The sequence below is a fragment of the Plecotus auritus genome (genome assembly GCF_963455305.1).
Source record: "Plecotus auritus genome assembly, chromosome: 6".
Taxonomy (NCBI): Eukaryota; Metazoa; Chordata; class Mammalia; order Chiroptera; family Vespertilionidae; genus Plecotus; species Plecotus auritus.
In genome coordinates this window covers 2,216,031-2,476,489 of record NC_137773.1, presented here as the reverse complement: position 1 = coordinate 2,476,489, position 260,459 = coordinate 2,216,031, and the positions used below count along the sequence as shown (strand labels likewise).

Below are 260,459 nucleotides of genomic sequence, written 5' to 3'. Positions count from 1 at the left end.
CTGATAAAGGGGTAGGGGGGATGTCTGGTGAAGGTGTTCAGTGGCACAGGGGTGGGGGGAGGGGGATCACTTAAAATGACACAGGAGGATCAGAGGGGGCAATCAAAATGACACAGGAGGATCAGAGGGGGCAATCAAAATGACACAGGAGGATCAAAAGGGGTTACTAAAATGGTAATCCCCCTCTGATTCTCCTGTGCCATTTTGATTCCCCGCTCTGATCCCCCCTGTGTCATTTTGAGGGATCTCCCTCCCCCCACCTTGATACCCCAATTCCTTTTTTTTTACCCCTAGAAATGAGCACAAAAAGAAAAAGCTACTCCGTGGAGTACAAGAAAGGAATCGTGGAAGACTCTTGGGGCCAAAATCTTACTGCTTTCTGCAAAGAGAAGATGTTGAGTATCCGATTGGTCCGAAAATGGTGAGCAGAGTATGGTAACCTCATTGAACAAGTGGACAAGGGAAATGCTAAAAAGCACAAGTGTGGATCAGGTCGGCAACCATTATTTTCCGAGCTGGAAGACCTGATCTGTGAATGGGTTGTTGACAGGAGAGCAAAGGCTTTGGTTGTGAATAGGGCTCAGATTCAAGAATTTGCCCTTGCAATGGCACCACAGTTTGACATAGCCCCCGAAGACTTCAAAGCATCACAACACTGGCTGGATAATTTCCTTCAGCGAAGTGAACTGTCTTTAAGAAGATCTACAACATTGTTTAGGTTGGAAGATACTCAAGGTGTTAAGTGAGCACTTGCATTCAAGTCCTTTATTGATGATGCTGACTTCTCTAAATACAATCTTTCCAACATGATTGCTATGGATGAAACCGCAGTGTTTATGGGCCAATCATCTCAAACAATTGAACAGCGGGTGCCTCCTTAGCGTACATTCCCTCCCCTGCTTACGAAAGTGCACATGTTTCCTGTATTTTGGCAATTCGTCTGGATGGCACTAAAATCCCACCTTTAATCATTTCTAAGGGCAAGAAGGAAAAGATTGAATGCGTTTTTATTCTTGAAACTGAAAAAGCCTGGGCCACACAAGCAGTTATAAGGAAGTGGGTCGATTTAATGCTGCCGCTTGTTATGCGAGGGAGCCAAAGAGGTCTGCTAGTCTGGGATGCAGCCAGCACTCACCGCGCTAAAGACATGAAGACATTTCTTCACGAAAGAAAAATAGATCAGATAATGATCCCCGCAGGAATGACGGCCTATCTCCAGACTCTTGATATTGCAATAAACAAGCCATTCAAAGACAATTTGCTCATGGAAATTAATGACTACATTGAAAATAGAATGGAGAGAAATCAGCGTGGAAACTTTGTGAAACCTAAACTGCAAGAAGGTGTGACTTGGGTGAAGAATTCATGGGAGAAAATCACTGACAGTTGCATTGCAAATGCACTGCGAGCAGGCTACCTTGACAAGAAGTACTCATTTAAAGACAGTGCTATTGCTAAACATGAGAGATTTAGTCCACTGATTCTGAAAGAAATGGAGTCACAAGGAATTCACCAGGAAATTCAGGAATTGGATTGTTACGATGATGTTCCAGAAGATGATGACATGATTGTCATTGAATAAATGAGTAAATTCTTGATACTGTAGGATTCACAGTTTGTCTGGTTTGTGTTGACAACTACCGTACTACCGTACTGTATACAGGTAATAAATTTCCTTTATTTTCATTTAACAATAAATGTGTACCGTATCCTTCTTCATGGAAAAGTAAGACATCCCCTGAAAATAAGACCTAGCGTGTCTTTGGGGGCAAAAATTAATATAAGACACTGTCTTATTTTCGGGGAAACACGGTAGATTTATATTTATATTTATTATCTTAAAGACTTTTTGAGGAGAGAGAGAAATCATGGATCAGCTGCCTCCTGCACACCCCCTACCGGGGATGGAACCCAGAACCCAGGCACGTGCCCTGACCCGGAATCAGACCAGCGACCTTTTGGTTGGGGCACAGGACGCTGCCAGCCAACCGAGCCTCACCGGCCAGGCCATGCGACGTGCTGCTTTAGACGCCGGGGACGTATCGGGGTGCCAGTCCGAGGCGGGGCCCTGGCAGCCAACCAGTCATTTTAGGAAGCGTCAGGCCGGGAAGACAGGCAGATGGGGCTGCCCCGGGATGGGCTGGGCAGGCGTGTGCGACCGGGGATGGGTGCGTGCCGGCTTCTACCTGCATGCCCCTCCCTCGTGTCCAGGAAGGCTCTCTCAGACGGTGACACCTGAGCCCAGAGGCCTGGGGACGGAGAGGCGCCTGTGTGGGCAGGTCTGTGGTCAGGGTGTTCCGGGCAGAGGAAGGAGCCAGTGCAAACCCCTGAGGCCAGAAACACTCCTCGAACTCAAGACAGAGGGAAGGCGGGTGCAGGGACAGAGGAGGCCCTCCCGGGAGTGAAGCTGGGCGGTGGGGGTGGCGGTGGGGGGTGGGAGGGGGGGCAGCATGGGCGTTCTGTTGGGAGGAGGGGGCGTGCTGGGACCTGGGATTTGAAAGCTAAGTTGCTGGTTGGGGGGCAAACTGGAACAACCCTCTGGAAAGCAAATTGGCCTAAAAAATACTCCCCTTGGATCCAGAAAGTCTAGCCCAAGGACATGATTCTGAACACAAAATGGTTTTCACACAAAGATATTCGGCTCAAGAGCCAAACATTGCAAGCCGCCCCGTTACCTAAGGCGAGGGGACGCGGGGCCCTCATCACGCTGTTATCTTTGAAAACCCCAGAGCCCGGCCGGTGTGGCTCAGCGGTTGAGCATCAGCCAGGAACCAAGAGGTTGCCGGTTCGATTCCCGGTCAGGGCACACGCCCGGCTTGGGGCTCCATCCCCGGTGCGGGGCGGGCGGGAGGTGGCCGATCGATGATGTCCTGTCTCAGCGATGTTTCTCTTTCTTTCTCCCTCTCCCTTCCTCTGTCTCTAAAAATAAATGGAAAATATTTTAAAAAAGAAAAACCCAAGAAGACCAGTGGAATCATGTGTCACCTCAGAGAGGAAGCTGAAGGCAGCACGCGGGCGCATGGCGACGAGGCACGTAGAACGGTGTGGACCCGGGGCGCGGGCGCGGGAAACACACACCAAGGCCCGTGCATGTGGCCAGGGCGCTGGGGGATGGCAAAATGACTTCCGGGGAAAATGCTGGTCTGTGCGCCCGTTACCGCACCACCTTCCGCTCCACACCGCAGGCCTCGGCGGCTCCCCAGACACAGGTCCCCCCAGAAAAGAGGGAGCACCCGCCCGCGCAGGGAGGAAGGAGAGGCCCCCCCAGGCCCCACCCCCAGCTCCTGGCTCACAGCTACCACCTCCATCTCCCGGAGAACCCGGTCCTCTGTCCCAGTGAAAGCTCCCAGAGGAGAATTCTGATTGGCCCAGCTTGGGTCACATGGTTTCCAGGGGTGGGGTAGCATCTTCCCCAGAAGGAAGTGCTGGCATTCACAGTGATGGGGGCTGCACTAGAGCATCTAGAATATTCTTCAGAGGGAGGAGAGGGACTGGGGCTCAGGGGGAAAGGTTCTGAAAGGTAAGTAGGAAGCAGGCCCTGGAGCCTGTTCTGGTCCCTGTGGTCCTTACTGGGCTGGTGAATTCCATGGCGACGAGATGAGCTTCCAGCGGGAGTGATTCGGGGAAGCAACAAGGTTTACATCTGTATCACGGAGTCCTCCCCACGATCTCGTCCTCCCGGGTGTGGTTGGTGCGGAAGGGTGCCTGCTGGGGGCCGTGGTGCCTCGAGGGTGGGGGCAGCAGCATGCCGTCCTGGGGATGTGCCCTTGGGACCCCATAGCTCATGGAAACCGCCCCAGGGGCGCCTGCACCTCCAGGGGTGCCCACCGCGGCCTCTGAGAGCGGCGCTTCCCTCCTCTCTCGGTTTAAAGGGGAGGCCGATGCTGATGCTGTCCATGGTCTGCGCCATTAGGTGACAAAACGGAAAACAAAATTAGGTCTCCGCCTCATTCCTGACACCAAAGCCGAAACCAAAATAACCACAAGAATAACAACCGAACGGAACGCAGGTTTTCGTTTTCCGTGACCTTGCAGGAAGCTCTTCCCGAGCGAGACACAAAGCTCAGGAGCCGTAAGGGAAAACACCGCACTGGACTGTTTCATTAAAACGAAATAAAATGAAAGCGACGAGGGCAAAGCGGGGGACACAGGTGCACAGGGCTTCCTGCCCTAACGCACACAGGGCGCTGCGAAGGGAAGGAAAAGGCAACCGACGGGCCGACTCACAAAGGAAACACAGCGGCTTCCACGTCTGAACACTCGCCCCACTCGCCGCCTGATGTCAGAAGAGCAGATAGAACTACGCCGAGAGGCCCTTTTCCTCTTGGCTCGCGAGCAGACCCCGCAGGTTTGAAGTCGTCCCGGCAAGGCGCAGGTGGTGGGAGTGTAAATTACACCAGTTTCTCGGGAAGCAGATTTGGCACACCCATGCAAGTGGAAACGCGCAAACCCTTCGTCCATCGACTCCGCTGTTGAGAACGTGCACAGCACCAGACGAGCACACTTGCTCAAGGCTGGACAGCCACGGGGCAGCCTCCTTCTGTGGCCGCAAAAGACCAGAGCCACCGACCTGCCACAGCCCAACCACATACCACGCAGTCACCAGGAGAAGGCAGCTCTGCCTGTACCGATGGGAGCGACTGACAAGAGATATGGTTGGTTTTTTAAAGTGTAAGGTGCAGCCTGGCGCTGTGGCTCGGGGGCTGAGCCCCGTCCCGTGCACCTAAAGGTCACCGTTTTGATTCCCGGTCAGGGCTCATGCCCAGGTTTCAGGTTCGGTCCCGGTAGGAGGTATGCAGGAGACAGCCGATCGATGTTTCTCTCTCTCTCCTCCTCCTCCTCCTCCTCACTTCCTCTCTTTCTCTCTAAAATAAATGGAAACATATTTATCTATCTATTTATTTATTTTAATATATTTTATTGATTTTTTTTACAGAGAGGAAGGGAGAGGGATAGAGAGTCAGAAACATCGATGAGAGAGAAACATCCATCAGCTGCTTCCTGCACACCCCCCACTGGGGATGTGCCCGCAACCAAGGTACATGCCCTTGACCAGAATTGAACCTGGGACCCTTCAGTGCGCAGGCCGACGCTCTATCCACTGAGCCAAACCGGTTTCGGCTAGAAACATATTTTTTAAAAATACAAATAGAAGCCTTAACCGGTTTGGCTCAGTGAATAGAGCATCGGCCTGCGGACTGAAGGGTCCCAGGTTCAATTCTGGTCAAGGGCATGTGCCTTGGTTGCAGGCACATCCCCAGTAGGGGGTGTGCAGGAGGCAGCTGATCGATGTTTCTCTCTCATCGATGTTTCTGACTCTCCATCCCTCTCCCTTCCTCTCTGTAAAAAATCAATAAAATATATTTTAAAAATACAAATAGAAGTGTAAGGTGCAGTAACATGCGTGATGGCCAATTTATGTGTCAGCTTGGCTGGGCCACACACTCGCGCCCATGGGGTCTGTTTCTCTGGACCCCCTGACTCACCAGGGTAGAGTAGGCAACCCTGTGTGCTGGGAAGGGGGAGCAGGTGTGAGATGGTTGATGAGACCGGTCTCGCCACGCCGTGGAGTGCTACTCGGCACTGAAAAGGAACGTGCCACGGAGGCCCCACCCGCCGGGACGGACCTCAGGTGCACGGTGCTGTGAGACAGACAGACACGAAGAACACGCCTCGTGGGCTCCGTTCACAGGGATTCAAGACCACCCGGCCTGAATCCGAGGTGGCCAAGGTGGCGAGGGTCTTGGCAGGGTGGGGGACGAGGGGACCCCACGGGGTAATGGTCACGCTCTGCATCTGGAGAAAGTGTCCACCTGTCAAAACTCAGCACACACTCAGCTTAGGTGTGAGCCTCTCACTGTTGGTAAATTTTGCCTAAAACAGAACAAAAAGCAAACGTGGCCACTGCCTGGCGACAGGCGTGCTCGGGCCAGGCGCACCGTGTCTGTGACTGGCTTTGGCCCTCACTGGGGGAGAGGGACGGCGGCGGGTGGGATGGAGACGGACGCCATCAGACGAAACGTGCCAGCGGCAGGCCGCGAGCGCCGTTCCGCACGGTTCTTCCCACTCTCCCCTGCTGACACTTGTCCTAACAAAATGCTGGGGAGAAAGAAGGAGCGAGAGCCAGCGGGGCACCCCCACCCCGCCGCTGCCCAGGGGCGGAGGCAGGCCGCAGTGGCTGGGCCGGATTCCTGCCGCGCAAACCTGATTATTCCCAACTTATTAACTTAAAGCCATTAGAGCCCTCGTCCACCTGTACACCGGCAGGAGCAGGCGGAGCGGGAGGGGCGCTGGGCACGGCGGCGGGAGGGGCTGCGCGGGCGCGGTGTGGGCGGCGGATGGACACGCGGGCAGGGCCGCCCCCCCATGGCAGAGGGCGAGGGTCTCCCCTGCCTCCGTCTCCCTGGCGCGAAGCCCGGTTCCTGACCCGAACGGAAGACCCCGGAACTGCCCAAGACAAGAAGTCCCTTCCCTGCCCGGCCGGCTGGCTCAGGGGCTGAGCATCATCCTATGAACCAGGAGGTCAGGGGTCGATTCCCGGTCAGGGCACAGGCCCAGGTTGTGGGCTCCATCCCCAGCGGGGGGTGTGCAGGAGGCAGCTGATCCATGACGCTCTCTCATCATTGATGCTTCTCTTCCTCCCCCTCCCCCTCCCCCTCTGACATCAATGAAGATACATTTTTTAAAAAGAAAACGTCCCCTCCCAGGGCAGAGGGTCCGCCGCCTCGGCCCGCGCCCCCAGCACCCATCGCAGTCAGACTCTGGAGGAAACGGGCCAAGACCCCCCCCCCAAGAGGGGCAGGGACCCGCGTGCTGAGCGGGACGGGGTGGGGTCCGTGCAGTCCAGCCTGCGCCCCCCAACTCCCCTTCCCCCCCCCCCCCCCGCACTGGGATTTGGGGAGGAAACTGCCCACGCAGGCGGGAGGCCACAGAGGTGGCAGCTGCCCCGCCCCCAGGCCTGAGGTCACGGAGTCGCTGGGGTGCCGGGATCAGGGTCCCCCAGCCATGTGCGGCCTCGGCCTCCACTGGCCAGAGGTGCGGCAGGAAGGGTCCCGGGCGCTGGAGGCTGGCCCGCGGCGGGCGGAGCGGCTGGGGGGGGGGGGGGGGCGGGGGCAGGGAGGCAGAGGGGGGCCGTGGCGGGAGCACCCGGCAGGAAGCTCCGCCTTAGGCCGCTCTGCTGGGGATGCGGCGGGGAGGGGAGCCCCAGGGCCGGCCTGTCCCGGGAGCCCTGCCCTCCTTCCTCGCTCTGCTCCCCACCCTTCCGTGCTCCTGCCCATCCCGGACCCCAAACCGCCTTCCAGCACCTCCCTTTCCTCCCAGCCAGCCTCCCCATGCACCGGCCGCACCCCATTTCCACCGGCTTCACCCCCCCCCCTACGAGGTGACTCTCTCCCCAGCCTTTACCCACATGGTTAGTTCCCTCGACCTGCCTATCAACACACACCCCTCCAGCCCTCCCTCCATACTCTGTGAAGCCACAGCCCCTCCTCCAGGGAGCCCCCCAGACTGAGGGGCAGGGCGGGCCCCGGGCACCCACTGGGGATCAGGCGTCACCTGAGGGAGGCTCATGACACCCCACTTGACAGACGGGGACCAGGCCCAGGAAGGTGGAGGCACTTGCCCAGGGGAGGAAGGGCTGGGTAAGGGAGAGGGGCTGGGGGAATGGGGTGCTGTAGGGGGTGTAGGGGGGTGCAGAATGACATTGTCTCAAGGCCTGCTCCCCTCTGTACTGACCCCAGACGGAGGCAGGAAGGGGGATCCGATTTTACACGCGCCCCAGTTCCCAGGGCACCCACCCAGCCGCGCCCGCCCGGCTGCTCTGAAAATACACCCATTTCCCGGGAGAAAAGCGGCACCGGAGAGCGTAAGGGGCGGGGCTTCCAGCCGGGCTGGGGCGGGGCGGAGCCTGACCCGAGACCGCCCTCGGACCCGAGCCAGCGCCCCTCCTCGGACCGGTGGGCGCCGAGGCCGGGCCACACCTGGGCTCACCTGGGCTCTCCGGCCCCTGCGGCCTCTCCAGGGGATCGGAGGCGCCCTCGGTCGCTGCGAAGGAGCCTTTGTTCGCTGTTTACAGGGGGAGGCTGTGAGCAATTAGCAGGGTAACCAGGGAAAATGTTTGGCTCCGTGGGTGGGAGCGGAGCCATCTGTTCCCAAGTGCTGAGAAAACAGAGGCGCAGTCGCTGGCGCCTCCCCACCCGCAGAGCTCCGAGCGCGCTGCCTGGCACCCCGGCTGTGTGTCCCCGGGCGGGGTGCTCGCCCTCTCTGGGCCTCAGTCTCTGCATCTGGGAAGCCCCGGAGCTGGCCAGTGGCAGAGACTCCGACCCGACCTGCCTGCCTCCTTCTCCTGATCCTCCCCTCCCCCCCAGCTCCCAGCCCCTCCCGGGCACGTCCACAGGGGGTGGGGGACAAGACAGTACTGGCCTTTGGGGTTTGGGTGTTTGTTTCCACGCTGCACATAGCGCTGTATGATTGTAATGCACCCGCCCAGAAATGTGACCAAGCTCGGTGAGCTAAGCGGGATCTACGGCTCCGAGACCCCTCTCCAAGCAGCTCGCCCGGTCCGGGGTCCGGAACGGGTGAAACCATTGACTGGGGTGCTTCAGAGGTGGAGGGGGATGATGAGACAGAGGTAGACAGGGAGGGGGAGGGGGAGAAGGAGATGGAGATGGAGATGGAGACAGATCGAGGAGGGAGAGATGGAGACGATGGCGATGGAGGGAGGGAGGGAAACAGTCAGAGAAGACCCCACTCCCCTGCCTTCTGCTCTGAGACAGAACCCGTCTGCGTAGCCGTCTGTTCAATGAGTCAGAACCTTCAGTATTTAGACCCGAGGCCTGTGGGCCTTTGGCCATGTGACCCCTGCCCAGGCCCTCAGATTCTGGGCCCAGCCTGACCCCAAGTTCTAAACTGCGCACCTTGGCTCATGAGGTTTGGTCGCCCCCGGAAGCCTTCCTGGGCTGCGCGGACCCCACCGATGCTGGGCGTGGTTGTCATGGTTGCAGCGGGAGCCTGTGGAGTGGGGTCCGGCCCGAGGCCGCGGGGGCTGCTCCGTCCTCCGGGCCCGGCTCCGAGGCCTGGCGCTGGCCGGCCCGCCCCTCCTTCCCTGCAAGGAGCTCATCTTGGCGGAACTCTCCTACCCTGCGGAGGACTGCAGACGCCGCACGCCCCTGAAGGCGGTTAAGGGTTTAATGGCTTCCGGTTCTGCAGCAGAAAGCCCACGACGCTGCCGTCCGGCCCGCGACCCTGATCGGCGCTCCGTCCCCCACCGGCGAAGGGCAGGTCGGAGGCCTGTGGTCCCGGAGATGCTGTGTGCTCACGGTGGACTGTGGGGGCTGCAGCCCAAGCCGTGCTGGTCTGCAAAGTCCCTCTCCCCATCCTCCCTGGGGGTGGGGGCGGCCAGTCCTGGGGCCAGGACCTCAGCATGTGAGTTTGGGGGACACAGCTCAGTGGCACCTGTGACAGGAAGCTCACACATGACAACGCAGGGCTCGCTCTGTTCTCTGTTCGCGGTGGCGGTCACAGAGGCCCGCCGGGCTCGGGCAGGGATGGGGACTCCCCCTCGATGGGCAGAAGGTCCGGGAATTTGCAGGTGCCCTTTGACCCCAAGGAGGGGAGGATGGGTTGGGAGGAAGGATGGTGGTGAGATAGAAAAGCGGGAGAAGGGAGGTTGTTAAAAAGGAAGATGTAAAGAACCGAAATGGCAGAATGCAGGGCCCAGTGAACACAGCGGCGCTGCCCTGCGGGATGCGTGCAATTGTGGGATGCGTAAAACCCAGTGGGTGGGACTCAGTGAGGATTCCGGGGGAGAGAACTTTGCCCAGGAGAAGGGCTTGGAAGCTCTGTCCATGTCAAGTGTCACCCCTTCCCCCTGCTCCACATCACAGGGACACAGCTGGTTTTCAAAATCTTGCTCTCAGCGGGGTTCGATGTCCCCGGGAATCTCAGCTCCCGAGATGTGTGGGTTCTGCCCCAGATCGAGTTCCCCCTTTAGCCAAAGGCTGTGAGGGGTCTGACGCTTCCAATCCAGCGCCATCTCAGTTTTCTTGGGCTTTTAGGGGAAGTTTAATAATCGATGGTGTGGTTGCCTCCCATGCCCCGGGAGCTGGAGCGGGGGGGCGCTTTGTGACCCGAGGAAGGATGGGGAGCCGTGCCCGGAGGCTTTTCTGGCACCGTGGGCACCTGGCGCCTCCTCCTGGGCCGTGAGGTGGGTGTTGAGGGGCCAGAGTGGTGGTCGCTGGGATTCTCCCAGAGAATCACCAACGAGGGGGACCTGCTTACCAACCAGCCCAAGCTGCAAGGTGTTGGACCCCCCGCTGGGTGCAGACCTGTCTTCACCCCACAGACCAGGCCCCAACCCCAGCTCCTGGCTCACAGCTACCACCTCCATCTCCCGGAGAACCCGGTCCTCTGTCCCAGTGCGAAAGCTCCCAGGGGAGAATTCTGATTGGCTCAGCTTGGGTCACATGGTTTCCAGGGGTGGGGTAGCGTCTTCCCCAGAAGGAAGTGCTGGCATTCACAGTGATGGGGGCCGCACTAGAGCATCTAGAATATTCTTCAGAGGGAGGAGAGGGACTGGGGCTCAGGGGGAAAGGTTCTGAAAGGTAAGTGGGAAGCAGGCCCTGGAGCCTGTTCTGGTCCCTGTGGTCCTTACTGGGCTGGTGAATTCCATGGCGACGAGATGAGCTTCCAGCGGGAGTGATTCGGGGAAGCAACAAGGTTTACATCTGTATCACGGAGTCCTCCCCACGATCTCGTCCTCCCGGGTGTGGTTGGTGCGGAAGGGTGCCTGCTGGGGGCCGTGGTGCCTCGAGGGTGGGGGCACTCCGCCCGGGCACTGGCACTGACCCAGGGGCCGCCTCGATCCTGTCCTGTGACTCCATCTCTGCCGCTGGTGCCGCCTCCACTGCTCCTCGGCTGCAGCCCGTGTCCTTCGCCTCTCCAAGGACATCTGAAGCTCTGCAGCCACAGCGTCCGCCGCGCAGCCTGGCTCCACTGAGCAGCAATCGCCAGCGTGCGAGGCCACGCAGTGACACGCAGAGGGACACACAGAATCCGTGTGCGTGCGCGAGACACTCAGACACAGGCACACACATGCAGAGACAGCCACACACCAACACACGGAGACATGCCCACACACACACTTGACAGTGGTGGGTGGGGTGACAGAGGGCTGGTCTTATCCAGTCTCCATGCTGGAGCCGAACATGAGGTCACAGAGGAGTCACGGGCCCCGCGGTCCTGGCTCGTGAGCAGGCCTCGCTGGCTGCACCCCGGAGTCTCGGGGAACCCTGCACTGGTGGGCGGTCCCAGGATGTCCCTGCAGCGTGTCCCCAGCGCCCCCGGCAGGACACCACGCTGAGCTCTGGCAGCGCCGCGCTCCACGCGAAGGCCTCGGACACGTTGCCCAAGTTGCCGTGATTCCTGCCAAAGGGCAGCGGGCGGGGTACCGGGGAGGAGCGAGCGACCTGGCCCCGGAGAACAGCTTCGGCACGCCCACTAGATGCGCACACGTCCCCAAACAGTTCATACGTTTCCCACCTTTTTATTTTTATTTCCTCCCCCCAACCTTTTGTTTTGACAAGTGTCGATTTTACAAGAACAGAACAACAAACACCCAATAACCCTTTCACCTAGATGGTTATCTTCCTTTTCTTTTTTAAATGTTTTTACTGATGTCAGAGAGAGGAAGGGAGAGGAAGAGATAGAAACATCAGTGAGGAGGGAGAACCATGGATCGGCTGCCTCCTGCACGCCCCACACTGGGGACCGAACCTACAACCGGGGCATGTGCCCTGAGCAGGTTCGATTCCCGGTCAGGACACATGCCTGGGTCGTGGGCACAATCCTCAATAGGGAGGTACAGGAGGCAGCCGGTCAGTGATGAAGCTCTCATCAATGTTTCTCTCTCCCTCTCCCTTCCTCGGTCTAAAATCCATTTAAAAACATTAGAAATGAAAACACGACTGTCAGGTGCGGCCAGAATGCGGGAAGAACGTGGAGAAACGGGCCAGGCGTGGTGCCTGACGTGGGAGGGCGTGGGAGGGGCCGGTGGGGCACGGGGTCGCCCATGTCTGCAGTAGGAGGGTGCCGGCCCAGGTGGGAGGGGCAGGGCGTTGCCAGGGTCCCTGGGAAATGGCTGTCCACAGCCAAGCCTCCGAGCTGGTGAGGAAGGAGCGCGAGTGCCGCCGAGGGGGGAGCGGAGGGTACAGGCAGCTGAGCTCCAGACGGCAGGAGCGTGTCTGAGGAACCGAGAGAAGAACGCCTTCGGCTGTCGTAGTAAACACAGCTGCCGGGTGGCGGTGCCTGCACACTCAGCACCTTCTAGCCGTGGGCAAACTACGGCCCGTGGGCCGGATCCGGTCCGTTCGGCTGTTCTATCCGGCCCGCGGAGCCGAAAGAGCGGAGGGTTCTCTTGCTCTCCCCTCCGCTCCTTTACTTTGAATTTATATTAGTTCACACAAACACTCCATCCATGCTTTTGTCCCGGCCCTCCGGTCCAGTTTAAGAACCCATTGTGGCCCTCGAGTCAAAAAGTTTGCCCACCCCTGTAACCCCACCCCTCCGGTCAGACTCGGCTGACTGGGGGCTCACAGGTGCCGTCTGTGCTGGAGACCGCGGCCTGCGGAGGCCTCGCCGAGGGGACACGGCTGGCCGCCCTGCGGAGGACCCCATGAGGGCTGGGGACGAGCACAGCTGGTGCCCCGACATTACAAAGGGCGCCGTCCACCTGCAGGGACACCAACCGGGTGGCGGGAAGCGCCCACTCCAAGCACCACAGGCAGTGGAGTTCAAAACCGGCGGGTCAGCGTGACGTGTCCGCATCCTCCACGCCTGGACATCTCCCGACGGGAGGGGCGTGAGGAGGGCCCCCTGGGGAGCCCAGCGTGGCGACAGGCCTCCTCCCTCTCAGCGCTGCGGCCCTTCCTTCTGGAGGTCATGACCTCCACACTCCTCTTTCAGGACCCGGCTAGTGGCACGCCAGCGCCCCTGGCACTTCCTCCCGGAGGCCACGCGAGCGAGGTCAGCCCAGCCTTCGTGTAAACAGGGCGCCGAGCTGCCCAGGGCTTCTCTCTACAGCCCGCTCCGTCTTACTGACGGGCTCTCCGGGTCCGAGTGGGTAACGTGTCCTTCGTCCTGGTCAAGTTCCTGACCCCTCGCGACTGGCCCGCACAGCGGCCGGGCCCCGCACAGGCAAGCTGGGTGTGCGTGCACCAGCCAAGTCCCACCTCGTGCGACCCGGGCGGCCCCAACCACACTGCGGTCCTAGGAACTCGGGACACGGGCGTGCTAACCCACTAAGAACACAGGAGCGAGCCCCCACGTGCTCGTCACAAAACAGGACCCACGGAGATGTGTGTGGTCTCCTGTTCTTCCCTGGAGAATTCGAAGCGCATCACTGTCTCCTCACACGGGACGGCGGCCCCGAGGCGCACGGGAGCCACGAGATGGGGGTCTGAGTCTCAGGAAGGGATGCGGCTCCAACAGCTCCGACCCCGTCCTCCCGTCGGCATCGGCACCTGCTCGCCCGCCTGCCCCGGGGGTGGGCCGTCACACACGCTTCCGGCCTGGGATGTGGGGGGACACACCCTCCCACCGCGAGGGAAACGGACAAAGCAGTGCACATACGGCAGGGTGTGCTTCCAGAAGCCGCCAAGCGGCCAGCAGACGGGGTGACGGTGGCCCGCAGGCTGGCCCCGCCCACCGCCTCCAGGGCCACTCTCCTGCGCCCGCCCTGTCCCCTGAAGTCAGATTTGCACTCTTTCAGCCGAGGCCGAAAGTCCAGGAGAAAGAAGTGCACAGTCCACTTCACAAAGGACTAACCGCGGTTCCGGATGGAAACCTTCGAGTCCCGCCAGCTGTGGGGTTCGGATTTCTCTGCCGCAATTTCCCAGAATTGCGGGTGTTCAAACGATGGTGCAAATGACTACGATGAGTGTGCAGGGAGCCAATGGGAACAACACAAACGCAGCACAGGTTTCACCTTTTATTTTTTAAAATGTTTTCACGGATTTTTTTTAGGGAGAGAAACATGGATCAGCCGCCTCTGCACGCCCCCTCCTGGGGACTGAGCCCACACCCCGGGCATGTGCCCAGACCGGGAACAGACCAGCAACTCCCAGGGCATGGGGTGATGCCCAACCACTGAGCCCCCCGGCCAGGACAGTTTAATCTCGCACGGTCTGCAGCCCGAGCTGGTTAGGAATGTAAGCAGGGCGCACGCACCCTCGGCTGACGCTCATGCCCTCCGCACACATGACACGCCCACTGCGAAGGAAATGCAGTGAAATGACAGCTCGGTGAAGAGCGAGCTGAGGGGAAAGGATCTAAACAGCCCCTTCCATTCTGAGCTTTAAAAACATTAACTTTTGCCCTAACCGGTTTGGCTCAGTGGATAGAGCGTCAGCCTGCAGACTGAAGGGTCCCAGGTTCGATTCGGTCAAGGGCATGTACCTTGGTTGCGGGCACATCCCCAGTGGGAGGTGTGCAGGAGGCAGCTGATCGATGTTTCTCTCTCATCCATGTTTCTAACTCTCTATCCCTCTCCCTTCCTCTCTGTAAAAAATCAATAAAATATATATATTTTTTTTTTTAAAAAAGAAAAAAACATTAACTTTTTCCAAATTAAAGACTTTCCTGGTCCGATGCCAGGGAAGGAAGGATCGGAAGGGCTGGCCACGCCTCAAATTCCACTTTCTCTTTGTGCTTTGCAAAATCCACAGGATGAAAAGGTACAACACGGGCCGAGAACCCCGACCTGGTACCGGCTAAATCTACATCCGTGAGCTCCGTCTGCGTGGCGACCGGCCGCCGTCACATCCTCTCAGCGAGAAGACGCTCACGAGGACGATCCCCTCTCCATCCTCCTCCAGACCACACCGTCCCGAGGGCCCGGGTCCTCGCAGCCGGCGTGCAGCCTGCGCCCGCCCCTGCCCCTGAGGCTAAGCACACTCGCAGAGAACGCACTTGGACCGGCAGCTGGGATAGCTGGTGTCACACACACGTTTTACACAGGACCCGCCATTCCCCACGGGCAAAGGCAGGCTCCCAAGTCGGGGCGGGAACAAACAACAGACGTGGCTCCCGTCCGCCGCCATCCCGCCGCGTGAGAGCGGGAGCGAGCCCGGAGCACGCTCCCCATCACCGACGTCCGTGTTCCTTGCTGTGACCGGAGCTCTTCTCGTCTTTTCTGGGTGCCCACTGCTGGCCGTGGGGAAGGCAAGGTCCTTTCTCTTCTCTCCTCCTCAGATGGACCTGTGAGCAGGCGGAGCGTGGAGGCCCGAAGCCCTGGGCCCTCTGGGCCGCGCAGGTGAGCGGGAGGGAGCTCAGGTGCCGTCCGGGCCGAAGATGTGCTCTGGAATGAGGTGCGGATCCGGGTGGTCAACTCCTGCCGGCCACAGCAGGCAGTGCTGTCTGCCAGCTTGGCGAGTCTCCCGCACCCCCACCAGAGCTGTCGCTGGTCTTGGAACCAGGCGCAGCGAAGGCGGGACGGAGGCCGCACACTCCGTGGCTGGGAATCAGGCTTGTCCGTATCACCCCTCCCACGGCCTGCCCTCAGGAGCCCACCTGAAGGAAAACAACTCGATCCCCAAGACCAGTTTCTGCTTCCGTGTTCACTGGCGCATTCCCCGTCACGGGGACCCAGCGAGGGAGGGCCTCTCCCGTGTCCCGTCCAGGAGCCGAGGCGCCAGGTGACTGCACTGGCCACGCCGCCAGCACGCGCAGAATCGGCCCGGGAGTGACGCAGGTGCAGGTGATCGGGTCCCCTTGCTGAGAGGTGCGGTTTGCTCCCAACCCACAGGTTCCTCTGAGGAAGTTTCTGGTTTGGTTCCCTCCCTCCCCCCACCCGCCCCAGGTCATCTGTTTTGCGATCTGGACAACAAGACGTAATGAAATGACAGAACTCGTGTGGTCTGGGGCTCAGCAGTCGGCACCTGGCTGTGGGTCCTCGGGCAGCCGCCACGCCTCACGGCCTCAGGCCTGCGGGGCGCGAGCACCAGGGATGAGCTCGTGGCCGTGAGCCGGGAAAGGAAAAGCAGCGAGCCCACCCCCAGGGCGAGTCGGCCGACCATGCAGAGCCTCGGTTCTCCCGCCCGGGCGCCGGGCACAGCACAGGCGGGCTACACGGCTTCCGTCTGCGGAGCACCGGGCCCAGCAGGGGGGCAGGGCGAGCCTTCTCTTCTGACTGCCCACCTGGAAGCTGAGGAAACCGAGGCTGACACAGGGAGAAGTCCCACACCTGCTGACGACCGATCCCAAACAAAGACGAAGACACCACGTGCCTCTGACCACGAGAAACCAGCACCTCCGACAGGGTCTCCCATCGCACTCGCCCGGGACAGATGTGCGCCACGTTCGGGGGAGCGTGAGGAACGTCCCGGGCCGACACCGAAGACCCTGCTCGGCCTCTCCTCGCTCGGGACTCGGCAGCTCGTCCCGGCCTGTTCCCGGGGAGCCCGGGTCCTCAGGATCCGGGACCACGTGCCCCCGACTTCGGAGGAAAGCCAAGTGCACGCCCCGTCACCTCTGCCCGCGCGGCATGGCATGTTGCTGCCACCACCGTGGGCAGAGGTCTCAGCTCACTGGAGGCTCCTCTTAATTCCAGGCCGCGACCCGAGGGCCACCCCTGCACGCGCGGCCCGCGGCCCACGGACCGACGTGGAGTTGAAGCCGGGCACTAAGTCAGCCGTCAGTTCAACCAAGTCCCTCTCGTCCCTCTTACGACCAAGATACGAACACGACCGGAAACACGCTGGCCCTCCTCGGCCAGAAACCGGGCAGGGGAAAGCGAGGCACACCCGGGACCCCGCTCTTCTGCCTGTGCCTTCAGCGGCCACGTCCCAAGACCCCAGGGCGTTTCCACGCCATCAACGCCACTCCAATTCCCTAGAACCCTGCCCTGAGCGTCTCGGGTTGGGAGAGGTCAAGGTCCGAGGTTAAATTCTGTGAAACCAAGGGGGAGCCCGCGGAGCCTGGTTAAATTCTGTGAAACCAAGGGGGAGCCCGCGGAGCCTGGACCTCTGCCCAGCCCTCAGGCCGCACGGCTCCGTACGCCTGAAATAAGGCACGTGTCCCCGCGCAGGTGCTCACAGCTGACTGCTCGGTGCTCCCCCGTCTCCACGCCCGACACCCGTGAGGGGCCCGGAGGGATGGTGGGGACAACTCGGGACCGAGACACTAGCCTGTGCTACACACGGACGTGGGAACCGCTACCGGCTTTCCTGTCAATGAGACAGAGAACCACACACAGGAGCCGGCAGGAGGCTGAAGCACAGACCGGACGGACTGCTCAGGGACCGAGGAGACGCACCCCGGGCCCGGTGCTCCGAGCAGGCCTTCGAGCCCACTCCCCGGGGGCGGGAGGGTGTGAGCACAGAAAGGACCGCGGTCAACGCCACGTGGGAAACAAGATGGGAAGCAGAACTCCGCCATGGAAGAAACCCCAGAGTCCAATTTGGAAAAAATTTAATTAACAAAATAAAGAGGAGGACATGGTCCAGGAGGGGCTCTGGAGGACCCCTGCCACCCCGCCCGGGGCCGGGGACCCGGTCAAGCAGAACCACGTGCACACAGCTGGGAAACCACACGCCGCTGGCCAGTGGCCCTGGCTGCCCTGTGCTGGCTTGGCACGTGAATGCATGCAAACAAAGCAAGGAGGTTTCAAGGGCTTCACCAGTTAATTTTGGCAAAAAGAGAAAACAAACAAAAAGCTAAAATTCATAGCAGATTAGAAGCCACTGAAGTGAAAACCATGTATTTCTCAGTAGGGAAAGAGACTACAACTACAACCTTTTTCTCTTTGTAAGTCTCTGCCATCCTCTCCCCCAACTCAGGTCAAAGTTCATAGCAGCATAACACGAAGTCCTCTGTCAGCCAGTGTTCTCTGCTGTGGGGTCAGAGTTCACAGCTCAGGTTCAGTCCGTCCGGAGAATCATGGGAGGGTGCTCACTGTCTTCCTCCAGCCGCAGGGCGCTGGCTTCCTCCTCCGGGCACGCGCCGCCCACGGCCCCCAGCTCGTCTGTGTAGGCTGCAGAGAGAGCGCCGTCACCAGAGCTGCCCGGGGCCCGCGGGGGCGACCCGCGCAGACTGCCTTCTACTCCCTCCTGTGACTACAGAGCTCCCTGAGCCGCGGCAGCTCCGGATGCGTCACTGTCTGCAGAGCGCCCGGGCTTCCCCGGGGACAGGCTGTGCTTTCCCCGGGAGCCGGAGCACGGAAGTGCACCTCCAACTAACGTGGCTGCTCCACACGAGCGCCCCGGACACTCAGCGCCCCTGCAGAGAGGAGCGTGAGCAGCGCGGGGGCACGCGGATGTTCTGGGGGAGGTAACTCACAGCCGTCGAACAGCCATGGCCACACTGGCCACCTGTCTGTCTGCACGCTGACAGCTCCTGCCACAGCACGCCCCCTCCCAGGGCCCGGGGCCAGGAGGAAGGTCGGACAGGCGGAGGGCAAGGCCCCAGCACAGATGCTGGAGAGGCAGCGAGCCGGGCACGAGTCCTGTCCCCGAAGCGGCCTGAGCCAGACTGTTTCCTTCAAAGAAGAAGAAAACCGACTCCGCCTCACAGCTGGCTCTGCCTGAGGACGTCACTCCGCTGCCCAACACCAAGAGGGCGGCCCTCTGAGGAGGGAAACAGCGCGCAAGCACGCGGGAGGTCCCGGCCTCATTGCCCTCCAGGCCCGTGTCCCCCTCAGCCTTACCCAGTCTCGTGGGAGAGGCAGGCGCGTGAGGGCCTTTGGCTGCAGCTGTGCTGTAAGTCTGGGTCACCAAGGGGCAGTCGTGAGAGGCAGAGTCTAAGATCTCATTGGTTGTCTCCATGCTGCCATCCAACCTGGTGAAAGTGGACAAGCGCACACACAGTGAGGACCGTCGGGGCGCAATGGCAGGGCCTCGGGCCGGAGGGCCAGACCCGCAGCGACAGAGGCGAAGGCCACTCCTGTGCACTCGAACACTGTGGGGACGGGGGTGTGTTCACTAGAACTTTACAGGGAAAGTGACAAAAAGACTTATGCCTCCGAGACCAGCTTATTTCATGTGGAGGCTGGTGGCCATAAACAGGAGTCGCTATGAATACTCCCCCCCGTGCACCCAACCATCGGCATGGCCGGGACAGCTTCTAGGCGACAAGCAGCAGCAAAAGCAAAAGCCCACAATGCACTGCTTCCCCATGAGCCAACACCAGCTCCTCTTTTCAGAGAAACCCTCTCACAGTGAGACCGCAGGCCCTCAGAATGCGCCCTGACTGTGCGGGCGGATGGGCTGAGACATCCTTTCTTGTGAGTGTGAAATCCTCCGCCTATCTGCAGCCGGTCCCTCAGGGAGGCGGGAAGCCCCGCCCCCAGGAAGGGCAGGGGCAGCGCTGACCACTTCCCGCCGTCCCCGCCAGCAGCGCACGGTCCCTGGCAGATGGGGTGGAGAGCGGGCGTCTGCGCCCACACCGGGATTGTCAGGGAAGGCAGAGCTCCTGATCGGCCTGGGCCACAGTCTCTCAAGGAAACGCACGCGCGCGGGGGCCCAACCGCAGCCTGGCCGCGAGAAAGCCGAGGAGGGGCGGAGAGGCCGACTTACTTGTGCTGCTTCATGAGGGTGCACTCGCCGCCCTCCTGGGGGTCCAGGTTGTACATGTACAAGTACCCGTCGGACGCGCCCACCAGCAGGCGGGGGATCTTCTGGATTCTAGCGGGAAGGAAGAGCACACATCCTAGGACCGCACTTTCACGGAGTTACTAACTAGCAGCCTCGCCTTTGGCCAGGCCCGGGGAGCCCGCCCCCGAAGCGAGCACAGCTGTAGCTGAGCGAGTGGCACACTGTGTGCAGGACCAAGGCCGCGCCCACGGTGCTGCTTGCGGCCCCAGCGGGGAAGCCGAGGGCGTCCTGACCGGGAAAGCGCGCCGGCGCCCCAGGGAGAGCAGGCGGCGGCCATCGGTCTCCCGGCTCCCCGACGACTAAGGTCGGGTGGTTTCATAAGACTTCAACTAGGCAGGCGGGCAGAAAGGATGAACATAATGTCTGTAACATCCAGTCACAGCGAGGCCACGGCGGAGCGCTCCCAGCCACGCCCGCGAGTCCCAGAGGGCTCGATGCCCTGACTTAGGGCCACAAGGGCTCCAGACACCGAGGGAGCCTCTCGGGGAGGAGCTGCGGGAGCACTCGCGTCTGCCGACCACGGTGCCCGCCCCTGTGCGAGTCCCCGCTGCACGCAAACCTCGGCTCCGTCACAGGCTGCGTCTGCGGTTGTTCTCAGGCCGGAAGGACGGGAAGGGGACCACCCAGCGCCGCCTCCGGACACGCTCAGGCGAAGGGGAGGGAGGCTGCGCGGCACTCACGTGGTCAGGGAGCAGATGTTCTTGTGGCCGCAGAAGGGCAGGCGGACCGTGGCGAAGGCCCTGCCCTGGTTGAACATCTCGGTGACCTGGGCGGGCAGGTAGCTGGTGGAGTTCAGGAGCATCTTCCCGAAGTAGCCGGTCCAGGTGGAGGGCTCCTCCTGCGGCCTGGAGGGAGTCAGCAGAACCCACAGACGGGTCAGCCCGACCCGAAAGAGAAGCCCCTCCTTCAGGGAAAGGGGGCAGGAACCACAGTCTCTGGACAGCCTGCCCCTCCCGCGTGGCTGCGTAGATTAGGAGACCATTAGCATCAACAGGAGACGCACAGTCCCACGCACGGCCGCCCTGGGTCTTTAACAGAAAGTCCAGACGCCTCTGAGCACCGCTTTCAAGTTGCTCCTCTCCCACAGCCCGCTTCGTCGCTGCTCACCTTGGCGCACCTGCGAGTTACTGAAGTGCTCCCTGGAGTAGGGGCGCGCCCTGAGCAGCCTGGCCCGGGGGAAGGCTGACACTTCAGAGCAAGCAGCGCTCCGTGCCACTCATGCCCATCGCAGTGACACACGACTCCCATCACCTGCTTCAGGAACGCACCCACCGCGGGCAGCCTGGCCACAGGCGCTCTGGCCCCGGGCAGTGCGCCCAGACGGGCTTCTGTGCGCGGGGGTGTGCTGAGGCGGACGTCTGCACTGACCACGGCGGCCCCGCGCCCTGCCGCCAGCCTCACGCACAGCACCTCCCGCGTTAGAGCGCCTCACGGGACAGATCCCTCCCTGCCGCGTGCAGACTCGGGACACTTATGCAGAGCCCGCGCAGGGCCTGCCCGGCAGGAGGCAGGAGGCAGGAGGCCACGCGAGTCTGGGCTCCCGTGCGCACCGTCAGCGTGCGCCGGACAAAGTGCTCCGCTGTTTTTCAAACAATCGAATGTCTGCAACTCACTTTTCCTTCACGGTCTCGAGTTTGAAGATGTGCACGGTCTCCGTGTTGCTGGAGGCGGAGAGGAACATGCCGTCCATGCTGAAGGCCAGCGAGCAGATGCTCACACACCTGCGGGCGGGGAAGGTTCGCTGTCACCTGGGCCCCGGGGCCACCAGCGACCTCCCGAGGGCCTGTAACCAACGCCGCAGGGGAGGCAAGCTCCCCGACAGCCACCGCATCTGCCGGAGCCTCCTCCTTCCGCCAGTCCTTCCCAAACATTTTGAGAGAAAAACGCTGGGAACATGACAGCAATTCTTTAATATGTTCTTAAACAACCCACTTCCTTTAAATTACAGCAATCCTTAACATGCTGAGGGTAAGCTGGCCACTTTGGTGATGTTTAATAGAGTAAAACTTCAACATCCAACACACTAAATCCCTACAGTAAGTCGTAAAGTCTCTGTAAAAACCCTAAAGCCAGCAAATAGCCTGCATTTCTTCCCAGTCCCGGGAGCACGCGCGGCCCGTCCACAGGAAGGTCCCTAGTCACTGGGTGCAGACTTGAGGAGCGCCCGCACCCAGCCCCGCAGCACGCGCTGGGGCCCAGCAGGGCGGCCCTGCCCGCCTGTCCCAGCAAGGTGTGTTCAGCCCTGCTGGCTGCCAGTGAAGGGGCGCTAGGACAGATGTGGGAGTCGCTACAGAAGTGGTGTGGCGGGGGGCGGGGATGCTTCCGCCGGAACTTGGCCCGAGGGACGCCGGATGCAGACTCAGAGGCACCAACGTGTCAGCCAGGCTCCGGGGACAGCACCGGCCAGGTGCCCGTGGAGACGGGCTGCCCAAAGGAACCGAACGGGGTGTGGCTGCGACTGGGAGCAGCAGGAAGGAAAGTAAACAGCTGAAGGAAGGGCCAGAGGCTGGGGTGGCAGCTGAGGATGAGGAGTTTGGGGTGAGTCCTACAGGCAAAGGGAGGCTGTGACAGGGTCCAAATGGGTGTGCTCTGCCTGTCCTCTCACCCCCAGAGCCAGGGCTGCGTCTGAGGGAAGGACTGGCGGGGCTGACAGCAGAAACCACAGGGAGCGCGAGGGCAGAGGGTGGTGTGAGTGGGGCGGGAGGACGGATGGGACACAGAGGAGGAGACGCGGTGGGGGCAGCGCCGGGAAAGCCGACATGCCTGGGCCTAACAGGCGCCTGGAACGGGGAAGGAGTCGCACTGGCTGGACACGGGGTGGACGGACAGCGGCAATATTTACCGAGGGCGCGGGAGCGGGCGGGGGGAGGGGGCTGGGGGAGAAACATGGGGACCCCCGGAAAGCAGCCTGGGCCACACGCACGTGGGCATGCAGGCAGGGACGCGTTTAGGAGGATGTGGCTGTGGGGCGAGGAGAGCGTCCCTGGCAGCGGGAAGACGCAGGGGAACGGAGCAGGAGAGCAAAGGAAGGCTGCAGAGCGGGGCAGGGAAGCAGGGAAGGGGAAACGCGAGGAGGGGCGCGGGCTGGACGCCTGGCTGTGGACACAGGACGTACACTGACTGCGCACCTGTGGGAACTGCCCCCCGGGAGGGAGTGATGCCGGCACGAGGGGGTGCTCATGGGGCAGGGATGAGGGTGGGAAGGACGCGGTGACAGGCCCTGCAGGACTTTCTCAGTACCGGAGGCGGGTCCACCAGAGCCTGACTGGGCTGGTGCCAAGCCCCAGAGGTCAGGTACCGCTGAGCCAGGTCACACGGCCACAAGCGGAGCCCAGGGATCTGGCTTTGAAGCTTGGATCCCCATCTCTCCAGCGAGTCCTGAGGCAGAGGACCCAGGGGTGACCGGGACAGCCCCTTCTCTGAGGGCAGGGAGGCGTGCTAGGCACAGCCCAGCAGGCTCTGCAGGCAGCCGCGAACAGGAGGGAGCTCCACGCTGGGAGTCACGGCCTGCTTGTTTTTAAAGGCAGAGCCGCAGCCATTGGCTGGGGTGGGAGGGGAGGTGAAGGGCCGGCTCCCGTTTTCAGGGCAGAGAGGAAGGACAGAGCCTGTGAACCAGGTCAGAGTCCGCAGCTGCCCGCGGAGCAGGCGGGGTGCACACGGCCGCCCGGCTCTGCCAGTCCCTCCGCTCCCCTATCTGGCCATCGCTCTGCGTTCAGCTGGCCTTTAGTCATGTCCCTTTACCCCCAGGCCATCCAGTCGGGCTGAACACGCCTGTCGTTCACCTGGTGCCCCGTGCACACATTTCCACTTGTTGGTCAGAGAGGACATGAACTGAACCCACAGAGAACTCAGGTTCCATTCTGGAGGCTTCCACACTTACCTCTTCACTCCTCGCCGGAACTCAAAGAGCTTCTGTCCCTCTGGAATGGAAAACACCCTGATCACGGTCCCCTGCGACAGGAAAGAACAAGGCTGTTAGCCGGGTAGAGATGGACTGGCTTCATTTCTTCCTTGTCAGACTACAAATGAAGCACAGAACGGTCCTCCGTGACAGTGCGCTGTGGGCCCCCTCCTGGCCAGCCCCTCCCCAGATGCCCCAGCGCCCCCCCCCCCGCGCAGATGCCTGAGCCCCTCCTGGCCAGCCCCTCCCCAGATGCCCCAGCGCCCACCCCCGCAGATGCCCGAGCCCCTCCTGGCCAGCCCCCCAACAGGTGCCCCAGCGCCCCGCCCCACCCAGATGCCTGAGCCCCTCCTGGCCAGCCCCTCCCCAGATGCCCCAGTCCCCCTCGGCAGATGCCTGAGCCCCTCCTGGCCAGCCCCCCACCAGGTGCCCCAGCGCCCCCCCCCCAGATGCCTGAGCCCCTCCTGGCCAGCCCCCCACCAGGTGCCCGAGCCCCTCCTGGCCAGCCCGCAGCAGGCCCTCTACACAACCACCTCCTACTTCCTGCCACAAGCTCACCAGAATGCCCCGTTCACCACTTCACGCACCACTTATTCTAATCTTTAACAGCCTTGAAATCAAACATGGAATAAACCAGTTTTACTGTTTCCTATGTCATTTGAAGCCGAAACCATTAAAACTAAACGCTTTAGGTGTGTACCCCGCATTGGGAAGCACCTAACTTGATGGGCCGTGAGTTTGACATGCTTGGTCTAGCCGTCGCAGACCCCACTGCGGCCCTTCTTGCCCCTTGGAGCTACTGACCAAGGGAAGTGATGATGGCCTAAAGGGATCTGTCCACCTACATCCTCAAACTGCGGCCCGCGGGCCACATGCGGCCCGCCGAGGACATTTATCCGGCCCGCCGGGTGCCGCTGCCTGTCCTGCTTAGCAGCCGACTCGTCCCGGGCCCGCAGTGCACATAGGAATTTGTTCATAGTTTTTTTCTAAACTATAGTCCGGCCCTCCCACGGTCTGAGGGACAGGGAACTGGCCCCCTGTTTAAAAGTCTGAGGACCCGACACAATGGCAAGACCTGCATCAAGCAAACGCCGGTGAGACTAAAGGACACAGGACCGGCGGTGAGACATGAGATTCTGCGAGGGTGTCCGTTCCGGCGACCCTCCCTCCCCCTCCTCACGCATTCACAGGGCCTGCGGGCAGACAGGACTGAGCACCGGGGACTGAGAGAGACCTGCCGAGGAAGGGACCCCGAGAGGGGCGGTCCCCACCTGGGGGTGAGGAACTCAGCGAGCCTGCGCCACAGGAGCGACGACAGGCCGCTGCCCAGCCATCAGGGAGCAGGTGCGGGGCGTGGCCGCCCTGGAAGACGGAGAGTCTCTGGCGTGGGAGGACCCACCGAGGCTGCGGTTCTCGGGAAGCAGGGGCGTCGGCACGCGTGCAAACACCGTGCAGAGGCTCTGTCTCCGCAGCCTAAGCGCTCAGCGTTCCTTAGACGCGTGTTTCCATTTCACGCCACGCCGCTGTGCGACCCTGACTAACGACAAGCTGCTGCTCACAGCTGGACGGCTGTGCCGGGGCAGGGTGAAGCCCGCACCCGGGGTGGCCCCAGCACCCAGGCCCCAGCAGGGCCGAGGCGGCCATGGGTGGTCTGAACCCTCAACCCAGCAGGATTCTGTGTAAAAGCTAATCAAGGGTCTGCTCTTCACAGCCCAGAAGAAACTGCTCTTTTCACTGGCCCCCAAGACCTAGTCAGAACCACAAGAGCAGAGCTGGATTCATCCAGGGTAACAGGACCTCGTGGCCAGGCCGTGCTCCCGAGGGAGAAGGAAAGGACCCGGTGGTACTGGGAGGCCCGCAGTGGCCACAGCACAGGCGGGCTGGGAGTCATCCTTGCTTCCGCCCAGCGCTGCCCTGGGAGAACTGCTCGCCCTCTCTGAGCTCTCCACACGGAAGGGAAAACGTGCCCCCGGATGAGGGGTCACACGAGGTAACGACACGAAGGGTCTCGTAGACCAGGACAGGGCCCAGGAACAGTGGCATCGTCGCTGCAGCCGGGGGCCGAGAGTCAGAACGCAGAGCCGCAGGAAGCTGGAGCAGGCGGCGGCCGCCTGGGTCTCCCTCGGTTGGCGGGTGCAGGGGAGCACAGTGACTTCGAGGGGAGGGGGCTTGAGGTTCTCAGTGCGAAGCATCTCAGGGACCCACCACCTGCTGCCGGGACACCCAGGGCTGAACCCAGGCAGCAGGTGGCTGAGGGGCAGGTCCCAGTGCTCAGAGGAGGGAGCAGCCAGGAGAAGAAAGGAGACTCCAAGAGGAGAGGGGACGGGATTTTGAAGGAGAGGAACAGCAAAGGAACCCACGTAGCCGCTCAGTGAGGAGGAGCGGACGGGACCCTCCAGTGTCACGGACGCCGAGAAGGGGTCACACGGACGGGACTGACGAGGCCTTTTCTCCGTGTGCGGACAAGGCCAGGTCCTTTCACCCCGAAATTCTTCTCACCGACTCTCTTAACAATCAGAGCTGCACACACACGATTTCTGGGTAGGACGTAAATACACTGCTACCTGCACACTAAGCTTTGAGTAAGTGAGCGTGGTGCGGCTGATAAAGGCGCTTTAACTCAGAGAAGCACAGTAGGACGCAGAGTGGGAAAAGAAAGCTAAATGAGACACACAGCCCCGGCCGGTGTGGCTCAATGGGTAGAGCGTCGGCCTGCAGACTGAAGGGTCCCGGGTTCGATTCTGGTCAAGGGCATGTACCTTGGTTGCGGGCACATCCCCAGTGGGGAGTGTGCAGGAGGCAGCTGATCGATGTTTCTCTCTCATTGATGTTTCTAACTCTCTATCCCTCTCCCTTCCTCTCTGTAAAAAATCAATAAAATATATTAAAAAATAAATGAGACACACAGTGTGACCGCTTTGTGAGGGGAAGAGTGAGAGGTGAACATGAAATGTGCCCAGACCCGCCCCTCCGGCCGTCTCCCCTTTCACTCTCGCCCCCCAGTCCTCTGTACACAGCCTGCCTGTCGTGGGTCCCGTCAGGGCGCAGTGGTGAGTGCGTGCTATGCAGGGCACTTCGGGCTCCTGCCCCAAACGTGCCCAGCGCCCCGCCGGAGCCCGTCCCAGGCAGCACAGCCAGCGCCCGCAGGCGGCCCGCCCGGTGGGGTCGCCGGGGCTCCTCTGGGGGCTGGCGGACACTGAGGCTCGTCTGGCCACCCGGCTGTGCGCGCGGGACCGGCTTCCCACGGGCCCGGCAGCCTCACCTTCTCGGAAGCAGTGGCGAGCTTGGTTCCACTGGCGTCGAAAGCCAGCGCGGCCAGAGGACTGTCGTGAGCGGGAATCATGTTGGCAGCTCTCTGGTGGGAGGGAGAAGCAAACGTGACTACCAAGCCCCCCGACCTACCGGGGTGGGGGCCAAGGAAAGGCGCTCACACCCCTAGAAGAGCGCAGCTGCCTGTCCCTCGGTGCCCGGGTGACTCAGGCTCCCCCAGCGCTCCCTGGGGCAGCTGCCGGCTCTGCAGGGGGCGGCACGGCCACGCCTGCCCTGCCAGCCAGCGGCCAGTGGTGGGCACCGCATCGCCGAGCCAAGGGCGCCAGGGCACGGGGCCCACAGCGCTCACGCAGGGACGAGCGTGTCCCAGAGCCTCCGGGGAGCCTCACCAGGTTGATGGTGTCGAAGACCTGCACCTCTCCGATGGTGGCGCTGCCGGGGTAGGCCAGGTAGCAGTTGTCATTGTTGATGGACAGCGCGCACAGGCCTGAGGACGCAGGGACAGAGCCGTCAGGGCCCGAGGGCTCCTTTGTGGTCGTTAGACACACCGCGCACTCACTTACCCACGAGCGGGAGGGAGGGCTCCGAGCAGCCGCGGCAGCGCACTGCTGGGCTAGGGTCCCCCCCGCCCCCCGGGTGACAGCAGGGTTGTGAGCAGATTGAAGGCCTCTGGTGGGAAGTGATTAGTGACCTCAAAATTGGAAGCTGACCAAACCACTGACCGATGTGGTCACAATACCAACGCCAGGAGGAAGGGAGCTGGTTTAAGGTCGATACACTTCAACCTGCCTCTATCTGTGGGCTCTGAAGGAGAGAGCCCCCCGCCTTCACCAGGACACCCCGAGAAGCCCCGCCCTCCTCGGCGCACTCACCCGCCGGGTTCGGGGGCGTCTCCCGGATGGTGTGCAGCACCTTCATGTCCCGAATGTTGTGAATGTACAGGGACTCCTCCAGGCACACGATGAGCCTCTAGAGGGGAAGAGGGAAGCGAGCGTGACGAGAGCGCCACGCGGCACGCACCCAGCCGCTCAGCGGGCTCTTGGATCACGACGCTTTCGTTCCTCCCAGGGCACCGCTTGGCCTGGACGCTGCAGAGGGCGCTGGCATTACGGCAGCTCTGCCAGCACCGCCCTCGGCTCCGGTAGGGCGTGCAGAGCCAACGTGCCGTCCGTCTCCGCTGAACCAGGACGGCTCACCACGCCACTGGGCTCCACGCCACAGAAACGGGGCAATGCGGTGAGAAAGGGGGTTCTGTGTTTTGGTTTGTCTCCCATCCCTCACCCCTGCCCCCATGAAAACCACATCGAGGGCCTCGGGTGCGTTTGGTGACTAAACTGATGCTGAATTGGGCGCAGGAGGATGAAGGGGAGAGCGAGGGAGCTCCTGAAAGTGTGAGAATTCTCCCGGCACAGGCCGGTTTGCAGGTGCCCGTGTCCTTGCTGCACCTCAAGACGGTGTCCCTGGAGCGGTGCGTCGAGAGAAAGACAACGTGGTACGCACGCACTCAGCCTCCGCTGCCCTGGGACACCGCGTTTTAAGCTTTAAAAAGGTTCACCATGTGTCCTAACCGGTGTGGCTCAGTGGATAGAGCATCGGCCTGTGGACTCAAGGGTCCCAGGTTCGATTCCAGTCAAGGGCATGTACCTTGGTTGCGGGCACATCCCCAGTAGGAGGTGTGCAGGAGGCAGCTGATCGATGTTTCTCTCTCATTGATGTTTCTGACTCTCTATCCCTCTCTGTAAAAAAATAAAATAAAATAAAAAGGTTCACCATGTTATGCCGTATAATCTCCCATTTTAACCAACGTTCTCCGTCAATAGACCAATCCCGTTTCCGCCAGGTCAGCGGTCACGTGGCAGTAGCTGCCAGCAGCGCCCCGCGTGGTCCACGGCCCCTCAGCCCGCCCTGCACGGACTCCGCTGTGAGCCGGACGCCGGTGCTGCGTTTGTGAGCACAGCCCCCGGGAGCCGAGGAAGGAACACAAGTGCAGCCGCCAGGTCCACACTCCGGGCCGACCCTCCTGTTTGGGGAGGATGTTAAAAGCGATAAACTTATATCACCTTTGGGGGTGGTTAATCTTTACCTGAGGATACTCTCCCCACTGCTTTTTCAGAGAGGGGGAAGAAGGGAGAGAGAGAAACAGCCCAGGTATGTGCCCTTGACCTGGAATCACACCCACCACCCTTTGGTGCATGGGCCAATGCTCTGACCACTGAACAACCGGCCAAGGCACAAGCGTACATCATCTTAGATAAAAGCTCAATGAAGTTTAAAACAGGAGGAAGAAGATGCTAACAGGTTTTTTAAAGTAACATGTATAAAAGCAAAGGAAGCTAAATAAACTATGACTCGACTCTAAGGATGACTGTGTGGACATCCGGTCGGCCCTCACTTAACACGGCCCGCAGCCCCTGGAGCCCGCAGCCCCTGGAGCCCGCAGGACGTGGGAGAACGCCGGTTTACCCGGGCTGCTGGGCGGAAGCAGCGCTGAGCTCCCACAGAACCTCACGGAGGCACAGTGACAGGACGTTCCGTGAGGGCTGCCACAGACACGCGTGCCGGAAGGATGAGGACACCGGCGGCAGAGGGCAGGGGCACTCATCAGGGAGTGATCCGAGCAACACAGGGCGCGCCGTGTCGAGGCAGGGTGCTGGGTGCGGTGAGCAGCGGCTCGGACCAGAAACGCTGGCTCAGGACCGCGTCTGGCCGGGAGGCGCCGGAGGCCTCCGGGAGGGCAGTGACAGCGCAGCCGCAGCCACCGCGCACCGAGACACGGGCAGAGCGAGCCTGGCTCCCAGCGCTGGCGCTCACCTGCCTGTTCAGCTTCACGGCCAGGATGGTGTTGGAGTAGCTGTAGTTGCAGATCTCAGTTCCTTTCTTAAAGTGGCAAACTTTCAGCTTCCGGGGAGCTTTGAGGCTGACGATGGCCACCAAGCTGCTCGAGAACAATCTTTCCACGATGCACACGTCTTCGGTGTCAGCTGTAAGTAGGAAACACACACGCACCCACATCAGCAGGCACGGGCTGCTTGCACACGCGAACACGTGTCTAAGTGCAGATTACGTACAGCAGAGCACTTGGGGGCTACACGGTGGGCGCCGGCGACAGGGCCGGGCTGTGGGGACGATCCCAGAGCAGCACCAGCGTCAAATTCACCACTGAGGAGCCACGTACACACAACTCCCAGGGTCCCCCTGCCAGGAGGGCCCTGCCTTCTGCATGGGGGGCCCCCCTCTGCTCAGACGCTGCCCTCCAGCAGCCCCCCCTGTCAAAGGAAGGCTTCCTGGTCGCTCTCCACATCACCCTGGTCCCTCCTCCCTGGCGGTCACCTGTCATCATGTGCAGCTGCCCACCGGCCGCCCCTTGTACACGGTCTGGATTGTACGCCCCCTGAGGACAGAGGCCGCACCTCCTGCTCACAGCTGTCCCCTGGCCTCGGTAACGGTACTGACAGATGCCAGGCCCCCACCGAGGCTCTGACCAACTCACTCCGAGTCTTGCTTTCCGTATGTGAAGGGAGGGGACTGCCACTCTCAGAACTGCAGGAGGGGATGGCAGATGCCGGCCCGAGTCAAGCTCCACCCCACCCCCACCCCGCTGCTCCCGCAAGAGAGGGGACACCCCCCTCAGAAGACCACATGAAAAAAAAAAAAAAAAAAAAAAAAGTAAAAAAAAAAAAAGCCGGTTTGGCTCAGTGGATAGAGCGTCGGCCTGCAGACTGAAGGGTCCCAGGTTCGATTCCGGTCAAGGGCATGTGCCTTGGTTGCGGGCACATCTCCAGTGGGAGGTGTGCAGGAGGCAGCTGATCGATGTTTCTCTCTCATCGATGTTTCTAGCTCTCTATCCCTCTCCCTTCCTCTCTGTAAAATATCAATAAAATATATTTAAAAAAAGAAGACCACATGAAACACGTGTGCAGACCGCATCCTGCCCGGAAGTGGCAGGTACAATGGACCCGCCACAGACATCCCTACACCCAGCCCCCTGACTGCCCTCACCCCAATCTCTCCTTCCCGCCGGGGGAAGTTCAGAGCTAGATGCAGAGAGAGTTCTCGAAGGTAAGAAAACGGCAGAGTGAGTCTCGACTGCCTCCCCCTGCAGCCTGTCTCCTGAGCTAGGGGAGGGCTGCGGTGCCAGGCGTTCTGAGCACGTGCCCATCCATTCACTCAACAATGCTCCTCAAACTCGTCTTTGGATCACCGCAATCCGAGCGGACATTTTTGTTGACAATAACTGCTTTCAAAATCAGAAAGGCAAGGCATCTAGAATGTCCAAGGCTATCTTGGAAAAGAACTGGATGGAAGGGCTTACATGCCATATGACTTCAACACTTAGTATGTAAAGGAAGCTACAGTCCACGGACAGCACGCTCTGACACAAAGACTGACAGATAATCACTGGAAAGGAGTAGGCAGCAGAACTAAATGCACTGAAAGGACTCTTTTAAGCACCAAAGCAACCCATGAAGGAAGACACATCTTTTCAACAAATGGCCGGACAGGGAAAAAGCAGCCTTTACTCCACCTCACACCATCCAGCAAAATAAACGGAGGTGAGCACTAAGCTGACAGAAAAGCTGAAGCTACAAAGTTCAATGCTCAACCGCTGAGCATGCTGGCCAGGCAGCAAAGCTGCTTTTAGCTGCCAATAGTCATAAACCACCTCCAAGAGCTTTCAAAGACAGCACTGAAGAATGTCTTCACGACCGGATGGTACGCAAAGGTTTCCCAGAAAGGACACAGCAAGCAAAGATCATAAATGGGGAAAAATCAGACTTCATCAAAAGTCAACATGTTTGCTCAACAGATAAGACAAGCCACAGAACAGGGAAAAAATTTTCACAAGACGTTATCTGACAAAGGACTGGTACCCAGAACAACCAAAGAACTCTGGCAACTCAATAATAAAAGACAACCAACCAGATTTAGAAAGGAACGGAAGATGGGAACAGACATTTCACAAAAGCTATTCCAACAAGGACACGGAAGTGCCCGACACCATCAGGGAAATGCAAATCAAAACCACAAAGAGAACCGTCATACACACATCAGAATGGCTAACGTGGAAAGACCGACACCACCACGTGCTGGCGAGGGCACGGAGCAACCAGCCTCGCACCCAGCACTGCCGGGATGAGGAACAGGACACACAAAGGAAACGCCAGTAGTTTCTTTTTCTTTTTTCTAAAAATATATTTTATTGATATTTTACAGAGAGGAAGGGAGAGGGATAGAGAGCTAGAAACATCAATGAGAGAGAAACATCGATCAGCTGCCTCCTGCACGCCCCCTACTGGGGATGTGCCCGCAACCAAGGTACATGCCCTTGACCGGAATCGAACCTGGGACCTTTCAGTCTGCAGGCCGACGCTCTATCCACTGAGCCGAACCGGTTTCAGCAGAAGCTACTTTTTACCGCAAACAGTCATTAAAGAGAACAGTATATCGAACCCCTCCATAGGCCCATCACCTGATTTAACAAACATTCACTTTCTGCCCATTTTTTCTTTTCTGAAGTTTCAAAGGTCATCATCCTGACCTTTGCCCGTAAGTCAGTCTGGTAAGCCCCTCTCAACAGATAAGGACGTAGGAAAAATATATTCTCCAGCCTGCGACTAAATGGAAGACATCTTCCATCGCGCGAATTCCAGGCGGGCGAAGAACTGCACGGAGAGCCCTAACGACCCAGAAGACGACACCGGAGACCATCCCGTGCCACCGGACAGGACAAGCCGCTGCAGAGAGAAGCCTTACGAGAGGACAAATGCATTCGGAGGCAGAGATTCCAGACCTCAGAACGGCAGAGGGACCGTAAACAAGGTCAAAAGCAAACACCAATCCAGAAGAGATACAGGCAACCCACGGCAAACGGTTAAACTGTTTTAGATCAGTAAGAGACCAACAATCCAACAGAAAAGCAGGCAAAGGAAAGAAACACACAGTTAAAGGCAAGGAAGAGCCCAGCTGCTGTGGCTCAGTGGCTGAGTGTCGGCCCATGAACCAGGAGGTCACGGTTGGATTCACAGACAGGGCACATGCCCAGATTTCGGGCTCCATCCCCAGTAGAGAATGTGCAGGAGGCAGCCCATCGATGTTTCTCTCATTGACATTTCTCTCTCTCTCCCTTCCTCCCTCTAAAATCAATAAAAACATATTTTTAAAAAAGGCAACAAGCATATTTCTTATCTTAGACTCATCTCCCAAGTATTAAAATGTTTGATAATGCCTGTGTGGTAGGAAGCGAGGAGAAAGGTGCTCGCACCATTAATAAAAACATGGTCCTGCCCCTTTTTAAGGGCAACTTGGCAATATCTACCAACTATAAAATGTTCATCTGTTGGTTTTCCTAACAGGTGTTCTCACAAGGGGGCAAAACAAAGATGCTCGCCCAGCAATTTCACCCCCCCAGGTACCTAGCTCCTTCGGAGGAATGAAGCCCTGCCTGGCTGGTGGGGCTCCGTTGGTTGAGTGTCGTCCTGTGAACCAGAAGGTCACCAGTTCAATTCCCCGTCAGGGCACATGCCCAGGTTGCGGCAGGCAATCAATATTTCTTCCTCCCCTCTCCCTTCCTCTCTTTAAAATCAACAAAAACATGACATATTTTTAAATAGAGAGAAATGAAAACACACATCCACCCAACAACTTGTACCCAAATGTTCACAGCAGCATCCTTTCTTTTTAAAAAAATAAATATATTTTATTGATTTTTACAGAGAGGAAGGAAGAGGGATAGAGAGTTAGAAACATCGATGAGAGAGAAACATCGATCAGCTGCCTCCTGCACACCCCCTACTGGGGATGTGCCCGCAACCAAGGCACATGCCCTTGACCGGAATCGAACCTGGGACCCTTCAGTCCGCAGGCTGACGCTCTATCCACTGAGCCAAACCGGTTAGGGCAACACAGCAGCATTCTTTAAGAGTCACAACCCAAATGTCCATCAGCAAAACATGGTCTGGCCACACACGTAATGTTACTGAGCAATGAAAAGAAATGGAGTACTGACACATGCTCCCACACGGGGAACCCTGCAAACATCTAAGCACAAGGAGCCAGCGGGTAGGGCTCCATTTATCTGAACTGTCCAGAGCCGCCAATCTCTAGAGGCAGAAGGCAGATCAGTGCTTGCCCAGGGGTGAGGCGGCGGAGGGAAATGGGGAGTGACCGCTGATGGACTCAGGGTTTCATTTGGGGAATGATAAAAATGTTTTAAATTAGATTATGATAGCAGCACAACTTAGGAAATACAGTAAAACCCATCGAATTGTACACTTAAAACAGGCGATTCTGATAGCATATAAATGACATTCCTCTCTCTCCATCCCTCTCCCTTCCTCTCTAAAATCAACAAAAGCATATTTTAAAAAAAGGCAACAAACATATTTATCTTAGACTCATCTGTTAAAAAACACACACAGGCAGAGTACTGCAGAAATTTGAGTTTTGGCCAATATACTAAGATCTGATGTAAGCACAGGGACACAGGGACTGGTGAGAGGATGGACGACAGGGACAGAGGGGAGCAGCGAGGCATCAGGGCGGGACCTCACCAGGGTCTCCTCAGAGACCAGAGGCCCTGGGTCCTACAACACTCGCATTCAAGAGGGCTCTTACAGGGCAGATCCTATACCAAAGACTGCGTTTTCCTGGGGAAACACCTAGGAGTGTCATCAAACTCCAGGAGCCAGACAAAGGCCAAGGCCAGCAACACCGGGAGCCACCCCATTCCCGTCCCTTGGGAACTAACAACAGCACAAAAGGGTCCTCTGCGAGTCCCCAGTCCAGGGACGGTGCTGGGTCTGCTCAGGGGCCGCCTTCACGAGCAGCCACCCTTCCCACACAGGGAGGGCTCAGGCTCACTGCTTCTCTGGGTCACTTCAAGCTCTTCCCCATGTTCATTACACCCAACGCCCAGGGAATCTGTTTCAATCCTCGCCCAAGGAGTGAGGGTAGTTTTTCCACGGATTTTTTTTAATAGAGAGTAGAAGGGAGGGGAGTGGGAGGGACAAAGAGAGGGAGGGAGTGAAAGAGAAAAAGAGAGAAACACAATGATCCGTTGCCTCCCACGTATGCCCTGACCAGGTCAGGGGAACGAACCCACAACCCAAGTACATGCCCTTGACCGAAAATCAAACCCGAGACCCTCTGGTATGCAGGGGTATGCTCTAACCACTGAGCATGCCAGCCAGGGCCCAGGGAATTTTTAAATCCTCACCCGAAGATATGTTTTCACCGATTCTAGACAGAGAGGAAGGAAGAGAAAGAGAAACATCGACTGGTTGCCTCACACACACCCTGACCAGGGATCAAACCCACAACCCTTCAGTGCAAGGAATGATGCTCTAACCACTGAGTTACACTGGCCAGGGCCCAGGGAACTTTCTGGGTTTTTTTACACATTTTTATTGATTTCAGAGAGGAAGGGATAGGGGGAGAGAGAGACAGAGAAACATCAATAATGAGAATCACTGACTGGCTGCCTCCTGCAGCCCCACCTGGGGATCGAGCCTGGGGACCGAGCTCCGAGCATGTGCCCTGACTGGGAGTTACACCGTGACCTCCTGGTTCACAGGTTGATACTCAACCACTGAGCCACGCCATCTGGGCTCCAAGGAACATTTAACACACGCACACACACAGACCCACGTGCCCAGCAGTCACTTACTGCCAAGGGGAAGGGCACGGGCTCAGCCCTCCCAGGACACGAAGGGGCGTGACGTACCAGGCCGGTGACCGGAGGGTGCTGTAGCCACACGGAAAGCAGAGAAGCAAGGCCGCACACCGCGATCACGGAAGATGGCCCGTCACCAAGACACAGTGCCAGTCAGCACTCAGGCTGCCGGGGCCCGGGGCCCGGGGCGACCCCGAGCTTCCATCACAGCCGATTAAGCCGAGAGGCTGCTGGAGTTTCTCCCCTGCACGACCCGTTACTCTAAGTCTCACTGAAACTGCCCACCAGTGCCCGCCTGTCACTTCAGAGCGACGTCAGAAAGCACCTCTCAGACCCTTACGAGGACGAGGGCCTGTGAAGGCAGCGATGGTCGCCGCGTGACAAAAGGCGCATGTGCCTCCGGAGGCGTCTCTTTCCTTCTTTTTTAAATTTATTTTTACTGATTTCAGAGGAAGGGAGAGGGAGAGAGAGAAACATGAATGAGGAGAGAGAACCATGGACCGGCTGCCTCATACACACCCTCCACTGAGGATCGAGCCCGCAACCCGAGCATGTGACTCCCTGACCGGGAATCGACCCCATGACCTGGCTCATAGGTCGACACTCAACCACTGAGCCACGCGGGCCGGGCCGGAGGCGTTCTGCTCAGGGAAGCGGCTCAGGTCCCTCGGGCGGAGGCAAGGAGCGGTCTGCTCATGCTGACTCCCAGAGCTGACCTTCATGAGGGATGCCCCGCTCAGAACCTTGTAAATGCCAGGGATCTGCCTGACAGGGCAGGGTGTCACTGCAGTAACCCACAGATGTGCACACTGTTTACCTTCTAACTAACGAAGGGCCTGAGGAAGAACATAAACGGGCACCCACAACCAAGCGCGGCAAAGCGGCCACGGGAGGCCTCCCAACTTCCCTTACGTTTGAAATGACAACAACCCGGAGCGTGTAAAACAACAGCAGCATCTCCCCTGCTGCTGGCCAAGGCTTCCTTGCTAATTCAACAAAGGACCCAGCGGCTGTCAGTCTGGCTCTCCCCAAGCCCAGCCCTGCTCGCTCTTCGGTCACAGCAACAGTGGCTGAGGGCAGACCTGCCTGCACGGATGGTTAGCAGTTGGGGTGAGCCAGGACTGAGCCGAGGCTGAATTCTGGGGCATCAAGTACTCTTCTTTGCTCTGAGTCTGTGTGTAGAAAAATGCCAGAAAACCAGCTTGGCTCAGCAGCTAATCTGTTTTCCAAGAGACACTCTTTTCTCTAACTCAATGCAAGTATGTGGAAGAGGAGAGGTGGACACAGTTCTAGGAGGAAAGAACTTAAAAGCCGCGGTTTCCAATAGGAACCCTCCAGCCCTGGCTGGTGTAGCTCAGGTGGCTGAGCTTCATCCCTCGCGCTGGAAGGTCGCTGGTTCGGTTCCCATCCAGGGCACACACCTGGGTTTTGGGTTTGATCCTCAAGTGGGGTGTGTACGGGAGACAACTGATCGATGTTTCTCTCTCTCCTTCTTCCTTCCTCGTTCTCTAAAATCAATAAAAAACATGCCAAAAAATAAAGTATTTACCCCCCAAAAGTTCTACATCCACTTCACCACCTATTTTTTAAAGGCCAAAGATCACTAAGAAGAACATAGAAATCACCATGTCGGTCAGCAATCACCCACTCTCTTAACAATGCTATCGAGACAACACATTTTGTTCCACCAAAAACCACTGAGAAACGAGGTGCCAAGAACCAGTGAATAAACTTCAAGAGGACAAATCAGTCAGTAAGCTGACTCCGCTGAGGAAGAGTGAAGATAGATATCCTTACAAGCACTGGGTCTCCAAACGGGGAAATTCTGTGGCTCTCAAAGCAGATGACTGGTCACTACAGCAACCACTTAGCAGCAGCACAGCCCGGGCCCCGGTTCGGATTAGCTGCAGTAAACGCTGCAGTCACTGCAGAGCCCAAGGGAACCCTCTGTCCAGAGACCGGCCGCCCTCCGGAAGAAACCCCTCCTGGGCGCAATCCTGCGTGGTCTCGTGGAGGCAGCCAGCGGGGGATTTTCGGAAACACAGACACCCACTTGAGATGAGCAAGCGCACCGGCTGCCCGACGGATCCCCAGAGCACGTCTCCCGCTTCCCGGCGGGGCGGGGCTTTTCTGGAGTTGGTGGTGAGCGCCAGGGGCAGGCCAGGCCGAGGGCAGAACAAATCAACTGCGCTGCCAGGCGGAACTGGAGTCAGGGAGCTGACTGACCGCAAGGCTGCGGCCGACTTCCTGGTGGGCCAGACGCAACCTTCTCCGGGGCTTCATCTCACGCTGACGGCCAGGTGGGGGGGTGGGGTGGGGTGTGTGTGTGTGTGTGTGTGTGTCTGCCTGTCTCTGTGCCCCGCCCGCCATGCACAGAAACGTGCCGTGTGTGTGTGTGTGTGTGTGTGTGTGTCTGCCTGTCTCTGTGCCCCACCCGCCATGCACAGAAACGTGCCCTTGGCTTTGCCTTCCTCCGTTTAAATGTAAGTGTCACGAGAGCAGGAACTCTGTCACTCCACGACCTCCACCAACCGAACGGCTGGCCGACAGCAGGTCCTCAATAAACGTTTGCGGAGGGGACGGAACCAGGAACAAATACGCGATGGCTAGCCCCGAGGCCCGAGGTGAAGCAACCCCTCTAAAGTCACAGTGACGGGCGAGAAGTCAGCTCGTGCCCCTTCTGCAACCCAGGTGGCCTCACACAGGCCGGCTACGCAAATCCCAGGAAACGGCAGCCGAAGAGAACAAATCATTCCTACGGGGCTGCGAAACCTTCAACCCCCGGGGCCCTGCCTGACAGAACCTGAACGCTGTGAATGGCGTGAAAAACGGGGGAATTACAGAGTAATACACACTATAACGCCACGTATGGGGAAAAGTCAGCCCGTAAATCAGGTATGTACTTTTATACGTGTGCAAATAAACAGGAAAGATCTGGGAGGACACAGGCAACTGTTCCCAGCAGCCACCTCGCGGGGGACTAAGGTGGAAGAAGAGACCTGGTCAGGGCACCGGGACTTGAACCGGCGTCTGATTTAGGAACGCTTATCAATTCCCGTTACACGTGTCTGTATGGTTTAAGAGGGGGAAAATAAAGCAAACACTTACTGCATTCATAGATCTGTTCCAGCTTATCCACAGAAGAAAGGGAGAAAAATTTATAACCGGACTTACTACCAACAGCTAGGGACCTGCAAAAAAGCCAAATGCAGAAATAAGAGCTGATACGTGTAGACAGCACAATGCACAAACTGCTCCATGTCACAGCCACCACCTCTCTCCCCATCGTTAGCACCATCATTCCATGTAGTTGTACCCGGTGAGGGGTGGCTGAGCAGAAAAGAGGGGGCAAAGGAAGCTGACACGCCCCACGGCTAGGACAAGGTGAGGGTCAGTAAAATATAGTACCCTTGTTTAAAACTTGAAACTTAAATTTGACATGATTTATGCCCTAAGTGAATGATCCCCTCAAAACGAAGTGGGTGTCTCAGGTGATCCGATACACATGCCGGCCTATGCGGGAGTCCAAGCTCAGGGAGCACACTGCAGTCCACGGGTGTTTACAGCCTGTGGGTGACGGCGCCTCTGCGCTGCAGTGCGGGCCTCACCAATGCAGTCCAGCCCCCAAGTACGGCTGAGCGGTGGGACGGAAGTAAAACGGACCCCAAAGCTAACTGAGGATCCGGAATGGCAAGACTGCACAGCTGGCCTGCAAGGACCCCGCGAAGGCTCTGCTGCTTCTGCACGAGGCTCGGAGGGGCGTCCGGGGCTCTCCAGACCCCTCCCCAGCGGAGCTGACACCACCGAAGGGGCCCTCAGCAGACCCCTGCTCTCCAGGACGTGACTGCCCCAGGGAAGGAAGAAGCAAGCACAGCCTCCAGAAAGAGGAGAGAGGAAAGCAGGGAGCGGTGGGCATGCAAAGAACCGGGTCCCGGGGCGGGTGTACTCAGTGCTGGGAGAACACGACCACAGGTGGAGGCGAGGCGGAAGAGAAGCCAGAAGCCTAGGAAGAATGAAGACAGACACTTCATACTACGAGGGTTTCAGCTGTTTCTAAAAACCTGAGATTCCCAACCTCTCTCTCACACACATATGTAAATCTACAGCTAACCCCTGAACCACGTGGGCGTTAGGGGCGCCCACCCTGCACAGTAAAAATGTGTATAGCTTCTGACTCCCCCAAAGCTCAGCCGTCCCTCAGTATGGGGGGGAGGGGGACTGGTTCCAGGAACCACCTGGATACCCGAATCCACAACTGCCCAGGTCCCTTACATAAAGTGGTTGGAGCCACACGTCCAGACTGTGGCAACCTGCGGGGGGGACCCAGGGAGAGGGGGCTGCTGTTCCCTCCGGGGAAGCCTGTGTTGTTCAAGGGCCCACTGTGGCCCGTGAACAGAGCTCTCAGCTCTCCTAACCTTTAGAATCGCATTGGTTTATCTTAGAAACAAACAAACTTGCTTCAGCTCACATCCTTTTTCTTTGTGAAAACAGTTCACTACACTGAATTAAGTATATCAACAAAGTGTTACCTGTAAATAGTTTGAAAAGTAATAAAGGAACCAACACAAATACCAGAATAACCAAGGCTAAAAAGAACACAAAATCTCAGTGCCCGTGACTCCTGGGAATTTGGTGCTCAGGAAAACCTTTTCCAGTTAACTAAGGGTGCTAGCACAGCACCACAACCTCCCCCCATCATTTCTGATTTAAAAGTCATTTTTATATTATCACTAGAGGCCCGGTGCACGAAAATCATGCACTGGGGGGGGGGGGGGGCGTCCCTCAGCCTGTGCCCTCCCTCAGCCTGTGCCCTCTCGCAGTCCTGGAGCCCTTGGGGGATGTCCGACTGACAGCGTAGGCCCACTCCCTGCAGACATCCTTAGCACTGCTGCATGGGCGGGGAGGCTCCCGCCACCGCCGCTGTGGCTTCTGGCTCAGTGGCTCTCCCCGTGGGAGCGCACTGACCACCAGGGGGCAGCCCCTGTGTTGAGCATCTGCCCCCTGGTGGTCACTGAGCGTCATAGCAACCAGCTGTCCCGCTGTTGGATTTGCATATTAGCCTTTTATTATATACGATTTCCCTTGTGACCCTACCATCAATAGCCCCTTCCCTTTCTAATTTCTTGTTGACTCAGAAACCAAGTCACCAAGCTCATTTGTATTACAGATGAAATAAGCCTCTTCATGGACCAAACGATGAGCTGTAATCCATTAGTGAGAGCCTGGCTCTTGATCTATCTGGTTCTCAGACGCACTCCAAGCAGGCAGGATTTGATACTGCGCTCCGCTGATCAACTTCAGAACTGGGGCGTTCTTCCAAATGTTCTGAAACCGACTGAGGGCATTAAATCCATAGCTAGAATGATAACCACGTGGTCTACCAAGCAACGGTGCGCTGCAGTCAGTAAGAAATGTAAACAAAAACACTCCCATTATTCTTTGATATGTGTATACAGTATAATATGAGTGTATATTTTCTCAACAAAGGCAGACAGTTTTAAAGGGTGATGCTAAGTATTTTCAGCTCCAACACCACCAGTTAAGACGTTCACGCACCCATTTGGAGATTCTGCTTTGTAAGCCCTCAGGACTCACCTGACCATACAATGGCATATTAATGCGAGAGGAACAGTAACAGGTAAGTCTGAGCTTCCCTCAACAGATAACCTTATTCCCTAATAATGTTCCTGCGGTAAGTTTAAGGTAATACAATGAGTACCTTCTATTGACAAAGGGGAAGCCAGCAAACCTTAACAGAAAAAAGAATCTATTTGCTTAACACTCCCACCCCCATTTCACCACTACCCTCCTGCCTTCAACTGTGTCCGGCGTCAAAACCCAAAGACGCTGTCGCGCCCTCTGGAGGGAGGCCCTGGAGAGAGAGTGGCTGCTCCTGAGATGTAGTTGGAGCCGGTCCCCTGCATGTCCCCCTCACTCCACTACAGAAGCTCCCCTCCACCGCCAGCCCTGCGCCTCTGAGGACCCTGCGGTGCAGACGGGGCGGGTCCTCTGCCTTCTCCACCAGCAATTGAGGGTCCTCTTGCCTTTACCACTTGCTAGCTTCCAAAATTTTGTTGCTGCGTCTCCTTTCTCATTCTCCCCATCCTACGGGGTTAAAGCCTTTAAAAATATCTTTTTGAGCCTGGCAGGGTGACTCGGTTGGTTGAGCATTATCCTGTGTACCAAAAGGCTGCGGGTTTGATTCATGGTCGGGGTGCATGCAGGAGGCAACTGATCTGTGTCGCACATTGATGTTTCGCTCTCCGCCCCCCCCTCCCCGCCCAGTCCTTTCTCTTCAGAATCAATGAAAGTATCCTCAGGTGAGGATTTTAAAAAAAAAATCCTACAAACATCTTTTTGATATTGATATATATATATATATATATATATATATATATTTTTATAGAGAGGAAGGGAGAGGGATAGAGAGTTAGAAACATCGATGAGAGAGAAACATCGATCAGCTGCCTCCTGCACACCCCCCACTGGGGATATGCCTGCAACCAAGGTACATGCCCTTGACCAGAATCGAACCTGAGACCCTTCAGTCCGCAGGCCGAGGCTCTATCCACTGAGCAACACCAGCCAGGGCTCTTTTTGATATTTTATTGATTGACATTTTATTAGTGTTTTGGGGGGGAGCCAAAATAAATGCTTGTCTTTGGCCCACCATCTTTATCTGCAAGTCTGGACTTAAACTTGAGTATTCAATATCTAAAAGACAGTGAATTCCACTAAAAAATGAAAATGCGAATTGTATCTTTTTCTTAACTCCTTTTCCTTTCCTCTGCCCTCTCCAAACGATCAGTCTGTACAGGCGTTCCTTTCCGTCACCTTCCCCGTTAGAGAGGTTAGGGAGCCCAGCGTTGAGAGGAGCGGCCCACACCCATGAAGAGGCATCCACCGGGTGGGCCTGCGCACTATTCACCGAGTTCATGGCCGCACATCCTCTTGTCTCCGGCTCAGCCCCTCCCATCGCAGCCTCCAGCGGGGTTCCCAAAGCAGAGTTCATCATTTCCTCCTAAACCGACCCCTCCCGTGATCCCTCTCCCACAACGTCATTTCTCACTGTTCACCAAAACCCAACCAGAGACTGGGGGTGACCTCACTTCTCCCTTCAATGCACCACGTGTCCAGCAGGTCGCACCAAGTCCTGACAGCTAAGCAGTCCCTTTCCACCGGCCTCCACGCACACATCCCCTCGCAGCAGGCAGAATGACCTCTATCTTGAAGACGGAAGGTCCTTAAAAATCACCTGCTCCTAAGCCCATCAACTCACTGATGAGGAGAGGAGGACAGAAGTGACCTACTCAGAATGACATCTGTAACCTAGAAAAGCCCTGGCTGAAGAAAGCAATGAATTCTAACAAGTGCCCCTATCGTCTCTCTACCTCAACTTTTCCAAACGTGCACATCACTTCCATAAACAGAAGATAAGTTCCTCTCTTTATCCCATCCCGATTGGAAATGTAGCCTAAATCAGACATTGCCGAATCACTTCCCACGGACCAGTGGTAACCCCTGGAAGAGTCCTATCTTTGATATTTCCATGTGAAATTCAACTGGTATCTGCCCCCTATTCGTTTGTTACCTTCCCTTTCAAAAAGCCAGAAATTCCTCCAACGTAAGCCTTCCACAGTGTTACTTTCAGAAACTAGGACCGGATCTAACCACGTAAGGTCAAGAAGATGGGGATCATCTGCTGTGGGTTCATTTGTCTCTGGTCTAGTTACAAACAAAACAAAACAGAAGGTAAAAAATAAATAAAACTTATTCATACTGTTAGAATAAGAATCACTGGGGGAAACCCACAACACTGAAACCATCATCAGCTCGACAGGAGAGGCAGCAGACAGTGGGTATGCGAGGCGTGCTGATGTTAGGCGTCACTGAGTCCCGTACACATCTCCTACGAAGTGGCTTCCAGACTTTCTCACTAAATACAGTGAATGAGGGTCCTCGACCAATGTTCCTCATCTTGTGACAAACTGTGTTCCTCCATTAAAATAACTCTGGAGATGGGCAAGGGAGGGAACGCTGTCCACTGTAAGGCTGTTCCTCAGGGACTTCTGTATTTCTTCCAGGTGTAGATTTAAAACAAATTAGTCATTTCGATCAACCAACTTTTTGTCTAATCCTAACTTGCTATCCCTCATGATTTATGGTCATACTCTATCAAGGCCTCTTAGGCAAGTTAAAATCGTAACACAGAAATCTTCTCTTGAACTAATAACTTCAGGACTCCCAGAAGGGTGGGGAAGCACAGGATTTCCAGCTGTAAAAAGGTCTTTTTGCAGGCCAGACAGAGTGACAGTCTTCTATTATACAGGGAATTTGGTGCTCATTTGAAACGACAGCAAAGAGAATGCTTGGTCATATTTTACTTCCTTTCAATATAAATGATGTGGAGTGAAAAAGTGAAAGAATGGTAGGAAATGTTTTCGAAATTCTCTAATTTATACAAGACATAAAAAACCCCATCAATCCACCATTTTTATTTTTATATTTTTTACTGGTTGCAAGATGCTAAGGGCTAAAAAAAAAAAAAAAAAAAAAAAAAAAAGATGCTAAGGGCTTAAAAAGCAAATCAGTTGGTTTGAAATGTCCTACTCCCTACCTGGATGACATAGCCTATCCCCGTGGTTGGCAAACTGCGGCTCACGAGCCACATGCGGCTCTTTGGCCCCTTGAGTGTGGCTCTTCCACAAAATACCACGGCCTGGGCGAGTCTATGTTGAAGAAGTGGCGTTAGAAGAAGTTTAAGTTTAAAAAATGTGGCTCTCAAAAGAAATTTCCATCGTTGTCCTGTTGGTATTTGGCTCTGTTGACTAAGGAGTTTGCCGACCACTGGCCTATCCCAATTACAACCACATGCACAAGCTGTCCAAACTGCTTCTGCTGTACTGGCTTTTGGTCACATAGGCCACTATGGTATTTGGTTGCTTTAATCTTTAAAGGTTGCAACAGTCTGATTTCTAAACTCACTCCCCTCAGAATCCTGCTCTGCGGTAGAATGATCGGTGTGGTCGAGGGGAAAGAACATGATGGAGAATTCTGGAAACGGACGTCAGTCCTGCCCCGGCTGCACCACTAACCAATCCTAAGATCCAGGAGCCTTTCTGGACGTGGGTTTCCTCACCTGTGGTGGGGTAGTCACCTGCTCCCTTCCACCCTCCATGCAGCCGCCCCGTGCGACTGTCTGCATTCGCGTCACAACCCGGGACCTGCTGCATGCCACCCACCTGGGGCTGGCCATTCTCCAATCAAGTTGTTCCCCCCCCCACCGCCCCCGGTTTATTTAATGCCTTTTTAAGTTAAATGTATTGGGGTGATATTGGTCAACAAGATCACATAGGTTTCAAGTGTACATTCCTATGATAGGTGATCCGTATGTCGCAGTGCGTGCCCACCACCCAACGTCAAATCATCTTCCGTCGCCTTCTATTTGGCCTACAATCAGGCTTTAATTTTTCTAAAAAATCGCGTTTTCTACTTTGCGGATTGCACTCAACCAGTGTCAACTCAACCAACTACTCATTGGAAAGCCAGTGACCCACTCCTCCTCTTACATCACTTCCTCTTACTCACTCCCCAGGACGGCTCTCCTGCCTGCCTGCCTGCCGGCCCCGCAACTCATCCTTCCTGCTCCCCAGGCCTCATCTGGTAACTATCCTCACAGCCCAGGGTCCGCCTCGGAAGCACGGGCTTCTGACCCCCATGGCTTGGCATCGGGGCCTCTCTTCCCCTGGGCACGGCCACGGCCCATTCCCCGGAGGGCCCAGGCTCCCCGGGTATTCCTGTCACACCCCCTGGGCTCAGAGTCTCCCCAGGTCGGAGGCCAGGATTATTGCTAAGTTTGTTTCTTGCCCGGGGAGGACATCAAAGCTTCCTGCCAAAAAGAATAGCGAGACGTAAAGAGGAGGAAAGAAAAGCGGGGTGAGGGGCCCTAGGATGACGAGGAGGCTAGGAGAAGGGCCTGAAAGGGGGAAACGGGCGAGAACGGGACTGCGGGGACACGGGAAGGACCCCACTCCCACCTGGGCGGAGGCGGCGAGACAACAGGTCAGGCCACCAAGTTCGGCCCAACTTTGAGAGAAATGGGGTCCACAAAGAGAAAGCCTCCAGCCGGTGGGTGAAATACCTCCGTATCTCGTCACTCTCCCCGCCCCGAGAGGGCAGTGCCCCGAGGGTCCCCAAGGAGAGCGACGCCTCAGGCCCACCCCAGGGACCCGCCCGGGCTCCCGGTCCCGGCCCTCCGACCCCGGCCCGGCCCCTCCGACCCGGCCCCCGGCCCCGGCCTTACGTGACGTCCTGGTTGAAGTTGGCGAAGAGCAGCTGGTCAGCGCCAGCCTCGCCGCTCTGACTGGCCAGGTTCATGGTGGGCGCGCGGCGGGCGGGTGGTCCCGGCCGGGGGCTCGCGCGCGGGACGGGGGTCGCGTGCACTCAGGGTCGGCGCCGGGCCCCGCTCGCCGCCGGAGTCGCCGCTGTTCGCTGCCCCGGGATCAATCGCCGCCTCATCCCTCCCCGCTCTTGTTTATGCTCCGGAGCCGGGGCGCTTTGCGCGCTTGCGCGGTCCGCCCCTTCGTCGCACGGGCCTCTCACGGCGCAGGCGTGCTGCGGTGGTCCCGCCCCTTCACCTCTGGCCCGGGTTAAAGTTCCGGTCAAACACGCGCAAGCGTGGGGACGCACAGGGGCGCGCTGGGCGGGGCTTGGGGGGGGAGGGCGCCTCAAGCGCCGCGCATGCGCTTGGGGAAGAGTAAGCGCTAGGTACACCCCCATCATTGTTTTAATATTAAAAGGCCCGCCATGTGTCAATCATCGTGTATAATGTTTATGTGCATCATCTTACTTGATGTTATAGCAACCCTGTGTAGAGACTATTGCATTCCCATTTTATAGATTTGAAAACTGAGGCTCAGAAATATTAACCTGTTGCCAAGTGTTGGGCCTGAGAATGGAGGCCCCACTTCTCCAAGGCCCATGCTTTCTGGGTCCCTAGGAGAGGATTCCACCTTACATTCATGCATTCATTCAATAACACTGTGGACGAAAGGGGCCACATGCTGACCTGACCAGCTCAGGGGAGGCCTGCATGGCGGTCTTGCAAACTCAGAGACCTAAAGGAACCACAAAGGATGGTCTGAAATTAAACTATAACTAAAAGCAGTTATGGTGGGCAGTTACGTCCTAGGCCGGTATCTTCACTGACAAGGTCAGCCTTTACCTTAACTGAGTCTATCTGTCTTTTTGCATCTATCATAACATACCCTTGAAATGTCTGGGTCACTTGTAACTTCCCTTTTTCTGGACCCCCTGGGACACAACCAAATGTGGTGGGCGCCAGGACAGAGACCACAAATTCCTTCATTATCATGTAAATTGTTCCTGCACCCACCTAAGTATGTGTCCATCATTTCACTTTTTATCCAATCCCAGGGGTTTTCCCAGCTTTGCTTTCTCCCACCTCCTTAATCCATCACCAATGAATTTCATGGAACCCACCTATGTCCCTCCTTTGATGGCAATGTATAAATACAAATGTAACCCGCCATTCTCCGGAGCATTATCTCAATTCCTTGAGGTTCTGCTTCCCAGCATATGTCCACAGTTTGGCTCAAATAAACTCACAAAAACTCTTTACAGGTTCCAATGTTTTTTTGTTGGTTTTTTTTTTTTTACGTTAACAACATTTAGGAAGTACCTTCCATGCTCACTAACAGGCCTCTTTCCCTCAGAGAGCATGGCAGGGGAGACTTAAACACAACTGCAAAGCAGGGTACAATAAGAGCACATAGGAGGTCACGTCACCTGGACTTAACGGGCAGGGACTGTGCATCAGGCAGATATGTGCAGTCGTATGTAAATGTATAAGTGCCCACATAGCTAACTACCAAAGTCAAGACGCTGGGCAGGAGCCGTGTCTCGGTGGTTCTGTGGTCCGTCCTCAGGTGGCAGTTTCCTGTGGACTGAGCGAAGGCACATAGAGAGGTGACCAAGGAAATCCCAATGCTTCTAGACACATTCCTGGACTTCATTTTGAAAGCCACTCAACTGTTTTCTTGTTCATCAGAATCTATTCCTTAATAAAAATTTGAAAAAAAAATAAAATAAAAAATAAAAAACACATATAATACCTTAATAAAAATTTGAAAAAAAAATTAAAATAAAAAAACACATATAATACCTTAATAAAAATTTGAATAAAAAATAAAAATAAAAAACACATATAATACCTTAATAAAAATTTGAAAAAAAAAAAAAAGAATCTATTATTCCATCGAGATTAGTAACCCCTTCTCTCTGCCTTCAACAAAGGAAGACCCCAAAATAGCTCTGGGGTAGACGTACCAGTTTCAACTTTCCAGAAGTGTGACTCTGTTCCTTGGCGTCATAGGGGATCCTTGGGGTACTAGAATCTCGAAATTCAGCCCACCTACAGTTATGTAGATGCAAACAAATATTTTAAGTGGATTATTAGGTCGAACATGCAAGGAAACACTACCACCCCTCGGTCGCAGGCACGTGCCGTCTATTGTAGAAGGACACCCCCACCTCACAGGGTGTGGTGTGTTCGCTGGGGCCACGCTGAGTCCTTGGTAGGCCATCCTACCATCCACCTGAGTGATAGGGTGCGTGATGAGGGGAATTCCAAGGGCATGAGCCCGTGGCCAGCCTTCCTTCACCGGCATGTCCATGTCTTGGTTGGAAGAGAATTGGCACACACCCCTGGATGCCCCGTTAAAAATGGCAGCCTCCACACTTTCTCACATCCCCGGCCCCCTCCTGGCTTTGTTTCCATGGAGCGTTTCTCACCTTCCCGTGGACCACAGCACGCCCCGCCCTTCCGCGCCGCGTCCCCGTGGCCTAGAATGATGGGAACTCGGTGCCTGAGGAACTGAGCTCGGCCGCTGCCCTTGGCAGCCGGAATGGGCCGGACCGGAGGGCCGCTGCCCACTCGCTCAGTTTTTGTTTTACTGCTTTATTCCCCTGGGTTTTATTGGGAGCCACAGACAGGTGTTGTCGGGGAGCGTGCTGGATCCGTGCCAGCGAGCCTGACCCGTGTGTGTGGCTCACTAATGACCCCTGCCCCCAGCTGGCCGTGAGGACGGCTGAGCTCAGTTCCTGCTGGCATGGCGGGTGGAGGGATGCTCAGGAGCCTCTGTCATCTCATGGCGTCAGAATTCCCCAGGTGCCTGGCCTGGCGCCAAGCCCAGAGCGAGGCGGTGCCGTCCTCCTCCTGCTGGTACAGCAGAGCCATCGGGGCAGGTGCCCTTCTCCTGGGCACCATTCCGAGATGAGAACCGCTCCCGGGGGTTCCTACCTAAACTCCAGGCCACGGGGGGGTCCAGGAGGGGGGCTGAGGGCTGCAGTGAAGGGGGGTGGACTGCACATGCCCGAGGGAGGCATGGGAGAGAGGCCGGCCAGGCCACACTGCACCCAGAGGGCACTGCCTGGCTCAGATGCTCCCACGGGGTGTGGCCCAGGGAAGTCACCTAACCTCTCTGAGCGCCGGTTTCCTGGCAAGAACAGGGGCTAAAGCAGTGACGTCATGAGGGTGCGGGAAGATGCGGGGCGGGAGGAAGCCCTTCCAGAAGAGCGGGCAAGGCCGAGAGCAGGCGGTTCCGCCACTCGGGGTGCACGGGGTGCACGGGGTGCACGCCCTTTGCTGCCGGCTGCTCAGGCCTCCCTGTCTTGCTCGCCCAGCATCAAGGCCAAAGAGAACAGACAAACGGGATCCAAATCGGCTCTTCTGGACGCTGGACAGTAACGGAAGGCTTGCGACGGCCTGAGAAGTCTTTCCCAAGTGAAGCAGCGAAGTCGCAGTCCACACACTGAGCTGCGGGCGCTGTAATCGGCCCGAATCCCGCCGCTTTCTGTGAGATCCGCGTGCGCCTGGGACCCGCGGCCTTGCTCCTGGGACACCTGTGCCCGCAGCCGGCGGCCACTGGACGGAGGGACAGAGCGAGGGGCTTGGAGTTTCCTCAAAGCCGCGCCCCAGCGCTCGGCCACCACTCCCCCAGCCGGCAGTTTGCTGCAGCGCCCTCCCGGGGCTCGGGGTGGGAGCCGCTGGGGCTGCGGAGGCAGAGAAGCTTCTAGCAGGGGAGAGGCCTCGGGTGGGCCTGCTGGGAGGCGCGGCCTGGAAGCGGGAGGGGGTTGACTAGAAGCAGGACCTCCGTCCCCCGCGAGGACGAGGACGGGGAGAGGAGAGGACCGGGAGGGAGCATGCCTGGCTTCTCCGCGTGGTCCTCAGGACAGCTGCCAGGCTGCTCAGGGCCCCACCTGGGGGCTCAGGCCGGTGGCCTTGGCCTGCGGGCTGGTCGCTGCGGGTGGTAGGTCTGCCCTGATGTGTGCCCTGGCCATTGGACGTTTGCATTTTTGCCTCCGCACCCTCAGCAAACAGGGCGGATTCTGCTTCCCAAATCCGGTTAGAAGCCAGCCACTTGGCCTCTCCGCTCCCGCCACGGTCCCCACCCTCCTCTGTAACCGGCCACCGCAGCCCCTTCCGCCTTCTTGGGAGCATGGCTGGGAGGCATTCTGAGGCGATGGGGTACGGACACCCTCCCACCCCACCTCCCCGTCAAAGCCAGCTCCTCGCCGCGGTCTGCCAGGGCCTGTGCTGTGTTCACCTCTCCAGCCCCGTCGTTCTTCCGATCTCTCTCTCCCTTTCCCACCCTCACCTCTGCGGGCCTCGGCCCCACCCGCTTCCCACGTTTCAGGTCTGTCTGGAAGGGAACTCCTTGGGTGTCCATTAGAAAAGGCCCTCCCCGCCCCTCTCCCCCACCCTCAGCCCCATCAGACCCAGTTGCCTGGACGGTCACATTTTTTTAACGGTGATCATTCTACTTCTGACCACCAGAGGGCAGCAAGGCCCAGCAATTAGAGGAGACCCAAGGGGACCCTCCAAGACTGGATCCTGGGCTTCCGCTCCTGTCTTGGGGGGCCTGGGATCAGGGGTGTCCAGTAACCGGGAAACGGGGCCCGGGCGGATGGGGCAGGGTGATTACTCCAGCTTTCCTGCTCTTGTGCTGTTGTTCTACTTTAACGTCACAATTTGAGAAACGCACACGAGGCCCAGATAGTGTGAGTTGTTTGAGATAACACATCTGCCAGCACTGGACCGGGCCCCACCCCCTCTCCCTCTCCCCCCTCCCATGCCCCCTGAGTCAGGATCAGTTGCTCCAAAGCCCTGCGTGTTGAGAAAAGCACAGTGGATCAGGACCTGTCTAGATAACGTGGCATCTGGTGTTTCTCAGACGCACAGAACAAAAGCAAAAGGGTTGGGGCCTGCTGGCTGCCCCACACCAGTCGGTGAGTATTTTCCCGTGCTCTTTCTGTCTTTCAAGCGCAGATCTGGAGGGTTTTCCCACGTGGGACGTCACCTCACCCAGCAAGTATCTTCCTACGACAACCCGGGTTCTTACTGATGCACCTGCCTGTTTTCTTCGGCGCCTGCTTTTTTGTTTGTTTTGTTTTAATCCAAGCCCCCACGCCCATGGAGAGTCTGGACTTGAATTTGGCTTCATCCTCTCAGGTCTCTGAGCCCTGGTGTCCTCTTAGAAAAGGAGTCTGGCCCTGGCTGGTGTGGCCCAGTGGGTAGAGCGTCGGCCTGCAGACTGAAGGGTCCTGGGATTAATTTGGGTCAAGGGCATGTGCCCGGGGTTTCGGGCTGGATCCCCAGTACGGGGTGTGCAGGAGGCAGCCGATCAATGATTCTCTCTCATCACTGACGTTTCTCTCTCTCTCTCTCTCTCTCTGAAATTAATAAGAAAATGAATCTGATTGCTTTGAATGATGCCCTTGGGCACTTAGCCAGTGCGGTGTGACCCCAGCCCCCTCCTGCGGGTTTGGACAGTGACCCCAGGCTGAGATGAGGGGCGCCTGGAAGACAAGAACCAAAAGCCCGGGATCTGGCCCCAGGCCCCTCACCCGGCTGCTTTCTGCCTCATCTCTGCTGCTTTGGAAGTTCTGGGTTTGAGTCAGGAGGGGAGCAGAGTGAGAAGGCCTTGTTTGGAGGAGGTGGGCGGGAGGCTGGGAAGGAGGGCAGGGCACCCGGGAAGAGGCTGCCGGGCCGGCCGTTCAGAGCAGAGGGCCCCGTCAGAGGAAGCTCTGATCAGGAATGAGGGTCCCTCCGGCTGTCAGCCCCTCCAGGGTCGCCTCCCCCACCCCACGCCTGCTCCTGCAGCTGAACCAGTGACAACGAGGTGGGGGTGTGAAGACCCAACTCACTCACCCATGGGAAACCTTGAAGGGCCTCCCAGCGTCCGAAGTCCCTTCTGGACCGGCTGAGGCCCCTGTCCACAGCGCCCAGCAGCCCAGCCTCGGCTGCCCCTTCCTGCCTCCGCCACCCCGCCCCGCGGGGCCCTGAGAACAGCCCCTTAGCAAATCTCCTCGCGCTGATCTCACCCGAGAGCCCGCTCCCCGGGAGCCCGCGTGTGGCCAGTGGCAAGCCTGGCGCTGGGACCTGCTTTTCCTTTCTGGGAAGGCCTGAGGCTGGCTCGGGAGGGCGAGCCGGAGGGGGAAGAGCCCACGGCTCCCTGGCTGGGCAGTGACTGCACAGGCCTGTCCCGCCAGGCCCGGCACACAGTGGGCCGAACAGAGAATGAAGGATTGGAGTCCGGCTCTTGGTGACAACAGAGGACAGAGGAGCCAGGCTGGACGAACCCTCCAGTAGTTTTATAGAAACATGTACAAAAGAGAATCTGGAACGTATCCATATATATAAAAGCCTAAGCCACCTGCCAACGGTCTGGTAGCTATGACATGCACTGACCACCAGGGGGCACACACTCAACGCAGGAGCTGCAAGCGACAGCAACTTTGCAGAGCGCCCTCTCACACGCCAGGACCCCTTGGGGGATGTCAGACTGCCGTGCACCAGGCCTCTAGTATGTCATGAGATCTGAGATACCTATGTACACATATATAAGCTATTTTTATTGATTTTTTTTTTTTGAGAGAGAGAAAGAGAGAGGGGATAGAGAGATAGAAACATGGATGAGGGAGAAACATCATCAGTCGGCTGCCTCCTGCACAACCCTCACTGGGAATGGAGCCTGCAACCTGGGCATGTGCCCTGACCGGGAGTGAACCAGTGACCTCCTGGTTCCTGGGTCGATGCTCAACCACTGAGCCACACCAGCCGGGCTAACCTATTTTTAATAGACACACACACACACACACACACACACATATGGATAAGATATAAGTATCAATTATGGATTGTAGGGTGCGGCTATAGGGTTAAGCCTCGGACTGACCTGCTGGCAAAGCCGCAAACAAGTCCCAGCTTAGAGGGCACAGCCCTCTTAGCACCATTAAGCTTGACCTTATGACCTCCCTAGATCCTTCCTGGGTAGCTAATGGGCTGTGGGAGGTGCAGCAAGTGCTGCCACAACAAGTGAAACTTACAAGAACATTGTAAATTATCTTGTTTACCTCTGACTATAAAATAAAGGCTCAGCTTGACGTCTGGATCTCTCTCTGTGGCCTCATCCAGGCACAGGAGATCCACCAGGCCCCAGCTTATTCTCTTTGTCTGTCTTTTCATCCTTCGCCAGCCCTCCCTCAGGCTTGCCAAACCCTTGGCTGTGCTGGCGCGGCACAATAGATACAGATATTATTTGAAGAGTGACAAGAGCAGACAGAAAAAGGAGGGAATTTTGAAAGACAGCGACATTTGCAAGGTTGTGGCTCTGTGCCTGAGGACACGCCCGATAGCCTTTCTGGTTTGGAGGGTCGGAGGTCAAAGTCAGGGGCTGACAAAAGAGCCGGAAAGTGTTTGTGAGGGTGACTCTGGAAGGGAAGGAGCCACAGATGGTAACTGCCTGTTGAAACAGAAAACACAGCCCTAACCGGTTTGGCTCGGTGGATAGAGCGTCGGCCTGCAGACTGAAAGGTCCCAGATTCAATTCCGATCAAAGGCATGTACCTTGGTTGCGGGCACATCCCCAGGAGGGGGTGTGCAGGAGGCAGCTGATCGATGTTTCTCGCTCATCGATGTTTCTAACTCTCTACCCCACTCCCTTCCTCTCTGTAAAATATCAATAAAATATATTTAAAAAAAGAAACAGAAAACACAACCCTCTTTAGAGGAACGTAACAAAATCCAGACTCTCTACAACGTTCCATGTAGAGTGCTGGTATCTAACAGAAAAATCACTAGACGTGCAAAGAAATGGGAAAAGCAACCCGTTACAATGAGAAACATAACCAATAGAGATCGAACCCAAGTGGCCCAGAGGTTGCAGTCAGCAGACAAGGACCTGGGGCAGCGATGATAAGTACGTTCGAGAACGGAAAGAAAGACAGACGCGGATTATTGAACGGAAAAGGGACTCAGCGAGAAATGGGGGGCCCCCCCAAAGAAAGGCCTGGGGAATTTTCAAGCTGGAAAGTGTAGCTGAAATGAAGGCATGGATTCGTGCTGGTTGGAGCCCATGTGGTTGTTGTGAGGTTGCTGGGCCAGGCACCGTGGCTGGGAGCTGGACCCTGGAGGCAGGTGATCGGGGTTCACAAGTCGACTCTCCTCTCTCAGCCTTTGTTTCCTCACCTCTAGGATCCCCTCCCTCATGTAGCCCAGTGCCTCATGGGGAGCCTGCAAGGCATGTGGCAGGTGGCTCAGATGAGTCCCAGCGGTGCACTGGTATGCACGACGCTGTAGTTCTCACCCGGAGGAAGTTCTGGGACTTTCCCAAGGAGGCAGCCTCAGCGGATGGTGAGCTTCCAAAGGTTTGCATTCCAGGCAGCGGCCGAACGCCCAGGGCTGATCGGGGTGAGGATCCACAGAGTGTTCGCTCAGCCACACCGCGCAGCCCCAACCCTCACCCCAAGGTGGGTGGCTCCAGATTAAAGCCACCAAGAGCGGGGCGGGGGGGTGGGGGGGGGGAGGAGGAGAATCCGGTCAGAAGGTGCCCTGGCGTCCCAGGGACAGACAGCAGAGGCTGGCCTCACGGGAGGGGCTGCCGATGGGCTCAGGGCTCCGGGGAGTGGGGAGAAGCTGGGAGGGTGGGAGGGCTTTATCTCACCTACCTGCTCCCACTCGGCCTCTCCGCAGAGCGGGGGGCCTCTCCGCAGAGCGGGGGGGGGGGCTCAGCAGTGCCGGGGCTCAGGGTTAGGCAGACGAGGGTTTGATTTCCAGTCCCGTGTGGCTGGCTGGGCAGAGTTACAAAGAGGATTAAAGGGGACACACACTCTCAGTAATGATGTCGGGTTCCTTGGGCCGTCCTGCAAGTTAGCGACTGTCACCCCTATTTTATAAGCCGCAGACTGCTAAGCCCAAGCAGGACGCTGAGGCTGGAGTGCTGAGCCCCTGGCCCTAGGCACCAAACCGGGTGGTGGTGGAGCCAGGCCCGGGTGGTGGAGTCCCAGGAAGGCCGCCCTGGCCTGGCGGGGAGGGGGGTACTGGTGCCGCCCCCAGGGGAGAGAGGAGGGCTGGTTTACTTCTCTGCCCGTGCGCTGTCACTACGGCAGGGGGCCAGGTCCTCTTGGCGAGGAGGCTCGGCCACCTACTCCCAGGAGTGGGGGGCAGGCTTTGGCGACAGGCTGAGCACAACCTGGGACCCCGGAGCTAGCAGGAGGGGGCTTGTCTCCTGCCCCTCTGGCGCCCACGTGGTCTCCTCCTGGGCGCACTCACAGCCCCACCCTAACTCCTGGTGCAGGAGGCAGGCCTTGGTTGCCATAACAACTGGATGCTGGCAGTAAAAATAGCAACCTGCTTCTTAGTCAACTTCTTTTGCTCTTGGAGAAAAATAAAATCCATTTCCAGGCTTGTGTTTCCTCTCAGGGGTCTCCTCTGGGTCCTGCCGAGCCCTCTGCCAAGGCGGCCAGAGCCGGGGGAGGCCTGGCCCAAACCTGCGGCCCCCTCCGCCTTCGGGAGCCGCGCTCCTTGGACCCCGGGGAAGGGGCGCTGCTGGAGGTCGGTCCTCTGGGGCGTTGACCTTTGCAAAGCCAGCGGGACCTTTTAGGGATAGAGGCTGAGGGCCGAGGAGGTGGTGTGGCTGGCTCCTGGGACGGGGTGTCCTGGGGGGGCTGACAGTGAGGCCTGGGGTGGGGTGTGGTCCGAGCAGCGGCCATGGAGGGCAGGGCAGGGCAGGAGGAGGCCGTGAAGCCAGGGCTCAGCCTCACCTGCTTCGGTTGGACTCGGCTCCCGGGTCTGAGACTCCTGTGAGCAGAGCGCTGGGCTGCAGGCCGGGTCCCCTGGTCCCTCTCAGCCCCACTCTCCCTCCACCTGCGGGGACAGGAGACACTGCCACCACAGCCATAAGCCTCACCGTTCTTGCCCGTGACTCCCCGTGAGAATGCAGGTTCCCTCCCAGCAGGACGCAAAGTCTACAGCCGCCCGCTTCCTGAATGCGACTCTGCGACCTTGGAGAGCGTCCCCCAAGGGAGCCCCTGGCCACGTGTGGCTGCGAGGACTTGAAATGTGTCCCTGGGACCTGGCCCTGCACCGTCGGTTGTATTTCATTTTACTTAACGGCTGGCGACGGGCTGGTGGCTACCCTAGTGCCATGGCTCCAGGAGGTCGGGGGGCAATCTGGACCCAGGGCTCTGAGGGACACTTACAGCGCCTCCCTCCGGCCCCTCCCCACCTGGGGGCTCCCTGTCCTGCCAGACCCTCGGCCCCCAGCTCTCCCCTTGGCCTTCCCCTCATGCCAACCTTGACCTCAAGCTCATCTGGCACCTTCCACCTCCCTGCTGCTCCACCTCTGGTCTCCTCCCCCACCCCTCCCCACCCCACCTCCCAAGTGGCAACGTCAGGGGTCATTCCTGGCGCCTCTGTCCCCTTCATCCGCCACTTTTTAAAAAAAAAATTATTTTTTATGGATTTCAGTGAGGAAGGGAGAGGGAGAGAGAAACATCAGTGATGAGAGAGAATCATGGGTCAGCTGCCTCCTGCACGCCCCCCACTGGGGATCGAGCCCGAAACCTGGGCATGTGCCCTGACCAGGAATTGAACCTGGGACCCTTCAGTCTGCAGGCTGATGCTCTATCCACTGAGCCACACCAGTGAGGGCCATCCCCCACTTCTAATGCATCAACAGGGTCTGTGGGTTCACCTGTGAACATCCCTGGATTCTCCCCCCCCTCCCCCGCCCCTTTCTGGTCTCCACTCCAGCCCTCATCCCCCAGCCCTCATCCCCAGCCCTGCTGGTCCGCCCCAGGAACAGGTGTGTGTGCCCCCGGGGCCCACATTTGGCTGCAGAGATGCGCTAGGGAGTCTCTGTCTTCCTCCTCCTCCTGTTCCGGCACCTGGGGTGGCAGGTGTGAGTGGGGTGATTTCTGAACTGTGCAGGAGGGTCTCAAAGCGCTGCTATCAACAGCAGCAGGAGCTGGGGCTCGGGGAGGGGTGCGTGTGCGCGCGCGCGCGGGGCCCGGGGGTGGGGGGGGGGAGGGGCTTGCCCTTTAATTCTGGGATCCGCCCTTCTATCCAGCAGCCCCCAAGGGTGTCACTGCTCCCAGCAGGTGGCTTCCCACAGCCAGATGCGGCCAAGGTCTCCCACAGGAGAAAGCTGGATTTCGGAGGAGACGCAGAGGGCGCGGGCAGCTCCCCGGGACCTCGGGTTCCGGCAGCCAAATGCGTGTGTCGGTGTCTTGGGGTCCTGAGGGTCCCCAGAGTCACAGCCTCATGGTGGGGGGTCCCGGGCGACTGCAGCCATTCGGGGAGGATCCTTTGGGGTCGTAGCGCCTTAAAGAGACCCGGCGGGTGGCGCTGGCGGTGGGGAAGCGCGAGCTACAAGTCCACTCGGGGGGGCGGCCACGTCGGGCGAGGGCGGGCGCGCAGGGGTGTCTCCACTTCCAGGGCCCGCCGCCTTCTGACTTAAAATCTACCGCGCAGGGGCTGAGCGAACCGGCAAAAGAGACCCCCGCCCCTCGCCCGCTGACCCCCCAACCTCCGGCGAGGGGCCCGCCCCGCACAGGGAGGGCGCCAAGGCGATTGGCCAGGAGCCCCCCGCCCCGCCCCGCCACCATCTGGTCGGGATTTGCGTCGGCGGCTCCCGGCCCCCGCGCCCCGCGCGCCCCCGCCTTGCCCGCGTGTCTGCTGCGCCCCGCCGCGCGCTCGCCTCCCCGGGCCGCCAAGTTCGCGTCCTCTGAGCCGGGCTGGACGCCGAGGGGACCCGCGCGATGTTCCCCCGGCTCCTGGACTTCCAGAAGACCAAGTACGCGAGGTGAGCGGGCGGGGCGGGCGGGGGGCGCACTCTCCCGGCGCTGCCGCTGCCCGCCGCCTGGAGCTCCCCAGCGTCTCCGCGCCCGGCTTTGCGCCCCGGACTCGGAGAGCCGGGTTCCCAGCGCCCCGCTCGGAGCGGGGTGCCCTGAGGCGCGTCGCTTCACCGCTCTGAACCTCAATTCCCAGGCGTGCGCCGGGGATAGTGAGAGTCCCCACCCTGGGGTCCCGCGAGGATTAAGGGAGCTGATCCCCGGAAAGCGCTGCGCGCCGCGCGGAGCCCAGGAATCGCTCCAGGTCTGCCCGGGGGTCTGTTCATGATAAAGGGCGTTGGCCCGTCCCTCCCGCCGCCACCACCTCGGTGCCCCCCGCCTGTACCCCCGCCCCGCCCCCCTCAGAGCAAGTGGGGAAACTGAGGCTCAGGTGCCAGGCAGAGCTGCCTGTACGTGGCGGCTCTTCACGGTGCGAGGGCCCGGTCCCCTGAGGCTCACTCTCCTCCTTAAATGGTGATGACAGACACTCCCCGGGGAGCTGAGCGAGGGCCAGCTCTGATGGCTCATCAAGGGGCAGTGGGGGTGGGGCACAATTAGGAAGAGTTTGGGGGGGATGGGCTTACCTGAAAGCCGGGGTGAAACCCGTTCCTGAAGTTGCCCTTCAGCCCCTAGGGGTCCCCGGAGGACAGGCGGTCCTGGGAATGCAGCCTGGGCCTCCTCCCGCCCCCCCCCCCCCCCCCCCCCCCCGCCGCCCTCATCCTGCTCTGCTCCTCACCTCTTACCCTCCCCTCCCTCCTACCCTTCCTTCCATCCCCTTACCCTCCCCTCCTCTCCCCTTATCCTCCCCTCCCTCTTACCCTCCCCTCCTCTCCCCTTACCCTCCCCTCCCTCTTACCCTCCCCTCCTCTCCTCTTACTCTCCCCTCCCTCTTACCCTTCCCTCCCCCCCTTACCCTCCCCTCCCTCTTACCCTCCCCTCCTCTCCCTCTTGCCCTCCCCTCCTCCCCCCTTACTCTCCCCTCTCTCTTACCCTCTCCTCCTCCCCCCTCTTAACCTCCCCTCCTCTCCCCTTTACCCTCCCCTCCTCTCACCTTATCCTTCCCTCCTCCCCCTCTTACTCTTCCTTCCCTCTTACCCTCCCCTCCTCCCCCTTACCCTCCCCCTTACCCTCCCCCTTACCCTCCCCTCCTCTCCTCTTACTCTCCCCTCCCTCTTATCCTTCCCTTCACCCCCTTACCCTCCCCTCCTCCCCTCTTGCCCTCCCCTCCCTCTTACCCTCCCCTCCTCTCCCTCTTACCCTCTCCTCCTCCCCCCTCTTACTCTTCCCTCCCTCTTACCCTCTCCTCTTCTCCCTTCTTGCCCTCCCCCCTTACCCTCCCCTCTTCTCCCCTCTTACCCTCCCCTCCTCCCCCCTTACCCTCCCCCCTTACCCTCCCCTCCTCCCCTCTTACCCTTCTTCCCTCCCCCTCCCCCTCCCCCCTCCCCTCCCCTCTTACCTTCCCCTCAGGTCTCCGCCTCCCGGGCAGAGTGGCAGGAGCTGACTTGGAGCCATGCTGGCATCCATGTGACATGCACGTCCACGTGGCTCATGCTGAGGTCCCTGGTGCCCCAAGTTTCTAACGTCCTGGCCACGCTGAGCACCGCTGCGCAGAGGCCCCTGCGAGCTCGGCGGGGGCAGGGCTGCCCCTTCCCCCCAGGCTCACTCGGCTTTTCTGAGTGGGGGATTCTGGGTGTCTCCTTCACGAAGTTGGGGAGCGCCTGCCGTGGGGACAGTGGCCACGCAGAGGAGGGGCGTGAGGATGAGTCCCTGCCCACTCGCTCTTGGCCTGAAGGCGGCAGGGGCTGGCTGCACCCCTCCCCGGGGTCCTCGAGGGCCCTGGTGCTGGTGGGGGGTGGGAGCTGGTGGCGGGCGGGCCTGAAGTGTGTGTGGGAGCCCAGGGCTGGAGGCCGCTCTGACGCCGGCGCACCTGCTGGGTGACCTTCCGCAGGTGCCAGCCTGGGGGCCTTCGCTGTCCCTGGAAGACAGGAAGTTGGTGTAAATGACGGGCAGGTGGGACACAGTGCCGCCCCCCTGGAGTGGGAGAGAGGGCCCCTGCGGGGTGGGCGGGCGGGGCCCTGCGCTGCTCATTCTCCGCTGATGCAGCTTCCTGGTGGGGAGCCCAGTGAGGACGTGGGGTGCATTGGTGAGAGCCGTTGAGCCGTTTCCGTTCCCTGGCCCTTACTCCCGTGCAGTCCACAAATTAGTCCTTAATGAAGGTTTCGAGATTGTGTGGATTGAATAGTTTAACCCAGTTCTGTCCAATAGGACAGCGGCTGGGGGCGGGATGGCGGGAGGTGGGGCTCACCGAGGCGGGTGCCTTGTGAGGCTTCTGTGGGCCAAGCCCACGCGGGGCTGGGAAGCGACCCCAGGCGCCAGGCAGGCCCCTTCCCATGCATCCTCCCACCTACCCCGAGCCGGCCTGCAGGAGGGACACTGAATCCCTGTTGCTTCCCGCCTCCCACACCACCACGTGACAGGGTAACCACCTCCATTTGCAGAGTGTAGCTCTCAGGCCATCCGTTAACATTTTCTTTGTTTTTTTAAATGTATTTTTAAAATTGATTTCAGAGAGGAACGGAGAGGGAGAGATAGAAACATCAATGTTGAGAGAGAATCATTGATCAGCTGCCTCCTGTACGCCCCCCACTGGGGGGAAGATCGAGCCCGCCACCCGGGCATGTGCCCTTGGCCAGAATCGAACCTGGGACCCTTTAATCCGCAGGCCGATGCTCTGTTCACTGAGCCAAACAGGCTAGGGCATTAACATTTTCTTTAGTTTACATTCATAGGGGTTTTTTAAATTACAATTTTCCTTTTAATTCTTTAAGAGAGATTTCTTTAAGAGAGATTTCTGCCATGATGGAGATGTTATATGTCTGTGTGGCCCCTGTGAGGCGCCCTTGAGCCTGTTACTTAGCTTCCAAGGGCGCTGCCCCCCCTACGCCCCCACCCCCGGCTGCCTGATGTCCCGTAGGCCCAGGTGCGATGCTTACAGAGGCTGGAGGAAGTCTGATGAGGCTGAGTCCCCACAGACTCCGGTCCTCCCAGACCCCGGTCCCCGCAGACCCTGGCCCTCGCAGACCCCGGGACTTGGCTCATACCAAGAGGGACTCATCCTGGGGCTAAGTCCCTGCACCCTCAGGTCCCACTTCTCAGGGCCCCTCCTACAGCTCCGTCACCACAGGAGGGGGCTGGGGGGACCCTGATGATGACTGTTCGGCTCAAGTCCTCGGTTGGGGCCAAGCAGGAGGGGCCGAGGGGGTGGCTGGGGCTCTGGTCGTCCGAGGTCAGGCAAGGAACATTCACTCCCTCCCCAGGGGCCCGTGGCGGCACCGAATCTAAGTCCGCATCCCATCCGCGCCTTAGGTGGTCGGCCATCGCCGAGGCCCAGGGGTGTCAGGCGCTGGCCAAGGCGCTCGGGCACAGGGCTGACCAGCGCCCCTCCCCTGCCCTCTCCGAGCTCACCGCCTCGTGTGAGAAACGGACCGGGGCAGAGCCTGTCTGTGGAAGCCGGGCTGTGTGCGGGGCCAGCGTGTGTGGGGCAGAAACGTGCGGAACGGGGAAGGGATGCTTCCCCGCAGGACCGCTGGGAGGACGCTGGGAGGAAATTTGCGTGGACTGGCCACAGGGGTGCCCGGTGATGGCTGGCATGGTGCAGGAGTGGGGGGTGCTGGCTGCTCTCCTGGGCTGCGCGCCTGCGCTGACAGGTGCAGGAGAGACAGGAAGTGGGTGATCCAGGAGCCCCGCCAGCAGCAGTCAGACACGCACCCTCGGGTCCACAGACAGTCCACCGTCCAGGTGTCCCGAGCCCCCGCACGCCATAGGCCCTTGGAGCAGGGGTGGGCGGGCTGTTCCCCCCCCCGGGGGCCCCCCGCTGGTCCGCTGCTTGGACACCCACAGTGGTTAGCTGGTCAGTCCCGCAGGGCGCACTCCTGTGCGGGGTGTGCAGCGCGCTGCGCCTGGGTCCCTCGGCCCTGGCGCTGTCCCGCCGTGGCCCTCCCCACGCCTTGCTCAGTTTCCCCTTCCTGTTCCCGGCCCAAGCGCTGTGTTTCCGCGGTTCTGTGTCCCAAGGACTGAGCCAAGATGCCATCTGCCTTCCCGGAGCCCGGGTTCATGAATGGACTCACCAAGTGCCCTGGGCCAGGCGGCAGAGGGGGAGGCTGGGCGCTGGGGCCAGCGCGGCCCTGGGCTGCCCTCGCCTCTGGGAGACAGACAGACAGACAGACCCCCTTTGTCTGCTGGACAAACCTCTGTAGGTCCTCTGTTCTGGGGACGCGGCTGCCACCACCAGGCACCGGCCCAGCCTGAAGGGGTGGCCGCAGCTTCCTCGGGCCTGGCTCCTCTCGGACCGGGGGCTGGCTTCCCTTTGGGGGGCTCCAGACCCCGGCCCGGGCCAGAAGGGCAGGGAGAGACTGCAGCCCCGAGGCTGGGCCTGGCTGCTGGGATGGGAGAGGAGGGGCAGCGGCGTGCTCAGCCCAGGCCGGAGGGAGGCGCTGGGGGTGTGGACAGGCGTGGACAGGCGGGGTCAGCAAATTGGCCCCGCCTGGGCCAGAGGGGCTGCAGGGGCTGTCGGGCCCAGGGCAGTGGTTTGGAGAGCACCTGTACCGCCCTGCCAGGAGCCTGCTCCGTCCCTCACCCTATGCACCCGCCTGCGCCCAGGGAGGTGGCCTTCCCACCACAGCTCACAACTGGGCACCCCTGGGACCGGACGCTCGATGCTGCCCGTGCCCGAAACCCATCGCAGGAACCCCTTCACGTCCCCTTTAGCCACTGCCCGCTCCCAGGGGTGGACGCGGTCCTGGCTTTATCCTCCAAGCCTCCTCTTCTGGAACTTTCTCTACTCAGTAAAAATGACATTTCCCCCTCCCCTGTCTTGCTTCTGGAGCTCCCTGTCACACCTTCTGCTTTTCCAAGTCAGCTGAGATTGTGTGACCTTGGGCACGACATTTGTCCTGGCTGGATCAACCCGTGTCTCGGGAGCCTGCCGATACCAGAAATTCCAGAGGGTTTTGAAGGCTGGACGGTTCCCACATGTCATCTGGAGTCTGCACGGCTTAATCGATGCTCGAGAGGATGGATTAATCACGGCTTAATCGATGCTCCGAGAGGATGGATTATTGGCTTCCTTGCCCGAGTCACCCGGGCACAGCTGGCCCTGCACCGGGACGGGAAGACAAAGACGAGACAGGCCTGTCCGTGTGCAGGGCAGGGGCGGAGGCGGACCCGGAGCACCCGCGGACACACCACGTGCTTTGTGATGGGGTCCTACAGGCACTTGGGGGAGGCCAGGGGGAGGAGCCACAGCCAAGGCCACTCCACGGAGGAAGGAGGGATGAGCGCCGGGAGGGGAGAGAAGGCGGCTGCCACCCGGTGTGCCTGGGGTGTGAGGGCAGGGATTAGGGAGGGGGGCCTTTCGACCTGCGTCCTGAAGGCCGATAGTTCTCCGGCTGAGAAGAGGGAAAGGGACTTCAACACAGAAGAACCTTGGTGGAAGGCTCGTGCCCCCGACCCCCTCCTGGACACTGGACCTTCCAGCCCACGCCGAAGCTGCTGGCATTTTTGCTCTTGGCCTTGGCAACGGCACTGGTGCTCGGGGTCCTCCTGGGCTTTGCCTTGGCCTCCGGGACCTGGGAGTCTTGGTGTGGACTTTCCAAGGTGGGAGGGACTGAAGGGCAGGGTTCGGGGGGCGGGGTTATGGGCTGGCTACCTGTGGTCAGGCCTGCACTGAGCACTGGCCGGTGAGGCAGTGTTTCAGGAGCTGGGGTGAAGCCCTGTGCCTTCCCTGCCGTTGCCTCCACGCCCACAAGCAGGCCTCCACCTGGAGAGGTGCCCAGGGACATTATACTAGAGTGTAAAAGACTGCCGGCAGAACATCCCGTCAGGACCACGGACAGGGCCGGGGAGGCAGTGGGTGTGGTGGCAAGGAGAAAGCCGAGCCAGGAGGGCTGGGTGCCAGGCTTCGCCCCACCACGTCCTGGTTCTGCTTAACCTGTGAATCACTGTGTGAGGGAGACGTACCCTCAGCCCTGCTCGCTGTGCGGTGTCGTCACCAGGTTCGCGGTTCGGAGAGGAGGCGGCCAGTGAAGGCATCTGGGGACTCTTTTTTTAAAAAAATATATTTTATTGATATTTTACAGAGAGGAAGGGAGAGGGATAGAGAGCTAGAAACATCGATGAGAGAGAAACATCGATCAGCTGCCTCCTGCACCCTCCCTACTGGGGATGTGCCCGCAACCAAGGTACATGCCCTTGACTGGAATCAAACCTGGGACCTTTCAGTCCGCAGGCCGACGCTCTATTCTGGGGCCTCTTAAGCCAGGGCGGCTGCCTCGTCCCTGCCCTGTGCCCGTGGCACACATGGCTGATGCATCACCACCTTCCTTCCCCGCCCCACAGGCTTGGATTCACACGCAGAATCCTTCCAGCACGCCAGGCAGCCCCTGCCACCCCACCGAGTCGCCGTGCGAGTTGAATCCTGTTTGCGGGCCAGCTGAGCCCGGAGTTGGTTCCGTGCCCCTGGGGTCCTGTGTGACCAGCATCCTGTGGAATGGATGGACCACCGTGTGTCGATCCATCTTTCTCTTTTCCAGCTGATTCTTTAAAAAAATATATATATGTATATATATTTTTATTGATTTTTTTGAGGAAGAGAGAGGGAGCTGGAAACATCAATGATGAGAGAGAATCCTGGATCGGCTGCCTCTCGCACCCTCCCCACGGGGGATGGAGCCCCCAACCCGGACGAGTGCCCTGACCGGGAATCGAACTGTGACCTCCTGGTTCATAGGTCGATGCTCAGCCACCGAACCTCACTCACCGGCGTCGGGTGATTCTTAGCGAGGGACCAAGGTTGCGGGCCGTTGGCCTAACTCTTTAGCCTCGTCGTCGGTGTGGAGGACAGCTGTGCCGTGGTGGCGCGGGCTTTCCACGGACGCGCTATGTGAAGGTCGCGGGTGCGTCACGAACCAGCACGAACGCGGCGCCCGGGCTGTTTGGGGGAGCTCTCCGGGGAGCGGTGAAAAGAACGCCCGTCCTTTGAGCATTGCTGTGCGCCAGGCACCCCGGTGTGGGCTTCTGAGCCATGGTATTTCATGGTACCTGCAGGCGAGGTACTATTATTGTATCTTTTTTTAAAAAAATATATTTTATTGATATTTTACAGAGAGGAAGGGAGAAGGATAGAGAGTTAGAAACATCAACGAGAGAGAAACATCGATCAGCTGCCTCCTGCACACTCCCTACTGGGGATGTGCCCGCAACCAAGGTACGTGCCCTTGACCGGAATCGAACCCGGGACCCTTCAGTCCGCAGGCCGACGCTCTACCCACTGAGCCACACCGGTTAGGGCCTATTATTATATCTTTTTACACAGAAGGGAGCTGCAGCCCAGAGACGTACAGTCATTTCCCGTAGGTCACACAGCAGCGAGGTGACTGCGCAGCGGTGTCCCGCCCAGCGGAGCCTGGCTTCTAAGCCCCTGCCTCTCCCGTCCAGGGGGGACTCCCCTTCTGTGCTGCCTCCCGCAGAGTCGCCCTCCCACCCCCATCAAACGCTGTGGCCACCTCTGGCCGCCACCTCTGCCGGAGAACATCCCGCATTGGCCTGTGCATTTCCGCTGGGAAAAAGCCCCCCCCCCCCCCCCGTGCCCACCGGGGCGGATACACGGGCCGTTACGCGTGCGCACAGTGGCATATTCCCACAGTGAAGGGAGGGGACCACGCACACAGCTCCAGGAACCTCGCAGGCAGGGAGCCCAGCGAAAGGAGCCACCTCAGGAGGGAGGGTCGGGAGTGATTGCCGGGGCTGGCAACGTTATACGAGGGGGGCCCGTTTCTTTACTATAGCAAACACGTTTGTCTTCAACACGTTTTGAATAGAAATAAAGAAAATCCCCGTGTGGCATTCAAAGCGTTTCCTTTCTCCTAAGAATGCACTTGGACTTGATATAATAAATCCCCTTTAAACGTTAAAAAAAAAAGGCTCCGGACTCCTGTAGGGCTCCATTTCCCATGGGACCTTCTGGAACAGCAGAGCGGTGGGGACGGAGAACGGAGCGGTGGGGACGGGCCGGGGACCAGGGGGCATGAGGGCAGGGGGCGATGAAGGATCTCTCCATTTGCAAAACCCATACAACTGTAGCAAAAAAGAAAAAGAAATTTCACGTATGCAAATTAGGAGGGGAAGGAAAACAAAGGTTAATTCACTGTCCTCTTAAAACGCCTGTGCAGAGGTCGTGGGGAAGGAGACCAGGCCCGAGGCTCAGGAGCAGAGCTGGCTCTGGGCTGTGGGAACCGGATTCTTGGGGATCTGCCCGGCCCGGCCCTGCCTCCCGGCCCGGCTTCCTCTCGCCGCCTTTGTCACTCCCGGCATTCAGAAGCTGCCACCACACAGGGTGGGGTGGGGTGGGAGACAAGGAAAGTTTTGTGGGGCCCAGAAATAAAGGAGTAACGGCCCGTCCATCCTGGGTTGTCACGGCAACCGTGTCATCACCCTCGAACCGGGGTGGCTGGCACGTTGGGGGCTTGGATGGTGCTTGTTAAAGGGCCAGACGGAGAGCGGACAGCCAGGCCCGGCCTGGTAATGGCGTGAGACCTGGGTTCGAGTCCAGGCAAGGGCACACGCCCGGGTGGCAGGCTCGATCCCCGGGGTGGGGCATGCAGGAGGCAGCCAATCAATGATTCTCTCTCATCGATGTTTCTCTCTCTCTCCCTCTCCCTCCCTCTCTGAAATCAGTAAAAATATATAAAACAAAACAACAGCAGAACTTCACTCCCCGGCTCTGGAGGGCAGAGAGCAGGGGGTGGGCAGCCGGTTCCCTGGAGGCTCTAGGGAGTCCGCAGGGCTGTCCCCCAGCTTCTGGCGGGCCCACCACCTGGGCATTCATTCCTTGGCTTGTGGGCAAATCGTGCCAATCTCTGCCCCGACGTCACGTGGTCCCTGGCTCTGTCTCCCTCTTAGGAGGATCCCGTCCTGTCGAAGCAGGACCCGCCCCGTCGTGAATTACACCTGCAGCAGCTCCGAGTCCACGTGGGACCACGCTCTCGGGCTCTGGGGGTTCAGACTGCGACATCGGAATTTTGGGGGACGCTACCCGCCGTGTAGCACTAGTTTTGTGGTCAATGCATATCATTTAATAAGCCAGCTGTGGCCACGGCCGTCCTCCAGGGCCACCCGCGAAGAAGGGGGGCTGATGGGCTGGTGGCTTGGTTTCCTAGGAGAGCTGTGCTTCTGTGGGTTCCCCACTTCCAGGGGTGGGTCCCCCACCTTCTCTGTGACCATAAGCCCAGCGTTTTATCTGTTCCTGCATGGTGCTCGGACCGGGGGAGAAGGAGCACTCTATCTGTCCTTCCCCTGCGTTCCGAGAGCACCCACCTCCACCCGCACGTGGTAGGTGCTCCGCTAACGCTCCCTGGGTGCGTGCGGAAAGTGCTCCTCAAACTCGGTCAGCTGGACTAACAGACGCCCGCGGACAGCACGAGTGCTCCGTGCACTGACTGGCATGGCCCCAGCATACAGAAGGCGCTCGATAAATGCTCTGTGCACTGTGCTGGCATGGCCCCAGCATATAGAAGGCGCTCGATAAATGCTCCGTGCACTGTGCTGGCATGGCCCCAGCATACAGAAGGTGCTCGATAAATGCTCTGTGCACTGACTGGCATGGCCCCAGCATACAGAAGGCGCTCGATAAATGCTCTGTGCACTGACTGGCATGGCCCCAGCATACAGAAGGCGCTCGATAAATGCTCCGTGCACTGACTGGCATGGCCCCAGCATACAGAAGGCGCTCGATAAATGCTCCGTGCACTGACTGGCATGGCCCCAGCATACAGAAGGCGCTTGACAAATGCTCTGTGCACTGACTGGCATGGCCCCAGCATACAGAAGGCGCTCGACAAATGCTCCGTGCACTGTACTGGCATGGCCCCAGCATACAGAAGGTGCTTGATAAATGCTCCATGCACTGTGCTGGCATGGCCCCAGCATATAGAAGGCGCTTGATAAATGCTCCATGCACTGTGCTGGCATGGCCCCAGCATACAGAAGGCGCTCGATAAATGCTCCGTGCACTGACTGGCATGGCCCCAGCATACAGAAGGCGCTCGACAAATGCTCCATGCACTGTGCTGGCATGGCCCCAGCATACAGAAGGCACTCGATAAATGCTCCATGCACTGTGCTGGCATGGCCCCAGCATACAGAAGGCACTTGATAAATGCTCCATGCACTGTGCTGGCATGGCCCCAGCATACAGAAGGTGCTCGATAAATGCTCCATGCACTGCCCTGCATCGAGCCCTGTGTTCTGAGCCCTACACTCATTTCCATTTTTGTGGGTCTTCACAGTAATGACTGGGGTCTCTGCGGCTCCCATTGGTAGGCAGTGCGGGTCCCCATCCTCGAGGGCCAGGTGGGAGGTGGTTTCCTTGGGGGAAGGTCCCCCTGGGAAGGGCTGGAGGGGTGGGGAACGAGCTCTATCTCCCCCGGGAGGTGGCCACGTGCGCACAGTAAACCTTCGTCCGGCGTGCCCTCGGGGAGCTATACTGTACGTCAGTGACAGTAAAGAGAAGAAGAACCGCACCCCGACATTCAGCCAAGTTCTGTGACACCCTGGGGATCAGGCATTGGATAGTACAAGACATGTGACAGAGAGAGCGTTGGGGGCGGGGAGAGGGACCCCCTCGTCCCACCGCGGGGGCCGAGCTCCAGGAAGGTGCCTCTCCTTCCAGGTTCATGAACCACCGGGTCCCCGCCCACAAGAGGTACCAGCCCACGGAGTACGAGCACGCGGCCAACTGTGCCACCCACGCTGTGAGTGGGCCCCCGGGGCACCTCCAGGCCGGGTGGGGAGACGGCCTCTCCGCCTCGGGGAGATTCTGTGTCTCCGTCCCCCGCAATGCCCACGCGATGGCCCACGGCCTGCTCCTCACGCCCCAGGGGGGGGAGCCGCGGCTCTGAGCCGGCCTCTGCCTGGGCTTCTCCCGGGAAATGGTCATGAACCAAGGCCCGGAGAAGGGGGGTTTCCCCAGGGACACGGTGGGGACCGCACGTGTGACAAGGCGGAGGCTGCGGCTCGGGTGCGCCTGGGGACCGCGGGCCGGGCACCCTGGGGACGCGGAGCGGAGGGAGCGGCCAGAGCTGCTCCTTGAGGCGGGGCCCCGGCTGCCTGTTCCCGGCTGCTGTCCTGTGTGGCAGCCCCTGGCCTCCGGTGGCTGTGGACATGGACACTGACATCCATCGAATGAAATCAAATGTAAAATTCCTTGCCCAGCCCAGGCTGGTGTGGCTCAGTGGATAGAGCGTCGGCCTGCGGACTGAGGGGTCCCAGGTTCGATTCCGGTCAAGGGCATGTACCTTGGTTGCGGGCACATCCCCAGTGGGAGGTGTGCAGGAGGCAGCTGATCGATGTTTCTCTCTCATCGATGTTTCTAGCTCTCTATCCCTCTCCCTTCCTCTCTGACATCAATAAAAACATTTTAAAAAAATTCCTTTTCTCAGTGACACAAGTCATGTTTCAGTGCTCCGCAGCCGCTGGGGCCTGGCGGCTCCCACTCTGGACGCGCAGGTTAGGGCATCCCCGCCGGGGGCGGGCGGGAGGGAGGGAGGGAGGGAGGGCTCCGGCCGCCCTGGACCCCGAGCCAGCGCTGCCTGCCCCGCCCGCTTCCAGCTCTGGATCATCCCCAGCTTCCTGGGCAGCTCCAACCTCTACCTCCTGTCGGACGACGCCTGGGAGACGGTTTCCGCCTGGATCTACGGCCTCGGCCTGTGCGGGCTCTTCGTGGTGTCCACCGTGTTCCACACGGTCTCCTGGAAGAAGAGCCACCTCAGGTACCGAGCCGCCAGCCCGCGGGAGGGGAGCCGCCGTGCGGGGACCTGGCCGAGGGGGCGGGGAGGCGGAGTTTCCTCGGGGGTGCTCTGCCAACAGCTGTTTGCTGGGCACTTCCCGTCCTGCACGTCCGCACCCACCCAGCCCTCACAGCGGCCTGCGAAGATCGCTGATGGCTGATGCCCCCCGTTACAAGGCGGGGACGGAGCCCCGAGCAGGGAGGGGACTTGGTCAGGGTCACAGTCCCTAAGCGCTGGACTGGGATTCGAACCCAGACCTTCTGGCCCCAGAGCCTGGGCATGAAACCACGAAGCCAGAATCCAGAGGGTCTTTCGGGGGCACAGAGTTCATTTTATTTTTTAAATAAATTTTTATTGGCTTCAGAGAGGGCGAGGGAGGGAGTGAGAGAAACATCACTGATGAGAGAGATCACCGGTCGGCTGCCTCCTGCACGCCCCCTCGTGGGGACTGAGCCCAGGCAGGTGCCCTTGACCCGAGTCCAACCCGGGACCCTTCAGTCCACAGGCCGACGCTCTATCCACCGAGCCGCACCGGCCAGGGTGGGCCACAGCGTTGAATAGTTTTGCATTTTAGCCACGGAATTCTTCCGTCACTCGCCATCTCCTGAAAGCCCAGGATGTGCGACAGGAATGCAGAGGGGAGGAGAGGAGGGGCCTCTGAGGGGCCCCAGGCGGCTCCAGCTAATCCCAGGGGTGGGGAGCCTGGCTTGAGAGCCTGGTCGCTGAGGCCCAGGGGGTGGGGGGACAGAGGCGGCCCCCCCCCCCCCCCAGGCCCTCGCTGGGTCCGCGCTGCCTGCCGGAGCCGCTGGTGACGCCGCCTTTCCTGCCCAGGATGGTGGAGCACTGCCTGCACATGTGTGACCGCATGGTCATCTACTTCTTCATAGCGGCCTCCTACGCGCCCTGGTGAGTGCCCGTGGCCCCGCGGACGGGCTGGCTCCCTTCCTGTCCTTGTTCCAGTCGCTCTCGGTATTTGGCGGGCAGCACGCCGACGGCCACACCGGCTCTTAGAGCCAGCTTCGCTGTGCGCCCAGCGATTTCCCGCATGAAACGGCAAGCGTGTGTACACATGTGCATATGTGACTGTCCATGCAGACAGGGCGCACATGCACCGCGCATACTTAGAGTTTACACGTGTAAGTGAATGTTGGCGCCACTTCTCTCCGACTTGAACACGGCAGGAAGGACGCTGTGCCCACGGCTCCGCAACTTGCTTTCCTTGCAGGCGTCCTCAAACTACGGCCCGCGGGCCACATGCGGCCCGCCGAGGACATGGATCCGGCCCGCCGGGGGCCGCTGCCTGTCCTGCTTAGCAGCCGACGCGTCCCGGGCCCGCAGGGCGCATAGGAATTTGTTCATAGTTTTTTTTAAAACTGTAGTCCGGCCCTCCAACGGTCTGAGGGACAGGGACCTGGCCCCCCGTTTAAAAAGGTTGAGGACCCCTGATTAGCGCGTCGCCGGGACACGGCCCACGGTCGCAGGGCGGAGATGCCCGCTTTCTTTTTCACAGCCGCTCGGTGTAGGGGTATCCGCTAGTAAATAGGTTTGGTTTGCACATACAAAGGCGGTTGTTTTCCAAACACGTTGGATGGAGGTGTGCCGTTCCTGCTGTCTGTCTTGTCTGTCCTCTGTCCGTCTGCCTGCCTGTTGGCATCATCAGACCTGCCCAGCCTGGGCCTTCTCTCCTGAAACCCCTCAGGGTTTAGGCTGTCAGAGGCCAGAGAGGCAGGCGGACGGAGACTTCTAGAAGCCTAGAAGGCCCTGGGGAGGAGTGAAGCGTGAGTGGGTAGGTGGGAGGCCACGGAGCATAGGCGAGAACTGGAGGCCACGGGAGGGGCTCAGTCCACCGGCGGCTTCTCGTTGGCCCGAGCTCCCGAGGCAGCGCCTGCGGGTCAGGAGCCAGGGAGCTCAGGTGCCTGTTTGCATGTGGACAAGTGTCAAGCTGTTTTGTGCTCAGCTGCCGCGACGGACGGGTTTCTGCACTGATCCCGACTCTCGGCCCCTTTGCGGGTGGGCGCCTGGGTATCCGTTCCTTACGCCTGCATTGCCCACGGAGCGGCGCTCTGTGCTGCCCCCTGCTGGTGGCCGGGGGTGCGGTGCCCACGGAGCGGCGCTCGGTGCTGCCCCCTGCTGGCGGCCGAGGGCACGGCCGTAACTCCTCCAGGACTTGGAGCTGCAGGTCCCCGGGCTGACACTCTGCTGTGGAGGGGGCCGTGAAGCAGGGGTATGGTGCAAGGTTTGCCAGCTGCTCAGGAGAAGGAGTCAGCAGAACTGGGGGTTGATTGGCTGGGGGACGAGAGAGCCCGGGGCGCTCCGAGGTGACCAGCTTCCCGGCTGGCAGTGGGGTGCGCGGAGAAAGGGCGGGCACAGGCGCCGTAGGTGATTTTTCTTTGTGTTGCTCTAGTTTTCCAGCTGTCCTCTGAGAGCGCTGAGGGCCCCGGGACCACACTGGGGTGGGCGTCTGGGCTCCCCATCCCGGCCTCAATCCGAAAACCCCCCTTTTTGTTTGCTTTTATTTCATCGTGGACAGATGGGACTTTCACAGAAGCTTCCTGGACACAATCTTGACTTAAGGAGTGGGGTACTAGGAGACCGGAGGCTCGGGCATGGGTTGCACGGGTGCAAAGCGGCGTGTCCCGGCTGGGCCCTGGAACTGCACCAGCGGGGCCACGCGTGTGCACACAGCAAAGTCTGACAGATCCGCCCGGTGGCCGTCCCGTTCATTGATTGATTGACTTTTTTTTTTTTTTTTTTAAGAAAGAGAGAGAGCCCTGACCGGTTTGGCTCAGTGGATAGAGCGTCGGCCTGCGGACTGAAGGGTCCCAGGTTCGATTCCGGTCAAGGGCATGTACCTTGGTTGCGGACACATCCCCAGTGGGGGGTGTGCAGGAGGCAGTGGATCGATGTTTCTCTCTCATCGATGTTTCTAACTCTCTATCCCTCTCTCTTCCTCTCTGTAAATTATCAATAAAATATATTTAAAAAAAAAAAAAGAAAGAGAGAGAGAGAGAAGGAAGAAGGAAGTGCGGGAGAGAGAAAGGGAGGGGGAGAGGGAGAGAGAAATACTGATTTGTTGTTCCATTTGTCCATGCATTTACTGGCTGTTTCTTCCGTTTGTTTGTTTATTGGTTGTTTCTTGTATGTGCCCTGATCGGGGATTGAACCTGCAACCTTGGCATATCAGGACGCCACCCTCACCGGCCGGCTAGACTCCTGCCTCCCCTCCGCGCCGAGACATCCGTGTGGCTCATTTCCCTCTGCTAACTGCTCACGTGTGACTTTCTCTTTGTGTCTCTCCACACGTCTCCCACGAGAGTTCACGTCTCACGCCTGCAGCCACAGCGGACAGATCTGCGGGGACAGTGTCCCCGGGCTGGCCAGCCCCCAGGCCCCGCAGGGCCGGCCGGGGCCCCTCAGACTGTGCCCTCGGGTCTCCGCAGGCTGAACCTCCGGGAGCTGGGCCCCTGGGCCGCCCACATGCGCTGGCTGGTCTGGGTCATGGCCTCCGTGGGCACCGTCTATGTCTTCTTCTTCCATGAGCGGTAAGCCCGGGGGGGGGGTAAGGGGGGGCTCCGGAGGGGGGGGAGGGGCCCTCAGGGCTCCACCAGGGCCTCCTTCCTGCCCCTGGAGAGAGGACACCCCAGGATGCCCGGGAGCTTGAAGGCACAGCCACAGGTCCACAGCCCACGGCGTCAGTTTGAGCGTTTTTTTTTAAAAAGACTCTGTGGGTTCCTAGACCCACTGCAGGGCGTCACGTGCCACCTGCTGTCCCTAAGCTGCGCTGGCGGACACGGAGCAGCGGCTCTGAGCCCTCGGGGCCCCGTTTGCTTCCATCGGCCGAGTGACGGGACGGAGCAGTTAAGTGAGGGACAGACAGGGCTGTAGAAGCAGAAGGAGCGACAGACGCCGGAACCTCCAGCACAGCCGCAGGGGCAGCTGGTGCAGCCGCTCGGTCCTTGCAGTGCGGCGGCTCGGGCCCATGGGCCAAGGTGCAGGGTCGAATGGTCACGGTTGCCCGGGGCCTGATAACGACGTGGAAGCGGCGTCTCGGGGAGAGAATGAGACCTGCCCGAGGTCACCCCGCTCTGCCAGCGCCCGCGGGGTGTGGCGGGTGACGGCTGCGCCCGCAGCGGCCTCTCCTCCTGCAGGTACAAGCTTCTGGAGCTGCTGTGCTACGTGGTCATGGGCTTCTTCCCCGCCGTGGTCATCCTGTCGATGGTAAGGCCACCCCCCCCCCCCCCGGCATGGGGCCTCCGTCAGCCCGGGGAGCACCCACACGGACTCGGGATTGTCACCTGGAGCCCTCGCCTCTGGCGGGAGGGGAAACCGAGGCTCAGTGTGTGCACGTGACCCACCTAAGGAGGCGGTAGAATAGGCAGGTTAGCCCTGAGGGCCTCTCCTCTGAGCCTCAGTTTCCCCATCTGCTAAATGGACACAGTAAATGCAGCCTGCCCGTTACTCCTAGGCCACAGAACGGCATCACTACTATTATTACTGTTCATCCTCACCCAAGGTCATGCTGACTGATTTTATTTATTTTTATTTTATTTATTTTTTATTTATTTTTATTATTATTTTTTTTAATTTATTTTTTTATTAAGGTATTATATGTGTACATATCTTACCATTGCCCCCCCACCCCACTCCCATACATGCCCTCACCCCCCAATGTTTTGCATCCGTTGGTTACTCTTATATGCATGCATATAAGTCCTTCGGTTGCATGCTGGTTTATTTTAGAGAGAGGGGGAGGGAAAGAGAGAGAAAAAGAGAGGGAGAGGAACATCAATGGGGAGAAACATCGACCGGCTGCCTCCCCTGTGCGCCCTGGCCGGAAATTGAACCGGGCTGGGAATCGAACCCACCACCTTTCAGTGCTGCAACCCACTGAGCCACACTGGCCAGGCCAGAGTAGAGTATTATTTTAAAATTATTGTTATTGGCAAATGTTAAAATTTTATGAAGTAAAATCTAACAGGTGGTTTTTTTTTTTGTTTTTTTTTATGGCTTTTAACAAAGGTCTCCCTCTTCTCAAGTTTTTGTAAATATTTACCCATATTTCCTTACGTTTCTTTTATGGTTGACTTCTCATTCCTAACTCCGTGTTCCCACTGCTGTTCGTCCTGTATATGATGAGTCCCGCCCCCCCTCCCAGAGGGTCAGCCATTTAAAAACGCTCCTCTTAAATTCGGGGTCTGTTTCTCAAATTCCAGTTCTGTTCCAGCGATGGGCCCGTTTTTGTTTGTGTGTGTGTGTGTGTTTAAATCTATTTTTTAATATATTTTATTGATTTTTTACAGAGAGGAAGGGAGAGGGATAGAGAGCTAGAAACATCGATGAGAGAGAAACATCCGTCAGCTGCCTCCTGCACACCTCCCACTGGGGATGTGCCCGCAACCAAGGTACATGCCCTTGACCGGAATCGAACCTGGGACTTCAGTCCGCAGGCCGATGCTCTATCCACTGAGCCAAACCGGTTAGGGATCATTTTTGTTTTTAATGTTGTATTGATTTGAGAAAGAGGGAGGGAGAGGGAGAGAGAGAGAAACAGCGAGGAGAAACATCCATCAGCTGCCTCCTGCACGCCCCCTACTAGGGATCAGCCCGCAACCCCGGCATGTGCCCTGCCCGGGAATTGAACGCGGTGGGGGGGGGGGGGGGGGCGGGGAGAGGCTGGGAGGGGGAGAGGCTTCCTGGTTCCTGGGTCGACGCTCAACCACTGAGCCACCGGCCGGGCGGGCCTGATTTCACACTAATACCAAACCGTCCCCCTGTGGTAGCTCTAATCGCATCGGAGCACTTGGCAGCGAAGGCCTGAGCATTGGTCTTTCCTGCTCAGCGCTGTCCCTGTGACCTGTTTTCGGTTTTATAGGTTAGATTTTCACAAGTTGATTTTCATTTAACCAGTTAGCGACCACGCGTCCAAAACGGAAACCATCCCCACACGCCACGATACTTAAGAATTTAATTGGAAAAATCAATTTGCAATGAATATTATAAAAATAAATTGTGCCGCGCCAGCACCGCCAAGGGTTCGGCGAGCCTGAGGAGGGGGTAGGCGGCGAAGGATGTAGAAAAGACAGACAAAGAGAATAAGCTGGGTCTAGGTGGATCTCCTGTACCTGGCTGAAACCACAGAGAAAAGATCCAGATGGCAAGCTGATGCTTTCAGGGGTCCTCAAACTACGGCCCGCAGGCCACAGGCGGCCCGCCAAGGACATGGATCTGACCCGCCGGGTGCCGCTGCCTGTCCTGCTTAGCAGCCGACGCGTCCCGGGCCTGCAGTGCACATAGGAATTTGTTCATGGTTTGTTTTTTTGTTAAACTATAGTCCGGCCCTCCAAAGGTCTGAGGGACAGTGAACTGGCCCCCTGTTTAAAAAGTTTGAGGACCCCTGCTTTATTTTATAGTCAGAGGCAAACAAAGTAATTTACAATGTTCTTGTAAGTTTCACTGGTTTTGGCAGCACTTGCTGCCCCTCCCACAGCCCATTAGCTACCCAGGAAGGATCTAGGGAGCAGTCATAAGATCAAGCTTAATGATGCTAAGAGGGCTGTGCCCTCTAAGCTGGGACTTATTTGCGGCTTTGCCAGCAGGTCAGTCTGAGGCTTAACCCTATAGCTGCTCCCTACAATAAATATTACAGTTCGGGTGTTCTTGGATATTTTCGGCTGAAATTTCTCATGAAAAATGATTTAAAAGTTGGTCAGGACTGCCACGTGGGGAAAACAGGTTTTTTGTTTTTTTTTTAATATATTTTATTGATTTTTTACAGAGAGAAAGGAAGAGGGATAGATAGCCAGAAACATCGATGAGAGAGAAACATCGATCAGCTGCCTCCTGCACACCTCCTACTGGGGATGTGCCCGCAACCAAGGTACATGCCCTTGACCGGAATCGAACCTGGGACCTTTCAGTCCACAGGCTGACGCTCTATCCACCGAGCCAAACCGGTTTTGGCGGAAAACAGGTTTTTGGTTTTTTTTTATAGATGCGTGTGGCATGTGGGGAAGGTCCCCACTTGCATCTACAGACGCTTATGGCGTACAATGGGTTAATATGCATATTTAAGTTACGTCTATTCAATCATGTAATATCTATCAAGTCACATAATACATATTTAAATATATATATGTACGTACTTACATTTGTACAGTACACGTACCTTTATTTATTTTTTATTTTTTTAATATATTTTATTGATTTTTTACAGAGAGGAAGGGAGAGGGATAGAAAGTTAGAAACATCGATGAGAGAGAAACATCGATCAGCTGCCTCCTGCACACCCCCTACTGGGGATGTGCCCACAACCAAGGTACATGCCCTTGACCGGAATCGAACCCGGGACCCCTCAGTCCGCAGGCCGACGCTCTATCCACTGAGCCAAACCGGTTTCGGCCACGTACCTTTAAATACATGCTCACTGCAAAGAATAGGTCTCGTCTGAAAGTGTAAGACAACAGCCGTCCCCGCCCCTCCGCAGTACAGTCGATGGCCAGCTGTCACCGCCATGACCGGTTTCTTGTCTGTCTGTCTGTCCCGTTTTTAAATGTACACGCAAGTCTGTGTTGACGTGTTGGCTTTTCTTTTACAAAAATGAGATCACACTATACAGGCCCCCCAAGCCCCGGCAACGTGCTCTCCTCGCTTTGCACGATGCCGTGGGCGTGTGTCTGTGACGGTCACGCCACCCTGTGCCGCTGTCGTGAAGGGGGCATGAGGTGGCCCCTGGAGGCCCCGGTGCCGCGCCGGGCGCCCGGGGTGCTGAGAAGCGTCGGGTGACCATCATCACGTAACTCACGCTCAGCTCCGTCCCCCCCCGGGGCCCCGGGACAGCCCTGAGCGGGAGGCGCTGCTCGGAGCCGGGGCCGCCCCGGCGGGGAGGCGGCTGAGCGCCCTCGGCGTTAGCGGCGATGGGTGTGCAGAGGCGGGACGGTGGGAGCTCCCTGGTCCGAGTGGTGCCTTCCTGGGACACGTGTGTCCGTGAAGTGCACGCTGTATATGCAGACGTGTCTGTGCGTGTAGAGGCGGGTTCTGGAAGGACCCTGCACACTGTTAATGCGGGTTATCTGTACGCGGTGGGCCTGGGACCTGGGCACCAGCTCGGCGGCTTCCCGCCCCTCAGTCCCTCTCTCCCACACTTGAGCCCTTTTTTATTTTTATTTTTTTTAAACGTATTTTATTGATTTTAGAGAGGAAGGGAGAGGGAGAGATAGAAACATCAATGATGAGAGAGAATCATTGATCGGCTGCCTCCTGCACGCCCCCTACTGGGGATGGAGCCCGCAACCCAGGCATATGGCCTTGGCCGAAATCGAACCTGGGACCCTCCAGTCTGCAGGCCAACGCTCTATCCACTGAGCCAAACCAGCTAGGGCAAGCCCTTTTTTTAAAAAAAAACCTTCGCCCGAGGATGTTTTTCCATCGATTTTTAGAGGGAGTGGAAGGGAGGGGGAGAGACATCAACTGGTTGCCTCCCGCACACGCCTGAACCAAGGCCGGGGATTGAGCCTACAACCAAGGTACATGCCCTTGACTGGAATCGAACCCGGGACCCTTCAGTCCACAGGTTGATGCTCTAACCCCTGAGCAAGCCAGCCAGGCACAAATACCATTTTGTTCCGCCAACAGCCCGACGGAGCTGGCTGCTCCTGCGGCGGGCGGTGGGAGGATGCTCTGGGAGCCCGGATGTGGCGGTTGGCTCGCTCCTGCTCTCCCTGCCGCTGGGTGGAGCCAGGGGTACCTTGTGAGGGAAGAGATCCCTGGAGATTTTAGTAGAAACGCGTTACACGTGAGAACTTACTCAGGAGAAGGGGCGACATTACAGTGTTGAGACACCCCACCCAGGACCCTGGGCGGGCTCACCAGGTCTTTTCATTTCCGGGGTGTGGGGGGAATGGCCGGGCGCTCCCCACCTTGCCGGCCGCTCCTCTGACCCCCCCGCCCCCCCCTTTGAACCCCATCCTTGCCGACAGCCCAACACCGAGGGCCTCTGGGAGCTGGTGACCGGAGGGGCGTTCTACTGCCTGGGCACCGTGTTCTTCAAGAGCGACGGCAGGGTCCCCTTCGCCCACGCCATCTGGCATCTCTTTGTGGCATTCGGTGCCGGTACCCACTACTATGCCATCTGGAGGTACCTCTACCTGCCCAGCACCCTGCAGGCCAAGGTGTCCAAGTGAGGTGGCCCGGCTGTGCCACGGGAAGCGTTCCTGCGAACTTCAGCCCAGAGCGGGGTCCAGGCCGCCGCCCCCCCGCGGGCAGAGCTGCCCTCGGCGGACGGCGATGGTCCGAGGTCGCTTCCGGTGGCGGCCACTCCGTCCCTCGGGCCCCAGGTGAGAAAGGAAACGTTGGTCAGGGCTGCAGCGGAGACGAACCCCGTAATGCATGTGCTCTAGACGCGTGTCTCCCGACACAGCGGACGTTAGCGCCTCCGGGAGGGAGCGCGCTGCCCTGCGGATGGCAGAGCCGGGCCAGCGCGCCTCCTCGGGTCCCCAGACGCCGGGCGCGGGCTGGCGGTGGTTCCCACCGGCGGCCAGGGCCGCCGTTTCTGCTGCCAAAGTCCTGGCCGGGGGGTGCCCCTGCTCAGGGAAAGCCGCCAGGCGGCAGGGCGGGGACGGGGGGGGATGGTGACCGCGGCAGACACGTCGCCCATCGACCGCCGCCTGGTGCTGTCGGTTCCCACGGTGCTCGGGAGCCGGACCAGTCGGCTGGCACTCAGGATGCGCCTCTTCGCCGCGCCTGCGGGGGGCCCTGGTGGGCACGTGACCAGGCTGTTAAATGTCCCCGCGTGGGGCTGGGTGTATCTCCAGGCCCTCTGGTCCCTCTCTGGGAAGCTCCTGGCGTGGGCAGAGGAGCGGGGTGGGTCACGGGGTCACTCCCAGCTGCCCTGGCCCTCTGTGCCAGTCCTCGGTCCTCGGTGTGGAGGGGGGCAGCCGGGCCGTTACGTGGCCACGTTGTCTCACGCCCAGAGGCCATGCCCCGGGCGGCAGCGCATCCGGGCCTGCCTGCCTGCCTGCTGCAGACAAGGGCTCGTGACACTAACATTCAGGGTCTCACTCGGTGCGATCAGTGGCCCTGGGAGACTCCCCCCCGCCCCCCCGAGCACAGAGGGAGGGCACCCCGAGCTCTGGAGCCCCGAGCAGCCCAGCCTCAGGGCCGGGGTCAGCGCCAGCCTGCCCACCTGGCACGCAGACCGGCCCTGGGAGCCCCCGCCCAGCTCCGGGTCTGCAGAGTCTGAGTCTCTGGATGTAGGACCCCTGGCGAGTCAGACGAGCCTCCGTGTCCGGCTCCCCACGAGGGTGTGTGTGTGGGGGGGCAGACAGGAGGCCTTCTGCCCCGCCCGTCCCGTCCCGTCCCAGGCCTTTCAGGGCGCGCGCGGCCTCTGTGTCGTGTGTCCGGCCCGTGCTCTGTCACCTGACGCCGCCCACACACGGGGGCCTGGGTGGGCAGACGCTTGGGGCGTAAGTTTTGTCCTCTTACCTGTGAGTGTGTGCACGCACATGTGTGTACGTGCGTGTGTGCGTGTGCATGCATGTGTGTGGCTACACTGCTCCCAGCCCCTGCCAGCTGCCTTCATTCGGGACACCGGCCCGCAGAGCTCACCTAGGATCCCCACCAGTTGGAGTCAGGCCTGGAGGTCGGGGAGGGGCTCGCCCCGGGTGGGGCGGGGACCCTGTACTTGACCCCTGGCCTCAGCCTGGGTGTGGGGTTCCCCGCATGATGTTCAGGAGGCCCCCCAAAGCCTGGCCCCAGGGCAGCTGAGACGGGAGGCCGCCTCCGGGTGCAGATGGGGGCCCTGGCCTGGGCCTCGCCCGTGGCCACGCCTCACGCCTCACCTGGTGCCTGCGCCCCTCTTCTGGGCATGGGCTCCTGCCTTTTCCCCGAGCTCCCCCTTGGTGCCCTGAACCCTCTGAGGAGGTGCTGGCTCACCCTCGCCCACCCAGCACACTCCTACTCCCCCTTCAACGCCCTGCCCAGGAGCATCCGGGCTGGCGCTGCGTGGGGGGCGGGGAGGGCTCGGCCTGGGAGCTCAGATGCCAGCGCCGTCTCTCCGCCATCCGTGAGGCGTCACGTGCCAGGACGTGCCCACCAAGCGGCTGCCGTGTCCCGAGGAACCGGGGGAAGTGGGGGGGGGTTGGAAGGGGAGGCAGCAGCCTGCCCTGTGTGACCCTCAGGGCACGTCAGGGCTGCTCCTGGGTCAGGCGGGCACTGCGGGGACAGGGCATCAGCAGGCTCTCACCCGCCCTGCCTGCCACGCACACCGCATGGGCAGACAGGCCTGGCCTTGATGAGTGGCCTCTTAGTCCAGGGGTGACCGACCGGAGGCCAGAGCTGGCCAGGGCTGTCTGAGGGCTGCGGCCGCCCCGCGGGGAGGGTCCAAGTCCCTGCCTCGGCCCGGAGCTGCCTCCTGCCTCGATTGGAAACCGCGGGGAAGGCGGGAGCAGGGCTGGCGTCCTCTCCGCAGTCCTGGCGGGGCGGGGCGGGTCCTGGGAAAGCCCCGTGGGGTGGGGTGGGGTGGGGTGGGGTGGGCTTGGCGTGCAGGGACCCAAGTGGGCTGAGGCCTGAAGACCCACAGCCTCCGTTCCAGAAGCTGCTCCTGTGGGCCCAGGAGCTCCGTGCCTCCGGATGGCGGGCCGCGTGGTGCCGGCCTGGGGGCCCGGGGCCCTCGAGCCACTGCGACAGCGACGGAGAAGGCGGCTCCGAGCTTCTGCGATCAGCACCCAGCCTGCTGCGGAGCGTGAGGCGGTCCCTGGGCCTCTGGTGGCGGCGGCCCCGGCTCAGGGGCCTGGGGGCTGGGGGGTCACCCTGGGTGCCCTTCGTGGGCAGCACGTGAGCCTTTGCTGGGGAACGGGCCCTGACCCGCTTCATGGACCCGCCCCGTCCACGTGCGTGACGGCGTCCGTGGCAGGAGGCGGCGTGCTGGCCGGGGACTCCGTGTTGGGGTGGCGCTGTGGGTCGTGAGGCGGTGCCTGGTAAACACGTGTGCGAAGGCCCCTCCTGCCGGCTGATGTCCCGTCTCCGTGGAGAGACCGACGGCAGCGAATAAAAGCGCAGGCGCCACGCCCTGCCCGGCTGAACCGCCTTCTGGCCTCTTCCATGAACGCGAGCGCCGTTCCCCGTAGGGAACCGGGATGGTAGGAAGCGCCCGTCAGCCAGACACGATGGCGGGACAGGTGACGCTGACATGCGGTGGCGCTCAGGGCGGCGGTCAGCCAGGGCAGGGACTCGTCGGGGAGGGGTTCAGAGCCCGAGGCTGGAGGAGGCGAAGGCTGGCTCACTCAGCGCCTGGTAGCTGGTGCTCGCGCTGGCTGGGACCCCCCTTAGGAAGCGGGTTGGGGGCTGGCCCGGAGCTCAGTTGGTTAGAGCGTTGTCCCCGTTAGCCAGGGCGTGGGCTCCATCCCCGGTCGGGGCGCAGACCACAATCAACCAAGGAGTGAATGAACATGTGCAACAACAGTTCGGCGTCTCTCTCTCTCTCTCAAATCAATAAATAAAAACAAAGTGGGCTCTATCCCTAGCCAGGTAGGTGAGCCAACAGAGAAAGCGACGACGGCCATTGCCAAGTTAGTTTGCTACTCACAGTTCCCAAAGAAGGGGTGCAGGTGGCCACCCGGGCCACTTGGGGAAGCACGGGGGGGGGGGTCAGGAGGTGGGGAACGGGGGTTTCTGCGGGAAGGGATAGACGAGGCAGGGCGAGCAGGCTTAGGGCGGGCTGGTTTGTATAATTTCAAGGTCTCTGGGGTACAGGGGCTGTTCCTAGTTTTGGGGTACCAGGTTCTGGGGTGACGAGGGCAGGGGATGGCGGCTGGAGTAGGAGCGGTGGGGGGACGGTCTCCAGGTGGGTGGGTTTGCCTCTGAGAGGTGCGCTCACAGGTGAGCTGTTCACAGTCTCCAGGGAGGGGCGGCCTGGGGGGGGGGCGGTCTCCCCAGGCTCAGTGAGGCCCAGAGCACAAACGTCGGAAGAAAAGACCCGCATTGCCCACACCCACTGGTGACTTCCCCACGTGGCCTGGGCTTCCTTACAACATGGCCGCTGGGCCCCAAGGGAGAGAGCCAGGCGGGATACACAGAAGTCATGCATCGTCACGTCTGGCGGATTCTGTTCCTCAACTCGGCCCAAAGGTCCTCCCGGGCCCCGGGAGGAGGTGCACACTCCCACCCGCCAAGGGCAGCGAGAAAGGGGGGGGGGGCGGGCGGGGGAATGTGGGTGCAGGCGGATTTCTTTGGAAATTGTCACCTGCCGCAGACTCCGTCCCCGGGAAAGGACCCGTTAATGTCCCTCCCGGTGCTGCTGGCACACCTCTGGAAGGTGGTTTTACAGAAGAGAGGCCATCCGTCACGGATGGAAGGCCGTGACCGTAGGCACGTGCTTCGGCCCCTTCGGCTCAGGTTAAGGTAGGGGTGCCCACACATTCTTTTCCTCGGGAGCCAGAAAGAAGGTCTCTGGCCGGACCACGCTCTTTCACCCCCAATGTGAAAAGTGCGGCAGCTCGTCCCAGGCAAACCCTGCCCCGAGGCCCCCTGTTCTCTGACTTCTTCGCGAGCAAGGCAGCCGGCCTCGGCTCATTCCCCACCCAGCCCCTCTCCTCGCTTCCTGGGCCGTCCTGGTGCACGGTCCCCACGTGGCCTCTAAGATTCAAAAAGAAAAAGAGAAGGTGGTCATTGGTTCCCAATTCTCAGTTCGGGAGTAAGTTACGACGTCGTATTTCCTCCGCTTTCCCCGTTTTTCTCACACGCACGTCATCCACCACGTGGTACCATCTCAGGACGCCCGCGGGCAACACATCCCGTAAACAAACCAGAAGCGGTGTCTGTGGGAACGCTGGGCCCCGCCACGCACACGTGGTTCTTCAACCATGTGCCGTCCGCAGGCCCCTGCGCCCATGTGTGTGATTTTATGTTTGACCGATTGCCCGGTCCCACTTTTGGCGAAGGAAGTGGACCCTAACTCCACTGTGGGTTGAAATGCAACTTTAAAACAAGCCAACGACGCTCTGAAAACCCTCGGGGCATTAGGTCCCTGGTAAGGGTGCCTCTCTCTTTAAAAAATATTTTTATCGATTTAAAAATATATATATAAATGGATTTCAGAGAGGAAGGAAGAGGGAAGAGAAAGATAGAAACACCCACGATGAGAGAGAATCATGGCTCGGCTGCCTCCTGCAAGTCCCCCACTGGGGATCAAGCCCACAACCCAAGCATGTGCCCTTGGCCGGAATCGAACCTGGGACCTTTCAGTTCACAGGCCGATGCTCTATCCACTGAGCCAAACCCGCCAGGGCTTTATCGATTTTTTTAGAGCGAGAGAGGGAGAGGAAGGGAGAGAGAAAGAGAAAGACCGACACCAAGAATTGAATCGGCACCTCTGGGTGCATGGGACGACGCCCGCCCCGCCGGGCCACGCCGGCCAGGGCTGAAAGACGCATTTCCACATTTCCCGGTCCCACGAGCACCAGGACTCACGGAGACTTCACCACACAGACAGTCTAATGACCCCCGCAGGGGGTGATTTTGAAATTTCTTTTAAGAAAGCATTTTTTTGCCCTGGCTGGTGTTGCTCAGTGGATAGAGCGTCAGCCTGCAGACTGAAGGGTCCCAGGTTCGATTCCGGCCAAGGGCACATGCCCGGGTTGCGGGCTTGATCCCCAGTAGGGGGGGTGCAGGAGCTGGCCAATCAGTGATTCTCTCTCATCATTGGTGTTTCTATCTCTCCCTCTTACTTCCTCTATCAAATCAATAAAATATATACATTTTTTTAAAAAAAGAAAGCATTTTTTAAAAATATATTTTTATTGATTTCAGAGAGGAAGGAAGAGGGAGAGAGAGAGAGAAAAACATCAATGATGAGAGAGAATCCTGGATCGGCTGTCTCCTGCAAGTCCCCCACTGGGGATCGAGCCCACAACTCAGGCATGTGCCCTTGGCCGGAATCGAACCTGGGACCCTTCAGTTCACAGGCCGACGCTCCATCCACTGAGCCAAACCGGCCAGGGCTGATTTTGGAATTTCTTACATTTCGAAACAGTTTGACGAGCTAAGGGAATGTCGTTCAACTTTCTTAAGAGCAGGTCCAACCCTCGAGCGGGTTCGCTTGACACCATCTATTTTAGTGACACCGGAACCTTGGTTGGTCCGTCTGTGTCAGCTGGACACAGCCACGACCCCGGCTTCATGCCCCATCTGCGTGCGAATGACCGAGGCGGTATTTCCCAGTGAAAGGCGTCGCCTGAACTCCGGGTCCCTGATGCGCACTGCCCACCTGCGCCCCCAGCGGGACCCACAGACTCGGTGCCCGGAGGGTCCGCACTGCTGCAAGGTGCTCAGGTCACCCCGTGGGAGGGAAAGTCGGGCCTGCTGTTTCTGGCCGACACTCCTCCTGGAAGGACCCACCCGGAGCCCCGCTGCTGACGGGCTGTGGGGCCGAGTTCTTCCGGAAGGAATCCCAGGATGGCATCTCTTGTTTCGCCAGCTCCCTCCCGGGATGCACAGTCTCGGGAAGAAAGGCTGGGCTGGACGGCTATGCCTGTGCCTGCTGCCACCTGCCCTTCCTCTCTGCGGGTCCCCAAAGCCGTCTCTCTGTTTCTGGACCCTGGGAACGTGCCCTCTGACCTGGACCAGAGGCGTTCCCTTTGGGCTCAGATGGGCCTTTCCAGGAAAGAGTCCCAGGACTCTGCCGCCCCCTGGTGGCCGCAGAGGGCAGCGCAACACTTTATTTTTGTCCAGTGTCTTTCCAAAGAGACTCAACCCCAAAGTTTAAAAACATGTGTTGCTCACCTGTCCAAGGGCCCGATGCCAGACACAAAAATGAATAAAAGCCAGCCCTTGCCCTGGGGGAGCTTCCCGTTGAGGGGGCTAATATTATATACATATTAGAGGCCCGCTGAGAGGTGAGATGGAATATGTTCATTCCTTTGTTTACTCGTTGAACAAACACTCACCGACTGCTAAGTGCAGCAATGCGGACAGATGAGGCGCCTGCCCTTAGGAAACACACATTCCAGTGTGTGTGAAACATACGCGTTGTAGCGAATCCCTGTAGCTAAGTCCTGAGCTAGAGAATGACCCTGAAGACAAGGGTCAGGACGCAGCGGAGCCGAGTGTTAAGGAGAGGCGGCTGCCAGCGTGCGGACGGCAGGACAAGCGTTTTAGGGAGCGGAGCAGCAAGGGGACGTGGTTCGGAGGCGGCGATGGGCTTAGTGTCTGAAGACAGGAGGCCGGGGCGGGAGCCCCGTGGCAGAGGCAGAGAGCAGTTGGAGCGGCCCAGCTGGGGCTCTGCCAGCCCTACTTTATTCCAAGTGCAATGACAGAGGGTTATAGGTGAGGAGGACAGCACCTAACTTGTGTTTAAGGAATGCAGCTCGATGTACACTGCCAGGTTATTATATATATATATATATATATATATATTAGAGGCCCGGTGCATGAATTCGTGCATGGGTGGGGTCCGGCCAGCCTGGCCAGGGGGAGGGGACATGGGCGGTTGGCCGGCCTGCCTGCTGGTCGACCTCCTGGTCTAGGGGACCATTTGCATCTTAGCCTTTTATTCTATAGGATATACACAGAGTGGCCAGATGATTATGCGTCCAGAGATCATCATCATCTGGCCACTCAGTGTAATGTGGACGTGGTGCAGTAGAAAGGTTTAAGATACGGGCTGTGGCAGCCGGAGGGGGGGCGTGGAGCCGAGTCCGGGCCTGGGAGGCCTTCCTGATGGGCTGTATTAGGCACCTATCTATCGCTGCACAGCAAACCGCCCCCAAACGCAGTGGCCTAAGTCCACAAGGAACATGTCTCCTCTCACGTGGTTCCTGAGGGCTGGGAGTGTGGGGGCAGCTGCGCTGGGTGGTCCTGGCAGAGGTCCCTCACCAGAGGCAGCCGGAGGGGGGAAGCTGCATTCACACGCAGTCTCCTGGGCCGGGACCCGCCTCCCACACGGCCCGCTCCCGTGGATGGGGACTTGGTGCCGGCTGCTGCCTGCTGGTGGGCGGCCTTCGTTTCTCTACGGCGGGTGGCTTCCCCCAGAACGAGTGATCCAACAGAGAGCAAGGGCAGAAGCCACATCTTTCATAATTCAGATCCAGAAGTCACACTGCCATTTTGACAACATCTTATTGGTTACACAGGCCAGCCCTAGTTAACAAGGCCAGGGACCCCACACGGGGGCGTGACACCAGGAGGGTGTGAGTCACGGGGACTGTCTTAGAGGCTGGCTACCATACAAGGAGCACCTAATCCGAGTCTTAAAGGAATTGGCCGGGTGGTGACGGGCGTGTGATGGGCTGAACCGCAGCCCCCTAAAATTCACATGTTGAAGCTCCAACTCCCAGTACTTCAGGAGGTGACTATTTTGAGATGGGGCCTTTAAAGAGAGGATCGAGTTAAACTGAGGTCATTAGGGTGGGTCCTAATCCAATATGACCGGTGTCCTTATGAGAAGAGGAGGACACAGAGGAACCACCCTGTGAGCACACGGGGAGAAGACAGCCGTCTACAGCCAAGGGGTGAGGCCTCCAGGACCCTACCTGATGGCACCTTGACCTTGGACTTCCAGCCAGACTGCAAGACAACAAAATTCCGTTATTGAAGCCACTGGGGCTGAGGGATTTCCTCGCGGCAGCCTGAGCCAACTAATTGGCAAGGGAGTTTCAAGGCCGAGGGAATGACCCCAGCAAAGATGCAGAGCGTCGAACCGTGGGGTAACCCCAAATAGCTAGCAAGACCAGATCCTAAAGGCGGGGAGCAAAGGCTTTCTGCAAAAGCCACGTGGGAAGTATTTTAAGCTCTTTGGCCTCTCACGTCTGTTGCAGGAAAACAGTTGTAGACAACATGTAAACAAACAGGCATAGCTGCGCTCCCATAAAACTTTTATCAAAACAGCAGCTCAGGTTTGGCCCACAGGCCAGAGTCTGCCAACCCCTGCCGAAGAGGGGTGTGGGGAGGGATGGCTGAGGGCCTGGATCACGGCGAGAAATTCCTTACAAGGAAAACACGGGCCTCAACCCAGGCTCTGCTTCCGGTCCTATTTGCCTCTTCAGGGTCTGGGTGAGGGGAGGTTGTGTATGGATATGGGGTTCGTGTGTGTGTGTGTGTGTGTGTGTGTGTGGCGTGCGAGTCCTGTAATCATATAGTTCCAAGCTCAATTCTTGACTCTCTCTAGCTGTCTGACCTGTCTAAGCCTCTACTTACTCATCTGTAAAATGGGAGTAACAGCAATTTCCTCACAAAGGTTGCTGTGAGCTCTCAATGGGTGACTAAGTAAAACCCCTAGCCTAGGATGGGGCATACAGTAGGTGACCAATAAATGCTTGTTCCCTCTTCCCATCTTCCCTTAGCAAATGTGGGGTTCATACTGCAATAGCTGCCAACCCAAAGGTTCACGCCCAGGGTGAGAATTCTGCATCTTTACATCCAAGGCTCCATGATACCCAGGCATGACCATGAGCATCAGGGTACAAGGGACCTGTCTGTGGGGAGCCTTTCTCCAAGGTGAAACCCCAGCTGCAGGGCTGGTGCCAAAGTGAGCTCTAAGGACACGTTTCTTTTAAAACACGGTCACCCAAGGAGGGTGGTTGGGCCAGAGCCCTGGACCTGCCCTGACCCTGTTTTGCATCGTCTTAAGCACAAGAGTTCCATGATCTGATCTGGCATTTGACATTATGGCTTATGGGGGGTGGGGGGCCGGGGACAGATTGTAGGGGAGACAGAACCAGCACTCTCATCCCCTTTCTGTGTCTTAAATGTTCATATGTCGGGCCGCCCCCTCCCTTCTCTCCTTGGCCCCGTCCACTGCAGGTCTAATAGACGGGGACACTTATCCCCCAGAGCCTGAGGCCGCACAGGGCACCCGAGTTCCCTGGCTCCGCCCCTCATGCCGAGGCCCTGACCCTTGAACCGTAGTAGGTGCACGGCACAGCCCCGCCTCTGTCCTGGAAACCACGCCCCTGCGCTCTAGGCCACGCCCACACAATTGGCCGGCAGGTGGCGCTGGCGCCCAGCTCAACCCATCGGCTCCGCCCTTCCCTTTGAGGCCCCGCCCCCTCGAGGTCTCGGCCCGTCCATTGGTGGCTTGCAGGAGGAGCCTGCCTTAGTCTTTGCTGGCCCCGCCCTCCGAGGCCCCGCCCTCCGAGGCCCCGCCCCGTCCGTTGAGCGGCCGGCAGGAGGCGCCGCTCGGCTCGGGCTACGGCGGGTGCAGCGGGTGTTGGAGCCACGCGGAGGCGGCGGGCTGGGCTGGAGGTGAGTGCGGGGAGCGCGAGGAGAGGCGGAGGGTGCTGGGCGCTCCGCTGAGGCGGGAGCTCCGCGGTGGCGCAGAGGCCGAGCCGGGAGGCCACGGGACGCGCGCTCGGGCAGCAGGGCCCTCACGGGACATCTCCCAGGCCTCTTAAGTGGGGCTTGTCCTGTTGCCATGGCAACCGGCGGCTCTTGGGGCCCATTGCTGCCTTGGGGGTCGGGTCCTGAAGGCTGGCCACTGGGGTGAGGGCGGCCCTGCCTTGGGAGGACACCCCCCTCCCCGGCTTAAGGGGAGTTTGGCAGCGCGGGCGCCGCGGGGAGCCGGGGCAGGGATCCTCAGCCGCCTCGCTCCAGGGTCTGCGTGACATCCCCCCCAACCCGCCCGTCCTGGTTTTCCTGTTCACGCGACGATGGGCCGGCCCAAGGCACTGCCTCCAGCTATTCCCGTGCCACTTCCAGCCCCTCGACCTGTAACACCGCACCCAACAAAACCGGTGCCGGGCTGGAGCCGCGGGGGCCGCGGGGGAGCCGGCTTAGTTCCCTCCAGAGAGCCGGCCGGCGGGCGGGCGGGCGGGCAGGCGGGCTGCAGAGCTGCAGACCCGCCGGCCCAAGCCCCAGCACCCTGTCAAGTGTTTGGTTCATCTGAATTGCCGACAAGAATTTTCCAAGTCCCTGGCGATTACAGGTGTCTCCGGTGAGCACGGGCCACCTCTTGTGCATTCCAGAGAGGAGCCAGCCCCGAGTCCCGCTGGCGGAAACAGCCCGTCCCCTGACAAGAGGCTAGCAGCCCGTCACCCTGAAACCTGATTAAATTATTTTGTGTTTAAGAGCGTCGCTCTGGCTGGGGCTGTCGGGACAGGATTTATGGACGGCGGGGATAAAGCGGAGCCTGCCAATCTGCCCTCTCTTCCTGTCCCGTCCCGGTGGAAAGGCTAATGGATTCCACATTGCCGGGCCGGGCCGCCGTGTCCTCCACCCATGTCGTCAGCCTCGCACTGACCTCGCTCGCGGCACCCGCTGGGGTGACTTGAGCTTGTTTTCATCAGAACTTGGACTCTTCCCCGAGGACGAGACAAAAATCTCCTCTAGGAGAAGCGGCGTCCTACACCCTCGGGCCGTGTCCCAAGTTCAGTGTGACAGACCAGACAGAGGCCGCGAGGCGGGAGCAGAAAGGGAAAGGCAGGTTGACCCCCCACCCCCACCCCCCCAGCCCGACCCGGCGCCTCTGCGGGATGTTCCTGCCTCTCGTCCTCGTCCTGGGAAAGAGTCCCCCTCATCGTGACCAACAGGCTGCACTCGGTCTCGGGGGGTTGGGCGGGAAGGTGGCCAGGGAACAAGTGACCGTCCGTGGCTGCTCTCTGCAAATGGCCACAGAGCGAGCAGGGCCTCCTGATGAAGCAGGAGGGCCCGTGCGTCCCGGGCCTGCTGGGGCCTCAGAAGGAGCGAGCCGAGAGGCGCGAACCACATTCTCCTTCATTCGCCTGGAAACTGCCGGAAGGAGGGAGGGCGCTGGCCCCCGGGCCCTGGGCGTGGCCGAGCAGGCGTGTATCTGTATCTGTTATTTCTTTTCTATGAAAACAGAATTGCATTAGCTTTAGAGGTTACGGAACCTAGATCCACCCTGGCGCAAAACAGCAACTCATGTCCTCGCTGGTGCTGCTCCATGGTTAGAGCATTGGCCCGCGGACTGAAGAGTCTCGGGTTCGGTCCCCGGTCCCCATTGGGGTGTGTGGGAGGCGGCCGATCCGTGTGTCTCTCTCACATTGATGTTTCTCTCTCCCTCTCCCCGTCATCTTCCCGCTTCCTTCCACTCTCTCTGGAAATGGATGGAGAAAATGTCAAAACAAAAAAATAGCAGTCCCCTCCCCCGCTGCACCTGGGGCCGTTTAGGCTCCTGGGTTGACTTCACGGCTCTCCCGTGACGCGCCTGTTTCTGCTTAGTCGCTGCGCCGCATCCACAACCGCATACATCCCGAAGGCCAGGCTTCTGGCCACAGGCCACCGCTTGGGTGTGGTTGGACCCTGGGGCTCTGCCTGGAGGAGGAGGCCGGGGAGGGGAGTGTTTGTGGAGGGTCAGGCCCTCTGAGGCGGGTGTCCGGGCGCGGCTGGCCGTGGGAGAAGCGGGTTCGTGCCTGTGATGTGGGGGCAAAGCCGTGCACACGTCCTGCGTGCGCTCTGCGCTGCTCTGCTGTAAATTCAGGCCAAGCCTTTGGCAGGCGCTGGGCGCTGAGGGCAGCCATGGCCGGCACGGGCTCCCTGGGGTCTGACGGGACCTGTCACACGCACCTCGCTCCTCGGGGAGAAGCAAAGCCTCGGGCATCCTCACTCCCGTGCAGCCTCCTCACTTGAGGCCGGAGAGAGCCTCGTGCGCGCGTCCGCGTGACACCGGGGCAGGCGCTGCCGTGAGTGAGCAGCAGGCTGCGGGCAGGGGGTGCCCCCCAGCCTCTCCCCCCACCCGTGGAGCCGGGAGTGAGTGGGGACTGAGGGTGTTGGCTTCCGCTGAGTTTAGGGCTTGGCATTTGTCACAGGTGCCCACTGCCGCCAGGTCCTTACTGGGCCTGGACCCTGTTTCTAGAAGCTTCTAGAAAATGAGCTTTCTTCTCTGGCCTGCTGCTCTCGTCCCTGGTGAGGGCACGAGTGCGGAAGTGGGGGCCGTCCTCGCTGATGTGATGTCGAGCTTGGTGTTTGTGCTGTGGAGATGCCCCCTCAGCCAGGCCCCTGCTCCGCCAGGGCCGCAGGCGAGCCCCGTGCACTCTTAGAACCAGCCCTGGGGGCACTGGGCTGACGGCTGGGAGCACTGGGTGAACTGGGCTGACGGGTGTGAGCACTGGGTGCACTGGGAGCACTGGGCTGACGGCTGGGAGCACTGGGGGCACTGGGCTGACGGCTGGGAGCACTGGGTGCACTGGGCTGACGGCTGGGAGCACTGGGTGCACTGGGCTGACGGCTGGGAGCACTGGGAGCACTGGGCTGACGGCTGGGAGCACTGGGAGCACTGGGCTGGCGGCTGGGAGCACTGGGAGCACTGGGCTGGCGGCTGGAGCACTGGGGGCACTGGGATGACGGCTGGGAGCACTGGGAGCACTGGGCTGGCGGCTGGAGCACTGGGTGCACTGGGCTGACGGCTGGGAGCACTGGGAGCACTGGGCTGGCGGCTGGAGCACTGGGAGCACTGGGCTGGCGGCTGGAGCACTGGGTGCACTGGGCTGACGGCTGGGAGCACTGGGAGCACTGGGCTGGCGGCTGGGAGCACTGGGAGCACTGGGCTGGCGGCTGGAGCACTGGGTGCACTGGGCTGACGGCTGGGAGCACTGGGAGCACTGGGCTGGCGGCTGGAGCACTGGGAGCACTGGGCTGGCGGCTGGAGCACTGGGTGCACTGGGCTGACGGGTGTGAGCACTGGGAGCACTGGGCTGACGGGTGTGAGCACTGGGAGCACTGGGCTGACGGGTGTGAGCACTGGGAGCACTGGGAGCACTGGGCTGACGGGTGTGAGCACTGGGAGCACTGGGCTGACGGCTGGGAGCACTGGGTGCACTGGGCTGACGGGTGTGAGCACTGGGAGCACTGGGCTGACGGGTGTGAGCACTGGGAGCACTGGGCTGACGGGTGTGAGCACTGGGAGCACTGGGCTGACGGCTGGGAGCACTGGGTGCACTGGGCTGACGGCTGGGAGCACTGGGAGCACTGGGATGACGGCTGGAGCACTGGGAGCACTGGGTGCACTGGGCTGACGGCTGGGAGCACTGGGAGCACTGGGATGACGGCTGGGAGCACTGGGAGCACTGGGATGACGGCTGGAGCACTGGGTGCACTGGGCTGACGGCTGGGAGCACTGGGTGCACTGGGATGACGGCTGGAGCACTGGGTGCACTGGGATGACGGCTGGGAGCACTGGGTGCACTGGGATGACGGCTGGAGCACTGGGTGCACTGGGATGACGGCTGGAGCACTGGGTGCACTGGGATGACGGCTGGGAGCACTGGGAGCACTGGGATGACGGCTGGGAGCACTGGGACGACGGCCGGCTGACACACCAGAGCTCCCAGGAGTGTGCACTGACCCCTCCAGGAGCAGCGGTGGCCTGGCCGGGGCCAAGTCCCAGGCTGGACGCGGTGGGAGGACGGCGTGCATTCCCATCGTGCCTCCCGGTGTCGCTGGGTCACACGGACATCCCAGTGCAGCCGTCCCAGGGCTGCGGCTCCTGCAAGCCGGCCGTCACTGCCCGCTTCCCCCCTCCGTCCCAGGCTGTGGCGTGGGAGAGGGAGGCCAGGCGGTTCCCACTCCCGTGCTCTACACCTTCTCTGCGGTGCCATGTGGGGGGCGGGGGGCCGCCTCGGGAGACAGGCCACGCCCTGCACACACGGCCACGGCACGGCTGTGTCCCGGCTGCCCCGCGGGGTGCGGGAGCCCAGCGCTTGCCGGTGCCGGGACCACGCAGCAGGGCGTGGCCTCCTTTCCGAGGCGGCATCGTGCCTCCTAGCGGGGCCTTCCCCGCGGGGCACCTCCGCACTCCCACGCGTGCTTTCCCCAGGTCGCCACGGCGGGCACGCGGCTCAGGTGGCGTGTCTGCTGCTGTGCTGGGGCGTGGGCCCAGGTGGCTGTCATGTCTGTTCAGTCACGGGGCCTCGCCTGCCTTCGCTGCCCCGACGGTCGATGCTGACCCACCCTGTCTCCTCCAGGACGCGGCCGCTTCCCCGGCGCTGAGCCGCAGCCTCGCCCGTGAAGACGGGCCCACCATGTTCTATGGGACCCACTTCATCATGTCTCCGCCCGCCAAGAGCAAGCTGAAGCGGCAGGGCCAGCTGCTGTCCAGCGTGCTGTCCCGCACGCTGAGCTACAAGTACCGCGACCTGGACGCCACCTTCGCCGACCTGGGTGCTAGCGACGACCCGGCGGAGCTCTCCACTCGGCTCTCAGCCCCCGGGGTCCTCAAGGTGTTCGGGGACAGCGTGTGCGCGGGCGCCCACTACAAGAGCGTGCTGGCCACCTGCAGGTCCAGCGCCCAGGAGCTGGTGAGGGAGGCCCTGGAGCGCTACTCCCTGAGCCCCGACGGCGCCAGCCAGTACGTGCTGTGCGACGTGGTGGGCCAGGCCGGCGACTCGGAGCGGCCGTGGCAGGCGGAATGCGTCCGGGTGTTCGGGGACAACGAGAAGCCCCTGCTGGTCCAGGAGCTGTGGAAACCGCGCGAAGGCTTGTCCCGGAGGTTTGAGCTGAGGAGGAGGGCCGACGTGGAAGAGCTGGCGGCCCAGGACGTTGACACGGTGACGGCAGGTGAGCCGCTCGGGAGGAGGCTCCACGCGGGGCTGGGCAGGGCAGGTGGAGGCCAAGGTGCGGCCCGGGGGGCGCAGGTGTGTTTGCTCTGACGGGGGACCTCGGACCCCTGTCGCGTGTTTGCGGGCGTCACGGTGGCTGTTGGGAGACCGCAGCTGTCTGTGCACAGGGCCTGCGGTGCGCTGAGTGGCTGCGGTGCAGGTGTAGGTGAGCGGCCTTTAGGGACCCCTCCTGGGTGAGGCGAGCTGTCCCGTCATCGCTGCAGACCCCGTGCCCAGAGCCACTGGTGTGGTTACGGGAAGTCCTGTGCCCAAGGCCTAGCGACTCCTAGGGGCGACCCAGTGAGACGGTGAGGGGCTGCGGTGTGTTTGGGTGTGTTTGGGGGGTCTGTGGGTGCAGGCAGGAGGCCCGTGCCGGAGGAGGCCCAGCCCAGAAGCCGTGGGCCACTGTCCCCCTGAGGTGCGCAGACAGCGGCCGCTCTGGGCCCGGCCCGCGGCGGGAGGGCTCGGCGGTGCGTGGCCGCCGCTCCGCATCCAGCTGCTGTTCCGTTGGTGGAAAGAACTGATTATCCTAATGAGCAAGTGAAACAAGAAATAAGTCTTCAAATATCAAGACTCTTGAATGTGTCCCAGGTCACAGTTGGCTTTTTCTTAGTGTCCCGTAGAAACGGTGGCTTCGCGTGAGCACGTGGGCTTGGCTTGTGTGGCCCAGAGCGGAAGGCTGTCAAGTGGCCTGAGACCGTCTCGATCTTGTCATCTCCGGGTGGAGGGGCCTTTGAGCCGTTGCTGCGCTCGCCCTGAGCCGTGCGTGGCTCCGAGGCGTAGGGAATGCTCCTTCCTCTGGCTTTGCCCGGGGGCGAACCTGGAGCCACCTGCACCTTTGGCGTGGACAGCCGGTGGTGTGGGGCTCCCAGGGGCTGGTCTCCCTCGGGCCCGGCAGGACCGCTGTGTCCCACAGCGACAGCGGTGCCCCGGTGCAGCGGCCCTGTTAGCTTAGGCAAATCGCTTCGCCTCTTCGGGCCTCAGTTTTCTGACCTGGAGAATGGGGTTCGGAAGTGACGTGCGTACGGCCCTGAGCTCGGCCTCGGGAAGTGCCCGTGGTGTGGTGTCGTCGCTACTCTTAACACTTCCTGCACGTGTGAGCAGGGCGCTGCGTGCTCACAGGCCGGGCTGCCCAGACGGGGTGGGCGGGGCCTCGGACAGGGCGCAGGCCTCTCCCACTGATGTGTAGGGTTCCGCACAGGGGGCCGCACAAAGCAGGCCGACGTGGAGGAGGTTCTGGTTGTTTTAAGTCTTAAGCCTCAGACCAGCCCTGGTGGCCACAGCCCATGGGCCCGGCGTCGTGGGTTTGCTGTCTCATCCTGACCCTCCTCCTTCTAGAAGTCGTCCCAGGAGGCCAGGCTGCGGTGTGGGTGCGGGGCCGGGGTTCCGCTCCAGGCCGCTGTCCCGCCCCGTATTTTCTCCACTGCGGAGAGCGTGTGGACCGCAGCCAGCCCTGCCTGTCCTGAAGGTCACGGCCCCAGGTCCCGGGGTCGGCGTGGGAAAGCCTGCTCTGTCGCACGGCTGGTTCCTGGCGGGGCCGGGGTGGACAGCACCTGCAGGGTGGGCCTTGGTCTTCGAAGGCACACTGCCCCTCAGGCCCGTTCCTGTCCCAGCAGCCGAGGCAAGACGAGGCCGCCGCCCGCAGCCTATTCAACTTGGTGGTGGCTTTGCAAACCCTTCAGATAAAGAGCCCATTGAGCTGGCTGGGTCTCGCTGACACACTTCTCTGGCGGAAGCGGCTTGTGTTACCTGCCCGGTGCAGGCCTCCCAGACCCCAGGGAGGCGGCCTTCCTTGCTGGCCTTCCACTCGGGGTGTGGCCTGGGCAGTCAGTGCCTCCTGACCTTGCCACCCCCCTTCCGGTGGCAGTAAAGACAGCGTGGCGATGGGGACGGCGTCCCAGGGCAGGCACGCTCGCCTCTGTCCTTAGAAAGATGGGCGGGCCAGCCAGGGACAGCAGCCCGGGACAGACCCACACGGTGGAGCCCTGCTCCAAAGCGTGACCAGGGTCCAGACCTTTGAGTGAGCGCCTTCGTTTGGTTATCCCCGTGATGCATGGATACGTGGACACAGGGCTGTGTGTGCACTCACACGTGTGCATGCGTGGCACGTACACTCTGAGCGGCTCGCTGTGCAGGAGATGCTGCAGCCCCTGTGGCCTCGCAGGTGCCGCCGGCAGCCCTTCACCATCCTGTGGGGTCTGCTCACCATCCTCTGGCCCCGAGGGAGCGAGTCGTGACCCAGCCCCTTCCCGAGACCCGTGGGTGGCAGCTGAGTGGCCCAGGGTCCCTCTGCATCCTCACCAGCAGTGGGGACCACGGAGAGACTCAAGAGCCCCTGGGAAGTGGGCCCTGGCGGGCAGCTCAGCTGGTTAGAGCATCGCCCCATACACCGAGGCGGAGGGTTCGATCCCGGGTCAGGGTACATACAGGAATCAGCCAATGAGTACACAGATAAGGGGGACAAGTCAATGTCTGTCTGTCTGTCTCTGTCTCTCTTCCCCCTTCCTCTCTAAAATCAATAAAAAAAAACACCAAAAAACCCAGTCACTGTGAAGTGGAGGAATGAAAGGGTGTCGGCCCAGGGCTGGTAACTGGGTTAAGTTAGATGAGAAAGGATCTGGGCTCATCTGTCTGCCCTGGGAGGGCCCTTTGCCCACTTCTACCACCTGCAGGCCTGGTCCCCAGTGAGCAGTGGTGGCAAGGGAGGGACTGCCTGTGTGTGTGTGTGTGTGTGTGTGTGTGTGTGTGTGAGAGAGAGAGAGAGCTGGGGGAGCCCCCTGCATCCCGTCTCCTGCACGTGCACTGGTTCCCCAGGAAGTCACGTGGGAAAGCGGGTGTGCCAGACGGTGGAGAGGGAAGCGGAATCCATCCCCCCACCCCCCAGTGGGCCGGTGTGACGCTGTGGTGTTTGCTTTCCTTAAGCACTGCCTTTCACAGCTGCGCTTCCCGGTTTCCAGAGCATCCCAGTGTGTGTCAGTTCTGGGGGCGCCGGCGGCGTGGGGGGCGCGGGGGCTCCCGAGGCGGGAGAGGGCTCGGCCTCCCTGCGATAGAGGCCATCAGCTCCGGGGGGGTGCGGGCCGGGCCATGTGGTTTCCGTCAGCGGCCTGGGCAGGGCGGCCAGGCTGTATTTGTGTTTCCAGGGTGGGGAGCGGATTTCCACGCGTTTCTCAGCCGCGGCCCCGCTGACAGTTTGGGCGCTAGTTCTTTGCCGCGGGGCGCGCCCGGCATGGAGGACGTTTAGCAGCAGCTCCCCGCCTCTCCCCTGAGCCGGCTGCACCCCTACCGCCTGTGGCAACCCACAGTGTCTGTGGGCAGTGCCCGGGGGCCTGGCCCTGGCCTGGGAGCCGCGGGTTTGGATGAGCTGTGTCAGCCCTCCCCAGCGCCGCACTTCGGGGCCATGCTGCCCCCCCACCCCAGGCACTCCCGGGGGAGCCGCAGATGGTGCCGGTGCATGCCTTTCTGGTGGCTTGTTGGGCCTCAGAGGCGGAGGAAGTAGATCTGAGGTCTAAGAAATGGTGAGCAAGGCAATAGATGGTAGGTCAGAGCAAACGTAGAAAATAGTAAAAAAGCCAAAAACCGAGGCCCGCCGCCCCAAGCCTGAAGCCCGAATTCCACGGCGGACCCCTGGAAACTACAACTCCCGTGAGGCTCTGCGCGGCACGCATGCGCCCTGGCATACGTGGCGTGTGTGGCCGTTCTAGAACGGCGCGGCGGGTTGAGGGCCCGGGCGCCATGTTGGGGCCCAGGGGACAGCGGAGAGACGCTTGAAGCGGCGGGAGCGGAGCGGGAGCGGGTCAGACCTGGGCTGGTAGGAGCCCCGCCCCTCCCGCCTCAGCGGATCATGACCCGGGCAGCGGCCACGGAGGTCGCGGTGGCGGGGAACGTGGCGTGGCCGGGCCAGCGCTAGAGATGATGCCGTTTCCGGTGACAACCCCGGGATCACAGCAGACCCCGCCGCCACCCAAGCTCTATGGCATCTCCTCCCCCATCAGTTTAGCCGCCCCCAAGGAGACAGACTGCATACTTACCCAGAAATTAATTGAAACCCTGAAGCCCTTTGGGGTTTTAGAAGAGGAAGAGGAACTGCAGCGCAGGATTTTAATTTTGGAAAAATTAAATAATCTGGTAAAGGAATGGATACGAGAAATCAGTGAAAGCAAAAGTCTTCCACCCGCTATAATTGAAAACGTTGGAGGCAAAATCTTTACATTCGGCTCTTACAGATTGGGGGTGCACACGAAAGGGGCCGACATAGACGCGCTGTGCGTTGCACCAAGACATGTGGACCGAAGTGACTTTTTCACTTCCTTCTATGATAAGTTGAAACTACACGAAGAAGTAAAAGACTTAAGGGCTGTGGAGGAGGCATTTGTGCCAGTTATCAGACTGTGTTTTGATGGGATAGAGATTGATATTTTGTTTGCAAGATTAGCACTGCAGACTATTCCAGAAGATTTGGACCTAAGAGATGACAGTCTGCTTAAAAATTTAGATATTAGGTGCATAAGAAGCCTTAACGGTTGCCGGGTAACCGACGAAATCTTACATCTAGTACCAAACATTGACAACTTCAGGTTAACTCTCAGAGCTATCAAACTGTGGGCCAAATGCCACAACATCTATTCCAATATATTAGGGTTCCTAGGAGGCGTTTCCTGGGCCATGCTGGTGGCAAGAACTTGCCAGCTTTACCCAAATGCGGTGGCGTCAACTCTTGTGCGTAAATTTTTCTTAGTGTTTTCTGAATGGGAGTGGCCGAACCCAGTGCTGCTGAAAGAGCCTGAAGAACAAAATCTTAACCTGCCCGTGTGGGACCCCAGAGTAAACCCCAGCGACAGGTACCATCTCATGCCTATCATCACACCGGCATACCCACAGCAGAACTCCACGTACAACGTGTCTGTTTCCACAAGGATGGTCATGATTGAGGAGTTTAAACAAGGCCTTGCTATCACACACGAGATTTTGCTTAGTAAGGCAGAGTGGTCCAAACTTTTTGAAGCTCCAAGCTTCTTCCAAAAGTATAAGCATTACATTGCACTTCTAGCGAGCGCACCTACAGAAAAGCAACGTCTAGAGTGGGTGGGCTTGGTGGAATCAAAAATCCGAATCCTGGTTGGAAGCTTGGAGAAGAATGAATTTATTACACTGGCTCATGTGAATCCTCAGTCATTTCCAGCGCCCAAAGCAAACCCTGACAAGGAAGAATTTTGCACAATGTGGGTGATTGGGTTAGTGTTAAAAAAGCCAGAAAATTCTGAAGTTCTCAGTATCGATCTCACCTATGATATCCAGTCTTTCACAGATACAGTTTATAGGCAAGCAATAAATAGTAAGATGTTTGAGATGGATATGAAAATCGATGCAATGCATTTAAGAAGAAAGGAGCTTCACCAGCTACTCCCTAATCACGTGCTTCAGAAAAATAAAACACACTCAGTGGAAGATGTCACACTGACAGCTTTGGATGACAGCAGCCTTGACTCATCGGCAGACAGTGAAAACAGCGTGTCTGTGCCTTCGCCTGCAAGCACTGTGAAGGCTGGCTGCTCTCAGGGCAGAAACAGTCCTGCTCTGGCTGTGGTGGCAGCGTCTGCGACCAACGCGCAGGCTACTGAAGTTACCCTGCAGCAAGCGAACCCCAGTGAGAGCTCGGGGGGTGCAAGCGAAAGCATTCCCCAGGCTGCCTCACAAGCGGCCATTTCTCCACCTCCAAAGCCCACGATCACTAGACTTGTTTCTTCAACACTTCTGGTAACGCATCCACCCAGGCCTTCAGGGGCCGCAGCCACAAACATAGCTAACCCTATAGTAGGCGTCTAGAGGACATTCCCACCTCGTAAAGACCGAAGGACCGAGGACGCTAAGATAGAAGAGGGGCAATCTTGTAACGAGACGGTACGACTCAACTGGGAGTATTCAGACAGCAGCTTCTCTGTTGGCCTGGCAGGAAACATCCAGTAGAAACCTTTCCAATACCCCTGCTCTCCCTGCAAATCCTATTCCTGTTAACAAGACTTCAATAAAACAGATTGAACTGACAAAAACAACCTCAAGCTTCCATAAGTAATATCTGCCAACTCGATCTGTTGTCTTCGCATGCTAAAGGAGGAGAAGGAGGGGTGCCACACTAGGTCAGACTCCAGAGAGATGTAGGCTGACTTGGTAACGCCCTTTGCTGGGCTAATCTTGATCAGAGGTCCAGGTTAGTACATGAAGCTGGAAGTGCTGCTATTGTTGTGTAGATTATTAACGTGTCAGCAACAGTTATATTAACCATTTCAAAGGACTGCTTCCCTTAAAGAGAAAATGAGAAAAAACCTCCAGCTATCTTTGTACCCGTGACTGACTGCCGGCCTGCAATTATGTTTGATGCATTGTTGAGGGAAATTTGCCATACAAATTGGTATCAGATATCCTTGCATTGATGATGCACTTTATGTGTATGATTAGAAGTGAGAACTAATTTCAGAGGTTTCAGCTTGATGAGTTTTAGTTTTTTCCTGAAGCATTTTCATTGGTAAGCTCCAAAGTGGACACCCCCGTGCAGTGTGCTGTCCTTCAGGAAAAGCAGGAAAGTTCATCTAGCGCAGTTCCTGGGAGGTAGCTGTAACCCTTTGGAATGAAATGGTAGCTCTTACGGTATATGTTTGACATCGAAACAGTAGTTAGTAATTGTTTGGTTCTGATGGGACATGGTCAAGAAGTGACATTGTTTTTTCCTGCAGGATTGTTTTGTAACGCACACAATCAGCGAGCAAACAGCTAACGTGGTCTTGGCGCTAACAGCTCCGTGTTCTGTTGTCCTTAATCACTGTGTCTCCCGCTTCTTTGCTTTGCTTTGCTTGTATGCACACGGTATGCTTGTGTGTTGTTTCACAAAAGCCCCCAGAATGCTAGTATTTTCTTAACCATGATATGAAATCAAGTCTCGTGGCCACATGGCACAAAAACATGACATTTTGGTTCCAGGGCTGATATTTTAGTAAAACTTGACTGAAGGTAATGCCCGTGAAACATTAGTCTTGGATGGCCACTCGATCTCTACACATGAGAAATTTGGTGTACTTCACAGCATACCTGTTTATGGGGCATTCATGTCCAATTTAAACAGGTAAGCAGAAAGATCTTTTCTCCAAGAATTTTATGCCAATTTTTGTTTCCTAAAATCCATCAGTAAATTTTACATCTAAAAAAAAATAATTTCTAGCAAGGCCTTGACATCTAGTTGGCTTTCTACTCTTTTGTTGTTGTTTTTTTTTAAAAATATATTTTATTGATTTTTTACGGAGAGGAAGGGAGAGGGATAGAGAGCTAGAAACATCGATGAGAGAGAAACATCGATCAGCTGCCTCCTGCACACCCCCCACTGGGGATGTGCCCGCAACCAAGTTACATGCCCCTGACCGGAATCGAACCTGGGACCCTTCAGTTCGCAGGCCGACGCTCTATCCACTGAGCCAAACCGGTTAGGGCTACTCTTTCGTTTTATCCTACAAACTATTAGGAATACTTTTCAAGAAAGCACCACTCACGATTACGCAGAACATCCGTGTTCAGGAAACGTGAATGACAACAGACACGGATGAATGAAAGTTGTCGTCACCTGGACACAGCACCCGCCCGGTTCTGCATTAGTCCCGTTCTGTCTCTTCCCCTCTCGCCTGTGTCCCTCTCCACCGCTCGTGCAGTTTCCACATTAAACTGCAATTCCTTAAACCCTTTCCCTAGCCTCCGGGTTCATTTTCCCACCGCTGAACTATGATTTCCTTCCTTCTGGGCTGGGCAGTCACTGAGCCTTTCTTCTCAGCACACCGCGGGCCTTCCCCACGGCTCAGCCTGTGCAGTCGCCGGCCTGCTGCTGCCGTCACGAGTCAGGTGTGCACGGTGCCGGTGTTGGCAGCAGCTGTGGCATCGGGCGGAACCGCCAGGCACGCATTCAGTCTTGTCTTTGTGTTTGCACATTGTTTTACTGAGCTGGGGGCTCTTCAATCCTGGGTTCGTTACCTGAATATCAGACTATTGTTCTCATCTGATGTATGTAGGGTCTCATGACTGGAGTTTGCTTTGTCATATAGCACCTGTGCTTGTATTGTTCCAAACGCTATTTTGAAAACAGATGATGTATTTCTCCACTGAAAACACAATAAAAATGAACAGCGAAGGAGTTAGCAAAGGGATCTAACCTGGCATTACCGGTGCGGACGTTCTACATTGTTCCGGAGGAGGGTGAAGCCACTGAGGAACGTTCTGACTTTATGAACTCTAGAATTCACGTTATACTCTTAGGGGAAATTACGAAAAGGCCGAAACTTCAAGTCCATAAAGGTAAAAATGGGAGTTTAAAAGTCTTAATCCAAAAGAAGGCAGCAAAGAAAGAGGGGTCACATAAAATATAGTGTAAAAAGAATACAATCTAAGGTGGTGGGAATGAAACCAAATATGTCTATCACTGTGTATGATAATGGCCCAAACTTCCTAACTAAAGGAGATGGTCAGATTCCATGGAAAAACTAAGTCCAGCTGCATACTGTTTTTTTTTGTTGTTGTTTTTTTTTAAAATGAGAGACACACCCAAATGTAAGACATGAGGAATGGAAAGAAGAAATACTGACGAAAAGGAGTTGTTACGTGACAATACCATCCAAACAGATTTCAAAGCAAAAGGAATTACGAGGGACAGCAGGACCAGTGCGTTAATGACAAGAAAAACAGCAGGAAAATGGAGTGATTAAAGCTGGTTTGCATCGCATTAGCCTCCACAAGGTAACAAAGATAGAGAGAAACGGTCAGCGCCATCGAGGATTTAAAACAACGCGTTCATTAATGGTATCAAAGTGACGGAAAGGCAGCGGTGTGGAGCTCGGCCGTGGTTGGCACACCTTTCTATGGGCTGGGCGGAGAGGGAATACCTTGTGCTCTGGGAGGCCACTCGGTCTCAGTCTCACTGCTTGCCTGCCGCTGTGGGGAAGGCAGCCCTGGACGGGATGCAGACGGGGCCAGGCTGGGCTTCTCCCGCTCCTGGCTGGAGACACCCTCACCTGGTGGACGTTTATGGTAGCGCCCGCCGCCCAGCAACTGGAAATGCATATTATTCTCAAACTAGGGGCCCAGAGCACGAATTCGTGCACCTTGAAAGGAACTGTGGGCCGCGAGGCTGCGGTGGGCACAGGGGCGGGTCTTGACCCATCCTCTGCGCCCCTGCCCGGCCCCTCCGGTTGCGGCCCTCAGTCTCCTTTCTGCTGGCGGCCCTGCTCCCGCCGCTGCCGCCGCTGCCCCCACGCGCTGAGGCGCAGAGCGATTGGGGCTGCCGCCAGCAGTGGGTGCTAGTGGGGCCAGTGCCAAGCCATCAGGACTGGCCCTGGGCGCCGGCAGCGGGTGCGAGCGCCGGGTGGGACCGCAGTGCACAGGAGCAAAGCCTTTTCAGTAACCACCAGAGGCTTGCCCCGATGACAGTGACCAGCACCCCGCCTTGGTCTGGTGCCCCTGCTCACCTGTTCCACCATCCCACCGCGACCTACGCCCGCCATGTTCTGTGCGCCCCCCCTGGTGGTCAGCGCACGTCATAGCGACTGGTTGTTCCGCGTTGGTCTATTTTCATATTAGGGTTTTATATATATAGGTAAGCACTGGGCATGTGCAAAAATTAACCCTGTGCTAGATCAGAAAGTAGGACAACATCTTTCAAAGTATCAGCTTCACAAAACTTGTTCTGTGATTCCGGAACAGAGTTAGAGGTCAGTAACCAAGGGCATAGAGGACGCTGTCCAGGAGACACAGCAAAGCTCTCCCCACGGAGAAAGAGGCCGAGGGACGGAGTCTCTTCATTGTATCACATAACGAACACAGGACGCTCAGCCGCGTTAGCAGTGGGGAAACTACAGACTGAGACGCAGAGGTGTTTCTTAGGAATGAAGTTCACAGTGATCAGCGTGGCGAGGCTGAGGAGCGGTGGGGACGCCAACACAGCGATGACGAGGGTGCACGTCGTTTTGATCCCTTTGGGAGACAGTTGGGTCTTGTCTGGTGGTGCTGACATGCCACTCCCTGCGTTCCATTTATTCTGCAAGCAGGTCTCTGCCTCCAGGCTGTGGGGCCCTGCGGGGCTTCATCTAACTGGCCCCTTTCTCCCTCGAGGTGGCCCGAGTGTGTGGGTCAGCTGGGTGGCCCTGCCTGGAACTCTACACACCCTCCATGTGCCATGTAAATGTCACAGTTCTCCCTCTATGTCACGGTGTCAGGATGGTTGGGGGGACCGCTGCCTGAGTCACCAGGAGAGTCTGTAGCGTGTTCTGTAATAGTTAAAGCTGAAGTACCCCACAGATGCACACGTGGGGCTGACACACAGGGTGTGGCATGCAGTCGACATGGAAAGCGGCGGGATTCAACAGACTGTAGTCACATGATCGACGTAGTCAGCTCATAATGTTGAGGGAAACAGGAAATTGCAGAAAGGAGTGTGGGTATAATTTACACGCGGTTTAACTTAGGGTTACAGAGTATGTGGTGTAGCTGTAGCTGCAAAGCAAGGGGATGCGAAACACGGCTCCAGCCAGGTTCCCTCGGTGGGGGAGGGGGAGAGGCAGGGGTGCAGCTGTGAGCACGCAGCCAGACGGCAGTGCCCGCTCTCTTGGGGGCGGGGGGGGGTGAAATGGTGTTCGTTTTATCTTTAGTCTGAGTTACATATGTGTTCATGTGTGTGAACTATTTTATAATTTATAAACCCAAGTGATACCTTAAAAGTGGTATCTGGCCCTAGCTGGTTTGGCTCACTGGATAGAGCATCAGTCTGTGGACTGAAGAGTCCCGGGTTCGATTCCGGTCAAGGGCACATGCCTGGGTTGTGGGTTCGATCCCCAGTAGGGGGCGTGCAGGAGGCAGCCAATCAATGATTCTCATCATTGATGTTTCTATCTTTTCCCTCCCTCTCCCTTCCTCTCTGAAATAAAATATATTTGTAAAAAAGCGGTACCCGTTAGGATTCGCATCTGGCCGGAAGCAGTAGCTGAGCACACTCGCTTCCTTCTGCCTCGCACAGAGGGCGTGGTCAGCACTGACAGATGCCCCTCCTGGTCCCCACGGACCCTGCTTCCCGACGTTCAGCCCCACCATCCTCAAGATCACCCTGAGGTCACCTCAAGATGCAGGGTGATTGCAGGGCCACCATCACACTGCCACTGAAGGTAGGAAAAGGAAGGAGGGGCCTGGGCAAAGGTCCCTGCACACTGTCCTCCTTCCCTGGAGCGCCCCCGGAAGTCCCCACGGTGACCGTCCCTCCCCTCTCATGACTGGGACGTAGTCCCCGAGCTGTGTCTACTGCTGGGGACCTCACTTCACCATCGCTCACCATCGTGCTGGGGAAGAGGGCAGGCGGGGCCTGCAAGGCAGCAGAGTGTGCCGGACACAGCGCCCACAGTTAAGCCCCAAACTCTTCCACACCACGCGACGGCCATGGAAAGGCACCATGGGGGGCGGGGGGAGGGGGCGGCTAGCGTGGCAGGAGGGCCGCAGCTTTAAATGCACACACAAGAAAATGGGGGCCACCTGCCTGCATCACTAGGTACAGGAACATTGTGACCCAGGGCGAGGAGACAGGACCACAGCAGGGAGTAAAGAGACGGCAGGTGAGCACGCGGCGAGGGGCCAGGGAGGGAGGCGCAGGCTAGCGAACAGTAAGAGCTGGCCAGGCTGGCGTGAGGAGTGACGACGGGCCCTAGACTCTCAGGAGCCGGCGGGACAGAGCTGCGAGACAGGGCAGGCCTGTACAGGGACCGCCGGGGCCAGCCGTCAGGATGCTCCGCACATGGACCCCTAGGAGAGCCACCTGCCAGCGCGCACTCGCCACCGGGAGCCCTGCACCCTGGCGGGAGCCGCGGGAGCGGTTTGGAAACGAGCCGACCAAAAGCAAAGGAAACCGCAGCCACAGACCTGGGAGGTGTGCCGACCAGTGCCTGCTGCCACGGACGGGCGATGCGCGCTCCATCCGGCTTCCCGAGACGGAAAGGGAAGACGCCTTCTACGAAACGGCGCTGCGGCCGCACGTCCGAGCCAGAGCAGGGCGGCCTCCTAAGGAAAAGGGATCGCCACGTCCGCTTTCGAATGTGGATATGGAACCGAACCCGAACCAGACGCGGTGGGTGGTCTGGAAGGCGAGGATGACTTCCCCCTGACAAGCTGGCTGGCGAGGTGATGCTGGCCGTGGCGGCGGCCTCCGCGCCTCTGCTCAGGGCGGACGGCGTGTCCTCACCACCCGGCGAGGACTCAGCCCAGTGCGCGTGACCTGGGAGTCCCAGTGCCGTTTGTGACCAAACGGTGGCAGTCGCACACACCGCCATTCCACACATTCCCCCGTTTCATGAACAGGGAAATGAGCACCGACAAGATCTGATTAAAAGGCCAAGCTGGAGCCCTGGCCGGTGTGGCCCAGTGGATAGAGCATCGGCCTGCGGACTGAAGGGTCCCGGGTTCGATTCCGGTCAGGGCACATGCCCCGGTTTCGGGCTCGATCCCCAGTAGGGGGCGAGCAAGAGGCAGCCGACAAGTGATCCTCTCATCATTGATGTGTCTCTCTCTCTCCCTCTCCCTTCCTCTGAAATCAATAAAAAACAAGCCGGAGAAGGGTACATACCCTGTGCTACCATTTCATCGAAGTTTAAAAAAACTTACAGGTGAAATGGTATTTCCCAGAGGTGCTTCACGTGTGTGTCCTCTCAGTCATACCTACGTGTGAGTACACGAATGCACGCGTGGGAGCGCGCCCCACGCAGCACCTCTTGCTCCCTGGAGGGCGAATGCCCTTCCCTCTCCCGGCGAGTCACGTCCTGAGTGACTCACGCCTGTGGGTGCCTGAAGGCCTCGGACTACACCGACGGGGCGGGGGGGGCTGGGGGGACGGGGGGGTCAGACGCAGGTGGCAGAGCGCGGTCTCAGGGACCTGGCTGACGGGAGGGGGAACTCGGGGGGGGGGCTGAGCACACGGAGCTGCTGGCGCCATCGGAGGGAGCCCGCCTGCCCACACGGTGCGGACGTGGGCGCCCCCTCTCCCCGGCTACGTCAGCGCTTTTCATCTTAAAGGAGGCGAACCTCACACACCGACGGAGAGAAAGGCACTGACACGCCGGCGCCACGCACCGTCTCCCCTCAGAGCGGGTGGCGACGCATCCGAGCGGCTGAACAAACGGAACGCAGCCCTGAGTGCGGCCCTGGGCCCAGGACGCGGCCTGACCGTGGGAGCCGCGCCTCGCTCTCCCCCAGGACGCGCATCCTCACGGCTCCCCTCCTCCGCGCTGGCCTCTCCAGGGGAGGGTCTCCCATACGGGGGGGGGGGGGGGGGGCAGGGCTTTGCTTCCTGTCAACACCACTGGACCCCCTGAAACTGGCAAATGCTTTCAGGACGAAAGTGCTCGAAAGACCCTACCTTTAGGCCGGTGTGCGGAGGCGCGGGAGGGAGCCGGATGAGCTCGCTCTGACTGCTGGCGGGACCGTTCCGTGGCCGCAGGTCCTGGCCCCGGGGCTGCGGGCTGCGGGCTGCGCCCTCGGGGAGTCCCAGGCCCCTGCCCGCCACACAGCGCCCGCGTGCTGGAGGCCCCTCCTCTGCTTTTCAAGGCGCGTGTGTGCGTCGGGCCCACCTGGCCGCGCGCCCAGGGCGGCGATGAGCAGGACCCGTCACACCTGCAGCACCTCCTGGCGCAGGGCTCGCCCGGGGCTCACGCAGCGCACCGGGCAGGGCGCTCTCCGGGGGCGAGGTCACGGGCATCATTCCGGCCACCAGTCTGCCCTCTGGCCCCAGGGACTCACGTCTACACCCATATCCCCACCCCCAGGCTCCCGGAGTCTCCTCCCAAACCCTGGCGTGGAAGGAACGGGAGGCAGGTGCGCCAGGCACTGCGGTCGGCGAGCTCCACGGGGCCGTGGGCCGGGAGGCGTAGGTAGCGTGGCGTTCTGTGTCACAGCCGCACATCCCGTGGCTGAAACAGCACCCAGCCCGCCCGGGTGCCAGGGCTCAGGAGTCTGCACTCGGCGCACGCAGGGCTGCGGCCTTTCTGCAGCGCGAGGGCCGCGCTCCATCCAGGCTCCGCTGGCCTCGGGGTCTCCTCCCAGCTCGTGCAGAGCTCACAGCCCTTCTTCCGATGGCCCTGAGGAGGCTGGAATGTCGCCCCCGCCCCGAATAACCACCACGTCCTCACATCTCGCCGCTGCCCGGCCGGCAGTCCCACGAATACAGGCTGCCCGCCCTCCCAGAGGCGGGAGAGGGCCAAGTGTGGGATGGACGCCACAGGGTGTGTGCCTTCCTTTGCTCATTCGCTCAGGGGGCTGAAGAGTACGTACGTGTGAAAACGTTTGCTCATTGTCACCAAAGGGATGCATGCGCACAGCTAAAGCCCCTTTCCTCACGGCTGATTAAAACCGCAGTGGCAGGCGGCCAGGACGCCACCCAGCGCCCCGGGGACTCAGGTGCAGTGTGAACTGCTCTTTGGCGTGTACTTCCGCCTCTCAGCACGACCCTCCGCCACTCTGCTCTTTCCCGTCAGTCGCCTGGTGACTTCCTCCCGGGAGACGGGGTGCCGCTCCCCTCGCCCCTCCCATGCCAGCCCGCCCCGTCCATCCGGAGACTTGGTTTAGGGCGAGCCAGTCAGGGTTCAGCTGCAGGGCCAGGGACAGCCTCGCCCAGCGGGAGGTTGATGCAAAGTTGCTTTCCTTCTGGCCCAGCTTTTAGTTTGTGATATCAGCTGTCGCCATTGCTGTTCCCTGTTCGCTCTTTTCTCGGCACCTTCCACCAATCCTGCGTTCGCCCCTCTGCCAATGCCCTTCCCGTTTTCACGGTTTCAGCCGCCGGCTGCTCCCAGAGCCACCGCGTGGCGTTTTAGAGTGAAAGTACTTTTCTTCCCAGAATTCTGAAGGCTGAGTCCGTTCTCCCAGCTTCCAGCCCCGCAGAGGCTGCCACACATTCTGAGTCCCCCCCCCCGCCCCCCAAGCACGTGCGCGCTCTCCCTCTGCGCCTCGGCCTCGCTCTGAAATGCGGTGCGTGTCTCGGTGCGTTTCCCCCGGCGCTGGACTTTCACTTTATCAAAGGTACAGCCGTTCCATGATTGTATTTATGTTGTATCTCCCCGAAGTATTTATCACCGCCTCTGCCTTTGAACCCCCGGGCGGGGCGCAGCTGACCGGCCACCTCGCCCAGCCTCCTTCCTCCAGCGCCGGAGCCGAGCCGGTCCTCCCTCCCCCACCCCCTGCCCTCCGGAGCCGGTCCTCCCTCCCCCACCCCCTGCCCTCCGGAGCCGGTCCTCCCTCCCCCGGCCCCTGCCCTCCGGAGCCGGTCCTCCCTCCCCCGGCCCCTGCCCTCCGGAGCCGGTCCTCCCTCCCCCGGCCCCTGCCCTCCGGAGCCGGTCCTCCCTCCCCCGCCGCCTGCCCTCTGCTGCCTCTGCTGGCCTGAGGGTGCTCTTCTGACCCTTCTCTCCCGGTTTGTCTGTCTGCTCTAGTTCAGGGCTCTCCCCAGCTCGCTTCCAGCCTGAATGAGCGCCGAGCTCATCCCAGAACCAGAACCGCGGCCCGCCGGGGGCAGGGAGTGACACAGCTAGCAGGTGGCCCCGGGTGGCCGGGTGGCCGCGGGTGGCTCTGGACGAGGCCGGCCGGCTCCGGCTCCCAGCCCTGAGCTTGCTGGCGTTGGGAGGAGGAGCCCAGGCCTCCCGTGTCTCCTGGAAGGGGGCTCAGCGGCATCTGGGGAGCACGCTGGCCTGCGGTGTGAGCCGAGACCATCCCTGCTCGGGCCGCACCGCCCTTCCCGTCGCAGGAGCTCCGTGTCCCCGCGGCTGACTCATGGCTTCAGCATGTTATCTGCTCAGGTGTCAGCATGTTATCTGCTCAGGTGCCGGCTGACTCAGGCGTGAGCGTGTTATCTGCTCAGGTGCCTTCTCCTCCTTAGGCTCCTGGCTCCTCCCAGGGAGGAGGGGGCTCCCTGGCAGCTTCCGTGTGAGGGTTCCTCCACCCTTCACACGTAACTCCCCGCGTCCGTGCTCACCCTTCACACGTAACTCCCCGCGTCCGTGCTCACCCTTCACACGTAACTCCCCGCGTCCGTGCTCACCCTTCACACGTAACTCCCCGCGTCCGTGCTCACCCTTCACACGTAACTCCCCGCGTCCGTGCTCACCCTTCACACGTAACTCCCCGCGTCCGTGCTCACCCTTCACACGTAACTCCCCGCGTCCGTGCTCACCCTTCACACGTAACTCCCCGCGTCCGTGCTCACCCTTCACACGTAACTCCCCGCGTCCGTGCTCACCCTTCACACGTAACTCCCCGCGTCCGTGCTCACCCTTCACACGTAACTCCCCGCGTCCGTGCTCACCCTTCACACGTAACTCCCCGCGTCCGTGCTCACCCTTCACACGTAACTCCCCGCGTCCGTGCTCACCCTTCACACGTAACTCCCCGCGTCCGTGCTCACCCTTCACACGTAACTCCCCGCGTCCGTGCTCACCCTTCACACGTAACTCCCCGCGTCCGTGCTCACCCTTCACACGTAACTCCCCGCGTCCGTGCTCACCCTTCACACGTAACTCCCCGCGTCCGTGCTCACCCTTCACACGTAACTCCCCGCGTCCGTGCTCACCCTTCACACGTAACTCCCCGCGGTCCGTGCTCACCCTTCACACGTAACTCCCCGCGGTCCGTGCTCACCCTTCACACGTAACTCCCCGCGTCCGTGCTCACCCTTCACACGTAACTCCCCGCGTCCGTGCTCACCCTTCACATGTAACTCCCCGCGTCCGTGCTCACCCTTCACATGTAACTCCCTCCCCGCGGTCCGTGCTCACCCTTCACATGTAACTCCCTCCCCGCGGTCCGTGCTCACCCTTCACAGGTAACTCCCTCCCCGCGGTCCGTGCTCACCCTTCACACGTAACTCCCTCCCCGCGGTCCGTGCTCACCCTTCACACGTAACTCCCTCCCCGCGGTCCGTGCTCACCCTTCACACGTAACTCCCCGCGTCCGTGCTCACCCTTCACACGTAACTCCCTCCCCGCGGTCCGTGCTCACCCTTCACATGTAACTCCCTCCCCGCGGTCCGTGCTCACCCTTCACATGTAACTCCCTCCCCGCGGTCCGTGCTCACCCTTCACATGTAACTCCCTCCCCGCGGTCCGTGCTCACCCTTCACATGTAACTCCCTCCCCGCGGTCCGTGCTCACCCTTCACAGGTAACTCCCGCGGTCCGTGCTCACCCTTCACAGGTAACTCCCCGCGGTCCGTGCTCACCCTTCACATGTAACTCCCGCGGTCCGTGCTCACCCTTCACATGTAACTCCCGCGGTCCGTGCTCACCCTTCACAGGTAACTCCCGCGGTCCGTGCTCACCCTTCACAGGTAACTCCCCGCGGTCCGTGCTCACCCTTCACATGTAACTCCCGCGGTCCGTGCTCACCCTTCACATGTAACTCCCGCGGTCCGTGCTCACCCTTCACATGTAACTCCCGCGGTCCGTGCTCACCCGCAGCCCGGGGCCGTGGTGAATCTGGAGGGAAGGGAGGAATGAGAGGAAGTCTCCCGTGTTGCGGGGCCTGCACCTGGGCCTCCTCTTAGCGTTGCGTTCATTCCTCCCTCACAGACGGGCCCGCGCACACGGCCTCTGTTCCCACTCAGCACACTGACTTCCTCACACTGACGTGGCGCAGTCCCCGTGCAGGCGTGCGCCCGGCCCGTTTTCTCTGTGTGATGCTAACCTACGTCACTTCACAGACACGCTTGGCTCCTTCCGATGGTTCCTGCAGGACGGCAGCTGACACGGACGTTCCTGGGGCGGAGGGAGACAGCTGTGGATACAGATAGACTGGTATCTGAATACCGGAGGCCTGGTGCACGAAATTGGTGCACGGGTAGGGTCCCTAGGCCTGTCCAGTGATCAGGGCCGATCAGGTTCCCCGCTTCCCCGCCTCCTCCTTCCCTCGCGCCCTCAGCACCCCTGGTCACCCACCGTGGTCCGCGCCGCCCCCTGGTGGTCAGCGCACGTCATAGCGAGCGATCGAACTCCCGTTCTCCTGGTCGAGCTCCCGAGGGGACACTTTGCAGATTAGCCCATTAGATAGACGAGTTTGGCGTTGCCGCCAGCATCTTGATGGCTATCTTTAAACTTTGGGGGGACCACGCCAGTTTACATCCCACCAGCAGTTTCTGAGAGTCCCCTCATCCTGTTTGCCCTGTGACCCGGCATTCAGCGCCTCCGCTGTTGGACGGGAGAAGCGCCGTGTCTCAGTTCGCGTCCTGTAGCCTCTGGAGCGTGACGTTTCCCCTTTGCCGTTCCGTGCCGCCTCCACTGCGTTCCTCTCCTCATCCTGAGAGACTTCGGGCGCAGGGAACGCGGGTGCAGGGTCATTTACCAGCGATGTGTGCACCGTGACCGGCCCTGAAAAACGCGGGGCGCTCCCTGTACGTTCCCCGGGTCTCCCCCAGGGGCGGGCGCCCGCCGTACGTGCTCTGGAGGAGAAGGGCTCGCCAGTTAGGGGTCGGGGCCCAGTCAGGCTGCAGGAGCGAGTCCCGGCCCCGCCAGCCCCCGTCAGCCTGCCCGAGGCCTCCGCCCGAGTGGGGTGAAGCAGTGGCCGCCAGCGCAGGGCAGAGGGCAGGCAGGCCCGGCGGTGACGGTGGCGGTGACGCTGCGGGGGACTCGCCGTCCTGAGCTCCGGGGAAGCTGTTCCTCTTCCCCGTGTGTCCCGGGCCCCGGGAGCCCAGCGCCAGCCGAGCACAGCGGCTGCTTCAGAGGGGGTTCAGGGGCCTCTCCCCAGCAGCAAGGGGCATCTGCGCGACTTCGTGTGGGGAGACGGGGGGGGGGGGGGCGCAGAGAGTCCCGTGGCTCGGGTGCCACCCCACTGCTTCGTGGAAAAGAACCTCGGGGTCCTGCCCTGGAGCCTGGCGCTTGGAGGGTTCGTTTCGGCCACGGGGAGGCGATGGGGCGGGTGCTCAGGCCCCGCAGCTCGGGCCCCCCAGCCCCGTCAGCACCAGCTCAGGGCCGTCGGGCCTGTGTCCCCCCGATTCCTTCAATAGAGGAGGGAAGGATGCCGCGGACACCGGGACGACCTGCCAGAGGTGACATGAAAGCTCCTGACACATGGGTTTTAAAATAACGCGAGCGAAACGGCCTATGAGGAGGCGCTTACATCCGCGACCCCCGGAGGTGGCTCCCGCCCGCCCTTCGCGCTGGGTGGCCAGGGCACCGGGGGGACCTGGGCTGCACCAGGCGGCACCTGGAACTCGCCGTGGTTCTGAGCGTGGCCAGGCCGCCCGCCATGGGTGTGGGGCCCCAGCTGCAGGAGCGGGGCCCTGGGGATCGAGGAGGAAAGGGGACCTCCCGCTGTGACCGAGGCACGTCCTCTCCTGCGACCCCGTCCACGTGGGGAAAGGCTCGGGCGCGGGAGCACCCCGTGGGGCTGGTTTTTACATGTCGCTTCGTTTCGGTGCAGCCCAGTGTCTGTGCCGCGGCCCGAAGCCCTGGGGGCCGCCACCCTGAGGTGGGACAGGGCCTGCCCCGCTGTGCTCCTCTCCCCGCCCCCACCTGCTCCCCCCGCCCCCACCTGCTCCCACCTGCTCCCCCTGCCCTTCCCTCTCCCCCTGCCCCCACTTGCTCCTCCTGCCCCCACCTGCTCCCCTGCTTCTCCTGCTCCTCTGCTCCCACCTGCTCTCCTTCTGCCCTACCTGCTCCCAACCCCTCCTGGCCCCTCCTTGCCCCCCCCCCCGGCCCCTCCTTACCTCCCCGCAGGCCCCTCCTGCCCGGCTGCCCCTCCTTGTCCCCCCTGCAGGCCCCTCCTGGCCCCTCCTGCCCGGCTGCCCCTCCTGCGGCTGCTGGCCGGCTCTGCGGCAGACAGGGAGCAGCAGCTGCGCCACTGCCAGCGTGCGCTGCGGCCTCCTCCTCCTGGGCTGCGCCAGGCGGGCTTCCTCTGGAAGGCAGGTCGCTCTTCACGCTCGCTGGGCTCCGGCTCCGGTAAGGCGGCGCCCTCGGCCCGGCTCGCCTGCCCGCCCACCCTCTCCTTTGGTTTCGTCTGGTCGTAGGCGGAGGCCTCAGAGGGGACGGGAGGGGGACGGGGGGGCTCAGGATGAGCGGGTCAGCAGGGCAGGGGGGTGCTGGGTCAGGGGCTGCTCAGCCATCCGGCAGCCGTGGTGCAAAAGGGCACTTCCTGATGGAGAAGGCTGTCTTGTGGGGGGTGTTTGTGTGCACACGTATGTGCGTGTGCGCGTGCATGTGTGTGATGACTGGGCAGTGCGGGGGCAGCCTCGGGACGGAGCAGCCAAGCTGTCTTAGGAGACCAGCTGGCTCACCGCTTCCTCCCTGTAAAGCGGGGGAACCAACGGCCGTCTCATCATCACAGCCACACGCCCGCACACACCCGCACACACCTGCACATGCCTGCACACACCTGCACACGCCTGCACACGCCCGCAGGAGGGACAGGAGGGCGGGCAAGCTCTGGGCCGGTGTGGCACCTGCATATGACCAGCAGCTGATGCTGCGGTGGGCTTGCGCCCCGAGGGGAGGGCGCTGGGCTCCGGCAGTGCCAGGGACAGGACAGCTGGGCTCCTGGCTCGGCGGGGGGGGGGGGGGGGTGGTTGGAGGTGCCCGGCCTGCCGAGGATGGGCGAGTGGGCGGAGTCCTGCGGCCCCCGGTCAGGCTGGCAGCGCCGCGCCGTGCTGTCCGGCCCGGTGTTGGGACAGGCGGTTCCTGAGATGGGAGTCAGCAGGGCTGGGGCCGGGCCTCCACAGGCTCTGGCTGTTCACCCGCGTGGCTTCCGTTTCAGGGATAAACGCCCAAGCCCGGAGGCTGCAGCGGAGCCGCGCCAAGGGCACCCCAGCCTTGGCCTCGGGGGGCGCCCGGAGCCCCCCTGCACCCCTGCTCCGCCGCTCGGCCAGTGAGACCAGCCTGAGCCCCGCCGCCCAGGAGCCCGGCCAGGACGCCATGCGCTACTCCCTCTACGAGTCGCCCCACCTGCTCCTCCTGCAGGGCTACAGCCAGCAGCACGTGAGCCGCCCCGAGCTGCCCGCAGAGGCCCTGCCCGCCGCCCCTGCCTCCCCTGTGCCGCTCCCGCCGCTGCCGAGCGCTCGGTGACACGGCTGGCAAAGCTGGACCAGCTGGGGGCTGGGCCCGCGTCTGGCCTCTCTCCTCTCCTGCTTGGGCCCTCGCTGGGGTCTGGGAGCCACCACGCTGCTCTGGGAAAGCTCCTCCCGGGACAGGGTGGGCGCCCGGGGCAGCAGCCAGTTAGGAAGGGGTGTCCGGGGCGGGGCCGGCGGACAGGCACGGTGCTTGCCTTCCAGGACAGCCTAGTGTACGTGCTGAACCGGGAGCAGCACACCGTGGGCCAGAGGACGCCCTCCAGCAAGCCCAGCATCAGCCTCTCGGCCCCCGACATCCTGCCCCTGCACTGCACCCTCCGCCGGCACCACCCCTCCGGCCGGGAGCAGGCGGGGGGCCTGCTGGTCCTGGAGCCCCTTCCCGGGGCGCCCGTCGCCGTCAACTTCTCGGAGGTGGGGGGCCGGACCGTGGTTCTGCGCCACGGGGACCTGCTGTCCCTGGGCCTCTACTACCTGCTGCTGTTCAAGGAGCCCGCACAGGCCCAGCCGCTGCCCGCGCCGGCCCTGGCCCGCCTCCAGGCCCTGCCCCACAGCTGCAGGATGTGCGGCGCCCAGCTCCGCGCCCCGGGCGACTCGCGGCCGCGGCAGCTGCGCCTGGAGTTCGAGCCCGACATGGAGGACGCGCTGCTGCAGCGCATCATGACGCTGATCGAGCCGGGCGGCGAGGACCACAAGCTGACCCCCGCGTTCCTGCTCTGCCTCTGCGTCCAGCACTCCGCCACCCGCCTCCCGCCCGGCTCCTTCGGGCAGCTCCTGCTCAAGATCGCCAAGGCGATCCGCGAGACCGTCTGGGTCAGTCTCGGCGGGGCGGCGAGGGGTCCCTGGGGGCTGTGGCTGCGGAGGGATGTCCCGAGTCCTGCCCCAGGCCTGTCCACACCTCCAGCCTGGGCACTGCTGTGGCCCTGCACCCTCATGGGGTTGGCCGTGGCTTCCTAAGCTTTGGTCCTGTGTCCTCCCCGGCCCCGCCACTTGCCCGGGAACAAGGTGCTGGGAGCCCCGAGCCTCCATGTGGCCTGGGTGCCCGTGCTTCCGGCCAGGAGCAGGGTGAGCCCTGGCGACCCCACTGCAGCACCTTTGGCAATGTAGGGGGGAGGGGGAGGCAGGACCAGCCGGTTGCCTTCTGTACATGGAAACCTCCCCCCAGGGCGGTCCCTGGGCTGCGGCCCTGAGCCTCCCAGGAAGCGCTGGCTGGGCCCCGCCCGGGATGTGCAGGCAGAGGGCCAACCCTCAGGCCGCTCCGCTGCCGCACTCGCGCTGGGGCTGACGTTACAGTCCGCGCAGCACAGCCTCCTCCCGGCACGTGTGCGGTTGCCGAGCCGCGCTGTCCTGACACGGCCAGAGGCGATGGGGGCTGGCGGCCCGGAGGCACTCCTGCGGCGGGAGAGGCGAGGCCACAGTCATGACTGAACGGGAAGGTGTGGGATCCCGTGGAAACGCCTTCCCGCACCGCAGGCCTTGGCGCAGAGCCGCCCGTCTGAGCGCCACCGTGTTTCCACGCCGACGGTCCCCCGCCGTAGCCGCGGCTCTGGTGTCTCACGCTTGCTCTCTCGTCCTTTGTGATCGTAGGAGAAGACCAAGGAGCTCGCGGAGAAGCAGGCGCCGCTGTAAGTACTCCCTGGCTGCCCGCCCGCCCCAGGCCGCCGGCTCCAGTGGACCGTGCGTCCAGCCAGCGGCCCCGGGCCCAGCCGTGTGCTGGCACACTGTCCCCGCCCGAGTGGCATTTCTGCCCCTTAAAGCTGACCTGACCTTATTGCAGTGAGGACCCGTGACAGGTGTGCGGCGCGCATGCTGGCCACGAGCAGTGACGCACGGAGGGCTCTGGTCTGTGGGTGGTGATGGGAACGTCGTGCTTCCCGTGTCTCCCCCCGCCCCGCCCCCTTTCTGCTCTGAGTCGGGAGCTGGGCTCTCTAGACCAGTGGCCGCCAACCTTTCGGACTCACGGACCACCAGTCGTCCACGGGCCGCCAGCTGGCGACCGCTGGGTTAGACTCGCGTGGAACCAGGCCGAGCTGGTCCTGCTGTGACTGGCTCACTTCGCTTGCGCCGGGTCTTCGGGCCCCGCCTGCTGGCAGTCCTGCAGGAGGCCTTCTCTCGTGAAGGTGGAGTGACATCCCTGTCGCACGCACACCAGGCGCTCCTCCCCGTCGCTGGCGCTGCGCCTGACCCCACACCTGACCCCGCACCGAGGTCACTGTGGGCAGAGCCGCGGGAACCTCTCTCGAGGTCGGGATGCAGTGCTTTTGGATCGAAACCCAGCAGTTCCAACTTGTGAGGAACAGTTTTCCAAAGTGGCCGCCCACTGTACGTCCCCGAGCAGCGCGCAGGCTCCCGCCCCGTCCTCGCCGGCCCCTTCCCGCCTGTCCTGATGGCAGCCACCCGGACAGGCACTGGCTCCTGTGAGCGCCCTTTCCTGCCTGCCGGCCGGCGTCTGTGGGTCCGAGAAGCTGTGTACTAGACCCTTGCCCGTCGTTGAGTGGGGGATTGGTCTCTGTGAGCCGCAGCGGCTCCTTTGACCTCGGAGCGAGCCGTACCCACAGTGCTCTGCGCACACCTCCTCCCGATGGCGGGGCCTCGCCGAGCAGCGCTTTCCCTGCGGACGGCCTGCTTGTCTATTTTTGCTTTGGTTGCCACACCTCTGGGGTCACAGCCATGACACCCGTCCCCACTGCGTGCCGCCCCGGCCTGTGCCCCCAGCGTCTGTGCCCCCGATGCTGACCTCGCCGGGATCGGCCCGAAGCACCGCTGGCCACACCCGGAGGCCTGGGTCTCGGGAGGGCTGGCTGTGCCTCCGAGTTCTGGGGAAAGGGAGCAGCGACTGAAGAGCCAGGTTAATCCTTTTCCAACGACACGGCTCCCGTGCCCGTGCGCACACGCGTGCACTCAGCCCAGCGTGAGGAGCGCCAAGAGGGGCGGGACCGGGCCCCTGGACGGGCGGCGCACGCTGTGCTGGCTGCGCAGTGCGGACGTGGAGACGCGCCGGAGACAGTCCTTCCCCCCGGAGAGGTGCAGAGGCCCCGTCGTGGACAGCGAGCACGAGAGTGGAGTGACGTCAGGAGCATGAGACCCTGCCGCACAGGAGAGGGGACGCGGGGGACAGAGCCTGAGGTCCCCGTGGCCACACCGCTGCTCAGCAGGGACGCCTAGAGCAGCCAGCCCAGCCCTCCGGGCACGTCTCAGGGCCTCGTTCTCCAGGACCCGGTCGCTGCGGGCGGTCAAAGACCCTCCCTCTCGTGCACGCACACATCTGCACACGCTCCCACCTGAGGGATGGGAAATGGCTTACTTACCGGAGTCCTTGCCCAGCGGCGGGGCCCCCGGCGGAGGCTGGTAGGCGGCCTGGCCGTCGCTGTCAGACGGGCGTGCATCTTTCTCTCGTTTCCCAGCCTCGCTCGCCCGCTCGCTGATAGATCGTAGTTCTTGCTCGTGTCCCGCTGAAGGCGCGTCCCTGGGAGGGCGGTGCCCGCTAACTGCGTCTCTCCCGCAGCCAGGAGCCCGTGACGGCGGCCGGCTCCGGCCTGGCGGGCCTGCTGCCCGAGCTGCGGCACGTGCTGCTGTGGATGGCCAACGCCGTGGAGCTCCTGTACTTCGCGCAGCAGCAGGGCCCCGTGTACATGCAGGGCCTGGAGCAGGGGCCCGGCGCCACAGGTAGGCTGCGCGGGCGGCGGTGGCCGCGCCTCGGGACGCAGATCCGTCGGGCTTCCTGAGTGCGGGTGGGGCTGGCGGTGGGGCTCTCCGGTGCCTGTCGCCCCGCGCACTGGCACTGTCTGTCGTTCACGGCTGCCCCGCTGTTCTGTGGGGAGGCCTGGGGGACACGGGCCCCTGCGCGTGGCCCTTAGCAGCTTCAGGGAGAAGGCAGGAGCACGCAGAGCCCTGCGGGCACGTCGAGCTCAGAGCCTGACGCGGGGACGAGGTGCTGAGAACACGGCGAGGGGGACTGGGAGGGCTCAGGGGAAGGTGGCCGCAGGCGGCGCCCCGAGGCCGCGTGGATTTCACGGGGGGGTGTGTGAGGAGGACCGTGCGGGGCCTGGGCCGGAGACGAGAAGGAGCGCAGGACCGTCTGCAGTGGGACGGGTGACAGCGGGCCCCCAGGGGCCGGGGCCGCAGCAGCGTGGACGGGCCGGTCTGCCCACAGGCTCTCCTCGGCAAAAACAAGGCTCGCGCCCTTCCCGGGCGTCGGGGACCTCGGCCTGTCCCAGGCTGCACCACAACTGGAGGGGCCCCCGCAGGTGTGGCCTGGTGGCCCTGCACGTGGGGGCCCAGGCTGCAGCCGTGAGGTGCACTCGGGCTGGGAGGGGACCAGGCAGGAGGACGGGGTTGGCCGGGGCTCCGTGAACTGGGCTAGCCGGCACGCACAGCGTCTGCGTGTGCTCAGCTGTGGCTCCCGAGGAAGGAACCTGATCAGGTCCGCTGACTGGCCTGCTGCCTCCGCCGTTCCCGGTGGGTGGGGGCTGTGGGGGCGTCAGAGCTCCCAGGGCGGGGTGCTGCCCTGGGGTCCACGGGCTACTTCCTGGCTCCCCTTCGTGTGACGTGCACGCCTGCCCCGCCAGGCCTCTGGCCACCTCCCTCAAACCCCGCCCGTCTCCTCGAGGCCCCCAGCCCCCAGGACCAGCGTTGCAGGCGCTGCAGTGGGCCCTGCGGGGGGGGGGGGGGGGGGGGCTCCCCTGGACTCGGCCTTGGCCAGCGCCTGGACCCTTGCCTGCTCCGTGCGGGGGAGCCCGTGATTCTGGCTCCGCAGGAAGTCAGCTGGCCCCGTGACTCAGGCTCAGCGTCCATGGGACAGTCGCCCTGTGGGAGCTGCCGTTCTGGGCCCTGGGCCGGCCTCGCGGCTGAGCGCTGTGCGGGGCTGCGTCCAGCTGATCCTCCTGGGGAGCTGCGGGGGGACGGCCCTGCTTGCTTAGCTGCCGCCTCCTGCCTCGGAGGAAGTTGGTTTCGGTCGGGGAGCCCGGATGCTGAGCAGCCTGGTGGATGCTGGGAGAGTTCGCCCCTGTGCACCCCGGGGACCACGGTGGCTGCGGGAAGCAGACTGTCCCGTGCGCTGGAGAGCTCAGAGGAAAAACAGCGTCAGGCGGAGGGCGAAGGCAAGGTTAGGCGGCCCTCGGCCTCCGACCTCGGCGGAAACGCCTGTGGGAAGAACTCTGAGCAGGGACGTCCTGTCCTGGAAGCTGGAAAGTCACTCCAAAGCTCTTACCCGGGAGCCCTCGTCCCCACAGGCCAGGGGAGATGAGCCGCTAAGGGGGTGTTTGTGTCACCCACTCAAGTCCTCCTGGAAGTCTTTGCGGCTTTGCCCAGCGCCTGGAGATCTGGGGTGCACAGGGGGGGCCTCCGTCCTGGGCCTGGGGAACGGGAGGGATGGGCTGGCAGCGAGGCGGGCTGTGCTGGCGCCCTGCCCCTCCGCAGTGGGGTTGGCAGCTGGCTTCTCGGCGCGCCCCGCTGGCTCGACGGCTGTGGAACACGTCTGGTCTGCGAGTGCTGGGGCAGCAGCAGCCGCTGTGCGCCTGAGGCCTGAGCCGCTGGAGGAACGAACACGGCAGCCGGCAGCTCAGAGCCCCTGCTGCCCCAGGTCCGGGCCCCTCGTGCTGCCTGGGAGGCCGGGGGAGTACCCAGGCCCCGTCAGGTCCCCAACGAGACCGGAAGGCCGGGCGCTGGGGGTGAGCAGGGGGCAGGAGGCCTAGCACGTGAAGGGGAAGGGCCACGAACACCAAGACAGCGTGACAGCCCGTGTCCAGGTGTGGGCGGGCGCGGGCCTCGGAGGCTCCCACGCCACGTCCTCCTCGCTGCCCGGCGGGGGGCGCGGGCCTGTGCTCCCGGGAGGCCCGCTGCGAGGGGAGCCCCCCGTGGTAACTGAGCCGCGTGGCCCGCAGGCTCCACGGAGTCCGTGTTCTCCTGCGCGCTCTCGGCCAGCGAGGAGGCCATGGCGGAGCTGGAGGAGGTGATCCTGTACGCCTTCCAGCAGTGCGTGTACTACATCTCCAAGGTGCGCCTCCGCCCGCTCTGCGGGGCCTGGACCGGGAGCCGCCCGCTGTCCCACCCCCACTGTCCCCGCCTCCCTTTCCCCTCCCCCTCCCCCTCCCCCTCCCCACGCTCAGGGCATCTGCGGCCCTTTGCGGGGTCCTTCGTGCCCCCGGGGTCGTCACCTGCACCTTTCACAGGAGCCGGAGCCCCCAGAGGCCCCGGGCAGCTCTTGTGGGAGCCCCGGGGAACACCGCACGCACCGCGCCCCCCTCAGGCCCGCGCCCCAGGCCCTGCCAACGCCGCTGGTGTCTTCTCCCCCCAGTCCCTGTACGTCTGCCTCCCGGCCCTGCTGGAGTGCCCCCCTTTCCAGACGGAGCCCCGGGAGAGCTGGAGCCAGGCCCCCCGGCTGCCCGAGGAGCTGCGCCGCGTCGTGTCCATCTACCAGGCGGCGCTGGACCTCCTGCGGCAGGCCCAGGTGCACCCCGAGGTGGTGTCCCAGGTGCTGGCCTACCTCTTCTTCTTCTCCAGCACTCTGCTCTTCAACCAGCTCCTGGACAAGGGTGAGGCTGGGCGGGGCTGCGCAGAGAGGCGTCCTGACCCCGGGTCTGCGCCGGTGCACAGGGGTTCCTCAGGGAGAGGCCGGGAGCAGGGAATGCCGCACAGCGTGTCTTGTAGGGGCAGCGCTCTGTCAGTGTCTGTGCGGGCCCCCAGGCTTTTCCTGGTTCCCTGTGACCCCAGCAGCCCCCCAGCCCCTGGGAAATAGGAGGGAACAGGCTGAGAGAAGTGAAGTGATCTTGGCTCCACCTCCCTGCCCGCCCCCCCGCAAAGTCCTCACTGCAGACATTCCCAGAGGCTCAGGGGCACCATGGGCATGGGGACATGAACAGGGACAAGCCCCAGCACTTGGGGTCACTGTCGTGGGCTTCCAGGCTCAGCGGGGTCGGGGCAGGGCCTGGGTGGGAGCACGGGGCTCGCTGTAGACGTGGACCGCGTCCCTTCGATGACTGTCATAGCCCCCCCTCCGTCTTCACCCCCCACCTCGCATGCTCACCCCACCCCACCCCTTCCAGAGAGGGGCCCACGCAGGCTAGTGCCTTAGAACCCATGTGGGTCTCACATCCGTCCTGAGGCCCGGAGGGGGCGGCCAGGGGGGGCCAGCTGGGGCCTGCTTCCTCGGGCGGGCGGGCAGCCTGGGCCTCACCTCCCGCTCTCCCTCCCCAGGCCCCTCTCTGAGTTGCTTCCACTGGCCCCGAGGCGTGCAGGCCTATGCCCGCCTGCAGCAGCTCCTGGACTGGACCAGGGGCGCGGGCTTCGGGGAGGCCGGGGAGCACTTCTTCCGGAAGCTCTCCTGCACCCTCAACCTGCTGGCCACTCCCCGCGCCCAGCTCATCCAGGTAGGAGAGCGTGGAGAGAGCGAGAGAGCCAGTCAGCGGGCAGACGGGGGGGTGGGGGGGGCACGCGTGTGCTGTCACTGAGTCGCCAGCCCGCGGACCAGGCGGGGGCGGGGGAAGGGGGGTGGCTTCTGGGCCTGAGAACTCGCAGAGCTGTTCCCGTCCCACAGCCGCCCTGTGAGCAGGACAACGGCCCCAAATGCCTGTGGGCGGGGTCTGCAGGGTCGGGACCCTGACCTGCAACTGACTAGTGACCCACATGGCCTGGGGCTCTGCAGAGGGGACTGACGCTAAGGACCCCGAGAGGGCGAGTGCCACAGGTTAGCCGTGTCGGCTGTCGGAGATAGGACAGAGGAAAACAGGGACTTGCCCCGCGTGCTGGCTCCGGAGATGGAGGCAGGGGCCCTGGGCCGAGGGCTGTGCCCCGCAGGCTCTGCTTTCTGACTGCCCTGCCTGGGCCTCCGGAGGAACGCAGCCCTGCCGGCCTGGATTTGAGCCCAGAGTGACCCCCAAAAGTGTAAGAGTATATTCCTGTTGCTTTAACTGCGATGTTGTGGTCACCTGTTACCCCACCTCACCCTCCTCCCTCACCAGCTGCCTGACACAATTGTCACAGGTCATCCCCGGAGCCAGACCAGAGGTGCTCCCTGCCTGCCTGGCAGCACCCTCACGCGCCCCCGGAGTGACCGTGAGCGTGTGCACAGGGCCATCTGGGGGGGGTGTTTGAACCAAGGCGGTGGTGTGGCTACTTGCCACCTCCAGGCCACGCCCTGAGCGGACTCCAGCACAGCGTGATGTTCGTGCCGGGACAGTGGGCACTTCGGTTTTGTATAAAAATGGAACAATCCACTTTTCCAAAAGATCAAGACCCAGAAGCCCCAAGAGGCACCACCCCACTGCTGTGAGCAGGGGCGGAGCTGCGCCTACGGAGTGGGTGGCGGGCACGCCACACAGAGCCTCTGTTTAAAGGCCACGGGGACTGAGGAGTAGCACTTCCACACGGAGAACCCCAAGCTGTTCTGCTGGTGCTTTCCTCGGGGGCATTTGCCTCAGCGGGGATCAGGGTCTGTGAGATAAGAAATCTAGGCTTCGTCCAGATGGGGCCAGAGCTGGGGAGGAGATCAGAGCAGCCTGGCCGTCTCACAGGCTGGGAGACAGACGTGAGACCCTTGAGGAGCCTGAAAGGATCGGTGCTTCCCCTCATGACATCTGAGAAAATTGCAAAGCCCCCGGGTATGGGATGGGAAGGGCTTTAAAGCAGCAAAACCTCTGAAAAGCCAAGTGGAACTGGTGGTAGTTTGACCTCCACTGGGTCAGGGTGATCGTGACAGTGAAGATGCATAAACCAAACTGGTGGTGCAGTTAAAGCAGTGCCAACAGGCAAAAAAATAGCCTTAAGGATACATGTCAGAAAACAGGGAAGGCTGGGCGGTAACCATGAAGCAAGAAAAAGAAAAGACAAACCCGGAGCAAGCAGAAGGAAATCAGAGAGAGCCAGAGTCAGCGAAACAGCAACAAACCTGAAGAGTGAAAAGCAGAAAGCCACGCGCAGCTGCGGGGAGAGCGGGCCGGTCACCAAGGTGCCTGCTGCTCAGCCCCGAGCCTGCCCACTGCAGGGCGCGGCGAAGGTGGGAGAAGCAGACCCGAGGAGCACACGCTGTGGTTCCCACGGTGCAGGGCTCAAGACCTCAGCAGGGAGCCTGCCCTGCGAGACGGCGCTGACGCCCTGCAGGCGCTGGGCGCACAGTGCCCGCTCCTGGCCTGGCCGCCCGCAGTGCACCTGGTGAGCAGTCGCTGAGCTGCGCTCGGCGTGTGCACCATTCCAGGGTGTGTTGTCCTTCGGGACAGAATGCACACAGAGGAGGCAGCGGGGCGCCAGCCCTCCGCCCCCCTCGTCCCCTTCCCACACCCGGTGTTGGCTTCCTCTGGCAGAGACTGCTCACCCCTGGGGCCCTTAAAACCAGGGGCCTCCAGGCCGGGGACCAGGGTCTCCCCTGACAAGGGCCTTCCTAGAGCGAGCGCCCACGAGTGCTGGGGCCCCCCACCTGCCCCCGTGGCTCAGCGTCCTCCGAGCAGGAGGTGCCGGCTCTGCAGCAGAGGCTGCGGATATGGCTGATCTGAGCGGGCCTGGTGGCCACGCCTGTGCTTCCCTGGCTACAAGGCAGGTGCCAGCAGCCACGCCACAGCAGGAGGGGTGGAGGCAGAGGCGGGGCGTGAGGTCGGAGAGACAGGTCGGCTGGCAGACTTTCCCGTGCAGGGCCAGGTGGCACGTGTTTCAGGCTCTGCGGGCCACGTACGTCGAAGTCCCAAATTATCATCATCTTTTAAGCCCTTCAGAAAGGTGGAAAGACGGTGAGGCTGTACACAAGCATTTGCAGACTGTTCAGGGAGAAGAAAACCTTCGAGAAGCCACTCGTCCTCACAAAGGTAAACGCGGCACCGCACAGCTAACACGAACGGCTCTGAGAGAGAGGAGAAGGAGGCTCCTTGGACAGTGAAGTCTCAGCGGCCGAGTTGGAAGATGCAGTTGAGGAAATCACCGGAACGCAGAGCAGGGAGCTGGAAGCGGGGTGCTCGGTGCCCGCAGCCGGAGAAACAGCTCAGGGCGGCGGGGATTCTAGGAGCTGGGAAATCAGCAAGAACCACGGCGGGCCAACGGCTGCCCGGAGCTGGGGCGTGGCCCGGGTGTTAGCAAGAGGACGGCGTGGACACTGATGACCACAGCCCGGGCCTCTTGCTGGCGGCAGTAAAACCGAGCGAGGGCGAGCCAGGAAGAAAGGCGAAGGAAAGGACCGGCGTTCCCACAGCAGGAGCCCAGGAAGAGCCGAGAGAACAGCGGCCCGGGAGCAAACCAGCAAGGCCAGCCCGCCCGTCGCACGCTTCTACACGGAGCACCTTGCACCGGCCCACGTGGTCCCAGCACGTGGCCCCGTGCGTGGAGCCAGAACATGGACAGAGAAACCCGACAGCTTCGGAGAGGAACGCAAGCAAGACCCGTCCAGTGGTCCTGCCTGTGACCCCGGGCTGACCTCCCACCAACGTGGGCCCGGAGGCCTGCGTGCTGGCTTGGGACACGGCCTTTGCCTGTGCTTCCGAGAACGCAGAGGCAAACCATCCCTGGGAGTGGGTCCTGCTGGTGCCTGTGCCACACGGGCCCTGACCTCGAGCGCCTGCCTCCTTGTCCCTTAGATGAGCTGGGCCAGCCTGCAGGCCGCATTCCCTGCCCTGAGCCCCGCGCAACTGCACCGGCTCCTGACTCAGTACCAGCTGGCCTCGGCCATGGGCCCCATGAGCGTCTGGGAGCCAGGCGCCCAGGACCGCCCCGAGGCCTTCAACTCAGGTGAGCCCCTCCTTGTCAGGACCGCACTGGGGCGGGGCCCTCCCGGGGGCCTTCCCTGGAGGAGCCCGCAGAGCACCTGGCGCCTCCGCCCCGGGCTGTCTTCCTCCTCGGTGCCCTGCCCTGTCCCCCACTTGGGGACCTGCACAGCTTGGGGGTCAAGGACCCCACAGCCCATGGCCAAGTTGTAAACTTCAGGCTCAGGCCTAAGGTACCCCCTGCCCCTCCTGGAGCCTGAGGATGGGCCTCACCCAGTGTCCAGCCCACCAGGAAGAGAGCAGCCCACATGCTGGGCACCGCGGCACCACCCATGGAACATTCCCGATCACGCATGTTCACACACACAGCGCACATATGGACGCACCTATGTGTATTTTTATAGATTAGACATAGACAGATGTGCACTCTTCATTAGCATCATCTGTGTCCTAACAAGGACGGAAGGAAAGGATGGTGGAGGACACAACAGTGGGGCATGCGCCCCGCTTACCTCGGGTGGGCGCGGAGGCAGGGACCATCTCAGCAGGGCTGCCGGCTCCGTGTGTCCCATTTCTGGTTCCCGGCCGAGGCCCGTGTTGGGAGCAGAGCCTTCCTGCTGGAAGGGGCTCACGTTCAAGTCCAGACCAGCGTGCAAAGGGGCCGTCTCGGTCCCGGTGCCGTGGGGGCTGCAGTCAGAATGGGCCGGGAGGTGGTAGGAGCAGGTGTCAGCCAGGGCTGCAGACTTGTAGGCTGATGCTCAGCTCCTGGAGGGAGCTGGTGGGGTGCAGGCTGGGGGTGTGGCCAAAGTCCAGGGGGCGGGGCCTTGTTCATCCGGGGTGGTCCCTGGGATCCACAAGGAACCAGAGTGCAGTGTGGGTGGTCACCTTGCCCGGGCCCTCCCCACGGTCCTGCAGGTCAGTCTGCATGGTCCCTGGCCCCATGTAGGGGGCGGGCGGCCCCCTGGGCGGTGCGGCATCAGTGCTCTCCCCACAGAGGATGTGCTGGAGTCCTACGAGAACCCCCCGCCCATCGTCCTGCCGAGCGAGGGCTTCCAGGTGGACCTGGAGGCGGACTGCCCGGACGACAGCATCTACCAGCACCTTCTCTGCGTGCGCCACTTCCTGTGGGGCCTGCGGAGCAAGCCGAGCGCCAGCGGGGGGGCCCCCCAGCCCCAGGCCCTCGAGGTACCACCAGTTGCCGGTCTGGGTCCGAGGCTGCGGCTTTGACAGTGGGGTGGACGCGGGGCGAGAAGTGGGAGGGGGCTGGGCCCCTGCGTTTTCCCTCCGGGACAGGAGCTTGGTGCCTGAGCTGTCTCTCTCCTTCAGGGCCCGCACCCCCCCACCCCTGAGGGGCACCCCGAGGGCCAGAGCTGCCCCGTGGCTGCCAGGGCCCCTGGCAGGGAAGCACGTGGAGCTGGCCCAGTGCACCCTCCTCCCTCGGCCGGGGCTCCCCACGCACAGGGTCCTCCAGGAAGGCCGCGGGGCCACGGGAACCACAGGGGCCCCCAGGCTGGGCCCCCGCACACAGACTCCTCCTGCCTGCTCACGCCTCCCGGCACCCCACTGGAGCCCCCTGGCCCTGACTGGCCCCACCCTGGCGGCCCCCGTGGGAAGGCGCGCTCAGAAGGGAGGAGGCCCGGACCGGGCGGCCCCCGGGGGGCGACGCCGGAAGGTGAGACTGTGGCACCTGCACTCAGCCGGCTCTGCTGCGCCCGCAGGGCTCTGGGTCACCCCCCTCCCCTCTCCCCCCTCCCCCTCCCCGTGGCCAGCTTGTCCTGGCTTTTCAGTTCCTGCCCACGGGCCCTGTTGCTTGTCCAGCAGGAGACGGCGTGGCCCCCGAGGACGAGCCCCCGCCGGCCCCCTCCAGCCGCAGCTCCAGCGCCGACGACTTCTGCTACGTCTTCCAGGTGGAGCTGGAGCGAGGCCCCTCGGGGCTGGGGATGGGCCTGATCGACGGGATGGTGAGTGGCCCTGGGCCTCTGTCCAGGACCGTGGCCTGTGCCGGCCGCTGAGCCTGCGGGGTGCCGCCCACGGGCGGGACCGGGGACTTGGCGGGCATCTCCGTGGAACATGGGCAGGGAAGGGCCTGCGGGAGCCGCCTCCCGGCCTGCTGTCCTCCAGCCTGGCCTGGGCCCTGAGGGCCGGGATGGGGCCCAGTGCTGTCCGCAGACAGCGATGACCTGGCCGGGCCTCGTGAGGGTCCGGGGCTGCGGTGGCCATCGCGGGCCCCCCGCTTGTCCGCCCGGAACTGAGGCCTCTGCTCCCGCAGCACACGCCCCTGGGCGCGCCTGGCCTCTACATCCAGACCCTGCTCCCCGGCAGCCCCGCGGCCGCGGACGGCCGGCTGTCGCTGGGGGACCGCATCCTGGAGGTGAACGGCAGCAGCCTGACCGGCGTCAGCTACCTGAGGTACCCACGCCCCGCACACCGGGGGCGGGGGGAGCCACGGGGCCAGGGCCTCCTGCAGCAGAGTCTGCTCACTGCTCCCGAGGGTGTCCGCTCATCACCCCACTTTAGGGACGGGGACGTGGAGGCGCCGCCCCCGCCCTCCCTCCCTCCCTCCTCTCACCCGACTTGCAGCCACAGGCCACCAGGGCCGAGCCCCCCGGGTGGGGTGGGCAGCACAGGCTGCCGGGCCAGGCCCTTGCACCCGCGCACCGGGCCCCTGCGGTGAGGCTGGGGCCTCGCCGGCACCCCAGGAGGCTCGCGCCCCTCCCCTGAGCTCGGCTGTCCTCCCTCCCGCCTCAGGGCCGTGGACCTGATCCGCCACGGCGGAAAGAAGATGCGGTTCCTGGTGGCCAAGTCGGACGCGGACACAGCCCAGAAGATCCGCTTCCGCTCGCCCCCTCCCTAGGGCCGGCTGCGGGACGGCCTGCGCGTGCACGTTATTTATATGGCGGGGGCGCCACAGAGCTTTTATGTTTGGAGATTTTAATGGAGACACAGATTCAATAAACTTATCTTTCATATTCTTGGAGAGCAGCGGTGCGTGGGGCCGGCGTGGTGCGTGGGGTCAGGGCGGTGCGTGGGGCTGGCGTGGTGCGTGGGGTCAGGGCGGTGCGTGGGGCCGGCGTGGTGCGTGGGGTCAGGGTCTGCGGGGAGGGCCCGCTGGACCCACCCAATCCCCGGCAGGTCCGCTCAGGAGACCCCGGGAGACGGGCCGGCCACGGCGGATGGTTTTGACCGAGGCCACCCTCCGCGCTGCCCAGAAACAGGAGCGGCAGGGACACGCGGGGAGCCGATCCCGGGAAAGGCCGCAGCCCCGTCCGCGTGCACGTGGCTCCTGGGACTCATGCCCCGCACGGTCCCAAGAAGGGCCCACCCTGTCGCCCGGGCTCCGGCCTCACGTCCGGCTCCGACCTGCAACCCCTGCGCGTCCACCTGCCCTGCCCCTTCCTGACCGAGGCGCGCAGGCCGGGGGCGGGGGGGTGAGTGGCGGCGACAGGGGCTCCCGCGCGCGGCTGGGCGTCTTGAGCAGGTTCAGCCCCGGGTGGCCGCGTCCTCTTTGCAGCGCTGGGCGCCCGCGGGCGGGGACAGAGACCCTGGGGACGAGCGGTCCGGCCAGTCAGCTGCCGACGCAGCCTTCGCCTGGCCTTGGGTTTGGTGGAGGCCCCCCGCCCCCCCGCCGGGAACGGAGTCGTGGGCGAGTCCCAAGCCCTGGGCCCCACGCCGCCCCCTGGCGGGCACAGGAGGCTCGGGTCGTGTGGGGCCCCGGGATCCCCTGCCTGAGGGCGGCCTCCCACCCGGTCCCCAATGCTGGATCAGTGTATTTAAAAAATCCTTTTAATACACGGCTGAGCCCGAGATGACAGGAATGCCCCAGCCCCAAACGGAGCTCCGAGAGGCTGGCGGATTATTGGGGGAACACAGGTGGGGTGGGCTGGGGCGGGCGGAGTCCGCCCCGTCCTGGGGGAGTCGGCGTCCTGGGCGCGCCCACCTGCGCATCCCGAAAGCGTCCTGAGGCCGGACACCAGGAAGGAGAGGCCAGAGGCCGGCCCCGACCCCCGGCCCGCCTCCGCAGCGGTCTTAGGCGCCCGAGGGGCAAGCCCGCCAGGGCAGGGGCAGGGCCTGGCACGGAGGGCGGGGCGCGGCCCAGGCTCGGGGCAGCAGCGCCACCTCGTGGCCTGGGAGCTGACCTACAAGCCGAGCCTCCTACCCGAACGGAAGAGTGGGGGGGCTGTCGCTGGGCCTGGGGCCATCCCCTGACCTGCCACGCCCAGCAAGTCTCCCCGGGGGGCAACCCGGGTTTGCTGAGCCCAGGTCCAGGGCAGGTGCCCGTCCCTGGGAGCCGGGCGTGGGCGCCCTGCCAGGTGGGCCTGCCCTCCCAGTGGCAGGAGGTGCGCCCACCCCAGGCCCGCAGCCCATGGCCGGCCCTGAAGACACGCGCTCCCCAGCGGCAGCTGCCACGGTGGGTCCCACACGCCCTTCCAGGCTGCGTGTCCATGAGCTTTACTCCTGGGCCGCCCGCCCCACGGCCACTGAGTGGAGGGAGTGTCCCGCCCGGCCAGGCCGGGGCCGTGTCCAGGCCGCTCTCCAGTAGCACCGAGGAGCCCACACAGGGCAGCAGCCACCGGTGGGGGTGCGTGTACCCGGCCCTCCCCGGGGCACAGGGAGCGGAGGGAACAGCCTGTCTTGTCCCACAGTGACTTCCCAGCGGGTTTATTGGGGCTGAATGTCCTGCAGCTCCCGCCCGCCCCAGGGCCTAGCGCAGCGTCAGGACGTCCCGCAGAGCTCAGCATGGCCCCGCGGGAGAGGGTCGGACCAACACCCACAGGTGAGACCGTGGCAGCCCACCCCACCGTGGGGCCGGGGCCCACAGGCTTCCTCCTGGGGCTCAGGCCCTCCTGGTTTCCTCCTGACCATGAGGCCCTGGCTCGGCCCGAGTACCAGGCTCCGTCCGAATCTGCGGCCCGGCTGGCATCAGCCTGGTCGCTGCCCCTCAGCCCGGCAGGAGGCCCGCCTCCTTCTCCACCAACCGGCTGACGGTGCGCAGGGCCAGCGGCAGCGCCGTGTTGGTGTCGCGGTGGTAGCGGGGCGCGGCCACCTCCACGCTGGGCGTGAGCACAAACTGGGCCACGCTGGGCATCTTCAGCAGGTTCAGCAGCTCGGTGGCCCGCGTGCCGATGGCTCTCTCGTCCTCCCGACAGCGCAGGGAGCCCGCGGCCGGGCTCTGGGCCAGGGCCCTCATCTTGGACAGGAACAGAGAGACCCTGGGGACGAGGGGCCGGCCCGTCAGCTGAGGCGCCCGCTGGAGAGGGGAGGTGGCAGTGCACAGTCCACGCCGCCTGGACACAGCCAGACCCCCGGGTGCTGAGCTGTGCCCGGCCCCTGGGGCGGACGCCTCCCAAGCCACTTTCCTTTCTTCCCGGGAGCGGCCGGTCCCTCTCCCTACCCACCCCTCCCCGTACCTGGGGATCAGGTCTTGGCTGCGGGAGGCCAGCTTGGTCAGCGTGGTCATAAGCGCAGTGACGAGCTGCGGGGGACACTGGGGGAGGGTGGCCGAGGGGCGGGACTGGGTGACCTCGAACAGCAGGGCCTCCAGGGCTTCGAAGAACTTGTTAATCTGGTCCACGGTGCAGCGCCGGTCCCAGCTCACCGCCAGGTACTCGCCGACGGCCCACACCTGCGGGGAGAGCGCCTCAGCCCCTGCCAGGCCCGCCGCACCGCGCCAGGAGGGGACAGCCGGTGGCCTTACCACGGAGGTGAGCACGCTCCCACCGCTGCGCAGGCCGCCCCCGCTGCCCACCAACTCCAGCAGCTCCTTCGCCAGCTCCACCACCAGGCAGGGCCTCCGCTGGCACAGGCCCAGGAACTGGGCGCTCAGCACCCTGCAGGGCACAGGGCTCTGTGGCTGCGGCCGCCGTGCGCAGCCCCAGCCCCAGCCCACCCAGGACAGCCGGGAGCCGGGCGGGGCGGTCGGGACAGAAAGCAGTTCCGGCCCCTAAAGAACCTCTCGCCCCCTGGGGAGGAGCCGGGACAGCCCTGTCCCCGGTCCGATGAGTGGAGTGCAAGGGTCAGGCCTCCAGAAAGGGGGACAGACGGTGTGGGAGGCGGGAGGGCCTGGGAGCACCCGGATGTGAGACGGAGGGGTCTGGGGCGCCGAGGCTGGGCCGGGGGTGGCAGTGCTGCAGCAGCCGGAGGGGAAGGGGATGTGTCGGGCCAGTGGGACCAGGAGGGGGAGCCCGTGTGGCTGCGGGAAGACTCACTGGTTCACGCGGGCCCCGTAGCCCGGCAGCTGGTAAAGCGAGTCACTTCTCTCCAGGAGCAGCCGAGCCAGCTGGTTGGTCAGGGCCCCGTCAGCGAACTGAGAGCGAGAGCGAGGCAGACTCAGCCCTGTTCGCAACACCTGCTACTGCTCTCGGCTCTGTCCCGGGTCCCGGCCGGGGGCCACTCGCCAGCCCCGTCTGGGGTGGCCGCCGGCCGAGCGAGGGGACAGGGCTGGGCGGGGCTGGAGGGGCCTCTGGCTGACCCTCGGTCCCTGCTGCCGGCGGGTCCTCCGGTGGGAGTGAGGCCGGGGCAGCGGGGCCTGGGCGGGGCTGGAGGGGCCTCTGGCTGACCCTCGGTCCCTGCTGCCGGCGGGTCCTCCGGTGGGAGTGAGGCCGGGGCAGCGGGCCTGGGCGGGGCTCACCTGGGTCGCCGCCGAGAAGAAGGCCTGCAGCAGGGTGGGCACCGCCTCGGCGCACTGCAGCACCCGGGCGCAGCTGGCCATGGGCTGCAGCAGCGGGTAGAGTGGCGCCAGCCTGGGGACAGGGCACAGCCCGCTGAGCGGCCGCCCAGGCCCCCCCGCCTGGTGCCCAGGGACACGCTCTGAACACGGGAGCCCGTGTGACCCCCAGGCCAGGGCTGCGGGGAGGCAGGGGTCCGGGTGCGTGGACCAAGTTCTGAAACCACTCGCACGGCTGGCTCATCGGAAGGTCGCCCGTCACCACGCCTGCCTGTGCCCCGAGCTCCGCCCTGGCACCTGCGCTCCTCGGGACGGCCCTGCCCCTGGGACCCGGGAAGCTGGCGTCTGGGGTGAGGAGGCCTCGTGCCGTTCTACGGCTCCTCGCCTGGGCGCTTAGCCTCAGTTTCTCCATCTGTATGATGGTGTCACCGGAGTGCCCACCGCGCGGGGTCGCAGAACTGGCGCCGTGCGCGTAGCAGAGCCCAGCCCGGGCGCCAGGGCCTGCCCAGGGCTCCCGGCCCGAGGACCCTACCTCTCGGGGGCCCCGCTGGCCTCGGCGCGCAGCAGGTGCTGGAGAAGGCCCTGGAGCTGCGGGTCCTGGAAGGCGTCGGGGCAGCCGGCGGTCCTGAGGGAGGCGTCCCAGAGCGGCCTCTCGGACGCAGCAGGTGACAACCTGAGTGGACAGGCGCCCGAGGCGGGTTCAGGTGTGGCTCTGGGCACAGGCCCCCCAGGCAGGACTTGGCCCCCACCCTCACGGGCACCCCCTGGCCAGGGAGAGACGCAGATGCCACTGTGACATCACAGCGCCCCGACCCAGTGAGGAGCCTTGGGGTGATGAGGGAGGGCTGGGGGACCCAGCACCTGCGAGGGGGCTGCGGGCAGAGCAGGAGGCATTCTGCGTCGGAGGCGGCGCAGAGCAGAGCAGCGGGCAGCAGCAGGGGCCTGGGCGGGGGGTGGGGGGGCAGGGGGGGCGGGCCAGGCGGGCGGGAGCAGGCTCACCGGAGCTGCAGGTCCAGGGCCGCGGTCAGACACGGCAGGTCCAGCAGCGCGTGCAGCATCTCCACGGCCGTGCTGGCGTCGACCAGCGAGGGCAGGAGCGCCACGAACTCGGAGGTGAGGGGCGGGCTGTTCCAGGCCAGGAGCTGAGGGGCGGGCAGGGCAGCTCAGCGGGGCAGCGGCCGTGCCCTCGTCTCTGCTGGCACGGGCGCTGCGTAGGTGGGGCAGGGGTGCCTGCGCCGGGCCCCTGTTCTCACTTCACCGGGACCCGGCGTCTGAAAACACTCCCATGTTTTTTCACTGTTCCCTTTGCTTCCGCATTCACTTTTGTACTAACAGCCAGACATCCACGTGTCACACTCCGAAAGCCAACGGCACCAGAAGGCTGGGCTCCGGGCCTTCCCCTCCCCGGGCCTTCCCTTCCCGAGAGGGGCCCGCAGGCTCCGCCCGACGGGAGATGGTTCACCTGTGAGGCCCTGACACCCAGCGCCCACACCCGCCCTCCACCCTGCATTCCAGGCCGCCCGCCCCGAGGCCCCAGGACAGGGGAGCAAGCCAGGGACACTGCACCCCCCCACCCCCCAGCCCCGGCACCCCGCCCCGCCCCACACGTGCCTTGAGGAGGCTGGGGAAGCTCCGTCGGAGGAGGCTGAGGTTGCGGCCGAGCAGGGGCAGGCTGTCCCTGCAGAACTGGACGAGCTCGAAGGCCAGCATCGGGCTGTGGAAGTGCTCGGCCGGGAGCCTGCTGAACACGTGCTGGCACACGGCCTCCGCGTCCACGGCGGCGGCCTCCCCTGCAAGCAGGGGGTCAGGGCAGCCAGGGAGACCGACGCTCTGCCGCCGCTCCTCCCAGGGACCCTGAGCCGCCTGAGGGCCGGCCGCACCCCTGGAAGCTGAGGCCGCTGACCGCGGTAACACTGAACTCGCTAATAAGCCCCTTTACACCCACCCCATCGTGCTAACCGTCCATCACAGCGATGCCACCACAGGCGGGGGGGAGCGCGGGGGGGAGCGCAGGGGGGAGCCCACCGCCCTGCCCTGCTCTTTCTTTTTTAAATCCTCACCCGAGGACGTTTTCCCACTGATATTTAGGGAGCGTGGGGGAGAGAGGGACAGAGAGAAACATCGATGTGAAAGAAACATCGACTGGTGGCCTCCTGCATGAGCCCTGACCAGGGCCCTGGGCCAGGGAGGAGCCCACAACCGAGGTACATGACCTGAACCGGAATCGAACCCGGGACCCTTTGGTCCACAGGCCGACGCTCTATCCACTGAGCCACACCGGCCGGGGCCTGACCTGCACTTTCTCCCGCGAGCCGGGCAGCCCTGCCCGTGCGGACCCCAGCTCACCGTGGCTGAGGAAGAACTGGGCGAGGGGCAGCAGCACCCGGGCGCAGGCGGGGTCCCCGCACAGCCGCGCCTGCAGCGCCTTCAGGCAGGAGAGGGTGCGGTACAGGAAGGAGGGGTCCTGCCTACAGAGCACGTCCAGCACCAGCACGGCCTCCACCAGGCACTGCGGGGACCAGGCCACCGTCAGAGGAAGGAGGGGAGCCCCCCGGGCCCCGCCCCACCTGCCCCGGCCGTGGGCACTCACGGCTTTCTGCAGGTCCGAGTCCGCCCTCCGCAGGGCTCCTGGGGAGGAAGAAAGGTGGCTGGCCTCTGCACCAGCATCGAACGGCCCAACAGGAGGTGCATGTGTCCCGGGAGCTCGGGGAGCGGGCGGGGGACCCCACTGGGAGTGGGGGGGCAGGCAGAGCTCGGCAGAGAGCCACCCCAGGGGAGGTGTGATGGGTGCTGGGGACGCAGCCCGAGAGCCTGGGCCCGGGTCTGTCCAGGGCTGAGCCCCGGGGTTCATGCCCCCCAAGGACACAGGTGCTGAGCCCATAGTAGGGCCTGGCGGGGGGACAGCACCCCAACTCACGCCGGTTGCTCTGCTCGATGAGGCGCTGGCAGTACTCGAAGGCCTTCTCCCGCAGGCGCTCGGGCGGCGGCAGGCGGCCGGTGGAGGAGGCGGCCGACAGCACGGACAGGGTGGAGCCCTCCTGCTCCGACCTGTCATCTGGAGAGAGGACCGCGGCGCTGGGGGCCGCGGCCCAGAGGACACCGGAGCTCCCCGTGCCCGGGGTCAGCCACGCCGCTGCCCCTCCCTGGACCCCCTGTGCAGAGGCTCCAGCCCCAGGAAGCCGGGCTGAGCTGCTCACTGCGGAGAAGGCCCCGTGCAGAGCCTGCAGGGCCTGCCCCGACCTCCACTGCGCTAGCGCCAACGAGGCTCCGCCCGTGGCCAGTCCCCGGGCATGCCAGGCCCCACCTGTGTCCGGGGCGCCCGGGCCTCCGGGGCCGCTGAGCTGCAGCCAGGCCCGCAGCATGGAGAAGGCCTGCACGTTCAGCCACTGGTCCTCCGTGAAGCGCTGGGCCGTGGACAGCACCGTGAAGAAGTCCGTGGCCACGGCCCCATCGACCTCGGTGACAGGACCCGGCTGCAGGCGTGAGGGGGGGGGGGCGCTGGGTGGGGCTGAGGTCGGGCCCGCCCACCCTTGTCTCCGAGCACCAGGCACATCCCCTCTGCGCGGTGCATACCCGCCGGCTTGGAGCCAGGAACACGGCCTCCATCAGGCACGTGACCCTCACCAGCAGGTCCAGGCCTCCATGACCCTCAGAGCACCGTGGCCGGGGGCTGTGGCCCTGTGACCCCCCCGCTCTCCCCACCCCCACCACGTGGAGCCGGGGCAGGTGGAGGACAGGAAGGCAGGGGACTCTGTGGGCAAGGCTGGCGAGGTGGCCTGGGACCCCGGGGACAGGAGGCCCTGAGATCCTCCACTCACCTGCCGGGCCCGGGGCGTGAAGAAGCCCCCAGAGGAGGGGGGGAGCGCCTGCGGGATGCTGGCGTAGCGCAGCCAGTCCACCAGCCTCTTGTTGAGCAGGTTGGCCTGGTCTGCGGGGCGGGACAAGGCCGAGGGGAGCAGGGGAGCCCCACTCACTGCTAGTCTTGCTGAAGGCGAGCAGCCCCACTAGCCACTTGGACACAGCGACCCGCCCCCCCGTCCTCCGCCCCCCACCCCCCCGCCCGGGCTCATCTCTATTCTGGGACGGGGCAGGGGGTTCTCCAGGAACGGGTACCTTCATGGAAGGCGCCTGGGGCCAGGCTGGCGACCTTGGACACGACCGGGAGGAGGGGCCTCAGACTCGGGCCCTCGGGCTGCCGGCTCTCGAGGACTTTGAAGACCCGCTGGCCCACGTTTCTGACCTGCTGTCTGTCGCCCTGCCAATCAGACCAGGTGGGTGTGAGGGCCCAGCGACATCTGGAAAGGGGACTGTCCACTCTGCAGGCTGCCACTCGGTCAGCATCATCGCTGTGAGGCCGCCTCTCAGGGACTATTCACGTCACCACGGCAGCCCTGGGCCCGAGTTAGCCTCCACCCCGTCCCGGGCACTGCCCGTCTAGGAACCCGGGCACTGCCCGTCTAGGAACCCGGGGAGAGGGACACGGGGACGGGGAGCTGGGGGAGGCAGGGGCAGGCGTGTCTGCTGGTCGAGCATCCATGCGCGGCCCCCCAAGGCCCCATGAAGACCAGTGAACGGAGGGGAACCCCAGCGGAGCCGACCCGCATGGGGACCGCTCATCGGCCCGCTGCTTCTCCCCGGGCCCCAGGGCCACCAAGGGCCGGCGGTCAGCCTGGGCGGTGAGCCACGCTACCTGGGCCAGGAGCACCGAGGCCACCAGGCTCAGCTGCCGCGGGCTCTGGACGTGGTCGCAGGACAGGCTCAGGCCCAGGCAGGGCGCTGTCTCCCGCAGGATGGCGGCGCAGAGCAGCTGCAGCGGCTCGGGGCGCGCGGGCGGGCACAGGGCGGTCTGCAGCAGGTCCACGCACGCCTTCTCCAGCCTGCGGCGGCCGGACACAGCGGGCGGCGGGTCACACCACAGGCAGCGGGTCACACCGCGGCCAGAGCACGGCTCCCGGGGTCCCCGCCCACCCCCCCTCCCCCACCCCAAGGGGCCCGGGGCAGGTGACAAGGACTTTACATGCGAGGCCCTTGAGCGCTGGTGTACGTGGACAGACTCGAGCGCCAAGGTTGGCGCCCCCGCCGGGCACGTCCCGAGGCGAGCACTCACTTCCTGCCGTATTTGGTGGCCGAGACGATGAGGAAGAGCCTGCGCAGGGCGTCCACGGCCTCGGGCCCCGGCTCCTCCTTCCGCAGCAGCGCGCTGAGCCGGGAGCAGAACTGCCGCAGCTCCTCGTCCTGGACCTCCCTGCGCAAGCGGACGCGTCAGCACCTGCACGAGCCCTGGCCCCGGGGCCCGGAGCGGATGCCGAGTGACACGCCGGCCGGGACACAGGCCCGGGGTCATGGGCAGAGGGCTTCCACCATCCACACGCCTGGCTGGGTCTCCACCCGGTTCCTCTCCCCCCGGACTCAGCGGTCCAAGGGCCACCCCCGCCCCCCGCTGGACGGGCCTGTCCGGGGCACCTGCGGCCCCGGTTCCCATGACAACCCTTATTAGCAGAGATGCCACACATTCCCGTGCTGTTCTCCCAGGAGCAGAAGAACGAAGACTGCCTGAGTTTAGGAGTCAAACGTAAGAGAGATTTAATCTGAAACAAGTTGCTTTTCAAAAGGTTCCTTCAATGAGACTTGAACTGCGGGGACCAAGAGTTAAGTGTAATATAATAAAGGGCAAGTACTGCATACGCTGTAAGGTAAAGCCTGTTATCGCTCCTGGCTCGAATATTTAACTCGCTTATTAATTAAGAAATAAATATGTATTGAGCATTGCCAACAGGCAGGACATTTGGGAGTTCCCACTCCGGCCCACAAAGCGAGAAGGAGCATGCCACCCCCCGTGTGCCCGCCCCGAGCCGTGGCGGAGGCCCCTCCGCGCACTTGGACCAACCAGGTTTGAGCCCAGGAACCCTGAGCCGAGAGAGACAGGGTGTCCCAGCCGAGGCGGACAGGTTTGGTGAACATCCGAAGGTGGGGCCTGGCTCGGTGCCCGTATTCCCTGTTCTTACCCGATGGCTGCAGACCAACCCCGGATTCCCTCCCCTCGGCTCCCTCTAGGGCCCCGGCCGGTCCAGGAGCTTCTAGGCAAGGAGCCCGAGGGGAAGCTGCCTGGCTGGTGGCGATGGTAACGGCAAGTCGCAGAATGGCGGTGCATCTCGTCCCACGCCATCCCTTCCCCGTCTCCGGGTCACAGGACCCTTCCCAGGCCAGGCGCCCAAACCCTCCCACAGCTCCGTCCGCTTCCAGCCCAACTCCAGACGCCAAGGCTCAGGGCCCTGCGGCCCCGACTCCCCCAGGAGCAGCGCGCCTTTCCTCTTGCTTCTGGCCCTTCGCACAGGCCCTCACCCCACACTCACGCCGCGCTTCTGCACCCGTCACGACCTTCTCCACCCGTCACGACCTTCTCCACACTGCCCCTGACCTTGCTGCGCACGCCCCTCCCCTCCCCTCCCCTCCCCACACGAGCCCACCTTCTTCACCTCTTCTCCAGCTCACCCCAGATGTTTCTGATAACGGTTTCACCCTTGCTTTCCAGCTCTGAAAATCTTGGAAACTAAAATTCACTCCGGAGTCTAACTCCAAACCTTAGCGATATAAAGTGCCATCAAAACCCACAGGTGCGCCCTCGCCCGTTTGGCGTCGGCCTGGGGACTGAAGGGTCCCGGGTTCCATTCCCGTCAAGGGCACATGCCCAGGTTGTGGGCCGGACCCCCAGTACCGGTCGTGTAGGAGATTCTCATCATTGATATTTCTCTCTCCCTGTCCCTTCCTCTCTGAAATCAATAAAAATATACTTAAAAAAACCCACAGGTTTAATTAAAACAAAATCCATAGTGAAAGCCAGTAAGACCTCCCTGATGGTTTAACTTTCCCCCAGTCCTCCCCGAGAGAGACTGTGAAACTCCTACATTTCAGTGATGGTTTTAAGCGTCCTCTGTCCTCCAGCCTGCCCCCCGCCCCCCCCCCCCAGACGGGGAGGTAAGAACTCAAACAGCGAGGCTGTCCTGCCTTTCACCCACTCAGGGCCTCAGGCAGGAGGTCGCCAGGAGGACACCAGGGCGAGTGGGCGCAGCTCTTTCCTGTCTCTCGGGAAGACCTTTGGGGAGAGCGTGTCCCCGCTGAGTGAAACGCTCGTGTTAGAGACACCCGTTTTCATGGAGTCCAGCCCCCAAGTCCACGTGGACGCGGGTTAGAACACGGGGACCTGACCTCTGTCCATCTCGTGTGTCCAGGCTCCGCGGGCCACTGGGAGCTGGTGCTGCCAGCCCAGCCCCCGGCTCCCCGAGACCCTCCAGGTCCTGTGAGCAGAGAAGGGTCCCCTCCTCCAGCCTCTGGAACAGCCTCGCACACGAGGCCTCTCCCCAGGCTCAGGCCTCCAGCCCCTCATCTTTCCCACCGCGGCTCAGAGCCCACTTCGCTCCTTTCAAACGTCATCATGGGCTCGCGGGTCTGGTGGCACCGACCCGCACAGGGGCCGATGGCCGCGGGGTTCCGTCCCGGCCGCCTCCTGCTTTCTCCCATCACCGGTTAGTGGGGGGCGGGGGGGGGGTAACGACTGGTTAGCGGGAGTCCGGAGCCTGCGCGGCGCGGACGGCGGCGGGCACGTTCCCAACCCGCAGCGGCTCCCGCGGGAGGGCGTCTTCCCAGGGGACACGGCCCAAGGCCCCCCACAGGCCTCGGACGGCGCCAGACTCCTGAGCTGCGGCTCGTGGGCTGCGCTCTCGACCCTGGAGCAGCTGAGACACGGCGGGCAGCTTCCGGCCGCCCCGCCTCTGCCGCCGGCCCGGGGTCCCCTCCGCCAAGCCTCCGGCCGAACAACCGGCGAGACAACCCCGCCGCGTTTCCACTCATCCTCCCGCCCGGCTCAGGCCACCTCCTCCGCGACCCGCCGGGCCTGGCGGGCGTGGCCTCCCGTCCCCCGAGGGAGAGGCGCGGGCACCTGGCCTGGCGGAGCAGGCTCTCCGTCCCCGCCGTGAACATCCCGCCGCCGCTGGGGCGTCCCTGCCGCTCGCCACTCCACCGGCCGGGTCCGCGGTCCCGCCGGCTTCCGGGTGGCGTCACGTGCTGCGTCACGTGAAGAGGAGGACACAGGCCGCTGGCCAATGGGCTTTGGCGGAGCTTCGCGGGGCGGGGCCTGTGCGCCCGGCATCCAGGCACTCGGAACCTCAGCACCGGGGCACCCCGGGACCCCGGCACCTCGGCGCCCCCGGAACCCCGCGCCCCGCACTCTGCACACGGCTCCCGATGGACCCGGGCGCCCGGCCCCAGTGCTGGGTTGTTCCGAGAACACGGTGCCGTGTCGCGGGCGTTGCGGGTCGGATGCCCAGCGGGACCTGGAAACATCACACAAACCCCGCGGCGCGTGTGGTGCGGGCGGAGGCGCGCCCCGCGGTTGGCAAGGCAGCGGGGCTCAGCAGGTTCCCCTAACGCCGCCGCCTCCAGCACCGCCCCTGCGGCCTCCGTTACAGATGCCGCCGGGCCAGGGAGAGCCGGTTCGCCGTCCTCCCCGGAGCCGTGCCGGCCACAGCGCTTCCGCCTGCAGGCCGCGGGCGGCGGACACGGGGCGGCGACAGGGGCAATCCGGGGTGACACCGGCCGTGACAGCCGCGACCGGCAGCCCTAAGGCGGAAGCCCCAGGGCGGGGAGGGGGCGCGGCGAAGGCCCTGGAGGCTTCGTGGGTGAACGCAGGAGGACCGGCCCGGCGGCAGGACCTGGGGACGAAAGGCTGGGGGGGACGTGGGGGGCGAACGGGGGCACAAAGGCGCTGGCCGGGGGGAGGACCGTGTGTGGAGCGGCGGCCAGGGCTCCGGCTGCGTGTGTAGTGAAGGGAGAGGCCGCTCCCGCCCTCAAGGAACTGACAGCCGCAAAGACGGTGATCCAACGGCGGACGCACAGGGCGGCCCGGGATGAAAGCGGGGAGACCGCAGGGCAGGCGGGCAGTGCGCTGTCCTCCGGGGGCGGGCGCTCACCTGCGGGAATTCTGGACTCTGGTTCTGAGATGCCCTCCTGGGGCCCAAGTGCAGTGAGGAGGCGGCGGGAGGTGGTGCGTGAGGCCGAGGGCTCCGCCCAGGGAGGTGGGAAGGGGGTGGGGGCTCCCCCAAGCCCAGGGACACCCCGAGGAGGTTTACTCGCCATCATTTGAAGGATGGACTGGCGGAAGCTGGCCAAGGGGCCAAGGGGCGGCGGTGACAGCCTGTGCGTGGAGGAGGGCTGTGCTGAGGCCCGAGGAGCTGTGCGTGTGACACTATTAACCCGCCGCCGAGGCAGCCTGCGGGGGAAGCCCGCTCCTCGCCAAGGTTAATGGTGGATTGGCAGCTGACGCAGCACGTTCTGAGGTTGGGGTGCCCATCTGCAGGCTCCAGGCCCCGCTGGACGGCACCCAAGCCGGTCTGACCGCAGAGCTTGCGCCCGCCGCCCAGCACCCGAGCAAGCAGGCCCGCCGACAACACGCAGAGGCGGGAGCTCGCAGCTCAGCAGCCACGCCGCAGGCCGGCCTTGGGCGGGCGCAGGGCCCAGGGAGCCGCTGTGGGCACCTGTGGGTCTGGGAGTGGGGAGGCTCGCGGTTCATCCACGTCCCTGAAGCTGCAGAGACGGACCCTCAGGGAACTCACGGGGCTCGGGGCACCTCCCAGACCTGTCCTTCGCCAGTTTGCTTCTTCCGGGGAGCAGCCGCGAGGGCAGAGGCAGCAGGTCTCCCAGTCAGGGCCCTCTGGCCGGAGCCACGGGCCACCTGCCCACCCATCTGTCCCTCAGCAGCCACTCACGCAAGGACCACACTGGGGCAGCGTCGTTTCTTTAATATATAACTTTATTTCTGGTTATAGAAACAAATGCTAAGAGGAGAAACAGGCCTTCCCCGTCCACATACAATTTAATAGATAAAAGGACAGTTACAATAAATGAAAAACGAAATGTAGAAATTTTAAACTTTGTTATAGCTTTAAAACATTAACGTCTGATACAATTAGAAATCACATTCATTTCTCAAACTTTAAAAAAAAGTATGGCTCCTTTTTAAAAAAGTACTGTATCCCATCAGAAATGGAGAGGCAGGCCGCCAGCGCAGGGTCCCTCCCCGGCGCCTGGCTCCCGCCACCACGGCGGGCATCCGAGAGCCGCCCTGGGCTCCCCAGACCAGACTTCACTCACAGGCGGGGGCATCGCCACGTGACCTCCGCCTCACCCCAGGCTTAGACCTTAATTTCCGCCTTGTGGGAAACCACTGCTTTTAAAGCACTGATTATTAAACACGTTGTAAAAATACTTTAGACAGCCACCGTAGAAACACACACGCTCACACACACATACACCCAGCCCTAACAGCACCCGCCCCGCCCGCCCCCCAATTATCTTTACAGAATCATCTGTCAGATAAAAAAATCTCAGTATTGGGTTCAACGCTCCCTCACGTGCCCAGCTGCTGGGTCAGAACTCGGCGGATCTGAGTGAGACCCTGTCCCCATCTCCCCCCCCCCCCCCCCCCGTCCTGTTAGAACGTGAGCCCATAAATTCAGGGGGACCAGGAGAAGGGAAGGCCAAGCTTAACATGTTTGATTTTAAAATTCATTTTTACCGATTAAAAAAGATCTGGGCCAGGTGACCCGGCCTGTAGAGGCGAAGAGCTTACGAGGCCGCGGGCTGTTTCACACCCTTTAGGCCGTGAGGGGGAATCCATTTGTCACAGGCCCGCTCCAGCTCGGGCATGGGCAGGGCACGCTCCTGGGGACCCAGCTCAGGGAGAGGACTTAGATTAAAGCATGGACCCACATTAGCCAGGACGTCCCATGTCTCCCCGGGGGTCCCTCGGGCCCCGCCTCCCTGACTTCCCTTTTCGTTGTAAACTGCCAGTAAATGGATGAATCAAACCAGCGAGCTGCAGAGGAGGCCGGGAGACGAGGGTGAGCGGCAGCCTCTGCATCCTCTTCGCTCTGCGGCCGGCCGGTGACAGCGGCTCCCACTGCCCTGGAGGCGCTGGCGCAGGGACCGAGCTGTGCGCCGGCATCGCACGCGAACCCCCGTGAGGAACCGTGCTTGCAGCTCCCGCTGGCCACACGTCTCCTCCCACTTCTCCGCTGCTACCGGTGAACAGCAGGCGCAGGGAGCCACGGCTCCTTGGAGCGATGTCCCCGGGGAGCAAGGTGCCTGGCACAAAGCCACTGCTCCCTCGCCCTCTCCTAAAATGACGAGCAGCCAAAACCAGCCACTGGGTGCCCCCAGCTCGCGAAGAGATGTCGCTCCGTCCTGTGTGGAGTGCAGACCTGCGAGGCCTTCCGTCGCTCAGCAGCGGGCCAGGCGCTGCCGGGCATAGGCGGGCACCCCCACCGGCCTGAGCTGGCGCTTACAGGTCAGTGGGCCCCGCTGACCTCGCCCGTCTGATGACCTCAGACCCCAGGACTTTCTTGCCACCCCGGGGACCCGCTCAGCTGGCTCCCGGCCCCCCACGCGCACCTCCTGGCTGACATGGCCCTCAGGCTGTGGGCGGGCGGCCCCGCGGGGGAGAGGGGGGCTGAGGCCAGGCCAGAAAGAACCCTCAGCAAGGACGCGCCCCAACAGGCCGTGAAGCCCGCGGGGTGAACAGCTCAGCAGGTGACCTTCTTCCTTTTTCACTTGAGTCGAAACATTTTCCCTCACCAGTCAAATGGGCCTATTTCTCATTTCAGTTCCGAGGAAGTGCTCGGGGTGACCCCCAAATTCTTTGAAGCAGCTGTCACGAGTCGGGCGATGGGGACAGAGGGAGCAGCGGTGCTGGAGGGACGGTGGTGCCTGGGCCTCACGCCCCAGCGCCCGCACAGCCGGCGGCCGGGACCACGGGCCGAGGGGATGTGCTGCCGCCACCCGCAGGGGCCGCCGCAGAGCCTCCCTTGGGCCCCAGGTAGCAGCTTTGGTGAGAGGAGAGGCAGGCGGCGAAGTCTGGCCCAAACCCGGGGCTGAGCACGGGCAAGCTGCGCCGAGGCCCGAGGCCCTGACGTGGGAGCCAGGCCTGGAGAACGAAACCGTCACGACGGGAATTTGCAAAACACAGGAACCAACCGGGAGACGGACAGAAACGCGGGGTGGGGGTGGGGGGTCCGTGGCGGCTGCGTCCTCCCTCGCCTGGGCCCCGCGGGCCTGTCTGCAGCCACCCCGCCGCCCGTAGCAGCACGTTTGCGTGAGTAATTGTCCTTAGTGGAGCGTTACTTCCGGGCAGAGGTATCGCCAAGGGCCCGCAAGGACACTCGTGGGCCCGGCGGAGCCACGGAGCGGTGCAGGCCGTCCGGCCCCGCCTGCGCAGCCACCAGGGACGAGCTGCGGCGGCCCCGGCCCTCTCCCGGCAGAGCCTCGGTGCGTTTTGGTAACTTATTCTAGAACGAGTAGTGCGCTGTCGTCCAGCATCGGGACAGAGGCAGCGTGCGTGCGCCGTACCCCGAAGTCCGTCTCGGGGGGGAGCTGTGTTCTGGGGGGCTGGGGGTGCAGAGGCCGATGAGGGTGTGAACCCCGAGACGGTGACGTCCCTCAAGGGCAAAGCAGAGCGGGGGCTTGGGGAGACGGCGCAGCTGGCGGCCTCCTGCTCTGACGGCTCTGGGAGCCCTTCCTCCACCGCCACGTCCCCCACCCAACAGCGCCCCGTCCTGCGCCGCGAGGCCCCCGCTGTCTCTGCCACCCCCAACCCAGGAGCCTTCCCGCCTCGGCCTGAGTGACGGGCGAGGGGCGTCTGGCAGCGCGCCCCCTGGAGGTGGGAGACCTTCGGGGAGGAAGCAGCAGCGTCGCTGAGCGATGCCCAGGGCCTCACCCTCGCGGGCCGGGGGCACGGAACAACCAGCAAACCGTCTCCGGCTCAGTGGCGGGGCCTCCTCTTAGCGACTCGGGAACCCACTTTCCCCGTTTCCACTGGGCTTGGCTCTTAAACAGGAAAAAGAAAACACCCAGAGCCAGCAAACCCCAAGCGTGAGCCGAGAAGCCCGGCAGGGACACTTGTGTGGGGCCGTGAGCGGCCTGCGCCTGTGGTCGGGAGGTGGGGTGAGGCCCTGCAGACCGTGCCCGTCACGGCAGGCGTTCCCGGGAGAGATCAGCGGGGCCGGCCGTCACTCCCAACACCACACTGAGCCGCCTCGGGGGACGCGCACCTCGGCCCAGCCGCTCCCGTGACCTCCTCCCCGCGCAGGGTTCTCTGCGGTGGAGCCGGGAACGTGCAGGTCAGCAGCAGCCCAAAGCCGGTGCCCTCGGCCACTCGCCTCTTCGGCAGCCGTGAGCCCCCAGGTGACCACAGCGAAGGGTCTCGGACCCGAGGCTGCAGGGACCCGGGGATCGCGCCAGCAGACTTCTCGCTTTGCCAACCTTGGCTGGCGTCAGCCCACCCTGCACGCACCACAGGTCACAGGCCACCAGACTAGGCGCGCTCTCTCTCGGTCAGCTCTGAGGGCACCGGGCAACCTTGCCGGCTGCGGTGCACACCTATAGGTGCAGGCTGTGCCTGGGCCTCTGGCTCACGGGCCTCGGACACCTGTTGCCCGAGCCAGGCCCGCTCTGTGGTCGGATGACAGGACGAAGGCCCGTGCCCGAGTGGCAGCCCCTCCAGGCCTTGGCCTCTGCTCCCTGGGCAGCGCTGGCCGCCTGGTCCCTCCTCAGCCCCGCGGGGCACGCGTCGCCGTCGGGACCGTCCTCCCCCTCGCCCCCCTCCCTCCATTCCCCCGGCGCCTCTGGCTGCCGAGTGGGACCCTCACTGAAAAAGGACAGGAAAACCAAACATCTCAAAAGCCACAAAGAAGGGTCGGAGCCAGACCCAGCGGTCAGGCGGAGACCCAACCGTGTCCATGGCCAGGGGCCCTGCTCTGCGGCGCCGTGCCCAGAGGCACGCCCGTGGGTCCTGTCGTCAGGAGCCGGCGCGTCCGGTGACACATCCCCAAGGGAGGAGAGCAGCCGCAGGGACCCTGCTCAGACCCGCAGCCAGGCCTCCGCCAGCCCGTTCACGCCCGCCACCGCGTGCACAGCAGGCGCAGGAGGGAGCTGGCGGACAGGAACCGGCGCTGTGGGCGGAGGGGGTTCTCGTATGGGGGTTGGGGGGTGGGGGGGACCGAGGGCGGCGCCAGCTCTCTCCATTGCCCGCTTCTCTGGCGTCCCCGGAGGCGGCAGGTGGACTTCCCAAGAGCGTTGCCCCCGTGAGGTTCGTGCCACAGGAACGACAGGTGTTTTCCCGTCCACGCGGGAGGGGCCGCAGGTCCTGCACCGTCCTTGGCGCCTGGAGTGGGGACACCGTGGCAGCCATGGCGTGCGCCACTCCAACGAGCTAGCTGTCGAAATGGGTCTCGTGGGCGGTTCCCCTTCCCTCTGAGGCGGCTCCGCCCCGTGGCAGCCTGCAGCCTGCGCGCTCCTGGTGGCGATCTGGAGGGCGGGCCGCGGGGGAGCTCTGGGCTGCCGCCTCCGGCTGGTCCTCGCGCACGGCCAGCGCCTCCTGAGCACGCGCCCCAGTGCTGCCGCCAGGAGCAGGCACATCCGGCTGCAGGGCCGGCTCTGGTGTCGTCCACGCGGCTCTCGCCTCGGACGCCCTCCTTGAAGGGGGCAGAGGGCGAGGGTTCACTCCCAGGGACGTGGCAGCAAGAACCGGCCATGGCGTCTGCAGGTGGAAACCTCGGAACCAGACGGTCCCTCTGGGCTCAGATGTGTGGTGAAGCCCGGACTCCTCGCTGCATCCGGACAAGGACTCCTCGGTCCACAGCCACCGCGCCCCCCCGCCCCCCCCCCCCCCCCCCCCAGTTAATGCCAATGGATGCTCCTGGGCCACGACTTTAGGGGGAAGACGTCATGAACAGCTGGAAACGGGACCGCCCCTTTCTCGCCGGTCCGATGCATGCGCAGGAGCGGAGTGCGCGTCCGTCCCTCGAAGGCCTGCCTGGCCAGCTCTGCTCACGGCCGGGGCCGGGGATCTGGTCCTCGGGTGCGCAGCCTCCCCACGCCCCCTACGGGCCTGCGGACAAGCCGAGCTCGGGAGGAAGACAAAGAATCCCAGAACCATACACTCAGCTGTCTGAACGCGTTTATGTTTAGTTTCGACCGCGGCAGGGGCAGGAGGTGCCGGCAGGGAGGACGAGTGGCAGGAGCAGGCGGGCGGGCCGGCCTGTCCGTGTGGCGCGTGCTCGGTCCCAGGCGGCGATGTGGGCGTCGTGGTCCAGCCCGTTCCCTTTGGCGTGCGTCCCACTGCACCTCCCTGCGGGCGTCAATCCCCGGTCCCGGGCCCCTGCGGGCCGGCAGCGGTGATCACCCCGGCCTGCGCGCTCACAGTCCCACTGGGCTCCTCCAGCCGGGACCTCTTCACCTCGGGCTCCCCCGTGGCTGCGGCAGAGGGGACGGTGGTGGCTGGCGTGGCGGTGGCTGGCGTGGCGGTGGTGGTGGCGGCTGCCGGCTCCTCGGGCCCCACCTCGCACACCCGGGCGACCACCACGGGAGTGGATGAGCTGGCCTGGGCCGCCAAGAGCTGCAGGGGGCTCGTGAGGGCTGCGGGGAGGGAGCGAGGTTACTGACGGGACCAGCGCTGGGGCAGAGCGCGCCCCGCTCCCAGCAGCGCTGGGGCCAGCCGCCCACCTGCTCCCTCCCCGGCTGGACTTGCTTTCCCGTGAGCCACCCCACCGTAACCCGGGTCCCCTTTCCACCCGAGGGGTGCACTATCCCTGTCTACTCCAGCACCTGCCCACTCCCCCTCCGCTGCTTTCCTGAGCACCTGGCTGAGAGCCGAAGCCCTCAGCCCTCAGCCCCGGTCCCCAGGATGTGCCCTCAGCCCTCAGCCCTGGTCCCCAGGATGTGCCCTCAGCCCTCAGCCCCGGTCCCCACGATGTGCCCTCAGCCTTCAGCCCCGGTCCCCACGATGTGCCCTCAGCCCTCAGCCCTGGTCCCCAGGATGTGCCCTGTGCCCTCAGCCCTCAGCTCTCAGCCCCGGTCCCCAGGATGTGCCCTCAGCCCCGGTCCCCAGGATGTGCCCTCAGCCCTCAGCCTCAGCCCCGGTCCCCACGATGTGTGCTGTCCGATGGCCCTGCCCCTGGCCTCAGCCCGCGGTGTGAGCTCTGTGACGGGGACTGCTTAGTGTTACAGCGCCCGGAGCTTGGCAGCTGCTCTGCTGGTGGATGCCCGACCAGCAGACGGGACGGACTGGCAAACGGGCCCCTGGGCACTGACTGTGCCTGAACCCGGGCTACCACGCGGCGCGGAGGGCGGCAGGGCCTCACCGTAAGCGCTGCCGGCTACACTATTGGTGGGGACCGCGTGCCTTCCGTTCTGCGTGACGGCCCGGACCGGGAGGGGGTGCTGTCCGATGCTCATGGGCGTGGCCGGCTGCAGGATGGTGACCGTGTGCCCGGGGACGCCGGGGGCCATCTGGCTGGCCACCGTCTGGATGACGCGGCTGGTGGCAGGGATGGTGGCGAAGGCGATGGTGGGCTTCTCCTCCAGGCCTAGGGAAGAGCATGCGTCAGGGACCCCGCCAGCGTGCGCCCGCGAGCTGAGGGTTCCCGGTGCCGACACGGGGAGAGCCACTGCTCTCCAAAGGAAAACCGCACCGAGGAGGTAAATTTGAAAACCACAGGAAAGCAATTCGGAGCGTTTTACACACGTGTAACCGTCACACTTTACAGCCAGGGTGACCGAGGAACAGGACTGTTAAACACACGTGTAACTGTCACACTTTACAGCCAGGGTGACCGAGGAACAGGACTGCTAAACACACGTGTAACCATCACACTTTACAGCCAGGGTGACCGAGGAACAGGACTGCTAAACACACGTGTAACTGTCACACTTTACAGCCAGGGTGACCGAGGAACAGGACTGTTAAACACACGTGTAACCATCACACTTTACAGCCAGGGTGACCGAGGAACAGGACTGTTAAACACACGTGTAACCATCACACTTTACAGCCAGGGTGACCGAGGAACAGGACTGTTAAACACACGTGTAACGGTCACACTTTACAGCCAGGGTGACCGAGGAACAGGACTGCTAAACACACGTGTAACCGTCACACTTTACAGCCAGGGTGACCGAGGAACAGGACTGTTAAACACATGTGTAACCATCACACTTTACAGCCAGGGTGACCGAGGAACAGGACTGTTAAACACACGTGTAACGGTCACTTTACAGCCAGGGTGACCGAGGAACAGGACTGTTAAACACATGTGTAACGGTCACACTTTACAGCCAGGGTGACCGAGGAACAGGACTGCTAAACACACGTGTAACCATCACACTTTACAGCCAGGGTGACCGAGGAACAGGACTGCTAAACACACGTGTAACCGTCACACTTTACAGCCAGGGTGACCGAGGAACAGGACTGTTAAACACACGTGTAACGGTCACACTTTACAGCCAGGGTGACCGAGGAACAGGACTGTTAAACACACGTGTAACGTTCACACTTTACAGCCAGGGTGACCGAGGAACAGGACTGTTAAACACACGTGTAACGGTCACACTTTACAGCCAGGGTGACCGAGGAACAGGACTGCTAAACACACGTGTAACGGTCACACTTTACAGCCAGGGTGACCGAGGAACAGGACTGCTAAACACACGTGTAACGGTCACACTTTACAGCCAGGGTGACCGAGGAACAGGACTGCTAAACACACGTGTGACCGTCATACTTTACAGCCAGGGTGACCGAGGAACAGGACTGCTAAACACACGTGTAACCATCACACTTTACAGCCAGGGTGACCGAGGAACAGGACTGTTAAACACACGTGTAACGGTCACTTTACAGCCAGGGTGACCGAGGAACAGGACTGTTAAACACACGTGTAACCGTCACATTACAGCCAGGGTGACCGAGGAACAGGACTGCTAAACACACGTGTAACCATCACACTTTACAGCCAGGGTGACCGAGGAACAGGACTGTTAAACACACGTGTAACTGTCACACTTTACAGCCAGGGTGACCGAGGAACAGGACTGTTAAACACACGTGTAACCATCACACTTTACAGCCAGGGTGACCGAGGAACAGGACTGTTAAACACACGTGTAACGGTCACACTTTACAGCCAGGGTGACCGAGGAACAGGACTGTTAAACACACGTGTAACGGTCACTTTACAGCCAGGGTGACCGAGGAACAGGACTGTTAAACACACGTGTAACGGTCACTTTACAGCCAGGGTGACCGAGGAACAGGACTGTTAAACACACGTGTAACGGTCACACTTTACAGCCAGGGTGACCGAGGAACAGGACTGTTAAACACACGTGTAACGGTCACTTTACAGCCAGGGTGACCGAGGAACAGGACTGTTAAACACACGTGTAACCATCACACTTTACAGCCAGGGTGACCGAGGAACAGGACTGCTCCTGGGAATGGCTGACGTCCATGCAGACCTGCCGCAGGCGAGGCTTCCCCATGGGCCCCCACTGCTGGGATTCACCCCATTAGTGACGGGGCCCCGGTTCCAGCTCAGGGCTTTGTAACGAGTGTTTACTTTAAACGACTTCTAAGGACTCCTCTCCGGGGCTCGAGAGGCCTCATCCCCGGACCCCTGGCCCCACCTAACCGTGCGACCCGTGCTGCGAGCACCTGGCTGCTCCTCACGAAGAGGGGCGTGCTCTGGAGGGTGACCCTGCTGACTGCACAGGGCAGACTCCCCAAAACACAAGTAGCAGCGAGTGGGGGCGGCAGGCTGACAGCCATCGGCCCAGAGACTGCCTGTGCCCCTGACCCTGGGCTCCGTGCCCCCGACCCCCAGGCTGACAGCTCTACGTCCTGGAGCCCCAGGAGGGACCACGTGCTCTTACCTCTCGCCTCGCTGCCCAGGTCCAGCACTGCGGTGCCTGCTGCTTCGTGGGCGCCCCCGGCCGAGGCCTGGTTGGTGGTGAGGATGTACCCGTTGGCGGAGCTGGCGGAGGAGGTGACCACCCTGAGCATGGTGACAGGGGGCGCCTGCTGCACCACGTGGATGGCGTGGCCTGGGGGCTGCTGTGCCGTCACGATGGACGCAGGCATGTAGGCCACGGGCTTGGCCACTAAGCTAGGAGGTCGGGGGGGCACGGCCATGATCACGGGCTGGGCGCTGACGGGAGAGCCTGCAGAGAAGGAGCGCGAGGGTCAGCGGGCCCCGACCCCCCGGCCCGGGTCCGGGTCTGCCCGCCGCGGGGGGCCCCGCTCTTACCGGGCGCGCTCTGGGAGTAGCGGTACTCGGGAACAGAGGCGAGCTTCGACCCGAAGTCAGGGTCGTGCGGAATGGGGGAGCCCTCCCGAGACAGGCACTCCGGAGTCTGCAGGCCGCTGGAGCGAGGGGACATCAGCCCGGGGTGGGTGGGCGAGGCCGGAGCGCTCCTGAGGACGGGGAGGGCCACGCGGGGAGCGCGGCAAGAAGCAAGGCTCCTTAACACAGCGGGCGCCGGAGGACGCGGACCACGTGCGGCCTGGCCCCCCCCCCCCGGCCCCGTCCCCACAGGGCTCCCCCTCCTGCAGTGACGACGGGCTGCCGGCCACCGTACAGCCCCCCGGGAGGACGCGCTGCTCGTGGCCACAGACGAAGCCACGTCCGAGCACCTGCTCCCCGAGGGACCAGCGTCCCCGGGAAAGGGCGCCGTCCTCCGTGTTCACCACACGAGCTCTGTGGGACGGGCACCGACTCCCCGAAGGAGAGGCTGCCGGGGGGAGCCTGCCGGGGGGAGGCTGCCGGGGGGAGCCTGCCGGGGGGAGGCTGCCGGGGGGAGCCTGCCGGGGAGAGGCTGCCGGGGGGAGCCTGCCGGGGAGAGCCTGCCGGGGGGAGCCTGCCGGGGAGAGCCTGCCGGGGGGAGCCTGCCGGGGAGAGCCTGCCGGGGGGAGCCTGCCGGGGAGAGGCTGCCGGGGAGAGCCTGCCGGGGGGAGCCTGCCGGGGGGAGGCTGCCGGGGGGAGCCTGCCGGGGGGAGCCTGCCGGGGAGAGGTTGTCAAAGCAGAGCCTGCGCTCCTGAGTGACCGTGCCCCCCGAGTGACCCTATGCCCCCCAGTGACCCTCCCGGGCCTGGAACAGCCCCTTCCTCCAGCCCCGCCCGCTGGCTGCCAGCATCGGGCCTTTCCTCTCGGGGAACGGCCCCTGCGCCCCTGAACACGCTGGGTAAACGGTCCCACTAGGGCAGGACGCTGGCCCCGAACGCAGCCGGGGAAGCAGTCTTCATTCCGAGTTTGTGACCCGTGGTGGACACCCCCTCCCTCACCGAAGGGGCGCTGTCCCCGCGGAGGGACCCTCCCTCTGGCCCGAGTCCTCGCCTGGGGACCCCAGCGGTCACCCCATCGGTGAAGGTGCTCGAACGTACAACTTCCTGCCTGAGCCCCGTGGACCCGGCTTCACTCTACGAAACCAAACCCGTTTCCACCCCCCTCTGCCCCAACACAGCCGAGACCCAGCCCACAGCAAAGCTTCTGCTGCCCTGTCCTCCTGGTCTGGGGGTCCCCCCGCCCAATTCCCTGTGCAAATTCTACGTGCAGCACAAGATCGGGGGCACAGCTTCCAATGTGGCCCCGAGGACGAGCCACCTTCACAGATACCCCCACAGGGTTTCCCGGGCAGCGCTGGGCACACGAAGGTGCCTGGAACTCCCCCCCGGAGCCGCTCCTGGGCAGAGCAGCCCCAAAGCTCGGGAGCCCTCACGCCCAGTGCTTCGGAGGCGCCTGCTGTGCAGGTGGATTTTGCGGGGCCTGCAGGGAGGTGCCCGAGCCAACGGGGTCAGCAGGGTGGGGCCGGTCCAGGGACGGGGTCCTCCTAGGAAGGGGATCGCGGACACAGAGCACGCCACGTGCCGCCCGCCCTCCGCCAGAGGCCCTTCCCACGGCGCCGCCTCTCAGAGCCGCGTGCAGGGGCAGCCACGGTTCCCGACGGCCGTCACCGGCCAACACGGACCCTGACAGGCCCTCTCTCAGGACCGGGGGGAGGGCGGCGAGTGCCAGGGCCCGTGTGGAGGGCCGCGGGCGGCCGGCTCACCTGGAGGACAGCGGTCCGAAGGGGGTGCGGAAGCAGGAGACGCCCCTCTGCCTGCGCTTCCGGAAGGCCTGCTCCACCAGCTTGGCTTCGGAGGCCGGGTCGATGCGCCAGAAGGACCCCTTCCCGGGCTCCTCCTGGGAGCGGGGCACTTTGATGAAGTAGCGGTTCAAGGAGAGGTTGTGGCGAATAGAGTTCTGCAGGCAAGCAGAGATGGCACCGCTCGCTGGCAAATCAGAAAGCCACGCCCAGCCGCCCCCACCAGGACGCAGGGACGCGGGACGAAGGTGACGGGGCCGGGGTTCAGGGGTCACACCGGCGACGGCTCCCGCGGGCTGGCCAGCTCACTGTTTTATGGGGCAGTGCAAAGGCATGGGGAGTTTTTCCTGTCCAAGCCCAGGGCCGCATCGCTCCCATTCCTTAGCGCAAACGCGAGACAGGAAAAGCAGTCCCTGGTGGAGGAGGGCGCCCGGGCGAAGCGGCATGGAGCCTGGCCGGGTGGCTCAGTGGGTAGAGCGCTGGCCCTCGGCCTGAAGGTACCGGTTCAATTCTGGTCAAGGGCACGTGCCTCAGGGGCAGGCTCGATCCGTGGCCCTGGTCGGGGTGCGTGCAGGAGGCAACCAATCGATGCTGTCTCTTCCCCTGCTCCACTCTCTATAAAACCGATGGGAAATGTCCTCGGTGCGGACCAGTAAAACAACAAACAAACAAAGAAAAGCCTGCACTGAGTCCACCGGCAAAGGAAGAAACTAGGAGACACGGTGAACGGGACACGCTGGTCACGCCCGACGCAGACACGGTCTTAGACCCCACCCAAAGGACCGGGGCCATAATGGACACCGGTGTGAGCACAGAGCCTGGCGACGGAACGAGGCGGCGTAGCCACCCTCACGCTCCTGGCCTCCGAGGGCGGGGCCTGGGCGCCCCGGGACGCAGCCATTTGGGACGCTCTGCGGGGCCCACGTCCGAGCCGGCGCGCGCCTCACCTGCCAGCCCTTGTCGGCCGTCCGGTAGTACGGGTAATGCTTGGTGATGTGGGCGTAGATGCCGCTTAGTGTGAGCTGCCGGTCCTGTGCCGAGGAGATGGCCTGCACGATCAGCTGCGCGTACGAGTAGGGCGGCTTCGACTCATCCTGGGGAGCAGGCAGCGGTGAGCGAGGCGCCCCCACCCCCCCCACGGCCCTCCCAGCGCAGCAGCCCCGGCGGGACAGGTCCGTAGTGTCTGCTTCAACCAGACCCGGCCACCTGCTCGCTCCAAACAGGAAGCGCCCTCCGCCTCCGGCAGGGAGGAGGGTCTCGTCACGATTTGCTCTGACACCTCACTCCTCAGCTCGCAGCTGATTTTAAAAGTTCTCAGGGGGGAAGGGACCGAGACAAAGCTGTAAGGCAAAAACCTTTCCTCCTCTCAAAGACTAATTAAAACTCTGAAACTGCTTGGTCAACAGCAGACAGATGCGGGGCATGCCGTGAGAAGGAGCGCGGGGTGGGCGGGAGGGAAGGGTGGGAAGGAGGGCGGGAAGGAGGGCGGGAAGGAGGGCGGGACCCGCCCGGCTGTGGGCTGAGACCTTGGGGCTGTCTCCTCCGGATGTGTCTGCCTGCTGCTCCGAAGCGGCCTTCGCGGCGAACTCCGCGGCCAGCTGCAGGTCCGAGGTCACGTTCTGGACGAAGCGGTAGCTGGAGGACCCGGCCCCACGTGGACTGGCCGGGCAGGAGTTGGGAACACTGCGGAGAGAGAGGACACGCTCTGGTCACGGTCCTGGGAGGACTCTGCAGGAAGCGGGACCCGGGGCTCCCTGACGGCATGGGGACAGAAGTGCCCGCACTTCCCTGCTCTGTGATTGGACGACACCGCACCCACCGGATGAAGGTGGACCAGTGCCGCCAGAGGACCAGTTACGTCCTCAGCACGGACCTGGCCCGGGAGGCCAGCCTGACAGGCAGGGTGGCCGCAGGGCCGCCGCTGTCCACACGGTGGCACCCTCAGCGAAGGTCGGAGCGGTGCTGCTGCTGCCCGTTCCAGGAGGGCGACCAGCCCTGCCTGCCACGCAGCCACCTGCTCCCTCTCCTCGGCTGCAGTGACAACCCAAGATGCGGCAGAAACATCCCCGGCTCCTCCGCGACCTCCCCGCTGGCAGCCCAGGCTCCGGGCCTGTGGGTACCGGGCCTGTGGGTACCGGGCCTGCGCCCGGCGCGGCTGCACAGCCACCGGCTTCGGCCATTTCCTCTCAGTAGCACCCCACACAGACACTGGCCCTGAGGTTAGTTCTATCACAGAACACGCAGGAGCATCACTGAAAGCACCAGCAGGGGAAGCAGATCTGGAAGGAAGGCCTGCCTCCTGGAACCACGTCCCGCCTCCCCTCCCAGCCTCCCCCAGCCACGGGGCCAGGAGCCCTGCCTGCACGAGCGCCTCCGAGGCACCGGGTGAGGCTGTGTCCCCGCCTGACGTCCTCCCCTTCATGTCCCCAAACGTGCAGCTGAGCCAGGCCCTCCCCCAGGGCTCCCCCGTCTCCAGCCGGAGGGACCCCGGTTACACAGGCTGCCCTCGCGGGCAGGGCCGTCTGCAACACCTGGGGGCCGGGGCGGCGGGGGGGCGGGGGTGCGAGAAGCTGCTTCTGGAGGAGGAAGGTGAACAAAATATGAACCCGTGACCAGAGCAGCTGGTGAGGGACACAGCTCTCAGCCCCCGCGGTCAGAGTGCCTTTTCCGAGACGCCCACGTGGGGGAGGGGAGCTTTAGGGGCCCTCATGGGAATGCCTGCTCTTTTCTCCGCTGGGTCCCCAAACGCGGCCCAGAGGGTGCTGTGCGTGCAGCACGCCACCCACACCCACACGGGACCTAGGTGGGAAGCAGCACAGCACCTTCTGAGCTTGGTCCTGCACACACACCTGCCGGCGAAGTCGGCGGGAGGGAGGGTCGTCACGCACACAGCCTGGCTTTTCCAGTGCGTCCTGGGAGCCACGGCCACGGCTACGCACGAAGCCGGGGCGGGGGACACGCAGCCCGTTGCTTCTCCTGAGGCCCTGAGGTTGCTCCACGCCATCCTGGACCCGACCCCCCCAGTGGAGAGAGGACGCGGTGGCTCCTGGGCCACACTGCCTGTCCCCAGCCACTATTTTGTGAAAGATCAGAGAAAACTGCCGTCCCGCCCTCACAAGGCCGACCTCCAGCGGAAGCGCGGGCGCGGGCTGGCCCGGGACACAGCCGCTCGCACCCTCTGCCGGACCTCGGGACGTGCCTGTGCGCACGCAGCTTCTGTCCTCCGAGCAGCGAGCTTCTCAATGAGCCCTTCACCTCGCGGCCAGCGGCCACCTGGGACCCCACTGACCCCACGCCTCCAGGTCAGCCCGCGGCCGCCTGGGACCCCACTGACCCCACGCCTCCAGGTCAGCCCGCGGCCGCCTGGGATCCCGCTGACCCCACGCCTCCAGGTCAGGGAGGAGGCTGCTGCACGCCACGCCGAGCGCCTGGGGCTGTCGGTGCTCCATCGGAGCCGGCCGCAGGCTCTGGGGCCACTGCAGGAAGGCCGGCGTCCCCCGAGAGCTTCATGCTGCTCCGCTGAAACTGCCTGGCAACGAGCAGAGCCGGAGAAAACGCCGAGGGAGAAGCACAGTGTCTCTCGGGGCGGGGAGGAGACGTGCTGGCCTCCCGGATGGAGCCAAAGCAGAGAGCCGCTCGCTCAGGGCGACGGACCAGGCAGGCGCGTGGAGCCTGGATCCAGCGCCGAGAGCAGCACCGGGGTCACATGACTCAGGTGCCTCCCCGGCTCTGGATGAAGGTGGACACAAAGCGAGAAGCACGCGAGCCGGCAACCGCTGCGCCTTTTATGGAAAGTGATCCGAAGTCACCTTTCCGTTTCGGCCACGAGTGGCGACTCCTCGAGGCCGGCCTGGCCTGCCAGCGGCTGCTCTGGATCCGGCAGGACCAACCCAGCGCCCTGGGGCCCCCAGACCTGGCATGCGGCTCGGAGACCGTCCAAGACACACCTGCCAGGTCTGCGCCCACACTCATGGCACTGGGAGAGAAGGCAGTGGGGGGTGTGTGGGGGGGTGCCCTGCATGCCCGCACGGCGGACACGGACACGCCGCCTGCTGGGCGCACGGAGCCAGCTCGGCCAGGAAAGCATGTAGGAAGGACCAGGGGTCAGAAGAGTGTTAACTTCTTAACAGCATCTCTGGAAACTAGAAAACGATGTGAATTAGAGGGAAACTCCCACGCAGAAGCCCTGCAGGTAAACCACCTCCTGTGCCAGGAACAGCAGTGACCACAGGGAGAGGGTGGGGACTCTCACCTCCGCCCCGCCCCGCCCGGAAGCCCCTGGAGGGTGTTCCCCAATAAACAAAGGGCAGAGGGAAAGGCAGACTCCGCGGTCAGGGGAGGGCACTCCCAGGGCACCCGATGCGGGGGAGGGGGGGCTTAGGCGCCAGAGGGAGGCCTTTCAGTGAAGGCTCGAGTGACAGGCATCCCTCTAGGCCCGTGGTCAGCAAACTGCGGCTCGTGAGCCACATGCGGCTCTTTGGCCCCTTGAGTGTGGCTCTTCCACAAAATACCACGGCCTGGGCGAGTCTATTTGGAAAAAGTGGCGTTAGAAGAAGTTTAAGTTTAAGAAATTTGGCTCTCCAAAGAAATGTCAGTCGTTGTCCTGTTGATATGTGGCTCTGTGGACTAATGAGTTTGCCGACCACTGGGCTGGGCAGAGGATGGTGCACCAGGCCTCAGGCACGGAGACCTAAGCCAGCATGGCGAGGCTCAGGCTCGGGGGCAGGGGGGAGGGGCGGGCAGAGCGCTGCCATGGGCGAGGCTGTGATGCGGGCCTGGTGCCCGGCCACCCAGGAGGGCGCACGCAGCCACGGAACAGCAGCAGCTAAAGCAGCTCCCCGGGCCCTGGAGACAACACTGAGGAAAGGGCACCGGGTGAGGTCACGGCTCTGGCGGAGCTTTCCTGGGTGGGGGGGCCCCTAAGGGAACGCGGAGCCTCACAGTGGAAGTCAGTCTGCCCCTTGCAAACCTGAGGACCTGGGGGCGCGTGTGCCGCGAGGGGAGCGCTGGGGGGCCGTGCTGGCTGCGACCCTCGGAGCCTCAGAGAGCCGCCACGCACACGGCTCTGGTGAACAGCGAACACTGACACTACAGCCGGGGCGAGGGCATGAGGACTGCACTGACCTGCGGGCACCGCGGCCCGGCCCTCGGGGTCCCGGTCTGTAAGGAGCGTGTGCTGTGCCCCTCAGCACAGGCCTGGCTCGCCAGCCACCGTCCTCATTTGTCACGGAAATCAGTGTCTTGTGGCTCCTGACCCCAAAGAGCAGGTTTGTGACAAGAGCCAGAGCTGGGCACGGTCCCCGACGCCAGGTGCTCGGACATTTCCGAGGACGGGCATGAGGAGGGCCTGGTGCCAGCCCCTCCATGGGACACTGCCGCGGGACGGGCCGCCGAAATGCAGCGACACGGGACGGTGCCGAGACGCCGAGGGAGGAGGAAGCCCGAGCTGCAGGGCGACGGGGACTCCATGGGCCTTTGGGGGGCAGGTGAGGACGCCTGGGCTACGCCTGGGGCCCCACGGGCTCACGCGGAGCTCACACTATGACAGCGTGTGCAGCGCACCTGTGGCACTTGCCCAGCCTCAGAGGCGTGGGCCACCCTCTGCAGATCTGGGGTGCCTCTCCCCTCCCTGGGCTCCTGCCCTCCAGGTGCCTCCTGCTTCCCGAATCATGGAGGTGCCACCTGCACAGGGCTCCTTGGGGCGCCGGGGGCCCACAGGCACACCCAGGAAAACATTCACCCCTTCAAAGGGCCCGGCCAGGAAGCCCCCCCGCAGCGGCAGGACCAGGACAGGAGCGTACACCCTGCATTCGGCCTTCTCTCAGCAGCTGAGAGCCAGCCCCCGCCCTGGCGGACGGCGGAGGGAGGAATAAAGGGTGTGGAGGCCCCCCTCTGTGGGGACGCACCCATCTCCATTTCTCTGAACTTTTCAGCCGGGTGGGGGGGCCACAGGTACAGGTGGGGGAGGGAAGGCCAGGTAGCCTGCAGGCGGGAGGATCCGCTGTGCGTGGGTTAACCAAGGACACGCTCTTCGAGGTCAGGCTGAGAATGGGGGACAGGCGGGGGACACCCCACCTTCAGGAAGGACCCCGAGTTTGCCAGGAAAGAAAGCACTTCCCATGTGGACTCGCTGCCCTCGGCCGAGGGCTGGCTGGTGGCAGAGAGCGGGACTGCGTGGAGGGCGCGGAGGGCGCGGAGGGCTGCAGGCTTGGGCGCCGGTGGCTTTGTGTTTTACTTCGTGTGCTGCCAACCTTTGCCAAGTTTCAGCAAACACATGACTTCCGTTTTTGACGTCTACGACAGCACCGTCAGGAGAAGCCTGCGTGAGGAAAAGCTTTCGAAAGCCCGGCTCTCGGTGGCACGGAGGTGCTTCTCGGCGACGCGCTTCTCGGGGTGACTGCGCCGTTTCCTTCGAACTCGCGCACAGGAGCGCTTTCAGGCCCGTGTGTCTGCGACACCCAGGACACGACGGCCGTCTCTCCTTTTCTATAAGTACCACTGCTTTCCGGGGGGAGTCCACACCGCTTCGACTGCAACGTTCGCTTCAGAGGGCGCTCCCTCACCTTCCGGTGGAGCCAACAGCACTCACCCTGGCCTGGCAGCCGGCAAGCAAGACACTTGGAACAGGCGGAAGGCCGGAGGGCAGGGCTGGGCTGTTTACTCCCGAGTGTCCCCACGGGTTCGGCCACTCCCCAAATCCTGGAGCAGCAGGGCTGGGGACAAGGTGCAGAGAAAACCAGCCCAAACTGCAGGGACCCAGCGGCCAATGGGGCGGGCGGGTGGCAGCCGCACCAAATTAGGAGACACACGAGGGGGAGGGGAGCCTGGGCCAGGCTGCCTTCTTAGAAAGGGCTGGGCTGGGCTGGGCTGCCAGCCGCTCCCCCAGGGCCACTTCCTCCGGAGACAGGCCCAGCCGCCTGGTTTCCAGCAGGGCAGGGGGTGGGGGTGGGGTGAGGGTGGGGTCCAGGGAGGGGGGCGGGCCAGGCTGTTTGTAAACACTGGGCGCCTCCCTGCAGAGAGGCTCTTGGAGAGCGAAGCCTTGTGAGGCCCCTGAGGTCTCTGAAGGCTCAGCAGAATTCCAGAGCCAGATAAACGGTGTCAACACAAACCCTGCCCCAGTTACTGCTCTCCCTGCTCATGGTTTACCAAACGGAAACAGGAAGCCGGGCCCCTTGGGCGGCGCAGATAAACGGACAGAGTGGGGACCAGCAGGATGGAGACGCCGCAGCCCCTGACCAACTTGGGACCTAAAACAAGTTAAATATAAACAGGGCGCCACCGGGACCCGACTCTCAGAGCAGCGGTCCCAGCGACACGGCCCAGTGAAGGGGCCTCCTACCCCCCGGAGGCCCTGGCCTCCTCCCAACAGCAACTCCCACCAGCTCCCCGAGTCTCCTCACCAGGCGGCCCCCTTTTATTCGGAACATGACTGGGAGATACACTTACTTTATGAAGCTCCCCAGGTACAAACCCAGACATTCGGCAGATTATAAACTCATCTATATATATAAAAGCCTGATATGCAAATTGTCCCCACAGGAGTTCAACTGGGAGACCAATCGCTCACTATGACGTGCGCTGACCACCAGTGGCCAGCGCAGAACAAAGAAAGGCCCCGGCCGGCAGCCAGCAGCTGGGGAAGGAAGGCCCTGATCGGCCCTGATTGCCGGCCAGGCCTAGGGACCCTACCAGTGCACAAATTTCGTGCACTGGACCTCTAGTTGTTAATAATGCGGTCCAGGGAGAGGCTGGGGGTTGGGGAGAGGCTGGGGGTTAGGGAGAGGCTGGGGTTGGGAAGAGGCTGGGGTTGGGGGAGAGGCTGGGGGTCAGCAAGAGGCTGGGCGTCGGGGTGAGGCTGGGGGTCGGGATGAGGCTGGGGGTCAGGGAGAGGCAGGGGGGTGAGGCTGGGTGTCGGGGAAAGGCTGGGGGTCGGGGTGAGGCTGGGAATCAGGGAGAGGCTGGGGGTCGGGGTGAGGCTGGGGGTCGGGGTGAGGCTGGGGGTCAGGGTGAGGCTGGGAATCAGAGAGAGGCTGGGGGTCGGGGTGAGGCTGGGGGTCGGGGAGAGGCTGGGGGTCGGGGTGAGGCTGGGGGTCGGGGTGAGGCTGGGGGTCGGGGAGAGGCTGGGGCCGCCGCTGCGGTCACCCTGGTGCGTGGAGCACACCCCGCCGCCATGGGCCCTCGCAGCTCTGGTGCTGCTGGGTGAAGGGTCAGGACGGCGTCTGTCCATCAGCCTCAGGGAGCTGCACAGCCTCACACATTCTGAGCGCACAAGGCCGAGTCCGTGCGTCGAGTTGTGTAACCACCACAGCCGTCTAATTCCAGACGCTTCCTCACGCCGGGAAGAAAGGCCCCTGCAACCACCCCGTCGCGGCCGCTCCCCTACTTCCTGTCCCTGCACATCTGCCTGCTCTGCTCGCTTCCCACAGCGGGCGGGCTGTGGCTTGTCCGGCCCTGCACATGGCACACCGCTGTTGGGGGCACCCCCTGCACACGCCTCCGCCCGAACCGTGTCCACGGAAGGACAGCCACATCCCATGTGTCCACTCATCATCGGCTGGTGGACCTGAGCTGTCTCCGCTTTGGGGCTGCATGAACCTCCTGCCGAGCCTGGCGTGCACGCTCATGAACATCCCTGCCGAGCCCGGCGTGCACGCTCATGAACATCCCTGCCGAGCCCGGCGTGCACGCTCATGAACATCCCTGCCGAGCCCGGCGTGCACGCTCATGAACATCCCTGCCGAGCCCGGCGTGCACGCTCATGAACATCCCTGCCGAGCCCGGCGTGCACGCTCATGAACATCCCTGCCGAGCCTGGCGTGCACGCTCATGAACATCCCTGCCGAGCCTGGCGTGCACGCTTCCATGCGACCTTGGGCCCAGTGAGCAGCTGGGTTGGATGGCAACACTCTGTTGAACACTGAGGAGCTGCAGACAGTTTCCACAGAGGCTGCCTCACTGTGCTACACTAAGTTCTACCCGTGTGCTCGTCACACGCGTGGGTAAAGGCAGGAGCTTTCACAGCACAATCTAACCCTGGGCTCAGGTGGGGCCCTCACTTGAAACTCGGGTTCGACGTGTGGACACAAGGACGCAGCTAAGTCCGGGCCTCAGAGCAGAGCCACGCGGGACAAGTGAAACGAGCTCGAGCAGAGGCCGCCGCAGGGTCAGCGCCTGAGGCTTTGGTCAGTGCTGGCCACGTGGAGCAGCACAGTGAGGGCGGCACCAAGGACAGACACAGGCCTGGGCAAAGGGGCCTGTCCACTCCTTCCAGCCTGGCCATCCGCCCGGGCCAGGCCCCGGACTTGAGCGGGGACCGTTTGCAGCTGCCCCCGAACGCTCTCTGCAGGAGCAGGACACGCCTGCTCACGGGCTCTGGGGAACTGACTCCAGCAACTCGACGCCAGCGGCTCCCAACGTGTGACCAACACGTCTCGGGTGGAAAACAAAGGCGCCAGCGACATGGGGATCATCACAGAGACGAACCCCACGTGGTTCCAAAGGGGAAGTGGCCCGGGGAGAGAACGGGCACGGGTGTGCGGTGAGCCTGGTGCACAGGGAGGCAGGCCAGCCGCCAGCACAGCGCCTGCGGCTCACAGCGGTGCCTGGGGTCCGAGGCCCTGGCAGAGCCGTGCGTGCCTCCCCGGGGCTGACACTGCACCCCGACGCACAGCCCTGCGGAGACGCCTGGGGCCGGGGGAGGCGAATCGCCAAGTGCGCGCGTCGGGGCTTCAGGGCCACACACACACACACACACACACACACACACACACATGCACACACATACACACGCACGCACACTCATGTGCATTCGCACACACGCAGTGAAAGAAAGAAAACCATGCCGTTTTAAAACGTCCTCGGTGAAGCGGGAAGCGATCTGAAAATGTATGAAGCCTGACCCGCCAACACTTCATGCCACGGGAAGGCGGCGCGGGCGGCCGTGGGGACGGGAGGACCAGGGCTGTCAGGTCCCGGTGCCTGACAGCGACAGCTCGGCCGCCGCCCTGCACGCCGCCCTCTGGTGGCGGGTTCCCTCTGGGCCTCCCCCAAGGCTGTCCCAAGGCGGATGGGGGCTTACACACACTGTGTTAAAACGCTCCCTCGTCTTAGAAAGCCTGTGCGTGCTTTAGAAGGCCCTGGCATTTCAGACTGGCAGCGAGACGAGCCGGGGGGGAATCTTCGCTCTGTGAGAGAACTCTCCAGAGACTTGTGCCAGGAGCCAGGTCCCCAGATGCTCCTACAGCTTCCAAACGCCACCCAGTGCATCTCCAGCTGCGCAGCGAACACGCAGACACCGCTCGTCCGTCCACTCTCCCCCTCAGCACCCCTGGCGCCCAGGCCCCGGCCTGGAGGAGCCGGGAGCTCCCGGGCTGAGTGCTCACCTGATGGTGCCGGTCGGGGAGGGGATGGGGCTGACCAGGCTCCGGAGGTCCGGCTCCGGAATGTGGATCCTCAGAGGGGAGATCTGGGGGTAGAGCGGCCGCAGCGGCGAGGCGGGGGCCTCCTCCTGGTGGTGGAGCGCCGTGAACTGGATCTTGATGGCCGTGCTGGGGAAGCGGAAGGTGCACCTGCGGAGAGGGAGAGCGGCGTCAGCCGGAGCAGACGAGGAGTGAGCGCCGCTCACGGGGGGAGCCCTGCCCACCCGCCCTGGCGGCACAGCCTCGCGGCGGCTCTGCTCCATCGGGCACTTCCTGTGCCAACATCACGGCTCCTCTGTGCCGGGCACAGGAGACAGCAGAGCCCCAGCACCGGTGACGCCATCCCCAGCGGAGGCCCCAGCAGGCAGAGCTGCTCCCGTCCACTGTCTATCCGCGGCTCGCCGCCCAGAGAGCGCTGGCTGGGAGGCTGGGCCGCGTGGGCGCGGCGGTTTTAATGACGGAGCCAGCCTGAAGCACAGGCGCCCGTGAACCTGCCGCCGGCATCAGGAGCAGCGGGACGCACACAGGCTGACGGCGGCTGATCTGGGTGGAAGGAGCGGGAGCTGGTGTTGTCTACTGGCAGAGACCACGCGCTAACACGCCAACGCCGCCGTGGGCAGGGGCCGCCCCATCATGTGTGTACAAGAACCCAGGGCACCACCGTGCGGAGCCGGGGCGGTCCTGGCCCAGCAGCCCTTCTCACGTCCAGGCTGACGCGTTGCCCACGAGCTGCTGGGGCGGCGTGGTGAGACAGGGACCCCAGCGGAGCGGCCGCCCCGACAGCGCCCAGCCCGAGCAGCGGCGCGGAAGCGGCTCCTGTGACAAGCGGGGCCTGAGGAAGCTGCACACGAGCGCCCACCTCCAGCCACGCCACACCTGGCAGGGCCGCGGGCTCTCGGCCATGGCATGGGGCCTCGCCAGCAGCCGCTCCGCCACGCCCGCCGCTCCCCACGTCAGCAGCCAGGCCTGAGCAGCCCAGCCCCGCGGACACGGCAGGCGGCCCTCACGCCAGTCCCCCTCGCTCTTCGTGAAACAACAGTTTTTACGGAACGAGACTTAGAACGGGTCGCCCGGGTCCCTAGTCCACGAGAGCCGCCCCCGGAGACCCACTCCCACGCTATGACTTGCGGGACGTGCACCTGCTCTGCATGCTGCCTGCCGGGATCCCACGGGCTCGCCCGGCCGGTGCCGATTCTCCCAGAGACCGAGCGGACAGGCTGCACGTGGTCCCAAAGGGGGCGCCGGGCCGGCAGGGGGCCCCAGGACGCCGCCGACCCACAGGCCCTGCGTTTCTAGTTCCAAACCGAAACGGGACAAAGGCTCTGACGCTCCCGCTGCTGACCCAGCACACCAGAGGTCAGGGCTGGGGCGTCCGTCACGGTCGGCACCACCCACGGTTCTGCCGAGAGCCACCAGGGCTCTGGAACCATCCTGCCTGTTTCTCCTTTAAGCCGCGGCTAAAGCCACACTGACGTCCTCCACCTTCTCCACACACATGTGCACACGCACACACACGCCTGTCCCACAGCGTGAGACATGAAGGCAACGATAATGACAAACATCTGAGGACAGTTCCCATGGCCTTTGCCTCTCTTCCTTCTGCTGCTACAAAGGAACGCACACGCCCGGTGCCTGCCTGCCTGCCTGCCAGGGCGCACCACAGCCTCGCCGTGCGCCGTGAAGGTCTGTGCTGAGTGATCGGGCCCACCACGGTCACCCAGAAAGGGGACGCGCTTCGGCTGTGACAGGAGCCGTTGCAGACGGTGTAGGTGAAGGCGAGAGCTGGCGCACGGTCCGAGGGAAGTCTCGCCTGGGGGTCTGAAAACCAGTTCCAGCCCGAGCTTGTGGCCTGGACGGGCCTCTGAGACTGTCCCTGCCCCCACCGAACGGCTTGCTACCAAAGGGGACGCTCCGAGCAGCGGAGAGCGCCTCCGAGGCCTCCCAGGCCCCAGCGAAGGCGGAGGACTGAATGCGTGGACGGCTGCAGGCCCGGCGGCACCCACAGGCCAGAGATGCGCTGCCCCCGAGCCGAGCACCACCAGTGACTGTCAGCAGACACCTTCCCACCGTGAGGGGACGTTTCCAACTAAGGATGAACGATAAGCGTTTCACACTGCTCCCTGCAATAGCCACTTCAAAGCGTCTCCCCGAAGCCACCGCGGCCAGACCTCCCTCGGAGGAGGAGAAAGCGCCAGGAAGCGACGTAACTTTACGCGGGAATGTCCCGGGTGCTGGCGTCCACCCAGTGCGCTCCCTTAACATCTGCAGCCTGGTCCGGCCCTCGCTGGGTTAGTGAGCGAGCTTGCAGTTAAAGCTGCTCCCCGAGGGTGCGCCGCGCTCTCCCTGGACCGGCCACCGGCGCCGCCTGCAGCAGGGAGGCTCCGGGCAGGCGAGCGGGACCCGCAGGGCCGGCCCGGGACGGCACAGAAGCCTGGCCCTGCGTAGACGGGCGGGGTGGCTGCACCGCTGGCGGGGCTGGACGGGCAGTGACTGCCGCTGGGCGCGCGTTTCTTTCAGGGCTGACACACGTGCGCATGTCAGTGTGGTGATGGCTGCAACACGCTAAAGCCCGCTGGCCTGAACAGTTTAAATGGGACGCTGCGAGACTGACACGGGACAGCGCCGATGCGTGTGCACACAGCACGTCCAGTTCTCTTTCGTCTTCTCCCTCGACACTGATGGAAAGAAACTACTTTAAGCCCTGGCTGGTGTGGCTCAGTGGATAGAGCGTCGGCCTGCAGACTGGGGGGGGTCCTGGGTTCAATTCCGGTCAAGGGCACACGCCTGGGTTTCGGGCTCGATCCCCAGTAGGGGGCGAGCAGGAGGCAGCTGATCCATGATTCTCTCTCATCACTGATGTTTCTCTCTCTCCCTCTCCCTTCCTCTCTGACATCAATAAAAATATATAAAAAAAGGAACTACTTTAAAAGCCCGGGTGGCCTAACCCACAGACCTCACGTGTGGCCCCGTCACAGCGTCACCACGGCTCACTGGGCTTGATGGTCACTAAGTACAAGACACGGCCTTGTCCCGAGGACGGACATCCTTCAAGATTTGGCTCCCAAGGCCTCCTCCTCCAGGGAACCCTCTTTGATTGCCCGGCTCACCCCGTGCAGGGCGTTAGTTCGCACTGTTCCCTGCACATACAGCACACGCGTGCCTGTGCACTCTTCCGTGTACCAGGAGGTACACGCACATAGACTGACGTGTGGGTACAGGGCAGAGGAGGAATTCTCCACGCGGCATAGCACGCCGCAGCAACACGGAGTGAGGCTCTGTGCAGCCTCCAAACAGCGGTCCTCAGACTTTTCCCTCCAGCCTCACCGGCAAGGATGCGAGAACATGCCTTCGCCATGCTGCGCATAACGAAGCAGGCGCGGGACGGGAGGGCTTTCGGGGCGAGGGGAGCGCCGTCACCGTCCAGGGCGGGAGCCGTGCTCTGGCTGCTCAAGTCCCCACGGCGCGTGGAGGCCACGTGAAAAGGAGCCCGGGGCCAGCCCCACCCGCTGGCCAGGGGGCTGACACTCCCCCTGCAGGGCCGGCAGGGTGTGGTGTCCCTGGCAAGGCTGCCGTGGGTCTGGGAGTCCCGAGGGGACTGGAGCGGCCTGCAGTGCTGGGTGTCTGCCTGTCCTGGCCCTGGTCTGATGGAGACAGGCAGGGCCAGGCTGCCCCGCTGGCAGACCGCTCCCCGCCCCCAGCCGTGGGCTCTCCTCCACCCAGGCCACCTGAGGCCGCGCGTGGCGCCCGGCCCGCCTCCGGGCAGGACTGGCACCTCCTGCGAGAGGCCCAGGGAGTGACCACAGTGACGAAGACCGAGAAAGCGTCTGCAAGGAGCTCGGGCCACCAGCTCGGGGCCAGTTGAGGCCACGCCCGTTCCCAGCGCACTGCACGTGCCCACAGCGGGCAGCTCAGCGCCCGCCGCACCGCCCAAGAGCGGAAGAGAAAGCGGAGCTGCGACGGAGCCGGCTCCACTTGGGCAGCAGCGCCAACAGCCAGCGCCGCCCTCAGCTGGTGTGAGGAGCGGGCTGCCCTGCGCCCAGCCTGGGGCCTCCAGACATCCTCCGGCCAAGACTCCAGGGAAACCCACTCGCTGGCCCCCTAGCTGGGGAACACGGCACGGACACCGAGCTGACAGGAGCATCTGGGCACATCCTCCGGGAGTTTCCAGAACAACAGATGCTGTGGCCACGGGCGGGAGCGGGAGGAAGGACGGGAAGCTCGGCCGTCTCCTTGGTTCTGGCTTCAGGCAGCAACAGAAGTGCCGTCAGTCCCCCAGGCACCCCTCACCCTGCGCCGGCTCAGCCACGTCTCCTCCCCCACCGGGGCCCGTGGGCCAGGACGGGCAGGGAGAGGAGGGCACGGGCAGGGCACGGCCTCTGGGGGCTCAGGTGGCCCCTCTGCTCACAGCCAGCTCACCCCGCCCTGGAGGTGCCACGAGGTCCGACTCCTGCAGGTAAAGTGCTGCATTTACACCGAATTCAGCCCAATTCTGAAAAGGAAACTGCCCTTCACTCACACCGAGGGGCCTGCCTGACCGTCTCGCCCACTCAGGCCACAGCGCTGCCGTCACCACCACCAGAGGCCCCAAGCCACAGGGGCCACGCGAGACGGCTGGGGTTTCCCACCCGCTCGAGCGCTGCCTCCCGCCCAGGCCCGGCGCCCGCAGTGACAACCAGGACCAGAGCCACGGTGCGAGCGCCGGGCCCTCCCCGCACGGGGTTCTCTGATCGGGGACGCTCTTAGCAATGGAGACGGCAACGAGGCAAAAAACAAACACAAACCACGTTCACGGCCTCTAAGGAGAAACATGCCGCCATCTCACGCGGGGAAGCGCAGTGTGAGACCTCTGTGACCTGTCCGTCTGACCTCAGGAAGCACATTCACACAGTGGGGGAGGGACGGCTCAGACAGGGAGGCCGGAGGTTCCAGGCCTCGGGCCCGAGAGTGCGCCACGGGCCGTGGCACAGACAAGCCCCCGAGAGTGCAGCGGGCCCCCAAGGCCTTCCCCACGGAGGACCAGGGCACTCGGGCCAGCACGGGGTCCTAGGCCGGCCTGGGTCAGCACCTGGCGGCCACCAGGAAGCATTGGGGTGTCCCCTCCCCGCCCACCAGGGCCGTGTCAGGGAGAGCTAATAAGACATAAGATTTAAATCAGACCCAAAGTCTTCCGACATCGCACCCGCATGTCCTGGGAACAACATAAACCGCCCGTCCTACAGGAACGAGGAGGATCTCCAACACAACGAGAGCAGCGCCAGCCGCCACGCAGCATGCGGGGTCAGAACCCCTGGCCGGGCTTACAGCGCCCCCACACCCGAGGAGCAAGGAGGAGCCCCAGCGCGTGAGGAGTGGAGGCCCCCCCGCGGGCCCGCCCTGCGACCTGCCACTCAGCGGCCCCAGGAGACTGGAGTGAGGGGGTGAGAACTGCTCAGGAGACTCAGCCCCGCAGGAAGGCGAGGAAGCCCAAGGATGAGCCCAGAGACCCCCCCACTTTGGACACTGAAGACGAAGACATCCCGCAGCCAGAGAGAAGGTGAGCACAGCCCAGGCAGGGGCTGGGAGGGGCGGGGCGTCCTCAGGCCCCGAGGCAGGGCCACCAGGAGGCCGCAGACCTGCCTCGGGGGGGAGTCACGCCAAGCCACACGCGGGAACATGGAAAGAACTCGGAACTCCACAACGAAGAGCACTCAGGTCCATCAGCAAAGGACACGCACTCGCACATGAGAAGACACCCATGTCGCCCATCGCCACGGATGGCACCGAGGCTGCCGCCCTGTCAGGACGGCCAGGTGCCGGGAGGACGTGGGGACGGATCCTCGTGCGCTGGGGCGGGAATGGAAAGAGGCAGTTTCTCCAGCGGCACCTAGGCCCTGATACAGCTTAGCCACTGTCCCCGGGCGCGTGTCCCAGAGAAGGGACAACCGTGTCCACGCAGAACCCGGCCGCGACGGTCGCAGCAGCCTTATGTGGAACAGCCCGAAGCGGAGCCAGCCACGCGTTCCTCGGTGGAAGGCTGAGCCCGGGGTGGGAGCCCCGCCCGCGGACAGCGCTCACTCGGCAGCTGGGGGAAGGCAGGATGCGGAGTCTGAGAGAGGCAAACTCGAGAGGAATGTCGGTCCACCTCCGGAACGTTCTCAGGACGACAATCACAGAGCTGTGGGCGGGCTGGTGTGACGTAAGCTAGAGGGGCAGGCGTGTAGCGGGTGGCGGTGGCGCAGGTCTGCACGTGTGGTCACGGCCAGCCACACACACGCTGTTTCCTGGTCTGGATGTTGCCCCAGTCACCGAGATGTCCCAGTGAGGGAGCGGGTGACGGGTACGGGGCCTCTCCCGGGAACCCCCAATCAGGAGCCTGCAGGCCGGCCAGGGGAGCCGCAGCAGGGACAGCCTCGCGTGGCCTCCTGCGCCCCCACTGCGGCGGGGCCGGGTCCTCCTTCTGAAAACTGAAGCAGCCGGGAGGACACGGAGGCTCACGGCCGGCCCCCACGTGGACCGGGTCTGCAGACACCCGTCAGGACCGGCCGCGAGGACAAGGCGCGGCAGTCACTGCGCCCACACCGAAGTCAGGCTGTCCGGCTCGACCAGAACGTGAGCTCTCGGCTCAGACGCCCCGACTCGAGGCCGCGGTCCTCGCGCGGAGGAACCCCAGCCGTGCCCCCGGGGAGCGCGGCCTGCTTGCTGTAGCTAAAAATACCCTGGCCCAGGGCGCCTCAGAGGGAAGCGCTTCCTTTTATAGATGAAGACGCAGGTTCCCGGAGAGGAAGAGGCTGCCAGCCCGGCAGGCGGTGGGTCAGCTGTGGGCCAGGACCCCGGCGCCCCCATCACAGCGCTCAGCCGCCCTTCGCCTGGACAGGCGCTTCCCTGCAAACACCCACACAGCCAACAACCAGCATTAACTTTTATTTTTAAAAAATCAAGCCAGGCCCTGGCCGGTGTGGCTCAGTGGATAGAGCGTCGGCCTGCGGACTGAAGGGTCCCAGGTTCAATTCCTGGTCAGGGCACAGGCCCGGGTTGGGGGCTTGAGCCCCAGTAGGGGGCGTGCAGGAGGCAGCCGATCAATGATTTCCTCTCATCATTGAAGTTTCTATCTCTCTCTCCCTCTCCCTTCCTCTCTGAAACCAATAAAAATATATTTAAAAATAAATAAATGAATAAGATAAAAATGAAGCCGTGAGCTCGGAACAACTCGTAAATTCCAGGTGAGTGACGCGCGTGGCCTCTGGAAGCAGCCGGGTCTGCAGTGGGCGGCGGACCCCGCACGGGCCGGAGGAGCAGCCCTCGCAGGGAGTGACCCGGGGCCTGGGACGGGGAGGAACCCTGGGCTCCCTTCCTCGTCCCGCCCTGGGTCCAGGCTGGCTGTCCCTCTGGGGATGAGGACCATGGTTCCCACAGCCTCTGCCCAGAGGCACCCCGGCCCTTTGTCCCAGGTCCCAGGCGACAGGCCCAGGGGAGGGGCCCGTGAGCCGGCCCCGAGCCGCCTCTGCGTGCGCTGCTTTCCCACTTGATCACCGAGAAGCAGAGGGGCCGCGCGGAGGAATGCTGCGGGGCCTGCGGGGCCTGCGTCAGCAGCCAGGCCCGCGCCTGGTCTCGGGGCTGCACAGCCACCAGCGAGACTCCGTGCGTCCCGTCAGCCCCGCAGCACGTCTCCCAGCAGCAGCGTCTCCCGGCACCCTCTGCGCCCGCTCGCCCGGGCTCTGCTCCGTCAGGCTCCCGGGGAGGCCACTCCCGCCCCTGCGCCTGCGCCCGCCGAGGCCTCGCGCCTGCCAGGGCCCCCGCAGCCCGACGCCCGCAGCCCGCTGAGGCAAGCACGTGTTCAGGCTCTCTCCGGAGTGAAGCCTGGCCCGGCAGCCCCTGCGTGTTTCCCGCACCAGAGGAAGCCGAGAGCTCGGCCGGCCACGCCAGCCTCCACCCACGGAAGCCACTGTTTTCTGTGGCTCACTCTGCCCCGAGGAGAGGGAGGGAGGGAGGGCAGATGACACGTGTGCACGCCCCACGGCACAGCGTCCTGGACACGCACACGGCGCTGACACGCTCTGAGAGGGAGCTGGCGGTCATTTCATGGATGCGCTTCCTGTACGAGACGCACGTGGATGCCTGGGAGGCCGGCCGACGGCAGGAACAGACGGTCGCCCTCACACCCTTGGAGTTCCGGAATGTGAGAAGATGCCACTTCTCCGAAGACATTTGAACCAGAACGTGAAGCTGCGCCTTAGAAAGACAACCGACAGGAAGAGCCCCCCCACCCCCCCCAGACCATGGCACAGCGGGCTCTCAGGCACCCGGCCGCCGGAGAGGGCAGGGCGGCCTCCCCTCAGAGCCCGTCCACGGGAAGAGACAGGACGGGAGCCCGTGTGAGCGCTCACACACGGAAGACTCGCCAGCGTCCTCGAGGTGAGCGAGAGGTCCAAGGGCAGGCCGCCAGCCCGCCGGGTGTCCCTGGTCCCCGCTCCCCCCAGCAGGGCCTCGCTCAGGCGCACACACAGCTGCCATCACACAGACGGGCCGTCTCCACCGGTGCAGGCTCACACCACGAGCTGCCCACGGTGCTGAGCTGTCGCCGTCGATTACTTAAAACCTAAGTGACCAGCAAACTAACGGGCAGGAAGGGACTTGAAAGCCAGCTTGCTCGGATGAGCTACCTAACAGGTGGCGGCTACCAAGCGAAGGGGCCCGGGAGTGGGCTTGCCCACAGACCTAGTTCCTCCTTTAGCCGTAATTTTAAAATAAAAGCCTGCTCGAAGTTCTGCAGAAGTCACAGCTCTGAGCACAATTTAAAAATAAACACCCCTCCCGTCAAGTGGAACCACCAGCGTGGAGATGAGTCAGCGGCAGCCTCAGCCCCGTCACAGCCCTGAGCACTGGTCAGCGCAAACGGATGGACGGGGTGCACGTGGAGCCAGACAGCAGTGGGGGACAGAGACTGTGAGCGGATGGGGCGGGCGCAGAGCCAGGCAGCAGTGGGGGGACAGAGACTGTGAGCGGACGGGGCGGGCGCAGAGCCAGGTAGCAGTGGGGGGACAGAGACCGTGCGCGGACGGGGCGGGCGCAGAGCCAGGCGGCAGTGGGGGGACAGAGACTGTGAGCGGACGGGGCGGGCACAAAGCCAGGCGGCAGTGGGGGGACAGAGACTGTGAGCGGACGGGGCGGGCGCAGAGCCAGGCAGCAGTGGGGGGACAGAGACCGTGCGCGGACGGGGCGGGCGCAGAGCCAGGCGGCAGTGGGGGGACAGAGACCATGCGGGGACGGGGCGGGCGGCACACAGCATGTCAGACAGGCGTGGCCACTGCCACGTGCGGGATGTTGGGTCCGAGCAGCGGGCTTTGTCTACCGAGGGCTCCCGCCAGGGAAGGTGGAGGCAGCCAGGTACAGCCGCCGCTTGGAGACGCTGGTTCCCGGATGGCAGGTCATGGCGTCGCCTCTGCATTCCTTTCGGCAGCGACCCCCGCTGCTCAGGGAGTGGGCCCGCCTCCCGTTCAGCACCTCCCCGACAGACCACTTAGAGGAGCCCCCTTTCTGAGGCAGGAAGCGAGCGCACAGCGAGCCGGACGCAGCCGGCCATGGGCGCGGCGCCGGCCCGCACGCCCCTCGGGTTTGCAAAGGGCAGATGGACGAAGACCATGAGCCGGCACTGGTGCCGCCTGGTTTCGGACCATCTCCCCAGCCTTCCTCTCACGCCCTCGGGCACGGCCTCCCCCCAGCACCCCAGCACCCCCTGGCACCTGGGTCAGCGGCTGCCCTGGCGCCCGCCCCTTCCCGACCTCAGTTCCTGTTAAACTCAGTCCACCTCCCGTGCACGCCGAGCTCGCGAGTCCTCCCCCCCATCCCGGGCACGGCACCCCTTGGCCTGACACCTGAACGCCGCTTCCTGGGCCCTGCAGGGAGCCCGCCGGCCGGCACCCAGCCCTGTGACCCCGGAAGGCCCCCGACTGACCCCCGACACATCGCACGAGCCCGGCCGGACGTCTGCGTGGCTGCAGCCGCCCCGTCTGTGCCAGCCTGCCGGGCAGCAGCTGTGGCTCGGGCCCTGGGCCCCTCAGGACCAGCTGACCCGGACCAACTGTCCCAGGTGTGGCCTCGTGGGGAGACCCCGTGTCAGCAGACACAGCAGATGCTCCCACTGACCGGGAGCCCGCCCTCCGAGCTCGAAGCCCTGTGGCCAATGGACAGTGACCGGCTCCCCAACACGAGGGCCCTGACCTAGCTCCTCAGGTGAGAGTATGAAGAAACAGAATTTAAAAGTTGGCACAGTGAAATCCATCAACACCGCTGCTCAGCCCACGGACCACCACGCAACGCGACCCAAAGTCACTGCTGGTGCCTGCTCCGTCCTCGGCTCCGGCGCCGACACCACCTGCCCCCTCGCTCCCGGCTGCTCGCACGGCCACTGGAGGCAGCCACGCCGCCCCCCGGGGCAGTCAGGCAGGTGGGGCTGGGGATGGGGCAGCTCCAGGTGCCCGGGAACCTCACTGCCCTGATGCCCACACCGAAGGACGATATGCAATTTGAATCTTTTTATCACGGGAATTAAACTTCATTGTGGACATTAGTTCACGATTTCACTGAAGTTAATTCTGAAACGGGTCCTTTGCTGCCTAGCACGCCACACGGTGCCGGGTCGGCAGGAGCCCGTGTTCGGGGGAGCAGAGCTTGGGGAGGTCGCAGTGGCGCACGGGGTCCCGTGGGTCAGGCCTCCGCTGGCTGGCCCGGCCCTTAGGCCACCACCGCGCAGGCACTAGACCAGCCGTGGGCAAACTACGGCCCGCGGGCCGGATCCGCTGTTCTATCCGGTTCTCTTGCTCTCCCCTCCGCTCCTTTACTTTGAATTTATATTAGTTCACACAAACACTCCATCCATGCTTTTGTTCCGGCCCTCCGGTCCAGTTTAAGAACCCATTGTGGCCCTCGAGTCAAAAAGTTTGCCCACCCCTGCTAGGCACTGGCGGTGCCTGCCCCACAGCCCAGGAAGGAGAACCAACGTCCCCGCTGCCGCAGGCGAGAGGAGACAATGGAGCCACGGTCATGGGCGCACCCAGGCGGCAGCTCGTCCCCCCAGGAGGGGCCAGGGCGCTGGAGGCCGTGCCCACGTGAGTAAGGTGCCAGGGGCAGTGCTTCCCACCGGCCCCCCCCAGAGCGGGCTCACTGCCCACCCTCACCCCAACTCCCCGAGAGGGCGAAGCCACAGCTGGGAGACGGGGCGGGGGCACCCCCTCTCAGCTTCACTCCTGCTGTGGCTCCACCACAGAAACAGGCGGAAGGAAGCCTCTCCCAGGTCACCACGTGCTGAAGCTCATGCCGTCCGGGGCGGGCTGCTGTCTTTATCAGCCCGTCTGTCTCACCGGGGCCCCCTTCTGTCACACCGGGGCCCCCGTCTGTCTCACCGGGGCCCCCGTCTGTCACACCGGGGCCCCCGTCTGCCACACCGGGGTCCCCATCTGTCTCACCGGGGTCCCGTCTGTCACAGCGGGGCCCCCGTCTGTCACACCGGGGCCCCCGTCTGTCTCACCGGGGTCCCCATCTGTCACACCGGGTCCCCGTCTGCCACACTGGGGTCCCCGTCTGTCACACCGGGGTCCCCGTCTGTCTCACCGGGGTCCCCGTCTGTCACACCGGGGTCCCCATTGCGCTCGTTCTGCCACATCAAGTCCCACATCACCTGGAAGGTGACTGGAGAGTCAAGGCTTCTCCCAAGGGGGGTCTTGCTCGCTGGGACTGACCTTCAGGCTAGTCCCCCCCGTCCCCGTCCCCCCCTCCGCCCCGACAGCAGCGCGGCGGGAACCCGCTGGCCCGGTCGGAAGTGCGGCCAGTGTCCCAGGGAGGCTGGGAGAACCCCGGCCACCAGGCGGCCACCCAGCAAGGGCTCACTCAGACCCCCTGCCCTGGAAGCAGCCCAGCAGAGCACGGGCCGCAGGGCAGTGCCAGGGGCACCCTAAGGCCTCTGCTGGGCTGAGGCGCAGGCCCTCGGTGCAGAGCCCAGGTCCAGGCAGCAGGGCCGGGCGGGGGGGGGGGGGGGGGGGGTAGGGACCCTCAGCCAAGCCCCGCTGTCCCACAGCCGGCCCCCACGGCCCGCCCTCCACTCATCAGAACTGGAGGACAGGGGAGAGTGAGCGCCCTCACCAAGCCGGCACTCACCACACCAGAGGGAGAGGTGGCACTGGCACAGGCCACCTGGGGGCCCGGAGGCAGCCGCCCCCAGCAAACAGCCCGAGGCAGGGGAGGAAGCCAGTCCGTGGCCGGCAAACCCCCTCGCTGTGCACACCCCACACGGGAAAGCATTTCAGAGCCAGCAGAAGCGCCCACTGGGCAGACTGGGTCATAAAGCGGATTAACAGCCGGAAGAGGGGCGAGGGCGGGCGAGGGCGGGCGAGGGGCCCTACCTGGTTATTGCCATGCAAACGCACTGTCAGTGCGGCCTCTCCCGAGGCCCATTCACCAGGACAGTTTTCTCTGAGTCACAAACAAGCCAGAGGCTGTGCCAGGGATGCCTACCTTCCCCGCCAGCCCCCGCTCCGGACATTCCCACGGGTCCCCCCAGGGCTTGTGCAGCCGGGCCCGCAGCGCCCCTGTGTCTGACAAACACACGAACAAAGCAGGCCGGGCACACATCACAGCACACGTCACTCCCTCCCTGAGGCTGGCACCCGTGTGCCCACCCACGGGAGTCTGTCCTGGGCTCACAGGGCGTCCGTTCTCCATCACGGACCCAGGCAGCGAGCCGGGGGTTCAGCCTCACTGCCCGAAGACGCGCGGCAGAGCCCAGGTGGGAAGCGGCTGAGTTATTTCCTCGTGAGATTTCGGCACGAGCTGCTGTGCTGTCTGTTCGGTTTCAACACAATTACTCGCGGATCCTGTAAAAACCAAGCGCTAGGAGGGTCTGCGATGGAGGTGTGGGGGGGCGTCCAGGCCAGCCTACCCACTGACCGCGCTCCGCCCTGAGCCACCTCCCGCCAGGTACATGGGGACCTACCCACTGACCGCGCTCCGCCCTGAGCCACCTCCCGCCAGGTGCGTGGGGACCTACCCACTGACCGTGCTCCGCCCTGAGCCACCTCCCGCCAGGTGCGTGGGGACCTACCCACTGACCGCGCTCCGCCCTGAGCCACCTCCCACCAGGTGCGTGGGGACCTACCCACTGACCGTGCTCCGCCCTGAGCCACCTCCCACCAGGTGCGTGGGGACCTACCCACCTTGACCGCACTCCGCCCTGAGCCACCTCCCGCCAGGTGCGTGGGGACCTACCCACCTTGACCGCACTCCGCCCTGAGCCACCTCCCGCCAGGTGCGTGGGGACCTACCCACTGACCGTGCTCCGCCCTGAGCCACCTCCCGCCAGGTGCGTGGGGACCTACTCACTGACCGCGCTCCGCCCTGAGCCACCTCCCGCCAGGTGCGTGGGGACCTACCCACTGACCGTGCTCCGCCCTGAGCCACCTCCCGCCAGGTGCGTGGGGACCTACCCACTGACGGCGCTCCGCCCTGAGCCACCTCCCACCAGGTGCGTGGAGACCTCTAACACGGCTCCACCTGACAACTCCCAACTGAAGCCCCATCTGGGGAGCACGGCAGTCTCTGACCCAGCCCCCCGGATGCGGGCCCACGTGAAGGGGGGACGGGTGGAGAGGTTCCTTCCCAGGAGAGGGCATCGCAGACACCGGGCCAGCGCGGGGAGCCGGGGCGGCGCCAGGAGAGCCCGGAGTGCTGTCGGGGCCGCCAGCCTGTGTGCGGAGCCCGCTGGGCGGTGTCCTTGCTGCCCTCTGACCTCAGTGCGGGGAGCGCTATGAGCTGCTCACTCAGGAGGCCAGGTGACCCCAACCTAACCTACGCCTCTGCGCCTTCCGAGTCCGGGGGGGCGCGCCAGCAGCTGTGCGCTCCCCACGCGCTGCGGCAGCACAGTGCCTGCTCCGGGCTGCTTGTCGTTTCTACGGCAACACACGGGCCAGCACGGGGGCAGCAGTGCCACCTGTGACGGGCTCTCCTCGCCACACGCCTGTGTTGTCCAAGTGTTCTGTGAGCGTGAGTTTGCACGTGTCATACCAAAAAGCGTGAATGACAACGGTTGCATAGAAATACACCAGAAAAGCGAAAGTGTGCTTTTTTCCCTGCTTTTTCTTAAAAACTGGCTCCTCCAGAGACAAATGACACTGAAGAACTTTTATTTTTTTAAAAATTAGAGACTGTGAGCTCATAAAACAAGCTCCCCATACGGTTTAGAACTGAAGACGACCGGCTTGCGGTAATCGCACGTCCGTAACCTGGGCGCCTCTGGAAAACGTCATTTTGGATAGACGACTTCTCCAACGAGATGACCCCCCACTTCTTTAAAAAGCTACTGACTTTGCCCGGCTGGTGTGGCTCAGTGGTTGCGAGTCGGCCTATGAACTAGGAGGTCAGGGTTCAATTCCCGGTCAGGGTTCGATTCCCGGTCAGGGCACATGCCCCGGTTGCAGGTTCGATCCCCAGTGTGGGGCGTGCAGGAGGCAGCCGATCGATGGTTCTCTCTCATCATTGATGTTTCTCTCTCTCCCTCTCCCTTCCTCTCTGAAATAAATTAAAAAAAATCTGTAAAGAGTTACTGACTTAAAGTTTTACCCGTTTTAAAATTTATCTTGTTAAAAACACATCATACCTCCCTGGCTTCTCAGAAGACAGTAGACAAAATGAAATTACTATTCTGAAAGTTGTTACAAGACGAAGGCTACAAGGAGTTATAATAAAATTTGATAAAACTATTGATTAAAAAGTAAAAGCAGCCCTGACCAGATTGCTAAGTGGTTAGAGCGTCAGTCCACACCAAAGGGTCATGGAGACGCTTCCCAGTCAGGGGCACATACCTGGTGCAGGTTCCCACCCGGTAAGGGCGTGTGGAGAGGGAACCAATGGGTGTCTCTCTCTTCAATGTTTCTCTGCCTCTCTCTCTTGCTCTCCTCCCTCCCATCCTCCCGCTCTCTCTAGTAATCAAAGGAAGAAATGTCCGGGGAGGATTAAAACAAACAAACAAACAAACAAACAAACAAAGGAAAAGTGAAAACAAACACGAGCATCGAATCCCCATGTCCGAACCACAGTCCAATCCTCTGGGTTAGGAGTGGACCCGCAGGTAAGAAACTCAGAACGCGTCACCCTCACGCCGGCTGCAGGCGTGGCAAAGGCCCAGGCACGGGCAGGTGTGCACAGAGGGGGCGCTGGACCCAGACAGAGCCGGGATGGGCCATGCACGCAGGGAGGGCGCCCGCACTGCGGGGAGAGCCGCCTGCTGCTGCTCAGAGGCCTGGGCCTGGTCCACGTTCTGAGAGCCGCCGCCCACTTCACCGCCAGGTCCACAAAGGCCGGCGGGCACTTGGCCGACGCTGCACCCGGGACCCCGAGGGCGCTGCGGACGGCCAGGCGCGCAGCACAGCGCGGAGCCAGCCAGGCCCGCACGGCGCCGAGGAAGCGCGGGGGTTGGGACCGGGCGGGTGGAACGGCTGCGCGGGGGAAGGGCTGCGGTCCACACTGGCCGTGAAGACACAGTCGGTGACTGTCTGATGGTGCCCCACGAAGATCTTCCCGGAGAAGTGAAAATACACGTAGTGTGACGAGAGACTGTATGACGCCACAGCCTTATGTAAACTTCACCCCCACACACGCACGTACGACGCGTCCTCGTGGACGTCTGGTGTGGAAGCAGAGGCAGGAAGCGAGGGCCGCTGCCTCTGGACACGGCGGGAAGCCAGGCGGGGGGCACAGGAGACAGCGGCACCGGCTGTGCGCTCTCCTTTAAAAAGGCTAAAACACGATAAAGGGAAAGCAGCCGCCGCGTCTTCGTGGGTAAGCAGACACGTTCCGCCACCCGCTGTGCCTTTCCGTACCTTGTCACGCCTTGAAACGCACACGCCTTCTGTACCCAGCGCTGCGCTTCCATCTCCTCCTCCAGCTTCCCCGGGCAGCGGCCGCATCCCTGTCCCCCAGGGCCGCCGGCTTCCGCCAGGCCTCGCGCCTGCAGGCCGACCCGGCCCCAGGTGACACCGAGGTCGCTCCCTGTTCTTGGGAGAAGCGGCTTGGAGAAACACAGGAAACAAACCACTCTCCGCTGACCGCCCCCTTCAGAGCTGGGGGGTCCGGGCGATGCCCAGCCTGTCCCTGCCAACGCGACACCGACAGGCGCCTCAGCCGGCACCGACCCTCCCGACCCCGGCGGTGCCAGGCCTGGCGGAGGCAAGGCCCCTCCGCTCCCCGGGGCATCAGCTCCAGGCACCGGAAGCCCCCACGCCGACTCAGCTGCCCCCCCTCAGGTGCGGTGGGGCACCGCGGTCCCTCTCCGCCAAGCCCCACGTCAGCAGGGGTGGCGACACGGGCGCGTAGCGAGTCCATCTGCGCGCCAACACTGAGGCGAGCGCTATGGCACCCACGCGCAGGGTGTCCGTTTCTCCTAACTACCCGGGCGGGCAGTGCCCCCAGCTCCCGGCGAGGAGGCCGCGCTCAGGGCACCGGCTGGAGGCGGTGACGCCAGACCCGCCCAAAGCTCAACGTCGGGTTGCTTTCGCAGTCGGTCTGTCCCATCGGCCTGTTTATTCATTTTGCCAGCAACTCACAGGGCGCCCACAGCGTGCCAAGCGCACTGGCAGGTCCCCGGGCTACAGGAGGGAGCACGGTCCCGCCCCGAACACACAGGGCGTGGCACGTAAACACACTACCGGCTCCCACGCGCCGGCGGGAGGGGAGCCCCAGGGACCCCCGGGAGGCCGCTTAAGAAAGCAGCTCGTAGGCCGTCTTCGCTCTGAATGCCTCGGCAGCCCTCTGGTCCGGCTGGGAGCAGAAGGGAGCCCCGGGGGGTTTCCTCCTGTCGCTGGGCGGCTCTCGGCAATGCAGCGACAGCAAAACGAACAATGCGATGCACGGCAGTGGAAGAGAGAGACAAACCACCTCCATGGCAGGAGCGCGGCCAGGAACACACAGCGTCTGTGCCCGACGACAGCTGAGACGGGTCCCCAGGGACGCCCCTGCCAGGTCCAGTCCGACGCTCGCCCCGAGTGTAACCAGGATTCTGCCAGATGAGACGCGTCTACATTGAGAGACGCCGGTAAAGTGACGCCGGCTTTCTCCGGGAAGTGTCGGGTCAGTCCGGACAGCGGGAGGCGGAGGAGCTGCGCGGGCTAGGAGCCGGGCGAGAGCGGGCCGGGCGGCAGCGTGCCCAGGACGCTGTGGGGATGACTGGCAGACCCGGGCTGCGGGGCAGGCGGGAGCACGGCAGTGGCGGGAGCTGTCCCGGTGTCGTGATGGGACTGCGGACGTGGACGTGTCCTCTCTCTTAGAAGCCGCTGCAGGACGAGGAGGGGGCGCGGCTGACCCGCCCTCGAGGGACACACACGGACAGCACAGAGCCACGTGGCGGACAGCTAGGTACGGGGTCTGGCCAGAGGGAGCACAGGAGTTACTTGTACTAGTCTTGCAACTTTTTTAGAAGCTTAAAATTTTTTCAAAATGGGAAGTTTAAAAAATAATTAGAATTACAAAGCCCCTACCCAAAAAAAATCACAACAAAAGAAACGAAACAGACATGAGCTCACACAGCCCCTCTCCTGCCTGTGCACACGGAGCCTTCAGAGACGGGGACACCCCTCATATAGCCACCCCCAAATCCACATGTAAGCCACCTAGGGCAAAACAGAACCCATTTCAAAACACAGGGTTCCCTCTAGACCAGCCGGGGGCAAACTACGGCCCGCGGGCCAGATCCGGCCCGTTCGGCTGTTCTATCCGGCCCGCGGAGCCGAAAGAGCCGAGGGTTCTCTTGCTCTCCCCTCCGCTCCTTCACCAGCAGCAGTGTTAACATGGCAACGTCGGGAAACACGGCCGCAGCTCCTTCTTCTCAGTGGGCGGATTTATATCCGGATTTATATCCCCCATTCAGTAGAAGGAACAACCTCTCAGTCTTCCAGAGGCTCCTTGTAATGCCCGCGGACGCGTCCCCCGACATCACCCTGGGAATGCGGAGACACGGTATCGTGGTGATGTAGGGAGACACGCCCCTGGAGAGCACAGTATCAGAGCATTAGCTAAAAAGGAGACCAACAACACTGTTCCCACTGAAGTTGATGTTTTAAAGACCAAAAACCTTTCAACCCAGTCTACATTGCCATCTACATCTACGTCCCGGGCATCATTTGGAAGTTGCACTAAAGAAAATGTTTAATTTACTGTTTACACATTTTGTTCTTTTCTATTTGTTTTAGTTTTAAGTTATTTTATTATATTTAAGTTTAATTTGAAAGGCTTTTGTACCTTTCCTTTGTTAGGCAATTTTATTTTGCCTTTGCCATCTTCAATATAAGGTATGTTATTGTGCTATGATTCCTCCATTTTTTGAAGTTTCAAATTATAATAGTGTTTACATTCTTGTTAAAATGTTTGAAATGAATAAAACTATTGAAATAAATAAATAAAAAAAGACCATACCCTTTTATGTAATGATGTTTACTTTGAATTTATATTAGTTCCCACAAACACTCCATCCATGCTTTTGTTCCGGCCCTCCGGTCCAGTTTAAGAACCCATTGTGGCCCTCGAGTCAAAAAGTTTGCCCACGGCTGCTCTAGACAAAGGAGTGAGACGAAGGCCTTGGCCAGTCTCAGCCAAACGTGTCAGCAGAAAAGAAGGGGGTGGTACAGATCGGGGGGTGCACGCCGTTCCTGTAAATATTTTAGGTTTTCATGCCACATGGTGTGTCTCAATGAAGCAGCCAAACAGCATGTAAACATGGCTGTGTTCCAATAAAACTTTATTTATAAAAACAAGAATCTGGCACCATTTGGCTCACAGACGGTAGTTTGCTGACTAGATCTAAACAGGGCCGAGCTGGGCAAGCTGTTCACCAGACGTTCCCCCTTCTCCCTGGGCACGTGGCCCCTCCTGCCGTGGCCTGAACCCAGCTCTGGCCCTGGCACAGGAGCGGAGTGAGAGCTTCTGCTTCGGGTCTGCCCACCAGCACTGCCCCTCTGGGCCCTGCCGCAGGCCCGGTGCAGGCAGACGCCACGCAGCCTGGAGCGCAAGCGGATAGGGAGTGTGGGGGGGGGGGTGATGTCACCAGCTGGTGCCTGCCAGGTCCTGATGCCGAGGTAGAAGGTGCCCTCGACACCGACAGAAACGCCTCTCCTGGAACTCCCCGTAAGCGAGATGCTGGTGCTGGCACTTCCTACCGGAACAGCTGCCGCCAGAGGCTGGACAGGTAAACATTCACTCCCTCAGCCACGCAGTCTTCTAAGCGCCAGGCACCGTGCTGGCTCCGGAGCCGACGGTGTCCTCGCGGGAGTCTGCTTCCCGGGGGGCAGACACCACTCCACAGTCATAGACAGTGACAGCCACACTGGCAAGGGCCCCTGGGTGCGAACAGCTGTCCCTGCAGACGGCGGGTGGGACGGCAGGCACACCAGCACGCACACACGCTTAGAAAGGACTGTATCGATTTGCAAGGACAGAAACGCAACACTGCGGGGGGGGGGGGGGCTGGCTCCCACACACCCATGCGCGCTGTAACCGGCTGCCCAGGGCCCCCCCAGCCAGTGCCTTCTCCCGCCTGCCATCCCAGGGCTCTCAGGCCCTACTGCCCCCCGGCTTCCAGAGCTCGGTGCTGTCCGCCCGCCCTGCGTCCGGAGCGGCAGGAGCCGAGGGACTGGCTGGTCAGCCCAGCCAACAAGCCTTCCAGAAAGAGCGGGCGCAGGTGTCTCCCCACGCCTGGACCCGCAGGCCACTTCATCTAGTGGGTCAGCAGGGCCCAGGCCAGACTGACCCGCGCAGTCTCCCCGGGAAGGACAATGCAGCAACAGTACTTACGCCGGGGGGGGGGGGGGGGGTGTCAACCGAGGTGGTGGCCACACGCATGCCTGGGGACCCACACGCATGCCCGGGGACCCACACGCATGCCCGGGGACCCACACGCATGGCCCTCTTCAAGGGCACCGCAGGCGGCAGCACACGTGGCTATTTAAACCCAGATTAACTGAAAAACTAAACGAAATTCGGTTCTTCAGTCCATCCACACACGCCCAGGCTAATCCAGACCGGGCCGCGCAGGGTGCTCGGCTCTCCACGGCACCTGTTGGCTAACCCCCGGTGGGCAGGCCGGAACTCTGTCCACCCCACGATCCGCAGAGAAAGTGCCCTTGCTGGGACAGCGGCGGTCCCCCGGCCGGAGCCCGCAGGCTCCGTGCGGCCTGGTCTGCGTGCAGCCGACAGAGGGAGGCGGGCGCCTGGCCGGCAGCAGCGATGTTTTCCTCGGCCTCGGCCTGGTGAGTCACTGTTCCCGGCTTCGCTGCGGGAGCTACCTGCCAAGCGGACCGGCACTCCTGGCCCGGGCGGAGGGAGGGGCAGCCCTGGGCAGCTTTCCGTCCACAGCCTCCGGCCGCGGCTCTGCCATGAGCTCCATCCGGTCTCACGTGAACCTTCTTCCCAAATCGGTTCGGGATTCGTTTTCACCGACTCTCTTCCCAGCTGTCGCTCCCGGTAGCATCGAGGAGAATCCTTGACGGCATCAGCCACCTGGAGCCGGAGCATTTCCGGCCTCCTCCCCGCAGCTCACCGCGTGGCCGCTCGGCTCCCACAGCAGCCCACCAGCCAGCTGACACGCACGGGGCTCAGACTTCCCACAGGAAGCGGGACAATTACCTTTGAGCCCGATATGCTGCCCCCAAACCCAGAACATCTGTGAGTCTGGGCGGGGCGGGGGCGGCACGGAGCTCGCCCGGCGTCTCCCTGTCGGGTCGGGGAGAGAGAGTCCGGAACGCAGAGCCTTTTCCGAGGAGAGAGGCCAGCTCCGCCCGCCGTGCAGCGCTGGTCCACGGGGAGGAGGCAGGCGAGCTCCCCCCAGGAGAGCTCCCCGGGGCGGTGCCGTGCGCAGAGGTTCCTGAAAGATCCCCACCGAGGCTCCTTCCCAGCAAACCACGTGTCACTGAATCCGAGGACTGGCATGGCTCCACGCCCCCCCCCCCCCCCGCCAGCCCGTGGCCCCACACCTCCGGCTGAAGGGAAAGCAGGGTGTCCTCCGGGAACCAGCTGGGAGGGGATGAGGCCGCCGCCCCCGACCTGGCTACGGGGAAGAGCAAGTGATGGACAGATGGGCGGTGCCCCTGAAATAACCAAGGACGGACACACAGAACACCGAGCTTACACAGACGCGAACACTGACGCTAACAAGGCCGACGACGCCATGATGTGACTTCTCACTGCCATATACAGTGTCACTCAACTTTCAAAGCAGATTACAATTTAAACTACATCGGAAGGCCGGACCCTTCAGGTGAGAGATGTATCAGAACGCAGGACAGAGCGACGGCCTGTAGGGGGCACCCAGGGTGCTCACGGGTGACGTTCAGGCCACCCTGCAGCGGCCAGCAAGGACCAGCCGTCCGGGGAGGCGTCCAAGGAGACGTCATGGCCCGAGAGGCACGCGTGCTCCTCACTGAGCACTCCATCTCCTCACGAGGCGGGACGCCCCCTCTCCCCGCACACGCTTACCCGGGCGGGACGCCCCCTCTCCCCGCACACGCTTACCTGGGCGGGACGCCCCCTCTCCCCACACACGCTTACCTGGGCGGGACACCCCCTCTCCCCGCACACGCTTACTCGGGCAGGACGCCCCTCTCCCCGCACACGTTTACCCGGGTGGGACACCCCCCTCTCCCCATACACGCTTACCAGGGCAGGATTCCGCCCCCCACCTCCCGCCGCGCACACACACGCTTACCCAGGACAGCGCAGTGACGAGGTGCCAGCCATACAGACTGTCAGGAAGCGAACACCTCCTCCTAAACACTTTCGTTTGGGGGAACACAGCTGTGTTTCCATAAGAAGTCCCTTCTGAAGTAGGTGTATGCAGTAACTGCTGTTCCTGAACAGGACAACGAACACACGTATTTAAACCTCTCAGCTCTGAGTCTAACAGAGTCACAGACAACCCCACACCAGCCCAGCTCGCCGGGGACAACCGGGTTCCGGCCCGAGCAGCTCAGAGCCGCGGGAATAAACACAGGTGGGCGCCAGGGACCGCGCCCCTCGGCACCGGGGGGACCTCACAAGGCGGGGCCTGCTGAGCCCAGGCCGGGCCCGAGCTCCGGGCAGGGCAGCCGAGTGCTGCACACGGGCATCGGGGAGGAGCGTCCTCTGCGGGGACACGGAGGACGGTGTGGCCTGACACATTCCAGGGGACAGCGGGCAAAGGGTTCCCAGTCAGAGCCGGGAAACACCCTCGCCCCGGCCTGGGCAGGACGCCTCGAGGGGGGCCCCCGGGAGCAGCGTGAGTGCGAGTGGAAGTGTCTGTCTCCGGGTCGCAGACCCACCCCAGCTCACCCACCACGTCCAAGAACAGCCACGTGGTCCACGGGCCAGAGCGGGCTCGGGAGGCCCGAGGGCGTGACCACGGGGCGCCCCAGCAAACCAGGGGGACACGCTGCTCTCCCAGCCTCGGCCGGACCCGCGGCGACAGCCAGCGTGCCTTCCCGCTCCCTGCTCACACGGTCGCATTGTTCCTCCTGCCCGTCAGTCAGCCCGGCTCTGCCGAGAGGCCAGGAGCTCCTGGAGACGAGCGCGCAGCACCGCCCGCAAGCCCGCAAGGCCGCGGTGAGTCAGCGCCAGGGCTGCTTCCAGGAAGCCGGCAAGCGCACCCTCCCTGAGGGGCCGGGATGGAGGTGGCCATGGCAACGAGGCGCTGCTGTCATTGTCATTAACTCAGCAAGTCTAGCCCGACATCCACGAGACTCGGGAGCAGCGAGGACACGGCTGTATGTCCAAATCCGATGCCTGCCTTCCGAAAGCACGACCGCACGTGGCCGTCTTCTTCGGAAACGAATGGGGACCCGCAGAGCCCCTCACAGCCTTCCCGCAGGGACAGAGCGTTCCCTGAATCCCCTCTCCGGCCAGCTCCCCACACACTCCCTGACAGACAGCACCCTGATTTCTGAAACAGGACATGAAAGTCCTTGCGGGGTGACAGGCCCGGTCTCCGGGTGAACTGCGGGCTCGAGAGTGGTGCCGTTTTAAAACCACCGAGGCGACGGCTGCCTCGCAGCCCGCCCCGGCCGGAAGCCCTTCCAAAGTTTGGACAAGACGACAGCCTGACTGAGCAAATGTTTATGATGCAAGTAACTGCTAACTGGCAGGAAAACCAGAAAAAAGCAGTTACTTAGAGAGAGCGCCACACTTCGTATGTTTTAAAAAAATCGCCCTGGCCCATTTGGCTCAGTGGATAGAGCGCAGGCCTGCGGACCCAAGGGTCCCGGGTTCGATTCTGGTCAAGAGCACATGCCTCGGTTGCAGGCGCCTCCCCTGCCCGGGGCTCGTGCAGGAGGCAACCAGTTGATGTGTCTCTCACGTCGATGTGTCTCTCTGTCTTGCCCTTTCTCCTCCACTCTGGCTAAAAATCAATGGGAAAATATCCTCGGTGAGGATTAACAAAAACCCTCATCTGGGAGGATCCAAGATGGCGGCGTAGGTAAACACCTAAACTGCTGCCTCGCACGACAATTTCAAAACTACAACTAAAAGACAAAACGTCTATCACCCAGAACCACGGGAAAGCTGGCTGAGTGGAAGTTCTACAACTAGAAGGAAAGAGAAAAGCGCAGTGAGACGTGCACAAGCGCTGAAAAGCTGAGGTACGGAGGCGCGCGAATCAGGCTGGCGACGGGCGTCTGGGTGCGCTGCTGTTTTCAACCCGAAGGGAGACAAGCTCCCGATTACTCCAAACTCCAGTTTCTGGGGAGACGCGGGGGACCCAAACTCCTACGGGGAGAAGCTGGACTGTCTGCCGTGGGGTCGGAAAGTGAGGGTGGCTTGCTTGCAGGGCTGCGCGCAGGAATAATTGTTTACTGTGCTGGGGCACAGGACGCGGGAGCACGGGACGCGGGGACACGGTCGGAGATGCAGAGCTGGCTGACTGACAGCCATCGCTGTTTGCCACGCCCTAGCCTAGTCACGCCCTGAGACCCCGCCCCACACAACCTACAAACCCACCCAAGCTCCAAGCAGCGGCTTTAGCAGATGAATGGCCTGCCCTATCGCAGCTTAACCTAGCAAACTTGCAGCCCGGGTCAGACAGCTCCAAAACCTCCAAACCCCAAGCAAAGAGGAGAAAACTGTAGTTCTCGCTGTAGCTCCTGCTGGGTGGCCTCAGACAGTAGCTGACCTGCACCCCATTGGAGATCCAGAAGCCAGTGTACCTAGTGGTCAGTGTGAGACACCAGATTTCAACTCCTCACATCCGTAAGTGACACATTTAAGCGGCAGACTCAGTGAGCACCAAAGCCCCACTGAAACAAGTCCTGCCCCATAAGCGTGTCTCCAGCACAGCAGTTCTTCCATTATAGACACAGCGGGTCCTCACAGCCAATTGGCCTGGAGGTCAATTCCTCCCAGTGTACCAACAGCAATCAGGGCTTAACTACACCAAGACTTTGCACTCAGCCCACAAAGGGGTGTACCAAAGGCGTCCACCTCAGGTGATTGGGGAGGCTGAGCTACTGGCCCCTATAGGTCACCTACCACACAAAGCCACTCCATCAACACAGGGAAGCAGCAAAATGCGGAGACAAAGAAACATGTCACGAATGAAAGAAATGGAGGAAAGCAAACTACTGGACGACATAGAGTTCAGAACCACATTTATAAGGTTACTCAAGAATCTTCTAAAAACCGCTGAGGAACTTAGTGAGACCTTTAAGGATCTTAATGAGAATGCCAAAAAAATGGAAAAGGACCAGTCAGAAATTAAGCATACACTGTCTGAAATAAAGAATATACAAAAACTCAACTGTAGATCAACGTACCCCAAGAATCAAACCAAAGATCTGAAATATGAGGAAACAAAAAACACCCAACCAGAAAAACAAAAAGAAAAAATCCAAAAATATGAAGATAGTGTAAGGAGCCTCTGGGACTTTAAGCATACCAACATCCGAATTTTTGGGGTGCCAGAAGAAGAGAGAGAGCAAAATATTGAAAACCTATTTGAAGAAATAATGACCGAAAACTTCCCCTACCTGGTGAAAGAAATAGACTTACAAGTCCAGGAAGCTCACAGAACCCCAAACAAAAGGAATCCAAAGAGGACCACACCAAGACACATCATCATTAAAATGCCAAGGGCAAAAGACAAAGAGAGAATCTTGAAAGCAGCAAGAGAAAAACAGTTAGTTACCTACAAGGGAGCACCCATACGACTGTCAGCTGATTTCTCGGCAGAAACTATGCAGGCCAGAAGGGAGTGGCAAGAAATATTCAAAGTGATGAACAGCAAGAACCTACAACCAAGATTACTCTACCCAGCAAAGCTATCATTCAGAATTGAAGGTCAGATAAAGAGCTTCACAGACAAGAAAAAGCTAAAGGAGTTCATCACCACCAAACCAGGATTACATGAAATGCTGAAGGGTATTCTTAAAGAAGAAGAGGAAGAAGAAGAAAAAGGTAAAGATAAAAATTATGAATAACAAAACGACATCAAATACATACCTACCAACAAGTGAATCTAAAAATCAAGTGAATAAAAAATCTGAAGAACAGAATGGACTGGTGAATATAATAGAATCAGGGACATAGAAAGGGAGTGGACTGACAATTCTCAGGGGGGAGGGGGTGTGAGGGGTGCAGGAAGAGATTGGACAAAAATCTTACACCTATGGATGAAGACAGTGGCGGGGGGTAAGGGCATGGGGTGGGGTGGGGAATCAGGTGGAGGGGAGCTATGGGGGGAAAAAAAGAGGAACACCTGTAATAATCTGAACAATAAAGATTTATTTAAAAAAAAAAACCCTCATCTGAGAATACACTTTTTTTTAAAATATATTTTATTGATTTTTTTACAGAGAGGAAGAGAGAGGGATAGAGAGTTAGAAACATCGATGAGAGAGAAACATCTATCAGCTGCTCCCTGCACACCCCCTACTGGGGACATGCCCGCAACCAAGGTACATGCCCTTGACCGGAATCGAACCTGGGACCCTTCAGTCCGAAGGCCGACGCTCTATCCACTGAGCCAAACCGGTTTCGGCTGAGAATACACTTTTATTGATGAGAAAGAGCGAAAATCGGCTGGTTGCCTCCCACACAGGCCCCAAAGGGGGATCACGCTGGGATGATGGTCCAACCCGCCGCGCCACTGGCCAGGGCCACTCATGTCTTGACCCAGCTGTCCGGGCACAGCACCAGCCTCAAACCATCTCCTCTACCCACAACCACCTGTCTGAACATGCCCCCACCCGAACATGCCCCCCACCCGAACATGCCCCCACCCGAACATGCCCCCACCCGAACATGTCTTCCTTCAGAGAAGGCTCTTCTGGCTCAATCTCTTCCTCTCCGGTCATAACGGGCCACACCGGAGAGCCCGTCTCCCTTGTGGTTTCTGTGGCCCTACCTGCTCCACACGTCACAACACGTCACAACACATCATGGCAGACCATCCTCCCTCATCACAGCTCTCCACATGGAAACAGCCAGATCCGACACCCTCTCTTGTCCCAAGTGCAAACCCAACTCGGCACATAGGCCCAGTCCTGGACCAGCACCGCCCAGGGCCGTGACGTGGGTCTACACGTGTGAGGAAGGCCTGGGGCGGCCGCGTGACAGGGGAGGGAGGGACGGGACACACTTCCTGTCCCCTGGGATGCTGGGCCCTGGGCTAACAGCTGCCGCCTTCACTAAGTCCAGGGCACTCTCCAATGAACTGCGCTATAATGACTACTTGTGTAAAGGCCAGTGACTAATTTGATCTTCTTCAAATGACCCGTTGGAAGAGCAACGAGAAACTATGTTCTGTATGTTTTCATTTACGTAGCAACGTTTATGTAGTAACATGCTTTGGTGGTTACAATTAATGACTGTTCATCACGGTACGTGTGCAGAGGCCGTGACCCGTAGCATGTCAGTCACCGCATGCTTCCAGAGGGGGAGTGCCAGCACAGCAGAGCGGAGGCCCGAGGAGCTACACGCGCAGGTGACAATACGTGGCCGACCTCGGCAACGGCTTCCTGACAGACATGCCACCACCCACGGCCTCGGAGGCAAGTCTGGCCCAAAACGTCAAATGCCAGTCTGATCAAGCCTCCAGGTCCAGCCGCCATTTCCAGGAGTGACAGGGCACCGCGAGCCCAATCTGTAACGCGGGCACTTACAGGGCGTGGCCTCGGCCCGCAGCGAAAAGGAGAGGCGACACGGAGCGAACGGGTCCCGGGCACCAACCGATCGGATCCCGGCACCAACCGATCGGATCCCGGGCACCAACCGATCGGATCCCGGGCACCAACCGGTCGGATCCCGGGCACCAACCGGTCGGATCCCGGGCACCAACCGATCGGATCCCGGCACCAACAATCGGAGTGCGCACCTGATGCTTCCAGATTCAACTCGAACACTTAGAAACATCCCCCGGCAGGAAGGGGAATCCAAACACTGCCTGGGCGTCTGGCGACAGGAAGAAATCCTTGGCTGTTTAGGTGCGATACCGACCCTGTGGTTAGGTGTTGAGAAGAATCTTTCTCTCTCACTGAAGTCTTTACAGGCAGGGCGATACACATTTGTGATTTGCTTCCAAATAACAGGGCGGGAACGGAGATGAGTGGGGGCAAAGATAAACCAAGTTTGGCCTGAACACGACAGTTGCTGTAAACGGGTTGGTATGTGGGGGGCGGTGTGTGGGGGGCATGTGTTGGGGGCGGTGTGGGGGGGGCGGTGTGGGGGTGTGTGGGGGGCGGTATGTGGGGGGTGGTGTGTGGGAGGGGAGTGTGGGGGGCGGTGTGTGGGGGGCGGTGTGTGGGGCGGTGTGTGGGGAGCAGTGTGGGGGGCGGTGTGTGGGGGCGGTGTGGGTGTGTGTGGGGCGGTGTGTGGGGGGCAGTGTGTGGGGGGCGGTATGTGGGGGGCAGTGTGTGGGGGGCGGTGTGTGGGAGGGGAGTGTGGGGGGCGGTGTGTGGGGGTGGTGTGTGAGGGGCGGTGTGGGGGTGTGTGGGGGTGGTGTGTGGGAGTGTGTGTGGGGGGTGGGGGGCGGTGTGTGTGGGGGGCTGTGGGGGGGGCGGTATGAGGGGGGTGAGCGGGCGGCAATGCAAACAAAAGATCCCCAGTCTCATGCGACTGTGCCCCCACTGTGCCCAGGAGCAGTGAACGCAGTTCCCAAACAGCCAGGCCCCCAACCTGCGGTGCAGACACGCGTGACGTCAGGCATCACGCAGAGCTGCGCACCAGCACCTGAGGGCCCCTGCGTGGAAGTCAGTCCTGAGCTTCCTGTTTCAGAGGAGAAAAATGTACACATCGGCTTCCCTGCTCTCAAGCCATGAAAACTCCCTCATCGCCCTCCACGCCAAGGCCCGGACTGAACTCGGGGGGAAGCTTCCGACAGCCCCGAGGGTACAAGCAGCACTGAGGTCCAGTTTCTGGAAGAGGGGACTGCTCAGACCGGGCGTACTACCGTCAGGCTGTGCCGCTTTCAGAAGCCAACAGCCCTTTCCAGGAGGCACACACAGGCACCCCTTCATGCCCCCCTTCCCCACACTCCTGCTCTGGTCACTTTCCCATCCTGCCTGCAGGATCTCAGGCCAGCAGCCAGGCAGGCGGGGCGGGGCACGCAGCGGCCACAGGCGGGGAATGTGGGCCCAGGGAGCCCCCGGGCCCTGGGATGCGCCCGTTGAGAAGCCCGGCTCCCGGGGCGTAGCCTGCAGAGTGAGGTGAACCCCAAGCCCACCCCGGACACAGACGTGGTCCGGCCTGCTCAGCTACTGCCTCCCCGGCTACAACATCCGCTCCTGAGCTAGCGAAACCCCACAGCCCGGCAGGGAACCTGGAAACAGGACCGCTGGGCGCCGGCCTCACAGAGCCTGAGTCACAGAAAGTGCAGGAGCCGCAACAGGCCTCCAGGAGCCGCAGGGAAGGGCGGAGGCATGTTTACCTGGCGTTCCCACAGGAGTGGCTGCCCCGAAATGCAGCTAATGGCCCGGGACGGAGCAGGCCTGCAGGTTCCCGGAGAGAGAGGCGCGGAGTGCTTACCAGCAGGGGCGAACACCGCCAGCCATTCACCCAGCCCTGACTTTCCTACACGCATGCCTTTCATGTTTGCAACATGCCGTGAGTCATTGTTGATGTTGCCACTTGCAGATTATTCAATAGCATATTTACAACCAAGCATGCCCAGCCCCTGGGAAGGAGACGTGTACGGAGCGGCTCGGGGCCTGGAAATCACCCGCAGAAAGCCCCCGAACGCAGGGGCTCGTGCAGAGGAATCACAGTCAGACTGCGGGAGTGAAGCAACAGGAGGAACACACACTCCCCAGGAGCTAAGAGCAGTTACTACGCACAAAAAAGAAAGTGCCCGAGGAGGAAATGAGTAGTTAGTTCAATGGGCTTTCTCCGATCTTGAGAGCGAGGCTCTCTGGGGCAGAAACGCGTGCGTGCGTGGGAACCGGAAGCGGGGAAAGTGAGTGAAGAGCGGAAGGAATACCGGGATGTTGCTAAAGCTCACGCGTCCGCGCCCCGAGGTTTCCCTTCCCGCCGGGCCCCTAGCTGTGCGCCGGGTACCCCTGCCCGTCCCGGGAGCGTCCGGAGCCGCAACTCCACGAACACCCAGTGGCACCCCCGGTCCTCCCTCGGATGGGGTGGCCCCTCCCCGCCCAAGTAGCTGCCGGTTCGGACCTAGTCCCTCCTGCGGGAGGGGGGGGGGTCGGGCCTTGGGGAGGGGGAGGACCCGCACCTCCTCTACGACACCACCCGACGCGAGCGGGGGTGACCCCAGCGTTCAGATCGGGGTGGGTACAGGGACGACCGCCAGGATCCACGACAGGCGGAGTGACCCTCAGGGCCAGAGGCCAGGCCGGGTGGGGTCAGGAGTGACCCCGTGTCCAGGTTGGGCAGGGACCGGGCCGGGATCGGGGTGACCCCGGTGCCCAGACTGGGCGGGGTGAGGGCGTTGCCAGGCGGGGCCCCGCGGGGTCGGGCCGGGGTCGGCGCACTCACTGCTTGGGCAGCTGCAGGGCGGGCGCGCCGCGCCGCTGGAAGGCCCCGTCCACGAAGACGCCGTTCTTGCCGAGGCAGCGCAGGTAGAAGTGGGGCTCCTGGAAGGTGAGCTGCAGGTGGCGCCGCGAGATGAAGCTCGACAGGCCCATGCTCACGTCCACCGAGCCCTGCGACGAGTTGCGGCCGATGGTGACGCTGGGCTGCCGCATGAGGAACTCGAACTCGCGGCCCTCGAGGCGCGCCAGCACGGGCCCCGGGCTCCGGCGCACCGAGTCGGCCGCCGCGGCCACCAGGGCCTCGCCCGGCGCGCCCGCGTCCCCCGCGCTCCCCGCGCCCCCCGCGATCGCGCCCGGCGGAGGCGGCGGCGGGGGCTGGGCGGGCGGCGGCGGCGACGGGGCGGCCGGCCCGGGGGCGGCGGGGGCCGCGGCGGCCGGGAAGGCGGCGGCGGCGGCGGCGCACCGCACGGGGCTGCAGGGCGCCGAGCGCAGCGCCAGCAGGGCGCGGGCCCCGCTGTCCTCGCCGACTTCGGCCATGTTCGCGCAGCTCCGAGCGGCCTCCGGCGGCGGCGCGGCGGCGGGGGGCGGGGCTCCGCGGGGCGGCGGCGGGCGCGGAATCCCGGGCTGGATCGCGCCGCAGCGGAGCGGAGCGACGGGCCGCGCGCCCCGCCCGTCCGCCAGGGCTCGCGGGGGCTCGCGGGGCCCGGGAGGGGCGCTGTGTGCACCCGGCCGCTGTGCCTGCCCCAGGGCTACCCCCTCGCCCACTGCCCCCGGCGGTAGGCCGCCCTTTCCTCCGTCCTATGGGACGGGGGAGGGGAACCCGCCCGCCCCCAGATGTCTAACTGGAAAGTTTGGGTCCTGGAACAGATGACCTCAGCAGTTTCCTGGGCCTGAACCCTCCCTCCATCCTGCAACCCTCAAGTAGGAGCGTACAGCAGCACCTGAATGAAGGTGTCCATGCTGTAAAATGAAGTTGGCCTGAAGGTGCTTGCGACCCCGGTGCCCTTTGTTCCTTTTGGAGCCATCCCTTTGCTCAACCAACAGCTCCACCGAGTCTCCCGGGAGCAGTGCAGGACGCCAGGGCGGGTGAGGCAGAGGCGCCTGCCCTCCAAACCCCTCACAGTGCCATCCGGGAGGCAGACGCCGGAGAGATGGGAGCTGCCAACACGGAACTGGCCCGGGTGGGCATCGCCCGGGTACCTGTGTGCTTCCAGGCCCCCAGGCCTAACGTAGTAGAAATGGGAAGACTTCTGCCCAAAATGACAGGCCTCGATGGTTCTTTTCCCGCCGAGCGCACAGGTGCTCACAGGGCCGAGTCGGGCCTTGCCACACATAGACACCCACGGGCCGTTTGCAAGTCCTTTCTCCTAAGCAGCAATCGTGGGCGACAGCGACGCCTCCAACAGAGAGGGCCAGGGAAGGGGCAGTGACAGGCCAGTGAAGAACGAAGACCCGAGAAACAGAACTCTCCCATCTGCAGGCCCAGAGGGCATGCCCCCGCTGCTTCCCAGGGCGCGCCGAACAGGAAAAGGAAGAGCTGGCAAGGAGAGCCTCCCACACGGGCTCCTACCCTGACGGCGCCTCTGAAGCCGGTTGCAGAAACGAAAGGGACAAAATTACCTCCAAGGCGCCCGGCGCTGGGCTGTCCTGGGAGATGCCCATGAAGGCCCGTTAAAAAGAAGCGATGAGCCCTGACCGGTTTGGCTCAGTGGATAGAGCGTCGGCCTGCGGACCGAAGGGTCCCAGGTTCGATTCCGGTCAAGGGCATGTACCTTGGTTGCGGGCACATCCCCAGTGGGAGGTGTGTAGGAGGCAGCTGATGGATGTTTCTCTCTCATCGATGTTTCTAACTCTCTCTCCCTCCCCCTTCCTCTCTGTAAAAAATCAATAAAATACATTAAAAAAAAAAAAAAAGCGATGAGCCGTCTGGAGAAACCGTCCATTCAAAAAAGCCAAAACGTGCGAGCAGATCCTTCACCAAAGACACACGCGTGACAGACGAGCACATGAAAAGCTTCTCAGCATCATTAGTGGTTAGGGGGCGGATTGGAACCGCCGAGTGCCCCGCCCCTGGTGCCGGAAGGCACCGGGGTCCCACCACCTGGGAAACACTTGAGCCATTTCTTAGGAAGTGCAGCTAACGCACCGTGTGACCGCCGTCCTATCACTAGGTGTTTTCCCAAGTGCATGGAAAAGCGTGTCAACACAGAGACCTGTACACAGATGCGTGCAGTGGATTTACTTATGTGTCACCAACAGCTGGAAAGGACCTGACGGTGCACACATGCCTCGGCTGAGGAATGGAGAACAGACTTCGGCACAAGCACAGGGTGGAATGCTGTGCAGCCGGGAAAAGGAGCGGGATACCCACACGGCATCACGGGGAACCCCCCAATGCTTTCGCCTGTGGGACATCCTAGAAAAAGCCAAACCGCAGAGACAGAAACAGCTGAGTGGTTTGCCGGGGCTGGAGGTCTGGGGAGAGGCTGGCCACAACGTGACACGTGGGAAATGCTTTTGGAGGGTGACCGTGGTGGCGCCAGGAGGACTCTCCGTATTTGTCAAGAGCAGCAGAAGTGTTCACTAAAAGCGGTGGATGTTGCTCTCTGTAAATCAGCCTTAATTTAAAAGTTTTTTTTTTTAAATCTCTAGCTTGTGCTTATAAACCCAAAACAAGTATTAGGAACCGTGCGGCACGACTCGGAAGCCAGTAGCTACATTTATACTCTAGTTCAGCGGTCGGCAAACTCCTTCGTCCACAGAGCCAGACATCAACAGTACAACGATTGAAATTTCTTTGGAGAGCCGAATTTTTTAAACTTAAACTATATAGGTAGGTACATTGTTATTAACTTAATTAGGGCCGAAACCGGTTTGGCTCAGTGGGTAGAGTGTCGGCCTGCGGACTGAAGGGTCCCGGGTTCGATTCCGGTCAAGGGCATGTACCTTGGTTGCGGGCACATCCCCAGTGGGAGGTGTGCAGGAGGCAGCTGATGGATGTTTCTCTCTCATCGATGTTTCTAACTCTCTATCCCTCTCCCTTCCTCTCTGTAAAAAATCAATAAAATATATTTTAAAAAAAACAACACAAAAAAACTTAATTAGGGTACTCCTAAGCTGGCCTTTGCTAAAAACTCAAGGGACCAAAGAGCCGCATGTGGCTCTCGAGCCGCAGTTTGCCGACCACTGCTCTAGTTAAAAGGGAACAAAGTGAGACACCTGTTCCCCAGCGGATGAGCCACCTTGCGGTGCGGGGTCTGCAGCCCGTGTGGCTAGTGGCTCCCGCACTGGCCGGGGCAGAGGGACACCCCATCGTGGTGGCGCTGCCTGAGGGTGGCTGGCGGCCACCTCTGCCCCTCCTCCCTCATGTGCCCGAGTCAGGGAATCACGCCAGGCAGCCAGGGCCACCGGGAAGCGCTGCCCGGGTCGCCCCTGCCGTGCGCCCGAGGGCCTCGCCTGGACTCGCATTCCCGGGGGGGGACGTGCAAGGCGGCGGGGAGCGCCCTGCGGACAGGATCCTCCTGGAAACCCCCAGCCCGGTCCTGGCTGAGTGTGGGGGCCCAGGAGGGGAGCCCCACATCTGAGAGCCTTTGGCCCACACACACACAGGCGTCCACGCACACGGGCATCCACGCACGGAGCACCTTGAGGGCCTAGAGCTCAAAAATTCAGGGTGCCCCCCAATGTACGCGCACACCGTGAGTGACTGTGCCGGCGGTGTCTGTTAAAATGGGCCTCGTTTTCACAACCGAGCCACCAGCTGTCACGCTGTGTGCACGTTTTTGGGGACACGCTGTGTTTGACCAACGAGCTTCCTTTTCCTGTCACAGCGTCACTTCCTGCTGCTGCTGCTGCCTCCTCGGGTCCTTCCTGTGGCCCCTTCCTGCTGGGTCCCCAGGGTTCCACACGGCACAGCGACGGGACCTGGGACCATTCCCGAGAGGCCTGTAAAGGACAGACAGACAGGCAGGCAGGATGACCCTGCGGAAGCCCTGCCCGACCCTGTGAGACCCCGGGCACCTGGGAGGGGTGGGCCCCGGCCCCGGGCCCGGACAGGCGGCTTGTTCTCCGTCCCCAGCCTCCGGCCTCTGCCATCAGAGGTCCACGCGCTGCTCAGCCACGCCAGGGAGGTCTTCGCCGCCACGGACACCTGCTGCCACGGACACCCGCTGCCACAGACACGTGCCGCCACGGACACCTGCCGCCACGGACACCTGCCGCCACGGACACCCGCCGCCACGGACTCCCGCCGCCACTGAGCGTGGAGCGGTGGGGGCTGCCCCCGGCAGAGTGACACACCAACAAGACAGGCTCCCCGGCCGCGGGGCTCAGCGGTTGAGCGTTGACCTATGACCCAGGAGGCCACGGTTCATTCCCGGTCAGGGCACAGGCCCGGGGTGCGGGCTCCATCCCCAGTGTGGGGCGTGCAGGAGACAGCCGATCCATGATTCTCTCTCATCATGGATGTTTCTCTCTCTCCCGCTCCCTTCCTCTCTGAAATCAATAAAAACATTTTAAAACATTACTATTTTTTTAAAAAAGACGGCCGTGTGTCACTCCTCTCTTGCTGGTGACAAATGGCTCCAAAACGGAGCGGCTCGGGATGAAAGCTGGTGCTTCTGGCTCCGGGTCTCTTGTGAGGTCCCGTCCAGATGTTGGCGGGGCTGTGTCTTCTGGAAGGTTCTCTGAGCCCGGAGGGTCCGTCAAAACAGAATGAGGTGCAGTGGAAGGGGCCCACCAGCTCCACGTGCCCGGTGGGGTGACCCGGCGGGGATGGGGCCTCGCGGGCCGTTTCCTGTGCTGCAGAGCCGGCTGGAGGCTGAGGGGCTTAGCAGAGACGTCCGCGGGCCTTGGACACGGAGAGGCTCGCTCATGTCCCCTCTAGAGGCTTTTTAAAAAATATATATATATATTTTATTGATTTTTTACAGAGAGGAAGGGAGAGGGATAGAGAGTTAGAAACATTGATGAGAGAGAAACATCGATCAGCTGCCTCCTGCACACCTCCCACTGGGGATGTGCCCGCAACCAAGGTACCTGCCCTTGACCGGAATCGAACCCGGGACCCTTCAGTCCGCAGGCCAATGCTCTATCCACTGAGCCACACCGGTTAGGGCTAGAGGCGGTTTTGTAAGGACAGTTGTGGGGTAAGGGACGCAGGACTCAGCCCGAGGGTCCCCCCCACAGAGGCCCCCCCCACAGAGCCCCCCCCACAGAGGCCCCCACAGGCTGCTCAGCCGGCGGCTCCGCGGGGCAGCAAGCTGCTCTCTCCCTGGCGGAGGCCCGGGGACCGTTTCTCTGGCCTTTACCCTGAATACCTGGGGGGGCTCCTGGGGGTGAAACAGACGTGTCGGGCCCTCCCCCCCAGACTGGTCCGCGCGGCCTCCAGCCCTGCCCACTGAGTGTCTGAGCGGATGGACTGTCCTGGCCCCGAGCTTTCCCATCTCAGGGCGGCACTGCGTGTTCAGGGCGCAGCCTCGGCCTCCCGTGCACCCTTCTCTTCCCTTCCGGCCGGCATTGGCCTTGGGCAGGTGTCACGGCCAAGGTTGCCTGGTCCGGTAGCTGCACCAGCCCGAGGGGAGGCACACCATCCCGAGCTGCGCTGCCTCCACCACGGACACCGCCGCTGGCCCCTCACCTGGGGATGCGCCGGCATGAGGCTCAGGTTTCAGAGAGCTGCCCACGGATCCAGCCGGAAACCCCAGGGCGGTGGCTCGGGGTGCCCCCCCCTCCCCGGAATAATCACCTCCAGCTTTCCCCTCCGTGCACCACTCTCCACGAGGCTGGGGTCCCCAGGAGAGAGCAGCAATGGGCTTAGCGGGGGCTCTGCCCAGGCCCACGGCCCAGCGTTCGTGGCCAGGAAGCCGCTGCAGAGGCCTGGCTGTGGCGGCGGCCGTGGCGGGTGGGAGGGAGCTGGGCAGGCAGAACAGCAGAGGCCGCCGCCTCGGTCCAGCCAGATTCCTGCAGGCACCAGCGGGGACCGCCAGCTCAGCTTTTTCAGAAAGACTCTGAAGTTCAGCTTTTTGACGTCCCGGAGAGCGTGGAAACATACACAAAAGAAGACGGCCTCCGTGTTCCCATCAGCCCGCTGGAGCGACGGCCCGTGTGCGGTCAAGGTCATGCCATCTTGAAGCTGCCCAGGTCCCCCCCATGAAGCACATCTCAGGCCGCCTCTCATCTCCTACCACTCAGTGTGCATCTGAGGAGAAAAGCCCTTTTGACAATGTTACACATGGTAACATTCGCACGATGCTAGTGTACAGCTTCGTAGTTTATCCAGCTGCTCAGCGATCACCACCACCCAGCTTTAGAATAATTACTAACTTGGAATAATTTGGAATAGCCAGCAGCCCCGAGTTCCCCTGTGTCATCTAGTCGGTCCTCACTGGGGAAAACAGTCTAGGAATTTCTTCGAGTTCGGCTTCCCGGGTGTGTGATCCAACAATCGCACCCCTAGGAATCTACTCGAGACATGAGAACACACGTCAGAGGCACGTCCGTGGGTGTTGACAGCAGACTCATTCATAAAACCGGGACGGGAAGCAATCCGCGTGTCCGATAGTGGGACTGATTTTAAAAAGCCGAGTTACAGTCACACAGTCAAGCTCTCTTTCATTTTTAATATATACATTTTATTTTGTTTCAATATATTTTTATTGATTTCCAAGAGGAAGGGAGAGGAGAGAGAGAAACATCCGTGATGAGAGAGAATCATGGATCGGCTGCCTCCCGCACGCTCCCTACGGGGGATGGGGCCTGTGTCCTGATGGGGAATGGAACCGTGACGTCCTGGCTCATAGGTGGACGCTCAATCACTGAGCCACACCGGCCGGGCCAGCACTCCCAGCGATACCAGGGGATGGACTGCTGACAGACACAGAACGGATGAACCCAACCCCCGTGCTTGGTCAGAGGACCCCGTGTTGTCTCGTTCCGTGCGTGAGAAAGGGGCAGAAAAGAGAAACCACAAAGGAGAAGGCAGAGGGGGGCTGCCTGGGCCACCCCTTCCCTCTCGGAGGCCCTGGGGCAACCCCCTCCCTGAAAACGGACGCTTTGAGGCCTCAGCCCCAGCTCCCCCGAAGCAGGGCGCTCGAGGCCCGGCCGCTCCCAGAAACAGGGACAGGGAGGACGGCGCACACCCCGTGCAGGAAGCACCGCCGCCTACGGTCAGGCAGCGTCGTGGTGGCTCACGGTCCTCGGGCCTGGCTGGTGTGGCGTTCAGGTTCTTGGGAGGTGGCTGGAGACTCGCTCTCCTGGTTCGGAGGCTGCAATGGATGTTCAGCTGCTCAGCGTCTGCTCTGAGCTCACGGAAGCTGCTGGTGAAACATTAGCCAGACCCGCCCGGGGCAGATCCCCGCCCAGGCCCCGGCTCCTCTTTGCAGTTTGCTGTGTCATCGGCGGGGTGAGTCCACGTTTACCCGGCACTCGCCGTGTGGTGCGAGCGTGCAGGGCTCGGTGTGAGCAAGGCCTCACCTCGGATACTTGGTGTTGCGTTGGCTCCGCCCACTGCCACTCACAGATGGTCAAACGTGGCCAAAGGTCACGGAGGTCGGAAGGTTCAAACTAAACGTATAACCAAAACCGAAGTCAGGAAAGTACCTCCGGCCCGACCCATGTGGCTCCCTGGTTGAGCGTTGACCTACGAACCAGGAGGTCACAGCTGGATTCCCAGGTTGGGGCACAGGCCCTGCTTGTGGGCTCGATCCCCAGTGTGGGGCGCGCAGGAGGCAGCCGGTCCACGGTTCTCTCTCATCGTTGATGTTTCTCTCTCCCTCTCCCTTCCTCTCTGACATCAGTAAAAAATGTGTATTTTTAAAAACACGCTGCTGGCTCTGGTCTCCGTGCGTGCTCACGGGCACCTCTCAAACTGAGCCCGCGGCCCAACAGCCAGCGGGGCCGCGAGGGGAAATGCCGCTGGCCAGCGCGTGTGCCCCGTCGGGGGGCCCTCTCCCAGCGAGCCAGGCGTCCCAGGTTGTTGGGGACTAAGGAGCCTCCCGGGACGCAGGACGTCATGGCTGAGCCCCAGGAAGTCCAGGCGAACGGGAGGGGTCGCTCACCCTAAGCCTCGCGACCTCCGCTCACACACGGTGGGCAGTTCCGGCGCGGCCACCCCGGCCTCACGGAAGGCGGAGACACGGCCCCTGTTGGCAACGTCCTCGTAGGCCCAGCGCCTCCCGGGCACAGCGGGGGCTGAGGGAATGGGGGGGGGGAGCAGCATGGACACGGGAGGCTGCCGGGGTCCTGCCCTTCACTCCAGACCGACCACCAGCTGTCCTGCGGCACCGCCCGAGGTCCCATGGCTGTCACCAGCGTGTCCACCTGCCCACGCCCCTCACCAGGACAGGGACTGCCACCTGCAGGGTCCCGTGGGCACCTGCCCACGCCCCTCAGGGTCCCATGTCCACCTGCCCACGCCCCTCACCGGGACAGGGATTCCCGCCCGCAGGGTCCCGTGTCCACCTGCCCTGCCCTCAGGGTCCCATGTCCACCTGCCCACGCCCCTCACCGGGACAGGGATGGTGCCTGGCACCCTAGGGAGAACCATCGCCCTCGACGGTGTCCATCTCGGTGGCTAGTGAAGCTGCAGGTGCAGAGGCGGGTGGGGGGGCTGCTGAGCGATAGACGGCCACAGGCTGGGCGGGGCGCGGCTCCTGCCTCCGTCAAGCCTGGCTCCTTCCGAATGGGGCCCGGGAGGTCGGGGATCCGGGGTCCCGTGCTTGTTCATTCGTGTGTGGGGTGCTCTTCTCAGGGCCAGTCACCACCGCCCCGGGCTCATCCCGAGGACCCTTCGGTGCTGCAGTGACTGCCGCCGGCTTGCTAGGCGAATGCTTGCTAGGCAGGATTTCAAACCCAGGAAGCTGGTATGCCGACTCACTCCATCTCACCAGCTAGCTGCTTGCCCTGTACGGAAATAAGCCATGAAAAGGGGGAGGTGCCCTGGCCATCGTGGCTCAGCGGTGGGAGCGTCAGCCACACTCAAGGACACGCACCTGGGTTGCAGGCTCGATCCCTGCCTCTACTCGAGATGCATGTGGGAGACAACCAATCGATGTGTCTCTCTCACATCAGTGTTTCTCTCTCTCTCTCTCTCTTTCATTCTCCCTCCTCCCTCCTTCCCCCCTGTAAAAACCAAGGGGGGCCCTGACAGCTTGGTTCAGTGGTTGAGCGTCGACCTATGAACCAGGAGGTCATGGTTCAATTCCTGGTCAGGTACACGCCCGGGTTGCAGGCTCAGTCCCTAGTTTGGGGCGTGCAGGAGGCAGCCAACCCATGGTTCTCTCTCATCATTGATGTTCCCATCCCTCTCTCCCTCTCCCTTCCCCTCTGAAATAAATAGAAAGCATATTAAAAATAAAATAAAATTCAAGTGGGAAAATATCCTCACTCCTTGGATAAGGATTTTTAATTTTTTTTTTTTTTTTTTTTTTTTTTAAAGAGAGAGGCAACATGATGTCTTCTGGATTTTTCTCTCCTTGATTAACTGAGCTTGTAAGACCCTTGGCCAGCCAGCTTTTCCCGTGAAGAGTTCCTAACGCTGTAGAGGGGAGCTCGGTAGGGACTGGACACCAGGGAAGCTGGACTGGTGCATGTCACCTGCATATCGCGACCCCCCCCCCCACCACGTCCGCCGTCCACAGGGGGCTGCAGCCAGGGCGTCCATGACCCCGTGTGCCAGGAGACCACACCCCTCAGGCGGCGTGTGGCGGGCTGCAAGCCTCCTTCTCAAACCCCAGTTCCCCCCGAGGGCACAGATTCCCAGCGAGGGGGAAGCCTCGCTGCTTTCCCTTTCTCCCTCTTGGAGACGGGGCGGTGCTGGCTGACACCAGAGCAGAAGGGGGACGCCCCCCCCCCCCCCCCCCGCCCTGCAGTTCCCTGAGGTCCATCGGCTCTGTCTTCCTTGGATGCCACTGCCTCCCGTTTGGGGCGCTGACGATTCCCAGGGCAACTCCCGCTCGGGTCTACTTTTCTGTTTTACTTTTTATTTTTATTGATTTCAGAGAGGAAGGGAGAGGGAGAGAGAGAAACGTCAATGATGAGAGAGAATCATGGATCGGCTGCCTCTGCACGCCCCACACTGGGGATGGAGCCCGCAACCCAGGCGTGTGCCCTGAGCGGGAATCGACCGTGACCTCCTGGTTCACGGGTCGACGCGCAACCACCGAGCCACGCCCGCCGGGCCCGCCAGCGTATTTTAACAGGAAGGACTGAGAGCGAGTGGTAACTGTAGGGGCAGCAACTAAATGAGGGGGGTGCGAACCCCCGGGGCTGGGGTGGGGACGGGAGCGACAGCAACAGGAAACGCCCGTGGACATGACGGGCTGGCAGGGCCGGGGACAGGGACGGAGGGGTCCTGTGAGCCATTTCTGTTAGGAAAGCAGCTGTCGGACGCAGGCGACCACGCTGGGCTTGCAGAGCTCACAGGACCTGAAGCAGGTGGGACCCCAAGGGGAGAAACCTGGGGAGCCCTAGTCCTCTCCCGCCTCGCAGGCTGGGTCTAGCGCCACCTCCTGGCACCTCCTAAGCCCCAGCGCGACACCATAGAGCTGGTTTGAAGGGTGGGTTTGGAGCCCCGAGGCCCTAACCCAGCCGTGGGCAAACAACGGCCAGATCCGGCCCGTTCGGCTGTTCTATCCGGCCCGCGGGGCCGAAAGAGCGGAGGGTTCTCTTGCTCTCCCCTCCGCTCCTTCACCAGCAGCAGTGTTAACATGGCAACGTCGGGAAACACGGCCGCAGCTCCTTCTTCTGAGCGGGCGGATTTATATCCAGATTTATATCCCCATTCAGTAGAAGGAACAACCTCTCCATCTTCCAGAGGCTCCTTGGAATGCCCGCGGACGCGTCCCCCGACATCAGCCTGGGAATGCGGAGACACGGTATCGTGGTGAGGTAGGGAGACACGCCCCTGGAGAGCACAGTGTCAGAGCATTAGCTAAAAAGGAGACCAACAACACTGTTCCCACTGAAGCTGATGTTTTAAAGACCAAAAACCTTTCAACCCAGTCTACATTGCCATCTACATCTACGTCCCGGGCATAATTTGGAAGTTGCACTAAAGAAAATGTTTAATTTACTGTTTACACATTTTGTTCTTTTCTATTTGTTTTAGTTTTAAATTATTTTATTATATTTAAGTTTAATTTGAAAGGCTTTTGTACCTTTCCTTTGTTAGGCAATTTTATTTTGCCTTTGCCATCTTCAATATAAGGTATGTTGTTGTGCTATGATTCCTCCATTTTTTGAAGTTTCAAATTATAATAATTAGTGTTTACATTCTTCTTGTTAAAATGTTTGAAATGAATAAAACCATTGAAATAAAAAAAAAAAGACCGTACCCTTTTATGTAATGATGTTTACTTGAATTTATATTAGTTCACACAAACACTCCATCCATGCTTTTGTTCCGGCCCACCCTTAGGGACAAAAAAAAGTTTGCCCACCCCTGCCCTAACCCCTTAGGGACCACCCTTCCCCTCCTCCCATCACTCTCCCCCCTCCCCACCCTCCCCCGCAGGAAACCAGGAGGCCAACTTTGGTGCTGTTTTCCTTTTTTTTGTTTTGCTAATCCTCACCCGAGGCTATTTTCCCATTGATTCTTCCAGTGGAAAGGAAGGGGAGAGACAGAGAGAGAGAGAAAAACCAATGTGAGAGAGACACATCGATTGGACGTCTCCCGCATGCGCCCAACTGGGCCGGGGGTCAAGCCTGCAACCCAGGTACGGGCCCTTGATGGGAATCGAATCTGGGACCCTTCAGTCCGAGGGCCGACACTCTACCCACTGAGCCACACCGGCCAAAGCTTGTGCTGTTTTCTTGCTTTTCCTTAGAGTTTTATCACACACACACACACACACACACACACGCACACGGAACCCTGGGTAATGAGGTTTGATTTTACCCGCTTCCCAAGTTGCTGTGGTTGGGAAGACACTGTATATGGCCTGTTGTGTCCGGCTTTTCGCACGGAGTGTTGGGGGGCTGCATGCATAGTTTGCCATGGGGGCAGGCCATTCGTTCCCAATGCTTTACAGCGTGAGCGTGCTGGAGCGTGAACGTGCCCCACGTCATTCACCCCAAGGCGGACGGACTCTGAGACACCCCTGTGCAGGCACCCTGCAGCGCCTCTCCAGGTGGCCCCCAGGGTGGCCCCAGGTCATCAGCATAACCTGGGGACTTGTTAGAAGGGCAGGTTTTGGGGGACCTCCTGACTCAGACCCCGGGGTGCCCCAGCCTCCGGGAGCGTCTGCCGCAGGCTGAAGCATCGCCGCCGCTTTAGGTTCTTCGTCCAGGAGCTTATGACTCACGGGACACGCCCGTGCAGCGCCGGCTCAGAGCGAGGCCTTGATGGCAGAGAACAGGAAACCCGACGCCACGTGGCCCCGGCACCGACAGATTGATGGCCCTGCCCACGGGAACGGGGAAGGGCAGCCGGGACTCAGTGGCGCCGGGACTCAGTTTCCTCCAGCATCTGGCTTCCTGTCCTCGATGGACTGACCCTTGTGATTTCGAGGTAGCCCTCCCCCTGCTGCGTGCTCCTGAACCAGGTTCCAAGACCACTTTTGCTTCATGCATCTTCTTTTAAAAAACGTATTTCACTGACGTCAGAGGGGGAGGGAGCGGGAGGCAGAGACATCGATGGTGAGAGGGAATCATGGATCGGCTGCCCCTGCACGCCCCCCCCACCCCCACTGAGGATGGAGCTCAAAACCCAGGCATGCGCCCTGACATGGCAACGTGGGTACCGCTGCCGCCCAACAGGGAATCGAACAGGTGCCCTCCTGGTTCATAGGTCAACACTCAACCACTGAGCACCACGCCGCCCCGGCCACTGTGCTTTTTTAAAAAATGTTTGTATTGATTTTAGAGAGAGCGGGAGAGAAACATCGACCGGTTGCCTCCGTATGTGCCCTGCCTGGGGGCTGAACCCACAACCTGGGCACGCGCCCTGCCCGGGAATCAGCCCGGCCAGCTTTCGGTGCCCGGGATGACGCTCAACCAACAGCCGCGCCGGCCGGCAGACCACCACGCGGTCCAGGCCATCCTGACTCTTAGGACTGGGCCCGCCTGCCCGACGCTGCGGGGGCCTCGGTATGGAGACAACACCCGGGCTCCCCCGCAGAAAAGGGGGGCCGCTAGGAGGCGCCAATGCACACCTGCCACAGCAGGCAAAGGACTCTGGGTAAGGCACCGCCGGAAGATGCTCACTGCTGGGCGCGGGAGCCAACGCGGGAGCGGGCCCTTCAGGGGCGACTCTCTCTAGCGCGTGGACCACACGCATGTGCCGGGACGTTGGCAGCAATAGTCCCAGTGGGGGTGTGGGACCTGAGGGGTCAGGGAGTTCCGTCTCCCGCCCTGGCCAGAGGCCACTTCGCTCAGCGAGAAAAAGGCCATGGGTACACGTGGCCGTCACCCCCACCCTCCCTGAGGTCTGCACCTCGTCTGGGCCTCACCCGCCCAGCAGGCGGGTCTCCACCAGGCACCTCAGAGCCGGTCACAAGGAGCCTCCCGGGACGCAGGACGTCATGGCTGAGCCCCAGGAAGTCCAGGCGAACGGGAGGGGTCGCTCACCCTAAGCCTCGTGGCCTCCGCTCACACACGGTGGGCAGTTCCGGCGCGGCCACCCCGGCCTCACGGAAGGCGGAGACACGGCCCCTGTTGGCAACGTCCTCGTAGGCCCAGCGCCTCCCGGGCACAGCGGGGGCTGAGGGAATGGGGGGGCAGCGTGGACACGGGAGGCTGCCGGGGTCCTGCCCTTCACTCCGACCGACCACCAGCCGTCCTGCGGCACCGCCCGAGGTCCCATGGCTGCCACCAGCGTGTCCACCTGCCCACGCCCCTCACCAGGACAGGGACTCCCGCCCACAGGGTCCCGTGTCCACCTGCCCACGCCCCTCACCGGGACAGGGACTCCCGCCCGCAGGGTCCCATCTCCACCTGCCCTGCCCGCAGGGTCCCATGTCCACCTGCCCACGCCCCTGACCGGGACAGGGATTTGGACGACAAAACCACAAAAACGGTAGCACGGGAGAGAGTATCAGAGGGCGGTTCCAATTTCTGTTAATTTCTTTTGAAAAGGACACTCTGGTTAGAAATGCCACACGCACTCCCTGCAGGGAACCAGGAAGAGAACACGAAAGAACCGAATCCCAGAGTCTCCCGGCTGCTTCCCCTCAGCCGGCGCACCGCCTCCCGTCGTTCCCGCTCCCGTGACACGCGTGTCCCATGTCACAAGCCCGGCGGACAGCACTGCACAGACGGCCTCAGCTGCTTGGGGCGGAACTGGCACTTCGGCTTTGGAGGGGCCCCAGGGGCAGGGGTGAGTCCAGGGCCTGAGCCCACCTTCCTCACGCCCCACTGGCTGAATCCCGAGGTGGGCTCCGAGGTCAGCACCCTCGGGAAAACGGAGTCCGTGCAGAGACGGAGGGTGAGGGGGAGGGGGATGTCTCTGAATTGTTTTGGGGGGACCCTGCGCACTTGTTTGTGCTGCAAAATGTAAGGCAAACGGCACAGCGTTGCAGTTCCCGGTGGCGTTTCTGGTCGAGACCGGCCGCCGCTGCCTGGCACCGGAGAGCAGTGGGCGAGCGGCAGCGGTACCCACGTCGCCTGCCTTCCCCGGGTGACGGAGCCTCCAGAAGCACAGTGCAGCCGTGATTAGAACCATCTCTCATGTTGGTGTCATTTTACTTAATTAAAAACACAGCTCACGCGGCCAGCGCTGCAGAGTGCTTCTCAGCTGCCAGGGCGGGGCGTCCCGGGCGGTCTGATCCGGGCGAGGGGCGGGCACATCTGCCCCCGAAGCCGGGTCCGGGCACTTAGTTCTGTTAACCTGTGAGGGCGAGCAGGCGCTGCCGCCCACCCGTCAGGGCCTGAACCTCGTTTCTCGGGTTTGTTTCTCTGTGAGAAGCGCGTGTGCCCGCTGGGGCTGGAGCACCGCAATGACCACCGGAGGGAATGCTACTGCCCCCCGTCCTTCCTGTGGTCTGTGCCCCGTCTCAGACTCCCCAGACCAGCAGGCAGGTCTACACTTGAACACAGGCCCTCCCCCGCACCCCGGTCCCCTCCAGCTGGGCCAAGGACGATGCCTTCCCGACGAATCGCTGGGTCTGTGTCCACCTGCTCTTTAAGCTAAGGCCTTGCCCCGGTTCCGGAGGGACGCCTGCTCTCCAATGGGAATGGATGGCCCGCGAATGCTCTCAAGCCAGCCTTTCCCTTCGTGTTAAAAATTGAATGTTCATGGAAAAGAATGCGCTTCCACACGGAGCCATAACCACCTAGACCGAGCCTCGTGCCTGAAGGAACCCAGCAGCTGGCCACGCTCTCCGTGAGCAGACATTCCGAGCAGGCCTGCCCACAGCGGGCAGGGCCCCGGGGACGGTGTGCCGGGGAAGTGATGGCTCGCTCTTCCGTTTAAAAAGAGAAGCCAAGCTGCATCGTTGAAGATGCGTGAGTAACGCAGTGTCACGAGTTAACGCGCAGCAGCGACATGGGAAAGACAACGGAGTTGAGGTTCAAGGTTATGTCTGAGGAGGAAGAGAAATGGGCTTTTTGCTTTCTCTCCCAGCCTCCTGGTGAGCACCTACTTAAAACACCGCTTAATTGGGTCTTTGGTTTCTAAAATAAAACCCGTTAGGGCTGCCCCGGCCGCTGGCCACCTCTCAGCTCGCCCTCTGGGCGGCCAGCAGCTGCTCTGGCCTGTGAGTCTGGGAGGCCCAGAGGCTTGCTAGTGGCATGCTGGCCAGGGGTTGGGGAGCCCTCTTCCTGCTTAGAAAAGAGGTTTGGTTGGACTCCTGTTTTGGCCTCTGAGTCACCAAAGGGAGGGATTAACAGGAACCCACCTCCAGGTTTCAATAGAGCAGCAGCAGCAGCAGCAGCGTGAGCGGGGCAGGCCAGGCCTTTGTTCAGCACAAAACGGCTCTAAGTTTGTGCCTGGGAGGTCTGTCTTCACCCCGCCAACCTCCCACCTGAGCGGGCCTGGGAACATCCACCCGGGGCTGCTGGGCCTGCATGGGGCTCGGGCTGGGCCTGCATGGGGCTCGGGCTGGGCCTGGGCCCCGGAGACCCTTGTCTTCCTTTGTGAAGTCGCACAGACAAGAGCAAAGGCGCCAGGGACAGGGCTTCCCAGGGAGGACTCCTCCGAGGGTGACCGGCTGGGCCTCCCGGACGGTGACCGGGAGGAGACTGCTGGCCTGGGGACGGGACGGGACGGGACCCGGGCTCACAGGCGCAGGGGAGTTAAAATGGGAAGGAAACCCACAGCCAGCAGCCTGGCCGGAAGGAACCTTCCCCTGTGCGGGTCCCACGTGGGCTCAGGTCACCAATGAGTAAAGATTTGTCTGTGCGGCCCCATCTCTTACTCATTAATACAGGATCAGCCAACGTCCAGATCACACACTCCATCTAATGACAGCACGTGGACCGTGAGAACAGTGGGTAGGAGGCAACTCCGTGTGACAGCCCGCAGTTACCGGCAGCCACCGGTGGGCCGTGGCTGGGACGCCCTGTGTGTGATCATGTCTGCCGGGCGGGGCACATGCCCGTCTCGGTGAAGTTTACAGTAAACGTGCACGTGTCCCTGTGCGCCCCCCCCCCGCCCGCCCGCTGTGAAACGTGAACCTCAGCCGGGAGTGTAGGTTGGTGCCTCCGCGATTTCCTTGACAATTTAACCCCTTTCAGGGCTCCCGTGCGTGGACCCGGCCCAGCCCCTCGGCCTGCAGGGGTGTGAGCGATGTGGCTGGAGCGCGGCTTCCCGGACACTCCCTGCGGAGCGGCCGCAGGGCAGGCCGCGGGCGGAGGACGCAGCAGCGCGTGAAGTGCTGGTTCCCGTCGCCACGCCAGCCCCGGGTCCTTTCGGGAACGGGTGGGGCAGAGGCATGAGAGCAGCGGCCGTCACAGGCACCCTAGACTCCGCGCTCCTGCGGGCCAGCGGCGTTGCCCAGGCAGAAACTCATCCATTAACCCTCGAGTAGGCGGTGCGATCGAGACCGGAAGCGGCCCTTCTGGGCTATTTCAATCACCGCCCGCTCGCCCTCCGCTCGCTTGTGAACGGGCGCTGAGCATTGTTCCGCGCGGACTAGGGACCGGAACTGGTCTCAGGTCGGAGAGGCTCCCCGTCCCGTCCCCCCATTCTGCCCCTCCCCTCCTCCCCCCCCCCCACCCGCCCGACCGGGAGCGCAGATTCATTCAACCGGCATCACAACCCCGCCCGCCCGCGGACACGCCCGGCCCGGCCCACGTGGACTGCGGAGGCCGCTCCCGGGGTCCTCCAGCCTCGCCAGCCGGCTCGCGCGACCTTGGCGGGTTGCCCCGCCCGCCGGGACCCCCTCCCGCCGCCCGGCTGAGACGCAGCTGTCACGAGGACGCCGCCGACCCCACGCCCCGCGCCCGCTCAGACCGGAAGACCCGGCGGACGCGTGGTGCGCAGGCGCGCTGGGCGGCGTGGCGCCCGGTAGCCGCCAGGGGGCGCCGGGGCCGCGGGCGCCGTGGGGGAGGGGAGGCCGCCGCGCCGGGGCCGGACCACGTGCGTACCACGTGGCGCCCGGCAGCCCGGGACCGCGGCAGGACCGCTAGGCCGGCCACGCCACGCAATCAGCAGCCCGCGAAGGCGAAGGGACAGGTTTCCCCGCCGGCGTCCCCGTTGACCCCTGACCTCCGACCTCCCTACCCTAAGGTTTACCCCAGGCCGCCGGCGACCTCGCTGTGTGTTTATAAACAGAACCCCTGGCGGAGCCCAAACCCCGGATCGCGGACTCACAGCCGGTCGGAGCGGAGCCTTCCGCACCAGGCTCCCAACGCGCATGCGCCCTGCACCGCGGGCTCTGGCGCGTGCGCATACGGCGGCCAGGGCGGGGTCGCGCGGCCGGGAAGGGCCGGGAAGGGCGGCGGCCGAGAAGAGCCGGATGCGGTGGGGCCCCGCCGCCCGGTCCGACCCGGGCCTGACCTTCCCCGGCTTGTGACCCGGGCAGGCCGCCCGGCTGCGCGGAGCCCGGGTCCTCGCCTGTGAGGTGGGGCCGAGACCCGCCCCAGCTGCTGTCCCAGCCCATGTAGCACGGGGACCCCGCCACGCCCCTGCCCGCAGGGGGCCCTTTCAGCACGAGCCACGGGGCCTACAGTGGGTGACGGAAACGTGGCGCTGACACACAGTGGGGCACCGCCACCCTGAAACAGCCAGAGTCCGTTGTGTGTTGCGTTAGCCCAGCCCAGCGCGTGGTGTGCCCTGCGTGGCCCGGAAGACGGGGTGCAGGATAAATAGCCAGAGGGGGGAACGCTGGCCCCCCGCGGACATGAGGCCCCGCAGTGTCCCTAGCGGCCCTACAAGGCCCGGCCCTCACCTTGCCCAGCCTCCCTGAACTCTCCCCCGACCTTCCGACCTTCGGCCCGGAGCGCACCAGCCTGGGCCCTCGCCGCCGTCCCTCCCGTCTCCTGGCCGGTTCCTGCGTGTTTCGTAAGCACGTGTCCACGCTGACGTCATGCCAGGCAGGGGGCACAGGCGGTCAGACGGGCGGAGACGCCCCTCTCAAGGGCTCCACGTCCTGGCACAGGCAGAGCCATGAACAAGCCTCGGGCGGCGGGGCTGGGGGTCTAACCCGACCAGGTGACCCCCAAGGGCTCCGAGGGGGGCCATGGAAGACTGGGAGGAGGGCGGAGAGGGGTAACCAGGGCAGAGGCCAGAGCCAGCGGAGTGTTTGAGGAACAGAAAGAGACCAGGTGGGGGAGCCGGGCGGGTTTAAGGTGCGGGCAGAGACGGGCACTCCCAGGACGCTGCAATGTCACCCTCCAGCTAACGGTCGACGCTGGCTCGCAGTTCAAGGCGCCAGGCTCCGCCAGCCATGCTTGGGGTCTCTGCGGCACCCTCAGGTCGGTGGGGGCTGTGGGCACCCGGAGGCTGGACGTCCGGGCTGGCTCGTGCACCTGGCTGGCAGGCGATGCTGCCCTGAGCCGGAAGCGCCCACCCGGGGCCTCCTCGGCCTGCTGGGCGGACCTGCCGGCCAGGCTCCAAGAGCAGCAGGGAAACTACGTGGTCCTTGGGACGCACCTCAAGGTCACGTCCACTTTCCCATATTTGTCAGCCGGCCAGGTTAAGGACATGGGACACAGACCCACCTCTCGGTGGGGAGCGTCAAAGACGTTGGGAGCCCCGTGTTAGGATCACTGCACAGGGACCTGGGCTCTTGGCACAGAGGGAGACGGTGGTGCTTGAGGGCGAGGGGATGGCCCTGGGGTCCGAGCAGAGAGGGACCGAGTGGCCCAGAGCCCGCCCCCACGGCCTTCCTCCGCTCCCCTGCCCTCCCCTGCCCAGAGTCCCCCAGAGAGACCCGGGGGGCACTGCCCCCCTAAGGCAGCTGCCAGCCCCTACTTCCCACCCTTCAGGGCCCTCCCGCCGGCTCGGCCTGGCTGTGAGCTGTTGGGGGCCTCGCCCACCGGGCCTGGCTCCTCTCCTCCAAGCCATGTCGGCAGCATCCGGCCTGGGCCGAGCCCACAGGGGGGGCAGTGCACCCCGGGAGCGAGGCGGTGGGCCTACTCGGCGCTCACTGGGCAGGGTGACCTCGGTCTCCCCACCTGCTGCTCGCTGAGCCCCGCTACACGCCCGACTCTCATGGACGTGAACGCGGCCCTCACGGCGCCCGGGCCCATGTCACAGTGGGACGTAGAGCTGCGACTCCAGTCGGGGACGGAGTTGGCCATGGCCCATGCCTCCCCGCTGTCTCCCCATCTCGTAGTGGGTGAGAGGGAGAAGTGCCAGGCTCTGGTCGCTGTCGGTGCCCCAAGCTGAGGAGCCCTCTGGTTCCCACCACACCTCATCTCCAGGGCGACGGCCAGAGCGTTGACAGCGCCGGGAGGTCACTGGTGGGCTGAAGAGGGGGTGGCGCCGAAAGGGAAAGATGGCAAAGGAAGAGGCCGCTTTAGGAGGAGCCCTGTCTGGGAGGTGGCGTTCCCGTTCCCCAGGGGACGTGGCCTGGGACAAGCTGGCCCGCCCTTGGGGGGCACCCCCTGTCCCCCTGCACGGACACCGACTTTAGGATGAAGCCCCTGGGGTGTGTAAGGGTGGGGTGTCCACAGGTGTCCTCACCGCAGCCGGCAGGTTGGGAGGCCCAGCTGGGACGTGGGTGCTGAGGACCCGACAGGAAAAGTCCCTGGTCCCCGCGCTTCGTGGGACTTGTGCCCTGCGTGGAGCCTGGGCAACGGCGGGGTCCCCAGACCCTGTGAGAGGCGGCGGTGTGTGAGGACGGTGCACTGGGGCTCTCTCTGCGCCATGCGGGCGGCTGCCATGGCTGCGCGCCCTCCCGCCCTGGTTCGGTTCCGTTTTTAAAATTGTGCTATTGGGGGCGGGGCTCCCCGCGGTCGGATCTGCGTTTCCCTAATGACGAATGCCGTTGAGTGTCTGCTCACGGGCTCCTTGGCTGTTTGTATATCTTCCCTGGAGAAAAGAATTCTAATAAATATTAATAGAAAGATGAGTAAAACGTGATAGAATATTGATGAGCGTTTGAACATAAAGCAAGCTCTCCAACTGTTTTATTGGGCTCGCCTGGGGAGTAAACACCCCGATCTGCAGGTCACACCCAGTGCAGGGAAATCGGGGTCCCCAGGGACCCCCAGGGCAGCGGTTTTAAAAAGCCCCACAGGTGGTTGGACGTGGTGTCGGCCTGAGGACCGGCCGTTCCTGGACCATGTGTCACCGGGAAATGGGTTTAAGCGCAGATCCCGGGCCAGGAGGTCGGTGGGGCTGAGACTACCTTTCAGAAGGCCGGGGCGATGTCGGGGCTGCCACCTGAGCGTTGTGGGCGCAACGTCCTTGGGAGCTGTGGCTGAGGCTGCGGTCCTGCCTGGGGCCACTCAGAATGCCAGCACCCACCCTGCGCAGCACCAGCCCAGCAGCACCGACGCCCGGGGCCAGCTAGACACGCAGACCTCCAGGCCCGGCCCAGCCTGCGGGGCTGCTGGCCCCTCACCCCGGAGGCACTGGCCTGGCGCGCTCCCTGGTCCTGCCAGCTCCCAGCTGGACGAGCAGCAGGTGGCGCCCCGCACCGCTGAGGGATCAGGGGTGAGCGAGCTGCTCGGGACGCTGGCCTTTGTGGATTAGAAGCCCCACAAGAGGGCAACGGTGGTCTCCCAGCCGTCTGCGCAGCTCCCCTCCGCCTGGAGCGCGCCCGGCGCCCTGGAGGTGGCAGTGCAGGACGGGAACTGACCGGCGCCTGGACAGCAGCAGCCCCTCCCTGCCCTGGCGTCCAGGGCTGGCCTGGGGGTCCCCCAGGCTCCGGGGGGAAATGAGGAGTCCGCCCAGCAGCTCTCTCTGAGCGATCTCTCCGATGGGCACCCCGGGGGTGGGGGGGAGGTTCCTATTTTGGGGAGAGGGTTCATGCAGTCATTTGGTCACATGGATTTTTATTTTTTAAAATATATCTTTATTGATTTCAGAGAGGAAGGGAGAGAGAGGGAGAGAGAAACATCCGTGATGAGAGGGAATCATGGATCGGCTGCCTCCTGCGTGCACCCCCCACTGTGGATGGAGCCCACAACCTGGCAAGTGCCCTGACTGGGAATCGAACCGTGACTTCCTGGTTCATAGGTCAACGCTCAACCACGGAGCCCCGCCTGTGGCCTGATCACATTTAACTGCCTGCACCCAGCACAGGCAGCTGCGGGGCACTGGGGACACAGCCCCGAAGCAAAGCAGCAGATGGCGATGCATCACCACCCGAATCCCCTCGGCCGCCGTGTCCGAGGCTTCCTGGCCTCCGAGCAGATCTCGGGAGGGTCGGACCCCGTGTGGGAGGCGGGAGCTGAGGGACACGAGCAGCTGGGCAGACGAGGGGCTGGGGGGGGGGGGCGTGCTTGGCGACTTTGAGATGACAACAGTGACGCAGGCCTGCGCCAACGACGGGTCGCCTCAGCTTCCCTTCTGCCGGTGACAAACCAGACGTGGCCAGTGAACGCCGAGTCTGTGGGACTCGGTGTCCCTCAGACGTGAGCTGAGCCTCTGTGCAGGGATGGCCCACACTGTGGTCCTCAGCCGGGGCCTCCGGGCATGTCGGGCGCAGGAGGCAGCTCGGGGTCACCGGGACAACACCCCCATGAAGAGAAAGAACCTTGCAATGTGGCAATGAGAGCCGCAGGGGAGGGGACGCCGGGGGAGTTCAGAGCACAGAGGGCAGGGGGGAGCGGGGGCCTAGTGGGGTGGGGCCTGCTGGGAGCCAGGTCTCCCCACCTCCTCCACCTCTGAACCCCAAGGGCCAAGAGAAAGAAGACTTCCCGGGCCCGTTGGCCGAAACCCAGTCCCGCCTGAAGCATGCTCTTACGTTTCACATGCAGCCACCTAGCGGAGAAGGGCGCCGTGAACCGCCAGCCAAACTGCTGGCCCCGCTCCGCCCCCCAGGACACACTGAGCTCTGGGAAGAGGCGGCGTCCCAGGCACCCCCCCGCCTCGCTCCTCAGCTGGCCCGGCGCTGGGCAGGGGTCCTTCCTGGTGCATCGGTGCTGCCTGGGGTCAGTCCTGCCATGACCTTCCCATGACCTCCGGGGCGTCTCCCGCGGCGCCTGAGCGCTCTGAAGGGGAGGAGCACAGGACCCACCTCGCGGTGTGGTGCCCAGTGAGTCACGGCGGATGGCGGGGCATCCTCAGCCGTCAGGACGTCATGTTCACCTGTAAACGCGTCTGGCTCCGGAGGGGGTGGAGGTCCCGAGTTAAACGGTGGTGGTTTGGGGCTGGGAGGGGCGGTGAGCGGCTCAGGCTGCAGGGCGAGGACTGGCTGCCCTTGGCCATGGAGAAACAGCCAGGGGTTCGCCAGCTGGGAAGACGGGGGGGCCGGGGGATGCCTGGGAGGGAGGCCGGGAGGCAGCCGGCTCATGCGCCCTGGAGACCGACACGGGCGCTGTGAGAGGCAGGTGCCCCCTCGCGATGCACAGATTCTTAGGGTCCCTTCAAGGCTCCTGTGCCGAACCCTGACCCCCCTATGGCTGCGTTTGGAGATGGGTCTCTGAGGAAGCGATGAAGAATGAGTGAGGTCCGAGGTCCGAGGGTGGGCCCTGACCCACAGGATCGGGGTCCTTGTCTCCGGCTCTCACAGGAGGTCGGGGTGAGAGGTGGCCGTCCGCACGCCAGGCCGAGAGCGCAGCCGAGACAGACTCTGCAGGACCCAACGTGCGACGTCCAGCGCCCGGGACGTGGGAAGAGACATTCCGCCCTGTAAGCCGCGCCGTCTGCAGTCCTGTGTCCCGGCCCTCGGCTCAGCCCGGCCCCGTGCAGATGGGGCAGAGCTGGTGGCACGAGAGGGGCCGCCACTCGTCAGGTGCCCACAGTGCCCGCCCGCGCGGCTCCGCATGGGGCTGTCAGCCGAGAGGCGGTTCTGACCCGCCCGCATTGACTGTGGGGTCATCCACCTGCTGCACCCCAGCCTCACGCATGGCACCCGGCGTGGCTGTGTCCTCCGTGGGTCCGTCACTGAGGTCCTTACTGAACCCGCAGGATGCGGCCCGGCCAGGCAGGTGTCCCCACCTTTCCCAGGGGAGGCCCTGAGGCTGGGGGGGGGGGGGCGGCTCTGTCGCAGGTGCACACCCCTGGGCAGTGGTGGCTGCCTTCGGGGTGCGCCCAGGGAGGCTGTGGACGGGCACTTGGCGGATGTGTGTGGTGAAGGGCTCACAGACGCCGGGACCTCGGAGCTGGGGAGGAGCGGACACTGGTCTCCGTGGTCCCAGAAGCTGGTCGTCCAGGAGCCGCTCAGACATGCTGGGGTGGCCGCCCCCAGGGGCTGCCGGTTTTGGGGACGTCTGGTGGCTCCCCTGGTTCTTCACCCGGAGCCGGTGCCTACGTCCCCAGTTAAGAAAGGGGTGAGCAGGACGGAGCCGACAGGACCCCGCCCGGGGCCTCAAGGCCTTTTCTGGCGCCACAGTAGCGCCTTCGCCTTCCTCACGGCTCTGCAGGCTCCCGACTCTCCATCTGTCTCCCGGCGCCCCGCCCGCCGGTGTCCAGCGCCCGTGGAGCAACACCAGGGCCTCGTCCCGAGGGCTGTCACCCGCTGGGCGGAAGCCCCGACGCACGACCCCGCGGCCCTGTTCTCCGGGAAGGGAGCGAGCTGCCTCTGCGAATGGTCCCGGATCCCGGCGGCCCCTCGGCCGCCCCACCAGCCTGCTCCCCGGGGCTCCAGGACTCGGTTTTGCCCCGACGCCGAGTTCTGCATCTTCCAGGCCTGCCCGGTCCTGCTTCAGTGCGAAGCGGACATCGTTCCTCTCCCCTCTCTGGGCAGCTCCCCGCTCTGCGGGGCTCTGAGGAGGGGACGCCGGCTGTCAGGGCCACGGTTCCGTTGGCCGCGGTCGCCCCGAGCCTGGCGGGGGAGGCGCCGGGGGACCCTGCTGATCGGAACCAACCCGACCCCAGCGCTGCGTCTCCATCACCGGGTCCGCCGTGTCCGAGGTCCCTGACTTCCCAGACCCCTGTCTCCCGCTGTCTCTCTTCTTAGAAGATAGCATGTTCTCATTCTGGCCGGTGTGGCTCGGTGGTTACAGAGTCCGCCCGCACACCGAAGGGTCCCGGGTTCGATTCCCAGTCAAGGGCACATGCCTGGGTTGCAGGTTCGATCCCTGGCCCCAGTCGGGGCGTGTGCGAGAGGCAGCCAATCTATGTGTCTTTTTCACATTGATGTTTCTCTCTTCCTCCCTCCCTCCCTCCCTAAAAATCGATGGAAAAATATCCTCGGGCGAGGACGACCACAGCAAAAGCATATTCTTTCTGTGACTCTAACAGGAACACGTGCCCATCGAGGACCCTCAAAACCACCGAACAAAACCCCGTAACTCTGCTCACAGGGGCCGCCGGCAGCATTTCTCCCCAAGCTTCTGACTCAGATTCCCAACTCCCGCAGGACGTTCCCGCAGGCGCCCTCAAACACCCCCCGCCCCACCGCCCGTCGGTGCACCGTCTTCACCCGCAGCCGGGGCCCCTGGATCGGTGGACAGCACCGCCATCACCAGATCACCCAAGACAGGAATACCGCGTCACCTTCCAGTTAGTCTCCGGGACGTGCCCAGCCTCGCTTCCCAGGACGCCAGGGCGGCCCGCAGCACTGTCCGTCCGAGTCACGGCAGCAGCACGCTTCCCGTCTCCTGCCTGACCTCTCCGTTCGGCGGTCCGACCTCTGCGGGGCTGCGGAGAGAACGCCCCAGCCCTGGGCTCGGGACCTCCGGGGCCGCTCCCTGGCCCGGGGCCAGTTCAGCATGCCACTCAGAGACCCGTCCTTCGGCCCAAATCCCTCCCTTCACCCTCGTCTTCTGCGCCCATGCCGCCTCCCGGGAGCCTCCGACCCGGGTCCTCGGTGCTCCTGCAGCACGTGGCGGGCCGTCGGCAGGTCGCCGGTCCTTTCCGGTTTGTCACATGCATCTGGCTCCCCCTGGGCGGGCGCTCACCGCAGCCGGGATCGCTTCCTGCGTCTTTGGTGACAAGGCTGTTCACGCTGCTGGGCTCCCTCCGACCGGCTAGGGCTCGGCTCGTACCGGCCGTTCAATGTTTTCGTAAAGACATAATCTACTTCAAACGCACGTTTCGCCCTGAACGAGTCCCAGGTTCACAAGAAGTTTCCAAAAATATACACAAGGAGCCCCCTCTTCCCCTAACCCAGTGCCCCCTGCGTAATCCCAGTCGAGTCCCGTCACCAGGAAATTAACGTGTACAAGCTGTAGCCCTTATTCATGTCTTACCAGTTACACAGCGTGTGTGTAGCTTTTTAAAAAAATATATAGTTTTTAAAATACGTTTTTATTGCTTTCAGAGAGGAAGGGAGAGGGAGAGAGAGAGAGAAACGTCAATGAGGAGAAGGAATCATGGATCGGCTGCGTCCTGCACGCCCCCACTGGGGATGGAGACCACAGCCCAGGCATGTGCCCTGAGCGGAATCGAACCCGGGACCCTTCAGTCCGCAGGCTGACGCTCTGCCCGCTGAGCCAGGCCGGTGAGGGTGTGTGTAGTTTCATGTAATTTACCGCATGTCGGCCTGCGTAGCCATCACCATGGTCGAGCCATAGGACTGATCCGCCCCCTCGAACTCCAGAGACCTCCCTCCCGCTGCCCCTTTGTAGCCCCCCTACTCCTCACCCCTGGAAACTAGTCTCCATCCTGTACCCCGCCACTTAGAGAACGTTCTAGAAATAGAACCGTAGGGCATGTACCCCAAGACTGGCTCCCCCCGCAGCCCAGTTCCCTGGAGATTCATAAACGTTACGTCGGCACCTCTGCTCCGTTCCCTCCGATTGCCGAGCAGCGTCCGTGCTGTGGACGGGACTGTGTCCCGAAGGCCGCGGGCTGTTCCCAGGGACGCTGCTCTGAAGAAAACTGCTGCCACCCTGGCCAGTGTGGCTCAGTGGATAGAGCGTTGGCCTGCGGACGGGAGGGTCCCAGGTTCGATTCCCGTCAAGGGCACATGCCTGGGTCGTGGGCTCCATCCCCAGTGTGAGGTGTGCCGGAGGCAGCCGATTGGTGATTCTCTCTCATCAGTGATGTTTCTCTCTCTCTCTCTCTCTCCCCCTCTCTTCCTCTCTGACATCAATAAAAACATACAAAAAAAAAAAAAAAAAGCTGTCACCAACAGCTCTGCACAGGAGTCTGCGCCCACGAGATTTGGTTTCTGCGTGAACGCCTGCGAGGGTCCTCTCTGGGCCTACGACAGGTGCGTGTTCAGTTCTGTAAGGAACTGTCACTCTCTTCCCGAGTGGCTGTCCCGTGTCGCGTCCCGCCAGCCCCATGGGAGCGATCAGGCTCCCACACCTCGCGGCGCCGGGCGTGGTCACTTTGCCGCCTCAGCCACGCGGTGCGGGCAGCGCTGCTGCCGGGCGTGATGTGCCCTTCTCCGCGGCTGGCGGCGTCGCGCTCCTCCCGTGCAGCCTGCAGCTCTGCAGCTCCTCCGGGGAATTCGATTCCTAATTCGATTCCTAATTAGGCTGCTGTCCACTGTCGGGCTCTGAGGTTCTTTTTAAACGATGTGTTCGGAGAGCGAGTCTCTGGGTAAACAGGTTTGCAGATGCTCCCCTCCCAGCCGCAGCCCGCTTTCTCATCCTCTGCACAGGGCCTTGTCCCTTCTGAGACAGAACTGACCGCCACTCACCCTCCTAAGGCGTGTTGAGCAGTCACGATGCTGTTCGCCTCCTACCCGTCTAATCCCGGAACATCCACCACTCCAGGAATGAACGCACTCCCGCCACCCCTCCTCCTTCCTCCTCCATCCAGCCTCTGAGCCTGCTGCCCGCCCCCGGGATGTGCCTGTTCGGGGGTTTCACAGGGACCCACACAGCGTGACCTCAGCCTTCGGCTTCTCTCAGCGCCACGCTGTCAGGTTTCACACGTCGCAACACGTATCGGCATTGTGTTCCCTCTCATCACCGTGGGACAGCCGACGTGTGGGCGGCCGCATCGCGCCCATCCACTGTCACGGGTTGAACCGTGTCCTCCCAACAAGATACGTGGGCATCGAACCCAAACGGGCTGTGACCTTGTTTGGAAACCGAGTTCTTACGGATGCAATTAGAATAGGCGCCCGTGGAGCGAGCCCCAGTGACGGGCGTCCTCAGGGGACACCAGAGAGGAGATGGCAGGCGGAGGCGGGAGCGACAAGCCCAGAAATGCCGGGGGGCTGGGGGAAGTGGTCCTTCCAGCAGCTTCATGTCAGACTCTGGCTGCACAACACACGTGTCAGCTGCGCTGAGTCCCCTGGGCCGTGGTGACCTGTGTCCACAGGCCCCGGCAACGGCATCGTCCAGTCCCCACTCGGTGGCCGTTGGGGCTGTTTCCAGCTTTCGGCCGGTCTGTAGGAACCATGCCGCCCTGACAACCCCACGCATGTGGGCGTATGTTTCCCATCCACATGGGTACATGCTTAGGAGTGGCCTTGCTGTGTCACAGGTGACTGTTATTTTTCTTCCACGTGGCAAAATCCACGATGGCGCTGCGCGGGCCTCAGCCATCGCCGCCGCTCTCACGGGAACACTCGCGCTCCGGGTCCAGCCGGGACGGAGGGCCCCCGGGGCGGGCTGTGCGCCCAGAGCAACCACTCCCGCCCGGGTCCCCGCAGATGCTGGGCACGAGGGCGCTGCGGGCTGCTGCAGCCGCTGGCGGGGATGGCAGGACCCTGACGCACAGGCCTGCGTGCGGGAGGCGCGAGGCCCGTGTGTGCGGCCGCCGGAAGCGAGCTGGCTGTGGGCACGGCCAGTCCAGGGGCTGGTTTTCCTCGGGGACCGCACACCGTCCATGAGCCCGTGGTTCTGGAGAGAGCGACACGCCGGGAGGCGGCGAGGCAGGGGCCTGGCGGGTTCCTCTCCCTCCTCCGCCAGGCCCGTCCCTGGCCATCGCTCACAGGACGCTCCCCGTGACCTTGCTGATCAGCCCAGAGAGGCATGTGGCAGGTGCACAGCCTACGCTGAACCCGGCCGTGTGACCGCCACCAGGGGTCAACCACACCGCCCCGGACCCTGGTCCCCACCCACGCCCCTCAGGGCATCGGCCATCCGTCTCACACACAGCTGAGCTTCGCTTGCTCTCTGCGTTTATGCAAACGAAACCCCACGGATGCTCCCTTCTCTCCTGGTTTCGTCTCCTTACTGTGTTTTTTTTAAAAAATATATTTTTATTGATTTCAGAGAGGAAGGAAGAGGGAGAGGGAGACAGAAACATCCATGATGAGAGAGAATCATGGATCGGCTGCTTCCTGCACAGCCCTCCCTGGAGATCAAGCCCACAACCCGGGCACATGTCCGGACTGAGAATCGAACCCTGACCTCCTGGTTCATAGGTCGACACTCAGCTACTGAGCCCCGCCGGCCAGGCTTGCTGTCACTTTCATGAGGGTCCTGCAGGTGGCGGGCACAGCAGCAGCCTGTCGGTTTGGCCGCTGTCTCGGCTCGCCGTGCGGACACACCTCCTCGCCGTCCTTCGTGGCCGGTGGCACACGTTCCCCCGTGCGGTCGCCCCGGCGTGCGCCCCGGCGTGCCTGTGGGCGCCTGGAACTCGTTGCTCTGCACGTCGTGTCCACGCTATCGGGTGTGCACCTCGTGGGTGGCTGGGTCATGGGTATTTGTGGGTTTGGCTAGATGACAAGCCTCCAGTTTCCAAAGTGGGGGTGCTCCGATGTCCACCCCTCCCAGCAGAGAGCTCTTCCGGGTCCCCTGGACCTTCACGGACACTCGGTGGTGGGGACCTTCATTTGGCCGCCCAGTCAGAAGGGGTGGGGCGTCCCCTTCAGCGTTGCCCCCTCACTGCGCCTGCCTTCGGGGGAGTTAGGAGGGGGCGTCTCCCCCTTAGGACACTGCCCTGCCCCGTGGGGGATCTGACACCCGGCTTGGTTGGCGTGTGACACGCGACTTCCCTCTGCTGGGCAATCATGGAAATGCATGGCACAGTCCTGGATGCTCACCATGGAAACGGAGCTGAGGCTGGTGCCCCTGGCAGGGCCCACCCCGGACAACCAGCCTGGCGACCACACTCGGGGACGCTCCACTTGTCCCCACGCACGGGAGGTGACGGGAGGACTGGGTCGAGGAGGCCCAAGAAAACTCAGAGTCCCAACCAGCAGCAAGAGAGCAGGCCGCCCTTACACAGGCCGAGCCCCCGCATCCCCCGCCCCCGCCGACACCTGTCTCAGGTTTCGGGGTCAGCAGCCCTTACCCACGCGTGGTTTTCCGCGTGTCCTGCTGCTCGGGGACCCCGTGTATCTTCTGTTCCTGCGGCAGCGTGAGGCAGCCCCCCCCTCTACACACACACACACTCTCACCCTGGCGGGGCCCAGCCGGGATACGGGGAGCACTCCTCCATGCCCCCGAGGGCGCGGTGAGGATGCCAGGGCAGACGGTGTGAAAGGGCTCGGAAAGACAGCAAAGCTCGGGCACACGGGCACCACCTGCAGGCGGAGGCCGAGGCGGTGGAGGGTGGGCTGCTCCTCCCCACTCCTCACGCTGAGCTGGCGCTGCGGCTCCCGGGACCACCGCGCTCCTGCCGCGGGCTCTGGCTGGGTGTGCACCGGGCCTCCCGCCGGAGCCCCCCACCCGCTCAATGAGCCGCCAGCTCTTCCCAGGCCACGAAGGGGGAGGATTTGCATGACACGGGAGCAGGCGCCATGAGAACGAGACAGTTTCCGCTCACAAGACCACAGGGGCGCTGCCCGGGACCCGCGGCCCACGGAGAGGCCGGGCCTGGGTGGGGCTGGGGGTGCAGGCGGGACCTGCGGACCCTCCTGGGGCAGAGGTCAGCGTGGCTGGGGTGCTCACCAGCGATCTCCACATCGAAAACCCTTTGCTGAGGGCGCGCCTGGTCTTGTGGAAGGACCCAGCCCTCGGGGCCCCCTGCAGGCGGGAGTGACACCCACACCAAGGGAGCGAGGCCAACTTCTCTGGAATTCTTCTAGCTTCATGTTTTTTTAAATATATTTTTACTGCTTCCAGAGAGGAAGAGAGAGAGAGAGAAACATCAGTGATGAGAGAGAACCACTGATCGGCTGCCTCCTGCACACCCCACTCTGGGGATCGAGCCCGCACCCCGGGCCTGTGCCCTGACCGGGAATCAACTGTGACCTCCTGGGTCAGAGGTGGACGCTCACCCCCTGAGCCCCCTGTCCCTCCAGGACTGCGTGCTCCTCTGCCTTGGGGACCTCACAACAGTTGTGCCCGTCCCAGGGGCAGCACACGCCTGACCTCACTGACCTCTGCTCTCTGACCTCACTGACCTCTGCTCTCTGACCTCACTGACCTCTGCTCTCTGACCTCAGGGCCCTGCCTCGGCCTCACTCCCGCTCTCTGCCTGGTGCTCGCTTGGGCTGCACGCGGAGCCGGGGTCGGTCCAGAGGAGGGAGGTCTGCCCAGCGCAGCTCCCAAGGCCGCCCGCTGGAGCCTGCTGTCCCTCCAGGACACTCCAACCTGCCCCGGGCCGGTGTTCTCCTGGGCCACGGCCACACCTTTCTCAGCTGGGGTACCCTCCGCTCACCGCCGCGGAGAGGGGTCACGGTGCGCGGGGGCCGGAGAGACAAAGGATAGGCGTTTATGGTGGGGGGACAGCGTGTGAGAGGCCCGAGGCTGGGAAGTGCAGGGGGTTTGGAGGGATCCCCGTGGCTGGGCCGTAGGTCGCCCGCGGAGTCAGGGGGCACCGGAATCTGGCCGTGTGGAGTCTCGGACGCTGTGGGGCGACTCATTCCCCTCCTTGTATTTCCACAGAAAGCAGCTGCTGAGTCAGGGGGCACCGGGTCCAGGCAGAGCCGGCCCTCAGGGCCTCCTTCACCCCAGGTCAGGCCAATCCGAGCCCCGTGAGCCACACAGCGCCCGCGACCCGGCCCACCGCAGCCTCAAGCCCGGCCCGCGTCCTTCCCTGGCGGCTGCCTGTCACCGCTGTCCAGCAGCGCGGTGTCTCGGGAAGTGCTCCGGTTGGGTTTAAAGTGATCGCTCCGTTTCTATACGTTCACAGCGCGGAACTAGGAAGCCGGGTCACGGACGCGAGAAAACCATACCCGCCGTCCCCAACAAAGACAGGTGCCCCCACCCAGCTCCCCGACCTCGGGGCGCCCGTGCCTTCACTCCTCACCAATGGCTCACGCCCGATGTAAAGACTAAAGGAAAATATAAAACCGCCCACGGAAACACAAGGAAGATTAACTGCCCCTCCCGCTTCCTGCTCTCCGGGATAAACAACTGCTGCTAATTTCTTGATAACCATCTTGCGGTTTTAAAAAATATGTAGACACCCACACGCCCATAAATTATACACACTTATAGGCTGTCACTGATTTATGGGTAGCTCTAAAATTACATCGTTGTATAAAATTACAAAATGCACGAATTTACAAAATTAGTGGCAGGCTCATCAGCATAATTTGGCCTCCTTTTTTCTCTCTGCCATATATTAGGAGACTTCTCGCATCATAAATACTCTTCCTCAACATCAGTTTCTATAGCCGCGGCCACTGTGTGAACCAGCCATCTTTTTTGGTTCAGGGAACATCTCCCGTGCATTCTTTCTACCCTGGGCCTGTTCCCATGTCCTCTCGCTTTTAGTTCTCACGGCAGCTGGCAACTTTTAAAAATATATATTTTTATTGATTTCAGAGAGGAAAGGAGAGGGAGAGAGAGACATCCATGATGAGAGAGAATCATCGATCGGCTGCCTCCTGCATGCCCCCCACTGGGGATGGAGCCCGCAACCCGGGCATGTGCCCTGAGCGGGAATCGAACCGTGACCTCCTGGTTCAGAGGTCGACGCACAACCCCTGAGCCCCACGGGCCGGGCTGAGCTGGTCAGTTTGTGGGAAAGGAGGCTGATGGAGGCTCGGAGAGGCCGTGCTTCCTGCACCCGGAGCTGGAGCTCCCACCGGGCTCCCGGCGGGGACGTGCTCTCCCGCATCCCAGCTGCCTCTCACTCACTGGTCAATGAGAATGCTCCCGGTGCTCCCCAAGGCTATTTCACTTTGCAAGTGATCGATATTATAAAAGCCCGTGGCCGGAATGACCAAACAACCGGTCACCAGCAGGTGCATTGATGGGTCCTGCGGCTGCGGCAGCGGGAGGGACTCTGGGTCCCGCGGCGGCGTGGCGGGTCTGGGGTCCTGAGGTGGTGGGTCTGGGGTCCTGAGGTGGTGGGTCTGGGGTCCTGAGGTGGTGGGTCTGGGGTCCCACGGCAGCGGGGGGCAGGGCACGTGTGGGTGGGCGGGGCTGCAAGTGCAGCGGGATGGCCGGCGAGAGGGCTAGACGCGCAGGTGGGTGGGGCCGCGTGATTTCGCGCGCTGGGCTTCTAGTCTTTTCCTAAGTTTGCAGAGCCGGCGCCCGCTCTTCAGGCTGCGGGGAACATTCCACGCGAGCGACGCTGGAATTCACAAGGAGGCGCCTCCCACAGGGCCCTGGTGGGTGCCGCCGCCCCCGGGTGTGGACGTGGATGGGACTCGGTGGGCAGAGCAGCCGCCGGCCTCTGCCTGGAGCGCCACTTTCCCGTCCCTTCACTCCCTCTCCGTGTGCTCTGCTTCCCAGATCCATCTCCTTAGGTTTTTAATTACTTTAGAGCTTAACGAGTTTGGTTTTTAAAGGGCGTGCAAGGGTCCCAAAGGGACTCTGGGAGGGAGACAATGACGGCGCCGCCTAATGAGACGGCCTTTCCAGGCAGCTGTGGCTGTGGCCGGCCCCCTCCACGGAGGGCAGTGAGCGGGGGGGGGGGGGGGGGGGGGCGGCGCCCGGGAGGCCAGGGGCCGCTGTGCACCCGACGCGGAACACCAGAGATCCGGATCACGGCCTGTGAGGCCTTCTCCTATGTCCCGGGCAGGGGTTGCTGTGGGGTCTTTACAAGAACACCCAGCAGCCCGGCCGGCGTGGCTCAGGGGTGGAGCGTCGAGCTATGAACCAGGAGCTCACGGTTCCATTTCTGGTCAGGGCACATGCCCGGGTTTCGGGCTCGATCCCCAGTGTGGGGCGTGTAGGAGGGAGGGATTTTAGAGGGGAGGGGAGAGGGAGGCAGAGAGAGAAACATCAGTGATGAGAGAGAATCATGGATCAGCTGCCTACTGCACGCCCCACACTGGGGATCGAGCCCGCACCCCGGCATGTGCCCGGACCGGGAATGAACCGTGACCTCCTGGTTCACTGGTCAACCCTCAACCCCTGGGCCAGGCTGGTGGCCCGGCGGGATTCTGCCAGTGCCTGCTGTCAGCCAATGTGGCCTGCCCGCCCTCGCTGGTCTGTATATACACATGTGCACACCTCTCCACAGAAACGGGCGAAGGTTTAGGTGCGGGCTCCAGGGGGAGCTGGGTGGTGGAGATGCCAGCACGGAGCTGTGGCTGACCTGGGTGGCGTGTCGGTACCTGGAAGTGCTGGGGGCTCCGGGGTCGGCCTCACCAGTTCTTACAGGTGACGAGACAGTGATGTTGACAGGAGATCCGGAGTTCCGGCGTCCTTACCCTGGAAAACGCTCCAGGGGGTGGCGGGGGGGTAAGGACGTGCAGGGACAGGCATCCAGGCCTGACGTGGCTGGGCGGGCGGCAGGAGAGCTATTGCCGCGGAAGCCGAAGGGCCAGGAAGCCAGAGGCGCCCTCCTGCCTCCTCCCCAGTCCCACGTCCTTCTCATCTCTCAGCAGCAGCTGCACTCCGAACGCCACGTCCCCGGCAAGGAGGGGCGCCTTTCGCCTTGGGGGTGGCTGCTGCGAGGGCTTCCACCCCACGTTTCCTGGGCTTTCGGAAAAGCGAATGGGCCCTCAGCGCCCCGGCCTGCCCTCTGGGGCCTTGAATTTACCGTCCGGTGCAGAGCAGACCCCGGGGCTGCAATCCCCGCTCAGCCCGCTCTGCGCCAGCACTCTCCGGTCCTCACCAAGGTCGCGCTCAGACGCCTCCCCATCCAGGGCCGGGCCGGGGCGGCGTGCCCTCGCTTTCTGCAGGGCTTTACCTCAACCTCGGCTCGTGGGTGCTTCAGGCTGTGAACCCAACAACAGCAGATGGAAATGCTGCAGGCCTTGCCTGAAAATGCCAGACAGACCCGCGGTCAGTTCCCGGCGCCGGCGCCGTGTCCCCGAGCCCAGGCACGCGCCAGGATCACACAGACGCCCTCGCTCCCACTCTCTTCCTTTCTCCCCCTCTTCTTCACGGACGGCCTCTTATTCCTACTGGTTCCACTCCTGAGTCTTTGGGGCCCACAGGGCTTCCTCTCGGCTCCTAGCCACGCTGCCTCCCCCTTGGGTCAGGCCCCCAAAGCATTCTCTACACGACTCACTACTCTCGCTTTTTTGGTGACGTTTACTAAGTCCTCCGACGGCCATTGGTGCGAAGGTGCTCGCACCGCGGCCCACGGCCTCCACGCGACGCCCTGAGGACCGCGCCGGTGCCGGTTACAGCGTCTGCCTGTGTCTCGGCCCGTGCCCGCTGCTGTAACAAAGCGCACGGCCCGGTCAGCGCACAGGAGGTCACGGCTCACAGTCCCGGGAGCTGCCAAGTCCACGGTCACGGCCCCAGCAGGTTCGGTCCGGTGAGGGCCCCTGGCTCCTGACGACCACCTTCCCGCTGGAACCTCCCGCGGCTGGAGGCACAGCGAGCTCCCGCCCGGGTCTCCTTGGCGAGGGCTCTGGTCCCCGAGATCCTCCGAGGGCCCCGCCTCCTGACACCAGCACATGGGGGGGATGCAGCATAGGCATTTTGGGGGGGCCACACATTTAGCCCTCGGCACCCTCTGACTACAGGTAGGAGGTGGCCGTGCAGATGAAGGGGGTCCCCCCAGTCATGTGTTCATTGGAAATGGTCATGCCCCCTCCGCACGCTCGGCCCGGGAATGACTAAGCCGTGGCTCCTACCAATCGGATCTCGCCGTCCCACGGGAGCGGCAGGAAGGCAACTATGGCACCATCACCTGACAGATGCCACCACGGCGTCATGAGAGGCCACCAGGAAAGAGGAGGGAGCAGGCGGCGCTTTGCAGAGACGAGGGCATCCGGCTGTCGCCTCCGGCCCCACGGCGCTGGCGTGGACGGCGCCCTGGTCTAGCCACGCTTCTCCGCCCGAGCCCAGCGACAGAACGAATGCCGTCTTGTCACTGAGGATGGTGCCTCGGTGCTTCGCAGGCGTTTTTGAAATACGGAGAACCATAGAAAGGTAACCAGCACCCATATGACTCAGAACCCAGTATTTAAACTATTGAGACGTTGTCATTTTTACTTCACATCAATGCTGTTTAATATTTAAGGGAGCTGGAATAATATAGTAACGATGAAATACCTTTGTATCCCTCCTCAGTTTCAAGCTCCTTTTTCCTCCCAGAAGCATCATCATGAATTTGGTAAGTATTTGTCTACTCCATTTGGAACGATTCCACCACGTTTCAATGAATACGAATCTCTACACCACATTGCAGACTACCCGTTTATGCATTTTAACTCTCACGGACGCCCGACATTATGCACAGCATCACATCCGAAGCTTGGTTTCTTACGTAACACGATGCTCCCGAGACCCCGCCATCGCGCTCCATGTATCAGCTTCTTTATTTTAACACGTTAAGCGCCCAGTCAGTCACCGGTGACTGACACTATACCAGGCGTCCTCAAACTGCGGCCCGCGGGCCACATGCAGCCCGCCGAGGACATGTATCCGGCCCGCCGGGTGCCGCTGCCTGTCCTGCTTAGCAGCCGACGCGTCCCGGGCCCGCAGTGCGCATAGGAATTTGTTCATAGTTTTTTTTTTTAAACTATAGTCCGGCCCTCCAACGGTCTGAGGGACAGTGAACTGGCTCCCTGTTTAAAAAGTTTGAGGACCCCTGCACTATACTTTCCACCCGGAAGACAAAACAGGCGCTTAACGTGTTAAACTAGAGGCCTGGTGCACGACATCTGTGCACTGGGGCGGGGGGGACGTCCCTCAGCCTGGCCTGCTCCCTCTCGCAGTTCGGGACCCCTCGGGGGATGTTGACTGCTGTGGAGGCTGCGCTCGCCAGCCGTGCCTGGCTTCTGGCTGAGCGGTGCTCCCCGTGGCAGCGCACTGACCACCAGGGGGAAGCTCCCACATTGAGTGTCTGCCCCCTGGTGGTCAGTGCGTGTCATAGCGACCGGTGGTTCCGCCACTCAGTCACTTTGCATATTGGCCTTTAATTAGACAGGGTGCCGCACAGCATTCTTCTGTGGGATGATTTACACACGTTCCTACGGATGGTGTTCAGGCAGCCCCATCCCCCGTCCCAGCCACGCAGCAGCTCTGCTGTTTACGTGTCTTGGGTGGAAACGGCCTGCATTTCTGGACTGTGAGCACGTGTGTGACAGGCAGCAACCCCACAGCGCTCTCCAAAGCGCCGAGCCAACTCCCCTCCCCGTCCGCTTCCATCCGTTTTCCCCTCCAACCCTGGCGCTGTCAGACTTTCTGATGTGCTAACCAGACGTGTGCCCCGGTACCTCAGGGCCAGCTCAGGCTGGACTGGCTCCGGCTGCCGGTGACCGCAGGTCATGGGCGTCTCTGCCCAGCTCTGGGTCCAGCGACGTCACAGCGAGAGCTTGAAATTGGCCCGATGGGCGTACGGGCACCGTGGGAACGGGCCAACACTCCACACCCCAGTTCTGGCCCAGAGCTCCGCCCACACTCCCCAGGCCTCTCCTCACCGACTCCCCGGCTCGGAAGGTGCGGCTCCTTCAGTTGGCGGCTGGGAGTCCTACATGAAGCCATGCCAACTCTTGCTGTCCTGGAAGCAAGATTTAAAATACATGTCAACGTCCGGCCGGCGGGGCTCGGTGGATGAGTGTGACCTACGAACCAGGAGGTCACAGTTCAATTCCTGGTCAGGGCACAGGCCTTGCTTGTGGGCTCGATCCCCAGTGTGGGGCGCGCAGGAGGCAGCCGGTCCACGGTTCTCTCTCATCGTTGATGTTTCTCTCTCCCTCTCCCTTCCTCTCTGACGTCAATAAAAAATGTGTATTTTTAAAAACACGCTGCTGGCTCTGGTCTCTGTGCGTGCTCACGGGCACCTCTCAAACTGAGCCCGCGGCCCAACAGCCAGAGGGGCCGCGAGGGGAAATGCCGCTGGCCAGCGCGTGTGCCCCGTCGGGGGGCCCTCTCCCAGCGAGCCAGGCGTCCCAGGTTGGTGGGGACTAAGGAGCCTCCCGGGACGCAGGACGTCATGGCTGAGCCCCAGGAAGTCCAGGCCGACGGGAGGGGTCGCTCACCCTAAGCCTTGCGACCTCCGCTCACATACGGTGGGCAGTTCCGGCGCGGCCACCCCGGCCTCACGGAAGGCGGAGACACGGCCCCTGTTGGCAACGTCCTCGTAGGCCCAGTGCCTCCCGGGCACAGCGGGGGCTGAGGGAATGGGGGGGGCAGCGCGGACACGGAGGCTGCCGGGGTCCTGCCCTTCACTCCAGACTGACAACCGTCCTGCGGCACCGCCCGAGGTCCCACGGCTGCCACCAGCGTGTCCACCTGCCCACGCCCCTCACCGGGACAGGGACTCCTGCCCGTAGGGTCCCGTCTCCACCTGCCCGGCCCGCAGGATCCCGTCTGCACCTGCTCGGCTCGCTGCGGGGTTTGGGCTGCAGGTGTGACGTGGGTGACAACAGACCAGCACCCGTCCACGGAAAAAGTGACTTTGCGGGAGCCGTGGGGTCCGGGGGAGACTGTGACCCCTGGGGCAGCCCCACAGCAAGGCGAGCGCTTGGAGAAGGAAGTCACTCAGGAGGCTGCCTCCCCTCCGTGGTCCCAGCCACAGACCCGAACCCACCCCGCACCCGAGACCTGGGTGGCGGCTCTGTCCCGCGTGGGCCTGTCGTGGACGCCACGCACCACGGTTCTCAGGAGGGGTCTGCACACCTGCAGGCACACAGACCTCGGTCCTGCGTGGGCCCTGGAGCGGCCCCTGAGCTCGCCCAGCCCCCGTGCCGGAGCCCTGGAGGGACCCCCGGACTTGGTCAGCCTGCAGCTTTGAGGGGCCTGTCACTGAGTCCGGACACAGAAGACAGCTCTGAGGTTGGGTGGAACTGGGACCCCGAGTGGCCCCGGCAATCCTGCGATGTACCGTGCGCCATGGTGACTGCCGCCCTTTAGAAAAAATATTTTTATTCATTTCAGAGAGGGAGGGGGAGAGAGAGAAACATCCGTGATGAGAGAGAATCATGGATCGGCTGCCTCCTGCATGCCCCACACTGGGGATCCAGCCCGCAACCTGGGCATGTGCCCTGACTGGGAATCGAACCCTGACCTCCTGGTTCATAGGTCGACGCTCAACCACGGAGCCACGCCGGCCAGACTATCAGCCCTTTTCACTTCCACACAAATTCACAAGCAGATTGTGAATTTTCTACAGAAATTCTCATGTGGATTGGGATTAAGTCTAACGACAGGCTGTCCTACGGAGACCAACATCTGTACAATGTGGGGTTCCCAATCCCCGAGGTCACACGTAGGTGTCCTATACTCACTAGTGGTGCCTTTTTCCGTGTCCCGGAGCTGTCCTTCTGACCCTCCCACGCATTGCTAGGGGCTGGGTCCCTCCCGTTACTAAGATGGGGTCCTCCGACAGGCCCTATTTATCGGGCAGCGCTGAGCGAGGTGTAAAGGGTTTCTGCATATTGATGTGCGCCCGGCAGCCTCGTTAAGCTCGCTCACTCGCTGTAGGGGTTGTCTGAGCAGCTCGGGTGTGGGTGTGCTGAGCCCGTCCTCGCTGGTGGAGAACGACCTTTCTCTTTCTTTCCTTCCAGTCCTCTGCTGTTTGTCTCCTTTCCCGGCCCAGGCCTGACTCCCAGGCTCTCAGTGCGATGTTCAAGGAGTTCTCGTTTTTGTCTCAAAAGAACAGCTTTCAGAAGCCGGGTGCGAGTCCTGTGTGGCTTTGGGGTTGCCCTGTAGCTTTTTATTATTATTTTATTTTGCAGCACACGGTATACCTTTGTCATGCTGAGGAGGAGGTTCTATTCCTACGTGGCCGGGAGTCTTTAAAGTCACTAACAAATGGTGAATTTTGTGACACCCCGGCATCCACGGAGCCAGTACCATAACGTCCTTCGTTGATTTCTGAATGTCAAGTCCGCCTGCGGCCGCAAGGAGCCGGCTCGGTCCCGGTGTTCTCGCCCTTTGCGGCTGGGCCCACGGCGACGTTTCGCATTTCTGCTCCTGAATGTGATCGGTTTTGTCAGGACTTGGTCGAGGGACCCCGCAGACTGAGTTTGGGACGTTCCTGCTTCTCTCTCTCCTCGGTAGGAGGCGTAGGACATTGCCTTCTTCAGCGGTAAACATGCCCCAGATTTCCCCGGGAGGACAGTCTGGGCCTGGCGCTCACTTGGTAGGAGTTTCTAAATGATGGTTCGGTTTATTTGATGACGTCACAACGCAGACCCCCCCGTTCTCCTTGGGCCACTTTCGGTGAGTTGTGTTTTCCCAGGCATTTGTCAACTTCATCCAGATTTTCAGACGTTTCCGTATCAACATGCTCACACCGGTCTCTCATTTCCAGTTTAATGTCTAAGCAAACATCTTAGAGAAGTTACCTGGTTCATTCCAGAAGGTAGGTTACTTATTTCTTCCTTCTCATTTTCTTGCCAGGGAGTCATTCATCGTATTAGGCTTTTCAGACACAATTTCTGCCCCTTTTTCTTTATTGTTATTGTTGACACGGGTACAGACCCCTCCCCCCACCAGCCTTCACCACTCTGTGTCTGTGTTTCAGCCAAAGAACAGACTGGAGCCCAGAGGTCGTTTCGGCTCTTGGATGCGCCCACTGGGCATTTGCTTTTGGTTTTTAATCTACTTTTGTTGTTGTTTAATTTGCAGTTTTCCCTCAAGCTTTTGCAGGGATGCTGAGCTCACCGAGTCCCGCTTTCTTCTTCCTGTACGGACTCCGCAGCCTTTACGGCTGAAGTAAGTTGTGAATTGCAGATTTCATCTCCCTGCACATCTCCTCGAACAACATCTTAACGACTCCATCTTCTCAAGGTGAACCAGGAGTCATCTCCCGTCGCATCCTGATGTTCAAACTTCCTCTCTTTTTGTTCCAGAGAAGTTGCGAGTGGGCGGCATTGAATGCGACTGGATAGATTCTGCAATTTCCCCCTCTTCTTAGGACCATTTAACCGGTTCTTATTTATGCGATTATCAATATGTTTTAATACACGGCCTCCTCTTGTTTTACATTTTACTTCCTCCCTTTTGAGGACTGATCATTTTATTGTTTTATGATTTTTTCCTCCACTAGTTTGCAAGCAAGAAGTTATACCTCTATTTGTATTTTTCTAGTAATTACCCTTAATTTTTTGCAATGTCTAGAATTAATCATTCTTTTTATTTCCTCCTGAGTACGATAAAGCCGATTATGTAACGTTACTGCCCTCGCTTCCTACCGCACTTTCTCCCCGCTCTTCACACCAGCACACATCCGAGGTTGAAATTGCGGTATTTTTTTTAGCTTCAAGTTCTCAGGAACACGTCTTTAAATATTCTGCAGCCTGAATTATTTAGACACAATTTTTTCTCCCCTCTATTCTCTCACTGTTCTACATGTTAAACTCGTGAGATGACTTTATTTTATTTCATTTTCCCCACATTGTGATCACTTGCATCTTACGTTGTCTACTTAGATTCATCACTTTTGCTTGTTTTGGTAGAATAAACCTTTAACTGATTTGTTCAAACGGAAGTCTGAAAGTGTCTTCGTTTTGATCTCACACTTAAATGTTAGTTTGTGACTTACGAAATGCCACCACGTTCCTAATTTCTAGCACCATTGTTGCCAATGAGGAGGGGGAAGCCAATTAGATTTTTGTCTCTTTGTGGGCAAATGTTTTCTTACCTTTTTTTTTTCTTTCACTTTACAATCTTTTAGGATTTCCCCTTCATCCTTGATTTGAAATTTCCCAATGGTGTCTGTATATGCTTGTCCGTTTCATTCATTCGGACCAGTTCTCAGTGAACTCATTCAACCCAATACTGTGTCTCTATTTCAATCAGGATAATTCACTATTAGATTGTTTTTCTCTCCTTTATTCACTCACTTCTCTAGTATGAAATTCATACTAGATGGCCTTTCGACTGGCTTGCTTATTCAGGAAATAATTCATGTTTAGCTGCTTCTATCCACTATTTATCCATCTGTTGGGTTTTAAATTGTAACCCTCAGTTTAAATTTCTGAGCCCTTCCTTGGTCCTTTTTCTTTATTCACGCCCCTTCCCCGTATCTCCTAGGCTTGCTTTAGGCCAGGGGTGGGGACCCCTTTTTCTGCCGAGGGCCATCTGAACATTTATAACATCATTCGAGGGCCGTACAAAATTATCAACTTGAAAATCAGCCTGCTGTATATGGTCAGGCATTTAATTAACTCACCCCAAAGGCCTTGGCAGGGCCAGACCCAATGATTTTGCGGGTCTTGTATGGCCCATGGGCCGGCCGTTCCCCACCCCTGCCTCGGCACAGCTTTATCTGTGGCAACAAGAGACTTTGTGGAAAAACAGAAACCTTGTCAGTGCTACCCAGTATTTCAAAGAGCTTGAAAATTAGGCAATCGTGGGAGACCTTAACCTTGGCGAAGACACACACACACACACACACACACACACACACACACACACAAAGTAACACAGCCAGAAGGGATACTATTTTAAAAACAGTAACTCCTCTCAAGGGTACAGTTTCCAATCTTGAGATTCACTTTAAACTGAAGCCACGTTGGACTCGCTCGATTCCCAAAAAAGGGACCAGGGAGCTAAGCAGATAGGCCTGGGGCGCGCTGGGAGCTCGCACAGACGGCTGGGCGCCTGCATCTGGGCTGTTCCTGTTGTGAAACCAGGACGCTCCGTCTTTATTCAAAGAGAAATGGCCCAGAAGGCAGTTCATAAAGCAGATCCAGACTCAGCCGAGGACGGAGATGGTAACCGCGGTGGTATTTACACCGCAGCAGCTGGCACAGCCCGCGTGGCCGAAGAGAAGTGAGAGGATCAGTCACGGTCCGCGTCCTGGCAGCGCGGGGCAGGCATCAGCAGTGACGGCGGGACGGACCAGAGAGGACCGGAGGCCCAGATGCGAGGGCAAGTGCCATCAGGGCCAGAGCTGCGCCTCCTGCGATCGCTGCTGTGCATGTGTACGATGTGCTTGGAAACCGGAAACGTAAAAATGTGAAAGAGCCCTGACCGGTGTGGCTCAGTGGATAGAGCCTCGGACTGCAGACTGAAGGATCCCAGGTTCGATTCTGGTCAAGGGCACATGCCGGGGTTGTGGCTCGATCCCCAGTAGGGGGTGTGCAGGAGGCAGCCAATTGATGATTCTCTCTCATCATTGATGTTTCTCTCTCTCCCTCCCTTCCTCTCTGAAATCCATAAAAATACATTAAAAAATAAAAGCATGTGTATTCACATCTTTGTTCTCCTAATGTTGTTTCTCCCATAAATCTTTGTTTTTTAGAAGTTTAATTCATTGTGGGTGACACTGGCTAACAAGATGATGTAGGCTTCAGGGGACCGTCCCACAGCACCTGGTCTGTATGCTGCACGTGTGCCTGGCCCCAAACCCAGCTCTTCTCCCACCACCGAATGTGTGACCCCTTACCCCTCACTCCCCGCCTCCCCGCTGGTAACCGCCACTGGCTGTCTGTGTCCACGCGTTTTTTGTTTGTTGTTTTTCTTGTTTGTTCCTTCGTTGCGGGTTCATGTCGCACACACGAGTGGAATCGTGGGGTCCTTACCCTTTCGGTCTGACTTCCTTTGCTCGCACGCAGGTCTCACCCGATTGTGTTTGGAAACCCAGTCCGAGGCCGGGAGTGGAATGCTGTGTGCTCTTGCGAACGAGACGTCATCCCGGGACTTTGTTCAGCCGTGACCGAGCTCGTCTCCTAGCGGTAAGCGAACTCTCCTCATACCTGCCGTCACCTCATGCTGAGTGTGCACCTGGACTCTGACGCGCGGCGCTGGGCAGGTGGGGAGGAGGCGGCGCTCAGCAGGGATCCACAACACCGCACCGAACGCGCGACGTGTGGGCTCTGCATCCAGCCGAGCCTCCGGCGGCCAGACCCACTTACACTGTTTCATTTTAGTGACAGGCCTTTCAGGACGGAGCACCCCGTGTGGGCCACCCTGGCTCCGCTCATTATACAAACACCTTGGTGGGTCTGTATTCGTGGCTAAGTTACGGGTTATTAAGACTATAGTCCAATTGCTGTCCACCTTTTAAAATGTGGCCACTAGCCTTGGCTGGTGTAGCTTAGTGGATAGAGCGTTGGCCTGTGGACCAAAGGGTCCTGGGTTCAATTCCAGTCAAGGGCACGTACCTCAACTGCAGGATCCTCCCCGGCCTGGCCCCTGGTCGGGGCGCATGCAGGAGGCAACTAATTGATGTGTTTCTCTCACATCGATATTTCTCTCTGTCTTTCCCTCTCTCTCCCAAAAATCAATGGAAAAATCTCCTCAGGGGAGGATTAAAGAGGAAAAAAAAGCACAGAAAAAAAATAAAATGTGGCCACTAGGAAATTTAAAATGACGTTTGCAGCTACATGTGTAGCATGAATTACGTAGCTGTCGGGCTGTGCGAGGACAGCGGGTCCGGAAATGGACGCGTACAGGTGATTGACGGATTCTGGACCACGATGCCGAGGCCAGCTGGCGGGAAGCTGCGCCGCCCCCTCTGCTGCCTGAAGCAGAGCAGGCGTTTCCGGCTCCTCCGGGTCCTTCTGCACAACCGCTCCCGACGCCCCGCTGCTGAGCTGACCCCGCCCGCGTCCTCTTGGCTGTCCGGCCTCAGCGCTGGCCGTGCGGGACCGGCCGGTCCACGCAGCGGGGGGCGCTCAGACCAAGGACACCCCTTGGAGCTGTGAGCTGTGGAAGCAGGTCGTGGGTGTGATGGTGGTGGGTCCCGCGTGTAGGTGGCCACGACAGGGGCCGGGACGCCGTGGGACAGGAGTAAGTCGCCGGCGCTTGTGCTCTCTGGTGAGGCCCACGGGAAGGCCGGCTGGTGGAGGCTGAGACTGTTTTCCCGTGTCTCACAAACAAAGCCGCTGTGAGCGCCCGGGCGGGGCCTTCCTGCCCGAGAGGAGGCGCCGACCCAGAGAGACCGCCGCCACTGGCCCGGAGGCTGAGACCCCACGTGTCTCCAGATGCCGACGGACTGCCCCCACGCCAGGCGGGGCGCTCTCATCCCCTGCGCCTTCCGTGAGGGTTTAAAGCCACCTGGGCGGACGGAGCCGCCGCACACCTTTACACCGCCGCGGGTTCAGCTCCGCTTCTCCAGCAGCAGGGCCTGTTCTTGCCCTTCCTATCCAACGTGCGGGGGTGACATGGTTCACAAAGCCACGCAGGTTCCAGTGCGCAGCTCAGTGAAACATCACCCGCGCACCGTCCCGCCCAGCGCCCCACGCAGTCTCTTTTCGTCCACATCCCCCGCCTGTTGCCCAGCTCCACCTGGTCCCCCTCCCCCTCCCCCTCCGGCTGTCCCCACCCTGCTGTCTGTGTCTCTGTGGTTTGTCTATATGTCGTTTTGGTTAATCCCTTCACCTTCTTTCACCCAGTGACCAACCCACAGCCAACACCACACTCCATGGGGAAAACGCATTCACCTTAAAACCAGGGACAAGACAGGGATGTCTGCGGCCACCTCTCTTATTCAGCACCCTACTACAGCACCACAGCCACCAGACCAGAAGAAATAAAAGAGGAGGAAGCAAAACTCTCACTATTCGCAGATGAATCCCCCGAAGGCCCCACAAAAACGACCCCACCTATAAACGAACGAGGAAGAGCAGCAGGACCCAGCACGGACATCCAGGAACCCGAGGCATCTTACGCCCCAGCGATGAGCTACCAGGGCCCTCTCCCCTCACGCGGGGACAGTCATGGAGCACAAACTGGCGGCGAGTGCTGTCCCAGGTGCTGAAAACGCAACCGCCACCAAAGCAAGCACCTGCCCGCGGGGCCTCAGGGAGGAGCGCAGAGGAGCGAGCAGCACACCTAGGACCGCGACAGGCCGCGGCGTGGGCGGGAGGCGGGGTGGGGGGCAGGGGATTGGACCTCAGCACAACAGGAACAGCCTCTGGAATGAGAGGACCCCCGCGCGAAGGTCAGCAGGAAGGGAGGATACCGGGGGTCCGCCGTCCCGAAGTGAACACATCTGCAGGCGATAACACATCTGGCTCTTGTGTTCCACAAACCCGCCCCGGCCACCTGCCACCAATGGAGGACCGCACATTTGGTCTGACCCCTGACCCCGACTGGACCTGTAAACAGGCATGTTCTAACCACCGTGCACACACCGATGGGCTCATCCGCTCTGCCCACAACAGGGGCTGCCGCCTTCAGCACGACCCCAGGGTCCCCCGTCCAGAACGGAAACCCCGCCGTCCGCCCAGTACACGGGCTCCGTGGCCTGCGTTTGAATAGACTCGGCTTTGCATTGTGCTTAAGCGCTGCTCGTCCTGTTTCATTCTCTGGTGGCATCTGGTCTGATCCAAGTGAAATAGAGATATGAAGACATGACGAATCAAAGATGGGAAAATAGCCCGGCCGGTGTGGGTCAGTGGTGGAGCGTTGACCTATGAACCAGGAGCTCACGGTTCAATTCCTAGTCAGGGCACAGGCCTGGGTTGCAGGCTCGATCCCCAATGTGGGCTGTGCAGGAGGCAGCCATCAGCAATTCTCATCACTGATGTTTCTCTCTCTCTCCCCCTCCCCCATCCTCTCTCTGAAATCAATTTAAAAGGAACATGTTCAAAGATGGAAAATGATTTTTGTCTGTGAAGCCTTATACGTGTGGCCTAAGTTTAATTGGGGTTTGCCTGCCTGTTGCTGATCGCACTGGGCAGTGGCCCCGGCACCTTCGCACCCTGGTGGCCGTGGCCTGAGGGTGTGCCGTGAGTAACGACCACAGCGAATGAACTCCCGAAGGCTTCCTGGACAGCTTTTTTTTAAAAAAAAATGTTTTTATTGATGTTAGAGAGGAAGGAAGGGAGAGGGAGAAACATCAACGATGAGAGAATCATGGATCGGCTGCCTCCTGCACGCCCCCTACTGGGGATGGAGCCTGCAACCCGGGCCTGTGCCCTGACCGGGAATTAACCTTGACCTTCTGGTTCTCGGGCCGACACTCAACCACAGAGCCATGCCAGCCGGGTGTTTCGGGTAGCTCTTTACCACGGTGGCAGGCCAGAAGAAATCACTTTGAAATTCACGCAGCAAGCCAGGGTTCACTTCCTGTGGGAGCCCCGTGTCCCCTCACCGCCTGCTGTCTAGGGCGGTGGCCTTCCCGCGGACCACGTGGCCCCTGGCTGTTCTGGACGCTCCGTGACCCAACTGAGTGAGGCGGGAGCTGAGCGTTCCTCATGCTCTCCTTCCCGACGCTGACGGCAGTTAACACGGCGCCGCCGCTCACGGTGCTTCGGCTCCGAGCTCCGCAGGGTCACAGGAGCGCACCTCGGTCAAGACGAACGTGAACGTGAACAGCCCTTTCGGGTGCCTCAGAGTGGAACCTGGACCCTGGGCACGGACGGTCTCAACACACGGTGTCTCTGTTGTGTCACGCTGATCATCCCTCATACGCGGGGGTGACTGGGTGCGTGTGCATCTTAGTCCTTGGAGGTGCAGCTTTGTTTTATTTTAAATGTTTTCATTGTCGGAACTTGCACTTCTGACAAGTCCCCGATGCCGCTGCAGCCTGAAGGCGGAGCCCCTCCGGAGCCGTTTTCTCAGGTCCTGCTCTCACTGCTGAATCGCTGCTCAGATCTCTGTCGGCAGCCGCATTTAAGCCCCCCCGAGGCCTGCGTGCCCTCCGCGTTTAGACTGAAATTGACATAAAAATGGCCAAATTGGTTCTAGATGGGGAAGAAAAAGCTGACAGCTTCCCTGTGGTGAGCCCGGCACAGAGGCTGCGGGGGACTTACCCGTCACTGCTCTCCTCCAACGGTGCAGCGCGGCCCCTGTGTGCGCACCCCACGTGCCTCCCCAGGCCCAGGGACCACCCCCGACGGGCGGCGTTAGGAAACAGAATCGCCTGCATCTCCCAGAGACGCCCAGGGAGGCTCTTCGCGGGAGGTGCTGCTCCCCCACAACGGGAGGGACGCGCGCTCTCCTCAGCCGGCACCTTTGCAGCGCCTGGCGGATGTGACCTCTGGCGCGGCCGCGGTGACCTCTGGCGTGGCCGCAGTCATGGCCCAGGGAGGCTTGTCAAATCGCGGTAAAATGGGCTGCGCTGTCCCCTCAGCCGCAGGCGCTCTCCCTGCCCACGTGGCTGGCCAGTCCTTTGGCGCCTGCTGGCCGCGGGGACCAGCCGGGGACACCCCCTCCTCCCCAAGGCACCTGCAAAAGCACACGAGCTTGGCCCACAGAACAGCAAAGCCGTTTATTTACTCAGAAAGGACGCCCAGGCGACCATTCCGCAGGGCTGGCTTTTCCGTGAGGCAGGAGAGACGGCTGCAGGCGCGGGAAAGCGGGAGGTGTGCGGGAGCCAGCCAGATGGAGGGTGCGCGGTGGACTCGCCCGCCGCTTCCTCATTTCCCCACCATGCACCTCGCGGTGTGGGCGTCCCCTCAGCCAGTGGGGGGGTGGGCGTCCCCTCAGCCAGTGGGGGGGTGGGCGTCCCCTCACCATGCACCTCGCGGTGTGGGCGTCCCCTCAGCCAGTGGGGGGGGGGTGGCAGACACAGCACCAGAGCAATCTGAAGTGGATGAGGGGTGTGCACTCCCGCCCTTGACCTTTACCAGTGACAGGAGAGGAGTTCCTCGGAGTGGCTCTGCCCTTCACCACACACAGTGCAGACCCCAGTCTGAATCCCAGAGGCGGGAGGGGGAGAGCCCCACCCACATCAACAAACAAACGGCATCTTTCTTCACCGCTGACATTGTGTGGTTATTTGTCACGCAGCAATAGCTGACTGACACAGGAGGCAAAGGCACTGGTGAGGCAGTTGGGAATGCACCTATCATATTACCACCTTCTTAAATTTGCTTGGACTGGCCCTGGCCCATCTCAGAAACCACAGGTCCTGGCATGGCTGTTGCAAGCACCGGATTCATTTGTGCCTCCCTGGCTATGATTTGCAGGGTAATGATGTCATTAAGCGGCTTTTAAATCTCTCACATCAGCCGAGCGATGGGATCGTAACCCACATGTTGGCAGGATTTCAACGCTGAGGGGGAGCTCTGAGGCGAGTTCATTTATAATCAAAGGAAGTGACTCAGAGTTTTAGTTTTCAATTACGAAAGTTCTAGTGCAATTTAGTTCTTAGCTATTTTCACTAATATCCTCTCAGTACTTGACATCTAAATACCCACTCAGTCAACAGCCACAATGGAGCTCTCAGCCCTGCTGGGCTGTGCACGGCGCTGCAGGGAGGAGAGAAGAAAGCGTCCTTCTCTGGGAATTCTCAGTTTAGAGTAAACTCGAACCACTAAAGGGATCAACCACTCGTCCACATGCAGGAGGGACCGTATCGATGGACTCCTCAGTATCTTTATTTTTCTACGTTATTGTGATAATTTTGTTTCTTTCAAATAACTTACAAAATATAAAGCAGCAAAGAAATAGATTGCCCCAAACCCTACCACTTAAACAACCACTGTTACCCCTTTAATGACTAAGTTCTCAGCCATCTTCCCAAGGCACACGTGTTTTCGTACACACATTTCTTTTTCCAGGAAGGATAGTATCATGTTGCATTTTCCCTAACAGAACATGGCCACCGCGCCATATCAATGGCCATTGATTTGCAGCATAATTTTAATGGCTGCAAAGTGTTCCTTTAAGGACATGCCGTGATTGGTTTCATCGGCGTCCTACCAACATCATTTGGTTGTTTCCGGTTTTCTCTATCATACAGAGCAATGCGGGGACGATTCTCACAGACCCTTCTCTGTCCAGGGGTCCCCTTGTGACCTCAAGACAAGCTCCTATGAGCAGAAAGAATCTTCAGGTCAAATTTTGTAGAAAGCATTTGATGTACTTGGGTCAATGGCGTCAAAGGCTCCATTTTAAGCATCTTCTCTGAAACCCTAAGTGTTTCACTAGATGGTCATGTCACAACTGAAACACAGGCTGAGTCTCCCTCAAGGTCACGGGCGACGCGGGTTTCTAAGTCGGCTGTAGAAGCTGATGTCCTTGGGACTCAGTCAGAAGCTCGGAACTCTGGTCCTTTGGACTCATGTTCAGACGGCCCTTCCCTCCCTGTCTGAGGCTCCAGCCCACCGTGGGACAGCTGCACAGATGCAGAAAGAAACAAAAACAAGAGCAGAAAGGGGGTGTTTGCCCTCCGGAGAGCCTGCACCCCTCGCTCCGCATGCCTCATGCCTCTCCTCCCTGCTCACCCAGTGATCCCGGGATCGCTCTCGGCAGGCAGGGCCAGCGCCCAACCGCCAGGCAGCGCTGCGTGCTGGGACGTTCCAGGGACTGAGGACTGGCCTCTGGATGGGACCGGCCTCCACCCGCAGTCCTGCTGCTCCCGCCCGTGACGAAGGCCGCTGGCCTCACCCGCCGCTCCGCCTGTTGCTGTGGGTGAGCTCTGTCCTCAGGCTCCTCCATCTGGTTGAAAGGAAAGGGTGTGACATGCCCACGAGGGACTTGGGAAGTGACTGACAGGGGAGCCATCTCACAGGGCGGGTGGGGGAGGGGCGGTCCCGCCTGGCCGGCCTCGCTGGGCCTCTTGGCTCCACTGCCTGTGGGTCTCCTGCAGCCTCGGCCCCAGGTCTGTGTCTGACGTCATGGGAAACCCAGGGCACAAACAAGGACCAAGCACAGGGAGAGGAAAGGGGTGGCACTGGAGGTGGCGCCGCCTCTGTTGCTAGTGACCAGGGGGCTCCCCGCCCCCCCCCCCAGCTGCTCCGTGATTCCCTCCGGGAGCCGCAGGGGGGATGGAGTGGAACCCCTTCCTGAAACCCCCCTGCCAGGGAGGGGCTGCTGTGACCCCCAGCCCCTCCCCCACCCCGTCTGTGGTTTTCAAGAGGCACAGCGAACGCCTGGACAGGCCGAGGTGGCAGGTGAGAGGACGGAGAGACGACCAGTCCCACGTTCACAGTCTGCTTTGCTGAGGTAAACACGGACCCGGCGGAGACGAAGCGGAGAGCGTGCCAGGCGGGGAGCCGGTCTCCCGGGGAACAGGACCATTCCGCAGGGAGACACGGCCACTCAGAACCGGGGCGTGCGAACTAAAGAGCCCGATGAGGCAGGCTGGCTGGCTGGAACCCGGGGACACGGCTGACTGCGGTCAGTTACTGAGAAGCTAATCAGGGGGAGTGGAGCGAGGCTGTGGGAATGGCACATCACACACGGGCCAGGGCCCCGCGGACCCCGCCTCAGGCTGAGTGCGGAGAAGCCGAGCGCCCGCAAACGGAACCTTGGGGCTGCTAGGCCACGCGCGGCCTCGGTAATCCTTCCGGTGGCTCCACGCAGCCCACGTGTGGTCACGTCCGTTACGTTAGAAGCTGGTGCAAAAAGAGACATGAAAACACGCTCCCCACTTGGGAATTTAAAAACGCACAGTCACCGTGGGCCAGAGAGAACCCTTCGTGGACGTTTCCGAAGAGCCAGCGCGATAGGGAACTTGCTGGCCAGACTGACCAAGAAAACAGAGAGAAGGCCCAGATCCACAGCGTGGCCCGTGGAGAAAGGCCTCAGTCACAGATGGGGTCACGGGTGGAGAGGTAAGGGACCGCCACGGGCAAAGCCTGTCACTCCTGGCCCACGGTCACGGAGTCGCCAAGAACTCTGCATTGGCCACGGCCGGACCTTGGCTCCCCCGGGAGATTCAGGCCCGCTGCTGCCTCTGCTCCCATCTCTCCCGCCGATCGACGCGTAACCTCGCTTCTGTGTGTTTCTGTTTAAAGACACCTCACTTAATACGGATTCATTAACCCTGAGCCCAGCCGACAGCCCTACCGCTCCCGCCTCGCCTCCCGGTGCCGTGACGGCCTCCCGGGCTCACCGGAGCCAGACCGCACGCAAGCGCCGCGCCTGGGGAGTTCAAACAGCAAATAGCACGACATGCGGAGAGCGTGACAGGAGGGAGACCGCAGTGAGGACACGGGTCACAGAGTGAGCGCTGAGCCAGCACGCGATGGTGCCCACCTTGGCCCACCCGTGCCCGCTGCTCTGCCCAGCCCACGCGTGACCACAGAGCCCGCAGGCGTGGGTGTGGGGGTGCAGGTGAGTCCCGGGGCGGGCAGGTTCAGAACACGGGCTCTGCGATGAGGAGGGTAAGCTGTTTGGGCCAACAGTGTTTTCTGAAGACAAGTTTTTAGGAGCGGTTTTAGGTTTACAACATAACATAGAGGAAGGTCCAGAGATTTCCCATACACCCCTCCCCCACTGAGCCCCCCAGGGTCAACATCCCCCCCAGACACAGCCCCCCAGGGTCAACATCCCCCCCAGACACAGCCCCCAGGGTCAACATCCCCCCCCAGACACAGCCCCCAGGGTCAACATCCCCCCCCCAGACACAGCCCCCAGGGCCAACATCCCCCCCCAGGCACAGCCCCCCAGGGTCAACATCCCCCCCCAGACACAGCCCCCAGGGTCAACTTCCCCCCCAGACACAGCCCCCAGGGTCAACATCCCCCCAGACACAGCCCCCAGGGCCAACATTCCCCCAGACACAGCCCCCCAGGGTCAACATCCCCCCCAGACACAGCCCCCAGGGCCAACATCCCCCCCCCCAGACACAGCCCCCAGGGTCAACATCCCCCCAGACACAGCCCCCAGGGTCAACATCCCCCCCCAGACACAGCCCCCAGGGTCAACATCCCCCCCCAGACACAGCCCCCAGGGTCAACATCCCCCCCCCCAGACACAGCCCCCCAGGGTCAACATCCCCCCCAGACACAGCCCCCAGGGCCAACATCCCCCCAGACACAGCCCCCAGGGTCAACATCCCCCCAGACACAGCCCCCAGGGTCAACATCGCCCCAGACACAGCCCCCCAGGGCCAACATCCCCCCCAGACACAGCCCCCCAGGGTCAACATCCCCCCCAGACACAGCCCCCCAGGGCCAACATCCCCCCAGAGTGTGGGTTTGTACCAAGGACAGGCCACACTGGCATCACCACCGTAGGCCCGCAGGGTTCCCTCGTGTCGCTCATCCTGCGGGGTGGACCGCCGTGTAAGGACGCGTGTCCACCGTCGGAGCAACACGCAGAGGGTGTCGCTGCCCTGACCGCGCTCTGTGCTCGCCCGTCGTCTCCCTCCCACGCAGACCCCGTGACCTGCTTGCTGTCCCCAGTGTCGCCGTTTCCAGAATGTCTGTGGTCGCAGTCGCACAGGTGCAGCCTTCGCAGATCCGCTTCTTTCACTCGGTCACGTGGACTCAGTGCCCTCCACGCCTCCTCCCGTCGCCATAGCTCACGTCTCTCCAGAGCCGAGTGCTGTTCCCTGCCCGGATGGAGCGCCGTCTGCCTGTCACCTGCGCAAGGACGTCACTGCGTAAGGACGTCACCTGCGTAAGCATGTCCCTGCGCAAGGACGTCACCGGCGCAAGGACGTCACTGCGTAAGGACGTCACCTGCATAAGCACGTCCCTGCGTAAGCACGTCCCTGCGCAAGAACGTCACCCGCGTAAGGACGTCACCCGCGTAAGGCTGTCTGGGAAGCGGCCGCGCTGTGGCGAGCGTGAGTGAAGCTGCTGGCACCGCCGGGCAGCCTTGCGTGGGCAGTTCCCGGCGCGTTTGGGTGAGTGCAGTGAGCAGGCTGCGGCCACACGGGCCAGGCCTGTGTGACGGTGGGGGAGCGTCAGCCGCCCCCCAGGCTGGTGGTGCCGCCGGGGCTTGGCCGGCCGAGAGGTTTGTCGTGGTCTCGTGTTTTTACTTCACTGCCGAGGACGGAGGACGTGAGCATCTTGAGTGGCCGTCCGTCCGTCCATCCGTCTTCTTCGCTGGGGTGTCCAGATGGCCGCCAGCGCCCACCGCCACGAAGACCCGGCCGCTCGGGCTGAGGACCTGAAGGTGCGGGTTCCTAGAGCCACCGGACTGGACGCTTCCGAGGGCCAAGGTGTCCGGCCACTGCCGAGCGTCCCCACGGAGAAACTCGTTCCGGAGCGTCGCCTGATGCGTCCTGACCCGGAGCCGCCATGGGCGTGGCTTCCTTCCGGGTCAGCAAGTGGCCCTCAGGCTGTCAGTACAAATAAAGTTTTATTGGGACCCAGACACGTCCATGTGTTTGCTTTTGTCTATGCGGCTCTGGGGCCAGACGGGCAGTTAGTAGCTGGGATGAGGCGTCTCCCACGCTCAGAGGGCGGGGCCCGGAGATGGGGACCCGGAGGAGACGGGAGACCGGGGGCCCGGAGATGGGGGCCCCTGATTCCCAGGCGACTCCTACACGCAGAAGCGCTGCCAACGGCAGTGGGGAGTCGCTCAGGCTGCAGCCCCGACCGCACAGGCCGCCCGCAACCGCTGCCCCCCGGCCGGACACCCATGGCGTTTCCCGCAGGAACGTGAATGCGTCTGGTGACGCGCAGGCCGCTCCCCGGGGTCCCGGTGGCCCGAGCATCCGTCCGCACGTCCGCGGCGGCCCCAGGGTTTCCCTCCTCGGCCGTAAACACCGAGGGGAGCCCGTGGGGGCAGCACTTCCCCGGCGTGAGCCCCCCCCCCCCCGGCGCCCCCTGCGCTCAGGGCGGTGTGGGGAGACGGAGGAATGAGGGAGACCACACGGGAGGGGATCCCCAACTCGAGGCCAGGCCGGCAGAGCCCCTTCTGCTGCGAGTTGACCTCATTCGCCTCCAAGCAAAACTGTGGCGTTGCTGTCACACGTGTTCTGGCTGCCCCTTCCCACAGCTTCTCCTTTTCAGGGTGCCCCCCCCCCCGGCCCCCATCTAGTCATTGGGAGTCGGAGAAGCCCCCTGAACCACACTCAGGCTCGGATGGGGACACACGGCCACTAACGCGAGAGAGGACCCCCTTCTGATGTCATTAGCTCAGGGGGTGCCGGTGGGGGTGCCAGAGGCTGGGAACTGTCCCCCGCCCAGGGCTCGGTCCGCTGCGGGCTGCGGAGGGCGAGGCTCGGAACAGAGAGGAACCGGAAGGGCCGAGGCCACGGACCTCCCTCTGGGTTTGTCTTTCCTCCCGGGGTGCCAGGCCCTCCTCTCGCTTGGGGTCGGTGCTCGGTCAGAGGCGGTCCCTCTAGGAAATGACCGCGGGGTCCCTCCCCGGAGAGCTTCCCGCCAACCGCTCCCCTCGCCCTCGACGCAGCGCTTCTGCCGCCCCTGCGCCCGCCTCTGCTTTCTCCAAGTCAGCGGCCCCACGTCTGTGCCCGCGGGTACCGCCCCGAGGGCGACCAGCTCTGGCAAGGCAGCCAGGGGGAGCAGGGGAGCCCAGGGCGGGCGCAGGGGAGCCCAGGGCGGGCACAGGGGAGCCCACGGGGGGCGCAGGGGAGCCCAGGGCGGGCGCAGGGAGCCCACGAGGGGCGCAGGGGAGCCCACAGGGGGCGCAGGGGAGCCGACGGGGGGGGGTGCGCAGGGGAGCCGACGGGGGGGTGGGGCGGTGCGCAGGGGAGCTCACGGCGGGTGCAGGGGAGCTCACGGGGAGCAGGGGAGCCCACGGGGGGCGCAGGGGAGCCCACGGGGGGCGCAGGGGAGCCGACGGGGGGGGGTGCGCAGGGGAGCCGACGGGGGGGTGGGGCGGTGCGCAGGGGAGCTCACGGCGGGTGCAGGGGAGCTCACGGGGAGCAGGGGAGCCCACGGGGGGCGCAGGGGAGCCCACGGGGGGCGCAGGGGAGCCGACGGGGGGGGGGGTGGTGGTGCGCAGGGGAGCCCAGGGCGGGCGCAGGGAGCTCACGGGGGGCGCAGGGGAGCCCAGGGCGGGCGCCTCCCGTAGATTCTACACAAAGGACTGGACTCCAAGGTGAAGGATGGAGGGAAGCTGGCGGGATGGCAGCGGGAGGCAGGTGCTTTCCCTTCTCTGGTGACGCGTGAGAGACCCGGAGACCTGAGAGAGGCGGCATGACTCCTGCCCTGTGGGCGGCATTGCCGTGGGAGCCGCTGGGACAGACCCTCCCGGTGCAGGTGAGGCAGACGGCGCAGGCGGGGGGCGGGGGCACAGGAGGGGGGCGCTGGCGGGGGCGCAGCTCAGGAGGACGGGGTGGCGTGACTAGGGGGTCCCGGCTTCTGCGGGAAGAGCTTCCGGGGCCGCCCCCCTGGGACCCCGCGTCTGGGCCGCGGAGCAGCCGGAGCACAGCCGGGACGTGAGCAGGGCCGCCCGGGTGTGAAGGTGAATGGCTGCCGGGCAACGGGCGGGCGCCACCTGTCCCGTCGGAGGCGGAGCGCGACCCGAACAGCCTCGCGGCTCCGGGCGGCACGAACAGCGGGCACAGCCCCCACCTGCCCCCCGTGTCTGCCTCCTGGTGGCCCCAGATCCGGTGAGTGACGCCCGCCTGATTGCGGCCCCGGTCCTCGCCACCGCCCGCAGGGAGCCGGCCAGGAGCCGGCCTGGGCATCAGCTGACCACGTGTCCCATGGAGGGGACCCCCACCCCCCCATGTCACCCCCTCTCCTCCGGTCTGCTGACTTGCACGACAGGAGGTGGAAGGCACCGCCTTTTCTTTAAAGCCTTGAATTCACCCTTAAGAAGCGCCCCGTGCGGACAGGTCTAAACGTGCCGCCGGAAACGCACTGACACGTGGCTGCCTGGGTGTGACCCCCGCCCACACAGTCAGGACACGTCCCGCCCCAGAGGCAACCTCGGACCGACCTGTCAGCGCAGGCGGCCTTGGACCGCACGCTGTGCACTAGCTCCTGTCTGGCTGCTTTGGGGCAACCAAATGCCCCTTCGTCTCATCCGTATTAGTATTTTCAGCATTTAAAAACAGCCTATTGATTTCAGAGCGGAGAGGGCGGGAGAGAGGAACATCCTGATGAGAGAGAATCACGGACTGGCTGCCTCCTGCACACCCCCCACGGGATGGAGCCCGCAATCCAGGCCTGCGCCCTGCCCGGAGTCGAACCTGGGACCCCTCGTCTGCAGGCCGACGCTCCATCCATGGAGCCCACGGGCCAGGGCTCCGCCCCCTGTTTGCCCACGGCTCCTTCGCGGGGATGCACGGTCGCTCCCACCCTGCGAGGTGTTGCTGACGAGTGGGCGCTTCCAGGTTAACGAGGCCTCAGGCCTTCTCCCGTCCTCGGTGAGAGGCCTGCCCCTCGTCCGTGTGCCCGGTCCGCGTGGGAGCTCTCGGCTGACCTGCCCGTTTATTTTTTATTTTTTTTTTAAATATATTTTACTGATTCTTCACAGAGAGGAAGGGAGAGGGATAGAGAGCTAGAAACATCGATGAGAGAGAAACATCGATCAGCTGCCTCCTGCACACCCCCCACTGGGGATGTGCCCGCAACCAAGGTACATGCCCTTGACCGGAATCGAACCCGGGACCCTTCAGTCGGCAGGCCGACGCTCTATCCACTGAGCCACACCGGTTTTGGCTGACCTGCCCGTTTAGACAGTGACCTTCACACGGAAGGCGTTAGCGTGAGCGAGGCGGGTGGGTGCGTGTTTTCCACGTGCGTGGCTGTCGGGCACCGGCACCGCCGTCCTTCCCCGGCGAGGTCCAGTGGGGCGGGCCGTTAGCGGTGTGACCCCCCGTGGGACCTGCCGGCTGTGCCCACTCTGCTGCCTCCTGCCCGCGCCCACGCCGCGCCCCGGCTCCGCGGACAGTCAGCCAACCCGCCCGCAGGGACGTGGTCTCTCTACTGATCCAGCCACCGGGGTCCCCCCTTCGTGTGTCTGCCTCTTCATTTCCATTTTTTAGAAATGGAAACAAAAGTCACGTGACCGTCCCCGGGGGCCTGTCCAGACAGCCGGGTCGGCGTGAGGACGGGGGTGAAGCTCCCCGCTCAGTGGAGGAGCCAGAAACGCATGAGGCACAAGTGAACCCCGACTGCAGGCTGGGACCAGGGTTACCATGGAAACTGGATGCAACGCTACAGACAGCGGCGGGAAGTGCAGTAGGGGCCCCCGCCGGGCTTGACAGGAGCCGACACCCAAGGAAGCTTTTCTTACGGGAGAGAGCCGCCACTCAGGCCCCGGGCAGGCGGCACCGCGCGCTCTTGGCAGCACGGACGGCCTCCCGGGGGCCGCTGCTCAGCGAGGCATTCACGGAGGGTGGTGGAGGCCGGGCTGTGACTCCCCGGGACCGGCTGTGCCCGGGACTCGGTCATCTTTCTGAGCAAACGCGCTGCAGCCACCAAACCGGCCGGTCCTGAGCTGCGGCGCCTCCGGGAAGGGCCGCCGAGGCGAGCCGTGTCCTGGCCTCCGCGTTGGGAAGGGAAAGCAGTGAAGCCCGCGAGGGCCTCGGTCTCTAAGACCCCCTCTCCTCCCCCCCTCCCCCCCCCCATGCCGTCCTCGTCGCTCTAGGAGGCTGGCTGTGCTCCGCCACCTGAAACCCTTTAGAAACGCGCCAATGGGAGCGAACGGGGAGCAATCGCAGCGCTCAGCACCGACCGCGTGGGCTCTTTGCTCCGCTGACCGCCGCCCGCGGGCCTGTGCGCCACAAGGTCAGCAGCGGGCAGCTGGCGGCCCCGGAGGGAGCGGCTCAGAACCGATGACATCGCGACGCAGGGGCAGAGCGGCCCGTGCACACGCTCCCGCCCAGGAGCCCCCCCGCCCGCCCTCCCGCACCGGGTGGCGCTCCAGAGGCCCTGCTGCTCCACCTGAGGAAGTCCTCAAGGGCCCCCCGCCGGGCTCCGTGGCTGAGCGCCAACCTAGGAACCAGGAGGCCGGGGTTCCCTTCCCGGTCAGGGCACAGGCCGGGTTGTGGGCTCCATCCCCAGTGTGGGGTGAGCAGGAGGCAGCCGATCAGTGATTCTCTCTCATCGTTGGTGTTTCTGTCTCTCCCTCTCCCTTCCTCCCTGACATCAATAAAACATTTGAAAAACAGAAAAGGGGTTGGCGAGTGGGGCGGAGGGAGAGGGGTGCCTTGCTTGCCGTGTGAGGCCCCTCTGGGGACACATCTCACACGGGCTCTTCCGGAAGGTGGGGGCTTAAGTCAAAAACTCGTTTTCCTAGTTCGAGAGTCATCATGGCTTCCGGGCTCCACGCGAGAACTGAGGGCTTATCTGCCGGCCCCGAGGCATCGCGCTTGGTCCTGTGTCTGCGATCTGGGGCTCGTGCCTCGCACCCCTCCCCCGGCCTCCTCGCCCGTGATGGGTTTCACCCGCACCAAGGTCCTCCGTGGGACGCGGCTGAAACCGCCCGGAAATTGCTCACTTTTTGCCTTTCGACACCATGCTCTCAGCAGGGGTGACCCTCGGCGGCTCGGGGACAGGCAGGAGAGGAGGGGTCCCCGCGGGCCGCCCCGCGCCCATGAGTGTTTGGTGCGCAGTTTGCCTGAGAACCGGCCGGCTCCGCGCGCTCTGTTCCGGCAGCAGCGACTGCGTCTGCATTTAATGCTGAGCCCCCCGCTGTGTAAATTCAGCTGCTGATTCTGCTCCGGAAAAACCCCAGTTTCTTTCTCCTAAGAATATGCAACATCACAGCTCAGTCTCCTGAACACATTTACGGTCCGAGGAGCTTACAGGGTTCAAGTCCCAGCCAACGGAGAGAAAGATAAGAATTAAGTGGGTCCTTGACTGTTTGGTGAGCAGAGCTCACCCCACAAATGCCTCGGAAGCCCCTGCCCAGTGCCGGCTCGGCCCCTGATGCCAGGACGCAGCAGGACCCAGAGACGGTTACAGGCCTGGCCGACCCCCTCTTGCTGACCTGGGCTGCAGGCCTCCCCGGGTGCAGGGCCCGCAGGGGATGGAGGCAGGTGCTCAGAGCCGCCCCGCCTTTGGCTGGCCCAGGCCCAGGCCTTGCACGTGCAGGTGTGGACGGCACAGACCTGCGAGGGGACCTGTACCACCCGGGCCCCATCCTCATGGTTGTCCATCCGCCTAAATTGTGCCCTAAACGCCTCCGGTGCCCCACGCCCTGGCGGGAAGCCCGTCCCGGGGCTGGGATGACAGTGGAAGAGTGTCCTGTGCCTCTCGGCTCCTGAGTCTCATGGAGACTGGAAAGGCTGCTCCCGGCGCTGGGAGCGCTGCTGGCGTGCGACCCTCAGAGAGCAGACGGGTGGAGGGGTGCCAGCGAGACACGGGAAACGGAGCACAGGGTCGAGTGCAGAGTCCCCTGGCACCACGGCTGTTGCGCTCCAGGGCCCGCGTGAGTCCATGAACAGGGTGTGGGCCGACGTACGGGAAAGATGGGTCCATGCGACGGAACCGCGGGGGTGGCATCAGGACTGTGCCCTCCTTCAGCAGGAAGTCCCTGTGTCCTATCGTCGTCCAGGCATCACTGGAGCCCCACAAAGAGCACCGTTTAGTCACCGTCACGGGATCCCCCCAAGGAGCTAGAAGGACTTTTCTCGACAGAAAATCCTCATAAGGAACAAAGAACCCCACCAACCCAGACACACACCATGCCACGCCACGCCACGCCACGCCACGCCACGCCGCCTCCATCCACAGCCAGAAGCACCGATGGCCTCACCCTCACTCGTTTTTGTTGTTGGTCAGAAGGGACCTGGCTGAACTTTTATTTCACAGCTTTTGTGAGCTGTAAGTTATGTGCCATAACATTAATTCACTGAACAAAAGAACACAGTTCAGTGATTTAAAAATTCATGCGATTGTGTAGACATCACCGCTACCTAATCTGAGGACAACTTCATCACTTCAAAGAGGAACTCCATACTCCTTTTAAAATACCTGTTATTGTTGACAGTATTACAGATGTCTCCCATTTCCCCACTTTATCCCCCCCCAGCCCTTACCCCCGCTCCGTCTTCACCACCCTATTGCCCGTGTCCATGGGCTCTGCATATCTTTATATATAAAAGCCCAAGTGAGCATTCAACCCTTCCACCGGCCAGTCGCTATGATGTGCATTGACCACCAGGGGGCAGACACTCAATGCAGGAGCTGCCTGCCCCCTGGTGGTCAGTGCGCTCCCACAGCCAATCTCTCCCCCTGCCCACGCCACAGCCGGCCAACCTCTGGCGGTCCTTCCCCGGCGAGATGGCCCCGATCGCTTGCTTGCCACAGACAACATCGCCTCCCTCTTAGCCTGTAGGTGCCTCGGAACACGCCGGGTCTGTGTCGAAGCGAGAGCCCCCGGTTCTGCCCACACGTTTTGGCCAAGGACCTTGCTGGACACCCCGTCTCCCTCGTCGTCACATTCCAGAAAGTCACGCTGCCCCACAGACCGGGCAGGGGTATCCGCCAGCGGCCGGGGACTGGTTTCCAAGTGAAAACTGTACAAAAGGGGTGCGCCTGGCGGCCCCCAAAGACAGACGCCCTCAGCTCACCTTCATGATCTGCTTCTCGGGCGGAAGGAGGGGTCGGACACACGATTACGTCGGAAATAAAATAAAAACGACGCAGTAACCCCAACTTCATGTTCAGGGAAAGCTAACCAAGCTACAGCTGTTCCGGCCGGAACCCGGTCACTTGGCGGCGCCCACACCTGCTGAGCGAGGCCAGTGGCCGCCCTCGGTCCCAGCTGCCGGAAACCGCTTCGGGAGCAAGAGGGGCTGGAGGGTGGGTTGCTGTATCGTGTTCCTTTCTCCAAACCGGGAAAACTGTGAAATGGAAAATAATACTCAAGTATAATCTTTAAAACATGTACTCATTGGCTGACAAGTTGGGTTCATTATATTGGTGGACTTAAAAAATAGTTTTTTCAGAAAGTAAATGTTACTCTCCCCCAAATCATTGGGCATTAAAGGACAAACAGCGTTCAGTTCCTTCTGTTAGTGATCTGAGCGCCAGGTGGTAACGTGGGGAGAATATGGCTCTTGGCGGCTCATGTATTTCTCTGTGAGTTTAATCCCACGTCACTGGAGTGTTTCCGAAAAACAGACGTTCCCAATATTTGTTCCGTTTTATTTTTCAGAAACAGGCCTGCCATCCCCTTCCAGGTGGATTTTACGATGAAGAAACTTGAAATCATTGACACCTTAGGTCGACGGCTCTGGCTCAACCGTAAGGTTTTAAATTGCAAAGGTGGGTCTCTCCCCGGCGGGCGTCGGGCGGCTCAGAACCGCCCGGTAAATGGAGGTGACCAGCGTGTCTATGATTTCTGCGTTACAATGTGTGAACGTCTCGGCCCACATTGTCACAGACCCTCTCCTCCCGCCCATTCAGCGCCTTCTGTGGACAAATACTTTCTGACTCAGGCGTCCTCAAACTACGGCCCGCGGGCCACATGCGGCCCGCCGAGGACATGGATCCGGCCCGCCGGGTGCCGCTGCCTGTCCTGCTTAGCAGCCGACGTGTCCCGGGCCCGCAGTGCGCATAGGAATTTGTTCATAGTTTTTTTTTTAAACTATAGTCCGGCCCTCCCACGGTCTGAGGGACAGTGAACTGGTCCCGTTTAAAAAGGTTGAGGACCCCTGCTCTGACTCGACATCTCTGAGACCCATTTCCTCTCTTTACGGCGTGTTGCTCATCAAAGCCGCTGGGACGCTGTAAATGCTGAGCACCGATTCACAGAATTAAAACCGGAGCTGCGTGGGAGATCCGTCCTGCGAGTCCAGAAATTCCCACGCGGCTCAGGGCTCTAAGGTGCCGTCTCCCGTCTGGCGGGAGCCTTTACTCTGCGCTCGCGTTTTGGGGACAAATCCCAGTGCTTCCCTGATTGCAGACTTCGTTTGCGGTAATTCATTTTGCTACAAGAGGCCGCTTGCCCGCCCGCCCTCAGCTCCACGCTCCGGTTCACACTTCCTTCTTGTTTTTAAGTGAAATTTACGGAAGTGAAATGCCCGCGTGCTCCATGTTAACAAGTGAACAGGCCCGTCAGTGTTGGCCAGAAGTTGTGCAGCCCTTCTGCTCACACCCCATTGGCCCCCAGGAGTCACATGGCCACAATGAGCTGAAAGGGAGTCTGGGAGATGTAGTTTCCACCTGGGTGGCCATGTGCCCAGCTGACACTGGGGTTGTGGGGGCTGCGGGGACAGGGGGAGGAATTTGGGCAGAACCCCCAGCAGTCTTCGAGTGACCTCTTAGCAGGAAGTGGAGGGATGGCGGGAGGAGGTGTGTTACCTGCGTGGGGTTTCCTCTCTCCGCCCCGCCCCGCCCCAGGCTCCTGCAGCCCCGCCCTCTGCTCCTGGGAAACTCGCTAACTAGACCTCACCCCCCACCCCCTTTGCTCAGGGGAACTGGGATCTAAGGTGGCAATCACCCGCCCCAGGGGATGGCTTTCGTTGATCTCAATGATCAGGTGGAGCTGTGTCCCCCCACCTGCCCCACCCCTGCCCACCTGTCCCCTGCCCTGTCCCCCAGCCCACCTGTCCCCCCTCCACCTTATTTAAAATAAAAAAGTCCACTGTGAAGTCATTTGCTGTCATCTGCCTCCTTTTGATCCAAGGCCAGTGCAAAGGAAACGCGGAGGCGGGGGTCCACGGGGTGTCCGCTGCGCCCAGGCACAGGTGCTCGGGGCTCTGGCTGGTGAAGACGGGACAGCCCAGCCTCCGTGCTCCCCGCAGACGCGGCCAGTGGGACAGGAACGGCCAATGACAAGGCGGGCTGTGGTCCTCGTGGCGGGGACGCAGGCGGCTGTGGGCGGGGCTGGCCCACCCCCTCTCCGACCCCCGTGTGGGAGGCCGGTTCCGGCCGGGGCCAGGGAGGGCCAGTCGGGCCACTTCAAGGTCAGCCGGGGGTAATGGCGTGGCCGTGGAGGCCGCCGCCGGGCACCGTCATTCCCACCGTGACTCGCCTTGCTTTTCCAAAAACCACCACGGCCCACAGCCCACGGCCCACCTTGTAGCTGCCACGGGCATGGAGCCAGGCCACGGGCATGGAGCCAGGCCACGGGCATGGGACGCAGACACAGACACGCGGGAGGCTGCGGCGGCTTAGCCCACCTTGGGTCTGGCCGCTCCACACGTGACAGAACCAGCCTGGACCGAGGCACGGGCGCCACGGAAGTTGGCCAACAACCATGCTCCATTCTGGTTTCCTGGGCCGGATGGCGAGGCTGGTCACCAGCTTGGGACCCTGCTCATTGGCCGTCACCTCCGACCGCGTGCTGAGCCCCGGGGTCACGGCCACCGCCCCGCCCGGCCCGCTCCCTGCGAACCCTGCTGCTCAGGTGCAGCCCTTGGCGCCGACCGGAGGGTGAGGCTGGGGGACGCGGGGCAACTGCTCCGTGTCAGTCACCCCAGGCGGCCCCCAATATGCTGGCTGGGGCCCAGGCACGCTACCCTGCAGACACGGGGCCCGGGTGCTGTGGCTCGGAGGGTCAGAACAGGTGCAGTGAGCTCCCCGCTCCCCGGGGCCTCCCTGCCTCGCGTCTCCTCCCTGGGGTGTGTGGGGGGTACCTAACGGCCTCAGTGAGACAAGGCGCCTCTTTTCGGGATTCAGGCGTCCTCAAACTACGGCCTGCGGGGGACATTGATCCGGCCCACCGGGTGCCGCTGCCTGTCCTGCTTAGCAGCCGACGCGTCCCGGGCCCGCAGTGCGCATAGGAATTTGTTCATAGTTTTTTTTTAAACAATAGTCCGGCCCTCCAACGGTCTGAGGGACAGTGAACTGGCCCCCTGTTTAAAAAGTCTGAGGACCCCTGGAGTGGTCGCAGCGCAAAGGGCTCCTTATTCACCTCCCACCACAGGTGGTCCCAGCAATGGAGGCGCGGCCTCGCACGCCCCGGGCCAGTGAACCGGGCACTTGCTCCTATGAACGCAGAGCCGAGGTGGCGAGCAGGTCCCAGCGCTCCAGGGCCAGAGCCCCGGCTGAGTGGGGAGGGCACCCGCGTGGGAGGCAGCTTGGGGCCGGCGCCCCGGGAGGCCGTGGGGTGGTGGTTCAGGACCCACTGCAGCCCCCACTCCCTGGGCTTGGACCCCGGAGCTGCCCCCGGCCAGCCTTCCTCCTGCACCTGCTCCCTCTGTCTCGGAGGCCCTGTACCGCGGCACCGGCACTCAGCCCTCGGCGCGTTCAGGGGCGCAGCCAGGTGCGGGGGGGTGGTGGGGTGGGGGGAGGAGAGCAGACTGACGCTTCCGATTGGGAGGGAGACAGACAGGTTTCTTACCTCGCCCGCAGCTGCGCCATGGCGTCCGGAGCAGGGGAGTCGCCACCACAGGCCCCGGGCCCCCTCCCCCTCCGCCCGACCACGCTGCCCGGAGCCTCCCGGGCTGTACATACCCGAGGGCGCCTGGGCCCAAGGCTGATGGGGGCGGCCTGGGCGCAGCTGAAACGCCGCCTGTGATTCTAGACGCAGCGCAGCTGAGACCACAGAGGCGGCGGGGCCCGAGGCCTGAGGCCTGAGGCCTGGGACAGCCAGGCTGCCCTCCCCGTGGCCCTGGCCCTCGTCGGTCATGTCCGTCCCAGGCCCTGCCCTCAGTCCCCTTGGCTCCGAGGCCCCGCAGGGAAGGGGGCGTCTTAGGAGGGAAGGAACCCGCCCCAGCCCTGCACCCCTCGGGGCTAAGTCAGGGGAGGGCGCCTGGGAGGCCTGCGGGGGGCACGGAGGGGTGGGTGCTGAGAAGGGTGCTCACGCTGCCTGTCCCCGTCGAGCTCAGACCCCCACCCCAGGAGTGGACCTGGGCAGCTGGGGGTTGGGACCGCTGGGGGCCGACAGCGCTGAGAGCCGGGGTCAGCCCCGCCCCTGTGGAGGGTGGGCCTGGGCAGGAAGCACAGCTCTGCAGGGCAGACAGGCCAGGGCCCAGCCTCTTTCCCCACAGCCCACGCCACACTCCTCCTGGTGCGGGGAGGCGGGCCCCCGGGGACCTCCAGCCCTGGCTCCCCGCCCTGGCTCTGCCCAGGGGATGGGACACCTAGGCTGGGGGATGGGACACCTGGGCCGGGGATGGGACACCTGGGCCAGGGATGGGACACCTGGGCCGGGGGATGGGACACCTGGGCCGGGGATGGGACACCTGGGCTGGGGGCTGCACACCTGGCCGGCTGCCTGGCTGCAGCAGCAATGGGTGGGCGGATGCCCAGGTGTGGCGGACTCGGCTCTCCAGCCCACTTCATCTGATTCCCTGTAGCTAGAAGCCTAACGGGACGATTAGCAACGGGAACAAACATTCCCAGAAAAGCCGTGGGCCTACAAAGCGGGCCTTCGATCAGCGGAAGGGACGGCAGCCGCACCCGCGGTCCAGAGGCGCCGCCAGGAGGCTCGGAGGAAGGACCAGGCCTTGAGCACCGAGGGGCCAGGTGTACAAGGAGCAAGCTGGTGGGGCCTGGCGTGCATGGTCGGGAGGCTGGGTGCACGGTCAGGGGGCTGGGTGCACGGTCGGGGGCTGGGTGCATGCTCGGGGGCTGGGTGCATGCTCGGGGGCTGGGTGCACAGTCAGGGGGCTGGGTGCACGGTCGGGGGGCTGGGTGCACGGTCGGGGGGCTGGGTGCACGCTCGGGGGCTGGGTGCACGGTCAGGGGACTGGGTGCACGGTAAGGGGCTGGGTGCATGGTCCAGGGGCTGGGTGCACGGTCGGGGGGCTGGGTGCACGGTAAGGGGCTGGGTGCATGCTCGGGCTGGGTGCACGGTAAGGGGCTGGGTGCACGGTCGGGGGGCTGGGTGCACCGTCAGGGGGCTGGGTGCATGGTAAGGGGCTGGGTGCATGCTCAGGGGCTGGGTGCACGGTAAGGGGCTGGGTGCACGGTCGGGGGGCTGGGTGCACGGTCAGGGGTGGTGTGGGAAGCTGGGGTCCATGAGGCGATTCAGGACCCCTTTTCTCAGAGCCACTTGCTTTATTTGGAGACGCGCGCTGCTGGCTCCCCGTGTACAAAGCTAAACAGCGAATGAAAGGCACCTGGAGACAGCGGAGACGCATTCATTTCATGTGACATATTTTAAAAAAAGATAAAAAGGTTAAAAAATACTCTGGCTGACAATGCACCGCACACACAGGGGCCCTGCCCGGCCTCGGAGAGCTGGCTGCGGGCCCTCGGCGGCCGGCTCGGGGCCCCGCTGTCCTTCAAGGAAGAAGGAAGGTGGGAGCCGGCGCTCCGCCCCGGTGACAGGGTGACCGCGTCGCAGCGGGAGGCAGCACCCCAGCCTCCTGCCGTCCAGCTGGTTCCTCCCCCAGAAACTGCCGGGTGAGCCGGGAGGTGGGCCGAGGCCGAGGAGGCAGGGGAGGCCGAGGCTGGAGGCCGGCAGGGTCTCCCTTGACCCCCTGCCCCGACCTCCTGCTCGGGCGCCCGATGGAGGCTGTGCGGGTTCAGGGACACGCCTCCTCGTGAAAAGAAAAGAAACAGCCCCGCCTCCTGACACGTCCCGGGAGCCCGCGTTCACGGGCGACGTCCCCTCGCGGG

General features: G+C 62.1%; 6 protein-coding genes and 1 long non-coding RNA gene across 22 annotated transcripts in view; 2 read left to right on the top strand and 5 right to left on the bottom strand.

The window, feature by feature from the left end:
* Positions 1 to 17,446: 17,446 nt before the first annotated feature.
* On the bottom strand, positions 17,447 to 46,092 carry WIPI2 (WD repeat domain, phosphoinositide interacting 2). Of its 2 annotated transcripts, XM_080671895.1 has the most exons (12): positions 45,789 to 46,092; positions 38,594 to 38,676; positions 29,626 to 29,795; positions 27,687 to 27,783; positions 27,204 to 27,301; positions 26,807 to 26,899; positions 23,524 to 23,594; positions 21,257 to 21,364; positions 20,324 to 20,488; positions 19,566 to 19,673; positions 18,698 to 18,828; positions 17,447 to 18,025 (listed from the first exon to the last, which is right to left on the bottom strand). In XM_080671895.1, exons 1-12 carry the CDS (start codon positions 45,860 to 45,862, stop codon positions 17,913 to 17,915), a joined length of 1,311 nt encoding a protein of 436 aa, XP_080528021.1. In that variant the 5' UTR covers positions 45,863 to 46,092; the 3' UTR covers positions 17,447 to 17,912. The 2 variants fall into 2 exon arrangements, with proteins under 2 accessions (XP_080528021.1, XP_080528022.1); XM_080671896.1 differs by lacking the exon at positions 38,594 to 38,676 and having other exon boundaries at positions 45,789 to 46,074.
* Positions 46,093 to 47,133: 1,041 nt separating this feature from the next.
* On the bottom strand, positions 47,134 to 62,103 carry LOC308252251. 5 transcript variants are annotated; one of them, XR_013961006.1, is made up of 7 exons: positions 61,928 to 62,103; positions 59,136 to 59,654; positions 58,264 to 58,308; positions 55,610 to 55,712; positions 54,515 to 54,637; positions 47,834 to 47,918; positions 47,134 to 47,564 (listed from the first exon to the last, which is right to left on the bottom strand). It is a non-coding gene; the product is annotated as an uncharacterized lncRNA (long non-coding RNA). The 5 variants fall into 5 exon arrangements; XR_013961009.1 differs by lacking the exon at positions 58,264 to 58,308 and having other exon boundaries at positions 59,136 to 59,397; positions 59,607 to 59,654; XR_013961007.1 differs by lacking the exon at positions 58,264 to 58,308.
* Positions 57,495 to 128,801, top strand: RADIL (Rap associating with DIL domain). Of its 9 annotated transcripts, XM_080676582.1 has the most exons (20): positions 57,495 to 57,651; positions 68,406 to 68,487; positions 69,344 to 69,504; positions 70,354 to 70,428; positions 72,963 to 73,064; positions 73,671 to 73,740; positions 93,432 to 94,023; positions 114,848 to 115,068; positions 115,362 to 115,970; positions 116,745 to 116,782; positions 118,663 to 118,823; positions 121,040 to 121,152; positions 121,453 to 121,690; positions 122,352 to 122,524; positions 125,711 to 125,861; positions 126,831 to 127,021; positions 127,163 to 127,508; positions 127,655 to 127,797; positions 128,106 to 128,245; positions 128,585 to 128,801. In XM_080676582.1, the coding sequence occupies exons 1-20, from the start codon at positions 57,608 to 57,610 to the stop codon at positions 128,688 to 128,690; spliced, it is 3,756 nt and encodes a 1,251-aa protein (XP_080532708.1). In that variant the 5' UTR covers positions 57,495 to 57,607; the 3' UTR covers positions 128,691 to 128,801. The 9 variants fall into 9 exon arrangements, 8 of the variants coding, with proteins under 8 accessions (XP_080532708.1, XP_080532706.1, XP_080532707.1 ...); XM_080676577.1 differs by lacking the exons at positions 68,406 to 68,487; positions 69,344 to 69,504; positions 70,354 to 70,428; positions 72,963 to 73,064; positions 73,671 to 73,740 and having other exon boundaries at positions 57,589 to 57,651; XM_080676578.1 differs by lacking the exons at positions 57,495 to 57,651; positions 68,406 to 68,487; positions 69,344 to 69,504; positions 72,963 to 73,064; positions 73,671 to 73,740 and having other exon boundaries at positions 70,393 to 70,428.
* PAPOLB (poly(A) polymerase beta) lies at positions 97,849 to 100,449 on the top strand. The gene has a single exon (XM_080676660.1). The coding sequence runs from the start codon at positions 97,974 to 97,976 to the stop codon at positions 99,885 to 99,887; it is 1,914 nt and encodes a 637-aa protein (XP_080532786.1). The 5' UTR covers positions 97,849 to 97,973; the 3' UTR covers positions 99,888 to 100,449.
* A 1,677-nt stretch (positions 128,802 to 130,478) lies between the features above and the next one.
* On the bottom strand, positions 130,479 to 140,541 carry AP5Z1 (adaptor related protein complex 5 subunit zeta 1). 3 transcript variants are annotated; one of them, XM_080675084.1, is made up of 17 exons: positions 140,437 to 140,541; positions 137,608 to 137,745; positions 137,191 to 137,377; positions 136,614 to 136,755; positions 136,319 to 136,428; positions 135,805 to 135,973; positions 135,418 to 135,555; positions 135,091 to 135,128; positions 134,847 to 135,009; positions 134,112 to 134,290; positions 133,500 to 133,642; positions 133,033 to 133,173; positions 132,465 to 132,576; positions 132,043 to 132,140; positions 131,532 to 131,664; positions 131,245 to 131,459; positions 130,479 to 131,046 (listed from the first exon to the last, which is right to left on the bottom strand). In XM_080675084.1, exons 1-17 carry the CDS (start codon positions 140,475 to 140,477, stop codon positions 130,776 to 130,778), a joined length of 2,418 nt encoding a protein of 805 aa, XP_080531210.1. In that variant the 5' UTR covers positions 140,478 to 140,541; the 3' UTR covers positions 130,479 to 130,775. The 3 variants fall into 3 exon arrangements, with proteins under 3 accessions (XP_080531210.1, XP_080531209.1, XP_080531211.1); XM_080675083.1 differs by having other exon boundaries at positions 135,418 to 135,973; XM_080675085.1 differs by lacking the exons at positions 137,191 to 137,377; positions 137,608 to 137,745; positions 140,437 to 140,541 and having other exon boundaries at positions 135,418 to 135,973; positions 136,319 to 136,423; positions 136,614 to 136,691.
* A 6,950-nt stretch (positions 140,542 to 147,491) lies between these two features.
* On the bottom strand, positions 147,492 to 194,382 carry FOXK1 (forkhead box K1; the record flags this gene model as incomplete). Its single annotated transcript, XM_080675331.1, has 9 exons — positions 147,492 to 147,965; positions 148,691 to 148,915; positions 151,263 to 151,550; positions 151,637 to 151,803; positions 153,435 to 153,628; positions 154,418 to 154,564; positions 154,997 to 155,153; positions 163,853 to 164,038; positions 193,850 to 194,382. The coding sequence occupies 9 exons, from the start codon at positions 194,380 to 194,382 to the stop codon at positions 147,688 to 147,690; spliced, it is 2,175 nt and encodes a 724-aa protein (XP_080531457.1). The 3' UTR covers positions 147,492 to 147,687.
* Positions 194,383 to 260,034: 65,652 nt separating this feature from the next.
* The window catches only part of SDK1 (sidekick cell adhesion molecule 1), a gene marked incomplete at its 5' end in the record, with an annotated part of 646,035 nt that continues 645,610 nt past the window's right edge, over positions 260,035 to 260,459 (bottom strand). The window contains one exon of the mRNA XM_080672625.1: positions 260,035 to 260,459. This exon is cut by the window's right edge and continues 337 nt beyond it.

Coding starts and splice junctions, on each gene's coding strand:
- WIPI2 (XM_080671895.1), bottom strand. CDS start 45,862: ATGAACCTGGCCAGTCAGAGCGGCGAGGCTGGCGCTGACCAGCTGCTC. Junction 29,796..38,593: donor GGAACAGATCTATGAATGCA/GTAAGTGTTTGC, acceptor TCCTACTTACAG/CTGACACCGAAGACGTGTGC. Junction 27,302..27,686: donor GACGCCCCCGAACCCGGCGG/GTGAGTGCGCCG, acceptor CTGCGTCCTCAG/GCCTGTGCGCGCTGTCCATC.
- PAPOLB (XM_080676660.1), top strand. CDS start 97,974: ATGATGCCGTTTCCGGTGACAACCCCGGGATCACAGCAGACCCCGCCG.
- RADIL (XM_080676582.1), top strand. CDS start 57,608: ATGTTCCCCCGGCTCCTGGACTTCCAGAAGACCAAGTACGCGAG. Junction 73,741..93,431: donor CCGTGGTCATCCTGTCGATG/GTAAGGCCACCC, acceptor TGTCTCCTCCAG/GACGCGGCCGCTTCCCCGGC. Junction 115,971..116,744: donor CGATCCGCGAGACCGTCTGG/GTCAGTCTCGGC, acceptor TTGTGATCGTAG/GAGAAGACCAAGGAGCTCGC.
- AP5Z1 (XM_080675083.1), bottom strand. CDS start 140,477: ATGTTCACGGCGGGGACGGAGAGCCTGCTCCGCCAGGCCAG. Junction 135,010..135,090: donor ACTCGGACCTGCAGAAAGCC/GTGAGTGCCCAC, acceptor TGGTCCCCGCAG/TGCCTGGTGGAGGCCGTGCT. Junction 134,291..134,846: donor CCAGTTCTTCCTCAGCCACG/GTGAGCTGGGGT, acceptor CCCTGCTTGCAG/GGGAGGCCGCCGCCGTGGAC.